Source organism: Pseudorasbora parva, chromosome 3 (assembly GCF_024679245.1).
Source record: "Pseudorasbora parva isolate DD20220531a chromosome 3, ASM2467924v1, whole genome shotgun sequence".
Lineage (NCBI taxonomy): Eukaryota > Metazoa > Chordata > Actinopteri > Cypriniformes > Gobionidae > Pseudorasbora > Pseudorasbora parva.
In genome coordinates, this window is record NC_090174.1 from 58,104,514 (window position 1) to 58,392,871 (window position 288,358).

A 288,358-nucleotide genomic window follows, 5' to 3' on the forward strand; every position below is an offset into this window, starting at 1 on the left:
ACATTTCAATAATTTTTTCACGTATTTGTTGGCAAACTGGCGATCCTCGGCCCATCTTTGCTCCTAAAGGATTGGATCTTTCTTGGATGCTGCTTTTGTACCAAATCATAATTTCAATCACCTGTTGACATCACCTGTTTCAAATGACATCATTATTTAACCCTTTTACCTCATTACTAGCCCTAAATTGCTCCTGTCCCAACTTTTTTTGAAATGTGTTGCAGGTCTGAATGACAGGAAAGGATGCATATTTACAAATGACATGAAGTTGATCAGACAAAACATGAAATATTTTGTGTTCATATTGTCTGCAATGAAATACAAGTCAAAGTAAATTTAGAAATCATTACTTTCTTTTTTTTATTTGCGTTTTCCAAACTGTCCCAACTTTTTCTGATTTGGGGTTGTAAGTTAAAGTAAGGGTTTTCAAGTCTTTTAAGTGAAATAAAGAAAAGAGTATTACAATAAAAACATTTTCTCCTTAACCCTTTTCTGTTCCTTTTGCCTAAGAATAGAATACTAAAAAAACCGAACCGAACCGAAAACCGTAGTTAAAAACCGAGGTATGAATTGAACCGTGGACAAATTGCATTGTTGCATCCCTAGTGATCATCATTGCAATATTTTTAGTAGCTATACAGTCATACTATGAACATGACTAAAAGATTACCTAAATATGATTCTGAATATGTGCCTCTGAATCTGTCAGCCATGTCTGTGTTTATGCACACACATTCCCTGTGCATTGGCTGCTGTTCCTGTTAGCAGCGAGTTGTGCGATTAACTGAGCTGCACAGTGGTTAAGATGTGCTGGACTGCGGTGGGTGGATCATTACACTCTCTCGGCCCAGGCGGCTTGTGTTCAGCTTGCTTACCGTAGGCTGTGGAGGACTGTCAGAGACGGGCGGCATGGATCAGTGGCCTGGAAAATGGACAAGAGAATGGAGCATAATTGATTTAAATCTCCGGCGTTTCTTCCCTACTTATGTACTTCTATGTCGGTGTAGAGCTAAAAGCATAATGTACGTTTCTTGAGCAAATGTGCTCGTGAGCGTAGTGACTGAGAAAAGCATTCATCTAGTGCATTGTCTTGTATGAAGAAAAATAGCACATCCTTTAGAAGCAAAAACGTATTTTATAACTTTGTTTGAGAAGCATGCAAAGTTATTAAAATGATGAACTTTACCTGCACTCTCAGGGAGAAAAGAAGGTGTGTCATTAGGGTGAAACTCTTTCAAATGGTATTAATGTGTACAATTTAAACACTACTTCACTAATATACTACTAACACCTTTAGGGGTAAATAAGGGTTAACAGTGAAAAGATACAACCACAGTGACAGCTTTTGTACTTTTTTTTATGTGTGTGAACTTTCTTCCTCAGTATTTTTGTCTTGTTTTCCAGTGCAAATATCAAACATTCTTACATCAAGATACATTTACTTAAGAGAGCAAAAATAAGATAGTAAGCTTTGTTTTCTGAAAGATTATTATTTATATATATATTTTGAATTGAATTGAAGCTTGTTTCTGCCACAGAGTAAAAAATAAAAAAGGTATTTGCAACTTTTTATCTCACAATTCAGACTTTTTTTTTCTTGCAAATGCAAGTTTTCGTCTCCCAAATCTTTTTTTTTCTCAGAATCCCGTGATATAAAGTTATAATTGTGACAGCCATGTTCCGTTTTGTTCCTTTGTCACGTTTCTTTGTTCAGTTTCCCGCCACTCATCTGTTTTCAGCTGTGTCTTGTCAATGAACTCGATTGTGTTTGCTATTTAGTTCTCCTGTTCTTCAGTCGGTGTCCAGTCTCGTTGCTGTATAGAGTGTGTTGTGACCTACCTGTATGACTCACCTGAGTGTCCTTTTTCATTAAACTTTGTTTGAATCTTCGCCACACTGTGAGACACACTGTTATTTGCCATACGTCAGAATTGTGTGATATAAACTCGCAATTGTGAGCAAAGTCGGTTAGACTTTATTCAAGGTGTCATTATTACAGTGTAATTATATATTTAAGTACTGAGTAATATTGATTAACATGTACTTACGTTAGGGTTTGGTTGAGGGTTAGTTGCATGTAATTATGCATAATTTACTGTTATGACTATAGTAAGTACATGCAATATATGTAACAAGGACACTGTTATAAAGTGTTACAAAAAAGTCAGAATTGTGAGATAAAAAGTCTCAGTTACCTTTAAAAAAATGTATTCGGGGCGGAAACAAGCTTCCATATATTTTCTTGTTTTAAACATAAACTCACTTAATTTTGATACATAATCATTTTGCTTCTTAATTAAATGTATGATTTTGTTTTTCAGTGAGAACTGACTTCATACATCCACTAAAACTCACCTAAACACCTAGATAAGAAGACATTAAAGGGGTGGTTCTGTGTTTTTTTTCTAGGCTGTGTTGTGTTTGTGGGGTGCAGTATAACATGTCTTAATACTTCTTCTTTTTTTTTTACGCCGTATTTTTCTTCTATTCTCCCTTTATTCCACACCGCTGTCTCCACTGTCCTTTGAACGGCTCGTTTGCTTCCTGCTTCTATGAAGCCCATCGAAAAACGCAATGGTCTTAGATTGGTTAGATGGCCAAATGTAGTTTCCTGTATTTTTATTGGCTGAAGTGCCAAGCACAGGTTGTCGGAAACGCCACGCCCCTTACCATTACGGGCAGAAGTCACATCTGCGGAGACTAGCAAGGGTTTATGATGTCACCAACCCAGGAAGAAGCTCGTTGTAGTCCAAACCGGCCGTTTTTGTAGGCGATAAACTGCCATAACTTTAAAAGCCAATATCTCCGTTTGCATTGAACTTTCAGCGCTGTAACTTTGCAGATACTGTTTATGCTCGAGCAGCAACATTACACACTAACTTAGTTAAAAAAGGGAAACCGCATGCAACCACCCCTTTAAGCTAAATTTATGAAGAAATTTATGTTTCATAATCAAGACCACCTGACAGATGTGACACCGATTTTGGTCTGTCAACACAACCTTGAACTCTCGACAGGTTTCGCTAAACTATCGCTCCATCCATTTTTTATTTCCCTAAAGTAAATGCTACACACTCCCCACCCACCTCGTCTATTTTAATATTTTACATTTCCCCTGTGACATGCATGCAATATGAGCGCCATTTGCGTCCATAATTTCTTCCACATGGGATAAAAGCCAGAGAGGGAAGGGTCGTATATTCTACAGAAAGGAAATATGACAGGAGTCGGGCTGCTCAAGCCGTCATGTCTGTGGCTTTCACACGAGGCCGTTTCCTCGTTTTTATCAGGCTTCAGGAAGTTGTGTGTGCATATTTTTTAATTCATGGCAACGCAGGTGTGTTCTCCATTTTATTCCAGGTGCATAATATCAATACTTTAAAGAAATGTCTTCATTTTGCTTGAATAAAATCTTTTATAGGCCATTCTTTATGATTTAAAACTGGAACTTATTGAAAAAAGTAGTGCTGTTATGTTTGGCTACTCTGCCATTCTTGAAGAAAATGTTAATATGTGTAAAATTATATATTGGTTATTCTTAAGTTAGAGACACTTTTGACAACTTGAATTCTTCCCAAATTAAAATGGTATCTCATATCCGTGAATAAATGGCCTTGATCACATGGATATTAGTATGATGTGACAATGTGGATTTTCGTTATGTGTCACTTTTCTTACTTTTTCACATTTTTGATGAAAAGAGGATGAGCCTTGGACTTTCTAACAATTACAAGTTAGCTAGCAGTTACTTTATTTTATACAAATTATTCTGAATTATACTGGATATTTTCTGTATTAATACTGGATGTATTCTGAATTAAAATAGGCCTAATATTTACTTTAAAAAAATTACCAGCAAAAAATGCAATTGTTCCCCGTAATGCTTACATACAGCAATAACTTTGTACAGCTTATATGTACAGTGATTTGTATAGTCAGCTTGGTGACGCCTTCAAAAGACACATCAGGAATGATTGACAGGCAGAGATGCTTTCTGATTGGCTATGAAAAAACACTGGCCACTCCCCTGACTTTTTTGTTTGTTTGAGTCTAGAAATGTCACAGAAAGGGGTAATTTCCCACAATAACTATTTAAATGATATCAGTCATTAAGTAAAGACATTTATTTGTGCTCTTATAAGATGAAAAACATAAGAGATTTGGCTTTAAGTGTAAATAGTAGTTAGATGCTATTTATAATTAATTTGCACTTTAGTGTTGTTGTACATTAAATGGTATACAATAACATAGAGTGTATGTAGAGGAGGAACCTCTGGATTGTTCAGATAGGCCTTGAGGACTGGAGACTCCGGTAAGAGAGTAAGGGCTCGGAGAGTTTCATCCAAAAACTTTAATGAAGTTGGGCACTTGGATACAGGTCATTGGTGAGCAATTGGGTTCAATACAATACACAACTACAGGGGTTTGTGTATGTATGTGGGGGTGTGTGTGTGTGGTCTGAAACACAAAGAAAATTGTATAAATGATATTACAATCACCATTAAGATATTAAACATTACCATCCTGCCCATAAACAGATATACATATGTTCAACAAACAGATAAACATAAATAGTTGTCTGCAAATCGTTGACAGTCACAATTATGTTTATGTAGCATCTCAAATTATCTTAATACGGCTTACAGAGCAACATCTGTACATTAATATAACAACAATACACTGTAGCACATGGTTTTGTATATAGCACGCTAGCTTTCTGAGGTCGATCGAAAAAGAACGTCATATTAGGCAAATATACTCTTAAAAGGTTAATACAACATCCCAGCAACATCAGTATCATTAACATGTATAAGTTTCCACCAGAAATTATAAATTAACTTACTTTTCTGCATGAACACACACAGCTTTAAAGTTGGAGGCTCACCGCGACCCATCGCGTGCAGTGTATGAAGAGCATGTTCTTAAAGGGGAAAGCGCATGTTCTTAAAGGGGGTGGTGTATAACATCAGTAAGCTGGAAGTCATGCGCCCTCTAGCGGTTGAACATAAAAATGCAATTAAAGGGAAAGACTTTTCTACATTGCCGCCCCCAAATTTAGTATCTAAATTTGTAATTAGAAGGGAAAAGTCTCAGTGTCAGTTATCATCTTCTTCCTCATCCTCCCATGAGGGCAACTTAACTAACCGGGCAACAGGCCGCAGATAAGTTCGTCCTTTCACCTGTACCTCGGCTGTGCGTATGCGATTATCTGCTCCTGCATAGGTTTTAGTCACTCTGCCAATAGGCCACAAAGCTCGGGGCAACTGTGGGTCAACTATCATGACGACTTGACCATTACTTAGATTGGCATTGTCCTTCTGCCATTTTTGCCGGGGCTGTAGGCTTGGTAAGTAATGTCGGATGAAGTTAACCCAAAAGTGGTCAGCTAGGATTTGGCTGTGTCGCCACCGTCTTCGACCTAACAGATCACTAGATGAGTAGATTGCTTGGGGGAGTGATGCATCACGACGACCCATTAGCAGTAGATTTGGTGTGACAGGGTCTGGATCGGCAACATCTGAAGAAACGTAGCCGAGTGGCTTAGAGTTGATGATTCCCTCAACTTCCACTATTACTGTACGCAAAACGGCTTCAGTCACTGTTTGATTGCCCAAGACTACCTGAAGGGCAGTCTTCACTGACCGTATCTCTCGCTCCCAGGTCCCTCCAAAGTGTGGGGCGTGTGGAGGGTTAAACTGGAAAGTTATTTCTTGACCTGCTAGATGTTCTCTGAGTGGAACCTCTAATGATGCAAAGGCTCCCTGGAGTTCAGTAGCTCCTCCCCGGAAGTTAGTGCCTCTATCAGCCAATATCTCAAATGGCTTACCACGACGTGAGACAAATCGTCTTAATGCCATCAAGAAAGCATCCGTGTCCATGTTCTCCAAGAGATCAAGATGTATGCAGCATGTGGTCATACATTTGAATATGATGCCCCAGCGTTTCTCTGTGCGTCTACCCAGTTTAACTGTGAACGGCCCGAAACAGTCTATACCCGTGGACCAGAAAGGTGGTTTATATAGCCGTAGTCGAGAGGGGGGCAAGTCTGCCATCTTCGGAATCACAGGATTTGCTCTCCATTTTTGACACATTAAACAGTTGTACTGGTGCTTCTTGATGGATTCTCTGCCACGCAGGATCCAATACTTGCGTCTGATCTCGCCTAAGACCCTCTCTGGACCTGGATGCAGAAGCTGGTTGTCATATTCTTTAATTAGGAGCATTGTAATCTGATGTTTAGGGTCTAGTATTATTGGATGCATGGTGTCTGGATCTAGGCCCTCGGCTCGGCGGAGTCTTCCTCCAACTCGGATTAAACCAAGCGTTTGATCAAATTCAGGGGAAAGTGAAGCAAGACGACTCTGGGCCGATATGGATTTGTTTTTGGTTAACGCATTCACCTCTTCTGGGAAACTGTCACTCTGAGCTTGTTTTAACAGGTGTAGTTCAGCTGATATGGCATCTGCTGCAGTCATGACCGCAGCCGCCCCATGTAGGGATTGGTGAGTGGCTTTCAACAGTTCGTTCCAATTCTTAATATTAGAGATGTCAGGTTGGGGCTTGGCAAGACAAGCATTTCCCACGAATGATTGCTTTTTTAGCTCATCCTGATCCTCAGGATCTGCTAAATCAGGCAAGGATGGCCAGGTGTTGGGATCTTGATAAAGGAACCATGGCCCTTGACTCCAGCGCTGAGGTTTGCTCAACTCTAGCAAAGTCTTCCCCCTAGTCAGATCATCTGCTGGGTTATCTGCGGTATTGACATATCGCCAATTTGACACCAAAGTCAGGTCCTGGATTTCCGCAATGCGTGTCCCAACGAAAACTTTGTAGCGACAAGAGTCAGATTTTAGCCAGCTCAGGACTGTGGTTGAATCAGTCCACAGAATTAAATCACCTGACGGAACAGAAAGTTCTTTACTGAGCAACTTTGCCAGCTGCGCTCCTGTGAGAGCTGCACAAAGCTCCAAGCGAGGCATGGATTGTTGTTTGCGAGGAGCCACTCTGGACCTTGCCATCACAAAGGCTACATGGACCCGTTTGTGCTGATCTTTAGTGTAAAGGTAGGCAACAGACCCGTATGCTCGTTCCAAGGCGTCGCAAAAAATATGGATAGTTCTCTGGGTACCTTCTGTGTCAGCGCATGGTGGGATGTATGCTCTGGGTATTTCCACAGTGTGCAAATTGGCCAATTCGGCCTCCCAGGCTTGCCATTGTACTAACAGGCTTTTAGGGTGGATGATGTCATCCCAACCAATTTTGAGTTTCCAGAGATCTTGAATCAACATTTTCGCTTTGGTGGTGAAGGGTATAAGATATCCAAGTGGGTCATATTGTGTAGCCAGTACTTTGTACACATTTCGCAGTGTGGGTTCGGAGTAGTCAACTTGGCGAGATTTATACCCAAGGTGGTCAGTAAGACAATTCCAACGAAGACCTAGAGCTGGCTCTTGTGGGTCCGAACTATGATCAGAAAGCCACAGTTCGGTGCTGGCTGCTCTGGCTTCCAATGGGAGGTGTTCGACTACCGCCGGTACATTACTCGCCCACTGGCGTATTTCAAAGCCACCAGAAGACAAATGACTGCGCATCTTGTCAATGAGGTTACGGGCTTTCTCTGGGGAGTCCAGACTCTGTAAACAGTTATCCACGTAGAATGCTTGCTCTACAGACCATTGAACATCTTCGTAGCCTTCGCAGTTTTCCTTCACATGTCTTTGTAGTGCATATGTGGCGCAACAAGGACTGCAGGTCGTCCTAAAAGGAAGAACCTGCCATTCAAAGACCCTTGGTTCTTCATCCCTCTTCATGTCTCTCCAGATGAAACGTAACAAGGAGCGGTCTTCTGGCAAAAGTCTGATCTGGTGGAACATTGCTTTAATGTCTCCACTGATAGCCACCGTGTGCTCACGAAACCGAAGGAGGACACCAAGCAAGGATGGACCCAAGATGGAACCTGGAAGAAGGTGATCATTTAGTGCTTGTCCTCTGTACTGATATGAACAATTGAAAACAAGTCTTGCTTTGTTATTATGTTGGACCAAGTGATGCGGGAGGTACCATGACTCAGTAGAGGATTCCACAATCTCAGGTGTCAATCTCTTCACATAACCTGCCGTCTCTAGCTTTTGGATCTCGTGACAGTAGGTCATGGCTTGTTTGGCATCATTTGCGATTCGTCGCTCTGTACTTCGAAGAAGTGAAAGACAAGCAGATTTGGGTGCTTGTAGACAAAGATGATCCTTCCGTCTGAGAAGCGGTGTAGCATATCTCCTTGTGCCATCAACATCAACCCTTACAGTGCGCTGCTCAAGCAATTCAAAGGCGTGCTGGTCAAGCTTGGAGCGGGTAGCTGCCTTCTCACTAATATAGGGCAACGTATCAATTTGCCACAGTTTCTCTACATGTTTCTGAAGCTCTGAATGGGGAGAGCTCACTGCAGTAAAGAAAAAGTGTTGCTCTTCAGCAGGAAGACGGAACAAGCTGGCGGGACCTTGAAGTGTCCACCCAAGGGAAGTACATATAGCTACAGGTCCCCCAGAAGGGCCAACACAAACAGGCTGGATAGGGATGAGCAAATGTGGAAAGTCAGAACCAATCAGTAGTACAGGCTTCACCTTGTCAATCACTGGTATTGGCAGACCCTGTAGATGCTTGTACTTCTTCATCAATAGGTTAACTGGGTAACTGTGCTCCGAAAGACCCAGTTCATCAGCCGTGAATGCATGATGTATCTTGTGTCTACATTTAGGATTGTCAATGGGGGAAATCTCGAAAGAAACAGATGCCCCTTTCAGGTGAACGACTTCATGCCGTACAGTTCTCAGTGAAAGTGTCTCTGGTTCTTTCTGCAATTTGAGATATTGTGCAGCGGAAGAAATGAGAATTGTCCGCTCGGAACCATCATCCAGCAAAGCATATGCCTCTAGTGAACGTTCAGCATTATGGAGTAGTACTTTGACCACCTTTAACATGACCTGTTGAGGACGATTAGGACGATCAAGATAAATGGTGTCTGGATGGGTACTAACCATGAGGACTTTGTTGGGCTCCTGTTCATTGACATCATGTAGCACAGTAAGATGTTGCTTTTGACATATTCTACAGGGCTTTTTTAGTGTACATGCCTCTGGTTTGTGGTTGCGTCCGCAACGCCAACAGCTTTTGTCTTTAAGCCATTCTGCTATCTGGTCAATAGTCAGTGACTTGAATTGGGAACACAAACTGAGATAGTGCTCACGTGTGTAACAATATGGACAATAAGGTTTAGGCTTCTCTTTAGGCTTTAGTGGGAAAGTACGGTGAGTCAGAGAGGTAGGCTGTGGTTTATCTGGAATACTACTGGTGTTGTAGTAGACAGATGATAATGGCTGACTCTGAATTCTCTTCCCTTTTCGTTGAGGCTCTTGAAACATCTCCACTGCTCTGCTTGAGATGCGTTTTGCCTGGGATTTCAGCTGAAGCCAAGCTGATAGGTCAAGCAGGGTGTATGTTTTATCTGTCCCTGTTATTAGTATACCACGGCTCAGACAATGTTCAACAAACCCATCACGGTAGCTGGCAGGCAGTTTAGCTAAAAGTCTGTCCACATGTGAGCCACATTTCAGCTCATAGCCGTTCTCACCCTCTAGTGAACGAAGCATGCCCACAAGAGAATGTATTGAAAGCGCAAAGTTATCAAATGCTTCAGCATCTCCTACTCTGACCGGTGGAGAGTTCAATATAGCTCCAAGTTCACTCTGTACAAGTTGACGGGCTTGCCCATATTTGTCTTGGAGGGCCTTCAATGCAGTAGTGTACGGAGTGGGGTCATGCATATAAGCTTGGGCTAATTTGTAGGCACTTGGCAGCTTCAATCGGTCCAGAAGCACTTGGTATTTAAACTGCTCTGTGAGGTGAGCATGAGCACCCACAAGACTGTCTAAAGCCATCTTCAGTAAGGCAAAATCAGACTCCCTACCACTATCAAATTTGGGCAGAGCTGGTTTGGGTATACCATATGAACTGGCAATCAACATGTCCATTACATTGACTGGGGCAAGTGGCTGTACACCTGGGACACTAGGCGCTGTCAGGGGCTGTGGGTTAAACTGCAACTGTCTTACAGGTTGATGTAACTGACCTGTTGGAGGATGAGGTTGAAATTGCACTGGGACTGCAAAGGTAGGCGGCTGGACATAGCTAGTCCCTGTTGAATCGGCACCTGGCTGACCTAGACTATAGGTCTGTCTTTCAAAAGACAATGACTGCTGCACTGTTGTAGGAGGGTATACACTCGCAGTTGGCAATTTCACCTGTTGGGGGGACACACTCGGCAATACTACAGGATAGATAGAAGAAGGAAGAACATTTACTGATTCTACATGTAATGGTTTGGATGTAGTGAGAGATGTAATGTTCTCAGGAACAGAGTGTGATGTTAAGGGCTGAGTGCTGACAGCATTACTCTGATGTATGTAAGGTGTTGAGTGCTGTGGACTATCAGATAACTGATGTATGTGGTGAGCAACCTCTACCTTCTGTGAACAGAGTATATCAGTCTGTACCTGCCCAGGGTCAAAGTCACTTCGGCCATGTGTAACAGATGTTGCATTTTCAGTCTCTGATTCTCGAAGAAGGGATGCGACAAGACTCGCTTCCTCCAGCTCCATCTCCTTCTGCTTAATGCGGCGCTGTCTTTCAAGCTGTTTGGTGATCAGTTCTTTGGTCTTGTGTGCTGCACGAGCCTCCTCATCCAACTGCCGACTTCTCCTTTGCTGCTCCCTGAGAAGGTCGTCTCTTTCATAAAGCGCTAAGCGTGCTTGTTGATCCAGGAACTCACACTGTTCTTCAGCTTTGCTCTCCTCCACCATCTGTCTCTGCATCTCCGCAAGCTCCATACTCTTCATCTTCTCCTCCACGATAGCTGCCTGTAGATCAGTGAGTCTTGAAGTCGATGTCCGACTGCGTCGAGAACTTCTGCTGGTCTTTGTCCTTGAGTGACTGTGATGTGAACTAGCAGATAGATGTGCTGAAGGCGGTCTACTAAGTGCAGTCACATTGCCGGGTTGTGCAGCTGGTATTATACTGCTGATATTCACACCGAAATCTGGAAATTGGCTTGGTTGATACCCAACCTCATAATCATTTAAGTACGCTGGTGGATGTCTCTCCCGCTGAGTACGAGGACGCACTACTGGCTCTGTGACATCCTGCTCTGACTGCATGTTGTCCTCAAGATTGCTATCATCCGGCTCGAAGGACCATTTGTAGAGGAGGAACCTCTGGATTGTTCAGATAGGCCTTGAGGACTGGAGACTCCGGTAAGAGAGTAAGGGCTCGGAGAGTTTCATCCAAAAACTTTAATGAAGTTGGGCACTTGGATACAGGTCATTGGTGAGCAATTGGGTTCAATACAATACACAACTACAGGGGTTTGTGTATGTATGTGGGGGTGTGTGTGTGTGGTCTGAAACACAAAGAAAATTGTATAAATGATATTACAATCACCATTAAGATATTAAACATTACCATCCTGCCCATAAACAGATATACATATGTTCAACAAACAGATAAACATAAATAGTTGTCTGCAAATCGTTGACAGTCACAATTATGTTTATGTAGCATCTCAAATTATCTTAATACGGCTTACAGAGCAACATCTGTACATTAATATAACAACAATACACTGTAGCACATGGTTTTGTATATAGCACGCTAGCTTTCTGAGGTCGATCGAAAAAGAACGTCATATTAGGCAAATATACTCTTAAAAGGTTAATACAACATCCCAGCAACATCAGTATCATTAACATGTATAAGTTTCCACCAGAAATTATAAATTAACTTACTTTTCTGCATGAACACACACAGCTTTAAAGTTGGAGGCTCACCGCGACCCATCGCGTGCAGTGTATGAAGAGCATGTTCTTAAAGGGGAAAGCGCATGTTCTTAAAGGGGGTGGTGTATAACATCAGTAAGCTGGAAGTCATGCGCCCTCTAGCGGTTGAACATAAAAATGCAATTAAAGGGAAAGACTTTTCTACAGTGTAAACTCTAATTATATTTACTAAAATGATTAAATGGATGTTGTCTTATTGGGACAGTAAAGCCCTCCCTAAACCTATCTCTAACCCTAAAGATAAACACTTTATTATTAAAACCACGTTAGACACTTTATTTCCACTTTTCGTATCTTCTGTAATGTTTTTGGCCTAATGAGATGTCGGTGGGCGGAGTTAGTGTAAATAGCCTCTGCACACAAGGCAAAGTGTAATTTTCTCTCATTAAAATAGAGTTTTTTATATAAAATGATCATTCTCAGAAGCCACAGACATGTAGTTTCCTCTCTGTAGGACTGATACACACGACCCTCGTCCACCGTTCATCAGATATTTCACAGCAGAAAGTGTGGTGCAAAAAGACTGCAGTGAAATGAAAATTTAATCAGCATTTTCTCTGCCTTTAACAAGGCAAGAAACCCTCATTTGCGGCTGAGGAGAAGAAACTGATATTTTATTCATAACCGTTTTGGAAGTTGGTATACTTCATTTTTCTGAGGTGAGAAAATGAGACAACAAATGAAAAGCTAAAAACTTGCTGCAAAGCTCAACGGCCTAAGACATCATATATTCTGTAATGCAATATGTGTAGCATTCATAGGTATTCATATTCATTCTAGCACGCATACATTTTCATATGTTCATAAAGACAACACCATAAAACATCAACAGATTGACAGCATGTAAACCCATTTATGTATGGCCAACTTTAGAGATGTACAAATGCTTACAAATCCTTTGTGATTTACAGAATATTGAACTAATTGACAGATCAATTCCCTTGTGACACACACACACACACACATGCAAAATGCTATGCTTCACTGGACAGGGTTTCAGTTATATTTCATACTTGCAATGGTAATTACCATTTGATTAATTAGGTCATATTTAATTCTATAAATTAGCAAAATCAAATTTTGTTGCAATATTGTCCTGTAAAAAAAAGTCTTAATGTGGGATCGTGTTCGAGTTCTGAACTTTGCTTTCTTTCAATTCCAGTTTAAACCAGTCTTCACTGGATTTCTAAACATTTGTAGACCTTTACAGCTATACATGCATAAAAGATGGAATCAGTTTGTCGATATTGTGTATGGATATGACTGAGATCACCCTGATTAAAGGACAACTCCGGTGAGAAATGACGAGTCGAGCCACGAACGCTGCTAAGCGATGAATTGTGACTTGGAATCTCATGTGGTCCGTTGTTTCCAGAAGAAACACTGAACGCAACAGAGAAAATTAATTTTTTAAATAAAAATTACCATGTAATTAGATTTCACAAACTCAATTCCTATCGACTAGCTTACTTAGCACAGCATTCGTGGCTCGACTCGTCTTTGTTTTCCAAGATGGCTCCTGCCTATACGTGTAATGTACTATCTTTATAAAGTATCTTCTTATTAAACTGTTTGTACACTTACAACGTTCTCAATGTTTCGGTTTGCATGTAGGGACCCTCATTATGCTGCTGTGTTAGTGTGAGGCTATTTTGAGCCTTGTTAGTAGCGATTTAATTTCACTTACCCTGTGCCCCATAGACAAGCGTTATAAGCTAATCTGTTTTTAGAGATAAAACTCTTTACATTCAATTTTCATGAAAACGCATCCCAGAGAACGATCTACTCAGTAACCATCTGTTAATTACCCCTCACCGGAGTTGTTCTTTTAAAGGGAGAGCTGATCAATTCTTTGCACTGGACTTGATTTTCCCACAGTGCACTTCTCTTTTCTCTCGTCTTTTATCATCGGCTCTCTTTTATATCTTTGTTTAGCAGGTTTGGTTTATGACGGTCTATCAGTCGTGTCAATAGAGCCTCCTGGGAATCTCACGCTGGACCTGATCAGATACAGTCGCTGAATGTTCAAGGGACTCTGTTGCAGGTCTGGGACTGAACTTTCCCTTGCCCTGTATCTTGTGCTCTCATTGGCTGTATGTCGTCGCCGATGTCGTTTCCAGTCAAAGCACATTATTGTTATATTATAGTATAGTATATATTGCAATTTATTGAAGTATTTATTGGTGGATCGGATCACAAGTAGAAGAGGTAGACACAATACACCTGGTGTTTTAATCCGTCTCTTTTGTCCACTTTCGACCACTTCTGTCCAGAAGGTCTATGGGCGGGTAAATGTATGGGCTTTTTCAGATATTTTGATCTAATGGTAAAAATAAACTTAATTTACACATAATTTACACGTAATTTACACATGAACGTGCCCGGAGACAATTAAAAGACATGGAGAGCAGCAGCTTTTGTTTCTGCTCTGACTGCCGCAAGACCAGCCGAACGCTGTGTGTGTGTTAGAAATCATGAATGCTGAGAGAACATTGTGCTCGGTACGTTTTTCTTCTTCAAACCAAACTTGGATCTTAATCCAACATAGTTTAAATCCCGCCTGGTAGTGTCTTCCCATAATGTTGATGCATTAGGTCAGTAGGAGGAGAGCAGACGGCCTTTTGTGGCTGTTTGAACACGTTCGAACACACTAGCGTTTACACTACAAAAGTAATCCTGTCGAATGTGTTTTCGACTACCTCTGGAAGTGGTCGAAAACGAACAAGCTCCAAATGCTTTAGACCTTGTTTTCAACTTGGAGTTCGGTTAGTTTGGTTCGTTTGGTCTGGACCAAAAAACAAAAACAGACATATAGTCCTGATCCGCTTAGCGTTCACACCGGCATTTTTAACAGCGAACCTAAAGTTACCGAACCAAAGGCACAGGGAGACGGTAACAACCTGATTGGTCGGCTTATATGACGTAGGAGCTTGCTTACCGAACATTCAAAACAACGCTGTGTGCTGGATTAAACGCCATCATTTTATGCGTGTACATATGGCATTATTTTTACCAGCTGAGAACTCATGAAGAGCTCATAAAATGTTTAAAACATTCAAAACAGCACCAGGATTTCCTCTGTTTTTGCAGAAAAGAGACGGACGACTCTTATGCAAAAGAGACGGCCGTTCTGTCGTGTGTACCTGCTAATAATGGGCAACACAGGTCCTTTGATGAGAAGAACCAGGTGTGCTTTTTGTGCGTTTTTTTAAGCATTTTCAAAACATGCTCGTCGAACCAAGCATTGAGGAGGCACTTCCTCGCTGCTCTACGTTTGCCCTCTAACGTTAAAGTTATTCATTTTGGATACACCAATCTTTCCGCGTCGTCGAATCAGCTGACTATGCGTCACATCTTGTGACATCACATCCTGTTTTTGGTTCGTTTACATGTCTTTGGTCCGTGTTGCGTTCATATATCAATCGAACCGCACCAGAGTTCGTTTGGAAGCGGACCGAGACCCATCTTTTTAGTGCTCTCGGTCCGCTTGTTTGGTGCGTACCAGGGTTCGGATGGCAGCGTCCACATATGTTCAAATGAACCGCACTATACGAGCAATCCCACCAGGGTTCGTTTTAATCGAACCAAACATGACAAGTGTGAACGCACCCTTAGTGTCATCCACTTGTGATCTTAATACCAGGAGTAAACAGGGCCTCAGATCGTGTCTTTGATCATACACACACCATATGATTGTCATTTACGTGAGTGAGCACCGATTTGCCTCCTATTTCAGGCATTTGTTGGTGATTTTTAAAATATGCAAATAATGCATTATCTAATTAAATATGCACTGATTTGCATGTATTTCCAGAATAGAATTCCGAACATTCATTTTGTTGACATGTTAGAAGGTTTTTTAGCAACTCCATAATTAATAAAAAAATAAGATTTCACCATGTTTTTAGAAATGGTTGGCTTGGTCAGTTGGGAACACTAAAATTATGATCAACTAAAGATTATGATCAAGTTATTCAACTAAATATACAAATAAAATTCATTAATTAGGTCTTATTTAATTCTATAAACTATAATACTGATCTGCCAACATTGTGGCTATATGATAAATTAAAATAAGCTGATAACATCACTGTTTTCTCCAGTACGACTGTACAGCCAAATCAAATTTTTTTGCAATATTGTCCTGTTTAACACTGTGAAGCTGCTTTAAAACAATCGGCATTGTAAAATCTCTATATAAATAAAGTTGATTGATAGCAAGTGAATGATATAGTAACAAACCCCAATGTAAAAACCTTCACAATATAGGCCCTACAGGTAGCTAGATAGGAATAAAACTTTTTAAAAATAAAAAAGTTTGGTGCATGTAAAGCTGCTGGAGATTTCTGACTATGTATTGTAATTGAAATCCACAGACTCAAATGCATAAAAGGTAATAAAATAAACACTTAAATGGGTATTCTGGATCATTTCTTTCCACTGCTCTGAAAGAAGACCAGTTATGCCAGCAAAATAGCCATACATCTCAAAATTGACCACACATTCATTTAAGATATTTTCTTTTCCCCGCCAAACATATCATTGCAACAAGTGAGACTTTAAAACAGCACAAGGACACCAGACATGTTTTTGCACATCTGTGGTGTGTGTCATCAAAGCAGCCCGTGAAGGAGTCTCACACTCTCCTCTCGCAGGGAAAGAAATCAATAGTGCAATCCTCCCCGTTCCCGTCCTCGCTGGCGGTAATTGAAATAGAAAATCAAATGAGCGGCGAGCAGATAATTGTTTTATCAATATCCTCCTGCCCGCCCTCCGCGGGTCAGTGGCGCATGATCACCGAGCTCTGGATATGACGAGGACGAAATGTGAAATTGAACAGCTCGGCTCTCGTTTATCAGACCTGACAACTCGGAGTGACCGACTCGCAGCTGCTCCCACAGAAACTCCCGCTTAAACATCTTAGCATGATGAAGTGCGTGCTATCGCCACCGCTGTCATCGGACCGACAAGATCTGAATGTATTCTTGCTCTAATATGCCCTGTAGTTGTACTGTAATGTGATAGATTACAGTAATCAATGAACGTTCACTCGCGGCCGCTCATTCAAAGGGCGATTGTATTGTTCTGCGCACTTAATATAGTAAAATATGATTGGAGGACATTTGGATCACACAACAATGTCAAGGGCAAACATTTGCTCTTTGGTTTTGCATTTTTGTTGTTTAAAAGCACAACTGTCTCAGATGAAATTAGGATTATGGAATAAATTATTGCTAATAAAAACCTAGCCACCTTCCAGAACTGCCGATAGCGACCGAAAACAATAGGCCAAAGGGTATTAACATTTTGTAGGTCATGATGGATGGATGGATGGATGGATGGATGGATGGATGGATGGATGGATAGATAGATAGATAGATAGATAGATAGATAGATAGATAGATAGATAGATAGATAGATAGATAGATAGATAGATAGATAGATAGATAGATAGATAGATAGGATGGATGGATGGATAAATAAAAACTCTGAAAACCCCCCCAGTGAAAGGTCCCAGTTGATATGAAATGAGAGCGATTCCATCCTGTAAACAGTGACTGACGCGTTTAAAGAAGTGACTCTTTCATGAGCATGGGAACAATCCTGATATATATTCTGATGAGCATCAAGCGTAAGCGTAAGTCTGTTTCCATGTTGGAGTGTTTTGGTTTGGGTAATGAAGAGTAGCAGTAAATCTTTGGTTCATGTAGTGTTTGCTTTAAGATGCTGATGCTGATGTCTGCTGCTTTAATTGCTCTCCTGTACTCTTGACTCTCTTGAGTGGCTGATATATATCACACACTTCACACACAGCATATTTCCGTATGACAGATAACGCTCTGGAGAAATGACCTGCCTTAATTTATGATATCTCACGGAGAGGAGGTGAGATAGACCAGAGGAGGATGTATGTATGCAGGGAAAATAAATGTTAACCTAAAGTAAAAAAATTTTTAGGTTTTTGCAGTCACTCAACTTTTTAAAAATCTTGTCAGACTTATTGTAAATGCTGGCTTAAATATAGATATTATGAAGACATGATCTCTACTGAGTTTCTCATTTAGCAATTGTAAACTAATTTGTTTATTGGAATTATTAATCAAATTTGGCTTATTCATTTAATTAAGTCTTTCATCAGGCACTTGAAGGCTTCTTGCTTTATTAATATGAATGCAATATTAAATCTAAATTGTAGGAATCTGAAGAAACACAAAAGCCCTTCTTTAAAACTGGTACTGGATTCATAATGACTACTTTTCACAATCCAGTCAGGGTAAGTGCTTTCTGGTAACCGATGATGATATTTCAAATCGCCAAAACAAACACGCCCCTACCCCCAAAAGGGTCCCGCCCCTATTTTGATAGCTCCGCCCCACACATACGTAACCCAGGCAACGACTATGACATGATCTGTGTGTTACTAATCCAGGTCGAATATTCAATGAAAAATTCACCCCTTCCATCTCAAAAACACAAACCGTTTTCATGAACAACTCGATAGAACACGAGCACGAGTCCAACTAACGACATTACAATTATGGCAGGATTAGGGTTATATAGATCATGAAAAGAGGAAACAAACATATATTAGGAGTATAGTATCTTACATATCAGACACATTTTGTGAGCTGACGCTTGAAGCAGACAGTGAGGAGATTTAGATGCTCCATACGGTGTGGAAATGAACGGGCCTTTATCATCGCTAATAAAACAAAAACAAGCGAACATGACACACGATCATATTCAAGCAAAGGCCAGCATATATGTTCTCTGCCAAAGTCCGTCATGTGTGTCGTGTGTATTGAATAATGACGTGCACTGAGTGATCTCTTCTCACCATCATTAAGACACTATATTGTTGTCAAAAATATCGATATTTCGATATGTATCGATACTGGAATATCTGAAACGATACAATTCTCAGTTTTTACAGTATCGATATCAGCTGCGCTCTCCTCTCCGACCGAAAGCGAGTTGACACACACTGGCATATTCTCACTCAGCCCAGTTAACCTCTGAGCACGGCGAACGCGCATTCTGTTAGACTTTTTCCTCATGACAGTGTGTTAGTGTTAGTGTGTGATCGGTCTGAATTTCGCGCGGGATTGCACATAAATTAATTCTACTATTTCCCGCAGATTTCGTGCTCACATCTGAAGCGCACACACATAGCCTACCGTAATAAAGCCACCTCTGACATGATACAAGTGCAAACATTTGCTTCTTTTTCCAGCTATTATTGGTCAAATACACTCAAAGAATTATCAGTGCACATCTGGAAGAGTATTAACGTAACCACAGTCGCAAACAGTTCAGGAAGAACGAGTAACAGGAACAGTGTTTAGGATCCATGCGTCCGTTAGTCTTAAAGGGACCGCAGTCATTTGTTATTCAAACTACAAAAAGACAAACGATCAACTGCTCTTGACTGATCAACTTGTGTAACTTTAATAGTTTCATCTGTACACTATTGCATTTTTTACAAAGAACATTATCCAATGTTGTTTTAAATGTAATTACAATGCATTTTTTTTATTTAGTTACTTATCTGAATGTTAGACCTACCTGAAAAAATAAAGCAGTCTATTTAATTTGTATCTTCTATTCTATTGCATTTATTTGTGCTATTGTTTGTAATCTGTTTATTTGTCCTTATTTCATTACTGTTTACTCGTCTTTTTAAATTCAATTTACCATTCGAAATCAAGCTTTCTTGTGCTGTGTTAAAGCTATTGCAACACAATTACCCCATTGTAAAAAATACATTGAGATAGCAAAAATTTGTGAGATAATTTTAATAGTAATTGATCAATTGATCAATAATTGTTCAAATCAAAACGATGCCCAACCCTAAGGAACATGCTGGCCACATGAATTTTTTGTAAAAAATAACAATGAATAATAACAAGTTCTGTTGTCATATTAAGCATCTTATCTTATCTAATCGTATCTTTTTTTTTTTTTATTTTTTTTTTTTTTACTGTGGTATCGATTTAGTATCGATATTTCGATATTTTAGTCTGGTATCGTATCGAAGTCATAATTTTGGTATCGTGACAACACTAGTAGACACGCCCCTTACCTACTGATTGGCTACAAGTTATTGGACTCTGCCCGAGTCCGGTTTGTAAAACGGTTTTGAAATAACACTTACCCCACCTTTAATATCTTGTTTTGTTTGAAAATGCATCATTACAGATGTAAAATGGGTTACATGGTATTTAATGTTGACTTTACATCTACAGTTCAGCTGAGAACGGCTTGGCTTGGCAGCGTGTTGAAATATTCAAATCATGCTCCCATGCTAACATATCCAAGAACACACATACACAAATATTAAGTGTATGTACAAATTTAGTTTGCAGTGCTTGTTTTGGGACGCATTGGTCAAACGCCCCCAAGTGGTGAACCATTAAAATTTCAAAACATTATGAGATAATGCCACGTTTGCTGAAATGACTCTACTTGGCCAGTTTGATACCCACAAAAAGTTAAAAACTAAAAAAATGTCCTTAAAATGTCACCACACACAGATGGTTAAAATAGGGCCCTCAGTCTCTGTAAACCCTGCCCTTCTGTGAGCAGACTCTTCTCTGATTGGTCAGACAGACGAGTCTGTTGTGATTGGTCTACCGCTTAAACGAAACACCGTTATGATATCTGATTTTCAGCCGCCTCTGCTTCCTCAGCACTTGTACACAGTGACACGGACAGGAACGATGGTGTCAGATTCATCGTATCAATTCCAACACGAGTCCTCAATGTTTTGAGTGCGTTTTCAGAAAGTGAGAAATTACTTATTTTGCAGGAAAGGTGATATTCAGAAAGGGCATAATAAACAACCCAAGGAAGGGAAGACATGAATGCATGTCGTCTTTATTAAAACAATATTCTTTTTAAATCAGCAGGTCGAAAGGAAAACATTTTGATTGAGACTTTTTGGTACGTCTTGTAAGCAACCATATGGCTTCTTTAGTTCATTTTTCTTTTACTGTCAAAATCCAGCAGCAAAAACTCTCTGTGCTTTCGACTTCTGCAGCAAACACGAATATAAACACCTTCGTCCCTGAAGCGAACAGTCTTGGTTTCTCTTAGCTTGTTGTCTCACCTGTATGGTAGCTGTCAGGGATTGATTCTTTCATCTAGAACAAGGGAACAAAGACTGCTTTTAGGTGATGCCAAGAAAAGCACCAGAGCCAAGGTGAAGTATTGCGTGCCTTGTCTCCAGTGGAGCGTACGGCTTTGATCAGACGTACACTACGCTTTTGGCACACAAGAGCTTGAAAAGCCCAAACACACCATATAATGGGTATGTGCGCGCTCGAACCACACCTGACTCCTTTGCCCTCATCTGAAATGTATGAACTGTGTGAGTTTGACAGACTGAATAACAATGTGCTTTTAAAATGTCCTCATGAAAATACTGAATGTTGCATTTGAGACAGAAAACTGGATGCATGACTGGAACTTCCCGCTGAGTGTTTGGAGTGTGTACTACACTAGCATGGCACTATTATCTTGTCTTTTGTGCTATTGAAGGCATAGCTTAACCACAACCACGAAAACACATTTGCTAGGCCGTTTTTGCATTTTATAACAAAACATGACATGCTAGATTTGAATATGCACAAGAATTCCCTCCATTGACCAAACACATTACTCTCTAAAATCTGGAAGGCCCTCTAGCAAACGTACACAATCTGCTCCTCGATTTGGCTGATTAACCCTTTCCATTCTAGGAACAGAATATTTATATCACCATCTGGATGTTTCTTATAATATGCAATGTTGCATATCAATTTGTATCTATGTTTGTATATTTTAGTGGTTTACTTTCATGCATCAACTCTTTGTGCACCAAAAGTTTATAGTCATTAAGATTTTATTTTATTTTTGTTGCTTTGCCCACCCCCCATCTCAATCTCATGTCAATCTTGAGTACCTATAGAGTAGTATTGCACCCTTCATATCTCCGAAAAGTCTTTAGTTTTATTATATTTATAAAAAAAATATGGGCTGTACCGAGTCTTTCCGGAAAAAAAAGGAGCGCCTGGAGGCGTATCGTGTGGGCGGAGCTAAAGAATGACGAGCGCACACAAAGCGGTGACGTCCTCAAGCGTGGAGAAGAAAACGCTACCCTAAATAAACCATGGCTATCAATCAGATTCAACTAATACAGATATGATCCAGAATCAGATCCGGAGGCTGAAATAAATTGAACAGGAGAAACAGCAACAGCAGGACGTCCGTCTCTGTGGTATGTACTGTATTTAGTGGCCTGTCAACATTTGTGTGTGTGTTTACTCGCAGTTTATGAGGACATGATTCGGTTTATGGACTATTGTATGCGACTAGACCTTAGCAGTAGCAAGCAAAACGGTTTTGCACGTCAGACTAGTGTAACGTTATACATAGAACAGCAATGGAGTAACCGTAAGCGCATTTGAATGACGAAGCACGCTTTGTGAGAACGCTAGGTTTATGTTTGGGTGGTTTTACAATAAACAAACTCACACCTATATTGGTCAGCTAAACAAATGTATTTAAACACACACCATAGATCGCATGCTCCATTGATAAATTAACTAACGTTATACACGATCGTGTTGTTTACTGATGTTTACTTACGCGACGATAGCCAACAACACAGACATTTGAAGCAGTTTAACTCACCGCCTGTTTCCAAAGCAGGACCGCAAACCTTTATCGTTGGGACCGCTCCGTCAAAAACACACTTCTTTGGTAACTGTTGATTTCGTGAAGTCCTGTGACAGCAGTGACTGTGGAGATCCACTTTTGCGACACGAGCACACGACTAAAGCGTATGTTGTGAAGCTTCCCGTCATTTCTGCGTTCAGATCGGTTCAAATGCAGCGCTGCCTTCCCGGAATGCTGTGCTGAAGCGTTGATGTCGCTCGACGTCACCCATAGGAATAAAGAGAAGCGCGGCGCGACAGAAGTGTTGCTCAGATGAGTGGATCTGCACCTGAGAGAGTGTTTATGGGCGTGCATTTCCTCTCTCGCTCTAGTCACGCGCACACGCACCCTACCGGGAGAAGAGCCCGCACGGCCCATACAAGGACCTTCCGTTCTATTAACGTCAAGTAGACCCATACTCGTAAAAAACTCGCCGAAACTTGTGAGAAACCGGAAGGAGTATTTTTGACACAGAAATACTCCATCAAACGTCCGACATTAGTTTTTGAAACTTTGTCTATGTTTAGGATGGGAATCCAAGTCTTTAACAGTGCCCCCCCCCCCCCCCCCCTCCTTGAAGTGACAGTAAATACATTTATAATGTTGCAAATGATTACTAATTCTAATAAATACTGTTCTTTTGAAATATTAACAAATGTATCCCGTTTCCACAAAATATTAAACAACTGTGATAATCATAAATGTTTCTTGCGCATTAAATCATATTTGAATGATTTCTGAAGGATCATGTGACACTGAAGACTGGAGGAATGATGCTGAATATTCAGCTTTGATCACAGAAATAAATTACCTTTAAAATAGTTAACAATAGGAAACAGATATTTTAAATTGTAATAATATTTTTCAATATTACTGTTTTTACTGTATTTTTGATTAAATAAATGCAGCCTCGTTGAGCAGAAGAGACTTCTTGCAAAATCATTAAAATCTTACAGATCCCAAACATTTTAACATCATATATATTTTTAAATAATAATAAAAAAATATGCACAAGAATAGTGAGATTTGGCAGTTATGACTGAAGATGTGCAGTAAATAATGAGTTAAATGCCAGTCTGTATTCCTCACACAAAGCGAAATCGAATAACTTGAAAAGACTTGCGTTAATGCATGAGTCTGTTTATAATGTTTAGAGTCTGTCAGCTTCTGGTTACCGCATGCTTTCATTGGATGGAATAGAGCAGCTCAGATTTTGCTTTATATTATATGGAAGAAATCATACAGGCTTGCAAAGACATGCGGGTGAATATTTGACCTTCTGGTTAGCAGTGTTAAGCTCACAACTGTTGATTCAGAGGGTCCTTGAGAGAACATTAAATAAACAGTTAGTCGTCCTCCTACACCCGCCGCAGTGGAGTCTTGGGAAATCATATCGATCGATAGTTCCTGTTCAAGAAAGATTGCTGTGCGCACTAAAGGGCGATGGATCTTCTTGGTGGCCTTCATTTACAGTTTCCAATCAATAAATCTACATGACTAAGCATGAGCGTGTCGGAGGTAAATTACAGTTCACATCGGCTTCACCCATACGGGTTTCCACATTAGCTTTTCTTGAGTTAATCTTCAGGCTTGATATGTTTAAAATGAGTAATGGAAGCAAGCCCTTATAAAAACACTGGATTCAGATGTACTTTGTTGCCTTTTTGCCTTTATATACTGGCTGCAAAGTCGGCACATTTTAGTTTTCACACACCAGGGTTGTGCAAAATTCAGATTTGAAGGATCTACCTTAAACTTATTTAACAAAGCTGTCAAATTAATCAATTAAATCAATTAATTAAACAAACGTTGCTTTTTGAGTTAAAAATGGCAGTTTATAAATTTCAATGTTTTTAAAATGTGAATTGTGGAACAAAGTTCTCTGCATCTGTTACATTTTTCCTTTTTCTAGCTGATTTTAAATGCAATAATGTGTCGTGTATGAACGCATCCTAACACCGAACGGACGTATCGCTGTGAGCGCCTCCTCATTAGCCTGACATTGGAGACTGTTTCTCTTGGATTTATGCTTCCTAAACAGGACATTAACACAATCCTCTGAGCAGCGGTCTCCTGATTAGCATAATTAACGTGCATTCCAGTGAGAGTCTGCCATCGTTAATGAGGTATAGCTGGGTAATGAGGCCAAGTCAGGTTGTATCAGGGCTCTGATTGGCTGGTGTGTGTGTGTACAGGTTAGTCCTAATTCATGCACTGTATGAATGTCCCAACTTTGTGGGCTTCCTTATTTTCCCCACCCATTCTAATGTTAACACAATTCAGTCTACTGCTACACTAATCCGGATACATGTGAAAGGCATCTTTTTCTCTACGTTTTGGCCTCTGTTTACACTGCGAAAACTGAGCTTTTTAAAAGTGCTTTCCCCAAGTGGATACATTTGAAAACACACTGTAATGTGGACAGTTCGAGAACACTGAGTCGTGACGTTGTACCTATATATATATATATATATATATATATATATATATATATATATATATATATATATATATATATATATATATATATAAGGCCCTGTTTACACCTGGTATTAAGATTCAGACACCTTGATAAGTTTTGATTGATCAGATCACAAGTAGACGAAGGAGACACATTCCCTCGAGATTGGGTCAGTCCCGTTTACACCTGGTGTTTTAATCCACTTTCAACCACTTCTGTCCTGTTTCTTTAAGGGGAGGGTCTATGGGCAGGTAAATGTATGTTTTATTCAGGGGTTTTCATGGTTTTTTAGTTCAGTAGGAGGAGAATAGATGGTCTTTTGTGGCTGTTTGAACACATTCGACCACATTAGCGTGTACACTACAAAAGCAATCCTGTTGAATGCGAAACAGGGCCTTTATTTAAACCGCTGTGTGCTATTTACTGTCCCAATTTGCTTGTTAATTTGTGCAATCTTTATATTACATTCCTGCAAACTCGCAGTTGCTGTACTGTGGCGATTGGGATTTGAACCATACAATGAGTGGCGATATTGCAGATAAAGTGATCGTGCCAGAAGAATAGCATGAGAACACTGTATCATCAGATTGAGCTTTTATTATGTGTTACACATGCACAGTAAGGTGATTTAAGCGACTTTTGACAACTCAGTGTGGACGAGGAACTTATTTGAAACACTTGAAAACACTAGCATGGATGGAGAGCCAGTTTCAAATGCATGCGGATCAGGGTTTGATATTAACTATATTTGATATTGATATTTTTGCTCACCAGCCACTGTGGCTAGTGGTTTTCTAAAGTTACCAGCCACTCAGCATTTTCACTGGCCACAATTTTGACAGATACCATGTCGAAAAATGGTTATATATTTTTAATATCATCTCATAATGTGGCAGCAGGTATATTCGATTAGCCTAGAAATCTAGACGCACCCTAACAAATTTAATCTGCCCGCAAGTGTCGTCTAGCAACTCTCAATACCCTTCTGAGCTGTATTTGCCTAACTCTTGCCGGGCCAATCACATCGTGTATAGAGTCGGTGGGCGGGGCCATAATGACGACGGCCGAGTTGCGCTTGCGTGCTTCTAGTAAACACAGAAACTGGCGAACGGCGGTCTTTCGAATCAGCTTTGACCGCGACTCTGGAAGACTTGGAGTTAAGCTTTTCTCTGAGAAAAGAACAAAGAAAGGCACTGAAGTCATTCTTAAAAAGGAAAGATGTGTTCAGAGTTTAGCCGACTGGATACGGCGAATGTTTAATCAGTCAGCGAGCTCTGTTTCACCTTCGTTGCTCTGGTTGGTTGTAGCGCTATCCTATCGAGTGCAGAGGGAGTTTAAAAGACAACCGTTTATCCGCCCCTCAGATTGAGCTGTCAATGGTGAGTTTCCAGACCAAACATCTCGATGTGGGTCTGACTTGTCAGGTTGATATTCGACTGCTCTCACTTTAAGGCCTGACACACGAAACCATTACACTGTTACACATGCATTTTCTTTCTCAACTGTTTACATTCACTCAAAACATTGTTAACATGAATACTCAAAAATAATTCACATTATTTTGTGTGTATTTGACTGTTTAAGCGCAACAAGCAGCTAAAAAGAACTCAATATAGAGGCGGATTTATGTGCACGTGCACAATATCTGTGGGGATGAGTAAAATTATGCTCAATACACGCAATCCCACGCTGAAATTCAAGCCCTGTAACATCAACAATATTCATCCGGAGCAAATGAAATGAGCGAGTGAGGGGAGGTGCTGTCAGAGAGATATGAGAGAGAGAGAGAGAGAGAGAGAGAGAGAGAGAGAGAGAGAGAGAGAGAGAGAGAGAGAGAGAGAGAGAGAGAGAGAGAGAGAGAGAGAGAGAGAGAGAGAGAGAGAGAGAGAGAGAGAGAGACTAATAATGTGTATCTATTCTGTGAGAAAAAATTGTATATTCTGTAGAAAAATCTATATTTTTAACAACACTACACTGCACTGTTTATCATTTCAGATGTCTTTATAAAGACAATAGTATATATTATATATAAAATTCATCCCGCCAAAGTGGCTAGATGAATTGACTGCGTTACACACCACTGCTGAACTACACCCGCATTCGAGTGTTAATGTCAAGCCCTGGTCTGGATTAATGTAGAGTAGTCCCAGTGTTGGACTTGTATTGTTATTTAGTATGTTTGCTAAAGTAAGTTTATTGAGGCATATCAGGAGCAGGAAGAGAGTTCTGGCATGTGTCAGAATTATGGCATGCAATACATGATTTGTGATCTTAAATTGCGTTTGGTATCAGTGCTTGGATTGCCGTGTTCAAGTGAGGCATGCATTTTGTTATATACAATCGTTGCAATGCTAAACCTGCTGCTTTTCTCATCAGGTTGTGTTTTGACAACATATAATATCTCTGCAAAGCCCTTTTGGAAAGATTTCTGTTGGTTGTTTTCCTGCAGTGATAACAAGCGGTCACACGGTTTAGCCGTGAAATGACTCCTCAAAGACAAAATGATTTTCGAGGCGAAAATGACTTTCGAATTGATCTGTCGCTATCGACAACATGCCCCGCCGCCACTGAGCCGGTCATTATTCACGCCGTTTCCCACAGCGGGCTCCAAATGTCTGAGACTGGGATTTTCTCATTTAAAACCTGGAAAGAAAACAGAAAGCTTTAGGGTTTAAACATATACTAAACAAAAAGAACAGATGTACATTGAAGAACAAGATGACAAATGTCAGTTGAACGTTTTGCTATCATATGATCTTATGATATGGTTCGGTGGGAAAATATTTTATAAAAATTAGCAGTTAAGTACAATTTGTAGGTCATGTCTGAAAATTGTTAACACTGTGTGGCACCTTATCCTGGCTGTGTGTATCCAATCTTTCACTGAGAATATGAACCACCAACCCTGCTGTTAAAACAAGTGTCTCTTCCCGTGATGCTGTTATTGTAAACAGCTCCACAGCATCCCCTTCATCGGCCGTGTCACACTGACTGCTCTACAGTCTCTCCATGCACTCCAATTAACACATAAGCCATAATTACCCCTATTATCAGAACTGAGAGTGTGTGTGTGTGAAGAAATGTGTGTGTGTGTGTGTGTGTGTGTGTGTGTGTGTGTGTGTGTGTGTGTGTGTGTGTGTGTGTGTGTCACTGCTGCAGCATTTAATGCGATGTCGAGTTTGGCAGTGGTGAGGCTGACAGTGACAGGGATGCTGGGAAATGCAAAGGTTTATATGGTGTTGCTATGTGGTTTCTAGGGTATTCTAGATTGTTTCTAGGGTGTTGTGTTGCTATGTGGTTTCTAGGGTATTCTAGATTGTTTCTAGGGTGTTGTGTTGCTATGTGGTTTCTAGGGTATTCTAGATTGTTTCTAGGGTGTTGTGTTGCTATGTGGTTTCTATGGTATTCTAGATTGTTTCTAGGGTGTTGCTATGTGGTTTCTAGGGTATTCTAGATTGTTTCTAGGGTTTTGCTATGTGGTTTCTAAATTGTTCTGGGTTGTTTCCATGGTATCTCTATGTTGTTTCTATGGTGTTGCTATGTGGGTTCTAGGGTTTTTGAGTTGGTTCTAGAGTGTTCCCTTGTGATTATGAAGGTGTTCCGGGTTGTTTTGAGTGTTGCATTGTGGCTTATAGTGTGTTGCTAGTGGTTTCTTTGGTGTTCTGGGTTGTTTCTAGGGTGTTATTACATGGGTGCTCTTGTGCTCTGGGTTGTTTCTAGGGTGTTGCTATGTGGTTGCTATGGTGTTCTGGTGTTGTTTCTATGGTGTTGTTGTTATGTGGGTTCTTTAGTTCTTGGGGTTGTTTTAAGGGTAAGACATGGCAAGGCAAGTTTATTTGTATAGCACATTTCATAAAAAATGGCAATTCAAAGTGCTTTATATAGAAATGAATAAAAATAGTGATAAGATATGCATAATAAATAACAATACCATGTGTAAGAATTAAAATAAAAACAAGGACAATTAAAACAGTTGTAAAGAGTATATTTGCTATGGGTTTTTTGGGTTGTTTCTAGGGTGTTGCTAAGGGGTTTCTAGGGTGTTCTGGGGTTTTTCTCGTGTGTTGATGTTCTGGGTTGTTTTTAGGGTAATTATACATGGGTGATTATACTGTAGAGTCCTGCACCCTCAAATCTTCTGGTGCATTGATATGGTCTGTCTTTCCGTGTGTGTCTGTGCGATGTTTTTCTCCAAATTTCTCATCTGTGATTCACTTGAATAAGTCCTAGCATGCCTCATCTCAACAAGTTGCACGATTCATTCATATTTATAGCACATTTAAGTCCAGTACTTTAGTGATAACAAACCTCAAACATTAAGAATGAACAATAGTATTAGAGATGTTTAACTTAGACTTAACAGCCAATAATGTCACGTAAATGCCAATAAGTTCATGCTTTATTTTGAAATTATGAAAATGTCTATTGCAAATTACTGCACACAAAATAAGCTCAAATTTCACTCACCAATACAACTGAGCTGTAGCACACTTGCATTTGACTGACAGACGCTTTACACTTCAGCAGAAGAAGACCTTCATTGTGATGTAAATTCACACGCTTCGAGGAGTCTCTGAGAGCTTAACCATGGTGTGTCGCGAGTGGAAGCCAGCAGCAGCCATTTTACCGTTGATTTGTGATGAGCTTATGCGAGAATAATTAATGCCAATTATCTCTTAATTACAGTGATTAGAGCTGCAGCTGTAGGATCCTCATCCTGTAGTGAAGAGAGAAACTGATGTGCTTTAAACGGTTAAATTTGCACACACAGTGTGTGTGTGTGCGGGTGTGTGTGTGTTTGTTTTTGTGACATATGAGGACACAAATGTGTATAATGACATGGGTATGACACAGGTATTACAGGAGAGGGTGAAATATGAGGACATTACCCATGTCCCCACTTTTCAAAAGGCTTATAAATCATACAGGATGAGGTTTTTTTGATAAAGTAAAAATGCAGAATGTTTCCTGTGATGGGTAGGTTTAGGGACAGTGTGTGTGTGTGTGTGTGTGTGTGTGTGTGTGTGTGTGTGTGTGTGTGAGCCTGTTAATGTGGTTTATGAGGACACACATTTGTATAACTACATGGGTATTACACTGGTATTACACTATAAATGTGGTTTATGACTATAAATGTGGTAATGATGGTTTATGGGCGGTGCCATCTTGTGAGCGAGTCATCGCGTGTCACTCCCGGATAACAGAAAATGGGCAAAAAGCCGGGATGTAGGCGGAGCTTATGTGACGTAATGACTATAGACAGCAGATATATGGCTATCCACCTGTCACTCAAAGTAACCACGCCCTTAATTATGCAGAACTTAAAGGCTTTATATAATGTAATTGAATGAGTTATACATTTTTTCACCCCCCTCACAGTTGTCATGAAGGTCATAATTAGCCGTTTAGGCCAAAACCACAATTTGTACCAGCCTGTAAACATGTTTTTTTCTGCTGTAAAGATGGGAATTTTAACATGGGGCTCAATGAGATTCTGCTCCCTTCTGGAGGCCTAGTGGCCAGTCGATGAATTGCAGTTTACATTACTTTCGTACTGGCTTCAAGAGAGATCGCGGGAGGTTGTCGCTTAGTGTAAACGGACTGATGCATCTGGAAAATACCACTGGAATGAGAAATATAGATCATTAAATAACATTGAGAAAGATCCAGTCTTATAAATGGCATTGTAATTCATGACCGTTTGAATCTTTATTTGAGGTTTGAAAACAAACACGGAAGAGAAGACAATGCTGAATAAAGTCATAGTTTTTGTTATTTTTGGACCAAAATGTATTTTCGATGCTTCAAGAGACTCTAATTAACTCACTGATGTCTCATATGGACTACTGTGATGATGTTTTTATTCTCTTTCTGGTCATGGACAGTATAGTGTGCATACACTTAGATACGCTGTCGGACTAAATATAAAATATCTTAAACTGTGTTCTGAAGATGAACGGAGGTCTTACAGGTGTGGAACGACATTAGGGTGAGTCATTAATGACATCATTCTCATTTTTGGGTGAACAAACCCTTTAACAGGTTCCTTATAAAGTAGCGGTAATAGCACATCAACCACCCCAAAGAACCACTGAAGAACTGCCGAAGAACCATTTTTTTGTGTGAATTAATTAATTAATTATTCAGTCAATGAACCAATCAATGAATCAATCAATGAACCAATCAATAAACCATTCAATGAACCAATCAATCAATGAACCAATCAATTAATCAATCGATCAATGAACCAACCAATCAGTGAACCAACCAGTGAACCAACCAATCAATCAGGGAAGCGATCAATCAATCAATCAATCAATCAATCAATCAATCAATCTTAGTTTGGTGAAAACTGAGAAGTAAAAAAAATCAAAATCAGTATTTTTGTCTTTTTATGCTTTAAAAATATTGTAACATCTTTAAAACAGCCAAAGAAAAAATATATTAAGTACATTGACTTGTTTTCGAAGAATAAATCTTTAAATTAAAAAAATATTTTTCTTACCCATTAGGTAAGAAAATTGTTTCAACCAATCAGTCAATCAGTCAAACAATTAATCACATAATAAATCAATCAACCAACCAATCAATCTTTGGGTGCCAGCTAAAAAGAAACAAAAGGAAAAATCACAAACACTATTTTTGTCTTATTATCCTTTCAAAAGACAGAAAGAAATCTGATTAAATGCAATTAAAGAATCTTTTTTCTTACCCACTTAGCAAATCGTTTTTTTCCCCTAAATGAATAAATAAAGAAGAGTGCCAGACACTCACTCTGTGTCACACAACTCACAAAATACATCTGAATATACAGTTATGGTAGGCTAATGGATAGTTCACTTTCCTTCTGCTAAGTGCCTAAAAAAAAACGAAATATTTTTTACAAGATTTGAATCCACCGACTTGGCAAGCATTCAGAGACTAGTTTTCTCAGAAAAGCTCGTCGAATCAACCCTGTGAACACAAGTGTGTTTCCTGGCAGAACGAGCGCGCGAGTGTCGACTTCTTGCACAGGATTTGTTAATATAGCTGGTGTTTGACAGCAGCAATTAAAGCTTTAATCTGAGCTATATTCATCCAAATTAACCAGTGTGACTGAAAGACTAATTAGAATACAAATTCTAATGAGCAAATTATGAAGCTTAAACCCACACAAATATGTTTTAGTAACAAAGTGTGAACAAATTAAGACAAGGCACCCATACCGTTTCTAGAAAACCGCATTAAATGCCTAAAACGACCCAGCGGGCGGCTATTTTCTGACATAAGAAGGTTTAACATGGAAAAAAAAATCTCATTTTATTTCTGTAGCCGTTGGTATAATAAGCCAACTTGTTTCGATCCCAGTGCTAATTAAGAGCAGGCCGTGGCTCTGAGAAGATTTTGTTAGCGCGAACCGGGGCGTCGTGGGGGGGGGGGGGGGGGATGCCGTCTATTAGAGTCTTTATACATCAAATATGCATTTCAGCAATTGGTTTTGCTCTGTGAAGAAATCCTAAACCACCCACAGCTCCTTCCAGTTGTACAGTAACTCGGCTTTTAAAACTCTTATTTAAAACTGTCAGTGCTCAGCGATGAAACCGGCTTTGAGCGTTTCGCCGAGCAGATTAAATTAGACTTGTAAATGTGGGGTTGTGAAGATTTGAGAGCTCTGGATTATATTTATTTTAGAGCAAGACCTCACTCGTGAAGGCTTATGCTAGAGGACAGGAGTTAGTTCTCTTATGACTTATTTTGAGGGTCTGTTAAAGGAATAATTCAGCTAAAAATGAAAAGACATTCGTTCACGGCCATGTTGTACCAAACCTTCTTCAGTGGAACACAAAACGAGACGTCCTGACTCGTGGCTCATTTTCCCTATACAGCGAAAGTGAATAATTGTCCAAAAATGACAAAAACTATGTGAAATGACTTCTGCACTATATTCCAAGCCTTCTGAAGTCATACTTTGTATGGAAAGCAGATTTTGAATAAATTAGCAAAAAATCTGAAAAGCCATGTTTGAAGTGAATGAGATTTGAAAGATAAAGGCTTTAGGAAGGTTAGGAAGGCTTAAAGGAAGGGTTTAGATGACTGAAAGTGCCCCGTTATGCTATTTTAAATGTCCTTAATTTAGTTTTGAGGTCTCCCACAATCGTTTTCCACGCATCAAAGATCAAAAAACACTTCACTTTTCTCATCATACACATAGTTTCAGTTTCAGTTTATTAGAGGATAACCCCTTGAGATGATAGCATCGACTCTTTTCTGACAGTGTCTGAAACGATTCATTGGAAGATTCAGTCTCTCTAGCCCCTCCTCTCTGAGAGCCTACTCTGCTCTGATTGGTCGACCGCTTACAGTGAGTGTTGGAAACCAAACACTAAGATTAATCGAAATCGAAACACAATCGCATTTTGAGTTATGTGTGATTATGAAAGTGCAAAGGCTGTGATTTTAATGAAATAAATATATTCCCAGTGTGTCAGTGAAGAGCGGCTCTGTGATCTGGAGTAAATGTAAATGTTAAAACCAATTCATCAAACATCTTCACAAACTAGTGATAAAAAGGGTTGTAACAAAATATGTTTAATAGCACGTTTTAACTCACTTCATGTCGTCAGTCGAGTGTTCGTGAGCTGATGTGGCTTCTCATCACAGAATGAGGCAGACAATGCATTATTTTACAGTTTTCTAGTATAGTAGACCTGAAGAACCCACCATATCTTGATGCCGTCACATTTATTGTCTTCGTTTCATCTGTCAAAGCGTTTCTGTCTTCTTTTTATTCAGCCTATTTATATTGAACCCATGCCATGCCTAATTTGATCTAAATAAGCGCAATTTGTAAATAAATAAATGTATAATATATTATAATAAATACAATTATTTGTGAAATTTACTTCCAAAATTATGGGTGAAATTGTTTAAAAGTAAATCCCACACCAATTATTAGTGTAAGACTTCAAATAAATTATAGCCGGAATAAAACAAAATATTAGTTGAACAATTTGAATTATACAAAATGTAAACGGAAATAAATGTTGCCTTGGAAATTAACTGAAACGAGTTTAAGTTGAATTAAAAAACTGAGATAAAATTGAAAACTGAGATAAAAATGAAAGCCTTATAGAAATATATATATATTTAAAAAAAAATATATATATATATATATATATATATATATTTAAAAAAAAACTAACAAAAAATTACAAAAGTACATACAAATTTAAACTTAATGTACAAGAAACCTAAAATATAAAAGCAAATTAAAGGTGCACTATGTAGTATTTTTGCAGTAAAATATCCAAAAACCACTAGGCCGGTGTTATATATTTTGTTCAGTTGAGTACCTACAATATCCCAGATGTTTCCAACTATTTGTAAATTGTGAGAAAATTGCTATTTTAACTAAAGACCGGGACGTTTCAGCAAAGCGCCTGAGGGAGTCGCCTGTCAATCGCGTCATATCTGCGCTACCCTCGGTTTCGGCTTTTATTTGGCAGGAGTGCTTTACTCTTAGCAGTGTGAACAAGTGAACGCACGGAGTAACGTCATAACATCATTTTCAACACATTTAAATGTATCTAATATGATAAACAGAGCTCCATTACCTCATAATCATAACCGGAAGAGCGGATCAGTGCAGGCGCCCGGCGGATGTGTCCCGTCCCGTCATGATAAAAGTCCCGGTGCTCGTGAGGCGGGTATTTGTTTAACAATCGCTCCAGCAGCCGTGCTCAGCTCCACAACACTCGGTCCTGCTCTGCTTTAGACTACAGTAACGTTAATAACCAATCGCTCCAGCAGCTGTGCTCAGCTCCTCAACACTCGGTCCTGCTCTGCTTCACTACAGTAACGTTAATAACCGCATGCATGAACATGATTTCTGCCCGAGTCCTATTTTCCACCGGCTGTGAGGTGAAGACCACATGTCCCAAGATTCTGCGCTCACACTTTGCGTCATCAAACTACGCATTTGTTTTGAATAGGCGACCGCTAGCGGACGGAAAGTTGCATAGTGCACCTTTAAGTGGACTATTAAATGGACTGCATTTATATAGCGCTTTTATCCAAAGCGCTTTACATTTTTGCCTCACATTCACCCATTCATACACCGACAGCGATGTCAGCCATGTAAGGCGCCATCCAGCTCGTCGGGAGCAGCTGGGGTTAGGTGTCTTGCTCATGGACACTTCGACACTTGGTCAGGTGGAACCGGGGATCGAACCACCAACCTTTCGGTTTGTAGACAATCTACATGAACCACTGAGCCACTGCCGCCCATATTAATAAATACAATAATATAAAAAATATATATAAAATAACATTGAAAACTCCAGATGTGAGCTGATTAAACAATAGCTCAGAGAAATACCACAACATCAAATCCCAGACGCCGATGTATTCCTAACATGCCCAGGCAACTTCCACCAGTGATTAAAGATGATCATCGGAAGTCTTTGTTTGACTAATCCGGATTAATGGCATTGAAGGATTAATGCACTTGTGCTTAAACTCATGTGGCCTGTCAGTGGGATCCTCCAAAAAGACATGAACACTGAAAAAAGGTTGAGTGAGGTAATGGAGGTCATGGATTTCTGGGATTTATTCTGTAAGATCTCTCTCCCGGGGGTCTCTGAGGATTTCACCAGACCTTCCTAATCTACAGCGATTCTCTGATAAAAACACACCACCAGCCCAAAAACTGCCATTCACCGTCTCATATTTTAAATACGCCATTCAAGCAAACGCTTTTGATGCATTGTTTTTACAGTTCAAAATAAAGTATTCAACTTAAAAAAAAGCTAACTGTGATGGCTTTCTTAGTGGTAGATGGTCCATGTCAACATTCAATACAATTGTTAGGATATTTTATAATGTACACTTTGTAAAATATAAAAGGACTCACTTTATATTAGGTGGCCTTAACTACTATGTACTAACATTGTAATTAATCATTTGATACAATGCACTTGTGTAAATACATATTTTTAAATTGGACTTGCATTTTTAAAAATACCTGCATGTAATTACGTCTGTAATTAATTTCTGTAGTTACATTTATAATTACACAGTTGGCACTTCCCTTACACCTAACCTACCCTTAAACTGACCCACACCACCACACCTGACCCTAACTCTACCCTTAAACTTACCCACACTACCACACCTGACCCTTACTCTACCCTTAAACTTACCCACACCACCACACCTGACCCTAACTCTACCCTTAAACTGACCCACACCACCACACCTGACCCTAACTCTACCCTTAAACTGACCCACACCACCACACCTGACCCTAACTCTACCCTTAAACTGACCCACACCACCACACCTGACCCTAACTCTACCCTTAAACTGACCCACACCACCACACCTGACCCTAACTCTACCCTTAAACTGACCCACACCACCACACCTGACCCTAACTCTACCCTTAAACTGACCCACACCACCACACCTGACCCTAACTTTACCCTTATACTGACCCACACCACCACACCTGTCCCTAACTCTACCCTTAAACTGACCCACACCACCACACCTGACCCTAACTCTACCCTTAAACTGACCCACACCACCACACCTGACCCTATCTCTACCCTTAAACTGACCCACACCACCACACCTGACCCTAACTCTACCCTTAAACTGACCCACACCACCACACCTGTCCTTAACTCTACCCTTAAACTGACCCACACCAACACACCTGTCTCTAACTCTACCCTTAAACTGACCCCCACCACAACACCTGTCCCTAACTCTACCCTTAAACTGACCCACACCACCACACCTGTCTCTTACTCTACCCTTAAACTGACCCACACCACCACACCTGACGCTAACTCTACCCTTAAACTGACCCACACCATCACACCTGTCACTAACTCTACCCTTAAACTGACCCACACCACCACACCTGACCCTAACCCTACCCTTAAACTGACCCACACAGCCACACTGGACCCTAACTCTACCCTTAAACTGACCCACACCACCATACCTGTCACTAACTCTACCCTTAAACTGACCCACACCACCACACCTGTCCCTAACTCTACCCTTAAACTGACCCACACCACCACACCTGTCCCTAACCCTACCCTTAAACTGACCCACACCACCACACCTGACCCTAACCCTACCCTTAAACTGACCCACACAGCCACACTGGACCCTAACCCTACCCTTAAACTGACCCACACCACCACAGCGGACCCTAACTCTACCCTTAAACTGACCCACACCACCACACCTGTCCCTAACTCTACCCTTAAACTGACCCACACCATCACACCCGACTCTAACTCTACACTTAAACTGACCCACACCATCACACCCGACTCTAACTCTACCCTTAAACTGACCCACACCACCACACCTGACCCTAACTTTACCCTTATACTGACCCACACCACCACACCTGACCCTAACTCTACCCTTAAACTGACCCATACTACCACACCTGTCACTAACTCTACCCTTAAACTGACCCACACACCACACCTGACCCTAACTCTACCCTTAAACTGACCCACACCACCACACCTGACCCTAACCCTACCCTTAAACTGACCCACACCAACACACCTGACCCTAACTCTACCCTTAAACTGACCCCCACCACAACACCTGTCCCTAACTCTACCCTTAAACTGACCCACACCACCACACCTGTCTCTAACTCTACCCTTAAACTGACCCACACCACCACACCTGACCCTAACTCTACCCTTAAACTGACCCACACCACCACACCTGTCACTAACTCTACCCTTAAACTGACCCACACCACCACAGTGGACCCTAACTCTACCCTTAAACTGACCCACACCACCACAGTGGACCCTAACTCTACCCTTAAACTGACCCACACCACCACACCTGTCACTAACTACCCTTAAACTGACCCACACCATCACACCTGTCACTAACTCTACCCTTAAACTGACCCACACCACCACACCTGACCCTAACCCTACCCTTAAACTGACCCACACCACCACACCTGACCCTAACTCTACCCTTAAACTGACCCACACCACCACACCTGACCCTAACCCTACCCTTAAACTGACCCACACCAACACACCTGACCCTAACTCTACCCTTAAACTGACCCCCACCACAACACCTGTCCCTAACTCTACCCTTAAACTGACCCACACCACCACACCTGTCTCTAACTCTACCCTTAAACTGACCCACACCACCACACCTGACCCTAACTCTACCCTTAAACTGACCCACACCATCACACCTGTCACTAACTCTACCCTTAAACTGACCCACACCACCACACCTGACCCTAACCCTACCCTTAAACTGACGCACACAGCCACACTGGACCCTAACTCTACCCTTAAACTGACCCACACCACCACACCTGTCACTAACTCTACCCTTAAACTGACCCACACCATCACACCTGTCACTAACTCTACCCTTAAACTGACCCACACCACCACAGTGGACCCTAACTCTACCCTTAAACTGACCCACACCACCACACCTGTCACTAACTACCCTTAAACTGACCCACACCATCACACCTGTCACTAACTCTACCCTTAAACTGACCCACACCACCACACCTGACCCTAACCCTACCCTTAAACTGACCCACACCACCACACCTGTCTCTAACTCTACCCTTAAACTGACCCACACCACCACACCTGTCACTAACTCTACCCTTAAACTGACCCACACCATCACACCTGTCACTAACTCTACCCTTAAACTGACCCACACCACCACAGTGGACCCTAACTCTACCCTTAAACTGACCCACACCACCACACCTGTCACTAACTACCCTTAAACTGACCCACACCATCACACCTGTCACTAACTCTACCCTTAAACTGACCCACACCACCACACCTGACCCTAACCCTACCCTTAAACTGACCCACACCACCACACCTGTCTCTAACTCTACCCTTAAACTGACCCACACCACCACACCTGACCCTAACTCTACCCTTTAACTGACCCACACCATCACACCTGTCACTAACTCTACCCTTAAACTGACCCACACCACCACACCTGACCCTAACCCTACCCTTAAACTGACCCACACAGCCACACTGGACCCTAACTCTACCCTTAAACTGACCCACACCACCATACCTGTCACTAACTCTACCCTTAAACTGACCCACACCACCACACCTGTCCCTAACTCTACCCTTAAACTGACCCACACCACCACACCTGACCCTAACCCTACCCTTAAACTGACCCACACCACCACACCTGACCCTAACTCTACCCTTAAACTGACCCACACCACCACACCTGACCCTAACTCTACCCTTAAACTGACCCACACCACCACACCTGACCCTAACTTTACCCTTATACTGACCCACACCACCACACCTGTCCCTAACTCTACCCTTAAACTGACCCACACCACCACACCTGACCCTAACTCTACCCTTAAACTGACCCACACCACCACACCTGACCCTAACTCTACCCTTAAACTGACCCACACCACCACACCTGACCCTAACTCTACCCTTAAACTGACCCACACCACCACACCTGTCCTTAACTCTACCCTTAAACTGACCCACACCAACACACCTGTCTCTAACTCTACCCTTAAACTGACCCCCACCACAACACCTGTCCCTAACTCTACCCTTAAACTGACCCACACCACCACACCTGTCTCTTACTCTACCCTTAAACTGACCCACACCACCACACCTGACGCTAACTCTACCCTTAAACTGACCCACACCATCACACCTGTCACTAACTCTACCCTTAAACTGACCCACACCACCACACCTGACCCTAACCCTACCCTTAAACTGACCCACACAGCCACACTGGACCCTAACTCTACCCTTAAACTGACCCACACCACCATACCTGTCACTAACTCTACCCTTAAACTGACCCACACCACCACACCTGTCCCTAACTCTACCCTTAAACTGACCCACACCACCACACCTGTCCCTAACCCTACCCTTAAACTGACCCACACCACCACACCTGACCCTAACCCTACCCTTAAACTGACCCACACAGCCACACTGGACCCTAACCCTACCCTTAAACTGACCCACACCACCACAGCGGACCCTAACTCTACCCTTAAACTGACCCACACCACCACACCTGTCCCTAACTCTACCCTTAAACTGACCCACACCATCACACCCGACTCTAACTCTACACTTAAACTGACCCACACCATCACACCCGACTCTAACTCTACCCTTAAACTGACCCACACCACCACACCTGACCCTAACTTTACCCTTATACTGACCCACACCACCACACCTGACCCTAACTCTACTCTTAAACTGACCCATACTACCACACCTGTCACTAACTCTACCCTTAAACTGACCCACACACCACACCTGACCCTAACTCTACCCTTAAACTGACCCACACCACCACAGCGGACCCTAACTCTACCCTTAAACTGACCCACACCACCACACCTGTCCCTAACTCTACCCTTAAACTGACCCACACCATCACACCCGACTCTAACTCTACACTTAAACTGACCCACACCATCACACCCGACTCTAACTCTACCCTTAAACTGACCCACACCACCACACCTGACCCTAACTTTACCCTTATACTGACCCACACCACCACACCTGACCCTAACTCTACCCTTAAACTGACCCATACTACCACACCTGTCACTAACTCTACCCTTAAACTGACCCACACACCACACCTGACCCTAACTCTTCCCTTAAACTGACCCACACCAACACACCTGACCCTAACTCTACCCTTAAACTGACCCCCACCACAACACCTGTCCCTAACTCTACCCTTAAACTGACCCACACCACCACACCTGTCTCTAACTCTACCCTTAAACTGACCCACACCACCACACCTGACCCTAACTCTACCCTTAAACTGACCCACACCATCACACCTGTCACTAACTCTACCCTTAAACTGACCCACACCACCACACCTGACCCTAACCCTACCCTTAAACTGACGCACACAGCCACACTGGACCCTAACTCTACCCTTAAACTGACCCACACCACCACACCTGTCACTAACTCTACCCTTAAACTGACCCACACCATCACACCTGTCACTAACTCTACCCTTAAACTGACCCACACCACCACAGTGGACCCTAACTCTACCCTTAAACTGACCCACACCACCACACCTGTCACTAACTACCCTTAAACTGACCCACACCATCACACCTGTCACTAACTCTACCCTTAAACTGACCCACACCACCACACCTGACCCTAACCCTACCCTTAAACTGACCCACACCACCACACCTGTCTCTAACTCTACCCTTAAACTGACCCACACCACCACACCTGTCACTAACTCTACCCTTAAACTGACCCACACCATCACACCTGTCACTAACTCTACCCTTAAACTGACCCACACCACCACACCTGTCACTAACTACCCTTAAACTGACCCACACCATCACACCTGTCACTAACTCTACCCTTAAACTGACCCACACCACCACACCTGACCCTAACCCTACCCTTAAACTGACCCACACCACCACACCTGTCTCTAACTCTACCCTTAAACTGACCCACACCACCACACCTGACCCTAACTCTACCCTTTAACTGACCCACACCATCACACCTGTCACTAACTCTACCCTTAAACTGACCCACACCACCACACCTGACCCTAACCCTACCCTTAAACTGACCCACACAGCCACACTGGACCCTAACTCTACCCTTAAACTGACCCACACCACCATACCTGTCACTAACTCTACCCTTAAACTGACCCACACCACCACACCTGTCCCTAACTCTACCCTTAAACTGACCCACACCACCACACCTGACCCTAACCCTACCCTTAAACTGACCCACACCACCACACCGGACCCTAACTCTACCCTTAAACTGACCCACACCACCACACCTGTCACTAACCCTACCCTTAAACTGACCCACACCATCACACCTGTCACTAACTCTACCCTTAAACTGACCCACACCACCACACCTGACCCTAACCCTACCCTTAAACTGACCCACACAGCCACACTGGACCCTAACTCTACCCTTAAACTGACCCACACAGCCACACTGGACCCTAACTCTACCCTTAAACTGACCCACACCACCATACCTGTCACTAACTCTACCCTTAAACTGACCCACACCACCACAGCGGACCCTAACTCTACCCTTAAACTGACCCACACCACCACACCTGACCCTAACCCTACCCTTAAACTGACCCACACCACCACACCGGACCCTAACTCTACCCTTAAACTGACCCACACCACCACACCTGTCACTAACCCTACCCTTAAACTGACCCACACCACCACACCTGACCCTAACTCTACCCTTAAACTGACCCACACCATCACACCTGTCACTAACTCTACCCTTAAACTGACCCACACCACCACACCTGACCCTAACCCTACCCTTAAACTGACCCACACCACCACACCTGACCCTAACTCTACCCTTAAACTGACCCACACCACCACACCTGACCCTAACTCTACCCTTAAACTGACCCACACCACCACACCTGACCCTAACTCTACCCTTAAACTGACCCACACCACCACACCTGACCCTAACTCTACCCTTAAACTGACCCACACCACCACACCTGTCCCTAACTCTGCCCTTAAACTGACCCACACCACCACACCTGACCCTAAGTCTACCCTTAAACTGACCCACACCACCACACCTGTCCCTAACTCTACCCTTAAACTGACCCACACCACCACACCTGACCCTAACTCTACCCTTAAACTGACCCACACCACCACACCTGACCCTAACTCTACCCTTAAACTGACCCACACCACCACACCTGTCCCTAACTCTACCCTTAAACTGACCCACACCACCACACCTGACCCTAACTCTACCCTTAAACTGACCCACACCACCACACCTGACCCTAACTCTACCCTTAAACTGACCCACACCACCACACCTGTCCCTAACTCTACCCTTAAACTGACCCACACCACCACACCTGACCCTAACTCTACCCTTAAACTGACCCACACCACCACACCTGACCCTATCTCTACCCTTAAACTGACCCACACCACCACACCTGTCACTAACTTTACCCTTAAACTGACCCACACCACCACACCTGACCCTAACTTTACCCTTAAACTTACCCACACCACCACACCTGACCCTAACTCTACCCTTAAACTGACCCACACCATCACACCTGTCACTAACTCTACCCTTAAACTGACCCACACCACCACACCTGACCCTAACTTTACCCCTTAAACTGACCCACACCACCACACCTGTCCCTAACTTTACCCTTAAACTGACCCACACCACCACACCTGACCCTAACTCTACCCTTAAACTGACCCACACCACCACACCTGTCCCTAACTCTACCCTTAAACTGACCCACACCACCACACCTGACCCTAACTCTACCCTTAAACTGACCCACACCACCACACCTGACCCTAACTCTACCCTTAAACTGACCCACACCACCACACCTGTCACTAACTTTACCCTTAAACTGACCCACACCACCACACCTGACCCTAACTTTACCCTTAAACTTACCCACACCACCACACCTGACCCTAACTCTACCCTTAAACTGACCCACACCATCACACCTGACCCTAACTTTACCCTTAAACTGACCCACACCACCACACCTGTCCCTAACTCTACCCTTAAACTGACCCACACCACCACACCTGACCCTAACTCTACCCTTATACTGACCCACACCACCACACCTGTCCCTAACTCTACCCTTAAACTGACCCACACCACCACACCTGTCCCTAACTCTACCATTAAACTGACCCACACCACCACACCTGTCCCTAACTCTACCATTAAACTGACCCACACAGCCACACTGGACCCTAACTCTACCCTTAAACTGACCCACACCACCACACCTGACCTTAACTCTACCCGTATCCCATCTCAATATCAGCAAAGTTGTTTTGCAATACAATTTGAACACAACAAGTACATTGTACTTATTTTTGTATGTAAGTACTTAGTACTTAGGGCCACCTAATATAAAGTGGGGCCATATAAAAAGTAAAGTATGTGCATTACATGCATGATTTCATACTGCACATTTCTCACAGTAAATGCCGCTTTCCTCGCAGTCAGGCCTCGGTCTGTCATCAGCATCTCGTTTCACTGGCAAACAGAGGAGGAGGACATACAGAAACACCTCCATCTTTTTAACAATAAACCTTTGATAACCCATTTAAAGCAGGGCCGTGCCTTTAAAATTGAACTAAGAATGCCTTTTTAATTGATTGAGTTTTCACAGTCTTCACGGCATAAATGAAACATTAAAGCCACAAACGTTATTATTCAGTCAAGAGCAGTGAGTGATTTTCTCTTTCTTCCGTTCGATGATTGTCATTAATGACAGACATCACATCAGCGGGTTTATTAGGCTGCTGTCACTTTAAGAGCTGCCACACACACAACGCCGATCTGACACAACATATTTTCTCTCTGTGGGTCCTATCAGACACCCGGCACAGTATTTTTTCTTTAGTCTCTTGTTTGTCCTGATCAGTTAAACGGCTCAGTGTTCTTCAGAAAAAAGCCTCCAGGTCCTGCAAATGCTTTGGCCTTCAAGTATCATATTTGAGGCCTTTCCAGCTGTGGATGTATGATTATGAGATTCTGAGGGAGTACATTCTGAGATGTGTACATTTTTCTTATTTTGTTTAAAGATAACATTTTTTTCATTGCCCTTTTTCTCAGAAGACAAAATAATATAATTTACCCTGATCTTCCAATCCCTGTTTCCTTTTGAGGCATCAGTGAATGTTTGAACCGTTTTAATAGTTGTGTTTGAGTCCCTCGAACGTCCTCAGTGTGAAATGATGGATCTGAAAATCATACAGTCATTGCTGGAAAGGGTTCATATATGCAGAAGATGCTGAAAACTGAAGAATTTGCAGGACTGGGAGGATTTTTCGGATTTGAAGGGACTCAAGAACAACCCTCACAAAACAAAAAAACAGCCGTCGATCATCCAAGGAACGACACTCAGTATTTTTGAACGGGGTCATTTTTATATATTCAGTTTCAGTACTTATTCTGGACAATACTAAAAGGAAAATGAACACGCATTGTCCCGTTATTTTGTTCAAATTAGTAACATTTCACAGATTCTGCGAGGTCTATTTAAACTTTCCCGTAATTTGTTATAGACATATTTGGCATACTTTAGACATCCCTCTAGTTATGAATACATTTGTCTATGTATATATATTTAGATATGCACCTCTCTGTCGATCTTGTTTTTTTCCTGTCACCGTTAACTAATTCGACGTCTGCTTAAACCGAGAGCCGCTGCCTGAGAGATGCATTTCATGCGATGCGCTCTGTGCTGAATTAGCATTTCTTTGCCTGAGGTCTGAATAGGGAATGTGGCCACCTTTACCATTTTGTTGCCATTAAAAATGGAAGCGACACCAAAGAAAAGGAAAGAGATGAAATTGAAATGAGATTAAGAGCAGAGCAAATGTTCATACGCTGTGGAGGAAACATGCAGTCCTGCAGGACGCTTTTGATTCTCTCATATTCAGTCCTTCCATCTTGTGTTTGTTCGCCTTTGTCTGCTGTGCTTTAAATGTCATCTTGCATTGACCTCATGAATACTGCGTGTGTGTGTGTCTGCAGGGCAATGTGTGTGTGTGTGTGTGTGTGGATGCTGTATCTTATTCGAGTCATTCTGAGCAGCTGTGGCGTGTTTACAATCTTGTCCTCAGGTTTTTTTGAAAGAGCATCTTGAAAATCACCTAAAACTGCAGAACAATGGCATTACACTGAATGTTTCTCAGAAGAGAGATTAATTGTTATTTCATTGCTCATCTGATGCTGCTCACTAATGTTTCTATTTCTAAAGTATCAAATTAAAAAAAAAAAAAGAATGAGAAAAAAAGATGCAAATGTGTCAATTATTAACATCCAGAAATAGTAGAGCTTGTTGCAGCTTGGATCAAATGTTCATACTGAGATCTGTGCAGATTTGAAAATATTTACACCTAAGTTTAATATTTCTGAATTTGAATTACATTTAAACAATTCTGTCCATTTGTATGAAAGTTTTAACATAAACTATTAAACTTAATGTGATGCATAAATTGCTTAAAATCAGCATACATCCATTCATTGTGAAATTTATAGTATGAACATATATGGCTAGCTGTGGAAGAAGCAATATTCAATGAGGTAAATATGTAATATTGAAAGTAATTGGATTTTTTGAGGATAAATATATAAACCTGGTTAGTTCTTGTGTATTTTAAACACATTCAGTTTTATTAGTATTCTTACAGAAATCACATTAAGTTGATTAGTTTATGTTAAAACTGTGTGATCCAAACGTATGGAAATTGTATTTGCGTAAAGTGTATATTTTAAAACTCGAACTCCAGTATTAAAATACATGACATAAATGATTTCTCAAATTATGTTTAGATATTTTTAATATCATCTTATAATGTGGCAGCAGGTATATTAGATATATTATATTATATATTATACTGCTGTCACTTTAAGACCTGACACGGATCCATTACACTGTTACACATGCACTTTCTTTCTCAACTGTTTACATTCACTTAAAACAGAACTGACATGGCTTACCTGAATACTCAACAAGACCGGCATTTTGACATCATTTTGTGTGTATTTGACTGTTTAAGTGCAATAAGGAGCAAAAATAACTCAATTTAGTGCTGAGACGTGCCTTTATGTGTGTGCACTTTGAGTGTGAGCACAAAATCTGCAGGAATGAGTAAAATGATGCTTAATTTGCGCAATCCCATGGCAAAATTCAAGCCCTGTTACAGACAGAGAGAGAGAGAGAGAGAGAGAGAGAGAGAGAGAGAGAGAGAGAGAGAGAGAGAGAGAGAGAGAGAGACTGGTGGTGTGTGTCTATTCTGTGGAAAATGAGTATTGGATGCGTCTATAATCAATATTTTTGACAACACTACATTGCACTTAGTTTGTTATTTCAGATGCCTTTTTGAACAACTGCAATTAAAAAAAACGTATATATTATATATAAAATTAATCCCGCCAAAGTGGCTAGTAGTGACTGCGGGTTCGGCGGGTGTTAATCTCAAGCCCTCTGTGTATATATGTGTATATATATTCTAACTCAGCAGAGTTAGTAAACAGAATGACAAAACCATAAAAAAGACAAAGACTATATATATATATCAGCAGAGCATTTTTTTTCTCCCACGCTCACGTGAGCATCCACTCCAATGCCTGCAAACTCAGAATCAAATGTGAAGTGCCAAAAAAGTCTTTGGTGTGGAATTAAAGGAAGCCACGTTGGAGTTGATCGCTGCCGGTGGCCGCTGGAGCACATCTTAACGGCTCACAGCGCTTTTATTCCACCCACCTCAGTGAAGAGAAGAGACCTGCCACTGTCAATCATTCTCTTGTAGTCGGCGCTGGCACAAACACACCTCGCGCGCTGACGTGACCTCTGATAAACAGCGTGTCATGGCAGACTAATCCTGCGCCGTGCATTAATGGCTGAGGACGTGAGGGGGTGCAGTTCTGTGGTGGTCCTGTCTGCTCGGTTAGTCATTGTGGAGTGATGAGAGGAAATAACTGGCTATCTGAAACCTTCTCTGGGTGGTCCAGGTGTTAAAGAAATTATCTTTGCATGTCTGAATGTTTTTTTTTTTTTACGGTTAAGGTTGCATTGCTCATCTCATCTCTGTATTTTGATGTGGTTAAAAGGAATAAAATAATCATTTACTCACCCTCATGTTGTTCCAAACCAGCATGCTGCGGAACACAAAAGAAGGAATTTAGAATTTTTATCTATTTAAAAATCTACATAAAGATTCTAATGATTCTATATATAACTTTAAAATAACATTAGTCATACAGTCATATTTCAATCACTTCTACATACATATGTGTGTATACAGTCTTGTTCAAAATAATAGCAGTACAATGTGACTAACCAGAATAATCAAGGTTTTTAGTATATTTTTTATTGCTACGTGGCAAACAAGTTACCAGTAGGTTCAGTAGATTGTCAGAAAACAAATGAGACCCAGCATTCATGATATGCACGCTCTTAAGACTGTGCAATTGGGCAATTAGTTGAAAGGGGTCTTTCTGACAATCTACTGAACCTACTGGTAACTTGTTTGCCACGTAGCAATAAAAAAATATACTAAAAACCTTGATTATTCTGGTTAGTCACATTGTACTGCTATTATTTTGAACAAGACTGTATATTAGGGCGGTGCGAATTTTGAAGAAAAATGCGATATCCGATATCTTGTTAAATAATGCGATATGCATATGTGATACGATATTGCAATTAGTGTGTAAAATCTATTTCAATTATATTAAAAAAATTATTTAAAAACTGAGAATGAAACCATTTGTGTTTCACATTCTTTCTGGGAAAAGAAAGCATCGCTACAACTTGACCAGCAGCATTTTAGGAAACAGTTGTGTCGCAAATTGTTCACGTTTCGGTGTGTGTGTGTGTGTGTCAAACAGCACGAGACTGCAAATGATTGTTTTTTGTAAATTATTACGTTTAATAACTCTTTTTAACATCAAGCAAAGTCACATAAGTAACAGTAATGTGCCCAGTCTATTCTCAGCCTATTAAAATCATTCACATATTGCGAGCCATTGCGATATGCATATTGCGATATGTACATTTGCGATATTTCAATAATTTCAATATATTGCACATCCCTAGTATATATATATATATATATATATATATATATATGAACCTTTATTTTTAGGAGAGAAGATGCATGTGAAAATAACCAAAGATCATTTAAAATATTGCTTATAAATATGTAAATGTAATGTTTTGGGACAGGTCTCAGTATCCGTGGCAGTCAGGATGAAGACCCTCCTGACCCTCAGCTCATGCGTCTGGATAACATGCTGCTGGCAGAGGGCGTGTCTGGACCAGAGAAAGGGGGCGGGGCAGCAGCGGTTGCTGCGGCAACAGCGGCGGTGGGAGTCGGAGCTGACAACTCCATCGAGCACTCGGACTACAGAGCAAAACTCACCCAGATTAGACAGATCTACCACACCGAGCTGGAGAAATACGAGCAGGTCTGAATTCAAGTGCAACGTGTTTTTATTTGATTTATTTTTTTGTCTTTTTTTCAGTTCTTTATTTATTTTTATTTTTATTAGTTTTAATTTTTTGGTTTTATTTATTTACTGTTACAAATTTTAGTGCTATCTAATATTGAATCATTTATTTCAGCTTTATTTCAATAAAGGTAAACAAAAAATCTGAACACTGCTATTTGCTGCTCCCAAAAATGTAGGACAACGTTTCGACCCAACGGGTCTTCGTCAGGCAAACAACAAGCACAAACACTGTCATTCATATCTATAGCTCGGTCCATTAATTGAGGTCAAAACACCTGACCTCAATTAATGGACCAATTACCCACAATCATCCAATAGTGTAAAAAAAAGGAGATTTTAACAATACAAAAAGAACATTTATAATACAACCCAATATAAAAATCATTATGGCAATTATTATTATTATTTTTTACACTATTGGATGATTGGGTAACTGATCCACTAATGAGGTCAGGTGTGGTGGTTCACACGGGTCGAAACGTTGTCCTTTTTAATAACTTTTTGGGAGCAGCAAATAGCAGTGTGCAGATTTTTTGTTTACTTTGATTTATGCTTTATTGAATCTAGCACCTGCAAAAGTTTCACTGGATGTGCGCACGATTTTTCCTTTTCCCATAGCTTTATTTCAATAAACAATCAGAAATGTTTGAATAGTTTTATTTAACCACAATAACCCTGAAAACGATTTTGCATTCACTATCAGTTACGAGTCATTTGATTGGTTCACAGGCGTGCAACGAGTTCACGACCCATGTGATGAACCTGTTGAGGGAGCAGTCTCGCACACGACCCATCTCGCCCAAAGAGATCGAGCGCATGGTGAACATCATCCACCGCAAGTTCAGCTCCATCCAGATGCAGCTCAAGCAGAGCACCTGTGAGGCCGTCATGATCCTCAGGTCCCGCTTCCTCGACGCCAGGTCAGAAACTCAGGACTTATCCAAAACAACTTGTGTAACATTTAATGTATGCACTTTTCCAGCATACTGTATGTGTTTGCAATCTATAATATGGCTCATTTACATAAAAAGGTTGTGTAGAAAGGCATGGAACATGAATAACTCATTCTATCGAGCCCCTAGAGGGACATGGTTAGGGTTGCTGTGGTAGTCAAATACATTACATTACATCAAATTTCATGCTTCACGTGAAGAGAGATGACTGATGTTGGAGGATTTGGTGCACAACAGATCCTGAGCGTCACTGACGAGTATATTATGTTGTAAACTGTTCCCATACACTGAGTACACGTGATTGCGAATTTGAAAGTAAGTGTGCATACAAAGGCGATTTCAAAATCACGCATATTGATAGTAGCTTCCTGATGCCCGCAAATTATTTGCAATATAATGACCCAACATTATGAGCGCTTTATTTAATTTTCATGCAGTTCGGCCTTGGTTTGTAATATGCACTGAATTATTATTCCAATGTATATGCTGGCAAGTCCACAATTTTGTTATACATTAATCAATGACAATAAAGATCTAATCGAATCAAATCTATATAACTGCAAGGGAACGCAAAAACATTGAAACTAGTAGTTTCAAATAGATTAATCATGATTCGTTGCGTCTAACATTAAATCTTGTATATATATATATATATATACAGTGCATATGTGCTGTATATAAATAAACCGTACACATATACGTTATATTGCCAGAAGTTCTAGGAAACCCCTCCAAATCATTGAATGATTAAAATCAAGCACTAGGCCTGCAGACGCTTCTACACACATTAGTGAAAGAATGGGTCGCTCTCAGGAGCTTAGTGAACTCAAGCGTGGTGCCGTGATAGGTTGCCACCTGTGCAATAAGTCCATTCGTGAAATTTCCTCACTACGAAATATTCCACGCTCAACTGTTAGTGGGATTATATATTAAAGTGGAAGCAATTGGCAACAACAGCAACTCAGCCACTAAGTGATGGGCCACATAAAATCACGGAGCGGGTCAGCGCATGCTGAGTATCACAGTGTGCAGAAGTCATTAACTTTCTGCAGAGTTAATAGCTACATACCTCCAAACATTGTGTGGCGTTTAGATTAGCTCAAGAACAGTGTGTAGAGAGCTTCATGGAATGGGTTTCCATGACCGAGCAGCTCATCCAAGCCTTACATCACCAAGAGCAATGCAAAGCGTGGGATGCAGTGGTGTAAAGTCTGGCAATGGCAATCCGATGGAGGAGTCTGGGTTTGGTGGTTGCCAGGAGAGCGATACCTGTTTGACTGCATTGTGCCAAGTGTAAAGTTTGGTGGAGGGGGGATTATGGTGTGGGGGTTGTTTTCAGGTGTTGGGGTTGGCCCCTTTGTTCCAGTAAAATGAACTCTTAATGCTTCAGCATTCCAAGACATTTTAGACAATGATATGCTCCCAACTTTGTGGGAACAGTTTGGGAATGGCACCTTCCTGTTCAACATGATTGCACACCAGTGCACAAAGTGTCGGTCCGTTAAGACATGGATGAGTGAGTTTGGTGTGGAGGAACTTGACTGGCCTGCACAGAGTCCTGACCTCGACCCGATAGATCACCTTTGGGATGAATTAGAGCGGAGACTGCGAGTCAGGCCTTCTCATCCAACATCAATGCCTGACCTCACAAATGCTCTGCTAGAAGAATGGTCAATCCAAAATGTAAAGCCTTCCCAGAAGAGTTGAAGCTGTTATAGGTGCAAAGGGTGGGCCAACTCCATATTAAACCCTATGGATTAGGGATGTGATGTCATTAAAGTTATTGCGCATGTAAAGGCAGATGTTCTAAAGCTTTTGGCTATATAGTGTACACACACACAGACACACACACACACACACACACACACACACACACACACACACACACACACACACACACACACACACACACACACACACACACACACACACACACACACACACACACACACACACACACACACACACACACACACACACACAATATAAACAAACTTTTATATTAGATGCAAATAATCATTATTAATCAATTTGAAAGCACTAATTGGAACATATTTTGTTCTCCCAGCTACTAATTTTCTCCAATCAGCATGTCCTTTTAGGGGCTCCATAGAATATGTCACTTCCTTTCCAAACATATATCTGGCTTTGAGCACATCAGTATAGTAGATAATGCATGGATTGTAGGTGGTTCATGAATAAGCCCCAGGTGTTTGCTCTAAAATACAAAGCACAAAACTGGCTAGTAAATTCAAGCATCTTTTTTTTGCCCCAGAGAAACTGTCCTACTAATAATGCACTGTAACTTACTTTGGATAAAAAAGCATTTACATAATAAAGAAAAATGATTATTGGTGGTGTGTCTGTGTTTTTGCACATGTAGGTGTTTTAGTGTGGGTATGTTTCTCATTGTACTCGATGTGCTGAAAGCGTGGCATGTGTGAATGAGTGGGTGATGTGGTAATATTTAAGGTCTTGTGAATCCTCTGGAGAATTGAGCTTAAACTGCCAGAAGATTAAGTTGGGTGGGCAAAGGAAATTTGCCAATTAGTTCCGGTTGGCTTGCAAGGGCATGAGTTACTTAAAGCTAGGAGTAAATTATGCTTAAATTTGCTCATTTGAGAATTATTCAAATGATTCATTCAAATTATTCGAATGAATGCAAATGAAGCAGACAGCAATTGGTGGGCTCAGTGATGACATCATAAAGACAGTGAGAGTTGCTGCTAAGGGCAGATTTAATCTAGCGCCATTTATTTATTTAACCCTATAAAGCCTACTGTATCACGTTTCATACACAAATCGCTAAGGCAAGATCAAAACTTTGTGAAAAGCCTGTTCAGTATCAGTATCAATATGATCATTAGGCTTTTGAGGAACATTTATTCGTCCATCTCTCAGTCGTCATTGCATTATATGTTTTGAAAATGCTACGCTTTGATAATAAAACATATTATAAAACATATTATATCAGATATAGAGTGACGTCTGATATTTAAGTGCATTTATCAAAGTTTCTGCCATACTGTAATACAGATCTCACTGATTTACTTTGCAAGCATCAAAATTGCATCTTACTTTATGGGCATTTAAATATCAGCAACTGCAGTAGATTAAATATGCTTGCTCAGTTTGGGATGTTTCTTTGCTTCTCAGGTATGAAATCCATGTTCTCACTATATTATATGAGCCATAAAGGGATGCATTAAATATGATACTCAACAAAAAAATCACAGAGGCACTTGATTTTACAGTCCTGTTCCTCATGTAAATACTATGATAATTATTACAATAACTGGGTAATAAATAGGTACTAACACTGAACCTTCTTCTAAACCTAACCCATGTAGTTACCCAGTACATTCTTAGGTTAGTACACATACTGTACAATAAAGTGCAACCGAAAATACATAATGCAACTTTTTTTATTCTGATTATTTCTCAGACTATTATTTCACATATCAGACTTTACAGGGTTATCAAATCAATTGTTTTGGGCCACATCACGGTCCTAATATAATAATGTACATTCATGCATTGCGGTGTAGTTACAGCATTTACCAGCAGGGGGTCATGCTAACTAGTTAACAAAATTGGAAACAATTATTATTTATGCAATTCTGTGCCGTTGCTAGTGAAAATCACACTTTAATAAGCTTTAGTATGTAAAGATATTGAAATGGTTCAGGATCTAACAATACCAATGATTTCTCTTTTTCTGTTTTATACTTCTCCAGGAGGAAAAGGCGCAACTTTAGCAAACAGGCGACAGAGATTTTGAACGAGTATTTCTACTCTCACCTCAGTAACCCGTATCCCAGCGAGGAGGCCAAAGAGGAGCTGGCGAAGAAGTGTGCCATCACAGTGTCACAGGTGAGTGTTGAAGTCAGCAGTAGTCGAGCCTTCGGCTGTGAAACAAGAGGAGATTTTATTCACAATCTGAGCAAAATCACTAACACATTTGTTAGAGGTGGTCTGTGACACTGTGAAGGTGCAGAGAATTTGGCTCAGAATACAAGTGAAGAAGCACAGCATCTCGAAATAAGCGTGAAGTGATTTAGAGCGCAACAGCGAGCGCACGGTTTTCTGCAGCACGGATCCTGGAAGTATTTTTCCCATTGCTTTTTTTATTATAAAAACATGTGCTGTTGTGAGTTACTAAAACCATAAAGAATTGCAAACTATTTGGTCCCAGTGTATATGAGGTGTCTTTACCTACTAGTCAAGTCACCTTTATATATATAGTGCATTTTACAATACAGATTGTTTCAAAGCAGCTTTACAGTGATAGCAGGAAAATAATGCAACAACATTTGATTCGCTCTATAGAGAAAACAGTGATGTTATCATCCAGCTCAGTTTAATTCTCATATGATGGTGTCAATGCAGGTAGATCAGTAATATAGTTTAATATTTAGTGTCACCAACTAAGCAAGCCAAAAGCCAAAGGCGACAGAGGCGATGGTGGCAAGGAACCAAAACTCACTCAGGTGACAGAATGGAGAAAAAACCCTCTGGAGAAACAAGGCTCAGTCAATGGGCCAGTTCTCCTCGGGGCAGAGAACAAACAGTGTATGATTATGATTCAGGCAACATTACAAGTCAGAAGTCATATTAGATCCGAACATTCAGAATATTTGTCCAGTTCTTCCATCTGGTTGAAGATCAGTCGTCACGCTGGAGACGTTTTTTTTAGGATCAGTGCCACTGGATGATGTGAGATGAGGCCTTCACAGGGAAGAGTTTAGTTGACACAATCTCTGCAGAAACTTCAGGGATGAGTTGGTCGTGTCTAGGAGAAGGTCCTCCATCTGATCTGGATACGGCTCGGATCCGGCTGACTATAGTAAACCTCGGGATAAACACAGAGACTAATATTAGCGTAGATGCCTTTCTTCTTACGATAAAACGAGGACATCAAGTGTTATAGGAAGTGTTCCTGGGTCCAGTTGACCTAATTTATGCAGCCTAATAATCCTTTAACGGATTTGAATCATAAAAATGTTATTGTCATATGACTATGCCAGGTTAAAGAGATGCGTTTTCAGTCTAGATTTAAACTCACAGAGTGTGTCTGCTTCCCGAACAATGCTAGGAAGACTGTTCCAGAGTTTAGGTGCTAAATAGGAAAAGGATCGACCGCCTGCAGTTGATTTAGATATTCTACGTATTATCAACTGGCCAGAGTTTTGAGGCCGCAATAGACGTGATGGAGTATAATGTGTTAAGAGCTCGCTTAAGTACTAGGGAGGTAAACAATTTAGGGCTTTGTAAATAATAAGCAGGATTTTAAAATGTATGCAGTGTTTAATAGGGAGCCAGTACAGTGTTGACAGAACCAGGCTAATATGATCATACTTCCTGGTTTCTAAAGCTGCTGCGTTTTGGACTAGTTTGAGTTTGTTTATTAAGCGAGCAGTGCAGCCACCCAGTAGAGCATTACAATAATCTAGCCTTGAGCTCATGAAGACATGAACGAACTGTTCAGCATGTCATTGAAAGCATATGTCGTAATTAAGATATATTTTAAAAATGGAAAAATGCTAGAAATGTGGCTTTCAAATGAAAGATTAGTATCAAAGAGCACATCCAGTTTCCTTAATGACAACGAAAGTAGTCACTTGTTACAAGTAGGTGCTCTCAGAAAATTCCCAGCTTACGAGTTGCATTTATGAGCTCTACGAGGACGTGATTACTTTTTACAAGTTAAAATGTCATAATTGCAGTAATTACGGCATGACGTTAAATGCACCTTTACATCAAATGTTAGTAGATACTAGTAGTTGAAGACACTTAATATAAAGTTGGACCAACAATTTATTCAATTCAATTGGTGGTTGTGTCTTATCAGAAAACACAACGACTGATTTTTATGATAGAATTTCCCATATTAACGTTGAGTAGGTAGCTAGTTAGTCTCAGCCTCAGCAAGCAAGTAAACTATAGAGATATACGTGCAGATTTGTATATTCCACTCTGTTTACTCTAATCACTAATCATTACTTCTGGACAACAAGAAATCCAAATCATGAAGTCTTCTTACACACATTTTTTTATGGATAGATCCACCCCTAAATGACACATAAATTAACTGAAATGTAGTTGCATGAAACTGGTAGACCGTGTTATTTTTGTATTATTTATATACTATTATAGTTTCCATTAATGGAAGCTTGTTTCCGCTGCTGAATAAAACTATTTAAAAGATAATTGTGAATTTTTATCTCACAATTTGGACTTTTTCTCTCAAAATTGTGTTTATATCGGCCAATAATGACTATATAACATACAATTGTGAGTTTATATCGTGCAATTCAGAGAAAAAAAAGATGTTAACTTGCAAAGGAGAAAAAAAGTCAGAATTGTGAGATAAAATGTTGCAATTACTTTTTATTTTTTATTTAGTTGCAAAAACAAGCTTCCATATCATTAATATTTTCAATTATTAATATTATTTTACATTTTAGTTAAATTCTGTGTAGTTTTTTAGTAGTTTTTAGTAGTACATTTTTTATAGTTTTCAGTTATTTTTATTTCAGTTTTAGTTTATTTCAGTTAGTAACTTTAGCCTTAACATTGAATTTTCATTTAGTTTTTTATCGAATATTTATATTTTATTTCAATTAAGAAGTGTTTATTAATAGTTTTTAGGTTATTACTTCAGGATTGTAGGTAATGTAGACATTCTGCAATTAGAAACAACATTAAGTAGAAATCACAGACATGGAAGCAAAGAAAAATGGTAAATAAAGATTATTAGGTTAGGTTTTACATTAAATCAATGTGTCACTTGCAGTTTCTTTGTAATTATATCTGAGAATTACTAGCAATTTCTAAGCGAGTGAAAACAGTTTAAAAGTAAATCCCACACCAAATTTATTTCCACCTTCAGTTTAAAACATGAATGGCATTCGTACTTCCAGAGGCCGACTGTTGCGCTCAACTGAACTAGGCACACATTATGATGAACGTCTATCCTTTCTTCAGCCTGTTTAATGGGAGCGGGTGTTGTTTGTGTAACGGATGTACAGGAGTCGTTACTGTAAAAAAAGCCCCTTCTTTTTGTGCCCTTAGGGGAAGGGAAGCACCATCACTGTGTCACAGGTATGTCACTAAAGCATCCGTCCGTCCGCTGTGTTGTCTGTCGATGTTGGTCTCTGTGTGCTGAAACAAACGATACATCAAACATTCTTTACAGACCGCACTGGAAATGCTAGTGTCCGTGCGGCCATATAAGACAAAAGACAATGCATACATTTACTAACCGCCGGGAACAGTTACATGGCTTTTTGCACTTGGCTCATGTCTGCTGGCTGTCTTTTATTGGCTCCTGAGATTATGACATCAGCGAGGCGTTTTTATAGCACCTCTTCAGTTATTTTCACCTCCCATTGGCAGTTTAAAACCTGTTTGTGGATATTTTATGAAGGAGCTATTGCTCGGGGTGGATGAGATTTTAATATGTCTGGTTTTGTAGCAATGTTAATGTTCTTTTGAAAAAGGTTGGTACATTTACAACCGCATGAGAATAACAGTCGCTGTAAAACACACATAAACATGTTTAAAACAAAGAACCTTTGTTTGCAGCATATATTTTATTGGGCTACGCAATGAAAAACAGGTTTTTTTTTTAATGAATTATATAAATGTGACATTGGTAAATGTCATAAAAACTGTCAAGAATGTGTCTTTTTTCATTATGGGGAACATTTGGATTAATTTTAAATAAAAAATTTGAATGGTGCTAATATGTTTTAATATGTAAAATATAGCAGCAAAACTGTACTTATTATAAATATTATTAATAAGAACCAATAATAACTGAGCAGCAAATCAGCATATTGGAATGGTTTCTGAAGGATCATGTGACAATCAGATTTTCATCACGGAAATAAATTACATTTTAATAAATATTCACATAGAAAACAGTTCTTTTAAATTTTTATAATATTTCACAATATTACATATTTTAATGTATTTTTGACCAAATAAATGCAGCCGTGGTGAGAAAAGAGAATTTTTTTGTCAATAGCAACCTCAAACTTTTGAATGGTAGTGTATCATTTCTTTTTTTTTGTCCTTTTTATTTTGGGGTAATTATTTTTTTTTTTGAATATTTAAATATATTTAAATATATAATATAGCATTTCCTCGTAAGATTCATCCACATTTGCCTCTCTCGCTCTCTCTCCATCTCAGGTGTCTAACTGGTTTGGTAATAAGCGTATTCGCTATAAGAAGAACATTGGTAAGTTCCAGGAAGAAGCGAATCTGTACGCAGCGAAGACAGCAGTGACGGCGACTCAGGCTGTGGCGGCCGCTGTGCAGAACAGCCAGACCAACTCGCCCGCAACGCCCAGCTCTGGTACACACACACACACACACATGTAGTGTTTCCATGTTTTATGGGGACTTTCCATAGGCGCAATGGATTTCTAACTGTACAAACCGTATTTTCTATCCCCTGCCCCTGCCCCAGCCCCTAAACCTACCCATCACAGGAAGCATGCTGCATTTTTACTTTCTCAAAAATACTCCTTCTGTGTGATTTATAAGATGTTTTCCTCATGGGGACCTAAAAATGTACCCACAAGGACAAGGATTTTGGATATTGCCATCTTTGTGGGGACATTTTGTCCCCATTACGTAGGGATTACATGCCCACACACACACACACACACGTCTGGTTCACTATCTTTGTGGGGACTCTCCATGTCGTAATGGTTTTTATACTGTACAATCTGTACATTCTATCCCCTTACACTGTCCCTACCCCTAAACCTACCCATCACACACACACACACACACACACACACACACACACACACACACACACACACACACACACACACACACACACACACACACACACACACACACTATGGCTGAGACCACCGGGATGGTTGTCACTAATGTTTTGAGGTCATTTGTACAAAACTTGTTTTCTCTAGAAGTAGTTTTGCATGTTGGTTTCAAATAAGAACATTTATTGATCAAAGCAGTGAAATCCTTAAATTAATTCATTGCCAATCGTCAACAGGTAAATGACTTCAATAGCCCACTGTGATATGCTCTGGGGTCTATAGGGGTCAACAAGTGTTAAATGAACAGAGGCGGACAGCAGTGGAGTATTTTTACTTTAATATTTTATCAGTGTTTATCTTTGGAAAACTTTTACTTCACTACATTCCAAAGCATCATATATAATGTCATAATTTTTACTGCACTACATTTCATAAATAAAAGTTCTTAATTACATTAAACATATAGCACTTTCTTACTTGTACTCAATTAAATTTTGAGTAAAAGTATACAGCATTACATTTTTTATGTAATTAAGTATTAAATGATATTCAATATGAAATGCAGTGCAGTAAAAATTACAATATTATGTTTTGGAATGTTGTGAAGTAAAAGTTTTCCAAGGAAGAACACCTATAAAGTATTTATACTAATTACTTGGAAAGTAAAAATACTCCACTACTGTCCACCTCTGTAAATGAACTGTATCTTTTTTCCTAGACAGTAACAGTGGAAATATTTGATAGCTTTTTCATAGCAAACACATAAGGTTTATGTCCTCACAGAAAATAAACCCCTGTAAAACATTCACTTGAGAGAGGAAAAAAACTGACAACTTGCCCCACTCTCCCCTATATACAGTAAAATGACTAAATATTTAGTCTTGAACATGCAATTTTGAGTAATTTAAGAGTTTAAATGGGTTCTGTTCTGTGTCATTTTCTCTACAGGTTTTCAGATGAAAGATGAAGACTTCCAGTTGGACGGAGCAGAAGACAAAAATAATCTATTAAACAACATGTTCACTGGTACGGCGACTTAAAGGGATAGTTCACCCAAAAATGAAAAGTACCCCATGATTTACTCACCCTCAAGCAATCCTAGGTGTAAATGACATTCTTTTTTCAGACAAATACAATCGGAGTTATATAAAAACAATGTCTTGCCTCTTCCAAGCTTTATAATGGCAGTGAACGGCAGCCCAAATTTTGTTATAAAAAGCAAAGTTATAAAGCAAAATTTTCTAGCTTCACGCGGACTGCCTACATAATTCAACTTACGGAAAAAGCTTAACTGGCGTAAGCGTTATGACCTGTGAGAGGCGTTACATTTTCTTTGCAAGTTAAATACGGAAGGCGGTCCGCCGGAAGCTAGATATTTTACTTTTTAAAGTTTAAAATATGGATATTTTCTTTAAAAAAAACATCGATTCACTTCAGGAGGCCTTTAATAACCCCCAGAGCGGTGTGGAGCACTTTTATAATGGATAGATGCACTTTTTTGGGCTTCAAATTTTGGGCTGCCATTCACTGCTATTATAAAGTTTGGATTAGCCAGGACATTTTTAAATATAAATCTGATTGTATTCATCTGAAAGAAGAATGTCATATACATATAGGGTGGCTTGAGGGTGAGTAAAATACGGGGTAATTTTCATTTTTGGGTGAACAATCCCTTTAAAGGCACTTCCTGTCATGATAGTTACAGTGAACTTCCTGTCTCTATGTCCATTTGTGTATGTGCATATTCTGTGACCCCCAAAATTATCCATTTGGAGAATTATTTTAACCCTATAAAGCCTGACAAGCTTTTGTTTGTTTTAAATGGAACATTTTATTGAACTGTTTTTTTTGTTGAGTATCATATTTGATACATCAGGCTTTTGGTATAGTGAGAATACAGAGCTATATATATATATTAAAAGAAAGTCATTCAAAATGTGCCATTTGGTGCAGAAATGGTTGTCACTCTACATTTCACAATAAAATGTCTTAGTAAGATGATGTTTAAATGCTTCTTTTTATTATCAAAGCTTAGTATTTTACAAAAACATAATGCAATGCAATGCAATACAATAATTATTTAGAGATTCAAAATTATTCATGTTACTCAGAAGCCTGATATTTGATACTCACATTCGAACATTACTTTTCTAACAAATTATGTATAGATAATCAAGTAAAGTTGCTTCAGTCCAGTAAGTGTCCATCTAGAAATATTACTAACAATATAAAAGATATTCTTAAGATTTCATGAGCTGAAGGTGGACGTTTTTACAATTACACAAAAAGGCCTTTTACTAGCTAAAGACGTATCGGATTACAGAAGGCATGAAGCAGATTGTGTGCAACAGGCTTTTCACAAAGTTTTGATCATGTTGATAATTTGCAGGTCTTAGATATGTGGTGCAGTAATATAATACAGTAGGGTTAACGTGCGAACATTATATAATAGAAAAGACTTCACTGACCATGTTCCTCCTCCTCTCCGGCTCTCTGCAGGTTCTTCGGGTTCGTATAGTTTGCCAAGTTCAGGAGACATGTTTATGAGCATGTCCGGCCTAAACGGTTCATACCAGCCGGCCCAGGTCTCCGGCCCAGGACAGACACAGGTATCACACACACACACTTCTGCTGAGCATACATTAGTGTGAGACTTTAGCGGGTGTGCAAGAGCGCAGTATATAAAATAACCAGGGCTTGACATTAAGTTTTTTGCTCAGCTGCCACTGTTGCTAGTGGTTTTCCTAAAGGAATAACAACACAGATTTATTTTCACAGCCTTCTTTGGTAATATTTACCAAGGGTATGAATAATTTTGAGGACAACCGTATATATGAAATATGACATGTCTAGAAAACCAATAATATCACAGCCGGTTCTTCATTATTTCTCACCGTTTATGATCGCCCGTCCTGTCTTTTTCTCTCCGCAGGGAGACTCCATACGTCACGCCATCGGTCAGTCGTTGGGTTACAGCGACGGTCTGCGTGGAAACCCACTTTACAGCCCTCATGGCATGAACGTAAGCATTTTATTTAACAGAAATATATTATGTGTATGCAAATGCAGATGCTTGAACATTTTTAACTAAACAAACCAAAGTCAAACAGACTTAAATCTGCACCTCTAGTGTAAAAGCGCTTTAGGGACCGACACACACACACACACACACACACACACACACACACACACACACACACCGTCTCATGTGGTGGGGAAGGAATAATCTCTTCACAGCAGGTCTCCTGGAGTCGTTCAGAAAGACGTTGTATGATCAAACCGTCGCTCCATGAGCCGACAAAGACGACAGGCGAGATTAAGACTGGGAGAGGTGATGCTGCTTCTGTGAAAAGGCAAAGATAAACGTATGGATTCATATTAATATCCGCACACGCACACAGGGCTGTTTGCTGGGATAGAAAGCAAATGTGTTCCATTTCCATTTTCCAAAATGCATCTAATAACAGAACGACATGCACGGCTCTTGGCAGTATATATCTGCCTTCTTATTGAACCGCACACTCGCTCTCTCTCTCTCTGAGCGAATTTGCAGTCCATTTCCTTATCACTATAATAAAATATGAAACTGGAATTGCCTGCAGCTTTGTACAGATGTGAATAGCATCTTCCCAGATGAGGTTTGATAAGACAAGCTTTATAATGGAGTCACAGCGTTAAAGGTTCATTTATCTGTTGATGCAGCCACGTCGAGGAAAATATCCTAATTCTAATTTGAGAGGAAAATAATCATCCATAACCATATCACAAAGAGAAGTTAGGGGAAGGCCGAATAGCTTGAGATGTCAATGTTCTTAACATTTACACAACCTTCACATTACAAGATTTTTTTTTAACAAAGTCTTGTTTTACAGTTAAAACATCTACAAATAAAATTAGAGAGATGTATATGGTACTGCATAATGATATTTCCGAATCGTTAATACAAGGCTTGTTAATACTATTATATTTTGGCATCTTTTATAGTATAAACAAGTAGTGAAATGAGTAGAAAATAAGTGGGAAAAACCTGCCAGTGTAAATAACAACATTTTAAAATTGTAAAATTATACCCAACACACACACACACACACACACACACACACACACACACACACACACTTTTGCGATGTAGAAATCTAGCTAGTGTTGTAATTGACTCTTTCCAGCCTAGATCTCTTTCCAGCTTAGATAATTATAACATATGTTGAGTTAGATTGACTAAAGGTAACAAAAAAAGTATTTAGTAGTCAAATTACATATTGACCTGAATGTTTATTACAAGCTTACGAATGAACTGAAATCAATCAGTTAATAAATTACTCAATTTGTATCTTATTTTTATTTCCACAAGTTTTTAATCGCACTGTAACTACAAACAAACAAACAGTTTTAGGGAAAGCAAATTTTAAAAGTAAATGCATTATGATATTGTGTTACTTCTTAAAAAAAGTGACTAATTGGGCCTCATTTTAACGATCTAAGCACATGGTCTAAAGCGCATGGGGCAGGTGCACTTAGGGCGTGTCCAAATTCACTTTTGCTAATTTAAAGGGTTAGTTCACTTAAAAATGAAAATTATTTCATTAATTACTCACCCTCATGTCGTTGGACACCTGTAAGACCTTCGTTCATCTTCGGAACACAAATGAAGATATTAGTGTTGAATGCTGAGAAAGGCTTCAGAAAGGCCTCCATTGGCATTCAGTACATTTGCATTCACAAGACCCATAAAGGCACTAAAGACTTCATTACAAAGTCAATCTCTCTACAGTGGCTGTACAATAATTTTACAATGCGCCGAAAATAGTTATTGTGCGCACAAAAATCGAAATAACGTCTTTATCCAAAGTTATTGACGTGAACTCAACGCATGCGCGAAAATATGATGCAGAGCCACCGTTCGATTCAAGACCCAGAAGAGGAGGAGCTCACGTCCGAGACCTACACGGAAGACAATAACTTGGCGGATAAAGTCATTATTTAGATTTTTTGGCGCACAAAAACTGTTCTCATCGCTTCGTAAAATTATTGTACAGCCACTGTAGTAAGAGGGACTTTGTATCGACGTCTTTAGTGCCTTTATGTGTCTTGTGAGTGGGAATCTACTGAATGCCAATGGAGGCCTTTCTGAAGCCATCAGCTTTCAACAAAAATATCTTCATTTGTGTTCCAAAGATGAACGAAGACGTTACGGGTGTCCAACAACATGAGGGCGAGTAATTAATGAAATAATTTTCATTTTTGGGTGAACTAACCCTTTAAGGATGGGATAAACTGTAGTCTCTTAATGAATCATGGGTGTGTTTTGGTTGTAACGAGCAATAAACCAATCAGAGTCTCATCTTCCATTCTCTTTAAAAGCCAGTTGCGCTCACACCCTGGCGGATTCACTGTTCACATGCGAGCGGAAAGACTGAACACTTCTCCACAGAGGAACCCTTTTATTTTCCATATTTAAAAATGTTTGTGTGCTGCTGCACATCCCTGTGTGTCTAATAAGTCTAATAGCTGATATTACTAACGTACCCTTTAAATAACACAAAAAATTCTACGTTATTGACTTTAGACCCAGGTTTCTGTTGGCCAATTGCGCAGTCATTGAACAGTTCAGTTCCTCAAAATAGCAACGCGCTAATATACTCACAGCATTTGGAGAGAAATGAACGTTTCTCTCTGTATGTTTCTCTGTATGTTGTCTCCGGTCGCGTTCACATGTAAATTGGGTGAGTTTATTTAATCCATTTGATCAAAAAAACATACACTTACCATAGAAGTGATTAACAAATCTCCTCCCCTTGAAGAGATCAGGACAGAAGTGTTTGAAAGTGGACAAAAGAGACACTTTAAAAAAAAAACACCAGGTGTAAACGTCTACTTGTGATCCGATCGACCAAAACGCATCTTAATACCAGGTATTGAAGGTATTGAAAAACATTTTTAAATGTTCTGAACAAAATATGAGTGGTACTTTCTGTGAAAAACTGTCAGAATTATGAAAAATGGGTGGGCGGTCGCCAGGGCGTTGCTATGTGGTTACTAAGTGTTTTAGGCTTGTTTTTAGGTTTCACGTGTGATAGAAATGGCTGGCAGTCTCTGAGCCACTGGTTTGATTTGGTTCCAATCGGATGAAAAAATTAAAACACCAGGTGTAAACGTCTACTTGTGATCCGATCGACCAAAACACATCTTAATACCAGGTGTAAACAGAACTTTAGTGTCCAAAAAAGCTTCTAAAACCATACGAATAAACCAGCCTTGGTTATGGTTAGCTGGGTTATGTTTCACCATGGCATATGAATAGAAACGGAGCGCTTTATCTGATCTTACTCTCAAAAATCAATGTTAGCTAATGTTTCCATTTTGACTTTAATTACACGTCTCAAATGGTCTTTTCTGGGTCTCTTTCTAGGGTAACGGTGGCTGGCATGATGCTGTCACTCCATCTTCTGTGACGTCTCCTATAGAGGGAGCAAACAGCGTTCACTCGGATACCTCTAACTGACCAGTCTGAGGTCCCTTAATTAACTAACCCACAGGACAACCTACACAACTCAAGAAAAACTCGGAGAACGTGAAACCACTCTGGTACTTCAGTACCTTACTTTGACCAAAAGAACACCACGTTGCAAAAATGAACCGAGAGGACTGATGTTACCAGCTTTCTTTCCAAAATTGGTGATGCCTCAATAAACATGGCTAACATGTACGATTGTGAAAACAAGGGATCTTTTTGTCACAATCTCTGTGAACATCTTTGAATAGGTTTAAAAATAGATCATGATTTAAATTGACTCGTATCACTGTCTTCTTGCACAGTACAATATGTTCTTTCCTAAGTGTGATTTTTCTCTTACAGATCACCAACATGAAGAAACTGATTTTTTAAACTGTATTTTTAATGATTTAACTTGAGCATTAATGTTATTCATGACATCTTGATTTTAACTAATTATGACATCAAAACTGCAGTCATGCATATATTCAGCTATTCATAAATGTATTTAGATCACTACATCAAAAGAGCAAAGCTGTAGGGTTCCAGAAGTAAAATACTATTGATAATGTCCATAAAGAAGATGTATGCGGTATGAAGTGACTGTATATGTTTCTGTAAAGCTTGGATTCTTTCAGGTCACGATTGGTTCACAACCCCTTGTTGAACAATGTTTTAAAAATGTCAATGGAGAAAATGCATGGAAAATTATTGAAAATCTATTGATTTCAAAAACGATTGAAATCTTCTGATCAGCTCGGTTATCATATTTGCATTTGAAACATTTCTCAAATTATAACATCTTGCACTCTTAAAGATAAAGCTTCCAAAAGGGGGTTTTAACAGTGGTGCCAGATAGAAAAAACATTTTTGGTTCCACAAAAATACTTTTTTTCTTAGTGTGAAGAACATTTTAAAATAAAAAATAAAATAAAAAAAGTTTCCAGGTTCCACGGATGTTAAAGATTCTTCATGGATCCACTAACTGCAATAAAACAACCTTTATTTTTAAGAGTGTAGCACTGCTGTTGACATAGAGATCATGCAAACCATATTTGTATTTGATAATGCCATTTAAGTGAAAACACATAATCAAATGATCAGCACACATATTGTCTCTGTACATAAAAAAAGCATTTTTGAATATTTTTCTTTCCTTACTCCATGCATTCATTCATGCTCTGTATGACAGAATACACTGGTTCTTTTTAAGTTTTTATTTATCAATTCTTTGGGTAGTTTATAATTTGCAATACATTTGAAAAAGGTTGTAATATTTAAAAAAAATGTTCTAATGTATTAACATAATTTACACTGAGCAACTCTCTATGAAGAATAATTCATGTAATATTATTAGTTTTTGATAAAGGAAATACTTGTATTTCTGGCCAAAAAGTGTTTCAATAAACATTTTGAATTGAGATATTTACCCTGGTATTATGTAATATCATCTAATAACTAATTGGACACCCATTTTCCCATTCCTGGGACACTGAAGACTGGAGGAATGATGTCGGCTTTAATCACAGGAAATTACATTTTACTGTAAATTCACATTGAAAACAGTTATTGTACATTTCAAGGATATTTTACGATATTACTCTTTTACTGTATTTTTGATCAAAGAAATCCATCCTTGGTGAGCAGAGACTAAAACTTTTTTTTTTACATCATAAATTTGAACCAACCCCAAACTTCTGATTATTGGGGTTCAAGCGCAGTGCCGAAACACTATTGTAATTGTTAGACTTTCCAGGGATCAGCATTCTCCTCTAAAAAGTCTGCTTTAAATACCCAGATGATGCACTTAATTAACTGAAAAAAACAAACAAAGTGTGGACACTTCATGTCCTCAGCTGTGACAGCTGTAATTGGGGGAAGGACATCAGACTCCGATGTCGAATGACAAAATAACCTTGTAAAATAACGGTTGAGGACATAGTGTAAAAATGCAGTGTATAGCTGCGCCATTTGGCAAGCAACACTGATAAACATTTTCTGCTTGATTTACTTTTAAAAAATTATACAATTTTTTTTGCATAATTTTATTACGTATCAAACAAGACTAGTCTTTGTACAAGCTACTTAATTTTTCTCTGTTGAAAGAAAATTAGCATGTAAACTTAAACCAGTATCAGAAAAAAACTGAGTAGGTTTTACTTAATGTTGACATTTACGCTGTAATTTCTAAAGGCTTGAGTACTAATAGAATTTACTTAGTTTTTTTTATTGCCTGAACTAACTTTTTTATGTAGAAATTATAATTGTTTTGTTAACTTTTCTCTTCTTTTTATGCATTTTATCATCTGCCAGACAGAAGTGCCTTGGAAAAGTAACATTTTAAGGTGATGTATTTACATGGTACTTAATGTACGTACTATAGTAATAACAGTAAATCATGCAATCATGCATCCCTACTCAATCATTTATTTGAGTAAGTACAATGTAACACAAAGCATTCTGGGAACTAGAAAACTACTTACCCCAGTAAGTATATTGTACACAAAATTAAGTTGTGATTTTTTTTTTCTTCATTTTTAACATACACTCTAAAAAATGCTGGGTTAAAAACAACCCAAGTTGGGTTGAAAATGCACCGACCCAACAATTGGGTTGTTTTAACCCAATGGTTGAGTTGTTCTTACCCAGCAATTGGGTTGTCTTAAGCAACATTTAACCCAACCACTGGGTAAAACAACTCAACCACTGGGTTAAAACAACTCAACCATTGGGTTAAAACAACTCAATTGTTGGGTCGGTGCATTTTCAACCCAACTTGGGTTGTTTTTAACCCAGCATTTTTTAGAGTGTAATATTAATCAAGCAGCAAATACAACAGTCACGCCTGATGACAAAACTGTTTTAAATTTTGCCTAAAAAAAGCCTGACAAGCCAGACCCACATCAAGATGTTTGGTCTGGAAACTCACCATTGACAGCTCAATCCGAGGGGCGGGATCAACGGTTGTCTTTCAAACTCCCTCTGCATGCGATAGGATAGCGCTACAACCAACCAGAGCAACGAAGATGAAGCAGAGCTAGTTGACAGATTAAACATTCACAGTATCCGGTCGGCTAAACTCCGAACACATCTTCCCTTTTTAAGAATGACTTCAGTGCCGTTCTTTGTTCTTTTCTCAGAGAAAAGCTTAACTCCAAGTCTTCCAGAGTCGCGGTCAAAGCTGATTCGAAGACCACCGTTCGCCAGTTTCTGTGTTTACTAGAAGCACGCAAACGCAACTCGGCCATCATTATGTTATGCCGCTGCTGCCGCTAGGGTGCGTCTAGATTTCTAGGTTAGCCTAAAATGTGAAATATGAGAAAAATTTACATTAGATCACACTAGATTTACATTGCAATACAATATGTCACCACCATGTGAAATGGGTTCACTGCATCAGCCAAATCCAGCAGTAAATATTTTCGGTAAATGTAACTTAAATAGTAGGCTTGCGTTGGAAATGCCCGTCTACAGCCTTGTCTGGATTACCAATGATAAGAAGTGCAATATACAATTACACAAAATATGTTTTTGCTAGAAATCCAAATTAAGTGAGCTACTCAAATTATTTAAGTAAGGTAACAAAGATTTATTTGTTTTTTATGTGATTTATTTGTTTGTTTATTTTATGGTGTAAATATATATTTAAGTACTGATTAATATTTAATATTTATATTTAATTAATCATTATTAATTAACAACATTTAGAGGAGGATTAGGGTTTGGTTGGAGGTTAGTTGCATGTAATTAAGCATAATTTACTGTCTTTAAATAGTACATGTTACATATAGGCTAACAATGACACTGTAAAATAAAGTGGTACACAAAGTTTATTGGGTTTTTTGCAAATCTCTTATGGAAAGTATAAGCAAAAGGAATTCAACAAATGTGACAAAACCAATAAAACTGTTCTATAGCCTAGTAATAATGATGTTTGCAAAACCTAGTGATAAAGAATGACTGGAAAGCTTGTGTTGAGTTGAGCTGTTTGATGAGTTAACAAACATCTCCATATAGGCTAAACCACACACACCGAGAGAGACGGCATCGTCAGCTTTGGCAAACTGAGCTTCATTAATAATTCCACCTGAGTGGCAATAAATCTGTGGTGGTTCTCGATGAAGCGGCAACACACCCTCATAAATCAGTGAGATTACAGGACGATATTTCACGATCTCACGTCTATTTCTGTCAGTCGAACTAATAGCCTCTGCCGATCCCTCACAGTGATAGCTCATGAATCCGAGATTTGTTTTCAAAATGTCAACGGTGCAATATGCAATCTCACTGACAGCGGCAAAATGCCCTTTAATTATTTATTTACCCTCCGCTGTCAGTTAAAGGCTGAGGGCTGCAGACGAGAGGTCAGGCAGAAATGCGAGCATGCGTCCGCTGCATTAATGAGAAATTTCTATGAAAAATTCCTAACCGCTCGCGGCTTATCAAGATCAAAACAGCAGAGGAGGCTGGAACTGCCCATTGATGAAACGTCTACAGCATATGATTCTTTGTGTAGCCTAATTGCAATTCAATAGCCTATTTAGGGTGAAAGATATGTTTCTCTGTGGTGTAAAGTTGTTGCCCTCCCACAATTATGTGTGTCAGTTTTGACAAGCAGCAAAATAACCTTTTGCTGGTATGACTACATTTGATCTACATTTACTAAACCACAGCTTGCAAAGTCAACAGTCATAACAAAAGTGACTCTTTCTCAGCACTGCACATTATTCTGAAGAAATGCTGCCTTCCTAAAATTTAATCAAAAAGTCTTATGCCTCTGGCACGACTTCCCTTTCGGCCAAAGCCCTCTTGTTTTTCAACCACCTGTCATATTGAGACACTTTGAACCATCCAATCAATTCCCTGCAGATAAAACAAGTCTTTTTCTTGTTGAATATTGCAATTGACTCATTAAAGAATTTAAATGGGTTTCAAACACTCGAAACTACACTAATAAGGTGCTAACAAACTAGTTAAATAGAAAGAAAATAAAAACGTTTCTGTTGACTGATATAAAAATACAATATTATTTAAAAGAAGAAAAAATTCATTATTCGAAAACGCACAGCATTATTCAATGTGCTGACATATTTTCCACTGAAAACAGGAAAACAGGGCGGGACATATATAACAGCTCCTCCCCCTCCCCCTTAATCTCTAACCGTTTCTCCTCCTATTCTCCTCCATATTGCTTTAAAATAAAGCATTCTGTGCAGGATTTAAAAGGGTCTGATATGTTTTCTGGTCTCTGGGTTGACTCGATCACATGATCCGCTGTCGTGTCTCTTGACCGTCTTGATCACATGATCCGCTGTCGTGTCTCTTGACCGTCTTGATCACATGATCCGCTCTGTGCTGTCGTGTCTCTGGACCGACTCGATCACATGATCCGCTCTGTGCTGTCGTGTCTCTGGACCGACTCGATCACATGATCCGCTCTGTGCTGTCGTGTCTCTGGACCGACTCGATCACATGATCCGCTCTGGGCTGTCGTGTCTCTGGACCGACTCGATCACATGATCCGCTCTGTGCTGTCGTGTCTCTGGACCGACTCGATCACATGATCCGCTCTGTGCTGTCGTGTCTCTGGACCGACTCGATCACATGATCCGCTCTGGGCTGTCGTGTCTCTGGACCGACTCGATCACATGATCCGCTCTGTGCTGTCGTGACTCTAGACCGACTCGATCACATGATCCGCTCTGTGCTGTCGTGTCTCTGGACGGACTCGATCACATGATCCGCTCTGTGCTGTCGTGTCTCTGGACGGACTCGATCACATGATCTGCTCTGTGCTGTCGTGTCTCTGGACCGACTCGATCACATGATCCGCTCTGTGCTGTCGTGTCTCTGGACCGACTCGATCACATGATCCGCTCTGTGCTGTCGTGTCTCTGGACCGACTCGATCACATGATCCGCTCTGGGCTGTCGTGTCTCTGGACCGACTCGATCACATGATCCGCTCTGTGCTGTCGTGTCTCTGGACGGACTCGATCACATGATCCGCTCTGTGCTGTCGTGTCTCTGGACGGACTCGATCACATGATCCGCTCTGGGCTGTCGTGTCTCTGGACCGACTCGATCACATGATCTGCTCTGAGCTGTCGTGACTCTGGACCGACTCGATCACATGATCCGCTCTGTGCTTTCGTGACTCTGGACCGACTCGATCACATGATCCGCTCTGAGCTGTCGTGACTCTGGACCGTCTCGATCACATGATCCGCTCTGTGCTGTCGTGACTCTAGACCGACTCGATCACATGATCCGCTCTGTGCTGTCGTGTCTCTGGACGGACTCGATCACATGATCCGCTCTGTGCTGTCGTGTCTCTGGACGGACTCGATCACATGATCTGCTCTGTGCTGTCGTGTCTCTGGACCGACTCAATCACATGATCCGCTCTGTGCTGTCGTGTCTCTGGACGGACTCGATCACATGATCTGCTCTGTGCTTTCGTGACTCTGGACCGACTCGATCACATGATCCGCTCTGGGCTGTCGTGTCTCTGGACCGACTCGATCACATGATCCGCTCTGGGCTGTCGTGTCTCTGGACCGACTCGATCACATGATCCGCTCTGTGCTGTCGTGTCTCTGGACGGACTCGATCACATGATCCGCTCTGTGCTGTCGTGTCTCTGGACGGACTCGATCACATGATCCGCTCTGAGCTGTCGTGACTCTGGACCGACTCGATCACATGATCTGCTCTGTGCTGTCGTGTCTCTGGACCGACTCGATCACATGATCCGCTCTGTGCTGTCGTGTCTCTGGACCGACTCGATCACATGATCCGTTCTGTGCTTTCGTGACTCTGGACCGACTCGATCACATGATCCGCTCTGGGCTGTCGTGTCTCTGGACCGACTCGATCACATGATCCGCTCTGTGCTGTCGTGACTCTGGACGGACTCGATCACATGATCCGCTCTGAGCTGTCGTGTCTCTGGACCGACTCGATCACATGATCCGCTCTGTGCTGTCGTGACTCTGGACGGACTCGATCACATGATCCGCTCTGAGCTGTCGTGACTCTGGACCGACTCGATCACATGATCCGCTCTGTGCTTTCGTGACTCTGGACCGACTCGATCACATGATCCGTTCTGTGCTTTCGTGACTCTGGACCGACTCGATCACATGATCCGCTCTGAGCTGTCGTGACTCTGGACCGTCTCGAGCACATGATCCGCTCTGAGCTGTCGTGACTCTGGACCGACTCGATCACATGATCCGCTCTGTGCTGTCGTGTCTCTGGACGGACTCGATCACATGATCCGCTCTGTGCTGTCGTGACTCTGGACCGACTCGATCACATGATCCGCTCTGAGCTGTCGTGACTCTGGACCGTCTCGATCACATGATCCGCTCTGAGCTGTCGTGACTCTGGACCGACTCGATCACATGATCCGCTCTGTGCTGTCGTGACTCTGGACCGACTCAATCACATGATCTGCTCTGTGCTGTCGTGTCTCTGGACCGACTCGATCACATGATCCGCTCTGTGCTGTCGTGTCTCTGGACCGACTCGATCACATGATCTGCTCTGTGCTGTCGTGACTCTGGACCGACTCGATCACATGATCTGCTCTGTGCTGTCGTGACTCTGGACCGACTCGATCACATGATCCGCTCTGTTCTGTCGTGACTCTGGGCCGACTCGATCACATGATCTGCTCTGTGCTGTCGTGTCTCTGGACCGACTCGATCACATGATCTGCTCTGTGCTGTCGTGTCTCTGGACCGACTCGATCACATGATCTGCTCTGTGCTGTCGTGACTCTGGACCGACTCGATCACATGATCCGCTCTGTGCTGTCGTGACTCTGGACCGACTCGATCACATGATCTGCTCTGTGCTGTCGCCACTCTGGACAGATTCTAGAGAGCATTTGATTGGACAGAAAATCTGATGAGAAACTGAAGTGCAGAGTGATGTCATCAAAATCACTGATCCATATTAGCAGACATGAGAGACTGTCAGTTTTGAATGCTTAAATCTTCTAAATGTGATTTTTGTTATCATTATGGAGCACACTAGCCTATAGATATTAGTAAGGCTAACATGTTCATACTAAAAGCTCCATTGCATAAATTTAATGCATTTCAGGTTCAAGTTTAAGCATTTTCAAGTTAATGTGTCTTGTTTTATATATTTACTGGATAATAAGACAAAAATAATAAAAGACAAAATTGTGTAGCATTGCTACTTGCTACTTTTAGTTACTCAGTCACCAACAGAACTAGACATGTCACTAATGGTCTGATCACTTTCTGTAGACTCAAAAAAACTATATTATTAGCATATTATCTGACCACCCCTGTTGCTACTGAAAGTCTCTGTGGAATAGAGATGCCACACATACACACACACACACACACACACAGACACACACTCCAGCCTGAGGACAGACTCTGAGAGTAGCTGCTCATTAGTGCTCACCATGCTGCTTGTGACACCATTAAAAGTAAATAAAACCCAGGCATTTTTCACTCTAGCTGGGAGCTAGGAGAATCAGCATTGTACATTAAGGAAATTAAGGTAAAATGTGTCTGAGGTTAAAGACACCAAAGGCTTTAAAGCATTTAAATGCATGCAACTTTTATATAATGGTGTTCACAATTGGACTTTGTCAGGTGGATGAGAAAATAAAGTCTGGATTGTAAGGGAAAGCACGAGGTGAAACCCAAATCAAGCAGCTCTGCAGCCAGCAGGCATCATAAAGGCTATGCAAATCACACCGCCTGTCTGCCTCGTTAATATTAAACATGGCTTATTAGACAGAGCAAAAGCCTGACCCCTGGAGCGGCTCACCACACCTCCTGAATAATTAATGCCGTCTGATTATGTTAATCTGGAGCGTTCCAGGAGAGGAGTGCATGGGGATTTGCTTGGGGTGTGGGATGACTCGTGCCATGGGCTTTTCTTTTTTATCTCCTGTCAACTCAATCTGCGTTATGCCGCTACACGCTTCATTTTTTTAAATTTGATCCTAAAGAAAAGGTCCTATATTCAACATTTTTAGAATTGTTGTTGTACTTTTGCTGTTTTCTACACCAATATAGTACACTAACATACAAAAGTATGGAATAGATGTTTTTAAAGAAGTTTCTTCTGCTCACCAAGGCTGCATTTATTTGATCACAAATACTGTAAAAACAGTAATATTGTGAAATATTATTACAATTTAAATGAACCCATTTCTACTGTAATATATGTTGATTTATTCCAGTGATCAAAGCTGAATTTATCATCATTCCTCCAGTCTTCAGTGTCACATGATCCTTCAGAAATCATTGTAATATGATGATTTGATGCTCAATTATTAATAATGGCTATTATTATTATTAGCATCAATGTTTTTGCTGCATAATTGTAACGAGGTATGTTGTTATGGGAAGGAGGAGGAAAACTGCGAATGTTCAACAAAATTTAATCTTAAAATATATATATTTTTAAGTAAACCCAATATGCGCACAGCATAATACCCATAATAATAAAACGTACATAACAAAACAACATAAAGTCTAGGACTGGTCCTCTCTCGTTCATTCACTGTCGCCGCTCCTCCTTTTATGCTTCCGTCTCTCCGTGAGAGACCTGACGCTCATTATTAAATCATGCACCGGCCTCACACTGCTCTCTCACGGCTCTCACCCGCCCTGCTTGTCACAATAATATTTTATAATAATCAATTTTTTCGGGATTCTCTGATGAAAAGAATGTTTAAAAGAACAGCATTTGAAATAGAAATCTTTTGCAACATTATAGATGTCTTTACTATCACTTTTGATCAATTTAATGCATCAGTGCTGAATAAAAGTATTAATATATGTTTTTTAATCTTATACCACTGAATGGTAGTGTATTCACAAAAACATGAAGCAACAAAATGTTTCCACCATTAATAATAATCAGTAAAGTTTATTGAGCACTAAATCATATCAGAATGATTAGTGAAGGATCATGTGACACGGAAGACTGGAGTAATGATCCTGAAAATTCAGCTTTGATCACAGGAATACATTACATTTTAACATACATTACAATAGAAACATTTTATTCTAAATTGTAATAATATTATATTACTGTACTTTTGATCAAATGCAATCTTGGTGAGCATTAGAGACTTCTTCCAAAAACACTTTAAAAAGCGTAATTATTCTAAAGTGTATAATACCCATAATCGGTTACTGTAAATAAGAACCGATTACAGCATGCAGCTGAAATGGTTAGATGCCTTGTGTGCGGGTCATTTTTTCACACTGCAGATCTTAGTCACATCTACACACAATGGCAAAAGGCATTTGATTAGCGTTTTAGACTGACCTCCTCTTGACCCCTCATTTCTGCTGGATCGTCCATTCCTGCTGCTTTCCTCTGGGGATGAAGAGCAGCAATGAATGACCAACAGATCCCATGGAAGAAGATCCAATCAGTCACCGCTGAACAGAACCGCCCTGTGAAACTCATCAGGGATAAAGATGGCCAGTGGGTCTTGCTCTTCCCTGAGAAAAACGGCCCCAGAAATGATACGATCAGCATCTGTCTGTAAGGCTGCGCTCAAGGCCATTTTTTAGCTTCAATATCCTGAAGGAGAAGATGAAGATTATTGCCAAAATAATGACTTTGTGAGGCTGGAAAAAAAGATTTATATGATATATATACAGACAAAAGATGAGATTTAGTTTCAGGAATAGCTAGAAATTTATTCGTAGCCATTTTTACCATTCCGGCAAAAACTGTAGCTTATACAAGGATGAATTTACACCGGGTTTGGTGCTGATTCATTAATAATCATGCTGTTTAACAACAAGTGAAGTGACCTGACCAAGGATGCCATGATTAGTTAAAATCCCCATGAAATCCAAATGGACGTCTTTTAGCTTTTAGTATAAATATGTTAGCCTTACTGTTATCTATAAGCTGCTCCAAAACAATGACATGATTGAGACATGAAACAATGATTCACATTTAAAAGATATAAGCATTCATAACTTAGTCTCTCACACAGATGTGAAGAAATTGTTGAATAAAGTCAGTATTTTTGTTTGTTTTTGCACACAAAAAGTATTTTCATCGCTTCAAAACATTAATGTTGAACCACTGGAGTCACATGAACTATTGTAACGATGTCTTCACTACCTTTCAGGACGTTGAAAGTGTTCATTAAATTGCTGTCTATAGAGGGGTCAGAGAGTTCTCAGATTTCATCAAAAATATCTTGATTTGTGTTCTGAAGATGAACGAAGGTCTTTCGGGACGACATAAGGGCAAGGAATTAATGACAGAATTTTCCTTTTTGGATGAACTAACCCTTTAAAGGAATAGTTCACCTATTCATTCAAATACACAAAAGATATAGATTTTGCAGAATGTCCAAAATGCACACCATTAGGCTGCAAAAAAGGCAGTCCATATGGTTTTTCCCAGCAAGAACCAAACTCAACAAGAACCAAATTAGAATTACAAAATATTTAAACTTTGAATAAATGTTGACTCTTTCTATTGAACAAAGAATCCTAAAAAATGTATTGTTATCAGCTCATTAGAATGATTTCTGAAGGATCACGTGACGCCAATAAACATCTTGAAAAATTGTACTTTTGAATGGAATCGTAGTGGTTTTGTTCTAAGTGGCAGCTAATTAGTGCAGTATTAGCATTCATGTGTGTTCTGAGAAATTTAAAGGCCTTCTAGGGACAAGTCGGTCATAAACACTGATTCATTTCAGCTGGGACGGTGTTCATCGTTTGCTTGTAATTGATTTTTTTCTATGATGTTATTACTGGCAGACTGTAGCACCTGCGAGTGCTGCTAATGTGCCATCTTCCCTTCAGATGCTACTTCACCAATCACTGTTGCCAGCGTAACCGTTTCATAAAATTTCACGGCTCGCCATCTGCTCTGCCCAGACGGCAGCTTCCTGCGCCTCATCAGCCGCTGAAACGAGCATTAGCACGGCTGATCTCAACCGGCGAGCCAGACAGGAGGTTTGTAGCGGTTAAATATGAGCCTCTTCATAGTGCATGTTTGGACTTTCTGAAAGATGAGAAAACTTCCTTCATTTATTTCAAACTCTAACTAGAAAAGAAAGATTCTATGGGGTTCTATATAGTGTTACGTCCAAGGACGTATTGATATTTGTTTCTTCCACAATGAGTGTTATTGGAGTATTTTGTTCTTCTCTCTCTCTCTCTTTCTGTCTTTCTTCTTGTGTTTTCTTGCCTGATAGGTAAATGTTTACCACCTGTGTTGATTCATCTAATCTGGGAGTTGCCTACGCCCTGATTGGTGCGTGTCCTGAGGAGTCCAATATAAAGCTGCAGAGAGAAACGAGGAAAGGAGAGAGACATGCGGCGGTTTAGGCTGATCCGGTTCTCCAAACCCAGAGAGAGCTTGGTGCACTCTTTGTTGTAATGTGCAATGAGTGTCATAGTGTTATTTAGGGAGTGAGGGAAGTTATCTGTTGTTTTGTTTGTTTTTCTTTAACATAGGTAATTTAACACTTAATTCCTTTTAGGTAGCGGTATTTTTGTTTTCTTTTGTTTAGGCCCTCCTCCCGAGGTAAAGTTTGTTCTTTTTTTTAATTTTTCTATTTATTTATGAATGGGCTTTATTTCAAAGGAAATGTATATTTAAATTTGTGATCACTGCTTGGTAACAATAAAACGCAGAAACGCCATTTCAGAATTGAAAAGTTGTTTGATTATTTGTTACTCCGGGTCTGGAGAGCTGGAGAACCTCAGTCTCTCCATCTTTTTTTGTTTTTTTTGTTCGTTGTTCCCTATTTTCCCCTAGATTAAGGGAAGATGTAACAATAGACAGAAACATGCTCTTTGAAAACTGTTTTTAAAAGTTTGCGTTTGACCCAAAACACCAATGTCATGTAAATGAACGGCCAAAACGTCTTCCTTTCTGTATTTCACCTCTGTAACTTGTTTTCTTATCTATCTTTCTAATAAACCCATCATATACTACAAATATATTGTTGGATCAGGGGCAGATACCTGTTATGTTCCTTATTTCTAAATCACTTTGGATACGTTTCTGCTAAATGAATACATGCTTTTTTATGTACAGTATGTTTAATACAGACACAGACAATGTGTTTAAATGCCAGTATCTGATGCAGATAAACAGTAAAAGTTATGCTTTCTTCTGTTGTCACGTACAGTTTATAATAATACAATAATAGCGGCTGATCCCATACACCTTTCTTTTAATTATTCTTTGTCTTGTTTTCTTTAACACTCTTTCTCAGTGTTTCATCTAACACCCCCAGGTCTCCAACCCCTGTAGTAAGATGAGATAGATGTGCTTGTAATAGTCAGGCAGCGAGAGTAAAACTAATGATTATGATTATTATGATGAATGGGGAATGTAGGGAGTAAAAACTGAGTTAGAGATGATTGTCCCCTTCTGTTGCTTAACACTGGGACTGTATCTGCACTGATTTACACAGAATACATTATGTTCAATGAGTTTTGGGACCTTGGTGCATTAACCCTTTGATTGTCATGTTACAAGCAATGTTTATCCTAGCAAAGCTATCGTTCCAGCTCTGACTCTGTGGATTGTTTTGAGGGGGGAAAAAACAACACATTTCACATATTCACATATTGGAGCTTGAGTCGTTTTTCCAAAACTGTGTGATTATGACGTCCGAAACTTTGTCGGCTGGAGAACCACATGACTGCTTCAGTATCTGGGTTAAAAGAGCAAATAAGTGCAACTTTCATCACTCTAATGCCTCATGTTTTTTTCAATATTGCAATTAATACCAATCGGTATAACATTATATCAGTAAATAACACTGATTATCTCTTCATCACGGCTCCTGTTAGTGGTTGGGATATATTAGGCAACAAGTGAACATTTTGTCCTCAGAGTTGATGTGCTAGAACCAGAAAAAATGGACAAGTGTAAGGATTTGAGCGAGTTTGACAAGGGCCAGATTGTGATGGCTAGACAACCGGGTCAGAGCATCTCCAAAACTGCAGCTCTTGTGGGCTGTTCCCGGTCTGCAGTGGTCAAAAGAGAACCGGCCACAGGGTCACGGGTGACCAACTGATTTACGTGGGGAGCGAAGGCTGGCCCGTGTGGGCCGATCAAACAGACAAGCTGGAGCTCAAATTTCTCAAGAAGTTAATGCTGGTTCTGATAGAAAGGTGTCAGAATACACAGAGCATCTCAGTTTGTTGTGTATGGGGCGGCATAGCCGCAGACCAGTCAGGGTGCCCATGCTGACCCCTGACCCCGCCGAAAGCACCAACAGTGGCACGTGAGCATCAGAACTGGACCACGGAGCAATGGAAGAAGGTGGCCTGGTCTGATGAATCATGTTTTCTTTTACATTGGGTGCGTGTGTGTGGCTTACCTGAGGAATACATGGCCCCAGGATGCACTATGGGAAGAAGGCAAGCCGGTGGAGGCAGTGTGATGCTTTGGGCAATGTTCTGCTGGAAAACCTTGGGTCCTCCATCCATGTGGATGTTACTTTGACACGCTCCACCTACCTAAGCATTGTTGCAGACCATGTGCACCTGGAGTCCATGCCTCGACAGGTCAGGGCTGTTTTGGCAGCAAAAGGGGGACCAACACAATATTAGGTCACAATGTTATGCCTGATTGGTGTGTTTATGAAGCACAAATTATTTTTTCCTTTGAAATAAGTAGAATTTAGGAATGGTTAAAATAGACTGATCACTGATTTTATTTATGAATTTGTGCTTTATTTATTTTAGTGCCAGTACACTAACGTGAATTAATAATTATAACAATAATTTTAATTTCTTTAAAAAAAAAAAATTGGATTTGTTCAGCAACCACAAGACTTTAGTATACTCTTTCTGCTATTTTTTTTAAGTATCCAAAACATTATGTATGCAATAGGCATATAAAAATATTGGTATAAAACATATTGTTATCACATGACCTTATTATGTTGAATGATTCATTCTGTGAAATTCTGATCAAATATTGAGTCAAGAAAAATATTTATTTATGCAAATGTTGTTGGTCATCTAAATACAGAAATATTATAATATATAAAGCAGTATTGGATGCATCCAACAATGCAGAGTACGCTACCCACAATTTATTGCAAAAGATATATCCAGGATGACGGAGTAAAAGAAATGTTGAATATATAATTCATTCCATACTGAAGGCTGATAAAAGTTTTCAAAATGTGTGTATTTGTAATGCTTTTTATAAAGAAATTGCATTCTAATGCAAAATCTATTAAAATCGAGTCGAGTCAAGTCTTTTGTACGATACTTGACATGAGGAAGGTCATAGAAACTGTAGGGTCCAAATCAGACTCGAGAAAAGAACTGATACAGAACTTTCCATGCAAGGTATAAGTAGACAAGCCTTACCGTCTCTGAACAAACAGGTGTTTCATTTGCATAAAACCACAGCTTGCATGTGAAAATGCATGATCCAAGTCCTGCGTGTTCTCCGGTTACATTCCTCACAATATCTTGAGCTCGACTGATCATGTATCACTATTCTCTCCTGAGTTTCCTAAGAGAAAAAAAAAGACAAAACATTTAATTTAATAGGAAAAAATTATGTTTAACGCATATGATGATGGTTTATATATTTGATTTATAACTATATAGCATGAAACACCTTCCCTCGTTTGCAGACTGTAAAAATGTGTTGGTTTGTGTTGGTTTAACTTAAAAAAGTAACCAACCTGGTTGCCTTAAAATTGTGAGTTTATTGAAATAAAAAATTTGAGTTGATACAATGAAGGAAATTTGTTTAACAAATAGAAACTCAAAATATTATTGTATCTGAACCACGTGATAAATCATGAAAAGAGCACAATTTGGCATGTTTCACTGCATCATCAGAAATAAAACACACACAATTACCAAATACGCTTACAAAATCTTTTAATAATATTTTAATAAAGGTTGTCGAATCTCAAAATTTTTTCAATGTATTAACTCCAATTTTTTATTTTAATGAACTCAAAATTGTAAGGCAACCAGGTAACTTTTTTTCTAAATATTTTTTTACAGTGCATTTTTATAATCTTATGTATTACTATAAGTCATGTGATCTGCTATTATTTGTTGTGAGTTGCATGCAATTCTTTTTTTAACAAAAATTTTTTTTAACCAAATATTATAAATAATTTATTTGTAACCAAAAATGTAATCAATATATTGAGTCAATATATTTTATAGTACTGTTCAAGTTTTTGTGCTTGTCTTGGAGATGTTAAACCATAAACTGACTAACAAAACAATAATATTTACTTATAGTAAGCAAACATGCTAAACACACACATATTTAATCTCTTTAATTAAGACACTAAATGATGGCTCCCCAAGACACAGAGTATTTAAGCCAATTGCAGTATTAATAACCTCATTAATTGAACGACATAATTGCCTATCAAGAGACTGGCTGCTGTGCGGGTTCAGAGGGGAAGGGTTAATTTTCTCAGAGAACCAGTCATGCATTATTTACATACACCAATGAATAATACATCGTAGCGGGGTGAAAAATAAATTTCCCCCCACTCAGCAGACCTGCAGAAAGCAAATGATTTTAATATTCATGGCTTGCGTGAAGAACGGCGAGCTACGGTTGCGGCGAACAAGAAAGACTACTTTTCATCTCCTCCAGCTATAAATAAAAGGTGCACAGAAACAAACTTCATTTATTTTGCTAAACAAATGACTGACCTGGCAACACTTGTGGTAGAAACAAAAGAAACATTAGAGAGACAAATGGCACCCGTGATAATGGGCTGTAGAGAAGGGTGAGCGTGCCTATTAGACATGTATATTATAATGGCAAAAATTCTCAGGAAAACAGCGTTATGAGGAATAAAATGAGGAGAGGGATTTATCATGTGCTCAGATGAGGAAATTATCATAGAAAATCACACCAGCCCCTGCCTAAAGTCTGCACACAACACAATCATTATTTAACTCCAGAACAGGGTATAAATGCAATATTTCTGGAATACAAGAATCTGCAGAACAGTGTTTAAAAGAATAGTTGACAAAATGTTTAATTCTGTCATCATTTATTCATTCATCCCCATGTCGTTCTAAACCTGCTTAACTTTTGTTCTTTTGAAAAACACAAAAAAGGCTCACTATGCGCATTTCTACATTCAAAAAACGGGTTGGAAAATTACCCATTTTGCGTTGTTTTGCAACCTACTGCTGGGTCAAATATGTCCAAACACAGCCATGGGTTATTTTTACCCAGCATAATGGGCTGATTTATACTAGCTACTTGTTCAGGAATGCTAACTTCTTTATACCTCATGTTAATATTAGAGTGGAGAAGAGTTGGTGTTTGCTTAGCCTGTGGACTAAAACAACTAATGTCATAACAGCTTTGGTGAAGGAGCTTTTAAAGCTTAGCATTTAAGATGCTAATGTGTGCTATTGCTAGCTAAAACTTTGTCAACTAGCTAGTTCAGTATTATAATTCAGTTGTGTAACATTAAAATATATGAAGTGGATGAATGAATAATGTCAGGGATCCATACAATTCACCTTTGAGACTACTTAAATGGGTCACTTAAAATGCATTCATTCCATGATATTGAACTTCAATTCATACATTCATAGGACCGATGCACACAATTAAAGTTTTTTTTTTCAGGGTTGAAACGAAAGGAAATTTATAATAACAGTTCGTTTTTAAGGTCCAAAAAGTTTTTAAAGAAAATTAAAAAATTTAATATAAAAATGATAAAAATATGTTTTTTTAAAGGAAATATTCGCACAAATTTAAAGACAGAACGAACACTAAAAAACGAATACAATGAATTTCACATAGGGAACTAAGTACAGTAAACAAAGTTAAGTAAAATGAACAAAGAAAAATAAATACATTTAAATTGGCCAGATCGTTTGTTTAATCATTTCTACTTAGTTGAAGTTTACTTTGCTATTTGCCAAGTACATTTTACACTGAATTAAGCCACACTTTTAAATGCAAAAAAATTCACAGAATGAATATTTATAGCATAATTTTATATTTTGGAGTAACTAACTCCACTCCTACCCTAAACCTACACTGTAAAAAATTTGTGGTGTTTTTTGTTGGTTTAACTTAAAAAAGTAAGTAACCTGGTTGCCTTAAAATTGTGAGTTTATTGAAATTAAAAATTTGAGTTGATACAATGAAGGAAATTAGTTTAATAAATAGAAACTCAAAATATTTTTGTATCTGAACCACATAAAAAATGTGCTAAATCATGAAAATAGCACAATTATGCATGTTTCACTCCGTCATCAGAAATAACACACACATAATTACCCAATATGCTTACAAAATCTTTTAATAATATTTTAATAAAGGCTGTCGAATCTCAAAAAATGTTCATTGTATTAACTCAAAATTTTAATTTCAATGAACACAAAATTAAGGCAACCAGGTAACTTTTTTTCTAAATAATTTTTTACAGTGTACCAACTCTCAACAATATAAAACACATAACAGTAACAGGCAAATAAATGTACAGTCACGTGTATTTATTGCAAAAACTAACCAAAAAACAGAATAAAAGTATTAACTCATGTTGCATTCCAAGTCTTCTGAAGTCATACGATATCTTCATGTGAAGAACAGAGTTGATCTTAATGTTTTAGTCGTTGAAATGATGATCGCGCTCCTTTGCGAACAGAACACACACACACTTGTTCATTCATTTTTCTGATTCAAATGATACACAACAAGTTGAATGATGCGATTGGTCACGAGACACACAACAGCCAATGCTGTCAAAGCTGACGTGACGTTTCTTCCGGCGGCAATATTTGAAATTTATTATAAATTTTGGCGGATGGATTCGACGTTACTGATCGCTTTTGGGGATTTTCGTCACACAAATCAATCGTTTGGCCTCGGAACACTTGGAATATTGTACTTTCTGAATAAATTATGTATGCACTATGCAGTCGTATCTGCCTGTTATATCCTGTTTTTTATAATACAAATGGGTAGGTTTAGGGAAGGGTTTGAGTTACACGTTCAAAATGTGTCTGAATATGTGTGTATCCACAAGGTAAATGGATTTATTAACATACTAAATTGTTTTTTTGAAAATGTAAAAATGCAGAATGTTTCTTGTGATGGGTAAGTTTAGGGGCTGTGTGTGTGTGTGTGTGTGAGCCTGTTTATGTGGTTTATGAGGACACAAATTTGTATAACTACATGGGTATTACACTGGTATTACACTATAAATGTGGTTTATGAGGACATATCAAATGAAAACATAATTCAATTCAAATTCATACTTAAAAACATACTAAATGATGTTTTTTTGAGAAAGTAAAAATGCAGCATGTTTCCTGTGATGGGTAGGTTTAGGGACAGTGTGTGTGTGTGTGTGTGATGGGTAGGTTTAGGGGCAGTGTAGGGGGATAGAAAATACGGTTTGTACAGTATAAAAACCATTACGCCTATGGAGAGTCCCTGTAAACCACATAGACCAACATGTGTGTGTGTGTGTGTGTGTGTGTGTGTGTGTGTGTGTGTGTGTGTGTGTGTGTGTGTGATGGGTAGGTTTAGGGGTAGGGGCAGTGTAGGGAGATAGAATGAAACGGCGTTGATAAATACGCTAAAAAGCGATTGTACGTCTTGATAGCACGCCAAAATGGCATACGAAGTGGCCTGTCACATATACGCCATTTCATGAGATCAGTCTGGGAATGGAGAAAAAAATATTACCACTTAGCACCTCCAGTGGACGTTTCACCCAAAAAGTGCAGGTAAACGTACCTGGAGGTACATAATTCGGGTGTTGCAAAAATGTAGGAAGAGTCACGTATTTCCAATGAGCCTGGGTTGCAAAAATCTCAATACTTGGTACACAATGACGGTAACATTTGTTAGATGATTTCTGAGAATGAATATGCCATTTTGAGTAGAGATGAGTAGAACAATTTCTAGATGTCACAAAACAGCACGGTACTAAATCTAACAAGAAAAACAATGGTAAAAAATACAAGGTGTAAATACAACCTCATTAATTATTCATGTCCCAGTGTCAGAAAGTTGAGTAGGTTTTACTTAATTTTATAACGTACATATTTATGCTTTCATTTTTACACACTTGAATTGAGTACTATACTTACAAATTTATTCAGGTAGAAATTACATTTGTTTTTACTGTAGTATTACCTTCACCTAATCACTTTTATCAGTGAAAGTCATACGAGCTAGAAACAATAAGGTGAGAAATTAAGGATTTTTATTTTATATAAATTTTAGTTATTCCCATAAAACTCTCTTTTTTCTTTAGGAAATGTACACCACAAAACACTGTCCCTTTAAATGTAGGGGCGGCAGTGGCTCAGTGGTTCATGTAGATTGTCTACAAACCAGAAGGTTGGTGGTTCGATCCCCGGTTCCATCTGACCAAGTGTCGAGGTGTCCATGAGCAAGACACCTAACCCCAGCTGCTCCCGACGAGCTGGATGGTGCCTTACATGGCTGACATCGCCGTCGGTGTATGAATGGGTGAATGTGAGGCGATATGTAAAGCGCTTTGGATGGCCATAGGGTCTGTTGAAAGCGCTATATAAATGCAGTCCATTTACCATTTACCATAAATGAGCTAAAAGCACAAAATGTGAGTTTGTTTTGTATATATATATATAAATATGTGTGCATGAGCCTCCATTTGGTGGAAAGTCCTCCTCAGCATTAATTACCGCATATGACAAGCAACTTGACAGGCGTGTAGAGCTCATTATCCGAGCTCACTGGAAACTTTGCAATTTGCGAGCGAGGCAGACCAACCATGGGCCAAATTAATCTTTGCTCTCTCTCCTTCCAGCACATAAAAAAACTTTTCTAATATTCTCATTAATAGGCTTGTGCTCTGTACCTCATTATGTGTCAAACATTAACCAAAGATCCGAACGTTAACAAAGAGTGCTGGGATTCACGAGGAGCATGTTCATATAAGCCCGTCTCTCTGCTTTATATAAGGATGTTCTCAACGAGGTCTTTTAATCATTACCAATGTTTCTACTGCAGGAGGATCATTAGGAGCTGCTGTGCTTCATCTCAAGGAGAGAATGAGTTGTTAAAACACTCGGTTGTGTGAAATTGTTGAGCCGCAAGATAAAAAAGATTTAAGTTCATTTTGATTTAAGTGCTTGTTTTATATCCCATTATATTCTTATTCTATGTGTAAATTACATCTGTGAACTTAAATATTCATGATTAAAATCAGAAAATACTTTTTATAACCTCTCATAATGAAAACATTTGTAGTTACTGTAAGTGTAAATAAATATAAGTTCAATTAATATAAAGCATAAAAGCTTTATGAGTCCAATTCTAACTATTAATTAGTTGCTCATTAGCATGTATATTACTAGGATATTGACTGGTTATTAATACACTCTTGATAATTTACAAATCTTGGGTGATTTTTTTCCCCACCCAAATCCTGGGTTGAGCCTTTTAGGTATTTTTTTTCTGGGCATTTTTTCAGTATTTGGGTAGTTTTTGTGTAACCCAGATCGTGGCTCAGACTGATTGATTACACTTGAATTACTTGTTAAATGTTACATTTTTACTTCTAATGTTTGTTAAACAAGATTAAATGATGGCAATATGTATAAAAAACTATAACATTTGCTATACTGTAATTTATAATAAAAAATAAAGGAATTATCATGCAAGCCAGTGGTTATGTCGAGTATTTAAAAAAAGGATTTAAGTTAATCTACAGACATTAATTCAGTAAAAGTAAAAAAAAAGAAGTAAAAAAAGGAAGATGCTAGTATTGTTTTTTTATTGAAATTGAATTAACTATGCTGGGTAAAATCTGGACATTTGCTGGGTTGTTTTTAACCTAGTGTTTTTTAATGTCGGCATGAGCACATTCTACATCATCAATACCCAATACATAAACTTAGAGATCAAATCAAACCACTAACACTTAGAATTAAACATTGGCATATTTTGTCCCACGACAGATATAATGATACTTTAAAGTGTGTTAGGGTGAGCTATAACCTTTCTAAATAATACAGTTTTAAAAACATCAAACAATCTCATACAGACCATGAAAAAAGGGAGGTTTTTGACTTGGACCTGAACACAGAAATGGCTAAAAACTACCCAAACACTAGAAAGGCAATGTGAAGAGTGGTTGCTAGGGTGTTGCTATGCAGTGATCCAGATTGGGCAAACTAAAAACTAAACTAAGTCCAACCACAAGTTTTTTTTTTGTTTTTTTTTTTGCATGTTATACAGTCCGTCAGAGAAAACAATATCCAATCACTAAGTAAAGCAAATGCACAACTCTTTTTTAACTGATTAATCCATAAATGCACTAGAGATTTATTAATCCATGTCATATACATAATTATGGTTGGAATTTTATTGCATTGCTCAATACACCCACATGCATGTAGATCTAGAAACTAAATCATTTCATGGATTTGAAAAAAAAAACCTTGATTTCTCACATAGCATATAAATCCGTTTGAACAATTTACTTTTTTTTTGCATAAGATGGCATGAAGGAAAAGGGGCAGATAAATTCTCATTTTCAAGGAAGTTTCCATATAAAACATCCGCAAACGAATGAAGATGTGGTAATCAGCATAACGAAAAGACTTTTGTGAGGCATAATAATCCTGTCGTTGTGGAGCACACGTCCTCCACACTGCATTAGCACGCTGTCAGAATGTAAGAGACACCAGCTAATGTAGGTCAGATGGTTTACAGTGAAATATCAAACATATATTTTGTTCATATGGAAATAGTGCTAGTCTACTGTGTGAGAGAGAAACCCATGTGATGCACTCTGAAACAGGGTTATTATAGATAACTAAAAATACAGATACTTTTTTTACATTTATTTAGTGTGTGATGTTGCCATTTAAGCATTTAAAATATAAAAGCGTTTAATATATAAAGCGTAAAATATAAAAGAGTTTAAGCATGAAAAAGTCCCTCCAGCAGGAGTAAAGCCCAATTTATACTTCTGTGTCGCGTTTACGCCTTAGCTACCGTGACATCCAAAATTTTTACAATGCGTCGATTCTATGCGGACTGCAAGCGCTGTGATTGGTCTGTCAGAACCCCTCCCTCGGAGCACACGACAACATGGACACATTGCAGTACAAAGTCTAAATGAAAATCGATGATGTTATGGCGCCGGTCTGACGCAGAAGTATAAAACAGCCTTTATTCTCTATATCAGTGCCATTGTTTCAATATCCTCACAATATCCCTCATTTAAACAATTGCTGCCCAAAGCATACACCAAATTAAGGGATGGGGCCTGATTTCCATGTTTCCACCACAGGAACTTTCCCCAGGAACTAGGGACTTTGCTGTGATCATACACAGTAAAATAAATGGACACAGTGACCCCATAGACTTCAACGGCGAAAAGTCAATTAGAAGCACTCACTTCCTGATGGCTGAGCATTTCTACGCAGCCTCAGACTGAGCTTGAAGACGTAGATGTGACGTGAGCATCCTGTCTGACAGTTGTAAGTTGTGCGAAGTGAAATCTTCGCGTTGTTTAAATATTTGGTCCCGTTGCTTTTGGCTCACTATGGGCTTCTCCCCATTCTTCTGCCTTGACTTTATCAGACTTTATGTCTCCACGTCCCCCCGACTGTCTCATAGACAGTAGAAGATTGCTTCTGAGCTTCTCCTCCTGTCTCTACGGTAATTTCTCAACTGTGCGACAGAGTCGCGTTGGTTATGACGCAAACGTTAGCCTATTTTTACAAAAACAGCTTCTACGGGGCGATAGTGTAAGATACAAGGTAATGGAGCCTTTTATACATTGTCATGTTTCTTTATAAATCAACAATGGACAAATGGAGTCTTTAAACGCCTCAGATTTAAAGTTATTCACTGTCAAAGTGACGCAAAAATGAATGGGAGTCAATGGGATGCTAACAGCAAGTGATGACTCCCTATGGGAGGTACGCTTTCTGGGTACTAGATTGGTTGTGATGCTTTGTGTTTTGACCACAGGGACCAGGGTCTTAATGAAGTTCCATATGTTTTTAGCAGTTGTGAAGTAATTATTCAAAATAATACCTACTCAAGAGTGTGCGATTTCGGACACAGCTGTGGTTATGGTCCCAAACACGCTCAAAGTGGCTGACCAATCACAACACACTGGTCCAGCCGACCAATCAGAGCACATGGAAGAAGGGGCTTAATGGAGACAGGAACTAAACAGGATGTTACTGACAAACTTGGAAGAGAGGAGCAGCAACAATGGAGAATATACACATTTTTTATTTTGAACATTAAAGAATAAAAACCTGTTTTAGTAGAGCCCCAAAACAACTCAGTCTAAACTAAAATAGTATATATATATATATATATATATATATATATATATATATATATACACACACATACAGTGAGGGAAATAAGTATTTGAACACCCTGCTATTTTGCAAGTTCTCCAAACACGTTGATTGGAATTATGACCAAAAAGTTATATTTCTGACCACATGACTATCTCCCATGACTCCTCTGGATCATCCAAATGGTCATTGGCAAACTTAAGACGGGCCTGGACATGTGCTGGTTTAAGCAGGGGAACCGTCCGTGCCATGCATGATTTCAAACCATGACGTCTTAGTATATTACCAACAGTAACCTTGGAAACGGTGGTCCCAGCTCTTTTCAGGTCATTGACCAGCTCCTCCCGTGTAGTTCTGGGCTGATTTCTCACCTTTCTTAGGATCATTGAGACCCCACGAGGTGAGATCTTGTATGGAGCCCCAGTCCGAGAGAGATTGACTGTCATGTTTAGCTTCTTCCATTTTCTAATGATTGCTCCAACAGTGGACCTTTTTTCACCAAGCTGCTGGGCAATTTCCCCGTAGCCCTTTCCAGCCTTGTGGAGGTGTACAATTTTGTCTCTAGTGTCTTTGGACAGCTCTTTGGTCTTGGCCATGTTAGTAGTTGGATTCTTACTGATTGTATGGGGTGGACAGGTGTCTTTATGCAGCTAACGACCTCAAACAGATCCATCTAATTTAGGATAATAAATGAAGTGGAGGTGGACATTTTAAAGGCAGAGTAACAGGTCTTTGAGGGTCAGAACTCTAGCTGATAGACAGGTGTTCAAATACTTATTAGCAGCTGTATCATACAAATAAATAGTTAAAAAATCATACATTGTGATTTCTGGAATTTTTTTTTAGATTATGTCTCTCACAGTGGACATGCACCTACAATGACAATTTCAGACCCCTCCCTGATTTCTAACTGGGAGTGGCAAAATAGTTCAAATACTTATTTTCTTCACTGTATATATATATATATATATATATATATATATATATATATATATATATATATATATATATATATATATATATATATATATAAATAATGACAAAAACACAGCAAATCAACAATTCTGAACACTAAAAAACTATAATATTATCACAATGATACTAAAAACAGCACTAATCTAATGCACTTTAATATAACTGCAACTTCAATAGTCATTAGAAATATATTTCTTCATCTTTTGAAGAAATTGTGTAGTTGTTTGTGCAAAAATCACACGTTTACTGGCATGAAATTGATTGCTTAGAAACAAATTCAAAAGTGATACTGTATGTAATCAATAAACTTTGAGCATGTGTCCTCATAAACTCCACCTGTAGGCCTGGAAATGGCTTCCATATAGAGTTATCAAGGTTCATTTCCACAGAAATGGTACACATCATAATTTACCCTGTAACCTGACACGCCTCGGACGTTTTGAAATGCATTGGCCCACACAATATCTAATGCATATGAATTTGCGCTTAGGGGCAAGCAGGGTTGGAACAGACAGAGAATGGTCCTGATAAAAGGTCAAGCACTTCAAACCATTTATATGCATGTTGACAGACAGACAGACCATCCAAACTCATACAGCAGATCAGCTGGAGAAAATTACTTCGGCCTTGGAGATCACATCCTCCCCACGAGAATCAGCCTACAGGTATATTCAGAGAGATTGCTAAAGATCAATATCTTTATGGAAAAAATGTACCTACTGTGCTCTATGCTAGAGCCCGTGAAGTGTGAGGCAGTGTTTGGTTAGACAGCCACAGCCCAACCCTCCCGTTCCTCACAGATTATCATTTATTTTCAGTTTGGACTGTCATTTTGTCTAGTTGATGGCTCATCGTGCTCAGTCTCAGGTGCAGGTTGTTGAAATAGCACTCGCAATTGAATGTGTGATGTCAGATTTTATCACTCCGTGACTAATAGTCACATTTAAATGGTGGTGGTACATTCAGAGGTGGTGCATGATGGAATGACAATTGTTAATATTCCTGTATAAAACATCCATTGCATGCAAATACTGTTTATATATCCCAATATATATGCCATATACTGCATTAAGCAGCATAAAAGTGTATGCTTGTGCATTCCGCATATAGTCGTATTGAAAGATGAGCTGCGGTGAATCATATATTCGCAACTGGCTAGACTTCTCTCCCTATCTGTCTCTCTTTCTGGATTGTAAAGGCCGCATAAGGATAGATAACTGTATATGTATAGTACTTACACAACAGAGCACTAGCATTACTTGTCATAAGTAATTTGCTGACCTTTTCATAAATGCTTGCATGGAAAAGTCAAATGTGGGTGAATGAAGCTGTGCAATACCTTCTCAGCCTCCGGCAAAACAACAGACCGGCTTCAGAGACAGAACTGTGTATAATAAGAGTGCATCTACAATTAATATACAGTATAACAGGATGTTTTATACATTTCCGAAGACTTTAAAAATTAACTTCATGAACTACAAAAATAGAATATTTTTATATATATATATATACACACACTGTAAAAAAATTGTTGGTTTTTGTTGGTTTAACTTAAAAAAGTAAGTAACCTGGTTGCCTTATTTTTGAGTTTATTGAAATTAAAAATTGAGTTGATACAATGAAGGAAATTTGTTTAATAAATAGAAACTCAAAATATTATTGTATCTGAACCACATAAAAAATTTGATAAATCATGAAAATAGCACTATTTGGCATGTTTCTCTGCGTCATCAGAAATTATAATGTATCATAATTATAATGAAAAACTGCTAGTAAAAGCAATTTTCAATGCAGAAACTGCACATTGAATTACACATGAAATTTTAAAGCAGAAAGCCTCAAATAGTGTTTTGTTGCAAAATGTCTGCAATAATAGTTTTATTTACAAATAAAAAATAACAATAATACAAATATTATATAGTGCTGTCAAATTGATTATCTAACATAAAGGCATCAAACAGAAGTTTGTTTATTTAATGTAAGTGTGTTTATATTATATATATATATATATATATATATATATATATATATATATATATATATATATACACACACACATCTCTTCGAGAGAGAGAGAGAGAGAGAGAGAGAGAGAGAGAGAGAGAGAGAGAGCGAGAGAGCGAGAGAGCGAGAGCGAGAGAGCGAGAGAGCGAGAGCGAGAGAGCGAGAACGAGAGCGAGAAAGAGAGAGAGAGAGAGAGAGCGCGAGAGAGAGCGAGAGAGAGCGAGAGAGAGAGAGAGAGAGAGAGAGAGAGAGAGAGAGAGAGAGAGCGAGAGCGAGAGCGAGAGCGAGAGCGAGAGCGAGAGCGAGAGCGAGAGCGAGAGAGAGAGAGAGAGAGAGCCAGAGAGCTCAGACTGTGCTCACACTGCCCTGATGGAGTCGTAGAGGACGAGCTGCACTTCCTCATACAGTGCAGCAAATATAACAACATCAGAGAAACGTACTTCACCCAAAACACTCAAATGTTCCCCGAATTCCAGCAAGCAAGTGACATCGCCAAACTGTGTTATATCTTAGGAGAAAAAAGAGAAATGTATCCACTTGGCAGCACAGTATGTGTCCTCCTGCCATATCATATGGGGCAAAGGCTGAACCCTCTTTAGTCTCTTCACTGCTCTCTGGAACCATTTACCCTGTATCTTACAATCGATTGAGTTATGTCATAATATATTTACAATATAGCAATGTATATGTTTTTTTTTTCTTCTTTAATTATATTTTGTATTTAGATATCTATACCTGTATAACTTGTTACATGTTTAATGCTTTGGCAACATTGTACTATCCGACAGTCATGCCAATAAAGCTGATTTGAATTGAATTGAATTGAATTGAGAGAAAGAGAGAGAGAGAGAGAGAGAGAGAGAGAGAGAGAGAGAGAGAGAGAGAGAGAGAGAGAGAGAGAGAGAGAGAGCAAGAGAGAGAGAGAGAGAGAGCGAGAAAGAGAGAGAGAGACGTTTATTTTATTTTTTTAGTTATTTAAAAAAAATATATAATATTTTACCACACACACATTATGTGTGTGAGATTAATCACAAATAATTGATTTGACAGCATTTTCATCTTATACATTTTTAAATCAAATACGTCCAAATTGGATAATATTGTCACATTGTATGCCTGCTTCTTTAGCGAGTGGACAATAAGACAGATCTTTACCCTCGTTCACAAAAAGAAGCCAAATCAGAGTTCAGTCGACATTGGCAATGGGATGCAGTGACCTCTGACCTCTCTGAGCCCGGCACTGGAGGTGTGATTGATGACCCCATTACAGAGTGAGAGAAACCTCTCACACAAAGTGTGTTTCTTCACATGATGCAAGCGAACAATACAGCAACAAAAAAGCAACATACAAGTAGTCCAATATATATATATCAAGTGTTAAAAGAGTATTTATTTGGTTAGTTTTTGCCAACATCAACATTAAACACTAAAGAATGATATATATATATATATATATATATATATATATATATATATATATATATATATATATATATATATATATATATATATATATATATATATATATATATATATATATATCATTCTTTAGTGTTTAATGTTGATGTTTGAGGAACTCTATCTACTTACTCTTGTGGTAAGGGGCGGGACACTTCCCAAACACGCTCAGTGGTTGACCAATCACAACATAATAATAATAATAATAATGCGTTCAATTTATATAGCACTTTTCAAGGCACTCAAAGCGCTTTACATAGAAGGGGGGAATCTCCTCAACCTCCATCAATGTACAGCATCCACCTGGATGATGCGACGGCAGCCATATTGCGCCAGAACGCTCACCACACACACACCAGCTGATTGGTGGAGAGGAGACCGAGTGATGAAGCCAATCAGGAGAAGGGGATTATTAGGACAACACACCGGACCCGGTCCAGCCAACCAATCAGAGCACATTGTGCTTTTCAGAAGGAGGGGCTTCATAGAGACAGGAACTAAATAGAGCGTAACTGACAGACTGGGACGATAGAGAATATGGGGAAATAATGTTTTTTGAACATTCAATCATACAACCCTGCCCTAGAGTCCCCCAAACCAACATGAAGACTTTGAAAAAGGGATAATAGGTTCCTTATAATTTACAGAATGCTTAGGGACAATCATCCACAAGTAACTGGGGCAAAATGCCTTGCACAAAGACATAAAGCTAATAACTCAGTTCTTGCAGAACTTTAACCAATGTTAAGGAGGTATGGTAGTCGAATGCATTTGGAGAGTGAGGTAGTAGTGGACTTGGTAAAAATAATTTTACCAAGAGTGAATTTTTATCCAATAAAAAAATCCAATGTATGGAAAACACAAACATAAATGAAATATAGCAGCAAACAGCAATTATCGGGGCCAAGCACAACAGAAGCAAACAAGAAAGATAGCAGCAGACCATCTTTGACAATATGTGTCAAATTTGGAGAAAATATGTAATTTGTTTAGAAGTTAAAGACATTTGTATTTTGCATTTAACAATAACCCACACCTGCCTTTGATTGCATTTTTATGCCACTCATATCAATTTTTTTTACATTTGGCTGATTTTCCTGAAATCATGATTCTGATTTTCCTGCGGTGGGTTTGTCTAGATTGGTCCAACAGTTTTGAAGATATTCGCCATAAAGAGAAACAAAGCATGTTTGGTAACATGGACCCGGCAAGGATTCAGGAATCTAAGAACAACAGCCTTGGGGAGCAGAAGAGACTCTAACCAACCCCAAACTTTTAATAGTAATATAAGATATTTTGTTTTTAGTCCTAATGGTTCAAAAGTTATTAGCACAAATGTAAGTAGATTTTTACATTTGGACATTAGGTGGCGCTAGAGGGATTGAGCTAGAGACAAAATTGGTGTGGTTGGTTAATGTTACCCCACAGAAAAATGTACTTTCCTCTCAACATTTTAGCCTGTGTGTGAGCACAGCTAGTGGTGAAGGTGCGGCGCTGTTGTATCACGTCATATAAGGACGCACACTCAAAAGTAATCCGGTCAGGTCGTTTACATGGTTAAATTTTTCGTTTGATCGATTCATGAAATGGTTTATCCCACCCGATTGAGGTGTTTATATGGAGCATTTTCATTCGGATTGGACTTTTAAACCGATTACAGTGCTCCATGTAAACGCACCTAGCGTACCAAATTCCATAACTTTCCCGCAAGCAGCTCTATGGGATGCCATGCATAGACTCAATAGTGGAAGAAGAAGAAACTGAAGCAGAATAATAACAACGCCAACCTTTGGTGCTTGGCCAATGAATATAAAAATAATCCTGCAATTTATAAAAATGTAAATTTTAAAACAAGCATTAACAATGTTGTTGGAACTGAAGCCCTAACAGTACTCTTTATTGTGTCAGATAAACAAATAAGAAAACAACAAGTGCACCTACACAACCTACACACCAACTGGACAGTGAAAACACACTATATATACACCACAGCGCCTGTGCCAGCCTGATATGACTCGTCTTTACAAAGGCTGATTTCCAACATTCACATACAAAAACATTATACAGCAGGGCCCGGTTTTTCAAGGTTTAATCCGGATCCAGATTTAGTAATCCTTTTTTTGCGATCCGTGATCACCTAATCCATCTTAATTTTGGAGCCAGTTTTTTTAAAGCAACATCGGATTGGATCAATCTGATCTGGATAGGAACTTTTCAGGATCACCAAATCTGGATAACCAGTGCTCAAACAGGATAGGAGATCACAATGTAGAACTATGTAAAGAGCAACAAGTAGAATAGCCAGTGTGGGGTCAATATGTGTGTATTTTTATTTGAAATGAAAACACACACATTTAAAAAAAAAAAAACTAAAAACAAGAAAAACCCCACCTCATCCTCTTCCAGCAGTCTACTCGTCTGAGACAAACACTGGACATTGAGGAGATTTATAACAACATATAGAAGTATCAAGTATAGAAGTATAGATGCACTGTAATCATTGCATGCATCAATAATAAATATTCTAAAAACAAATATATGTTCGATTGTGATGAATATATATCAATTAGTGACAGAATAAAATTCATTGTTTTTAGTAAATTTTGACAGCTGTTTGGGGGATTATTTTATGAGGCCAAACTCTTTCTACTTTGCTGTAGGCCTATACTGAATGGCTGAATACGGTAAAGCCTAACCTAATCACTGTAGCCTGACGGATGAACAAATAAAATAACCTTATGAATAAATAGGATATCTTGTAAGATACTGCATGATCCAAATATAGTATTATTTGATACATTTTTAAAGTTTTCATTACATTTTGGTCATGAAATCCACGCTGAATCCACCCTTCTGATGGGATCAGTTTAATCTAGATTTTTTGTTTCAAAGTGATCCAAATCCTACAAAAAAGTTCTGAAAACCCCAAACTAAAGGTTTGATCCGGATCAAAACAAAGAATGTATTACGTGATCTAATCCGATTATGTAATCTGTTTTTTCTTTTGAAAAACACATTTTCAAGATTTGATCCAATCCGTTATCCAAAATCCTATGTGGATTACTTTTGAAAAACCGGGCCCAGGAGATGCACATACCGTTCAAACGTTTGGAGTCAGTAAGATTTTATTTATCAAATTAATAATTGTACTCAGCAAGGATGCATCAAAAGTGACAGAAAATAGTTTTAATATTTAAAAATATTTGTTTTATCTACAAAACATTTCTATTTCAAATAAATGCTGTTCTTTTGAACAAAGAATCTTGAAAATAATTGTGGTTTCCATAACAATATTAAGCAACACAACATTGATAATAATCATAAATGTTTCCTGAGCAGCAAATTTGCATATTAGAATGATTTCTGAAGGATCATGTGAAATTCAGCTTTGCATCACTGGCTTATATTACATTTTAAACTATATTAAAATAGACAGCGGTTATTTTAAATGGAAATAATATTTCACAATATTACTTTTTGTACCTACCCCAAACTTTTCAATGGAACATATCACAATAACACTATTTCAGGCTAAACAAAGTTGTAATACATCTTTGGGGAAATATGTGCATAATAGCATCATTAGTTGTGTTTGCAAATGCAAACATTGCTCCTCCCTCCTCATCCTCAGTTCATGATTTGAACAAACTCATAAGCTTAAGTATTAAACTTTGGCTTATAACCCATTTACTGTACATTGAAGAAAGGAACCAAGTCATTTGTAGAAACCAGAATACCAAATGAATAGCAATTTGCAAAAAAACTAATACTCAGAACTGCACAGTATCAGCTTATAATGTACATATTTTATTTATCCTCTATTTACTAACTCTTTTCTTCAAACAAGTACAGTAGATGAGCAGTGAACAGCCAATGTCAAGATGGCTGTCATTACACACATGCGGGATGTTTTTTTCTTATCTGACACACACTGATTGTTGATTCATTTCAGCTGTATTTAATAAGACATCTAAAACACCTCACACCGCTGTAGCAATGCCACCCTCCTGTGGTCATACAGCAGGATCACAAGAGGAAAGACAGATCAAGAGAAATCAGAGCGCATTTCTGAGGGATTTTCAAAGAGTCTTAACTAAAGATGAGATGTAAGGTCAAGTTTAGTTTAAACCATCTTTACTTCAATCCTTTCATATCTTCCTAAGTAGCTGAGAACTCAGATTGAAACCAGGAAATGACATGCAACCAAAGCACTGTAAGTAGAGCAGAGGTTGAAAAGAAGTTGTTCCAAACCTGTGCGTGGTTAAATTGTTCTAAATGGACTGCATTTATATACATGGACTGCATTTATATAGCGCTTTTATCCAAAGCGCTTTACATTTTTGAGGATTTGTGTTCCGTGGAACACAAAAGATAAAATTTTGAAGAAAAGAAAAACTTAATACATAAACAGTTATGTTGTAAAATATTTTCTGTAATTTAAATAAAATAAATATTAGATTAAAAACTTAACCTTGGAAATCATAAATGAGAATGAGAAGTTGCCTTGACAACTAATAAGAAAATGTAGATATATAAACAAAAATATATAGAAATAAAGAAAACGAGTAAATATAGAAAAATAAAAAACTACTAAATGTTTTTACAACATAACAAAACTACTCAAACTTAAAATCACTAGCACTATTTTTTTTTTTTTTTTTTTAAGATAATTAAAAATACTAATAAATAATATACATTCTTAGCCTGACAACCCAGACCCACATCAAGATGTTTGGTCTGGAAACTCACCATTGACAGCTCAATCTGAGGGGCGGATAAACGGTTGTCTTTCAAACTCCCTCTGCACGCAATAGGATAGCGCTACAATGAACACCTCTTTCCTTTCTAAGAATGACTTCAGAGCCGTTCTTTGTTCTGGTCTCAGAGAAAAGCTTAAAGGTGCCCTAAAATGAAAAATTGAATTAACCTTGCCATACTGAAATAACATGGACATCACATACTGTGAGTCTCAAACACCATTGCCTCCTCCTTCATATGTATATCTTGTGAATCTAAAAACACCACGGAAAAATAAGTGCTTCTCAATATAACGCCAACCGTGACGCAAATGGTGGGGATCATTTATATGCACGCCCCCAACATTTGCATCTGTCCAAACATGTTCATTGTCAGGCGGAACTGACAGAGCCGAATCATCGGGACAGCTGTGGATAGCAAAAGATCATCACTTGAAGATAGCAAAAACGGCAGCTGTCAGGACGGTCAGGACGCACTAGCCGCTTCGCTGAACAACTGAACTGCTGTGAGCTGCTGATATAAGCCAATCAGAGCAGAGCTCAACATTAATATTCATGGCTCTTCCAAATAAGGCAAAAACAGAGCATTACATCCTAGGGACAATTTGGTTGTATATGGACCTGTAAAACTGTATCTGGACAATTTTTGCCCTTAAATAAACCACATACACTCTATGTAGATATGAGAGAACAATAAAACATATTGTTTCAAATCATTCTAGGGCACCTTTAACTCCAAGTCTTCAAGAGTCGCGGTCAAAGCTGATTCGAAAGACCCCCGTTCGCCAGCCTCAGTGTTTACCATAGACAGTAAAAGAAATGGACATCCCATTGACTTCAACGGCGGAAAGTGATGTCAGTAAAGGAGCACTCACTTCCTGATGGCTGAGCGAACTGCGCCGGCTCAGACTGAGCTTGACGACGTAGATGTGACGTGAGCCTCCTGTCTGACAGCTGTAGGTCTTCTAGTAGTTGTGGAAAGTGAAATCTGAATCACGTTGTTTAAATGTTTTCTCCCGTTGCTTTTGGCTCACTATGGGCTTCTCCCCATTCTTCTCCCTTGACTTCATCAGACTTTATGTCTCCACGTCCCCACGACTGTCTCATAGACAGTAGAAGATTGCCTGCGAGCGTCTCCTCCTGTCTATACGGTAATTTCTCAACTGTGCGACAGAGTCGCGTTGGTTATGACGCAATCGTTAGCCTATTTTTACAAAAACAGCTTCTGCGGGGCGATAGTGTAAGATACAAGGTAACGGAGCCTTTCATGCATTGTCGTGTTTCTTTAGAAATAAAAAATGAACAAATTGCGTCTTTAAACATCTCAGAATTAAAGTTATTCACTGTCAAAGTGACTCAGAAATGAATGGGAGTCAATGGGATGCTAACAGCAGGTGATGGCTTGGTTAGCAATGGCCGCCCCTATGGGTGGAACGCTTTCCGAGTGCTAGATTACCCCCTTGGTGTTTACTAGAAGCACGCAAGCGCAACTCTGGCGTCACTATGTTAAGCCCTGCCCACCGACTCTGTACAAGATGTGATTGGCCCCCGAGAGTTTGGTTTTTACAGCTCAGAAGGGTATTGAGAATTGCTAGACGACACTCGCGGCAGATTAGATTCGCTGCCGCTAGGGTGCCTCTAGATTTCTAGGCCAATACATTCTATACATTCTAACATAATACTAACATAACACTGGAGTCATTATTCAGACTCAGAGAAAAATCCAAATTTCTGATATCTCTTACACACACAGGCACACACACACTCTCTCTCTGTCACTCACACACACGCACGCACGCATACACACACAAACGTTTGTTTTTGTGAAATGTGAGGACATTCCATAGGTGTAAACTGTACAAACCGTATTTTCTATCCCCCTACACTGGGGATATTTTCTATTTTCTACCCCTAAACCTACCCAACACACACACACACACACACACACACTGCCCCAAAGCATTTTTACATTTTCAAAAAAACATAATTTAGTATGTTTATAAATCCATTTACATTTACACCAGTCAGCAATGTAGGTGAACAATGTAAGTTTATATTACATTGTGGGGACATTTGTGAGGGGACGTTTGTCCCCACAATGTAATGTAAACAAGTACACACACACACTGCCCCTGCCCCTAAACCTACCCATCAGAGGAAACATTCTGCAATTTTACTTTCTCAAAAAAAAAACTCATCCTGTATGATTTATAAGCAAAGGTGGGGACCGCTGCTGGTCCCCACAATGTAGATGATCTCAGGTTTTACTATCCTTATGGGGACATTTGCCCCTACAATTTTAAACAAGGACACACACACGTTTAATTCCCTATAAACATCCAGTCTAAATGAAAGCATAACTTACAGAAAAGATCCTGATCAGTTGAATTTATAATTTTAATTTCTGGAAATTATATTTTCATCTAACACCAGCCATTAGCACACACATCTGACATCTGACTTAATACAATCCTTTATAATTTGGGGAGCCCTCCACTCTCACTAACTGATGGCACTAATGTAATTAAAGACAAGAGATTATCATGTCTGCGTGGCACTCCAGATGGCACCCTTCAAAATGGTTGCAGATCGGTGGGCATTGCTGACAGGACATTTATACATCAGCTAACAGTAACAAATATCAAACATGAGCTGCATGCATATAGAGCGTACTCTACCTTCACAGAAAATTCAAGATCACAAATTTGGCCATGCATGCATGCAAATTATACATCCTGAAATACTTATTAATATCGATTACACCCCAGTTTGTGATTAAGAAAGAAACGGTGCAGTTTCACTATCTACGAGTGTACTTCAAGTAAAGCTTTGGGCTCTGTTTACCTTGTAATCCTTCTTAAGAATGAACCGTGGGCTTCATTACACCAATCTCATTAGTTGTCTATGAGATCTGGGGCATCAAGAGCTTTCAGTGTTTGTTTGTCCAATACTGAGAAAAACATCCTCGGTCAATGAGATTGTATCTGACACCCATGATTGGGGTGTTGCTGCTAAATATCACAGTCTTTCACACTCAAACACACCTGGGGATTTTATCGCAAAGGTTTTTATCTGTGCATTGCAGATAACGTTTGATAAAGAGCAGAAGAAAAAAAACTATTGAAGATAAGCAATCTTTACCATGCATTGTGCATATACAGCATCACTGAAATATCAAGAGCTGATATATGAAAAATGTTTCGGTTACAGCAATACTGTATACAAAATATGTAACTTTTAGGCCTTTTCTCTAATAAAACCATCAACATCTACTGTATATTTGATAGCACAATCACAGTCAAACTGTCATATACCCCCACTGGTTAAGCTCGTAAGACCCTGGAAAACAAAGTCTTTTGAATTAAAGCTACAGTGTGTAACTTTTTTAGTTTATTCTTAGCTAAAAACACGTAGTTCTTTCAAAAATATATGTGCTCATTAATGTATATGTACTTCTTTCAAGTTATAAAGTATTCTCGTAAGTTTATAATATGCCATTGAAAATACATACGGGTGAGGGGTTTGAATGCCAGTCGCCATGTTGGCCCTCCATCTTGAAAGTAAATTAGCCAAAGAGGGACAAACCCATAAATTCAATCGTCGCCTTTCGCGTTTTAACACTGTCACTTTTTGCGTTTTAAATCGGCCACCGTAGGAGTTAAAACAAAATCAGAACTGAGAGGAACAGAAACTATTATTCCTGGATGGTCATGTACCTTTTCACCGCTAGATGGGGGAAAATATCACACAGTGTTTTTAGCTAAGAATAAACTAAAAAAGTTACACAGTGTAGCTTTAATATTACCTGTCGAGAAGAAAGCAGGCAACGTCGGCGTCCTTTTTAAAATCGTTGCTCCTCATGAGCTCTTTCCATATTGGAAAGGCCACTCCAGTATTTACTTTTGTCTTTTTGATTTGCCTGTTGCGTTGCCGTCTCAATTCTCTTTTCCGCTTCCTTGGCGACTCTGGCAAATATCCTCGAGAATAAGAGTGATCCTCCATCATCATATAGCAGCCTCAAGCAATCCTCCTCTTCACATTTGACACAGTGCCATCGAGTGTTAAAACGCGAAAAGTGAAGCTTGAATTTACGGGTATGTCCCTCTTTGGCTAATGTACTTTCAAGATGGAGGGCCAACATGGCGACCGCCATCCGAACCCTCACCCGTATGTATTTTCAATGGCATATTATAAACTTACCAGAATACTTTATTACTTGAAAGAAGTAAATACATTAATGAGCACATATATTTTTGAAAGAACTTGTTTTTAGCTAAAAATAAACTAAAAAAGTTACACAGTGTAGCCTTAATGTCATTATATTGTTTATTTTTTCATGTCATTATATTGTTCAGACTAGAGCATTAGAAACAAATTTTGTTTTGAAAAATTATATTCTATTTAGTAAGTGGACACCAGAAGTTGTTTAAAAAAAATAAAATTACATTTTTTTAAACCAAACTTTATTTAAAGATGATTCTCCAATATGTTATGAAAGATATAATGGAATTAAATGATATACTATTCTACTTTATGCAATATGAGGGTAAAATGGCCATGGGTTTTCATATTCAATGCAATGTATCTATCATTTGCATATTAATGTGTTCTGGGAGCAACGTTTAATGAAAAAAGAAGTGTAATATGGGAATAATAGTTAGCAACATTTTCATAATAATATCTAACATTTTATAGGAATATTGACATGTAATTTCTTTCCCTTACTTTCCCTATACTGTCTCCCAAAATGATAAACATTAAGTCCCGGTGTCGTCTACAGGGAACATTTATGAAATCAATGCCCTGTTTTGTAACAGAAAATCATTTTTATAAGAAACCCCATAACATTTTCCTTTAAATGTTGATTTATAACAAACAATTAGAAAATGAGTCTAATTTAAATAATTACAAAATATTACAAAATATTGTCACATTTCCATAAGTTATCATATTTCCTAGATTTGATCATTCAGTCATTTTTAAAGACCAAGGAGAAGTTGTTGTCCTGGTGAAACCTCAAAACAAAAAAGGGGGTGGAACAAAGTATTAACATCAGGGGTGCCAATAATTGTGGGACACATGATTTCAAGGTTTTTTTTTCTTTCCAAATCTGTGATTTTTTTTTACCACCAAAGTAATGTGCTTAAATGAAAGGTAGGATTTTTCTCTTTTTTTGCATTTGGGCTCTATGTTGTTTTAAAAAAAAAAGAATTTTTACAAGTCCACAACCACTTCTTAAACAGGGGTGCCAATAATTGTGGAGGGCACTGTGTGTATATATATATATATATAGTATAATATATTTATCCCAAGGTTTTTTTTCTCCATCATGCCCATGCAGGGCCGTGCACAGATATTTTGAGGGGCAGTGGCCCAAACCAAAAAAAAGGGGCACTATAAGGGGATTGAGTATCATCTTAATATAGGAAATGAATAACAAACCTTTTACAATCATACTGTAAATACAATTGTTAGGCTTTAGTGCTAATTAAATTTCTGTTGTTCTAATTATTCTTCCAAAAAGTTGATTCTGGGCTAATTTGATATCTTTTCTATTTACATTTTTTATTGGAGATTTAAGTAGCAAATGAGAATCACTAAAATTGAATATATTTTGAGACAAAGGTCTTGTTTATGATTTATGTAAATCACACGCAACAGATTTTTAATAACAGAATATATAAAAGTATGGTATTTGGGGTAAAAGGCATATTTAACATGATAATAAACAGCTGACTGACTTCCATTTGTTGACATGACATGGTTAAGATTCAGCTGGTAAATATCATAATTTGGGTGTCCATCTTAGAAGCAACATCATATTTATAATAAAATATATGATAATAATCATATAATACACATATATTTAGTTGTTACAGAAAGAAACTTTATAAAATTATTATAGAATCTCATTCATTCAATGTTTTCAGATTATTTACTTAGGCTAAACGTTTGTTTCTGTATTTTAAAATATATTTTTATATTAACATTTTAATATTTACTGAACAATAATTAAATATTTTATTAATCAAAATAAACAGAAAATACTGCAAACGTTGCTTTTTTGCACAACTATGGACTTTTTTGAAAAATGAGCACATTTTTCTTAGGGTGTGCTTTAGCCCCATTGTAGGCTACCCTGATACAACTCATGTATATTTATAATAGCCTGTATTAACTTTTTTAAAATTGTGTATACGATTAATATGGTCTAAATAAAATATCATAAATATGAAGTATGTTAGGCTATAGATACTAGTAGCCTATTAACTCGTAAAATTGATTATAATCGGAAATCTATTTTACAGGAGTGGCATGCTGGAGCTTTGAATCCATGTTTGCACTGTTGAAACAATTCAACGTTGTGGATTGTAGTTGGTAATATACCTGTTAAGGCCGGAACACACCAAGCCGACGATCGGCCGTCGGGCAGTTTTTGTGCGTCGGCCAACTAAGTTTCCTCGGTGTGTTCCACATGGTTTCACATCGTCGGCTGGCGTTGGTCCTCGTCGGCTGTTTTTCAGCCGATTCGACATGTTAAATCGGCGTCGCCGCATGTCGGGCAGTCGGGACATATGATCGTTCTGATTGGCTGTTCAGCTAGCGAACCAGAGCACGAGAAAATAAAAACGGAAGTGACGATGCAAGTAAACGACGGAGTCAAGAGGGAACACACAGAGCGCCTGTCTCATTTGTTTATTTTCCTCATTCCAATACACGTGAATATTGTTAAAAGATATGGCTGTGTGGACCGAGGCAAGTGAGGACGAATTGATCAGCATGATCCAGGAAAGGCCGGCTTTGTATGACATTACAGAAAAATGTTAACGTTATGTCAACTGTGTGGCGAAAGCAGAACTGTGGCGTGAGATCGCAAATAAAGTTGTCATGTCAGGTAAGATTTCCTTTTTTGCAATAGTTTTTTCTTCTTCAGTAGTCCATATTTTTTAAAAAACTGCATGTTAGATTGTTGTGTGCAACTTTCATCTTTGCACAGCAGTTAGTTTCACATTCAAAATGCACTAAAGATATCAAAACACTTAATGCATGTCTTTATGTCCAAAAGCAATGATAAATCCACAGTTTAGCCCTCATATATTTCGGTTGTACTAACTGTGTGGAGAGTTTTGCAAAAGTGACCTAAATGTATTGAGAAATGTGTTCTAGCGACTGTAAAAAAAATGCTGTCATCCAGAATACATCCAGTTAAAAGTAGAACAAAAATGAACATTACAACAGCCATGAAATTGACATAACTCAGCGTAATGTTTTTTTTTATTTTGTCCCTCCTCAGAGAAAGAGCTCAAGAAGCGGTGGGATTCATTGCGAACCCAGTACATGTTACAAGAAATCTAACTATCAGGGTACACACACACACACACACACACACACACACACACACACACACACACACACACACACACACACACATACACACATATATATATATATATATATATATATATATATATATATATATATATATATATATATATATATATATATATATATATATATATATATGTGTGTGTATATAATTATTTTATTTATTTTTTCTTTCCATTTGAACAAATGAACATTTTGCTTTTGGTAAAGTGGCCAATGAATGTTCAGATGGGTCTATTTACAAGTAATTCAACAAATCAACTTCCACAATGTGCATCTGAATAGATCCATTTAGCCAATTTGCAGGGTATTGTTTTAGCTATGCCCTGTTATTGTTATGGGTTATTGGTGAACAAGTGTAAGAATCTATTGTATCACATTGTTCACATTTTGATTGTGTCTTTAAGGAACCTTTGTCTGAAAGTGAATCCTGTTTGCCCTCAGATGGTACCAACAGTGACACCTGGATTGGCACCCGTGAGCCCAGCTTCATTACGGCTGAGCTACGGCCCAGCACACCCTTGGCTGAATCTACCTATATAGCTACTTTTATAGCTATTCTCTATATAGCTATTTGTGCCCATTGTACTGAACATTGGAAAATAAAAAAACTTTGACTTTGGGTACTTGCATTCACAGTTCTTTATGTAAAAAAAGGATCACAAAACACAAGATGATGCAGAATTCTAACCCTTATTTTGCTATTTGACATCTAACTAGCAGAGTAAATAAACACATCTTTATTGATGTTTTAATTTAAGAATAAATAGATTTTCAATTAATAGACATTTTCATTATGTGTTACTTCCACAATACAATGTTATCAAAGTGCAATATCTGTAAATTAATAGTTAGCATGGTTACTGTCAGTTAAGTTCAGTGTATGGTTTAGTGTTACATTATTTTCATTAACATTTCTGTGCCACTGGAGATTTCCTTTCCAAACTGCTGTTATGTGATGTGCAAGAAGCAGCATGATATCATTTTGAAGAAATGTCACCATACCCTTGTGAAAAAAAAGTGCACTTTAGTGTACTTTTATAAAGTGTACTTATTACACAGACAATATACTTATACTAAATACACTTAATTGTGCAATTAAATGCAATGTTTTCGGTGTACTTAACACACATTATATGTAATTGATTTCAAATTTATCACATATTAAGTTGAAATAAAATACAATAAGTTGCAATTAAGAGTGATTTTTTGGAACAACTTAAGTGGTACTTAAATACAACTTTATATGTACTTTCATAATCGCTTCTAGTGTATTAAAATTGTAATTAAAGTGCACTGCTCAATGTACTGACAAGCAATTAATGTGAACTAAAACATACTTTAATGTCAGCTAAATATACACTTAAGTGTGAATTAAATGCAATGTTTTCGGTGTACTTAACACACATTATATGTAATTGATTTCAAATTTATCACATATTAAGTTGAAATAAAATACAATAAGTTGCAATTAAGAGTGATTTTTTGGAACAACTTAAGTGGTACTTAAATACAACTTTATTTGTACTTTCATAATCGCTTCTAGTGTATTAAAATTGTAATTAAAGTGCACTGCTCAATGTACTGACAAGCAATTAATGTGAACTAAAACATACTTTAATGTCAGCTAAATATACACTTAAGTGTGAATTAAATGCAATGTTTTCGGTGTACTTAACACACATTATATGTAATTGATTTCAAATTTATCACATATTAAGTTGAAATAAAATACAATAAGTTGCAATTAAGAGTGATTTTTTGGAACAACTTAAGTGGTACTTAAATACAACTTTATTTGTACTTTCATAATCGCTTCTAGTGTATTAAAATTGTAATTAAAGTGCACTGCTCAATGTACTGACAAGCAATTAATGTGAACTAAAACATACTTTAATGTCAGCTAAATATACACTTAAGTGTGAATTAAATGCAATGTTTTCGGTGTACTTAACACACATTATATGTAATTGATTTCAAATTTATCACATATTTAGTTGAAATAAAATACAATAAGTTGCAATTAAGAGTGATTTTTTGGAACAACTTAAGTGGTACTTAAATACAACTTTATATGTACTTTCATAATCGCTTCTAGTGTATTAAAATTGTAATTAAGGGTGCACTGCTCAATGTACTGACATCCATTCTACTGTCTTAAAAACAAGCAATTAATATGAACTAAAATATACCTTAACGTAATTTACATGTACACTCTAATATAATGAAATACATTCATAATTAAATTTTTCAAATAATACAGCTGCAATTTCGTGTAATGAACACATCCAAATTTAAATCCTCTACATTTATTGACAAAACAATCTGTAAAACAAATATACAAAAAAAACTTTTTTTTGATGCCCAAGAAAAACCCAAAAAACTATTTACACAAACACAAATTAATTTAGAAAGAGTCTGGAGGACAATGAGGATTATATGCAATTATATGTAATTATATGCATTATTATATATCTCCCTCATTCAAAGGTACCTAAATCTACCCATCACAGAAAATTACCTCACACAACAGATGAATAAATACAAAAAAATGGAAAGAAAAGAATCGTTTCATGTACAACACTAAGATTCAAAACTTTGGGTAACGTTTAATTAGTTAACTACTTAATTTAACATGAACCTAGAATGAATAATAATATAAACATTTATTTATCTTAGTTAATGTTAATTTCAACATTTACTAATTAGGGGTGTAACGGCACATGTATTCATACCGAACCGGTTCGGTAAAGGACTTCCGGTACAGTGCACGTGTGTACCGAGCGGTACGAATGCAATCTTTAACAGTTAACAGACGGCTTGTTTAATGAGTGGAACACACTTCAATACAAGTTTTCATAAGAACATATGTATTCTGTCAATTTTATCATTAAATTCAAGTGATGCCATATTGATGCTCTTTAATGTGACATGACAGATCACTGTAAAGACATCAGTTCAAGCAGCAACGCGGCACGAGTGAATGTGATCACCTTGTCATAGTCAAAGAATAAACATGAATTAACATCAGAAGGTATGTTAAGGATACATTACAACTTACTAAAATGTATCACATTGTGTAATCGTTCAGTGTTTCAACAGCAGAAAGACGTCGATAAAACACGAGAGATGAACTCTTTCACTAAATGTATGCATTATATTAGCCTATATATTCATCATATTCTACTTAACCTGAAAACCTGAAAAAAATCTAACCTATAATTAGATTTATAAGTTAATGCAAAAACGGTCTTATGAGAAGTTTACACGTTTGCATACAATGCAAGTGCAAGTAAGGCCTCCTTATATAGTCTACACTATACAGCATTCTTTGTCATTTGATTAATCAGAAACAACAAGGCAATTATATATTACATTCTGAATCAAATTATAATCTTTGTGTGCCCTTTGTTAGAGTTAAGCTTGGTAAAACGTCCTTCAAATATGTCGCAGCCTCAGATTGGAATTTGCTCCAGACTGAGTAGAAGCTAAAAAATCTGGTGACATTTAGTCATTTTAAAATTTTACTACATCATTTTGAGAGTAAATTAATGGTGTGTAATTGTTTTTGACTGGTTGTATGTTTTATGTTTTTTATGTGACTTTTTATGTATAACTGTACATGCAAACACAGCTGGCTATCTTGGCCAGGACAGGACATTTTAATCTCAGTGAGTTTTTCTCCTGGTTAAATAAAGGTAATAATAATAATAATAATTAGTAGAGATATTTTTTATATTATATTTTTAATTCTTTAAGAAACCTTTAGATTAGGACAATTACAATTTGTTCAGTAAACCAATAAAAAAAAGAAGCATTTTTATATTTAGTGTTCCTCCCCGAACTGTCAGCTTTGTGTACTGTTACACCTCTATTATTAATGCAATCTTAAATGTTAATTATTTAATGCATTGTTAACTTGCATGAACAATGACTATAAATTTAATTAACTAGCTTTGAACTATTATTTATTAAGCAAGGTCAACAACTATTAATAAACACTGTAAAAAATTAAATAAAATAAATAAATAAAAAGAAATCACTGTTAGATCATGTTGGTCAATACATTAAATAACGTTAACAAATTAGATCTTATTGTAAAGTGTTACTGAACTTATAAGCTCTTAAACCTTTACTAGCACCAAAATTAGGACCAAAAGGTTTATTCTAAAATCTTATTCCAGCATTAGTGAATGAAAAAAAAACTGAAGAACTCCAAAGGCACACAAAATTGTTTGTCACCAACTCTTTTCAAGTTGTTTGGAAAGTGCTGTTTATGTCAATGTCCCAGAAGCTCTCCATCAGTAGGAAACTGGCGCACCATCTCTCCACAGTAGATGTGAATGGACATGTTCCAAAGAGGCAGGAAAGCAAAAAAAGATATACCTTGAGGAAAGAAAAAGAAAACGCAAAGAAAAAACTTGTTTATAAAACAGATCTATCCATTATTATAATTGGCTCAATTAAATTAAAACGATAGATGTACAGTTTATATTCACACAGCAGTATCTGTATGAAAAAAAGAAGAAAAAAAAGAAATAGCCATAAGAGGGATCATAAAAATGAGCATGTTGTCTCTTTTTTATCTAGTACTGCCCTGATGAAGCAGTTTATTCTGCATGGTGTGTGTAAGCTTTTGACCACACCTGCATCCCCTATGTGATGAATTACCTCAGTCGTCAGGGTAGAATGATTGGCGAGGTTCCTTCACGTATCCCACTGAGCACATCATCTTCACTGACACTGGACTTTAAAAATAGAGAACATTTTAATAATGGTTTTTATTCCTACTTTACAGGGAATTAAACATAACTTAAATATAGATAAATAACCCAAGACCAATGTAAATTGAGAAAAGTATTCTTGCATTTTTCCTCATCTTGCCTTGCAAGTTTCAGCTTACCTCGCCCATCTCCATGAAGGATGTTCCTGTATTTACCACGCCTGGCACAGCAATGCTGCGGCTCCATTCCTTTGGGTGTGTGGCCTGTAAAATATATAATGATTAGGGGACCTGTAAATGCACAAGTGGGAATGTATTACTTACAAATGGACAAGATGCAAAGCATTTAAAAGCTAAAGACTTGATAGTTATGTTTTAGCTTGTGTGATCAGTGTCATGGCTGGGCATAAATTCATAATTAACATTAACTTGACCTCATCAAGATGGCTCCGTGATTCCACACAGCTTGCACTGGATCTCCAATAACACATCTGTATTGATCCTACAAAATAAAATTAAAAATAAGCACAAAATATTAAAAACACAAATAGTACTTTAACATCTTACTCTCCAAATGCAAAAAGAAAAGAACATATTAAAATCATTATTTCATTACTGGTTGTTGTTATACGTTAAGTTAATATATGGAATAAATGTATATAACGTTAAATGTCTTCTGTCCATTTAAAAAGTAGGAGATCGATTAAAATATTGTATTTACAGCAGACAAATTCATTGAACATGCCCACACCGGCGATCACATTCCGATTTAAGAAATTATTATAATGCAATCTTAGATACATGAATATGAATAATACAATCTTAGATACATAGGAAACATGATTAATGTTAATTCACCTCCCGAGTCCATATTGCGTCTATCCTATCTGCGATTAAACTAAATAACTACTACACTGTAATAGAGAGCTACCATGTTACGGTGAAAATGTAAAATCAAGAGAGCTTATATCAAGATATACTTACTTGACTCGTTATTTGTAGCATATAATGTCTCATCTGTAATGATCCAAACGGTTCGCTCCTCTGTTGTCTGTTCTCTTCAGCTTCATTTTCCTCACGCATCGAGATGACGCAATCATGGCGGAGGCGGACCGCGCATTTTTCAAAATCATGACGTAGAATTTTTGGCGCATGCGCATTGAAATATTAAGTATAAATATAAAATAAGATATTTCGTGCATTAAATGTTGATTATAAATCACTTATTAATTATCCATTTCTGTTCAGGTTGTTCTAACACACTGTGTAGTTGGACTGTATTTCAGAGAACTTGACTCATTCACCTAACTAAAAGTCAATCATGTTTAGAGTCTGATTAAAATTAAATGTAGCCCATTTTAACTGAATTTTAATGCAAATTAATTTGGTTTAGATTTGTTCAACTTTTTCTTGGAATTAATGCAATTAAATGTGTGTTTAATCGCCATACAACAACATAATATTGAAAGTAGGTTATTCTACACAGATGTAAAGTAGCCTACAGTACATTAGGCAACTCCTCTCATAAAGATTGACAATGTCAAATTATGTAGAAAACTGACACTTGTAGTTGAGTTCATAGGAGCTAGTTATAACATTTCAACAGTATGTTGTACTGGAGTGTAAGCGAGTGAAATTTTGAAGAAAAATACATTAACCAATGTAAATTTGGACAACTAATTTTTAAAAAAAAATCATTTATTTTCCATGTGCTTTGTCATTAGTAAAATAAGTGCACTTTATGAAACAAACTCATAATTAAAATGGTTTAAGTAAATTTAGGTGTAGACATTACAAGGTGCATTTTTAAAAAGTGCACTTAAGTGTGTTTATAAATATTGTCATACAAGTGTACTTTCTTTAAGTGAAAATTAATTATATATTATTACAAAGCGCACTTATAAAAAGTGCACTAAAGTGTGTTTATAAATATTGTCATGAAAGTGTACTTTTTTAAAGTACAAATTAATTATATATTATTACAAAGCGCACTTATTAAAAGTGCACTAAAGTGTGTTTATAAATATTGTCATGAAAGTGTACTTTTTTTAAAGTACAAATTAATTATATATTATTACAAAGCGCACTTATTAAAAGTGCACTAAAGTGTGTTTATAAATATTGTCATGAAAGTGTACTTTTTTTAAAGTACAAATTAATTATATATTATTACAAAGCGCACTTATTAAAAGTGCATTAAAGTGTGTTTATAAATATTGTCATGAAAGTGTACTTTTTTAAAGTACAAATTAATTATATATTATTACAAAGCGCACTTATTATAAGTGTACTAAAGTGTGTTTATAAATATTGTCATGCAAGTGTACTTTCTTTAAGTGAAAATTAATTATATATTATTACAAAGCGCACTTATTAAAAGTGCACTAAAGTGTGTTTATAAATATTGTCATGAAAGTGTACTTTTTTAAAGTACAAATTAATTAGATATTATTACAAAGTACACTTATTAAAAGTGCACTAAAGTGTGTTTATAAATATTGTCATGAAAGTGTACTTTGTTAAAGTACAAATTAATTAGATATTATTATAAAGTGCACTAATTAAAAGTGCACTAAAGTGTGTTTATAAATATCGTCATGAAAGTGTACTTTTTTAAAGTACAAATTAATTAGATATTATTATAAAGTGCACTTATTAAAAGTGCACTAAAGTGTGTTTATAAATATCGTCATGAAAGTGTACTTTTTTAAAGTACAAATTAATTATATATTATTACAAAGTACACTTAATAAAAGTGCACTAAAGTGTGTTTATAAATATTGTCATGAAAGTGTACTTTTTAAAAATACAAATTAATTAGATATTATTACAAAGTGAATTTTAAAAAAGTGTACTTAAGTGTGTTCAGAAATATTGTCATTAAAGTGTATTCTCTTTAAGTACACTTAAGTGGCACTTAATTTTAATTATATCATATTATCTACAAGTGCAGTTTTTAAAAAATATACTTTAAATATATTAAGTGCACAAAAAATACACTTTCAATACAATTAAGCACACTTCTTTTTCACAAGGGTAGGCATGTTTCCAATGAAAAAAATATATACAAATTGTCATAATTCATTGAACTAGCACCAAGCATTGTCACAAACATAATTTACTGTAAATCAGACAGAATTCGTCATACATATATATTTATTTTAATAATCCCTTGGGCCATTGTTCAGATTGTGTCACATTAACTTCCACAATGCATCTGAATGAGCAAATTTGCAGGGTATTGTTTGAGCTATGCCCTGTTATTGTTATGGTTCATTGATAGGTGAACAAGTGTAATAATCTATGGTTTCACATTTTGACTTCGGGTATGGTTTCACCCATTTAGTGAGCGTTCCTCGTATTTTTCGCGTCCGCTTCTACCTTTCCTCTTCCACAAGTAAAAGACCAAGGGCTGACAAAGGCAATGCCATGTGCAACGTTCTGAAATGCACGAATCCGTCTGTGTGGGGAACGAAAACGACAGCTGATATCTTTATAGGCAGCTCTTCCGGTTTCCCGCTTCGAATAACGAAAACAGACTACTGCCACCAGCTGGGACGGAAAGGTACTTCCTCTAACGCAGGCGCAGAACGGACGCGCTATTGGCCGTCTGATGTCGAGCGTCGGCTTGGTGTGTCAGGGCAACTTTGGACCGCTTTGGACCCAAGACGCTGCCGACGTGAGGCAACGTGAGCCGACTCAGCAGTTTGCTTTCGTCGCCACTAGTTGATCGGCGTCGGCTTGGTGTGTTCCTAGCTTTAATGGGAAGACATTCTGGAACAGCCGTCTCCACAGAGAGCAGACAGCCGCAGACTTTGAGCGATGCTGCGCGGAGCGAGCGGGAAAACACAGAAAGGTTTAGCGGAACTAGTGGATTTTTAGCGGAACCGAACGCTTTTATGGAAATCCTCTGAGGGTGAGGGAGGGAAGGGGGCAAGAGGGGCACCTTAGCCGATGAGGGCAAAGGGGCAGTGGCTCTAGCCACCGGGCCACCCCCCTGTGCACGGCCCTGTGCCCATGGAGTTTTGGGTTCCTTGCCACTGTTTGCCTTTGGCTTGGCTTGCTCATTTGGGGACACTAAAATTTCGATCTAAGTTTTCAACTAAATATCCTAATAAAATTAATTAAAACTGTAACAACTATATTTCTGATCTGCCCACATTGTCACTATAAATTAAAATGAGCTGATGACATCACTGTTTTCCCTAGAACGACTGTACAGCCGAATCAAGGCAAGGCAAGGCAAGTTTATTTATATAGCACATATCATACACAATGGCAATCCAAAGTGCTTTACATAGAAATGAATTAAAATAGGGATAAAAAATGCATAAGAAAAAGAATACAATGTAAAGAGAATTAAAAATAATAAAATGATAACCAAAGAAAAGAACAGGTAAACTAAAACAGTTATAAAAAGAATTTTTTTTAAAAAAACGGTATTGAATCAAATTTTGTTGCAATATTGTCCTGTGAAGCTGCTTTGAAACAATCGTCATTGTAAAAGCGCTATATAAATAAAGTTGACTTGACTTATTTGGAAGCCTGACACCCCTCTATGTTAATATGAATGATTACCATATTCAGGTCTACCATGTTCAATACCGTGGCAGATCCATAAGGGACATTGTGGTACTAAAAAGTCTGGATGTAAAGAGCACATTCAGGGCTTTTCAGCCAACAAGACAGCACTTAATCTTCTCCTATAACATTTCACAAGATTGGAGAACACAGAGAGAGGGATCTTTGACTATTCTTCTTTGCACAATCTTTCTAGATCCTGGGTCCTCTCTCATGCACTCTCCTCTTTAGCTCGAGGTCTGGGGACTGAGATGGCCATGGGAGGACCTTGAGCTTGTGACTACTGAACTATTTTTGTGTAGATTTTGCCACATGTTTTGGATCATTATCCTGGTGATGACGACCCATCTTCAGCTTTCTGGCAGAGGCCATCAGGTTTTTATTTAAAATGTCCTGGTAGTTCAAAGCATTCATAATGCCATGCACCCTAACAAGGTTCCCAGGGCCTTTGGAAGAGAAACAGGCCCACAGCATCGCAGATCCTCCACCATACTTCACAGTGGGCATGAGGTGCTTTACGGCATACTAATCTTTTGTTTTACGCCAGACACACTTAGAGTGTTTGTTGCCAAAAAGCTCAATCTTAGTCTCATCTGACCAAAGCACACGATCCCAATTGAAGTCCCAGTACCGCTTAGCAAACTCCAACCGTTTACGCTTGTGAGTGTTAGTGAGAAAAGGCTTTTTCCTTACATGCCTCCCCAACAGCTTGTTGGCATGTAGAGACCGTCTGATGGTTGTTTTGGAGACTTTGTGACCCCAAGATTCCACTCTTTGATGCAATTCTGTGACAGTGAGCTTATTTTTTTTGTTAAAGTACATTTTTTTTACTTCACTTACCATCTTCCTCACTATGCGTTGTGGCAAGATAAACTTGGGACCTCTTCTAGCCTTGTTTGTCACTGTTTAGTTGTTTTAAACTTCTTAATGATTCCTCTGACTATAGATACGGGGAAGTTAAGGCGAGTGGCTATTTTCTTGTAGCCATTGCCTGACTTAAGAAGGTCAAAACACATCTGCCTTACTTGAATGGTGTATTTTCTTGTCTTTGCCATGATGACAAATGGGTAAGAGAATTAGGCCTCTGTGTCACATCATATTTATACCCCAGGGAAGCAGGAAGTCAATGAATTACTTATTAAAATTTCCTAGATACCCTAACCAACTTTAGCAACTACAGAAAAATATATTTAGAAAAAAATAAATTACATTTTTCAGAGGAATTGTTAGGGGTGTCAATAATTGTGGGACACATGATTTCAAGGTTATTTTTTCCCCTAAATGTGTGGGTTTTTTTTTTTTTACCACCAAAGTAATGTACTTAAATGAAAAGTTGGATTTTTCTCTTTTTTTGCATTTGGGTTTTATGTTGTTTTAAAAAAGGGAGAATTTTTAGAAGTCCAAGACCACATCTTAAACAGGGGTGCCAATAATTGTGGAGGGCACTGTATATATATATGGGAAGACAAAAAAAAAAAAACATTGTCCAGGTGTATTTGTCTAAAATAATTCTGTATTTTCAGTTTCTGAATCATGAAGATTTTTTTGTCAGGGGTCACCATTGTCCTTGTGCATTGGGTTACAAGCATTAATCAGTAATACTATTATATTGTGAGTTCAGTATGAATGTATCGTGACATGAGGATAGGCTATCTTGCACCCCTATTTTTTATACTATTTTCCGCTGAACTTTTCCACAGACCTCCTAGTATTCCATTGCGGCCCCTGGAACACAATTTGAAAACCCTTTCCATAGTAACATTAATAATGTTATTCGTCTGATACCATCATTGTACCGATAGTATCACATTACTTTAACAAATAACATTAAATAGTTTTTAAAAACGTTAATTATTGATTAATCATCATGTATGGCCAAACTCTTGAAATCTCACTCTAGTTTTGCATTAACGTACAGCAATAGTAGACTGTTATTCAAGGGTTGTGTGTGCAATTGTTGGGTATTCAAAAAAAAAAAAAAAAGATATTAAAAGGCAAAGACTTCATCACAACAAAACCACACAACACACACACACACACACCCTTACCTCCCTCACCTCCCTCGCTCTCTCTCTCCTCAGTTTCAGTGACTGGTTAGAAATGGCAGCTTCTGAGGATCCCTAAACGACTCTGGCAAATTAGGGAGAAATGCATCCTTTGAAATGGACTTAACTGATTAACGGGAATGTCAACAGTCCAGTCGTGAGCTGTTACGACAGACAGAAGAGGAACCAGTGGCGTATATCTTTTCAAACAGCCGCGTCTGTCTGTCTATCTGAGTGAAGTATATTGGGGTAAGAGAGACGTCGATTAGCATTAGCACTGTTAGCTTCGCTGCTGCTTTCGCCCGCTGCCGCCGCTCTTTGAGCCGAGCTTTCACGCTCTTCCCGCCGCATTCCCTGCCGCTCCGCCCCGCTCTGCTCTCACGCGCTGCCGAGGCTCCTGCGGCCGCTGCTACGCCTGCTGTTACCGCTGTGTGCTGCGGGTCATGAAAAGCTGCTTTTGTCCGAAAAGGAAGGACGCAGTGCATTTTACAGTTAAGTCAATGCGGAGTTTAATGGTTGAATTGCTTTTTGCACAAGTATTGAGAAGAATAAGGAATATTGAGGAAATTGGTTCAGCTTGTTAGCTCGGATAGGCTAAGTATAGAATCTCTCTCTAAGGAGTTTCCTAGCAACCTGCCGGCTAATGCTAATGGCTAAAATTGGACTTCAGCCAAATGATAAAACGCATTCTTATATATTGATATAATGGACTCGGTATATTGTAATACCATAAAGATAAGTGTTTAGAAAAGATATGTGAATTGTTTAGCCGGATAGTAAGCATTGGATAGTTAATGTTACTGTAAAGATTTGCTTTATTAATTATTTCTTGTTTGCTTTTGTATCTCGCATATCTGGTCATTTAAACAAAAACAGAGATGTTTTATGGTTATGGGGGAATATAAATCTTGATAAGGTGCTACTACATATCAATTTATTATGGAGAGCATTGCTTGTCTGTTGGGCAATATTAAATCTGCTTTGTAACCAAATTTATGATATTTAGTATTAGATTTCTGTTCATTATTCAGATCAGGGGTTATGTGGGTCTTACAAAGCTCTGAAATCAGAGCAGAACGTCTTAAATTAATAAAATAAAAGTATTAAATGTTGCATGCATTGTAAAAACAAAATCAGTATTTTCCAGTAGTTACATATCTAAACATCTTTAAATTGATTTAGGATGCATATACTTGGTCCGAAAATTAAACAACATAAACAACGTTATGCTTAAACTTTTTTTGGTAAAATGAATTAAAAATGTATAGGTATTTGTTGTACAGTATGTTGTATTTCCAAAGTGTTGCTAAGACATTTAAATTCAGATAGCCTATTTATGTTTTGCATTTCCTTCAATTTATTCTATAAAGGTTCTTTACTTGGTCTTAAATTTACCTTTATATATCCTACAGAAGCCCAAAAGATGTTTGACCTGTTATACAGTGCCTGTTGTCATTAAATTCACAGAAAGCAATTGATTGTAAACGGGTAATGCTGTCTTATGGTTGGCTCTTTGAAAATGATGAAATTGAATTTTCCGATCTGATTTTCACTATGATGATGCTTAATGAATTTGATAAGGCAAGACCTGATACTGTGCCATTTTGTTATCAAATACCCCAGCCTGGGTTAGAATAATCGGCATGTTGTTACGGCCTGAATGCTGCTCTTGTTTGTGAAATGTGGAGCCGTAATTAATTTCTAGACCAAGAGCATCTTCGTATTTGAACAAGAAATGTGAATCTTGTATGTATTTTGTATAATCCAGGATTCATTCCAAATTTGTGCAACTGGTGTTGACATTTTATTAGCTCCAGATCTCCTAATTTTAGGTCTCAAAATTGTTATCCTTTTGTATAATCATAATGTTGAGGGGTTCTTTCATGCTATATTTTTCACTTTCCTTTGGATTATCTTATCCCATCATATCCCAACCATCCATCCATTCTTCTATAGTTCCATCTATCCATTGTTCTATCGTTCGTTACATCTATTGTTCTATTGTTCCATTCATCCATTCATTGTTTTAGCATCCGCCAGCTCATTTGTTCATTCCACCCGTCAATTCATTGATTTTCGTTCATATATTCCATCCATCCATCCATACATCCATCCATCCATGAGCTTGGTAGAACCTGATCATGGATTTGATTTTCCAGTTTCCCATTCAGGTTTTGGTTTCCCATGATGATGTTTGCTTCAACCACCTGTGCAAACGAAGAGGTGGTGTAAACTTGAACAAGCAATGAAGCAAACAATTGTTTTTCCTGCTGGCACAGTTGAATTACATTTATGCATTTAGCACACTTGTATCCAAATTGCAAAAGTAGAACAAAAAAGCTATTTGTAATGTACAATGATAGGGTTATTAGACAACTGTATTAGTAGTAACTACAAAAAAAAAGTGTGCTACTTGAATTGACAGCATAGATGAAGCAGTGGTCCGATTAGGCCAGTGAAGCTTCTGTCAACTGGCCCAAACTTCTCTCAATCTGGCTCTGGGCCGCCCTTGTTGCGCTCTAAAATATCTTCCTGACATCTCTGTTGGCAGTGTGTTGACGGTGCCAGCATCTGTGCCATCTGAGGCTGCTCTGTCCTCCTGGCAGATGAGTGATATGAAAGCAGATCTGCCCCTAATGTCCGAGGGGCATCGCAGAGCCTTTCCTGCTCATGTTTCAGGAAGGATGCATCTGTTCTTTATGATGATCGCTTTGGTGTGCAATTGTTTATGATGGTTCATCATATATACTGGTGGTTAGACATAGCCAGTTGAAAGACCAGCATGAATGTTGCTTCATTGTGGTTTATCCAATAGGACATCATTGATGATAGTAACTCTCCTCTTTTTGGAATAGGAAAGTCTAATGCTAACACCTGTGTGCTTCTGCCAAATGTTGATTGTTTAATGAGACTATGAAGACAATGTTGATTCAAGAATGTGTCCTACCACTTGGCTACACACATTCATGCGTTTTTGTCTAAAGCTGAATGCAGATTCCAAAAGTATTCAGTTTATGTGTATCCTCCTAAGCCTCCCAATCTAGGTCAAATACTCCTTAGGTATGTTTAAATGCAATAATTGTCTTCATTTTAAATGAATTCAGTCCGATTTCAGATTCTGATAGTTCTGTTTATATGAACCCTAAGCATTGCAATCCCATTCAAATATTCAATTACATATCTATTTATGTATCCCAAACAAAATTTCAGTACGCATGCATGTAGGCTGATTATTTCAGGTCAATACCTCTTTCAGTCAGATCAATTCAGTTTGGCCATCAATCCGACTACTGATCTGAGACTGATTTTTAGTATATTTGGGTGCATGTAAACATAGCCTATTACACTGATAAAAACAACTTGTAAGATTTACTTGATAAAATCTTTGTAACAATTTGCACTCAGTTTTTCTAAGTAAAATTTACTGCTGCGATATCAAGTACAACTTACTTGCCAATATCAAGTAAAATGTACTTAACTATAAATGTAACATTTGCAAAGACATTAAGTAAATGTTACTTAATTATATTTAACTTAGCATGTAGTATTTATTAAAAGTAATCAAGTAAATTTAATTTTAAAAGGAGCATAACTATTGTGAAAATTTTATAAATCTGTATTATTTACTCTTATGAAGTAATTAAGTAGATTTTATAATGTTTGTCCATTTGACATTTTGAATTACTTAGTTGAATTAATTTATATTACTCACTATTATTATGTTAATGTTGCTATTTTAAACCAAATAAATGTAATAATTTTCTCTGCATCAAATACATGTATCACAAATCACACATAAATACAATAAAGTTGAACAGTTTATTATGTCAAAATGTACAATTAACCATTAAATCAGTAATGTTCACATCAACTGATTAAGTAGTTAAGGTACATTCATTATAATTTACAATAACTGTAGAATTAACCATGTATGGTTCAACTAAACATCAGCAGCCAACAGTGGCATAACTAACATTAAAGGGTTAGTTCAGCCAAATATGAAATGAATCACATTTGAGTCCAAAAATAACAAAAACTACGACTTTATTCAGCATTGTCTTCTCTTCCGTGTTTGTGTTCAATCCTCAAATAAAGATTCAAACGGTGAAGAGAAGCCAATGCTGAATAAAGTCTTAGTTTGTGCTATTTTTGGACCCAAATGTATTTTGGATGCTTCAAGAGACTAATTAACCCACTGATGTCTCATATGGACTACTTTGATGATGTTTTTATTCCCTTTCTGGACATGGACAGTATAGTGTGCATACACTTGCATACGCTCTCGGACTAAATATTAAATATCTTAAACTGTGTGTTAAGATGAACGGAGGTCTTACGGGTGTGGAGCGACATTAGGGAGAGGAGTTAATGACAGACATTTCATTTTTGACTGAACTGAACTAACTTAACCCTTTAATGACGAGCACATGCATAGTCCAGCTGAAACAGAATGGTCACTTTTCCTTAATGCTCATTCATCGACTGGATCTCGATCAGCTCCATGGACGACCATCTTAAGGATATGTTCAGCGGCAACACTGTGACTGTCCTCCTGTATACAGTTTGTAAGAAAGAAAGAACACAAATCCATTTAAGAAATAGAATTACATTTATAACATTACATTTTATTTTCATTAAAAAGGTGACCGGACCTTCATGTCGTTAGCTCACTAAAATAGAATTGCTGACATTCATGCACTTGTTGCTAACGTTATACATCAATGCTTATTTGGTATCAGAGTTCACCTGCCATCCAAACTTTCCTTCTTTAGTGCAGAGTGCAGACTAACTTATGCTTTGATATAATAATTGCTGTGAAATTTTCAGTGGATATAAAAACAAAACAACTAACTTAGACACTTTTAAAAAATGCTAACATTAGCTAGAGGACACACACACAGGCAGCCAGCACTTAATCACGGCCAGCTAACATTAAATTATTTTGAAGTTAACCAGACAGGGTGACTTTTTCTACAAGAACGTGGCTAACTACATTTAATCCCCTCTATCTTTGACTAAACACCAGTCTCAACTTTATAGAAGTGGATAATGCTTTAGCTTTAGCTACCGTTATTGTGATTAAAACTCACTTTTAGTCAATTTTAAACCGTAACGTCTATGCAATAATCAAACCATCAAAACGAAGTACATCGTTATCACAAATCTAAAATAGAAAGGTCAGAACTTACCGAGAATAAGTCAGCCATGTAAAAGCGACATCCCAAACCGACCGTCTCTGCCACTGAACCGGGATCTTTTTGAGCAACAACAAAAACGGGCGGGCAGATTCAAACACACTTTGCTTTTCAGATTAAAATTTACTTAGTATTTTTAGGTGAATGTGCTGTGGCTATAAAACATTAAATACTATTTGTAAATATATAGTAAAATGTACTCTTTCTTCTCAGTTAATTTATTACATTAATAAATTGTGTAAATTTTACATAAGATATATAGTTCCAACTTAATCTTGATTTTACAATGTATAAATTACATGAATTAATGTAATAGATTTTACAATACCACAAAGTCATTTTTTTCAGTGTAGTTACATGTGCACTGCAGGTGATTTGAGGCGTTAACATGATACTTTGAATGGACTATCAATCTGATTTTAAACCGATTATTATTTTGCATGTACATTTTGCATTATTATTATGCTGTTTCAGCTTGTTTTAATCTAGTATTTAGCGATAGTGCTGGTTAAACTACTTTAGAGGTTAGAGGTGTACAGCCTAGCATGGCTATTATTCAAAACACATCCAATGTTGCTGACCGGCAATGCTGGCTATATAAGTCATATGCATCATAAAGAGAGGCTCCATATATCAGAATGTCAATGAATAATGAATGAATGGCTCGATAATAATGAATGGGTGTTGGGGCTTTCCTCCATTTACTCCATTTCCTTGGCCAGGTTCTGTATTCCTCTTTCAGATTCATGTAGGGCTGGACGATATGGCCAAAATTTATATCACGATATATTTCTTAATTTTGGTCGATACGATATAATTTCGATATCGATATGAACTATATAAAAGCTTTAGAAAAACTACCAAGAACTGCCACAAAGGATTTCTGTACCTACAAACTTACAAATTAATTTGCCAAGTCTATGAAACCTCCTCCTATAAAACTATATAATATTTTAGAAAAAAAAACGGTACAAATAAATTAATGTTCACCTTTTATTTGTATTTAGCCTTTATACGAACAAGAAATGTGAAATCACCATCAAATAAACAAGACTCTCACTTCGCAGACGCAGTTTATTGAGCATTTTCTTTTAAGTTTTAAATTTCAGTGAAGAACTATTCATAGCGCTATATTCTCCTTTTATGCAAAACTATACCTTTATCTACTGATGCACAAAAAAAATAAAAAATAAGACTCAATTCAGTGGCCTATTTGTGCTCTGTTTGAGATGAGTGCACGCTGCTTTTTGCAAGGCTTTAAACACGAGCAAATGATACATTTTCGTGAAGCCATGTCTGACCGTCTTTCACAAGCTTTGAAAGGTAATTTAAACAAGAATGAACGCATTGGTGTTAATACATGACATTGTGTGCAAATGTGGAAAGTATTAAAACAAATGTGCCACTTGCCTCTTACATAAATAGTCTACATGGATTATTTGTAACGCTTGGCATCGTATTGTTAGACATTAGATGGTATTGATGCATCTATGTCGATGTATTGTTACACCCCTAGTCGGCACCTCTCCGGCACAAGTTTAATATCAGCCCCATTCGCACAGGATTCGTATTATCTGGGGACCTCTGGTGATTTGTAATAATTGCAGAGAATGTCTGTGATCTTAATCCCGTGCGAATCGGCCATGTCTGTAATTTGTAAAGTAAAAAATCCCCCGCAAATTAGCCTACCTACCATATTTCGCCGAACACCGAGGTCCTGTGATAACATTAGTCCCGTGCGAATCGACATCTCTGTGATTTGGCCAGGATTAGGCGGATTGTATATACTTTTTGCAAGCTTTTTTTCTCCCTGTGAGCATTTCTATCTTTATCTTTCACGAAGAATAAAGTCTGCATTCATAATGCGCACCGTTAATTCCCGTGCAGCCGCGCCCACACGGATTATACTTTCACTTTAGAATGAGTATCAATTTGAGAGTAATCTGATTGAATGGTGTGTTTAATATTAACATCAATACTGTTCTGAATGAAAAACATAACAGAACAGTATAGTACAATGACAATCTTGTTTAAATAGGCGCTTTTACATTTAGTTTTGAAACTGAATCTTCCGCCGTAGGCTATATTGTCAGCTTCCTACTCGTGATAAATGAAATCTGATTCCTGCCGCTGGTCTGAGCTCAGTTCATGGCGTCTGTTCGCTAACTGAACGAAATTATATTTATTTATTAGGCTACTGTAAAATAATCAAAACGATATCGATGCCTGTTTATGATTTCATACAGCTATCTATAACGAACATCATATCCGGGAGAAGTCAGTAAATTCGAGTAAAATCACAGGCTTTGCTTATCCCATGCGAATGCGCCACGCAAAACTCAGATGTGGAGGAGTCATTTCTAAATCACAGAGGTCCCTAGATAATACTAATCCCGTGCGAATAGTGCTTTAGATAGACGAACCACTTCCACGCCACTAAAGAAAGTTAGTCTTTCTTCTCTTATCAACTATTTATTTCTCCTTACTTGTGGAAGCTCGTTCAGTCACATTTGTGTTGCGGTCAGGGAAACTCTCTTTGTAGCTAAAACGTGCCGCGTTGGATCTATCAGCCTACTACTACTGCTGAGCACTGGCTGCGTGTCCGTGGTGTAGGCCTACGTCATCACGCAAGAAGCCAATCGTGTTCTGCTCTTTCTGATGGCATGCGCCCTGAACGTCAGTCATATCGAAATATCGGAAATGTGTTTAAAAATCATATCACCGTTATTGAAAAAAATTATATCGCGATATATATTGATATTGAATTATTGTCCAGCCCTAGATTCATGCAAATTTTTCTATACTAACTAACAAAGTTAAAATAATAGTGATAGTTTGCAGAGCATATTTTTAATAATTTTATTCTGAATTTTAAGCCATTACAATCTGGTTTTAATATATTTAAATATAGGGCAAATACTATTAATATTCATACACATACATTTCTCATAACAGTGTGTAGATTTAAAATAGATTGAAGCCATAATAGCTTTGCAGTTTGTCATTTTTCAGTGTTGATTTATATTGTGAGTGCTTTTAGTTTTTTTTTTTTTTGTGGGTTTTGAAAAGTTAACTTTGTAAGGATATTTATCATCTCTTGCTCAAGCACTGATAGTGTTTTTTTGTTGTTGTTGCCCAAAACAGCTTTTTCTTGGGTAGAATTGAATTGAAACAAAAAAAAAAATCATTTTTTTAAAAAAAAATCTCAGTATTACCAGTGATTTAGGATGTTGCAGTCTTTATTCACATTCAACTAACATAGAATATATGAATATATTTTCTGTAAGAACTGCATTCCTTCCCTGTTAACGAATGCAGTCTATTCCTGTTGGGTTGACTCCAGAGATGATCATCACCTTTTTTTAACTCTCTCTCGGCTCTAGCAGAGTTCTCACATGCTCTCAGTTTGATCTCACTCTCTTTCTTCTGCTGTTTGCTTGGCTGCAAGCTGCTTCCATGTGCTCCAGTGATTTGACACAGCTTCTTTGTGGCTTGTTTGCAGAGCGCGGAGGGCAGGCCTGGTTGCCAAGGTTGCCTCTAAAGCGCTTAGCTCCATCCAAAGACTGTGAATCATTTGTATTCAGCTACATAACTCCTTAGATGCTCATGAAGAACAAACCCTGACTCCAAAATCGGTTGATTTGCGAAGTGTCTCCTGATAAAGACAAACGCAACATGATGGAGACTATACCAGAATGCCTCTCAATCTCTACAGTGCAAATAAATCACCCGAATATGATGCCAAATTTCAGGCTAGGCGACTAAAAATTTCTTTAATTAACCAATGGCTGGTAAATTGTACAATTTCAGTCATCTGTGATTGAAAAAATAAGTTCAGCGTAATATAATTGGACCTTGTTTGCAAGGTAAAATGGACCTTTATGAAAACTCTTCTCCAGATAAGAGTACCACCAATTTGCAAGTTAAACGTGTGTATATTAATGAATTCCAAACATTCATAAATGGGGGTGCGCTCATTCATAATTAGCATAATCCCGCACGTGAGTTTCAATTATGCAAATTATGTGTCCCGGAACTCTCTGGAATCTTCTGGACTTTCTTCTGAGGTTTGGCTTCAGTAAATGCTAAAGAGTCTAATTGGCCATATGCATAGCAATAAATATTCAATTATTGTGTGTCCACCAAAGTATTTTTAGCCCCCCCCCCAAAAAACAACAACACAAAAAACAGCCAGCTGGTGGCACTTGAAAGCGCTTTCAATATTTATTGCTGAGATACTTTAGTTGCTTTGATACAGAATATCCATGGCAGTTATGTGTCACTAGCATCTCATTTTAAAGAATATTACTGAATATAAAAATGCACGAACCAGCAATATTAACTTCTCCATTGTTGTTCAGTCGTTATACAAGTAAGATAATTGGTCAGTGTAGCGTTTGTCCCGCCCCTCCTCCACTGTGATTGGACAGCTGGGTGTGGAAAAAAGGGACAGTGGCAAGCGGTGCCTATTACGCTAAGTTAAACGGTAAAAAAAAAAAAACCCAGGGCAAATTCAAATGTTTTATGCACCATTTACACATGGTAGGGATGCGATGTAAATTTAGTTCTTATCAACTGACATTTTGAAAATACGAACATTGTCATGAATCCGAAAATTTACACCGGAATGGCTTTGAACGATTTACACAAATTTGTTCCGCTCGTGTTTCATTTAATGAGGCCCAATCTATTTAAACCCCATTGACGGGTAGGGTTAGGGGTGGTCCTTCATTATGAGCTATTTCTAATGTACAAATTCAAATGAAATCGCCACCTCGTAAAATATGTATAATTTCTCGGTAAATTGTGTGTTATAAAATTAGTTCAATTCAGCTATAAGCAGCTCTAGTATCATCATCAAATAGTGTCAGTGTAGTCAAATCAATACTATTACTGAATATTAAGTCCTTTACACTTCACACACCCATGCCAAGCATTTTTTCCTCAACTCTTTGTCTTTGCTTTATCTTCTGATCTCTGGTGGACAAGCTAGTTTTCCTTTTCACTATGAGCTCTCAGAAGTGTGTTGACTTCTCTCACCGTAAATAAACCGACTTCATCAGAATCCTGCTCATTGTAATAGTCTTGGAATGAAGACACTCTTTTCTTGAAGTGTTTAGTGTGTAAGATCAGAGGAACAGTCGATAAGGGGACGTGTTTCGTCGTGTGTTGCTGGTCGTCGGGCTCAGTGTTTCGTCCCCACCCTCTTGTGCTTTCCATCTAGACTCTTGATCTGTTCTCCAGAATATTGTTCTCTGTTCAAACATGTCTTTTACACAGTGACTTGGTTTCATTTGTCAGCTTGTCTTCGTGTTTTGGCAGTGCCCTCTTTATTCTGTCTCAGATATGTTTGGGTATCAGCTTGAGTTATAGTAAGTGTTTTGAATTTTATATCGCTATAAAACAATAAAGGTCATATCTGGCATCATTTTATACTCAAAATAAGAGGGCATATTAAATGAAGCCTTACAAAATTGCAAATGAACTGGAATTAACTCCATTAAATCATGTCATACAAGCTTTTGTGCTTTGATACAAGCCTGTAGATTTATTTGTATGCTTGGATAGTATTAAACACCATTCAATAGAAACATTCACTAAAATGGGTCACATAATATTGATTCAAAGAACCCTTTTTCCTATTACAAATCCTTAAATACATTTTGATAATTTCACATTGTGGATTGTGGCGCTCTCATCTACAAATATATCAGTTAAACCTCCTACATTTGTTCCAGTGTAAATAACTTAAGGCCATTACATTTAGGTATTGGTTTAGGTCACTGTATTGCCATTAGTAGAAACTAAAGGGTTGGTTAGAAACATTATACTTATGTTTTCACTTGTAAGTGCTTTCAGAGGAGATCTTTCTCCTTTTAGTTCAAAATGAGTTTACGTCCATTGGAGGATCACATTGCTGTATAATATAACAATTTTAAAGAAAAATGGCTTTATAGCACTTCCTACTAAAAATCATGCTGTTCATGGAAATCCCCAATTCATTCCAATGGGATGTTGTGGGGTAGCAATCGTAACTAAGGGTGGGGTCTAACAAAGGGTATGTTCATTTGCTTTTGTAGACAAAACAAACACTATTTAGACTGATCTGGCATGTTCTGTCAAGTGGTTCGTTGTTTAGTGTTTAAATGTTTTAACAACACTCTTGTCTCCTCAGAATTCCTCCATGATGCCTGAGGTACGGGACCTTTCAGACGCCCTGCCAGAGATGCCCATGGACCCGATCACTGGCGTTGGAGTTGTGGCCTCGCGAAACAGAGCTCCCACCGGCTATGATGTGGTGAGTGTCCTAGTCAGTACAGTCATGCAGATGGCGAAGATAGAAAGAGCATAAGGAAGTAAAACTCTTTGTTTCTCTAAAGCATTTGTCAAGAAATAACATCTGTTCTTTTAGTTTTTTTGGGGGGGTTGGGTTAGTGCCTAGCATGCTGTTTCTACATAAGACACTATGGCTTTATTTAAAAACCCAATGAGCTGCCTACTAGAGCCCGACCAATAAAGGATTTTTAAGACTGATACCGATACACATATTTGCTGATTTAAAAATCTGATATTTCGATATATATCGGATGAGATATATATATAAATATATATACACACACACACACACAAGTTCTTTTACATTTTTTTTTATTTAGCAGATGCTTATTTTTATAAGAGCTGATTGTATAGTATATAAATCAACATTGATAATAATAAGAAATGTGTCTTGAGTATCAAATAATCATATCAGAATGATTTCTGAAGGATCATGTGACACTGAAGACTGGAGTAATGATGCTGAAAATTCAGCTTTGCATCACTGGAATAAATTACATTTTAAAAAGAAAACAGTTATTTTAAATGGTAATATTTCACACTATTATATTTTTTACTGTATTTTTAATTGCGGCCGATTGGCCCACGCTGATAACAGATTAATCAAACGGTAGTTTGTAAAATGGATACTGCATGAAAACAAACATAACACTGTGCTGAACAAAAATAAAAAAAGTAAGTAAATGTAAAACAAATACGGCATAGTCTTCACTGTGTACATTAAATATACATTTATTTTTATTAAAGCTATTCATTCAAGAGAAGTTAGTGCTTTTCTTCCTTTTGTGGCACTTTTGTGACACAGATGGCAGCAGGTTTATACTGCTGTCACTATAATATTAATGCACTGACCTAAGGTACTGATACACATGCGCTTTCTCAAAAGTTTACATTTACTTAAGACATAAATGACTGTTTATGAGGATATTTACAAAGGCAGGCATTTTGACCACATAATTTTGTGCATTTGACCATTCAAGCCCAATAAGACACCAAAAAAACTCAGTTCAGTACTCGTGTATTGTTTTCAGGTGTGTGCTCAGAGAAAAATTCAGTTCGAGACTCACTCACAGTATGAGCAGTGGCTTTATGTGTGCCTGTTTCAGCGGTGTTCACTCAGAAACAGTGTCCCAAACAGTGCACGTAAATGTGGGAAATGTTAGTAAAACAGACTGCTGTAACATGACAGGCCTTGTGTAATTGTTGGTATCTAACACTAGACCGATGTTGGATGTTCTTCTCTTTAGAGTTAATATCAACAGAGCCCTGTAGACCTGCACACAAACCATGCTAATCTCAGTTGTGGAAAATCCCTGGTCATGGTGGCCACAGTTCAAAGGTGTGCACGGCTGGGAGACATACGATCTGTATGTGGTGTGGTTGTTTTCCCAGAACCTGACTATTAAAGGCTTGCAGCTATGCAGGCGATATTTACATCATACCACCTGAAATATCATGGAGTTATATAACAAGTGTTTTGGCTTTTAGTATGAATATGTCAGTCTTACTGTTATCTATAAGCTAGTGTGCTCCAAAACAATGACAATTCACGTTTAGAAGATTTAAGCATTTAAAACTTAGTCTCTCACTTCGGCCAATATGGATTAATGATTTTGACGACATCACTCTGCACTTTGGCTTCTCATCAGATTTTCTGTCCAATCAATTGCCCTCTAGAATCTGAAGCCCCGCCCCCTACACTACAGATGCGGAAGCTGTGGCAGAAATCGGTCACTTGTTCACACATTTACTATTTTCTACAAGGTGAATGGCACATAGTGCACTATATAGGGGATAGGGAACGATTCAGACAGTGTAAATATGCTTTCCATTGGGACGGATGAAGTCTGGCTGCACGTTAGTGTCACTTGAATTGCCGCAGATCCAGAGACACGACAGCACATTGGATCATGTTATTGAGTCAGTACAGACCAGAAATTTGAATTCTGCACCGAATGCTGTATTTTAAAGCAATAAGTCCAACGGCTCTGGCCGACCTGCGATATAAACCAAACGCTATTGACTGTTTTTAAAAAGGGGAGGAGCTGTTTAATATGCCCCGCCCCGTCTTCCTGTTTCAGTGGAAATTACTTCAACACATTGAATAATGTTGCGTGTTTCAGGGCGCTTCAGTTGGCCTTTAAAAATGTGTTTGTGCACAGTGTCGACATTCTGCTCTCATTGTAACATCTGTTTCATTTCGTAAGATCTCCCCTGAGAATGTTTTCCCAAAACCTTTTGGGGAAATGCCACAGCATGGCATAGGATCATCAGGATTAACGTTCAGATAATGCTCCTCATGAAAAGCCTGACATGAACGTCACATCACACCCTAGAAAGTACAATTCTGATCCCAGGCCCAGTTTCTGACGTTTTGTGCCGTTAAAACATTTTTTTTAACTTTGGCAACAGAAGACGCAGTGGGGTTGTTGTGTTTCCTTTGGCTGTCCCGGTCGTTGTCGTCACTAGTGCAGAGCTTAACAAAGCTTCCTGTGTGGATTGCGAGATTGTGAGAAAGCAGGGTCTGTTGATAGCATCCATTCCACCCCTAAAATGTCTTCTCAAATGGCAGAATCGCTGTAGTCTACACGCAAAGCATCAGAACTAGAAATCTGTTGTTTCCAACACTAACAGTGAGCTACTTGTCTTTCTGTCTGTTCAATATCAAACTACAGAAGTCTGAGATTTGACCCTTGAACAACCCCCTAAAGTCTAAGCTCTTTAATGACTTACTTGACTCATCGCTTTGCCAAAGTGTCTTTTAATTAGTTCAAATGAATGTAGGCATTGTTGTCTGTCTGTTGTTTACAGTGAAATGCAATAATTTTTTTAATTATCAATATCAAACCGCCTGGATTAATTTAAAATTTCCTTTATGCACAAAAGAAGGGTTTCAAAATTCATCCAGTTGAGTTAAGAAAATAATGTTGTTTTTTTATCACAAATTATTAATGTTAATCATTAATGTTAATCTATTAATGTTATTAATTAAAAAAATAACGTGGACATTTAAACAAATTGTATGGTTACTGACTTCTGTTTATATTTACTGAGAAGTCAGCTGATATTGAGCTGGACATCGACAAAGCTTTGGTGCAATTTCATTACAACAGGAAGCAGGAAATACAAAAAATATAGGAAGCAATGTTTTAGCAAGCCTTGACCTTTATTTTGAATCCACTTCTTACCCCATGGCCTTGCATTTGTTTCCTCTCCACTGGTTTTGCATGATGCTATGTGCTCTGACCTGAAAAGGGCAACAAGTTGTATCACAGTTCGCAAAGCAAAGTGAGCAATGGGCAGAGAGTTAGAAGATAAAGCAATCTTTAGTCTATTATGATCTCTTAAATGGGGTGTGTAAAATGTGTGAACTACTTTTTTCCGCCATTTTCTTTTTCATGACAAATTATATCACCAGTATAATTTTTTTAATTCTGTTGTACATTACAATCTGAGTAAAGTTGGATTGGGTCTATTTTGCTTTAAAAGATTAGTTCACTTCAAAATTAAAATTTCCTGATAATTTACTCACCCCCATCTCATCCAAGATTTTCATGTCTGTCTTTCTTCAGTCGAAAATAAAAAAAAAAGTTTTTTTTAGGAAAACATTCCATTCCAGGTTTTCTCCACATAATGCACTTTAATGGGAACCAACGGTTGAAGGTCCAAATGAATGCAGTTTCAAATTAAGGGCTTCAGAGGCTCTGCATGATCCCAGACGAGGAATACATCCGTGAGGTTTGTGAGCTGGACGTTAACATGTAGCCTACTCTCACCAGTCTGTTGTGGTCGGGACACATTAGGGTCTTATCTAGACAAAGAATTGGCAATAAAAAATAAAAAAACATTTAAAATGAAATGCATGACTTCTTCACTACGTATGGCGTCATCACGTCAGAAAAGTCATGGCCGTGACATATGTGGTAGTTTCGACCCAGTGTTAAAATGAATGCGCAAAGAAACAATGATGTCGGACAATTTTAAAGTTGGAGGAGAACGAGATTGAGTGTTTCGGCACTGGGTCGGTACTTCCACGTATGTCACAGACGTGACCTTTCCAACGTGAAGCCACCATGTCGTGAAGAAGGTCAACACCAAAGTCGCGCATTTGAGGTTAAAAAAAAAGTATATACAAATGTTTAAATGACCAATGGTTTGTCTAGATAACACCCTATTCCTCGTCTGGGATCGTGCAGAGCCCCTGAAGCCCTTCCTTTGAAACTGCATCGATTTGGACCTTCAAATGTTGGTTGCCATTGAAGTCCATTATAGGGAGAAAAATCCTGGAACTTAAGTTCACATGATCAGTGTCACAAATTTACTTACATTTCAGTCACCTAGAAATAGTGCAGGTAAGTGAAGATTTTTTTGAAAACTTTATTTTCCAGGTAGGGATGGCTCGATACCACAATTTTGGCTTCGGTACGATACCCCAAACTAATACCGAAGTACCGATATTAAAACGATACCATAGTAAATCGGTCTGATATATTGCACGCGAATGAGTACAATTATGCAAGTTTTGAGTTTATAAAGTGGGAAATTACCACAAATGCTTATTAGTTAATTATTTAGCAAACCTTATCACATTAAATCAGTCATTTGAAAACTTTCTTGTGAGAAATAATTGCAGCAAAAATCTCTCAAAATTAGCAAATTGCTTCTGGTTTCAAAAGACATCGCACTACACTAAATCAATCTGCATAATCCGATTCAACATTTCACGCTCGTCTCGGGATGGAGAACGGAAATCATTTGAACACGCAAGCGATTTTATAGCATTTCGTAATAACAGTTACAGGAGATATGAGCTCATAACGACACACACACACACACACACACACACACACGCCTGTAACTTAGAGCTCGCACATTACAAATTAAGTTTCCTTAAACAGTCAAATACACAGAATTATGTAACGCAAATGTCCGTCTTTAGTGAGTATTCACATAAACACAGTTGGTTGTGTCTAACGCGAATGTAAATAGTGCAATAGTACGCATGCAAATATTATGAGATCTAAATGTCATTGGTTGAAACGAAAGCTGGAGATTTTGTGATATTCGATCTTATGTTAGGCTATGTATGTGCGTTGATTAGTGTAAAAAGAAAATAAATGTCTAAATGAGATGGTTTGAATGATTCACTGACCTGTCGATCTCTTCAGAAGTCTTAAAGTCAGGATAGTGACAGATGCTTCTTGGCTAGGTTTGATGGTTCTTCATCAGTTTTATAAGCAAAGTCATTACAAATGTCACTTCTACTCCTCTCTTTATTAATTCGTTTTGGGCATCTTGAGTGAGATTCGACTGCTTTATCCATTTTGTTCGTCTATGTTGTTGTCACATTTGCCGGTTGTGTCGGGTCAGTTTGGGTAGCGAGCTGCCATCTAGTGGGGAACTTCGGAAAAGCAGCATATACCGAAATGTGCCAAATCATGATATCGTACCGTTTTAAATAAAATATATACCGGTATTTTTCCAGTACTGGTATACAGCGCATCCCTATTTCCAGGTTAGGGTTATTCAGGATTCGGATCGCCAGTGTCACGTGATTTCAGCAGTTTGGTAGTTTGTCACACGTTCCGAATCATGAATCAATTCGCTGATTCATGACCATTTGAATCTTTATTTGAGGTTTGAAAACAAACCCGGAAGAGAATACAATGCTGAATAAAGTCTTTTTGGACGAAAAAATGTATTTTCGATGCTTCAAGAGATTTTAATTAACTCACTGATGTCTCATATGGACTACTGTGATGATGTTTTTATTCCCTTTCTGCACATGGAACAGTATAGTGTGCATACACTAAAATACTCTGTAGGACTAAATATAAAATATCTTAAACTATGTCTGAAGATGAACGGAGGTCTTACGGGTGTGGAACGACATTAGGGTAAGGAGTTCATTACAAATTTCATTTTTGGGTGAACTAACCCTTTAAGCTGCATCACTTCATACAGTGAGCTTTCCCTTATGTGATATTTACCCGCTCATTGTTTAGTCGTGTTTGTTGAGGAAGCCAGCTGCTATGGCACGACTGTTGGGTGGCTGTTTGTGTGGGCAGCTCATGCTGTTTATTGAGCAATCATATATGTTGACTGCTGTTGAGATGGACTACACTGTTCAGTTAGTTATAACCAACTCCATACAAGCTGTTTGCTTTTTTTACAGACAGAACTTAAACTAAAGGTTTAAAAGCCGTTCTGAGATGTTGCATCTCTTTGTTATTATTCTCCTAAAATCATCACCTCCAAGGGTGTGTTCACACTTGGCATATTTGGTTGGATTAAAATGAATCCTGGTGTGTTTGCTTAGTGCGGTTCTTCAATTGAATAAGTGTGAATTAGGGGTGTAACAGGTAAAACGGTTAAAAAAATCGAACCGTACTGCTCTCCACTCACAGTTCGACACGCATTTGCAACATGGTTTATCTCAAATCTTATGACGCATCTATTATATGGGTTTGTTGAAAATAACGAAAACAGACAGACAGAGTTCTGCTAATGTGTTTCTGTTGATAGATACATATGCAATTTGTTCAATGACCAGTCATTTACGCCGTCATCACCCTAATAAGACGCGTTGCTATCTGTATTTAAACTAAACTCATTGAAGCCTTGCCAGTTTGAACATTCAAAAGCCAGAAGACGCAAATGAGAACTTGTGTGCTTTACAGTCTGATGTAACCTAAAGTGAACTTAGACAGTGCATGTGTACAGTATCCATATTTTGTATCTGTGCATTATGTCTTAAGGTGACAGCAGGTTTTACTGCTGTCAGTGCTTTAATATTATTAACAACAAAAGGCAAGGAAATCATTCACTGCTCGTTTCAATAGCTTAATTGAATAACAAGGATTAATCTTTAATTAATACAGTCAAATATGCAATGTTATTGTACATTTTGATTATTTAATTTCCGTACCTGAAAACTAATGTTAGACCCCCTATCTGATAAAACAGAAGAACACTGTTTATTTTATTAGTTTCTTTGCTCTAGATTGATTTTTTTTTTGTGCTGTTGCTTGTATTTAGATTTGTTCTTATTTTCTTTATTTTTCTTTGATTGTAGTCCTTTTCCCCCATAACATAGCACATACCGTACCGAAACTGTGAACCTAAAACCATGATACCAACTGAACCAACTGTTACACCCCTAGTGTGAATGCTCTGGTGCTCACCAAACAAGCAGATTTGGACCTCTGAAAAGATAGGTCCTTGGTCAAGGTCGACCAATCATTTTGTGAACATATGCCTCTGCGAACGCTAAACAGACCAGGACTAAATGTTTTTTTTTTTTTTTAACAAACCAAACTACAAGTGTGAACACCCTAAAGGAAGAAATCTTTGTAATTAGGGCTGTGACGGTGGCAGTTTTTTACCACCGCGGTGGTTATTGATCAACCACCGGTGGTGGCACGGTTTATGTGTGGTTCGGGGTGGGGGATGAAACTGAAACTGAAGCTGAAACAATGTACTAAAACACTGCCCTATAGCCTACTTATCACACAAACATGAAACACGATGTTTAAATAAAGCCTGAATGTCTGCTTTTAAATAAAACAATTCACATTTAAAAAGAATATATATATTGTAAGATTTAAAAAATGAAGCTCAAAGTGTGTGTTTACAGCACTTGAGTGAAACAAAGCCTGCTAAGTAACATTGAAATAAAGAAAATAAATATCAGAGATATAATAAATGGGTAAAATAAACAGTTAAATATTAAACTATAAATTGTTGCAACTTTCAAACAAAATTTGTAACATGCAGGGGAATAAAAACTGCGGAGCGGCGCGTTCTCCACCACCAAATACGTTGGTGGTCTCTTGTCAGCATTTTCCACTTGTCACTCTCTCGTTTGTATTTGGCCTGTTTTGCGAAAGCCTCTCCAATACCAACCTGACCACCAGCTGGGCATTTGCGTTCACGGGACATACACAAACGCCGACGGGTGACATGATTAGAGATGGCTCTTAAGATTTGATGTGTTCGCCCATTTAACACATATTTAGTTTTTACAAATCCGACAAATGGCTTCATCCTTATTTAAAAGTTCAAATCCAAAATGATCCCAGATCGGTGATGTAGAATTTGGTTTCCCAACCAGGTCCATTTCTCAACACAAAATTAATTTGCGGAATGCAGAAAAAAATGGATTTGGCCGCGCTCAAACTAAGGAAATGCCATATGTGGCTTGTGAGGTAGAATTAGTGAATTAACTATTTTAAACGCTAGTAGTCTAAAAAACGCATACAGCTAAAAGGTACAGGTTATAAATAGCAACTGCTATTGCAAATGTTATATTCTATACAAAACTTTTTTTTGCATGTCATATAGTTTGTCACGTGCACACTACCGCCGGTGGCACCTCACCACCGCGGTGGTCATGGCGACCGTCACAGCCCTATTAGTAATACTCCGTAATGGTCCTGGCTAAAAGACTAGTTTGTTGCACATGTAGGCCACTTCTAGAAAATGTTTTGCCTCTTCCTGTTCTGCTGTGCTTATATTGAGAGTAGGAATTTCCCAGAAGCCTTTGAGAAGCTAATTAAAGTCTGTTATAAATGTCTATCCTACTTGAGAATCTTACATTAGGTACTCGTTTGGACTCTAACTAAATCAGGCCTGTTTTCTGATGGATTATTAATGGGATAGATTGGCTCTTGGCTGTCGTACTGCATGAATTACTGTTGTTTTTTTTCCATCTTTTAAGAAGTACTCAGATAAACCAAATAAAACAAGTAACCTCCTGCAAATGGAAAAACTATTTTTAGTATAATGCATAATCAAATCAATTCTTTTCATTCCTTTTAGGTTGCACAAACCACAGATGGGATGGATGCAGACTTGTGGAAAGACGGCCTGTTCAAATCCAAGGTGACCCGCTATCTGTGCTTCACCAGAGCATTCTCCAAAGAGAACGTGAGTCGTGTCTTCAGGTCTTCATCAGATGATTTCTTTTGTAACATTTGTCCAATATTTCTAGTCCTAGAGGCTGATTTGTTAAAGTTGTCTTGAAACAGACTTTTCTTCCCTATTGTGTTGTATCTGAGTGAACTGACATCTCAAACAAGAAAAAATGTAGGATGGGACTTGATTTTCATGGTTATGGGGAATTGGATAATGGACCCTTTTCACAAACTGTGATGACACGTTTTAACGGTCATCCGTATCGTAAATCCTGCAACGTGTGTTTCTAATATAGCCTCTATAAGAATGATGGAAAAAATAAAATATTTCTCTTTTAGGGGTGTAACGATTAGGGGTGTGACGGTTAGTATAGAACCGTGATAGTTAAACACCGTCATTAGAACTCAATAACCGCCAAAACCGTGTTATTAAAATATTTTTTACAAACATAAAAAAAAAAAAAGATGCACTCCGGGGGGAAATTGTATCAGCTGACGAGGGAAACGTAGGCGGAGTTAGTGGTGCTTCGGCGGCTGCTACTGCTGGAGATGATTCGGGAGAGGTCTGTGCACCACCCCCTACCAAGAAGAGAAATCTTGGAGATCATCATCTCCTTAATAAACGGAGGTCTGAAATCTCTGCCCCTTTACCGATCAGAGCGTGCACTGACACGGAGTTAACCCGCTATCTCCAAGAACAACCAATTGACTCTACGGCTAATCCACTAGCATGGTGGAGAGACAATGAAACGCGCTATCTGCTCTTAGCAAAATTGGCACGTAAATACACCAACATGCTTCCCCATGTACACGACCTGACCGGATTACTTTTGAGTGTGCGTCCTTATATGATGAACACAGCGCACGCCGCACTCACATGCACCAAGCTATAATGTTGACAAGATATATATATCTATCACAATACTGAACTCACGATACAATATGTATCCTGATATTTTAAGCCAACATAAAGAGGTTTTTATTTATTTATCTTAATTATTATTATTAAAATAATAATATTATTATTTGTGTATTATTATTAGGACCGACAAATAGTCCCCCTTTGCATTATTAAACATTATGTTCAACATTATAGTAGTTTGATGTAATAATGTCACTGAAACCGTAAACTTTAATTTTCCCCCTCAGGCATTACTAATGCTTCCAATGAGGGCAGCATCTCTCCCGGTGCTCATAGTGTCCTGCCTCTCCCACTATAAATGCACTATACATATAAGAATAAACCATCTAAAATGCTTTGAACAATCATACTACTAAAACTAAATGTGATCCGTTGATTTAAATTATGTTTGCGCTTTCACTTAGGATGGCCGCTTTAAATGCTTGGGCTTTGACTTTGAGGCGTGTCATTCCGGCAGCGTGCGCACTTCAGATGATCAATGCTTTGAAAATTACATCACGCGGACATCCGAAGTATACTTTGGGCTTTACAACACCCTATTTACAATATAGCACAACTCTATTTACTTAAACATTCTTTAGTTCTGAGCTGCTTCAGTTTGAAGGCCAAAAAATAGGGATGTACTTTTAAAATATCCAGAGAAAGTTCATGCTGGAGTGTTTATATAATTTAATATCTGGTTAGAGTTGAAGTGCTCTCTGTAATATGTCACAGGATCTCTTCTATTTGTTTTGTTTTTTAGACAATTTCTTTTTGTTCATGAAAACAAAGCCGCTTCCTCTCTCTTCCATCCCTGTGGGGTTTAGTCTAATTCTTTCTTCTAAGGCAAACCAAAGCGAACTAAAACAATGTTTGTGGTTTAAATTCTGTTTTTAGTACAAGAAACCTTGACTTCAGTACTACTATTACTAAGAGGATGCTTCAAATTTTGTTTGCTTGTGTGTTACAAATAAAAATAAACCCCAAAGCATGCAACCAAGTGCATGGCTACAGAGTTCGTCTATTGACATTCTCCTGTATGTTCTTCCTGTATCTCTCCACAGAGTCATTTAGGAAATGTGCTCGTAGACATGAAGCTCATCGACATCAAGGACACACTGCCTGTGGGATTCATTCCCATTCAGGAGACCGTGGACACGCGTAAGAGCTCGTATCTCCTCTTGTTCATTTCACAACTGCATTCTCCAACTAATGCATCTTTAAAACCATATTTTTAAAAGGTCTTTTAATTGATATGGTGGATTTGATGTTGAATGACACGATCCCTGAATGTTTGCACAGACACAAGTTATGAAACCGTTATTGTAGCTTAAATAAACCCGTGACACTCCAGACCAGAGTTAAAGGGATGTTTTCCACTAATGTAGTTGCTTTTAGACGTGCAGTAGAGCTGGACCTCCTTTGTGGATTTGGTATCTCGTGTTAAATAATTAATCGATTGTGTGAAATGATCCCCTTTCAATTCCAACACTGACCTCGTTCTGTCTATTTTGTGTTCTCCATCTCCCTTTTACTTTCTTTAACATGTTCTGTTCCTCTCTTTCTCTCTCTCTCTCTCTCTCTCTCCAGAGGAGCCGGCATTCAGGAAGAGGAGGTTATGTATTAAGTTCATCCCGAGAGACTCCACCGAAGCTGCCATCTGTGATATCCGTATCTTAGGACGCTCTAAACAGGCGCCGCCACAGTATACGTTCATAGGGTCAGTTACTCTACACAAGGACTTGTGACCTAGACTGACTTCCTGATATATTTAAAGGATATTTGAGAACATTTATAGTATTCATCTGCAGGTGGGCAATATAAAATTACTACAGCATTAGGTAACATCAGTGTGAACTAACATATTACATACACCGCTCTACAGTCATTTGAACGTGATTGCAGTACCAGTTTTGGCCGCAATCTTACATACACTTCCTTAAATATTAAAATATCCTAAATATATGAATATATAGTAAAATATATTAATATTATATATGTAATATTATTGTGTGTATATATTAATGTGTCAATTTATTATTTGCACTAGATTTAATAATAATGATAATATACAGTATTAGAATAATAATTCATTAGTTTCATTATTAAATATTTTTTATATTTATCATATTTATATTTTTGTACATTTTTATGTATGATCAATTTAATTACAAATAGTTCTTTACTTCTGGTAAAAAGTAAATCTATAAACATTCATTAACCTTTTTATAGTCAAAAAGATATAGAAAAAATATTGTTTTAAAAAGGTTTTTCTCATTAAAGAATGCTCTGATTAAAAAAATAAATCTTAAAACATGTTTGAAAACCCCCAAACATTATAATTATTAGAGCAATATTCAACATTAGGACTGTTGTTTTTAAGTATTTTTCAGACAAGGGTATCTGTGTATCTCTGGCTATGTCTTTCTGTCTTTTTTGATAAATTTCTATTAAATACATCTGTGTTTCATTTATCCTGAGTAAATCATTTACAATTTGGTGAAATGATTTAAATTCTGTATTTCCTCTCAGAGAGCTGAACAATATGGGGATCTGGTACCGTATGGGAAAGGTGCCCCGGACCCAGGACTCTTCACCTGTACAGAACAACTCCACCACCAACACCACCAATAACATCCAGACGGTCACCAACAACTCCACTCCAGCGCCAGTCTTGCCCAAGTACGTGTTTGTGAAATCTGAAAAACTGAGGAAGTGTGAAGTGCTTTTGTTGCAACAGCTGCAGAATAGAAAGAGAGAGAATGAGACAAACTGAGAGGAGGAAGAGAAACATGGATTGGAAAAACACTTTAATCAGCAGATGCAGCTTAGCATTCCTTAGATTCTGGAATAAATGAGGATGTGGTTTTCCAAGAAATCCTGTATAGTTATAGTTTATCCCATATAGTTCCAATATAGGCTGTACTTATAGGCAAATTCAGTTCAGTAGCTGACTCGAAAATTGCAACCCTGGTAACCTGGTTTACACTGGGTGATTTTCATTGGGTCAAATAGAGCCTGCTTTAATGCATTATGGTCACCTTCAACAGCCTTAAATCCAACACAAGAGACATTTTCGTCGTACAAGTTGTAGTCCGACATGCTTTTCCGACTCGTTTTGATTGATGGCCCTGATCATAAGCTGTTTTTTATGGAGAGAAAACAGTATCTAAACCTTCCACAAATGTACGTGAGAGATCCACATTCGCGTGTACCAATCCACAAATGCACGCGAGAGATCCACATGCGCACGCACCAATTCACAAATGCACGCGAGAGATCCACACACACAAAGCAATCCACAAATGCACGCGAGAGATCCACACACACATTTAATTATGTGTAAATTACACACCTGTAATTTAATGCACAGTAAATCACAAGTCTTTTGCATTGGTGTTCTTCTTAGAATGCCCCTGAATATGCGCTTTTGTACCTGTGGAATGTTTTGAGACTGTCGTTCCGTGGACTTGATTCACAAATGCACAGAAGCCTATCCGTATCTGTCCCAAAGATGCGATACAGTGTTCTTCCTCCAGAGGGCGCTTACTGGCCTTCGAACTGAATCTTCCAAAGGGCTAAATTCATTTTGTTTTCTGACTTGGTGAGACAACTGAAGTCTAAACATTTTTCACTTAATATCTTATACATAAATACAAATATAGAAAACAAACCTTTTTTTATTCTTCAACATGAGATCAGAAAATATATAGCCTATTAAAAAAAAAAACATTCGGATAACAGGATAGCTTTTAAGTCTTTAAAATGATTTCTGTAACTGTTGGTCATTACTAGGCTAAGTACTATCGCAAGTGCTGTGCCAAGTGTGAGACTGAACAGGGCAGGCATGGTCAAAGGGCGGAGCTTTGGGTGCTCGAGCCCTAGCCCTTTTTCAAAATAAATCAAAAGTGCCCCTCTCAGACAAATATCAATGATAATATTTTTGGTCAATAAAACAAAATACATTTGACTTATAATAACATGACAATGTGTACAATATTAACGAATGGCTCAAAAGTCGGAAAATGTCTGTTTATTTTTTCTTATCAGTCGGTCTAAGTGTTGCCATAGTGCGTTGCTATGGGTTGCATGCGATTTACTGGCTGATTTTCCACAGCTAAAACGCTTAACGTGAAAAACGCTTAACGTGGCTTAATGCACTAAGACTGTTAAAAACACACCAAACTCAGGAAATATCATAGCCCAGAATATGAACGCAAGGCGTTTTATTACACGTTAAACGTTTTTCTCCCATAGAAAACCATTATAAGAAAATGCTTAACGTGGCTTAATGTACTAAGACAGTGTTAAAAACACACCAAACACCAAAAGGAAATATCATATTAATACTGTCTTAGTGCATTAAGCCACGTAAGCGTTTCCATGCGTTCATATTCTGGCGTTTCCATGCGTTCATATTCTAATACAGAAATCATTTTAAAGACTTAAAAGCTATCCTGTTATCCGAATGTTTTTTTTTAATAGGCTATATATTTTCTGATCTCATGTTGAAGAATAAAAAAAGGTTTGTTTTCTATATTTGTATTAATGTATAAGATATTAAGTGAAACATGTTTAGACTTCAGTTGTCTCACCAAGTCAGAAAACAAAATGAATTTAGCCCTTTGGAAGATTCAGTTCGAAGGCCAGTAAGCGCCCTCTGGAGGAAGAACACTGTATCGCATCTTTGGGACAGATACGGATAGGCTTCTGTGCATTTGTGAATCAAGGCCACGGAACGACAGTCTCAAAACATTCCACAGGTACAAAAGCGCATATTCAGGGGCATTCTAAGAAGAACACCAATGCAAAAGACTTGTGATTTACTGTGCATTAAATTACAGGTGTGTAATTTACACATAATTAAATGTGTGTGTGGATCTCTCGCGTGCATTTGTGGATTGGTGCGCGCGCATGTGGATCTCTCGCGTGCATTTGTGAATTGGTGCGCGCGCATGTGGATCTCTCGCGTGCATTTGTGGATTGGTAAACGCGAATGTGGATCTCTCACGTACATTTGTGGAAGGTTTAGATACTGTTTTCTCTCCATAGTTTTTAAACAAGCAGCTGGCCAATAGTGAAAATAATGCTTTTGTTGGCCGATACCGATTATTTTGGCGGTGCATCTCTAATCTTGACGGTTCACAAGTTTAGGGTTGCTCTTCTGCTCCCCAAGGCTGCATTTATTCAATCAAAAATACAATAAAAACAGTAATATTGTGAAATATTATTACAATTTAAAATAACTGCTTTGTAATATACTTTAAAATGTAATGCATTTCTGTGATCAAAGCTGAATTTTCAGCATCATTACTGCAGTCTTCAGTGTCACATGATCCTTCAGAAATCATTCTAATATGATGATTTACTGCTTAGGAAACATTTCTTATTATTATCAGTGTTGAAAATAATTGTGCTGCTAAATATTTTTATGCAAACAGTTATGCATGGGTTTTAAAGATTCTTTGATGAATAGAAAGTTCAAAGATCAGCATTTATTTAAAATAGAAATCCTTTTTAAACATTATAAAATGTCTTTACTGACACTTTTGCAACTTCATGCATCCTTACGGAATAACAGTATTAATCAAAATATGCAAAAACATCCTGTTTTCCATGATATAACTGGACTAATGAAATGTTTAAGAGTGCTTTCACATGCTATTCTTGCGTATGTTTTCTCACATGCTTGATGTTTACTGGCTTGTTTGTGTCTCAGGGTTTTGTACGCCCCGGAGCTTTTTCTGACCCTAATGGGAAGTGTCTGTTCCAGCTGTTTCCCTCTCATAGTTTCCTCTGTGTCTGTCTACTCTCTTGATACTGGCGGCCTGTGATCCTTTTATATATAACAGGATACAACTGCAGTCAAGTCACTTAAACAAAAATGCATCTCCATAAGGGAGTGACCGTCTTCTCATTCTGTGGTTCCTAAACGCATGTCTGCGCTTTTTCTCCCAGCGTTACACAACAATCGAGACTATTAGCAGACAACAAGCAGAAAAGTAGACTAAACAGTTGACTATCTAATGAATGACAATGTGATTTACACCAGTGCATTGATGTTAGCCAGTCATAACAGCCATTATTTAATAATATAATAATAATATACTAATTATTATTTAATTATTTAAATCAGTTTAAAAATAGGAAGCTATATAGATGCACATTATAGTAAAATGGTTTTCTGTCTTGTATTTTATCTCAAAATAAAGGAGGTCATTTTATTCCACATGGAAAATGAACGGAAATAAGTTAATATTACAGCCTCTAATTTACATGAGGTAAACATAATGCTGCTTGGTTATTTTAACATATATAATTGCTGTCGTAATAACAGCCCATTTCAAATGTGTACATGCTTTTCTTCTTTTTATTTTTTGAGCAGTGATGAAATATATTGCTCTTGCAAATACTTCCCAGCATTTCAGTAATAAAAGGCTAGATCTTTAAAATGCATCCAAATTACAGCGAAGCTCAACCGTACGGTGCTCTGCAGTGGTCAAAAAGGATAAACAGTGAATTTTGAAGCGATTTCTTCTTGAAAACTTAGAGATGTGTATTCGGACGGCAATTAAATCCCTACACGACCTTGGTATTTGTCAAAAAACAGATGGTAATTCAGCCGGGGATTTTTACGCTGGTGGTGGGAGGAAAACACTGACATACTGGATTCGGATGGCAATAAAATCACAGACTAGCCCCTGTAAATGATGAAAATGTATTACGACCCCACGAGAAACAATTACTGTTCGAATAGTGCTATAGAGGTGGAAAGGTCATGTAAAACTAAATTTGATGCATGAACCCTAAACTAGCATGAGTGAACTTTTCGTTCCTGTATTAGGGAAAGATTATAATGCTATAAATTCAGTCACTTTAGTTTCTATCTTTACCACATTACATAGGACGAATATCACTGGTTTAACACAACTAAATTCTGTTTATAGCCATTTTTTCCTATGCCCTATGAGGCATGATGGGACTAACTTCCATTAAACTGTAAACAATCAGTGAAAGGTTTGCTCTATAAGCATTTTCAGAGACTGACGATAAGAAGATTACATTATTCTCCTCACCCTTCAACTATCGAACATTAATAAGACATTTAAAAGTGTAAAAAAACATTAAAGAAAAGACTACAACAGACCATGAATAATCCCAAAATCTTGATTTATTTCCGCAGCAATATTACGGATGTGTTAAATATCATTGCAGTAATATTATGTAACATACATTGCCTTAATCAAAAATGTTAATTAATTGGAACACTGAGTGATAATATTTCAAAGTGATTTCTGTCATTTGACAGACAATAAATGTTGTGTTTACCTGCTTTAGAAACATTCCAGTTAACATTGCATCCGTATGAAAACAAACCTGGAAAGAGACGTGAGTATTTGGGAAATTAACGAGATTCTTAGTGCATTTCGGTTAATTAATCATGGAATATATCATACATTTAATCAGGAGAGCAGACCATAAATGCACAGTATATGTTGTCTTTTTCATACTCTTACAGCGGAACATAAATAAAAAAATCAGCAGGAAACTCATGCAGCGCCTGTAAAAGCTCTTGTTATACCAAGAGTTACATTATGCTCCTGACATCTGGAAATAACACATGAAGAACATTTTACAGCTCATTCAGTCAGACTGACCGATAAGGATTGTTTGTAGTGCAACTTTATGATTTGAAATGATTCGTTTCAGTCTTTTTAAGTGGAACTTCCCCAAACCGGAAGTGCTGCCCATAATCTAAAACACAGTAGGTGAGTTTGGGAAACAAGTGGATGCACTCATTTTGTTCCACATGATTTGGTATTAAGCGTGGAGTTTCCCTTCCAGCTGCCAGCAGAACACCTACATACTGAAAACATCAACTGAGGATAAGTCATGCGTGCGGTGATTCAGTCATGCTATGAGTGTTTAATGGTGGGTGTTGCACATGAGACCTACAGCTTTCTCCTGTTATTCAGTGGATCTGTGGTAAATGCACCGCTTTATCCGTGTGCCAGCAGCAGGACCGTGTTACTGAAGTAGTTGTTTGTTTCATCCTGAAAAATACCGGTTTCTAATGCAGAATGTTTCCAAACACTGAATTGATTCCTCAAGGAGACGCTTGAACGGACGCCTACACATAAAATGGTGTTAAAATACCCATCTTTGGCAAGTATGATCGTAAAAACAGTCAGTTATATCTTGAACAGAAACTGCTGAGAAAGAAATCGGATGTGTATCAGTATACTGGATCCATGCGTTCTGTCTTAAAGTGAGAGTAGCCTATAAATGCTGTCTGTGTCATTTAATTATAATCAAATGACAAAACACAGCTTTAACAAAGATTAATATATACAGTATATTCAGTTTATACAGCAAACACTATAATGTTATTTTACATTGTAGGCCTAATTATTACATTTCTGTACCTGAATACTACAATTAGACCTTACTTTATTTGTAACATCGTTTTATTCTATTTATCTATGCTTGTAATTAGTGTTTTTTTTTGTTTTTAGTTTTTTTTACTGACTGTTCACTTGCTTTTTAATGTTTGATTTTTATTAGTTAGCCTATATTTGTAAAAATGAAAATGTCAAGCAATCTTGATGAATGACACAGGTGAACTTTGTCCAATAAGAGGACAGTTTTACATGGGACTTGCGTTTTGGTGGGCTTAGAAATGTTGCCTTGTGAACGCAAACCAATCCAAGAAGAAACGGCAACACTGTTTTTTAAGCCCCTTTAAAATTAAGCCCCTGTTTCAGAACAAAGCAAATGATCTACAGGTCTGAAAACACCCTTAAAAGCAACACTCCTGACGAGATGTGCACAACGACCAAAGACATTTCTCTGAGAGGGGTTTCTAACAGCTAAAGCTATAAGAATCGCCACTAAAAACATCAAACCTAAGCACAACTGCTGAAAATATCATTAAAAAACAAGGGGAAAAATCTAGACAAAATGTACTGAAAGGTTCTGGCATCATTAGGCAAATAGTTTGCTTTATTAGGATGTAGATCTCCTCATGTGATCTGAGACAGAATTATCATAATTTGCATGAATGTTACTGAGACAACCTTCAGTCCACTCAGTGTTCATTAAAGTTGACGGTCAGATGAAAGATTGGCAGGGACATTTAAAAAGCAGCCCTTTTTTGAGCGGATGAGACACAATCAACACAACTCTGATAATATTGAGGTTGAAGGAAGATACGTTGAATATGTATTTGATTATGTGATTTAAGTTTTCTGTTTCTGTTTCTTCATAGGCACATATCCATGACCCTGCCGGCATGTTTCAGAAAAAGCACAACCAGACCAGACTTTGAACACCAGAACTCCAACCTCTATGCCATCTCTGGTACCAGAACCGCACAAAACACACCTGGCCCAAACTGAAAACCTTCACAACCTCTTAAATATCCCATCAGCGCTAACGAGAGACGACTGTAACATAAGACCACCAATAGAGCTCCAGTCTAGAAAATTATAAAACATTATACAAAAATAGAAATAATCAGTGATCAGGTTTACTCTGTACGTTCACTCTTTCTAAATCAGTTCGATTTAGAAAATATCTACTAAAAAAGTATTTGCTATATGATATACACCGATCAGGCATAACATTATTAGAGCTACAGGAACGGCTTTCCTGTAGCTCAACCAGTAGAGTGTGGCGCTAGCAATGCCAAGGTCATGGGTTCGATTCCCAGGGAAAGCAAGAACTGACAATAATATAAAATGTGTACCTTAAATGCAATGTAAGTCGCTTTGGATAAAAGCGTCTGCCAAATGCATAAATGTAAATTATGACCTAATATTGTGTAGGTCCTCCTTTTTCTGCCAAATCAGCCCTGTTCTGTCGAGGCATGTACTCCACTAGACCCCTGAAGATCCACCAAGATGTTAGCAACAGATAAATTTACAAAGTCCTGTAAATTGCGACGTTGGGCTTGTTTGTGACCCATGACCCTGTGGCCGGTTCTCCACTGTTCCTTCCTTGGAGCACTTTTGAAAGATACTGACCACTGCAGACCGGGAACAGCCCACAAGAGCTGCAGTTTTGGAGATGCTCTGACCCAGTCGTCTAGCCATCACAATTTGGTCCTTGTCAAACTTGCTCAAATCCTTACCCTTGCCCATTTTTCCTGCTTTTAACACATCAACATTGTGGGCAAAATGTTCACTTGCTGCCTACTATATCCCACCCACTAACAGGAGCTGTGATAATAATCAGTTATTCAATCCACCTGTCATAATGTTATGCCTGATCGTTGTATATGGACTATGTAAACACTACCTTTCTTCCAGTCTTCTTAGCAGTAGTGTATTATATGTCAGATCTGTTGCTTGAGGTGAGACATGAGCACTTTACATTTGAGATGAAGGACAGTGGAAAAGGGCTTGGTTAAATGTGCATGTAATAATCCTCTGTCTGAAATCCCATCAGGACTCACAGTGTCCGTGTGGATTCATGACTGCTGTCGTTAGGGATGTAATAATAAACCCTTCTCGAGGTGAAATCACCAACTGTTCCAGTGATGAGTCAAAATATCTCTCTCTGTTCTGAGCTCTCATTTCTCACCGCATACATTCGTGAAGACCAGTTGTGTCTCCGTAATGATTTACAGAGAGATGGTTTTATTTGCATTTATCATTTAGCAGATCTTTTTATCCTTAATGACTTGCAAAAAATTAAGTCATTTGCATTCATTCTGTTGCCTTATTATTAGGCCTTTCATGTAATTGTGGTTATTCAATCAATCACGATAATTTGAGATATCTGTAATAAATCACATTTCAATCACATTTTGCCAAAGAATATTTAAAAAAATCACTGTTCTAAAGTACATAAAGATAGCGAAAAGTCTTCATACGAAATTAAAGTTTCTGGGTTTAATCAGACTTTATATTATATTAAATTATATTACAGTATAGCTGTACGATTCTGGAAAAATTGATCAATCATATTTTTTTTGCAAATCACTATGGTCCCATTATTCTGAACAGTAACAAAAATGACATGTAATTTACTAGAGGTTCTTTTCTGACAATAATAATTTCTGCAGTCCATTTAAAAATATATATTTAATTTATTTAAATTAATTATGTTTTAAAAAATCTGTTTGAATGACTGATCAAACGACTCGGTCATAAAGACTTCTCTTGTTTCAGTACTGAATGAATAATGCTGCGTCCCAATTCGCCTACTTATACTTCGTCCTAAAAGGATGTACTCTTTTTGTGAAGAAAAAGTATATACTTTTGAGTGTGTAGCAGAAAAGTATGCAAGCTTCGGGACTACTTCGCCATCTTTAACGGACTCTGTCGCTTAGTTACGAGCATCCCGTCACCGTTAATCTGCCCTGTAAGGCAGAGGTTTTCAAACTAGGGGTCCGGGGACCCCCAGGGGTCCTCCAGAAGGTTCTAAGGGGTCCCCAGAAAATTTCAGAGAATAAAGACAAAGCAAAAATGGATAAAGTCTACCAAATATTCTAATTGGTTAATTTCTAAACGTTTCTCTCCTTTTTTGCCGTATACATTCCAGAATTGTAAATGTTTGCTTTGAGTCTTTAGTGAGTTTCTCACTATAGTCCCCTTTATCTTAAAAAAAAATTGTTTTCTTAACCTAGTCTGTACACTGCTTGCATGCATTTATTGTAAAAGTTGAATACAAATCATTTTTTAATTGAAAATGTTCTTCTTCAGGTTTATGCATCCAACATTAATAGCCCATTTAAGATGGAAAACAATATGTTGTATTTATAATGTCACACTTAATATTAATCTAACAGTTTAAATATTTTTTCGTACATAAAAATAGATTGATTTTAGGAAGGGGGTCCGTTAAAAAGCTTCATCATATTAGGGGGTCCTTGGCATCATAAAATTTGAAAACCCCTGCTGTAAGGCATCGTCAGATTCGTCACAGTTCAAATCCTCCACATTCAGTTTAATCTCCTACCGTATCAGAGAGAAATGTAGCCGCACGTTGATCTGCTGTGTGTGTGTCTTTAATGCAGAGACTCTCCTCATGTGTTTGCAGTTTAAATATAATGATGCATTTAAAAGTTAATGGCCAAACGTGTCATTACAAAAGTTGACAATGCTGCTGCAGGTGAAATATAACGTGGACAACACTGAATAAATATATTTTTGTCAGGTTAAATATTGATAGTTGGTCACTCAAACCCCTTTATCTAAACTTCTCTATCCGTGAGACTCGCACATCCGCCATGTTTGTAGTTTTTTTACGCTTTTTATCCGCGTTTGTAGTTCTCGTCCAACTCCCAATGAGTTGTGGCCAATATCAGCCGTCAGAGTGCACATCGATCCGTACTTCGAAATCTGACTGGAAATGGTAAACCATCCGGGTATCTTTGGAATACTCTTTTCAACATACTACGATTTGGGACATACTAATTCTATTTTCGAATACTATTTAGTATGGATAGAATGCGAATTGGGACGCAGGATAAGTGAATGAATGATTACAATCTCTTGAATGAATGATTCAATGACAAATACATTATCGCTTGTTTGATTCAATGATAAATGCATTTTTAAACAGTCACTTGTCACCATCTACTGGTGTAATGGTTGGTACAATCTTTATTTGAAGCGTCAAGTTACTTTCAAAAGGTTTTGGATCACTGCGGTAGACATCAATGTTTATATGCGAAATATAAACTTTTATCCCAGTACTTCTGTGAACGTTTGAATTATTATATCATAGAAATAATGAGATGGATACATTGTCATTGAGGAATAAAATGAATAATTGTGTAGCTCTATGTTATATTATGTATTATGTAAATATATTAATATATGAATTTTCACTGCAATTAGAGTAAATAATGTGGGCTTACTTTATCAAATAAGTATCAAAATAATGTAGTTGGTTTACACCGTAAGTGACAGAATTAAATCGTTAATCGCAATTTATTTGTATGACTGAATCATCAGCACAAAATTCATGATCGCGACAGGCCTACTTTTCATAGCCATTCAAATTATATATCGTAGATTAGATTTTTGTGCTGGGCAAATTGTAGTGAACTCTAGTTAACTCTGCCTTTTTGACTTCTCAGCTATGGATGGAGTGCCTTTCATGATCTCTGAGAAGTTTGCGTGTGCCTCCAGTGACGTGAGTTTGTTTTCATGCTTCAAATGAACTCTTGCAAAGATAAAGATGTGACTAAACAAAATGCTTTCAGAGGATAAAATGCCATTTGGCAATAGAGAATAATGTATTATAGGTGCTTATAACTAGCACAAGGCCTTATCTGGCTGCTGTTGGTCTGACCGTGTCTCTGTATTTCAGTTGCAGCAGGTGGATCTAATGGGCATCAGAATCAAATCACTTGCAGAGATTGAGAAAGAGGTGAGGATCTGCTGAGTTTCACCCATCACACTTTGGTGTGCTTTTCTTGTTTCCATTAAAATGCAAACTAAAATAAATATTGATATATATTTTATATGCACATTAATTAAATCAGTATTAATTTGCCTGTTATTCACAGTCAATTTACATTCAGACTAAAGACCCCTTCACACTGAAAAAAGTTTTCATTCTTGGTTTAAAATGCATTAAAAGGGGTGTAAGTGCTATCTGGTAACCGTTGATTATATTTCAAATCACGAAAACAAATACGCCCCTACCCCCAAAAGGGTCTCGCCCCTATTTTGATAGCTCCGCCCCACACATACGTAACCCAGAGGCATTAACGGCTATGGCAGAATCTCTATGTATCTAATCCAGGTCGAATATTCAATCAAAAAGTCACCCCTTCTATCACAAAAACACAAACCGTTCTTGTGAAAAACTCGATAGTACACGAGCAAGACAGTCCAGCTAACGACATATTACAATTATGACCAGATTAGAGTTACACCAATCACAAACTTTTGTCATGAACAACTCTATAGCACGAGCCGACAGTCCAACTAACGACATATTACAATTATGACAGGATTAGGGTTATATAGATCATGAAAAGAGTAAGCAAACATATATTAGGAGTATAGTATCTTACTTGTCGGAGACATTGTGTGAGCTGATGCTTGAAGCGCACAGTGAGGAGATTTAGATGCTCCATACGGTGTGGAAATGAACGGGTCTTTATCATCGCTGAAGTGAGACTCAATACGATCACAAATGGACAAACAAGTGAACATGACACACGAGCATAGTCAAGCAGCATATATTAGGCTAGTTCTCGGCTAATGTCCGTCATGTGTGCCTCGTGTGTTTTGAATAATGACGTGCACAGAGCAAGCAAGCGCTCTTCTCACCATCATTAGTAGACACGCCCCTTCCTGCTGATTTGTTTGACCTGACAAGTTTGTTATTCCACTCAGCCCGAGTCCTTTTTCTAAAACGGTTTTGAAATATCACTTATCCCACCTTTAAAGGGTTAGTTTACCAATAAATTAGCCTATGATTTACTCACCCCCGAATCATTCTAGGTGTATGTGACATCATTCTTCCAGACGAATAAAATCTAACCGTAAACTCTTTCACCGTAAGTCGACTTGTGTACCGCTGACTGCCGGAAGCTAGTTATTTTAGTCTATAAAGTTTTAAATATGGATATTTTCTTACGCAAACGCATCACTTTGCTTTAGAAGGCGTTTATTAACCCCCAGAGACGTGTAGAGCAGTCATATGATGGATAGATGCACTTTTATGGTCAAGTCAATCCCATTATAAAGCTTGGATTAGCCAGGACATTATTAATATAACTGGAAGAAGAATGTCATGTACACCTAGGATGACTTGAGGGTGAGTAAATCATGGAGTAAATTTCATTATTGTGTGAACAATCCCTTTAAGGCACAATAGTTTTTGTTGGAAGATTTTTTTTTATTGTTATCATCAATAATAAGTTTGATTGTTACTCTTATTTGTTGACACTGTTTTATACAAGCGATATCTTTTTAAATGGGACAAATTTAAAAAGGCTGTGCTTTACAATGATTATTAAAGGTTATTGATTACAGTGAATGTTAAAAGAGGTATTATGGAGGATTTATGTTATGTTTCTTTTATATGTTATGAAAAAGTTCCTCATGGATGGAATAAATTGATCAAAAGTGCCCGTAAACAAATTTATAATGTTACAAAAGGTTTCTGTTCATTCAAGAATCCTGGAAAAAAAAAAAAGAATCAATGTTTCCACAAAAAATATAAAGCAGTTTTCAGCATTGATAGTTTCTTTAGTGGCAAATCAGCATGTTAGAATGATTTCTGAATGACAATCACTAATACTGATATTTGCCTAATATTTCATATAGTTAAGCTTTGAAATGTTGTGCTGCAGCACCAATATGCGTAGCTGTTTGTGACTGAGCCACTAGAGGTCAGTGTTTGCTATGAATCCCACTCTCAGATGGCGTCTTTAACTCTTTCTGTCTGTATGTATTTGTGTCAGTATGAATATAGTTTTCGGACGGAGCACAGCGCGGCGGCCCGTCTGCCACCCAGTCCCACCAGAACTTCTCTGGGCTCTGAGGCCTAAAGCTCACACGCTGGAGGAAAAGATGGAGAGGACTTCTGAAGACCTGATCCGAGCAGAGACTCGCCCACCTCTCTGAGATTAAAACACAAACCCACCGATGAATCGCAACAAGTTTGACGGAGGGAAAAAAAATCACTTTTTTTCCCATGTAAAAAAAATAACAAATATCATTTCATGTGGTCAAGTTCAGTCTCTCTTAAGTTGATGCTGCTTTTTCATAGAGCTTTGGATGCTCCTTTACGACAGCGATCAAATCAAAACCACTACAGTGTTGTGAAGGAGCGCTGGGAATGGCCTCGTGTTCGGACTTGTTCTGGCTGCTGGGCTGAGATGCTGTTACTGCGGTGACTTTATTAAGGGTCGGACTTGGACGCACCCTTGACAATTCACATTTGAGCCCCAGAGTATGCGTTCATCCGGCGTGGATTTGGAAGAGTATTTTATTTTTTTGTATTTTGCCTTTTTTTTTGTTCATTTAGATGGCAGCAGCTGCATGACTTGTTTGTTTTTTGATTTGTTTGGAAGCGGAGCCCAGATCACTGCACTGTTACAGGATTTCTGAAACATTTCAATATGTTTGAGGTTATCTGGAAAAAGAGATTAGGGAATAGGAGCACTCCAGCTCCAAGCGAGCCCTTGTACATAGACAGCCGATGATGAATCAGGAATGTGTCGTTTTCCAATTGAGTGTTACTCGTTTTCCCTGTTTTTGCCTTTGTGTCGTCCTTCTAATCCACTGATCTAGTTTTACTGAGATTTGACTCTTTTCAGTCTGTCATGGTGTTCGACGGTGCTCAAGCACTTGGATAATGTTTCTGCCAGTCTGTTTATGGCTTCTGAAGTTTATGGTCTTTTTTAATAAACAAGTGAATATTTCTGCGGCTATATTTCACCCCAAAAGAAAAAAATAGAAATACAATTTTGCATAAAAAAAATAAAAAAAATTTTTTTAGGATCATAGTTTCTTTAAAATTGTCATTATTTTCCACAAATTTCATGATTGAGAAATCGTTTTAAATAGTTAAATTAATTACAATTTACATGAGGTAGGTGTACAGTTTTACTTTTTAATTTAAATTATACATAGTTTTTTATATTACAGTTTTTTTTTGTGTTTTTTTTTTATTGAACTACATTAGGATTTAATTTGGAGGAATGTGTTTAATTCTAACAAAAATAGTCACAATGCAAAAAAAGTGCTGCTTTATGCAAAATATAATTTCTAATTTCTTTCTTTTGATTTCCAGGGTGAACTGAAGATTTCTTGCCAGTTTTGGTGATATTTCTCCTGATTATCCAGAGCACATTTAGTTGTTAGCCGTTCAGTTTTAGTAAAGCATTCAGCAGCTCGCAGTGTCGGGCGCTGCTTTGTTTGATATGGTGACGGTTATTATCTGTGAAAGTACAGTGTTATTATTTCTGAAACCTCGTTCAGCTTGGAAACACCTCGAGTCTGAGTCCATTCAGATGGTTTGACACCTTCACTGTGAGACTTTATCAAACACTCAGGCGGGTTTTAGATTTCTCACAGCGTGGGTAATAATTTTTAAGCAGCTATATTGTTCTAACCACTATTGTGACTTTTATTGTGTATGATTTCAAATCTGAAATTACCCACAAACCACTTCTCTTTTTATTGTTTCATGTCTGTTGAAGTCGATAGCTTCCGACCTTCAAACTCGATCTTTCAGGCACCGCTCCAGTCTGTTTTTTGGGTTGAAGACGTCTACTCTTTTTGGAAAAACTCCCATGTTTATATCTAAATAAAATCAGAACCAACATTTTTCTTTTAACAACATCATGTCTGAATAACATGCTGATGTTGATTTTAAAAAATGTTCAGTCAATTCAGTCATTTATTTAACAGTAAATATGAATGCATGCGACGTTATCTATTTTTTCAACATTAAAATGAGGATTTAATTTGCCATTTCATAGTACTCTTTGATCTAATTATTTAATGATTTTATATGAAGACTAATTTAAATGTTTAGGAATGTAGCTAGTATGTTGCCCCAATGTTTTTTTGTTCTTTTGGGAATAGTTGAGTGTGTTTTGCAAGTTGGTCACGCAAACAAATACTGTACAATAAAAGGTGTTCAGTTACTGCACTGCGCAAATAAACTCCTGTTCACGATTGTATAAAGCGCTCAATATTCATCAAGTTCAAGAGCCTCCGGATGAACCTGCTGTGTGTTTGTCACTTGCATTGTCAGCTGATTTTAATTTCTTTATTGTGTAAATGTGAATGCCAGTGTTGACTGCTGGTTGAGTTTTTTGCTTTATTATTCTATAAAAATACCCTAAATTTTTCATGCATTTGTTATCGACAGAGAAACAAAGAAAGTTAGCTGTCAGATGTCCATATTTGTGCCGCTTGAGGAACACTCAGGAAAATGCGTATAAACAGTACACTCAAAAAAATAACTCATTGGACAAACTCAATTTAATTGAGGGCAGGTTTTCCATCCAATAAATATGTATAGCCCCAAATAATAAAAATTAATTCATGCAATGAAATGTAATTGAGTTGGTCAAACTCAGTTTTAGACAATGCAATTGAGTTGGTCCAACTCAATTTTATCAAATACTGTTATATTTTTATACTTTTAACATTACTTTTTTGAACGTGTCATACTTTCATCATCATCATACACAATGTAAATAATGATAATTTAAGAAAAGTGTGATGAAATGCCTAACGTTAGCATAGATCATTGAGTGCCCAGAGCCTAAGCACAGGCACCACTCTTCATCAAAATGGTAACCACAGAATTCAAAACCATTACAGAAACATTAAACTATATACTCGCGTGTATGGAATGTCGTGGAATGTATATGCCAAAACTTACTTTGGCGTGCATACTTTATGGCGTATTATACGTAGGCTATGAACCCCCCACCCCACCACCCTACCACCCTAATCCTACCCAAAAGCGTGTCATATAGGCTACACGCAATAAAGTGTGTATCATGCACTCAAACTCATTTTGGCGTGTACATTCCACGACATTGCACACTCGTAATATTTATACGCATTATGTGATCGATTTGCGCATGTGAGGTGGTTTCGCCACGGAGTAATACTTGTTTACTGGAATGACAAGTCTCTGTTTTGGGTTCACAAATGCTCCGAGCTTCCTGTGGCCGTTTGTCAAGTCACTTTATTTAGATTCATCATGCGCACAAAACCACAGGGACACTTTCAAGACTCCGAGCATTAAAACACTGCAGAAGGTTTCGGGCGACGTGCTGCTATTTGTGCGGCTTTTTAATGAGTTTTTAAGAGAATGAAGAGCTAAACAAGAAACGGCAAAGCATGTTTATAGATAGTTATTGAGCATTTAAGAAACCGCACAAAGGTTATTTCATTTTCTCTCTTAACCGTGACATCTTGGTTCTGGTAAATGCTTCGCTTTTACTGTAAGATGTATGTTCGGTGTGAATGCATGATTCTTTACTGACAGTATAAGCTCAGTTTCTTCAGGTTTAATGAGGTTTTGTGGTTTTGAAATCACAAACAGTCCTGCTTGTTTGTCTTTGAGTTTCTACCGCTTGGAAAGTATAATGTACTGTGTCCTACAACGATCTGATTAACATTCTGGTATAAACCATAGTGCGCAATTACAAGATCACCAAAGACCAGGACAAGCTGGATTCAGATCCAGATCAAGTTATGGAGTTTGTGATAAATGTATTGCAGTATTCATTTCAGAAACTTCATTCAGAGCCATGGGATTGTGGAAGATTCTCCAACAACCAGTGGTTGAGGTTATTATCAGTTGTAGTCCAGAAATTGAACACCATCTTGTAAGATACTTTTAGGTGTGAGACCCAGATAAATAACCTGTTTTGAAATCCACAACATTTACATCACATTCACTGCAGCTCTCAAATCTGTGTTGAGTTCAGATTGCTGCTAATGAAAAACAATCACCTTTTCCTGTTTTAAAAACTGATGTGAATCAAATTTCAGAGCTTTAGTACAGGGAAAGAAACCAGTAAGACCTTTATCTGCAGAACACAAAAGAAAGGATTTTTTGATGAAATCTGAGAGCTTTCTGTCCCTCTATTGACAGCTACTAAACAACCACGCTTCAAAAAAGTTAATAAATAACTTTGGAACATTTATCAACTCTCACATGAACCTCGAGCATGTTTGCTTTACCTGCAAGAACCAATGAGGTTCATTCTCGTGTTACGCGGCACATTTGAGCTTCAGCAAGAACCAATGAGGTTCATTCTCATGTTACGCATCACGTTTGAGCTTCAGCGAGAACCAATGAGGTTCATTCTCGTGTTACGCAGCACGTTTGAGCTTCAGCAAGAACCAATGAGGTTCATTCTTGTGTTACGCAGCACGTTTGAGCTTCAGTGAGAACCAATGAGGTTCATTCTTGTGTTACGGATCACGTTTGAGCTTCAGCGAGAACCAATGAGGTTCATTCTCATGTTACGCATCACGTTTGAGCTTCAGCGAGAACCAATGAGGTTCATTCTCGTGTTACGCGGCACATTTGAGCTTCAGCAAGAACCAATGAGGTTCATTCTCATGTTACGCATCACGTTTGAGCTTCAGCGAGAACCAATGAGGTTCATTCTCGTGTTACGCAGCACGTTTGAGCTTCAGCAAGAACCAATGAGGTTCATTCTTGTGTTACGCAGCACGTTTGAGCTTCAGCGAGAACCAATGAGGTTCATTCTTGTGTTACGCATCACGTTTGAGCTTCAGCAAGAACCAATGAGGTTCATTCTTGTGTTACGCAGCACGTTTGAGCTTCAGCGAGAACCAATGAGGTTCATTCTTGTGTTACGCATCACGTTTGAGCTTCAGCAAGAACCAATGAGGTTCATTCTTGTGTTACGCAGCACGTTTGAGCTTCAGCGAGAACCAATGAGGTTCATTCTCATGTTACGCATCACGTTTGAGCTTCAGCGAGAACCAATGAGGTTCATTCTCGTGTTACGCATCACGTTTGAGCTTCAGCGAGAACCAATGAGGTTCATTCTCGTGTTACGCAGCACGTTTGAGCTTCAGAGAGAACCAATGAGGTTCATTCTTGTGTTACGCAGCACGTTTGAGCTTCAGCGAGAACCAATGAGGTTCATTCTCGTGTTACGCAGCACGCTTGAGCTTCAGAGAGAACCAATGAGGTTCATTCTTGTGTTACGCAGCACGTTTGAGCTTCAGAGAGAACCAATGAGGTTCATTCTTGTGTTACGCAGCACGTTTGAGCTTCAGCGAGAACCAATGAGGTTCATTCTCGTGTTACGCATCACGTTTGAGCTTCAGCGAGAACCAATGAGGTTCATTCTTGTGTTACGCAGCACGTTTGAGCTTCAGAGAGAACCAATGAGGTTCATTCTTGTGTTACGCAGCACGTTTGAGCTTCAGCGAGAACCAATGAGGTTCATTCTCGTGTTACGCAGTACGTTTGAGCTTCAGCGAGAACCAATGAGGTTCATTCTTGTGTTACGCAGCACGTTTGAGCTTCAGAGAGAACCAATGAGGTTCATTCTCGTGTTACGCAGCACGTTTGAGCTTCAGCGAGAACCAATGAGGTTCATTCTTGTGTTACGCAGCACGTTTGAGCTTCAGAGAGAACCAATGAGGTTCATTCTCGTGTTACGCAGCACGTTTGAGCTTCAGAGAGAACCAATGAGGTTCATTCTCGTGTTACGCAGCACGTTTGAGCTTCAGCGAGAACCAATGAGGTTCATTCTTGTGTTACGCATCACGTTTGAGCTTCAGCGAGAACCAATGAGGTTCATTATCGTGTTACGCAGCACGTTTGAGCTTCAGAGAGAACCAATGAGGTTCATTCTCGTGTTACGCAGCATGTTTGAGCTTCAGCGAGAACCAATGAGGTTCATTCTCGTGTTACGCAGCACGTTTGAGCTTCAGAGAGAACCAATGAGGTTCATTCTCGTGTTACGCATCACGTTTGAGCTTCAGCGAGAACCAATGAGGTTCATTCTCGTGTTACGCAGCACGTTTGAGCTTCAGAGAGAACCAATGAGGTTCATTCTCGTGTTACGCATCACGTTTGAGCCTCAGCGAGAACCAATGAGGTTCATTCTTGTGTTACGCATCACGTTTGAGCTTCAGAGAGAACCAATGAGGTTCATTCTCGTGTTACGCATCACGTTTGAGCTTCAGCGAGAACCAATGAGGTTCATTCTCGTGTTACGCAGCACGCTTGAGCTTCAGTGAGAACCAATGAGGTTTATTCTCGTGTTACGCATCACGTTTGAGCTTTAGCGAGAACCAATGAGGTTCATTGTTCAAGCATGTTCAGTTGAGCTTCTCTTTATGTTTGCTGATTAATGCTTAAATGTGAAACGCCTAAATTAAACATGTTAATTATATAAAACGATCAAATCGCTTCAAAAAATTTGACTAAACCGCTTGGTACAATTCAGATTTTACAATCTCTTTATGAACTTTTTAAAGCATTAAAGTGATGCGTTGCTGTCAATTGAGGCACAGAAATCTTTGATTTAATGAAAAAGATCTTAATTTGTGTTTCGAAGAAGATCGAAAGTCTCGTTTGAAACAATGTGTAAACTATCCCTTTAAGAACGAAGAGACTGTTGTCCTGTGACATTTGTCATAATTTCAGCATTATGTCCTTGACTCAATTAACTCCTGTATTGCCTCTGAACACTTCTGATGTCTCGTTCTGCCGTCATGGAAAGAAAGTTGGGCTTCCTACCAGACGTTTACAGCGCACCCCAAAGACCTCCCAGACGAGATCAGCCTCTGAAGATTGTCATTTCTGCTTTGATAGTCTTTTGAAGGTTGTTTTCCATTAGCTTCAGAGGAACCTTTGCCACGGGACAATAAAACAAGTATGAAGCCAAACCATGAAAAAAGTCATTAAAGCAAAACCTCCCAGCAAAGATCTGATCAAATGTAATCTGAACTTTATTAGCCTTTGGAACTTTCAGGGCAACAAAAATGACATATTATTAAAGGTTACATTGATTTGAAAGATATATTTATGCCTGTTTCATAAATCTAAGCCTGGCTTAATCTAAGCCCTGTCTGTGAAACTTGATGATATTTAATTTTTTTTATTCATATGCTTGCCTAAAAATAATGTTCAGAGTTCGATTATAGAGTAAAGCAATGTCAATTTTTTAATAAAATCAATTATATTAAACTTTACTCTGATGGTAAAAAATGTTTTTAATTAAAGGTACAGTGTGTAATATTTATGAGGATCTATTGACAGAAATGCAATATAATAGACATAATAGACTGTTTTAAGTGGAGTATAAAGACCTTACATAATGAACTGTTATGTTTTTATTACCTTAGAATGAGCCGTTTCTATTTACACACACCGCGGGTCTCCTTACAGTGAAGTTTATTTTGCGCCGCCATTTTTCTACAGTAGCCCTTAAGGGACAAACTGCTCTACAGAGCACTAGCTACACTCTGCTGGCTCAGACGACGACATCTTTGTCCTGTGTCGGCCACCGTAGCTTCTCTATGTCCTTCAAAAGGGAGGGGAGAGGTGGGCATTTGCAAAGCCTTTAAGGTGATTTTTGGGAACACTTTATTTTGATGGTCCACCTTACACATTCTACTGAGCAACTTTGCAAGTGCATGTCAACTTATTCTAATCAGTACCCTAACACCTCAAGTCAAGTCACCTTTTTTTATACAGCACTTTTTACAATGCTTTAAAGTCATAACAGGAAAATAATGCAACTTTGAATTTGATTCAGCTGTGCAGCCGCTCTATAGAGAAAACAGTGATGTTATCATCCAGCTCAGTTCAATTCTCATATGAGGGTGTCAATGCAGGTAGACCAGTAATATAGTTGAATATTTAGTGTCACCATCTAAGCAAGTCAAAAGTCAAAGGCGACAGAGGCGATGGTGGCAATGAACCAAAACTCACTCAGGTGACAGAATGGAGAAAAAAAACCTCTGGAGAAACAAGGCTCAGTCAGTGGGCCAGTTCTCCTCGGGGCAGTGAACAAACAGTGTATGATTATGATTCAGGCAACATTACAAGTCATATTAGATCCGAACATCCAGAATATTTGTCCAGTTCTTCCATCTGGTTGAAGATCAGTCGTCATGCGGGAGACGGGTTATTTTTAGGATCAGTGCCACTGGATGATGTGAGATGAGGCCTTCACAGGGAAAAGTTTAGTTGACACAATCTCTGCAGAAACTTCAGGGATGTGTTGGTCGTGTCTAGGAGAAGGTCCACCATCTGATCTGGATACGGCTCAGATCCGGCTGACTTTAGTAAACCTCGGGATAAACACAGAGACTAATATTAGCGTAGATGCCTTCGTCTTACGATGAAACGACGACATCCGGTGTTAAGTGTTCCTATAGTTCCGGCAGACCTAGTGTGCGACTCAAACAGATCCCTAGTTCACTAGTCAGGGCACTGACAAGGGAGTCAGCCCGTTGACTTATGTCCTAATCAGTGCCCTGACTAGTGAACTAGGGATCTGTTTGAGACACGCCCCTAGTTAATGCAGCCTAAAACAATAATTTAACTGATTTGAATAATATAAATTGATAATGTTCTATGTGTATGCCATAGTAAAGAGATGCGTTTTCAGTCTAGATTTAAACTCACAGAGTGTGTCTGCTTCCCGAACAATGCTAGGAAGACTGTTCCAGAGTTTAGGTGCTAAATAGGAAAAGGATCGACCGCCAGCAGTTGGTTTAGATATTCTAGGTATTATCAACTGGCCAGAGTTTTGAGAAGGCAATAGACGTGATGGAGTATAATGTGTTAAGAGCTCGCTTAAGTACTGGGGAGCTAAACCATTCAGGGCTTTGTAAATAATAAGCAGGATTTTAAAATTAATGTTTAATAGGGAGCCAGTGCAGTGTTGATAGAACTGGACTAATCTGATCATACTTCCTGGTTAGTAAACACTCGAGTTGCTTAGTTTTGGACCTGCTGGAGTTTTTTTTTAGTAGAGCATTACAATAATCTAGCGTTGAGGTCATGAACTAACTAACATTAGAATGTGTAAAGTGGACCATCGAAATAAAATGTCACCTGATATGATAAGTGGGTGCCACTGCCACCTATATGCAATGAAATATGTCATATTATTTTATATATGAAGAAAAAACAAAACACTACATTTTATTTTTCCAAAAAAGGCATAAAAACAAAGACTATAACATAATCGGTTAATTATTAGCATTTTTTTCTCTCTCGTTTTTGCATGTGTTCATAATGTCTTAGTATGACAGCATGGCCATTAGCACAATTTGACACATTATCATGAATAAAACAATTTTCTTTAAGCAAAACTATGCCACATGGTTACAAAATCAAATTTGGGAACACTATTTTATTTTACAGTGTCATTGTTCCATACATGTTACTATAATAATTACATTAATAATTATTAATGACTATAAACCAAACCAAGTATTAACATTACTCAGGATTTAAATGTATAATTACAGTGTAACAAAGTAAAGTTTAAAATAAAGTGTAACCTCAAATTTGTAATAATATTTAGGCTACAGGTGAAGATGGCAATTTTTCACTGTTGGCCACTACTGTAGGCTATACAGATTTAATTTTTTATATATTTTAATCTGTTTTGCATCATATTGACACATGTCCAACACAAATTTGTTGTCGCTGTCGACGGTTTCATCCGAACTAGCCGCAGATCCTGTTGCCGTACGGAACCTATTAAATGCAACCACAATAAACAGTTTAAGAGCTCGGTTTGTTTTCCCCGCTTGTTAAATGTTTTTACATGCAATATTTTCCATTTGGAAGAAAACGTGCGTCACATAAATGGAGATTACACGAATTAGCTTTAATATTGTAAAAGTCATTTGATCGGGGCTTTGATGAGACATGCTTCTCTTTCAGGAGGGATTTTAATGGAGCTCATTGTGGGAGGTTTTCCTGAATTAACATTCATACCAAACATCCACAACTTAATATTCAGTGTCCACCAGTTTCCTCTATCTGCAGATCAAATGTTAGATATAAAGATGATAATCACTCACACATGTGCTGTGATCTGCTTGTTGAGAGATTGTTTGTGCGCCTCCAGAATTTTAGTTGTGGTGGCATTTACATTATTTACATGATATGCAATGCAAGTCACGCTATTGATTTACCCTCAGTTTCAAATACATCTTAAATCTAGTTTAAAGTTCAAAAAAACATGTTTGAGCTGTTTTAACTGATATCTTAAAATATATAATATTTTTTGTTCTTTCTAAGGAACATTTATAAAAGATACTTCAATGTCCTAATTTAACTAAGGCTTAATCCTGGTTTAATCTAAGCCCTGTCTGTGAATCCAGGCCTTGGAGATTGAATGTGGTAAGCCTACTGTTTTTTCTTCTTCTTTTCTTTACCTTTTAAATTAAAACAATTATTCATTATACACCGATCAGACATAACATTATCCTAATACTAATGAACTAAATTATAACCTGATATTGTGTTGGTCCCCCTTTTGCTGCAAAATCAGCCCTGACCCGTTGAGGCATGGACTCCACTAGACCCCTGAAGGTGTGCTGTGGTATCTGGCACCAAGATGTTAGCAGCAGATCCTTTAAGTCCTATCAGACTTGTATGTTCAGCACATCCCACAGATGCTCGATTGGATTGAGATCTGGGGTATTTGGAGGCCAAGTCAACACCTCAAACTCGTTGTGGTGCTCCTCAAACCATTCCTGAAGCATTTGTGCTTTGTGTCAGGAGCATTATCCTGCTGGAAGAGCCACAGCCACCAGGAATACCGTTTCTATGAAAGGCTGAACATGGTCTGCAACAATGCTTAGGTAGGTGGAGCGTGTCAAAGTAACATCCACATGGATGGAGGACCCAAGGTTTTCCAGCAGAACATTGCCCAAAGCATCACACTGCCTCCGCCGGCTCGCCTTCTTCCCATAGTGCATCCTGGGGCCATGTGTTCCTCAGGTAAGCCACACACACACACACACACACACACACACACACACACACCCGACCATCCACGTGATGTAAAAGAAAACGTGATTCATCAGACCAGACCACCTTCTTCCATTGACTGGTCCCTATGCAGTCCCATACGCAACAAACGTGTTGGACTGTGTATTCTGACACCTTTCTATCAGAACCAGCATTAACTTCTTGAGCAGCTCCAGTAGCTCAGCTGTTCGATCAGACCACACGGGTCAGCCTTCGCTCCCCACGTGCATCAATTCCTTACCCTCAAATCCTTTCGTTTGCCCATTTTTCCTGCTTCTAACACATCAACTTTGAGGACAAAATGTTCACTTGCCCACCCACTAACAGGAGCTGTGATGAACAGATAATCAATGTCAGTGGTCATAATGTTATGCCTGATCGGTGTACTTTTGTAAAACCAAAATGCATGTGTGCTGCCAGATTGATAAATGGTACTATCACCTCAGTTTAATAAAGATTTGTACACAATTACTAACTTCATTCTTATCAGTTTCACATGGCTTGGTGTTTTATGGCACTATTTGACTTATTCAGCCCTGGTTCAAAAGAAAAATAGATCCCAGGAGGTTTTTTCTTTCTTTCTTTGTCTGTAAAATACAATGCGAGTAAATATCACTTAGATCTTTTAGTTATGTAGTAATAGCAGAGGCAGAAGGCAGAGGTTGGAGAACTGTAAAGTCCAATAGCAGGAAGGTTGACGCTAGAGGGCGCAAGAACACAATATGATGAACACAAGCGTTCAGAGCTATAGCTTTCAAAAACAAAAATGTATACATTTATACATATATATAGCCTATTGCGGTTTCGTTTTTAAATTGGTTTAATTGTTGGGTTTTTAGAGTTGAACTATTATATGCTACGTAGTGTTTCTAAATGCACGTTTTAAGCCAAGGAATAGAAATGGCATGATTAGAGTTTGTTGGGTTTTAGGGCTATAGGTGTTTAACCCCTTAATTATGGCCTGAATTCAATTAATAGGAGTTAAAACAAGAGGGTGGCTGATTTCAGTATATAGCCGTATATTATTCGACATAAATATCGTTTTCCAAACAACAATTCAGTTCCAGCAAAAGGTTCGCCTAGTTCTTGCATGAAGACGCTCTAAATAAATGCGTGAAATCGCGTTCACTGCGTTCACTAATCGCGTTCACATGCGCGCGATGGAAACTGACAGAACTTCTTTTTTTTAGAACGTTAAGACGTTCTAGAGGGAAAAATCTCCCGCGTTAGAAAGAATCGCCGAATAAATCGCACTCTGAGGGGGGAAAAAGCCTCATCCGGATGTTTGTTTGGAATATATTAATTTTCCACTAGCCTATATTAAATTCAGCTTTAACAAACTCAGTAGGACATGAAGCAAGGCTTTCTGAACTTATCTGTACTAGCCTACAGACAGGCCTAAATTAGTGTTAAATACTAGGCTTATTATTAGGCTATAGCTTAACATTTGCGTTGGCTTTAATGCGCAGTTTCCTTGTTTGCTTTAATGAAATCAACGTCATATGTAGGCCTATATCGTGTGTGAATAAAAATAAATAGGCTATTTTAATATTCAATACAAAATATAGGCTAGTATTGTATCGAATATATTAATTCGTTTATATTATAGTAATCTTAATTTGATATAAAACACAAAATAGAAATGCGCTGTGGGCTAAATCAGGTGTGAAGCCTGAAGGAAACAGACCCTCCTCCGATGATGAACGCACATCATTTTTACTTGGAAAGATGAAAAGTGTAAAAAGATCGGGGAATGTTGAGGAGAAATGATTTCATCTACAGGAGGGACGTAAATCAGCCTGTCATAATTAGAGGAGAGAAGAATACTAATGAGGAAAGTAATAAAGAGACAAACTCCCCCTTTCTTTTCCTTTGCTCGCAGGTTTATTGCCCTGAGATGTCTGTCTGTGAAATGAATTTGCGCAGCTCTGAAACACAAAAGATTCTCCTTATGAATTTTACATGGATATTATGCGGGGAGAGATTAAATCAGCTTTTATCTGGGTCTTTATTAATCATGCAGATAATGTCACTTTATGGAGATAAAAGCAGCAGTTTTCATCGCAGCTGCGCGAGAAATCAAATCGAGATTCGGAATATATTGGCTCGATTTCACATTGCCTGTTGAATGGATTGAGAAAATGTTTATGACAAAAGCAATTAAATACAATATGTTAAATAATGTAACGAGTTTAAAGTAGGCTACATATATTTTTTTGAACAATTAAAGTTACATTATTTTGAATTATAGTTTTGATATAGGCAACCCTACCCAAAAAATGCTGGGTTGTTTCAATCTATGTTTGGGTCAAACATGGACAAACCCAACCGTTGGGTTAATTTTTTAATTCAATTTCACGGTCAAAACGGTTGTTAAAAAAATGTAGCCCAAGAATAAAATAAAAAAATCAACCATATTTGTGTTGGTCCATATTTGACCCAAACATAGATTGACACAACCCAGCATTTGTGAGAGCCTAATTGATTTATTAACTAATCCTTATAAACGTGTATAACATTTGGCTTCAATATAAATAAAACGTTTCATGTTTTGAGACTTAATTTACGCCCCGATGCCGTTTTTGCCTTTTGTTTTATAGGCTAACTGTTTATTATTAAAAATAAGAAAATAAATGCGATATTACCTTTTTATAAAACTATAATTTTCACTAAAAATGGCGGATGGTTCATAGCCTATTTGGGTCACACCGTAAAATAGAATAAAAAAATTAAACCAACGGTTGGGTTTGTCCATATTTGACCCAAACATGTTTAATAGCTTACACTCTAAAAATGCTGGGTTGTTTTAACCCAATGTTGGGTCAAATATAGACTAACCCATTAATTGGGTTGTTTTAACCCAGCGGTTGGGTTAAATATTTGCTTAAGACAACCCAATCGCAGGGTTAAAACAACCCAATTGATGGGTTAGTCCATATTTGACCCAACATTGGGTTGTTTTTTACCCAGAATTTTTTAGAGTGTATTAACGGTGGAATCTGTTACCAGCCTATTGTTTATAACCCAGCACCATGTAAAGCATTTGCATGTTTGTCGTTGAAATCATCATTAAAGTCTAAATGTCGTGGTCGCAGTAACACCTGAGCGCGTGTCGTTGCCCTATACCTGATTTGACCTCTAAAGTTGGCGTGTTTATCCTGTTCCTATAGCCTGAATTATATTTTGGATTTGAATAATTCAGATATTTTTATATGCAACTTGTATGTTTTTGTTTATACAAAACACATAATAAATCATCGTATTTAAACTCTTTTGAATTGCCCTCAGCACGTGTGTGTTTGTGTGTGTGTGTGTGTGTGTGTGTGTGTGTGTGTGTGTGTGTGTGTGTGTGTGTGTGGGCGGTTCCGCGGTGATCCAGCACCAATAGCATCGCATGAGTTTAGGAGAATGACGCGAGCTCCACGGATCCTCAAGAGGAGCGCAGGACGCCTGAACGCTCAGTGAGTGAGGAGCTCGCCTCGCGTCGCGTCGGTCAAAGCTCATTTACCGCTGGATTACTTCAGTTTACTGGATGCTTTCGTTCCGTTTCTCCCTAAAGGTCCTTCGGAAGAACCCCAGAGTCAAGCGTCACTTCTCTGCTCAACGCCCCGTAGCCTAGGCTACTCTACAGGTGTAGAAGAAATCCGACGTTTTTGTCGAATAAGCAAAGAACAGTTTACTTTTAGTTTCTATCTCGGTCCCGGTCGGCGTGCAGCAGAAGTCTGGCTCTGCTTCTGCACTTCTTGACGGTAACGCGTCAGTCCCGCTGCGTCGAGATGCTGGACGGGATCAAGATTGAGGACCAGTTCAGGACAGGAGCAGAGTCTCTGGCGGTGATGCTCGGTGAGGTCCACACACACACACACACACACACACACACACACACACACACACACACACACACACACACACACACACACACACACACACACACACACACACACACACACACTCGTTTGAGATACGCCTAAATTAAACTACAACATAATGCTAACGCATTTTACTTTAAACTCTCATTTGTTAGCATTAAGCTAACATCAACTAACAATTCTGGTATAACACATCTTTGTTAACTGCACTCTAAAAAATGCTGTGTTAAAAACACCCCAAAATGGACAAACCCAGAAATTGGGTCGTTTGAATGGGTCCATTTAATGAGTTCAAACAATCCAATTTCTGGGTTGTTTTTAACCCAGCATTTTTTAGAGTGTGTATAGGCTAATTGTTCATGTTAGTTCACAAAGCATTAACTAATGTTAACAAATACAACTTTGGATTTTAAAAATGTAATAAATGTTGGAATTAACACTGACTATAGGCTATAAAAAACGGAATTGTTTTAACGGTCAAACGTGGACAAACCCAACCGTTAGTTTAAATTTTTAAATGACACTTTTAAACCCAACGTTTGCGTTTGTCCACATTCGATCGTTGATTTGAAATTATTCAAATCTTTATTGTTAATGTTTACTAATAGCTACTAATGTTAACAAATTAAATCTTATTGTAAAGTGTAACCAAAATATTATTAAATATGACACCAATTTACTTTTTGTAGATTAGGCTACCTTTTCATATTTTACAGCGCTTTTAAATTATATTAATAAAACGGCCTATATGCTTGTATAATTAGACACGAAACAATAACGAGCTGCAGCCAAATAAAAAACAACATCACAAAAAAGTTAAGTCAATATATTGTAAATTGATACTGATGTAAATGTATTCCGGCTGTTGGTGTTGCGCCTAAAACATCTTTCGAGCAAATATCAAACGGAAACTTTTTCATGCTTCTATGCTGAATTCCTTTTTGTTGTTATTAAAAAAAAAAAAAAAAAAGTGTAATCGAAAAAAATATATATAGCTAATAATAATAATAATAGCGCAGAAAAATGTAACTATAGGCTAACAGGTTATAGGTTACCGGACGTGTTGCGACGACAGTCATTCAAGTGTTTGAATGACTAATTTAATTGAATATTTAATATAACATAATATATTTTATTATGTCTGAAAGAATCACCCTTATTAGCTACATTACCCTGAGTAGTTTCGACCAGGTAGAAATAACACACACTTTTAAGCGTTTTCACTTTAAAATGTTATAATGGGAACTATATCTTCGGTTTACTTTTAAAAGCGAGTTCCTAATGTATGTGGCATCTGTGTGTGTGTGTAATTGTGATGTGTAATGCTCGTGTGTTGCAGGTTCTGATTGCACGCACCCGAGTGTGTGTGAAGGATGTCACAGGCCCATCTCCGACCGCTTTCTCCTGCGCGTGAACGACTGCTCGTGGCATGAGGAGTGTGTGCAGTGCTCGGTGTGTCAGCAGCTTCTCACCATGAGCTGCTACTCCAGAGACCAGAAGCTCTACTGCAAACACGACTACCAGCAGTAAGAGCTGATTCCTTCAGTGTGTGTGTGTGTCCGTGTGTGTGTCCGGGCGCGCCACGGTTCAGCCGGGGCATTTTCTCTATAAAGGGGTGTGTGTTCATAAAGGGAATATTTCGAAGCGATTATTTATGATTTTTGTTTTTATCACATATGTTGGATATAGACTAGGCTATATAAGGCCTATTTATATTCTGATATTATGAATATATATATATATATATATATATATATATATATATATATATATATATATATATATATATATATATATATACGATAACGGCAATAAGAACTAGATTGCTAATAATTGTTGTTACTATTATTATTATTATTATTATTATTATTAGAGCCTTTATATTTGGTCTCATATTATAAAAGCAAATAGGCTACTTAAAGGATAAAATGATTCGTAATTTGTGCGTTAAAGCACAACAAATAAATCTATCTAAACGTGAGAATTACGATAATTATTATAAAACGAACTCGAAGAAATGATTAATATGCATGCTAATCATTTAGTTCTTATTGCCGTTGTGTGTCGACGCCTGAGTCCCAGAGCTGTCGGTCAGTGTGGTCTTCTTCATGCTTGTCAACAGGTTCTTCTGACTTTTCGTTTAAATAAAAGGCCGCGCTCAGCGTCTGACGTCACGGCGTCTCGTTCTATTTCTGTGTCGTCATCGCTTTATTTGTTGGCGCTTGATCTGCAATTGAAGTTAGTTTTTGAATAATAAGTTGGCCATGATAAATTCTATTATTTTGAACGTTTATTGTCTTTTTCAAATTCTTTTTAAGAACGTTAAATAAATATTCTGGAATTTCCCTGTTTTGGGAATGTCATCCACCTTGAATTTATCATTTAACAATTATGATGATTATTATTTTTTTAATTATGATGAGTTGATGTGCTGCTATAACTTGTATTACACCGTTGAGATAGATTTGTTTTTCACTCATTAGCTTTGAATGTTATACAATAAACGGTAACACTTTATTTTACAGTGTCATTGTTACATATGTTATATGTAGCTACACTATAAAAAATGCTGGGTTAAAAATGGACAAACCCAGAAATTGGGTTGTTTGAATGGGTCCATTTACTAGGGTTCAACTAACCCAATTTCTGGGTTGTTCCATTTCCATTAACCCAGCATTTTTTTAGTTTGTGCTATAGCAATAACTATAAATTATGCATAATTACATGCAACTAAACCAATCCTAACCCTATAGTAAGTAGTTACTCAATATTAAATGTATAATTACACCTTGAAATAAAGTGTAACCCAATAAACATCATATTTCTGCTCCAGTCCCGCGGCTGTACACTCTAAAAAATGCTGGATTGTTTTAACCCAATGTTGGGTCAAATATGGACTAACCCAGCAATTGGGTTGTTTTAACCCAGCGAGTGGGTAGTTTTAATCCTGTGGTTGGGTTAAATATTTGCTTAAGACAACCCAACTGCTGGGCTAAAACATTGGGTTGTTTTTTACTCAGAATATTTTTAGAGTGTATGAAGTGGCTTTAATGTCGTGTGTGTCTAAAGCAGTGATGAGGTACTTAGTGCTCTTAATTCACACCCGGCCCTGCTTTTTACGGCTCTCCTTTAAGAGAGATTAACAAGCAAAGCCACAGAACGCGGAATACACTCACACACTCACACACTCACTCACACACCTCCATGCTTAACTCTCTGTAATTGACAGACACGCTTGTAATGAGTCGATCAGTAAAGCTCGCTGTGCTGTCACTTATTAACTCATCTAGTCTGCTGTGATATAAGTCTGCAAGTTTTACATTACAGTGGCTGTGTTAGGTTTTGAAGTGATAAAACAATAGACATTTGTGTTTGGACACTTCCTGTTTGTCAAATGTTAGTTGAACATGTTCGTACTGTAGTTAATGTCGGTGTTTTATACATTTATTCCCCTTGTTTGAGGTCTTCAGGATGTCACGCTCCACCATGCTTGGTATGTTGAAAAAGTCCGAGGGCACATTCTTGCGGTGTGTTATTGAGAGAAAGTGTCCTTTCTGCCATTTGCGGGTGATTTTGTGAGCTATTCGATGAATTTCACGTGCCTGTCTTATCAAGCATCTAAATGAGATCGCGGGAACATCTGCTGTTTCGTGTCGATTTCACACACTCGGCTCGTGACATGATAAGGCACGCTCAAACCTATAGTTTAAACGCATATTTTGCTTCTTCTCCTCGACCATACAGCGATTCTGGATCTCAGCGCTGCTAATTCTGCGGGAGCCTTTCAGTCGTATAGCATGGAAATCCACTATGTTCAAGATTTTGATCTGGCAATATGGGGACAGTATGATTTTTATTTTTTTGTTGCTGTTTATTATAATTTCTACACATTTGATTTGTTTGTGGTGTTTTGGCATTTTGCTGTTATGCATGCATACAGCAAAGAAAAAATTGGTGTTTATGTGTGTGTGTTCATCCAGTGGCTGTGTAAAATATCCTAATTGGTAGAAATATAATATATAGAATATGAAGTATTATATATATATGAGAGTTTGATCTGGTGATACAGTAGTGTGTTGTTTTGCAATATATTATAATTTGATTTGTTTGTGGGTTTTTGGCATGTTGCTGTTATACTGCATACATATAAATATTGGAAAATTGGTGTGTGTGTGTGTGTGTGTGTGTGTGTGTGTGTGTGTGTGTGTGTGTGTGTGTGTGTGTGTGTGTGTGTGTGTGTGTGTGTGTGTGTGCGCGTGTTTATCTAATGGCCATCTAAAACTTCCTGATTGGTATATATTTTTATATAGTAAGAATATTAAGTATAGTATATACACTCTAAAGAATGTTGGGTTAAAAACAACTCAAGTTGGGTTGAAAATGGACAAACCCAGAAATTGGGTTGTTTGAACCCGGTGAATGGACCCATTCAAACAACCCAATTTCTAGGTTTGTCCATTTTGAACCCAACTTGAGTTGTTTTTAACCCAGCATTCTTTAGAGTGTGTATATATATATATATATACACACAGTAAAACATATTTAGAAATAAAGTTACCTGGTTGCCTTAAAATCTTGAGTTCATTGAAATTGAAATTTTGAGTTCAATGAACATTTTTCGAGATTCGACAACCTTTATTAAAATATGATTAAAAGATTTTGTAAGCATATTGGGTAATTGTGTGTGTTTTATTTCTGATGACGCAGTGAAACATGATTTATCACATTTTTTATTTGGTTCAGATACAATAATATTTTGAGTTTCTATTTATTAAACACATTTCCTTCATTGTATCAACTCAAATTGTTAATTTCAATAAACTTAACATTTTAAGGCAACCAGGATACTTACTTTTTTAAGTTAAACCAACAAAAACCAACATTTTTTTTTACAGTGTGTATATATATAATACTACTATTTTGATCTGACAATATTATGATGGTATGCTTTTTTGCAATGTATTATAATCTCTATGCACGTTGCTGTGAAACATTTTATTGATAAAGGGGTTGTGCTATTCTTCATGTACAATTTGGTTTTTACTATAAATGCTCAAAAGAACAAGTTTCCCATAAACCCTGACATGGCAGAGAGCCAAACCCAAAGGAGCTGTAAACAGAGCTATAGACCTCTGTATACGAGAGAGAAAATATCTGACACTTTACAACCACACACACACACAACACACACACACACACACACACACACACACACACACACACACACACACACACACACACACACACACACACACACACACACACACACACGGTTTCTTTCTAAACGCTTTATTGACATTGACTCTCTGTCGTGTTTTGTTCTGAGATACCGAGCGCGGGTTATGAGATCTTCAGATCGCAGCTCTCTCCTCTTTCCATGTTTGGAATATGATGTGCAGAGAAATATCTCAGATTACAGAAACAACAAACACACTTCTAGCCCTTCAGAGATGATGTGTGAGTTAGATGTTTGCTGTTCCATCACTGGCACCTGAAAGTATCTGTTCATTTAACTCAGTGTCAGTGCATTAACAAAATGTCAAACACATGCTCAAGCTTTTGACTTCCCTTTTCGTCATCATTTTTGCCCAATTACTTTTAATATTCTGGCGTGGCAGTGATTTCTTTCAGTGGGTGGATGTATGAAGTCAGTTCAAGAACCGCTTGACATTTAGTTTTATTGCAGTGACATTCTTTAAGTGTGTCTTAAGTGTCCAGAGGGCTGGATTTCAGTGTTTAAAACATTTCATAATCTGTAGATGTATTTATGCATTTGAAACGATATGTACGCAGATATGTCATATCTGTGTTATAGTTGTTACGTATTGTGTTTACAGGCAGATTCCGGTCATGCATGAAAAAAATAAAATATATATATATATAGCTGTTCAATGAAAATCCCATTTAAGTATTGGAGACATATGGAGACATATTTATGCACAATAATAACCATTCGCTCTTGGTGTCATATTCAGAAGGTGTAAAAAATATATATTTTGACGATACTCTCAATGTGTTAATTAAACATTATACACCAAATAAATACAGTATTTAACATGATCATCATGATTATCCAAACAGCGTTATCCTTGATTTATTTAATACAGATGACTGGATGCAGGGCAAAAAACAGACAAATATAAATATGCTGTACATTTTGTAACTTATAATTTTTTATAGGAACATGTCATTTGGTGAGAGGAGAGGCCAATGCATCATTTCTCTGAGCAGATAAACTGAAATAGGCTGGCAAAATCTGCTGAGGAGCAATAACTAAAGAAAGCATGATCCTGCTCTCTCCTATAAATGGAATAATAGATGTGTCTGACTCTGAGCCGAGGGTGTGTTTGTGTGTTTTCTCTTCTGGCTCATCGAGTGTGTGTGAGATCGTTCACTCTGCACACTGTGGCCTCCTTTGAGAGAGAGTGTGAAACACACACACACACACACACACACACACACACACACACACACACACACACACACACACACACACACACACACACACACACACACACACACACACACACACACACACACACACACATTTCTTTCTTTTTCTGTACATACACACATACAAATAATAGTATTTACTAATTTGGACATTTGAATATTTTATTTATTTTATTTTAACTATTTATATTGTATCTATATCCCATGGCTATCTAAAATTCTTTTATACTTTAACATATCACATATAATAATAATAATAATAATAATAATAATAATAATAATAATAATAATAATAATAATAATAATAATGGACTTGTCATGTCAGGATGAATGAGGTCTGAATAATGGTCTTAGTAAGGTGAGTGTGATGATCAGGCTGATGTTTGTGACCGTCAGTAGTGTTGTCTCGTTCAGAACACAGGTGCTAACTCATCTCTTCCATGAGCACTTCATCTTATTATAAAAAAACGTTAACTTTTCCTCCTCTATTTTTCTCTTTTCTTGACGGATCGCTTCCTATACTCCTCAGTTGTAAGTCTCTTTGGATGAAAGCGTCTGCTGAATGCAGAAATGTAGATGATGTGCCTTTTTCAGAGTTGTGTCTCCTTTGAGTTCTATTGTAATAGAGTTGTGGATATTTAGACAGTGCACACACACTTTAAAAAAATAAATTAAAAAAATTGCTCCAATTGATTTTTTTTTAGTGATTGATCACATTGAAATTTTTCAGTTGGCCGAATTGAAATTCTGTGAATTGATGCCGTTGGAGACCTGAGTATTTTTTCCAGTGTAGTAGTCTGGTACTCTGTGCTGAGATTATTTGCCGCTGTGGAAGTTTCTACAGAGTTCTCTGTGGAGCTGTTCTGGAACTGGAGTGTCTTTCTGCACGTCAGTGTGTTTCTCCGTGTGTGTGTGTGTTTTCTGCGCTGGAATGCCTGTTCAAACACCGGCTCTCGTCACCCAGCTGTGAGGAGAGTTGGCACGGCTCTGTGAAGTGCTTCCTCCAGGTGCGGTGTACCTGCAGGCCTGCTCTCGCACCCTCGCCTCACATTCTGACCGCACGGAGCATTCGAGGAGAGACCGACTCTCGGGAACATGTGAGAAACACACGCCATCTCAGTGTGGACCGGCTCACACACACACATTCCCCATGATGCCGCAGTGCAGAGACACGAATAGAATTTGCAACCTAATTTTTACCACTTTTATAAGCTCTCTTCAATATCACAATTGTTCATTATAGATGGATGGATGGATGGATGGATGGATGGATGGAAAGATGGATAGATAGATAGATAGATAGATAGATAGATAGATAGATAGATAGATAGATAGATAGATAGATAGATAGATAGATAGATAGATAGATAGATAGATAGATGGATGGATGGATGGATGGATGGATGGATGGATGGATGGATGGATGGATGGATGGATAGATGGATAGATAGATGGATGGATGGATGGATTGGTGGATGGATGGATGGATTGGTGGATGGATGGATTGGTTGGTGGATGGATGGATGGATGGATGGATGGATGGATTGGTGGATGGATGGATTGATTGGTGGATGGATGGATTGGTGGATGGATGGATTGATTGGTGGATGGATGGATGGATGGATTGATTGGTGGATGGATGGATTGGTGGGTGGATGGATGGATTGGTGGATGGATGGATGGATTGGTGGATGGATGGATGGATGGATGGATGGATGGATGGATGGATGGATGGATGGATGGATGGATGGATTGGTGGATGGATGGATGGATGGATGGATTGGTGGATGGATGGATTGGTGGATGGATGGATGGATGGATGGATTGGTGGATGGATGGATTACAAATTACATTACTAAAATTGTAGTTAGTTCACTTTAAAATGAAAATGAGCCCATGATTTACTCACCCTTTAGTCGTCCTATAGGTGTAAATGACATTTTGATAATACAATCAGAGTTATTAATAAACATCCTGACGTTTCTGAGCTTTACAGTGGCAGCCAACAGTTATAAACTCATAAAAGTGCATCTATCCATCATATAACTGCTCCACGCGGCTCCGGGGTTAATAAAGGCCTTCTGAAGCGGAGTGGTGCGTTTGTTTAAGAGAAATATCCATATTTAAAACTTTATAGACTAAAATAACTCGCCTCCCAAACGACCATACGGATTCAGCTTTAGTCTAAAGCAAAACTTGTGCGAGTAATGACACATTAGCATACAAATGAATATAAATATAATATAAATGTAAACATGTATGCATGTATAATTATTAATCATATAATATTATATTATGTATTATTCTGTCAAATTAAATAGTCATATTGTATCAAATACAAAATCAATCAGCCACAATATAATAAATCTATGTGTGGGTATATACATTTTCACACACAGATACTGTATATATTTTAAGTCTGATATAAACACAAACTTTTACGTTAGATATATGAACTAATAAGTGTTATATTCAGGTTTATTTTATACCTTGTTATGACTCTTTTGTATTTTTTTTATGTTCTCAAAAGTAGTTTGGTAGCATGTCTGCCAGAGTTGGCCTTTCTTCTTCTGAGCAATGCCTTCTCCTTCTCCTGCGCTCCTCCCAGATTCCTTCTGTCTTTCTTGTGCTCTCCTCTTCTTCCTCTTCTTCTTCCTCTTCTTCTTCTTCTAATGGGATTAGTGGTATGACCCCTGTGTTTCCGGCCGGCTGTAGAGCTGAGCTCCACACTTTTATCACTGACTGTGACTCTGAGCTCCCCTGTCGCTTTGTGCCCGCCGGAAGCCTGTTCCCTAATCCACTTATCCGTGCGGAGAATGAGACCGCGGAACAATGTGGGATGGAAGAGGAGGGACTCTGGGAAAGACCCCCTGCGACTCCGTTCCTACACCAAATAAGAGAACGTGAGATCGATATTATGAGGCTTTAGACACACACGTGTGTGTTCAAGTCACCTTTTGTTTTCCAGCACCAGGCTGTCACATTCACTGCATCATTTAAGAGCCCAGTTTAATGACAGGACAGAACGCCAGTGAAGAGCACAACACACTCTTTAAATGCCACCTAAAGCGTTCAGTGTTCATTTGAACGAGGCTTGAAGGTTTTTATAAAGACTCGGTCATGTTTAGATGTATTTAGCTGTGATTTAGTTGAATTTTCAATACAAAAAAAAGAGTACGTTTTAGAAAAAAAAGCAGCTGATCTCCTTTTTATCACATTATGCATGCGTGCTAATGCTAGTGTGTCAAATCGGAGCATGCATCCATCAAACAAACACTTCTCTGGAGAAACTGCTTCTGATTGGCTAATTACTATAATTATGATTTATTTTTACAGTTGCCGGTTTTATGTCTCTTTCATCGGTTTGTGCTTAGTTTGAGCTTGCATAATGAAGTCATTTCAGCTCAGATTTATTTATTTAACTATTTTGTTTATTTTTGTTTATGTGTATTATTTATTTATTCATTTATTTATTTAGTTAATTAGTTAGTCCTGCTTACCCATTTATTTATTTATTTATTTATTTATTTATTTATTTATTTATTTATTTATTTATTTATTTATTTATTTATTTATTTATTTATTTATTTATTTATTTATTAGCCTTACCGTTCTGGTTCCTGATCACCCTTTTTTAAAAATGTTTTTTTTTTTCAAAACTTTGAAGCTTATTATAGCTATTTTTGATTATAAAAATATTATAATTTTGACTTTACAGTAAACCGCCAAGTGTCTGCTTTCAAATGAGGCCATAATTATGCTTTTAGTGTAAAGGATTCATGAACTGTATCTGTTTTAGTCTGAGTGTGCATTTCTTAGGATTTTTTTCAAAAGTTGGGATTCAGGTTAACAGGTTAACCATTTTGTTTATTTATATAAAAAGTTTGATTATTTCTTTAACAAATTCATAAAACATTTTTTTAAATTTTTTTTTACTAATTAATAACATATATTTTTCCCCATATAAAATATAATTCATATAATATTTTTATTTAGTTAATTTATATAACATTTGTTATTTTGTTCATTTCTTTAACACTTAATCACTACATATTATTGTTCTAGTGATATAATACATATTGTGTATTGTTGTAAACACCATATTTGACCATCTAAATATTACCATGGCTTTACAAAAGCCTCCATGAGAGTCCACCATGGAAATATTTGGTATGAATTGGTACAGTTTAATCAAACAGTTCCTGTCATACATTATTTGGTTGTAAGATGCATGTTGAGTTGCTCTGCTGTCTCAGAGCAGGAGGATTCCAGCGTCCACCGGCCTTTATTCACTCACACAACTGGTATTAAACAGACGGACTGAGACGGAGCTCAGGTGCACAGTGAGGATCTCCTGTGGGTCAGAACTAATGTCAGACAGACAGGCAGGCAGGCAGGCAGGCAGGCAGACAGACAGACACAGACAGACAGACAGACAGACAGACAGGCAGGCAGGCAGGCAGGCAGACAGACAGACAGACAGACACAGACAGACAGGCAGGCAGACAGACAGAGGGGCAGACAGGCAGACAGACAGACAGACAGACAGGCAGACAGACAGACAGACAGACACAGACACAGACAGACAGACAGGCAGACAGACAGGCAGGCAGGCAGACAGGCAGGCAGGCAGGCAGACAGGCAGGCAGGCAGACAGACAGACAGACAGACAGACAGACAGGCAGACAGACAGGCAGACAGACAGACAGACATACAGGCAGGCAGACAGACAGACAGACACAGACAGACAGACAGGCAGGCAGGCAGACAGACAGACACAGACAGACAGACAGACAGACAGACAGACAGGCAGGCAGGCAGGCAGGCAGACAGACAGACAGACACAGACAGACAGACAGGCAGGCAGGCAGGCAGACAGACAGACAGACACAGACAGGCAGACAGACAGAGGGGCAGACAGACAGGCAGGCAGGCAGACAGACAGACAGACAGGCAGACAGAAAGACAGACAGACAGGCAGGCAGGCAGGCAGGCAGACAGGCAGACAGGCAGACAGACAGACAGACAGACAGGCAGGCAGGCAGACAGGCAGACAGACAGACAGACAGACAGGCAGACAGACAGACAGGCAGACAGGCAGACAGACAGACAGGCAGACAGACAGACAGCCAGACAGGCAGACAGACAGACATACAGACAGACAGACAGACAGACAGGCAGACAGACAGACAGACAGACAGACAGACAGACAGACAGACAGACAGACAGCCAGACAGGCAGACAGACAGGCAGACAGACAGACAGACAGATAGACAGACAGACAGGCAGACAGACAGGCAGACGGTGTCACATGATCCTTCAGAAATCATTCTGACATGATGATTTGCTGCTTCATATTTTATAAACGGTGATGCATGGTTTTCAGGATTCTTTGATGAATATAACGTTTAAAATGACAGCACTTACTTTCTTTTTTTATACGGCTCTGTGAAAAACTTGATTCTGATTGGTCAATCGCACATTCCAGCAGTATGTTATTCCCAGATAACAACCGCCAAAGTGAATAGACACACCGCTCATCCGGGTACTGCGAGTTATCTTCACCGGCACTACAGTATATGCTTAACGTGGAAGACTTTAAAGAGTTCACCCCAAAAATGAAAAATTAGCCCCTGATTTACTCACCCTCAAGTCATTCTAGGTGTAGCCTATGTAAAATTCTTCTTTCAGATGAATATAGTTATATTTAAAAAGTCCTGGTTAATCCAAGCCTTTTAATGCCAGTAACTGTTGCTCTGTTTTTCAATACAAAAATGCTTCTGTCCGTCAACTAACAAGCTCTACACGGCTCCAGGGGGTTAATAAAGACTTCTGAAGGGAATCAATGAGTTTGTGTAAGAAAAATATCCATATTTAAAACTTTATTAAGTAAAGTTTTGGCCGATTGCATTTATTCTGTATTTATAATTATACCAACCAGCTGGGTGTACATTATCTCTTATAGTAATATTATACTGACTTATATTACAGACCCAAACCTTTTCAATGGTAGTGTATCTAATGAATCAAATCCAATGATTTTTTTGTATTCATCGCCATTAATTTGCCCCATTCATGTTCATAAATAATATATTGAATGAATGCAAGACATCACGTGACTGAAACAAATGAATACTAATACATCCTCCATAAGTGTAAAATCAGTTCAAACTTTTCCCACGCCTCTTTTTTTAGAAGTTATAGATCTGCTTTTATCTGATTTTAATATTCTGATGTAATAAAAGGTTTATTTAAAAAGTCCATAATCAGTGGGAAAAGTATTTTTATGCCCACTGTTGGACCTCTCCATAACTCTCCTGCAAACGAGGAGGCAAGCAGGGGCGTCACGTTGTAAAAACCAAGCACTCGGTTTTATTAGAAACCGCAAGATCTGCTGTGCTCCCTGTCTATCAAAGGGATCAGGCCGTGTATCCGGGTGTAAATCCAGGATCCCGGGCACAGCGGGCCACCAAGACCTCTAAATGTGCGTCAGCTCCTGTGAGTTTGTGGAGACGAGGAGGAGGCGGCGTGAGTAAACCACAGCCTGTCTGCAAAAACAACACTACAGATTGTGTTTCATGCCTCCCGTGCAAAGACCCACGCAATACTTTCCTCTCCTCCCTCGCGCCGACGCTCCTTTAGCTCGAGGTGATTTGTAACCTGGTTTTCCTGACCCTGAAGGAGCTTCAAACAGAACAATCTTGGCCGGGGTAGGAGGATTTGGGATGCTTGGGGGTGATGACAGCCGGCAGTGTGCCGAACTTTAAACTTCTCCATCGACGGCAGAACACCTCAAAGTCTTTATTTGTACTCTATTTAGTCTCAGTTCTGTCTTGGTGAAACCACTGAGAAATTGGAAATATGCCATTGGAGCAAATTATTTCTAATTGTCTTCAAAATATGTTGTAAAATTCACCATAGACGCTTAAAAATAAAGGTTCCTTATTGGCATTGATGGTTCCATGAAGAAGGTTCATAGAACCTCTTCCAGTGCACATAAGGATCTATATAGTGGGAAAATATTGGATTATTAAAATTCTCACCATGTCGAAAATTGTAAATGTGTGAACAAGCGGCGGATTTTTAGATGCATTTTTTTTTACCTTCTTCGACGGAAGTAATGACATTGGGAATACTAGATGAGATTCGTCTGGTATGAGCTGAAAAAATAACACACATACTGTTGTGTTTCTCGCAGAAACCGATTGTTTCGTGTCTAAGGACGTCAATGTGTCGCCACGAGCCACAGGGTTTAAAATGTTCACTTTTGGGTGAACTATCCCTTTAAATAGCTTGCATATCTGCATATCTAGCCTGACGTGGTCATACTCAATTCTAGTCAGAATATGAGTCTGATGCTCCATTGGGCTGTGATTATGGGGCGTGTTTCAACCGTACCAGGAAAGACATCAATTGGATAGACCTACAACCAATCAGAGCAATGAAGCGACGTCAACAGAGGTCAACTGCACTGTGTTGGCAAGACCGTGTTTTTTTATGCGGGTTGTTTTCTATGTCGGCGGGTTGAAGCGACTATTATGTGATATATAGACCTCAATTGGACAGACCTACAACCAATCAGAGCAACGAAGCGGCGCATTGTCAAATGTCAACAGAGCTCAACTGCACTGTGTTGGCAAGTCCGTGTTTTTTTCCGCGGGTCGTTTTCTATGTCCGTGGGTTTAAGCGACTATTATGTGATATATAGACCCATGAGTCAGAATTTTAGCAGGCCACCTTGCCAAAATAACACACATTTTACCCCCCAAACGCCATTTTCCCCCCGGAGAACCCACCGAGATGCTATTGTTTAGGGCTAGTAGTTGGCGGGTTTTGTTGTAAAAACTTGGCAACCCTGTCTGCACGTGCGCTGGAATAAACAATTTTAGCCGGTGTTTTAAAAAAATAAAATAATTTAAGGATACACAGAGTACTTACCCAACATGATCATCATTTTTGAGAGAAATTGTGATGCATATACAAACAAGCTCTCCGTTTAGGATTCAAACAAATATAATCCAAGCCCCTTTGATGACGTGATGGTTACGTTACTGTTGATCATCTGTCCGTCATCGTCTAAAGCCCGCCCTGATGATTTCATTGGTCCGAACAGTTTCTGTTCGGGGATAATTACTCCTCTATGGATTGAGGCCAGACCAAACCGCCCGACCTAAAAATATTGTGGGCGGGGCTAAGTTCGGCTGGCATCCAGGCTACTGCATATCAGAATGATTTCCGAAGAATCATGTGATACTGAAGACTAGAGTAATGATGCTGGAAATTCAAATTTGATCACAGGAATAAATTGTAAAAAACTTTTATTTAAAAAAAAAAATTATTTATAAATATATATATACATTTTTTTTTTTTACAGTACTTTTTGATCAAATTAATACAACCTCATTGAGCAAAAGAAACCAACCTGAAACTTTTGAATGCTGTGTAAACAGAATATACTGAAAAACTCTGGAGATACTAGGCTCCAAGACTAAGACAAGACTCAAATATGAGAGTAGTGTGTGACTGGTGGGCTTATCTTCTCTTTTGCATGCTCTGTGATTAATCGTCATGCTCCTTGACTGCTGTTGCACAAGCTTTAATGGTAAATCTAGTTGATTTAGGGTCTTTTGGCACACTCTTCTCCTTTTCTCCATGACCTTACAACACCTCGCAGTGTGAGGGGATTGCCTGGTACCGACGACCAACTCAAAGTAGGGCATGTCTTCCTCCTCAGCGGCCCAGAAATAGCCTGTAACTTCCCTCTGCTAAATTTGAAGGTTGTGCGTCAAAACTGATACATGCGATCGAAAGTGAGTGGACTTTTTTGACACCAGCCCACTCCTGAGTAAACCTCTGCTACAGAACGCTTTAAAAATGCAGACAGGATAATGTGACTTCACTAAAGGGATCAGTGTTAAACTTGTGTCTTAAGGGTTAACCTGCTTTTGGTTTTGCACTCATTGTGTAGAATCAGCGTCATGGTAAAATAGACACAAACCTCCATGTTCATAGGAACTTCACATGCAATTGTGACTATAGATCAGGTGTTGTGTCAAGCTAGTATGAAATGCATAACATGGACAAATCACTATGAAGATGCATGCATTTTATTTGAAGCTGCTTTGAAACGATAGGTGTTGTGAAATGCGCCATACAAATAAATGTGAATTGAATAGTATTATAATAAAAAAATGTTATATATAATAAAAAAAATTCTGCTGAGGATGCTGAAATTTTGAGGGGTTTTGAATACAGTCCATTTTCCAAACGTTGCCCGTTTAAAAGTTAAAAGTACAGGGTTCAGTACCCAACCCTAGTCATGTGACGCATATTTTACCCAGATATCCATGGTTATACCGGCATTGTTGTGCCTACTATATACTGTCATACACTCTAAAAAAATGTTCAGTTGTTTAAACCCAATGTTGGGTCAAAAATGGACTAACCCAGCGATTGGGTTATTTTAATCCTGCGGTTGTGTTAAACATTTGCTTAAAACAACCCAATCGCTGGGTTAAAACAACCCAATTTCTGGATTAGTCCATATTTGACCCAACATTGGGTTGTTTTTACCCAGAATTTTTTAGAGTGTAGTGTTGCTAAAGAGAGTTGTTCCTTTGTGTGGTCTTCATATTGCATTCTTGCAAAGATGGCTGAAAGTTTAGTCGCAATTGTATTTTAGACAATGTTGTGTTGGGATATTTTGCTAATAAAATGACCGTGCCAGAAGAATGTTGTGAGAACTTTATATGTCTGTTCTCTTGGTATCATCTTGTGAACTTTTAGTATGTTTTACGGATGTGCAGTAAGATGATTTGATGTGTATGAGCAACTTTTGGAAACGCTATAGTGTGTGGACAGGGAGCGTTTTTAAATGAAAGCGGCATTATCAAATTGATTCATGATTCGGATCGCGTGTCAAACTGCTGAAATCAGCGTGACATCTGCGATCCGAATCATGAATCAATACGCTGAGGAGAAGACAATGCTGAATTAAGTCGTAGTTTTTGTTATTTTTGGACCAAAATGTATTTTCGATGCTTCAAGAGATTCTAATTAACTCACTGATGTCTCAAATGAACTACTTTGATGATGTTTTTATTCCCTTTCTGGACATGGACAGTATAGTGTGCATATACTTGGAGACGTCCTCAGACTAAATATAAAATATCTTAAACTGTGTTCTGAAGATGAACGGAGGTCTTACGAGTGTGGAACGACATTAGGGTGAGTCATTAATGACATCAATTTCATTTTTAGGTGAACTAACCCTTTAAGGGGTTTCTTGCCGCAGCTTTCCAGCTCATAAAGTCTTCCTTCCCTAAGGCCGTGGCTCTTCTCTCCTCAAAGAAACCTGCTGGAGGCCACTCTCCGCCCCATCCCTCTACAGCCGCGGCGCTGTAGCCGCTCGTCCCCATGCCCTGCTGGTAGAGGTCATCCGGGCTCTCCGCCGGCCACGGGCCTGCTTGAGTTTGTCTCTGCTCGGTTGTGGGTCCAGGCTGGAGGTCTGAGAGAAGAAAGCAAGGCAGACTCCCTCCCCAGGCCGCAGCTCGTAACCCGAGCCCCGTTCTAGCCTTCTGCTCCCAGCGGGGGCTTTAGCATCGCGCTTTGAGCGAGCTGGATGGAGGAGATGTGCGGAGACCTGCCACTGTGCGTGGCGCCTGTGTGATGCTCGGGGGCTGATCTCGGGTCTGTGAGGCACATGGTTTGGGTCAGTTCATTCCCACTATCTTAACCAGCAGCATCCACATCAAAGCGTCTTCAGTTAGGTCATCACATGCAGATCACGGTATGAAGACGGCCTCGTCATAGTGTGAGCTGCTATAAGGCAAGACACTACAGGAGAAAATGTTGCTTACACTTGATTTTAAGGTGAAGTACTTACATTATACGGCACATGTGCTTAATATAATATTTCAGATGAGACGTATAACCAAGGTCCTGACTCTCTGTGGTCATTAAAGGATGTCCTTCGATAAAGAGTAGGGGTGTAACCCCGTCATCCTGGCCAAATTTGCCCATTGGCCTCTGTCCATCATGGCCTCCTAATAAACCCCATACACTGATTGGCTTCATCACTCGGTCTCCTCTCCACCAATCAGCTGGTGTGTGTGTGGTGGGCGTTCTGGCGCAATATGGCTGCCGTCTCATCCTCCAGGTGGATGCTGCACATTGATGATGGTTGAGGAGATTCCTACATCCATTTGTAAAGTTACAGGAGAAAATGTTGGTTACACTTGATTTTAAGGTGAAGTACTTCCGTTATACGGCACATGTGCTTAATATAATCCTTCGAATTAGACGTTGAACCGAGGTCCTGACTCTCTGTGGTCGTTAAAAATCCCAGGATGTCCTTCGATAAAGAATAGGGGTGTAACCCCGGCATCCTGGCCAAATTTGCCCATTGGCCTCTGTCCATCATGGCCTCCTAATCATCCCCATACACTGATTGGCTTCATCACTCGGTTTCCTCTCCACCAATCAGCTGGTGTGTGTGTGTGGTGGGCATTCTGGTGTAATATGGCTTGAGTTTCATCCTCCAGGTGGATGCTGCACATTGGTGATGGCTGAGGAGATTCCCCCTTCCATATGTAAAGTTACAGGAGGAAATGTTGGTTACACTTGATTTTAAGGTGAAGTACTTACATTATACGGCTCATTAATATAGGGTTACGGTTATGGACTGTTATTACTATAGTAAGTACAGGTAGTAATGTGTAACCACGTCACCTTAAAGAGTTAGTTGACCCAAAAACTAAAATTCAGTCATTAATTCCTCACCCTTATGTGGTTGGACACACGTCAGACCTCCGTTCATCTTCAGACACAAATTAAGATATTTTTGTTGAAATCCGATGGCTCAGAAAGGCCTTCATTGACACCAATGTCATTTCCTCTCTCAAGACTCATAAAGGCACTAAAGACGTCGTTACAATGCCCATCTCACTACAGCGGCTCTACAATCATTTTATGAAGTGACGAGAATAGTTTTTGTGCGCAAAAAACTAAATAACGTCTTATATAGTGAAGGGCCGATTTCAAAACGAAGATTTGAACTGTTATGAATCAGCGGATTGATTCATGATTCGGATCACCCGTCAAACTGCTGAAATCAAGTGACATCGGCGATCTGAATCATGAATCGATACGCTGATTCAGTAAATTAACTTGTCTAAGAAAATGATTAATAAAACAGCTCTGTGAAATACTTGATTCTGATTGGTCAATCGCGCATTCCAGCGGTATGTTTTTTCCAGATAACACTCTCATACGGGTACTACGAGTTATCTTGACCGGTACTACTTCTATGCTTAACGCTGGCGCCATCTTGTGGCTTAAACAGCCGTGGGTTACAATGGAAGACTTCAAGGCAGGTTTCCTTTATAACGTTTTTAATATAGATCTTTTTCTTACACAAACGCATCGATTGGAATCAGAAGGCTCTATTAACCCATCGGAGTCGTGTGGAGCACGTTATTTGACGGACAGCTGCATTTTTTATGGATTTCAAACACAACTACAACTACTGCTGGGATTAACGTTAGCCTGGACTTTTAAAATATAACTCTGATTGTATTTGTCTGAAAGAAGAATGTCATATACACCCATAATGACTTGAGGGTGAGTAAATCATAGGCTTGGTTTCATTTTTGGGTGAACTAACCCTTTCAGCATTCATTTTCAACATTTATCAAGGGCATATGGCAAATCTTCAGCAATAGATAAAGGCTTAAAGCAGGTTGGAACTGTTTTTCTTCGCGGAAGCTTTGCATAAGAGTTAATAAAATATTTAATCTCAAGACAATTTTTTGTGTCTAATTTATTTGAGACTAGTAGCCATGTAATAAGCGGGATAATGTCCACCCAGCCGGTTGTTATCGCAGAATAAACCCCTTCAGAGAGATGCTCCGCTTCGCGTCGGGGTCCTGATCACTCTGTCGGGGTTTATTCTGCGATAACAACCGGCTGGGTGTACGTTATCCCTTACATATAGGCTAAATATCAGTTGATCATATGATTATTTTCTTCGCTGACAGACGAAAATGAAAAGGCTATCAATCTGAGCTCAGCTTTAGGAAAGCTATTTCTTATGCATATTTTTGGCCTTCAGACATCTTTAAATGCACATATGTAGATCAGAGAAGTCCTCATTTTCTCAGGAGAGCCCCAGAAGCACCGAACTATCTAACATTGTGGACCTCTGTAATTATAAAACCCTGCCTTTGGCCCTGCTTTTAAGTCTTTATTTTATTGCACTTTATCTATTTGCGTCGGAAGATTTCAACTACAATATCTTTAAAGGCCGTGAGTTGTCCATTTTGATTTTATGGTCACTTTAAAGGTCTAGTTCGCCTAAAAATGAAAAATCATCCTTAATTTTTCATGACTTCAGGCTTCAGTCATTTGATCTGGACATCAGAGATCATGCCGTTGATTCACTACAGCATCGATCCATTTTTTCGACTGGATAAACACCACAGCTTTGACAGTGCGGTTGACCTTTGCTCCCCGAGACGGATAATTCAATTTCCTTTTGTTATTGTTTTTATGCTGATACAGTATCCAGTTGCTTCCTTGTCTTGTGTCTCCAGAAAATATTTTCCTTTGACCTCGCTGTAGTTTATAGCCTCCGCCCCTCGTGGTGTCCGTCCCAGATTTATGCTGTTGTTCTTGTCATTATAAATCCTAGTGTGTTCGATAACGCTCCTGGCACCTCAGCGCTCAGTATTGCTAGTATTATTTTTCTTTTTCTTATCTTTGTGTTTATTTAACAGGGACAATACTCAGGCATTGTTACACACAGGCAACCGATGCCATATTACCATAAAGCATCCGTGGTTATTTGACATCAAATCAAAACACCCCAAATAAAAAACACACACAGTCACCACTAGGAGCGAAACAAATACACACACATGTAGATGCAGAATACAGTATGTCTGCTAAACAATCAAACAATGGCATATTGACATACATAAACACATATGTAACTTTATACAAAGTCACAAACATCCGATGTAAATGATCCTAAATACAAGAGAGAAACATGTAATCTAATCCTAAAATACTCAATGTTCACATCGCAGTGAAGCAACTTTTTTTTTTTTTTTTCACGTTAGTTTTTGGTCGGTACCCATGTTTAGTTGGATTCGGCATCCCTTTTCAATGCAAAGTCATCCTATGCACATGTCAGATTGTTTATTTATTTATTTATTTATTTATTTATTTACTTACTTACTTACTTACTTACTTACTTACTTACTTACTTACTTACTTACTTACTTATTTATTTATTTATTTATTTATTTATTTATTTATTTATTTATTTATTTATTTATTTATTTATTTATTTATTTATTTATTTATTTCAATTAATCACATTTCTCCCAAAAAAATACAATGGACAAATCTAGTTTTCAGTACCGCAATGCCTTCAGTTGTTTACACTTTTGAGTTTTAGGTTCTTTTGTATTACAATTAGTTTTTCTTCATGTTTATTGTCATTTGACTCTCATTACTGTAATTTCATACATTTTACTGCTTTACAGTAGGAAAAATTACTTTAAACAATGATTTTATTAAAAAAAATTTAATTGTATAATTATAGCTGTATAATTATATTAAATAATAAATTAATAAAATGTATTATATATATTTTTTCATGGCTATCAAGCACATTTATTAATAAATAAGCACATATATAAATTAATACTTTAATTAAAATGTCAAAATCTGCCAAAAAGGCACTATAGCACATGCAAATCATAATGTATGGATATTTTATAATTGATTTATTTTCTAAATATTATATTATTCATTCATTTTTTATAAATTATCATTAAATATTTATTACTTTTCTGTATAAGACTCGCATTACAAAGAGAATTCAAGAGAAACATTTTTAATTGTCATGAAAATAACGCCACAATACAAAACATTTTAAAGGTCTCTCTCTCTCTCTCTCTTTCTCTCTCTCTCTCTCTCTCTCTCTCTCGCTCTCGCTCTCTCTCTCTCTCTCTCTCTCTCTCTCTCTCTTTCTCTCTCTCTCTCTCTCTCTCTCTCTCTCTCTCTCTCTCGCTCTCGCTCTCTCTCTCTCTCTCTCTCTCTCTCTCTCTCTCTCTCTCTCTCTCTCTCTCTCTCTCTCTCTCTCTCTCTCTCTCTCTCTCTCTCTCTCTCTCTCTCTCTCTCTCTCTCTCTGTGTGTGTGTGTGTGTGTGTTGTGCTGGCAGCACTAGGGTGAGAACAGTGGCCGTGCCACAGTGAGACGGTTTATAGAGTTGGAGTGTGACCGCATGATATTTTCTTGCCATGCCACATACCGACCGCAGTGTGTGAGACACCGAGTGTGTTTGCTGAATCACAATTTCAGTTGCACTCGCTCACACTTAGTTCAGCACATAAGCAGTATATTCCCTGGAAACCGGTTGTAGGAGTTTATCATGTTTGATCATTGTTATGAAATATTAATACTCAGAGCCTTCTTCTTGTCACGCTGATAATTACTAACTGCATAGATGCTTATTAGAGTCATTTGTTGGTTTTTACTTTTACTATATATATATCATAATTGTTTTATCTTTGTACATTATTTTTATGACAATTAAGCACTTTAACCCAAAATGCAATGAAAAAAATATGTTGGTAACACTTCACTTAAAGCATGTTATGTATAATGCATTATAAAAGTATTCATAATGTATAATGCATTATATCTTTTAATAAGTAATTATAACCAAAGTTAAAATGCATTATAATATTCACAGGTTCCTTGTTGCATCTAAATATTGGTTGTTTACGTTTTTAAAGCATTACACTTCATAAATGTGTATTATAACTTGTATTAATGAGACCATACCATGCATTATAAGATGATAGAAATACTTTTATAATGGTTTAAATAACGTTTTCAGTGCTGCGATACGTTTCACTTTTTAAAGTGAGTGCATGAGTACAGTATTTTTTCCGTCTTCTGAAATGTACAATGGCTATCGATTTATAAAACTATAATAATCCAAAGCGTGATCGTTTCAGCTCGAGTGAAAGGAACTGGCCGTAAACGCGAGACTTTGGCCTCCGCGGACTCGTCCCCCGATGGGACGTCTGGAGCAGGGCAGCGCGGCACTTAAAGTGTCCGGGAGGAACAGCCGTTTATAGGCTAGATTCATAACGGCTTTAAGGATCAAAGTCTCATTTGACACAGTGTGTGAGAGACACAGACGGCCGCCTGTTACTGCACACATTTATGGGGCCTTTCTGAGCGGGAGCGCGTGCATGCTGAAGACAAAAAGAACTTTTGTTCAATTAATTCATTATTTTTTTCATCACCAAGCGAGCAACTTATGAGCAGACTGGAAACTGAGACAAAGACAGAGACATGTCAAGTGAAAAGATATGCCGTGTGTTATAGAAATGAAGCATGATGCAGTTTTCATTTCAATGTGCGATGTGTATTATTGTAACTTATTGATCATGTTATTTATGATATTATCTGATGTCTGAGTAAGTAGAGACTGGACTCAAAGGTCTGACGGTAACTGTGATTGTTGAAGTGTGTATTGAACTGTCTCTGTGTGGGACGGTGTGTTGTTGTAGTGTCAGATGAATGCTTCGCTCCACAGCGCTGAGACTTGACAAGGAAAATTTGTCACCTAGGGCTCATGGGAGACAGGGCGCTTTATTTCCAAAAGCTAATATTGTGGTTGTGTGTGTGTGTGTGTGTGTGTGTGTGTGCACTATGACACTGCAGATGGGGGTAATATCAGCTGGTGGGTTGCAGTCAGTACCCTGAGGGGACGTCAAATCTCAAGAGTTACATCTTCAGGGAGGGTTGAACACACACACACTCACTCACACACACACGCGTTGTGTTTTTGTGAATTGTGGGGACTCTCCATAGGCGTAATGGGTTTTTATACCGTACAAACTGTACATTCTATACACACACACACACACACACACACACACACACACACACACACACACACACACACACACACACACACACACACACACACACACACACACACACACTCTCTCATATCTATCTATCTATCTATCTATCTATCTATCTATCTATCTATCTATCTATCTATCTATCTATCTATCTATCTATCTATCTATCTATCTATCTATCTATCTATCTATCTATCTATCTATCTATCTATCTATCTATCTATCTATCTATCTATTCTTTTCTGTCATTCTATTGTTCTTTCTATCATTCTTTAATTCTATCGTTCTTTATATTTTTCTATTATTCTGTTGCTCTTTCTATCATTCTATCATTCTTTCTATCATTCTGGTTCTTTTATCTATCGTTCTATCATTCTATACCTGTCTGTCATTCTATTGTATCTTTTTTCTTTTTCTTCTCTAATCTTTTTTCTTTTCTTTCTTTTTTTTCTTCTTCTCTTTTCTGCCTTGCATTTCCTCTTCTCTTCTCTTCTCTTCTCTTCTCTTCTCTTCTCTTCTCTTCTCTTCTCTTCTCTTCTCTTCTCTTCTCTTCTCTTCTCTTCTCTTCTCTTCTCTTCTCTTCTCTTCTCTTCTTCTTCTCTTCTCTTCTCTTCTCTTCTCTTCTCTTCTCTTTATCTGTGCCGTGTGCTCCATTTAGCAGTGTTCAGATGGCTGAGGCCCTCAGGGAAACTCTTCCTCCTAGACACTCTCTTTATTAACTCTCTGCCTCTTTGTGTGTGTGTGTGTGTGTGTGAGAGAGAGAGAGAGACAGAGAGCGAGACAGTGATTTGGGGGAAAGACATCGGCCCGTCGTGTAACAGTAATTACTCCATTGATATTCCTCCTGCAATAACCCAGCGGTGGCTCATTTGCATAAACTCTGCTCACTAGCGGGGGAGACGAATGCCCGTAATTTCATTCAGATCCCACGGCACGTCTCTGTCTCTGTCCCTCTCATACTCCACATCTCCAGGACTAGCATGACAAAACTAGAGAAATTGAGCTGACTGACGCCTGTGCATCACACTTGGCAGTTTACAGCACATAAAACAATAACTCTGATGGTCACAATGCAATGCAATCTTCAAGCTCCACCGGAGGGACGGGCCTCCTGGCTTCCATGTCACATCACTCACACCTGAGGAGCTTGAAAGCAAACACATTTTTTTGCTCCTTCAAAGCACTGAAAGCACAAAGGGGCTGTTCTCTCTCCCGTTAGCACAATTTAACCTGTTTGCACCTGACGCAGCGGGGGAATAGCACGCATAGCTCTGAGGATTAGATTCTCTTCGGCTCAGATTCAGACATGCGGTGGTAGTGAGTTTAGGCTCCTGGGTTCATTACAGCCGTGACACAGGCATTTTCTAATCTGGACCCAACATGAGGCCGGGGTCCCTGAGGCCGCGGTGTGATCGACACTTACACACACACAGACATTGCTGAATAATGACAGTTCTGATTATATATATATATATATATATATATATATATATATATATATATATATATATATATATATATATATATATATATATATACTCTATTGCCAAAAGTTTTGGGACGCCTGCCTTTACATGCACCTGAACTTTAATGCCATCCCATTCTTAATCTGTAGGGTTTAATATGGAGTTGGCCCACCCTCTGCAGCTATAACAGCTTCAACTCTTTGGGAAGGCTTTCCAAAAGGTTTAGGAGTGTGTTCATGGGAATTTTTGACCACCTCTGGCTCGCAGTCTCCACTATAATTCATCCTAAAGGTGTTCTATCAGGTTGAGGACAGGACAGAGAGGACTCTGTGCAGGCCAGCCAAGTTCCTCCACACTAAACTCACTCATCAATGTCTTTATGGACCTTGTTTTGTGCACTGGTGTTGTGCAGTCATGTTGGAACACGAAGGTGCCATCCCCAAACGTTTCCCACAAATCATTAAGAGTTCCATTCACTGGAACTATGGGGCCAAGCCCAACGCCTGAAAAATTACCCCACCACAATCTCCCCTCCACCAAACTTTACACTTGACAATGCAGTCAGGCAAGTCCTGTTATCCTGGCAACCGCCAAACCCAGACTCATCTATTGGATTGCCAGACAGAGAAGCCTGATTGGTCACTACAGCAAACACATCTTAACTGCTCTAGGGTCCAGTGGCGGCGTGCTTTACATCACTGCATCCGGCACTTTGCATGTTCTTGAGCTAATCTGAAGGCCACACAAAGTTTGGAGGTCTGGAACTATTGACTCTGAAGAAAGTTGCCTTTTGCGCACTGTGTGCCTCAGCATGCGCTGACCCCTTTTCTGTGATTTTACTTCGTGGCTGAGTTGCTGATGTTCCCAGTTGCATCCACTTTGTAATACTACCAACAGTTGATCGTGGAATATTTATTAGTGAGGACATTTCACAAATGGACTTATTGCACAGGTGTCAGCCTATCACAGTACCACGCTTGAGTTCACTGAGCTCCTGAGAGCGACCCATTCTTTCACTAATGTGTGTAGAAGCGTCTGCATGCCTAGTGCTTGATTTATACACCTGTGGCCATGAAGTGATTGGAACCCCTGAATTCCCAGTATAGTTCCCAATATAGATTTGGAGGGGTGTCCCAATATAGTGTATTTATAAGAACATCCTAAAGCATTTTCTTTGATATTTTGTATGTAATGCATTGACATCCAGTTTTCATCTTCGAGTTCGCTCTATTTGTGCCTTTATTTGTCTTGGAGTGTGTGTGCTAGTCATTTCTCTACCACAATATTTGATTGGGTAAGTGGGCATGAAACTCTCTTATCAGATTTGAGTGAGCGAGCGCTATCATCAGCGTCTGCGGTGGTTAGCAGCGTTCGGCTTTATGATATCTTTTGGCTGAGACTATTTACTTCTCCCATGCCAATAATGCCATTACAGTATTAGATGCATCAGATAAGGCTGTGTCATTTCAGCGAGCCATGAGTAAGAGATCCATCCATCCACGACAGCACTGCACTTAAGGCTTTCATTCCTACATGGAAATGTTTTCCTGTGAACGAGAGAGAGAGAAAGCAGAACTGGTTCAAGCTGTTTCCCTCGTTGGCTTGTTTTAGAGCCACAGGCAGTGAAGGATTTGCTTGTGTTGGACTTGTGTGGGTTTCCACTTCTTAACGTTACTGTACATGCTGTAACAGATGTCTGTAACGTGGTGATTGTGCCAAGATATAAAAAAATTTCTTTAGCTTTATAAAAAGCTGTTTTAAAAGGTCATATCATGGAATAGGACGTTTCTTGCTCTGTTGAAATACAATTGAATAACTGAATATGATGTTATGTACACATACGAGAATTCATGATGTAAGGAATAATTGACAACAGGCTGATTAATTATTAGAAAAATAATGCACAACACGAAGCGGAGTGGCCGTTACACTTCAGGTGTGCATTATTTTTTCGAATAATTCAACGGCCCACAGTAAACTGTACTGCATATACTACAGTTACCACACCTCAGAACATTTTTCAGATGATGTATTAAGACATTTGTGAGGTTTTTGTCCTTAAAACGCTCTTGTGTGTAGAACTAATTTCATACACATCTCGTCCCAAGCCTTCGTTACTAATTCCTAAACGTCATTTTAGAGCTAGTAATGGAGGCTTAAGCCACTGATAGCACACTAATACAGTTATTATGCAGCATTCAACAGCCCTGTGGTATAATAGACAGCTTTGGAAAAAAATTCTCAATGTAAAGTGGTCTCTTAATTTTTTTCAGAGCTATATATATATAATATACACTCACAGGCCATTTTATTAGGTACACTTGCTAGTAGCAATTTGGACACTTCTGGCTTTAAAGGGTTAGCTCACCCAAAAATGACATTTCTTTCATTAACTCCTTACCCTAATGTCGTTCCACACCCGTAAGACCTCCATTCATCCTCGGAGCACAGTTGAAGATATTTCAGATTTAGTCTGAGGGCTTTCTGTCCTTTGAATGTAAGTGTATGCCCACTTGCTGTCCACGTCCAGAAGGGAATAAAAACATCATCCATATGTGACATCAGTTAATTAGTTAGACTCTTTTGAAGCGTCGACAATACATCTTGGTCCAAAAATAACAAAAAATACGACTTTATTCAGCATTGTCTTCTTTTCCGGGTTCCTTAAATAAAGAGTCAAACGGTCATGAATCATGATTCGGATCGCGTGTCAAACTGGCAAACTGCTGAAATCACGTGACACTGGCGATATGAATCATGAATCAATCTGCTGATTCGCGACCGTTTGATTCTTTATTTGAGGTTTGAAAACAAACGCGGAAGAAAAGACAATGCTGAATAAAGTCGTAGTTTTTGTTATTTTTGGACCAAGATGTATTGTCGACGCTTCAAAAGAGTCTAACTTACCAACTGATGTCACATATGGACTACTTCGATGATGTTTTTATTCCCTTTCTGGACGTGGACAGCAAGTGACTTACAGTATTTACATTCAAAGGACAGAAAGGCCTTGGAGTAATATCTTAAACTGTGTTCTGAAGATGAATGGAGGTCTTACGGGTGTGGAACGGCATTGGGGTGAGTCATTAATGAAAGCAATTTCCTTTTTGGGTGAACTAACCCTTTAATTCTTTATGGCAGAGATTCAACAAGGTGCTGAGAACATTGAGAACACCTCAGAGATTCGAGTCCATATTGTCATGAAAGCATCACTCAGTTTCTGTTCCTCCACATCTCAAAGCTGCTCTATTGAACTGAGATCTGGAGACTGTGGAGGCCATTTGAGTTTAGTGAACACACTGACATGTTTGAGTTTAGTGAACACACTGACATGTTTGAGGTGATCTGAGCTTTGTGGTGTGTTATCCTGCTGGAAATAGTCATCAGAAGATGATACACTGTGCTCATAAAGGCATGGACATGCTCAGCAACAATACTCAGGTACTAAGAGGCCCAAAGTGTGCCAAGAACATTCCCATTACACCATTACAGCACCAGCAGCCTGAACCGCTGATAGAAGACAGGATGGATCCATGCTTTCATGTTGTTTACAGCAAATCCTGACTCTCCCATCTGAATACCGCAGCAGAAATCCACTCATCAGATCAGGCAATGTTTTTCCATACGTCTATTGTCCAGTTTTGGTGAGCGTGTGTGAATTGTAGCCTTAGTTTGCTGTTCTCAGCTGACAGGAGAGACACCTGTGTGTGTGTTCTGCTGCTATAGCTCGTCATCTTCAAGATTTGACCATACCGAATAAAACAATGGACATAATGTCTGTGACATCACCCGTAGGTTTCTGAATATGAATTTTGAAGCTCAAAGTGGGCAGAGCCAGACATCACCATCTTGGCAGCGTCCCCGTGCGTAACTCCCGGATAACAGAAAATGGGCAAAGAGGTGGCATGTAGTTGGACTAACAGACAGCAGACGAACGGCTAGTAGTGACAGCAGCAGCAATCCACCTGTCACTCAAGTGGCCACGCCCTTAATCATGCAGAAACTTGTGCCTGAATATAATTTAAATGGATGAGTTTAAAAAAAATTCAGCCCCCTCACAGTTGTCATGAAGGGTAAAATTAGCTGTATAGACCAAAACCATTTTTTTGTACCAGGCTGTAAGCATATTTCTTTCTGCTGTAAAGTTTGGCATTTTAACATGTGGGGTCTATGGGATTGACTCACTTTTGAAACCTGTCTATAGCGGCCAGTCACATTTTCAGTCACTTCCATGTTGGATTCAAGAGAGAGCCTGGAAGGTTGCCGCTTGGGTTGGACGTGTGTTTTCAGAGATGCTCTTCTGCACCTAATTTGAGTGCTTATTTGAGTTACTGTTGCCTTTCTATCAGCTGAACCAGTCTGGCCAATCACCTTTGGCATTTTCACCCAGAGAACTGTCGCTCGCTGGATATTTCCTCTTTTTCCGGCCATTCTCTGTTTACATTAGAGATGATTGTGTTTAAAATCCCAGAAGATCAGCAGTTTCTGAAATACTCAGACCAGCCCGTCTGGCACCAACAACCCTGCCACGTTCACAGTCACTAAAATCGCCTTTCTTCCCCATTCTGATGCTCAATTTTGATCGTTGTCTACATCTCCTGCTACTTGAGCTTTTCTTATGAATATCAGTCTAATTCTTCGCTTTCTTTCTTGCTGGTAGTATTTAGATCTGCATGAATTTGAGTGGTTATGACAACTGGAGTGAGTCAAATGAAAAAAATAGTCAAAGAGACTGAGTCTTCTTAGGGCCGGGCAGCGCTCACATCCACAAATCCTTAACAGATGTGTGTGTGTGTGTGTGAGAGTGTGTGCCAGGTGAATTTCACTCCCCGATATGCTGAAATAAAGTGCTGCTCTCTCCTTACACCTAAATGCTTATATTTAATTCATAAAACTAGATTTTTTGTACATATTCTGAAGATTTTAGTTCTTAAATTAGACTCCAATCAGATTCTTGCCATACTGTAAACTCATCCTGACCCAAACTAGTCCTAAAACCTGCTAGACACGTTGATTGAAGATCCAGAGCGGTTTTGAGAGCATAGAAACGGGAATCTCAACACCGCGTGTTCGAAATCGCACTCATTCGCCAGAACAGTATATGGAGAAAATAACAGTAAGAGACAGAATAGCGAGAGCAAAGGGGTTGAGAAAGGGAGAGACAGTCATCTTTTATTAGGGCTGTGGGTGTTAAGAGCACAGTGAATAACACAGTGTGGTTTATGGCCGCGGCCCCGCTGTATGAGAGCCCATATTGTGCACGGAGCGGCCGGACTGAGATTCCTTTTGGCCCCTGTCGCGTGTTTTCTTTCCCGGCTTTTCATCGCACGGATTATGACCCCCACCACAATTATACTCACTTCCAATCTCTGTTCAAAAGGGCCAAGTATGGAAACAGTGGTGCGAGTGTGCTCTGATTTCTTGCTATATAGGGATGTGCGTGTGGTTAACTAAACCTCAGCGAAGTTGCACTTTATGAAATGTGCTTTTTTTACCCATATGCTGGGATTTGTTTACAATTTGTAAATGATTCTGTTTTGCCTTTAGCGTGTTGCATGGCAGAATATTCAAATTAGTATTAAAATGCACAGTACACACACAGTATTGTGTAAACAGTCAATTCCATTTAATCTGCGTTTGTCTATTATTTTCCTTTCTACCATTTCTTTTCTTTTCTTTCCTTCTTTCTTTCTTTTCTTTTCCCCCAGAATTAAATGTCTACATTATTATACTAGAATTATTATTTTTGAAATTAGATTTTATTTATTTATTATTCTTTTTTATTATTTATTTATTTATTTATTTATTTATTTTTTATTTTTTATTTTATTTATTATTATTATTTATCTAATTTATACATTTTTATTTTTTAATTTATTTCATTAATTGAATTTATCAAAAAAGGAATATTTTATTTTATTTTTTTAATAATTTTTCCCTTTTTTCCCTTTTGTTTTTTTTCCTTCTTGCTTAATCCCCCCCCCCCCCCCCATACACACACCATAATATATCTCTACATTATTATACCAGAATTATCTTGAAAACCTTTTTTTGAAATTAGATATTTTTTTCCATTGAGCTCTTTGCGTTGCATTCTGGGATTGCTGATCCTGTAATGAGATGTTTCCCTATAGAATTTGGACATAACCTTTTATTTTTATGTGTTTTTTTTTTTACATTTTTTATTCATTTATTTTTTTACTTCTTGCTTTTCCCCACCACCACCATTAAATGTCCATATTATTATTATATCAGAATTCTTCTCCTCAGGGCGAAGGCTGATCTAAGGCCACAGGTTCCCCGAGGTCTAATAAAACCCATAACCTGCCGGTCATCTCTGATTATCTGTTGGAGTTCACTGTCAATAATTAGATAACTGAGAGAGAGAGAGAGAGAGAGAGAGAGAGAGAGAGAGAGAGAGAGAGAGAGAGAGAGAGAGAGAGAGAGAGAGAGAGAGAGAGAGAGAGAGAGAGAGAGAGAGAGAGAGAGAGAGAGAGAGAGAGAGAGAGAGAGAGAGAGAGAGAGAGAGAGAGAGAGAGCGAGAGAGAGAGAGAGAGAGAGAGAGAGAGAGAGATTCTCATCGTTTTACCCCCCATGGGAAATAATGTTTATTACTCCTGTCTGTCCTCCATCTGATGCGCTCAGAGAAACACACTCACATATAGTATAATGGGATGAATAGGGATGAAAATGACCCCAAATTACAGTTAAAATACTTCATTTAAAATCATTTAAAAGGAAAATGCTGGGTTCAATAAATCTGATCTTATATCGAATATGTGACTTTTCTTGAAGTTTCTGCATTGATCAGCCGTTCCAAAATGTCAACTGAAAATGTTTGCAGTGTGTCGTTGATGTTTCTATCAGTGTGTTGTCTGAGAGGTGTTATGATTGGTCAATATGTGAGAAGCTGAGCCAAAGCTGTTGAAATCTGTCAGATGACAACCCTGATCGTCTCGCAGTTACCATGATCAAATGTGCTCATCAGGTTAGAGAAAGGCCAACACAGCCAAACACAGAGTTCAGATGCCTGACCGCTTTTCAAAATGATACGGATCATATGGACATCCGCTTTCCATAACTTTAATCCTTACCCAACAGTTATGATTGGATATAATTATAATATAATGAACTATATTACTTGGTGAAAGATTTTTATTATGATGATAAATATTATTACTGTAAATTTTATTTGAATACTTTTTTATATTCTAGTAAATGAATAAGTCCTTGACGTTTCTCAGTCATTTTTTCAAGTTTAACAAACTAAGACAGCTTTAATCATCATTTTATTTAATGTGGTAAAATTAATAAAAACTATTCTTCAGCTTTATTATTGTTGCAATTCTAGTTTTCGCCCTTATATTGTCAGCTGTAATTAAATAAATATAAATTTTTATGTACTGATTGAGTGCAAAAGTTTGCAGAATCTGCAAGATTTCATTTTAATTAATAAAGGGAATAATGAAAAAAATGCATTACATTTTTAATGCAGTATTACACTGATTAAGCTATTTCAACTCTATTCATACAAGTTCAGTATATATATATATATATAATTTTATTTATGTGCAATTACTAATATTTTACTTTTGATCCCCCCTCCCCCAAGGTATGATTTTTTTGGGCTATATTCTTACTTTATTGTTTAGGAAAAAATGTCCATCATGTATTGTTTTCAAACTGGGGGGAACTAAAGGGGTGTTAGGGAGAACAAAATCTAGATCATTCTTTTAAATATGCAAATAATAATAAATAATATATATTTATAAATAAATACTATAATATAATTAAGGTCCGTAATCATGAGATTATTGAACTGTTTTTTTTCTCTTCATGTTTATATAATATACAGCACCCTAATAGTGGGTAGAAAAAAAAACAGTACATATAAATAAATATATGTAAATATTTCCCAGATGATATTGTACAAATTATTAACAATTTCCACTGCATCAGTGGGTTTCTAGACAAGCCCGGATGCTAACCGAACTCAGCCCCGCTCACAACATTTGAGCTCTGGCAGTTCTCGAGCTTCTCGAACTGTGCTCGACCCAGAGCTGTCCGGACCAATCAGATTGTCAGGACGGGTTTTTGATAATGATGGACAGATGATCAACAGTAACGTAATCCTCCACGTCATCAAAGGCGCTTGGGTTGAATTGGCTCTAATCCTAAATGGAGAACTTGTTCGTATATGCATTCACCTTTACTATTTCTTTAAAAAAAATGATTGCGTTGGTAAGTACTCGGTGTATCCTGAAATTCTTTTTACAACACCGGCAAAGATCCTTTACTCTCATCTTCTTCTTCTTCTTCTTCTTCTTTCTTCTTCTTCTTCTTCTTCTTCTTCTTCTTCTTCTTCTTCTTCTTCTTCTTCTTCTTCTTCTTCTTCTTCTTCTTCTTCTTCTTCTTCTTCTTCTTCTTCTTCTTCTTCTTCTTCTTCTTCTTCTTCTTCTTCTTCTTCTTCTTCTTCTTCTTCTTCCAGTGTGTGTGCAGTTGAGTTCTGTTGAAACTATGCATCGCTAGTCACTGACTCCGTTGCTCTGATTGGTTGTAGATCTATCCAATTGAGTACAGAGGCATTTTCTTTCCTGGTTCGGTTGAAACACTAGTGATGTGAAGATCGGTTCTTTTCTGCGAACCGGTTCTTTCAGACAGTTCGTTTCAATGAACCAGTTAAAAAAACGGATCGCCGGTTCTTTTACGTTCTTACGTAATGCTGACGTGACGCTATCACGCATGCTCAGTTAGGCCTGTCGCGATAGTCGATAAATCAATTAATCGCACGATAAAAATAAAATGAGCTTGATAATTTTTCGGGCCGCGATAATTGCCATTTGCATGCTTTTTTGTTTTCCTCGTCTCTCTCGTTGCGCGCACCTCGTCCGTTTGGGGACGTGTTTATACTCGACGGGATATAGACCGGGTGCGGCGTGATGAGACGTCATTCTCGGCCAGCAGATTCGTCTGGAACTCGTGGCTCTTTGGTTGCGGAGCCACAAGCAAAGTTATGAAATTTGACGTGCACAACGGCAAGCGAAATAGGTTCTCGCGCACTCTGCGTCAACGTCATTTTTGCAGTGCGCTCGAGCGGACGCGTCGTGTATAAACGAGGCTTAAAGCTACACTGAAGTTTGATGAATGCAAGTTAATTCTTCAGTTCAATCTTTGTGTGCTAAAGGCACATGAGAGATAGCAATACACATTCTCCTTTTTTTGCCAAATAAATCAAAAGCATGTCATCAATGTCTTCTCTCTTGCTGTATCAAAATATCACCTTCCTCAGAGATGGTCAAGTTCAGTTTGTGCATGATTAGGCTATGATATCAAAAAAAAATTATACTGTATCCTAAATTGTGGATAATTAATATATCATATACTGAAGTACATTTCTGGATAAAAAAAAAACAAAAAAAACAAGAACCGTGACCCTAAAACCGTGAGCCTAAAACCGTGATACGAACCGAACCGTGGGTTTTGTGAACGGTGCAGCCCCTAATATGCTCCTAAAACACAGTCATCCGTTGCAGTTTTCATCCATTTTATTTATTTTTTTTGTTTGTTTTGTTCATTTATTGTGGTTATATAAAATATTTTCCATTTTTAGAGTTAAATAGCCTTAGAAATTAAAGTTTTTGATCTTTGAAAAGGTGTACCTGCATTTTTATGCCATAATCATTATTTTAGATGAAAATGGTTTCAGAACGACAATATTATCGTTTATCACAATAATTTCTTGGCCAATTTATCGTCCAGCAAAATGTGTTACCGTGACAGGCCTATGCTCAGTATCTCAGCTCATCGGTTCTCAGAATCGAACACGTCCGATAGATCGAGCGTTTTTCGATTCTGTCCTGCTGATCCGAGAACCGCTGTACGTTCGGTTACTCGCGCGTGCTCAGTATCAGCGGCTCGAGTTCTCACCTGTTCTCTCAGCAAAACATGTCTCAGTTCAGTGAACGGTTAGAGTTACCACATATACTTCAAGAAATTCGTTTATTTCTAGTCACTCATGTCAGAAAGTGAGTAACTAAAGTAGCTTGTGGGATCAGTGCTGATTTGAGACGGGAACCCTTTAGAACGATTCAGTCCGATTTGGTTAACTGGTTCGCCCGGTTCACTAAAAAGAACCGGTTAAAAAGAACGATTCGTTCGCGAACCGGACATCAGTATGAAACACACCCCACAATCACAGCCCAATGAGGCAGAATCAGACTCATATTCTGACTAGAAGTATGACGATGTCAGGCTATTTCTAGACCCGATTATGTATATGAATTAGGAAAGGTGTCCCTCACAAAGAGAACATCATCATATTCAGGGGTCCGTCGATAATGACAAGAAAGAGCCCTTTTGGCACTCAATCCTTTTAGGGGTTCAAATGCGTAGCGGCAATAGAGCCTTTTCTTCTAAGAGTGTATCGTAAAGAAATCTGGTGGTAATGAGAGAGCAGCCCGTTAGCGTCCCACACACACACACACACACCACACGCAGTGTGTTGTGTTGAGCGGAGGCGCTCGCGTGGCCGGGCTGAGATCTGATTGAATTAGACAGCAGCCTGTCATCACCCTCTCAGCCCGCAGCTGCCAGCACACACTCCTCAGAGACGGCCCTTTGTCCCGCCCACACAAAAGAAGCCTTGGCACAGAGAACAGACACGGATAAACACCAAATCAACCTCTGTCACTCGCTTTACAGCTGATAGTCAATGCAGGGAAAAATGTGTGTGCACGTGTGTCTCTACACTATAAAAATATATTTTTTAAAATAAGTTACCTGGTGTCCTTAAAATTTTGAGTTCATTGAAATTTAAAATTTGAGTTAATACAATGAACATTTTTGAGAATGATGAATTGAAATAGTTACATTTTGTGATGAAAAAAAAATCAGGCAGTTGAGATTTGCTATTTAATATATATTACTTTACATGACACATTAGTGTACTGTAAGTGCAATAAAGTTATATATATATATATATATATATATATATATATATATATATATATAACTTTATATATATAATATTTTATTAGCGCTGTCAAATCAATTTATTGCATCTGAAATAAAGTTTACATATGTGTGCTGAGTATAAGTATTATGTATTATTGAAATTAAAAATTTGAGTTGATACAATGAAGGGAAATTGGCTTATTGGTTTATAAAAAAATATTTAGAAAAAAAAGTTACCTGGTTGCCTTAAAATTTTCAAAAAGAGTTCATTGAAATTAAAATTTTGATTTAATACACTGAACATTTTTTGAGATTCCGACAACCTTTATTAAAAGATTTTGTAAGCATATTGAGTAATTGTGTGTTTTATTTCTGATGATGCAGTGAAACATGCCAAATAGTGCTATTTTCATGATTTATCACAATTTTAATGTGGTTCAGATACAATAATATTTTGAGTTTCTATTTATTAAACAAATTTCCTTCATTGTAACAATTTAAATTTATTTTTTTTATCACCCAGCTCTCTATATTAAGTTGCATATATAGGTATGTCCAACTTTATCATACAAATATAGTCATGACGATATACTTTACACTATACTGTAAATACATCTAAATAAAACAAAGATTATTCAAGTATGTTTCACAAGATAATACTATTTCAGTCTTTTTTACCTACCTTTAAAAGTATTATGTTTAATTTAATGTATTACATGCCATTTTTATTGTAATTATTTGTGAAATGTACTAGCAAAAGTGTATATAGCAAATGTAAACTATATTATTGCGATGAAGTGTGAAGATATTATAAATATGACCGTCATGATTTTCTGTAAAGCAAATATATTTGTCTCAACTTGAATATTTCCCCACAAAATGTTCTGTTTCTCATGCAGACACATGCAACAGATCCGTTCATGCGTGTGTGTGTGTGTGTGTGTGTGTGAGAGAGAGAGAGAGGGGGGGGGGGGTTAACAATACCTTTATTTATACATTTTTGGTTTACACTTTTAAAAAAATAAAACCACTACTATAAATACATTTGCATTCTTACTATTATAAAACCTCCTTAAAAATATATATATTTTTTATTCATCAATATTATCTTGATATGCAATCGACAACCTTTATTATTTGGGGCACTGAAGATGTGAGAATTTAAATATATTCCATTTAAAGTTTATTTTTATAACTCTTCACAATAAATTTTGCTTAAAAGCAGCTTTACAGAAAAAGCTTGTTTGATATTTACACTGGAGTTTAAAGGTCTATGAAGACAGAAGTCTATCCATCCATTTAGCTATTTTATTGAATGTAACATTTCTCATTATAAATGACATTTTAATCAGCATAATGTCAGTTGTTTTGAAAAATGAAAATGTCTCAGTATTTGGTGCATCTCTCTTTTGATTTAATGACAGCAGCACTAACTGAGAGAGAGAGAGAGAGAGAGAGAGAGAGAGAGAGAGAGAGAGAGAGAGAGAGAGAGAGAGAGAGAGAGAGAGAGAGAGAGAGAGAGAGAGAGAGAGAGAGAGAGAGAGAGAGAGAGAGAGAGAGAGAGAGAGAGAGAGAGAGAGAGAGAGGGTGTCAAACACCTGCAACCAGTTCTGCCAGTTAGCCCGAGGCCAGTGGGATGATGGGAATGCTTTGAAGGAGGGATGCATTCGGAGCCTGAGTGTGTTCTGATGAAGCTTTACCGCGGTGTGAACTCATTGAGTCGAGGACAGGACGACACCGAGTGTGATCGATGGGTCTGTGTTGGGCTTTGTGCTGGAGATTTGCATACGGCTGGTGTTTTATGATATAATGATCGCTCGTGGGGTGTGTTTGGTGACTGAGCAGTTGTTTCCTCAAGTGTGTGTCCTGATAATACCAGCTTGAGCTCTCCTTCCTCACGTCTGGGTTACAAGAAGCCTGCTCCAACCTTTGTTACTTTATATTTTAATTTATTTTATTTTGATATTCTATTATATAATATTGTATTTCTTATTTAAAACTTTATATTAAAATATGACTGTATATTTTAATTTATTTAATTCATTTTATTGATTTATGTAATATTTGTTTTTAAATATATATTAAATGTTACTTTATATTTTTATTTATTTGTATAATATTTTTTCTTATTTTAAACTTTACCTCAAGATGTTAATTTATATTTTAATAATTTAGTTAATTGTTGATGTAATATTTTATTTCTCATTTTAAACTTTATATTAAAATATAACACTATATTTTAATTTATTTAATTTATGTTAATTTATTTGTATAATATTTTTTCTTATTTTAAACTTTACATCAAAATGTTACTTTATATTTTAATAATTTAGTTATTTATTTAAATAATATTTTATTTCTTATTTTAAACTTTATATTAAAATATTTCTGTATATTTTAATTTCTTTAATTAATTGTATTGATTTATATAATATTTTATTTCTTATTTTAAACTTTACCCCAGTACTTTACCTATACTTTACATTTTAATTTATTTAAATAATTTAGTTGATTTATGTAATATTTAATTTTTTATTTTAAACTTCCTCAAAATGTTACTTTATATTTGTATTTATTTTATTGATTTATTTATGTAATATTGTTTTCTTATTTTAAACTTTACCTCAAAATGTTACTTTATATTTGAATCAATTAGTTATTTATTTTTTATAATATTTTATTTATTATTTTAACCTTTAGCTCAAAATGTAACTTTATATTGTAATAATTTATCTATATAATATTTTATTTCTTATTTTAAACCTTATATTAAAATATTACTGTATATATTAATTTATTTAATTAATTGTATAATTTATAATACAGTAACATTTTATTTCTTATTTTAACCTTTACCTCAAAATGTTACTTTATAATACTTGAAATGTATTTATTTATTTATTTAAAATTGTATTACTTTATTTTGTACTTTATTTTAAAATGTCACTTTAAATGTACATTTATTTAATATATGTTATAATATTTTATTTCTTATTTTAAACAATCTCCATTTTTCACTTTGAGATGGGAACATAAGAATAAGTAAAATACACAACACAAAAAATTTAAAAATTGAGGGTTCTGGGTGGTTGCCAGGGTGTCGCTATGCAGTTGCTAGGGTGTTATGTTTGGTTTCTAAGTGGTGCCTTGCTGATGTTTTCTAGGTAGTTGTTAAGTGATGTTTTGGTGATGTCACCTCGGGTGAAATTGTTGACAGGCCATGTGTTCGTAGAAGAATCTGATGGGAAAAGTTTGATAATGAGATGCATGAGGAATGAGGAAATGCATATTTTTTCCCTTATTGCTATCTAGAAAAAAATTCTGAGATCTTCAAGAGAACTTCCTTTTCTTTCTGTTCGTTGGGGTGTGTCCAGTTTATCATCGCACTCTTTAAAGTCTGACTGTTGTTGTGACGTGAGAAACAGCTGTCGGTTGGACACACACACACACACACATCGATGTTGTACTGATCTCATTACTCATACAGCAGCAGGAATTCAGTTCAGCCTGTTTCTTGATGAACTCCAGCCGCTTGAAGACTCGACTCAAATGTGCAGGAAGTCTTGAGTCTGATACAATGAGGCGTTTGCATGTTTCTGCACGTAAGGCACATTTTAAGCTTCTTCCTTTATGACGGTTTCGAGGTTGGTTCAATTTATTGTGTGCTTGGCCCGACTACAGTACAAGTGTGGGTGTGTGTGTGTGAGAGAGAGAGAGTGAGTGTGTGTTTTATTCGTTTGTCTACAACACGTCATTTAAGCCCACAAGTCTAATGTTTCAAAGTCGCCGCATGTTGTTGTCTTCAGTTAAAGGCTGTTGCATAGAAACCATAGTCAGATTTTATTCTGTTTGTGAACTTCTGTGGTTTGGAATCATCAGAGGAATTTCTATATGTGAAAGAACAATGATGTGAAAGACATGTATGGTATTTTTTACATCATATTTATTTTCTAATATTTTTAAATAATTTTTATTTTTATAGTTTTAATTTGAGCTCTTTTGGCGCATCAAGTTAAACTAAAAGTGAAATTAGGAATGTTACTTTGGCAGTTAATTTTTACATTTTATTTTATTCCAGTTAATGTTAGGAAAAGTGACAAAACAAAAGTACAAAAAATATGTTTTTAATATACTTTTAGTTTAAGTTTTGGTTAACTGTGATATTCTGATCTCCAGATCATAGCTCGTACTTTGAGTTACCGCTGAAATGCTCAGGTAATGAATGGAACTGCGACCTCCAGATGTCTGTGTGTGTGTGTTTCTGCCGTTGTTCTCCTGGACTAGAGATGATCTTTTCTCCTGGTTTCTATGGTAATCTTCACATTTACTGTCTGAGCGTCTGCTCTCCAGAACTCTGTTTGCTTAGTAAGTTCAGTCACCTCATACTGAAGAAGCACCTGCTTACCCTTTACTTCCATTCAGCCAGCCGTCTGTGTCTGTCTGTCTGTCTGTCTGTCTGTCTGTCTGTCTGTCTATCAATCTATCTCTCAATTTATCCATACATTCATCGTTCTATCTATACATCCATCTATCGTTTAATCCATCCATCCATCCATCCATCCATCCATCCATCCATCCATCCATCCATCCATCCATCCATCTATCTACAGTGGGGCAATAAAAAATATTAAGTCAGCTACCAATTGTGCAAGTTCTCCCACTAAAAAAGATGAGAGGCCTGTAATTTTCACTTCAAATATGAGAGACAGAATGAGAAAAAAAATCCAGAAAATCACTGTCTGACTTATTTGCAAATTATGGTGGAAAATAAGTATTTGATCACCTACAAAAAGCAAGATTTCTGGCTCTCACAGACCTGTAACTTCTTCTTTAAGAGGCTCCTATGTCCTCCACTCGTTGCCTGTATTAATGGCACCTGTTTGAACTCATTATCAGTATAAAAGACACCTGTCCACCACCTCAAACAGTCAGACTCCAAGCTCCACTATGGCCAAGACCAAAGAGCTGTCAAAGGACACCAGAAACTAAATTGTAGACCTGCTGGCTGGGAAGACTGAATCTGCAATAGGCAAGCCACTTGGTGTAAAGAAATCAACTGTGGGAGCAATTATTAGAAAATGGAAGACATACAAGACCACTAATAATCTCCCTTGATCTGGGGCTCCTCGCAAAATCACACCCTGTGGGGTCAAAATGATCACAAGAACGGTGAGCAAATATTCCATACAGGGGGAGCTAGTGGATGACCTGCAGAGAGCTGGGACCAAAGTAACAAAGGCTACCATCAGTAACACACTACGCCGCCAGGGACTGCTGAAGCCAGTACATGTCCAGGCCCATCTGAAGTTTGCTAGAGAGCATTTGGATGATCCAGAAGAGGATTGGGAGAATGTCATATGGTCAGCTGAAACCAAAATATAATTATTTGGTAAAAACTCAACTTGTAGTGTTTGGAGGAGAAAGAATGCTGATTTGCACCATACCTGCTGTGAAGCATAGCGGTGGAAATATCATGCTTTGGGGCTGTTTTTCTGCAAAGGGACCAGGATGACTGATCTGTGTAAAAGAATGAATGAATTTGTGTATCGTTTGAGTAAAAATCTCCTTCCATCAGCAAGGGCATTGAAGATGAAACGTGGCTGGGTCGTTCAGCATGACAATGAACCCAAACACACTGCCCGGGCAACAAAGGAGTGGTCCTTTTATCTATCTATCTATCTATCTATCTATCTATCTATCTATCTATCTATCTATCTATCTATCTATCTATCTATCTATCTATCTATCTATCTATCTATCTATCTATCTATCTATCTATCTATCTATCTATCTATCTATCTATCTATCTATCTATCTATTAGGGCTGTAACGATACACCAAACCCACGATTCGGTTCGTATCACGATTTTTGACCCACGGTACGATACAAACCTCGATATGGGGGGGACGAAACAGTTTTATTCTGTACAGTATTCTGTAGCCTATTTTGCCGTCAATACCAGATATCTGTATGGTCAATAGGCTACTGCCGACGTTTTCTTTGCGGTACCAATAGGCAATATATATTTAACATGAAGTATAGGGCCTCCTGTACATCAATACCAACAGAAGCGCCGCGTCAGACACGCTTCTGGTGTGCAAAGAAAGAGAAAACGCCACGCAGCCACCCCGCGGATGACACGCAACAGAAACGCCACGCTCACACCACGTTGCCAGCCGGTTGGGGAAGCTTCTTGAAACACTTACGGCAAATTGTGTGGGTCTTTTCAACTACACGATTGCCATCCTTGTTCTCCACCGGGTAGCTGAAATGTTGCCATACTGCTGACTTAAAAGTTGGACCTGGACAGGAAGGATAATTCTGGGAGTTGGAAGGGGTGTGTCGCGATTCTGCCTTCTCACATCGCGATACAGGTTCGTGGACCTGCGTATTGCGATTTCGATTTCATATCGCATATCGTTACAGCCCTACTATCTATCTATATATCTATCTATCTATCTATCTATCTATCTATCTATCTATCCATCTATCCTTCTATCTGTCTATCTATAGTTATCTATATCTTACATTTATTAGTTAGCAAGGCAACATTTGTTGTTTCATTTAGTTTAACTTAATGTACTTAAATGACTAAAACTGATAAAAATGTAATACAAAATATAGACTTTTTTTAAACAAACTTAAAACAAAATTACTAAAATGTTAACTTAAATTTAAGTAAAACCAGAAAATATAAAAACTAATTAAAATATTAATAGAAAATATAATAGTATCTTCTTGATACAGAAATAACACTGGCACAAATTAGAGTCTGAAATAAAACTATAGACCACAGTTAAACAGTTTCTATATGAGGACTATTGTATTTTTTAATGAGGGCTTTTGTTTTTCTATATATAAAAATGTTGGCACATACAGTTTAGAGTAGATTCACATTTATATATACATTTGACATAAAACCTAACACAAAGTCCTGGGCTGATTGATCTTTATATCTGTACAGCTGGAGTTGACTCTGAATGTCTGGACTGTAATAGTCACCACAAACCAAAGTTCTCTGAATCAGACTTTTCTCTCTCAGTCTACAGGATTCAGCCTCTCTCAGCTCAGCCTTCATCAGGATCCAACATCCCACAATGTTGCCAGTGTTGCTATAGAAACGTGCCGCTCTGACAATGTCCCGCACACAGTTTGGGTCTTTTGTTGTGGAGTCAGGGCTGAACTGTTAGCGCAGCTCCAATATTTACTCTTAAAGCTGAGAGAGAGTTGGCTCTCAACTTTCTGGACTCCAATGAGACAAATAGATCAAGATCTCAACGTTTTTAAGTGTTCGAAAATAATAAGAATGCATTCAAATGAAGTATGCTGATGTTATTTACGTACCTTTGAAGTTTAAAAAGAAAAAATGTACAGTCAGTAATGGTGTACAGTACATTTTACATGAAATGTTGATTTGAACTTAAATATGATTTTATTGTGTTAGAAAAAAGGAGAGCATATTGTGCAGTTATAGGAACACTGTTGAAAAAGCATATTCTAAATCCATATTGTTGTTTTCCAGTAGAAATATGTTAATATAATTAAGACATGATACATTTATTTCACTGGCAAATATATATATATATATATATATATATATATATATATATATATATATATATATACAGTCACCTAAAGGTTTTTATTAGGAACACCATACTAATACTGTTTTTAACCTCCTTTCGCCTTCAGAACTTCCTTAATTCTATGTGGCATTGATTCAACAAGGTGCTGAAAGCATTCCTTAGAAATGTTGGCCCATATTGATATGATAGCATCTTGCAGTTGATGGAGATTTGTAGGATGCACATCCAGGGCACGAAGCTCCCGTTCCACCACATCCCAAAGATGCTCTATTGGGTTGAGATCTGGTGACTGTGGGGGCCATTTTAGTACAGTTAACTCATTGGTGCATTATCCTGCTAGAAGTAGCCATCAGAGGATGGGTACATGGTGGTCATAAAGGGATGGACATGGTCAGAAACAATGCACAGGTAGGCCGTGGCATTTAAACGATACCCAATTGGCACTAAAGGGCCTAAAATGTGCTAAGAAAACATCCCCCAATTTTGGCGAGCTTGTGCAAACTGAGGCTTCTTTTTCCTATTTGTAGTGGAGATGAGTGGTACCCGGTGGGGTCTTCTGCTGTTGTAGCCCATCCGCCTCAAGGTTGTGCGTGTTGTGGCTTCACAAATGCTTTGCTGCATACCTCGGTTGTAACGAGTGGTTATTTCAGTCAAAGTTGCTCTTCTATCAGCTTGAATCAGTTGGTTTATTTTTATTAAACAGTGGTTTACTAAAAAAATGGTGTCCCAGCGCCATTTCCGCTTTTCCGGTCATGAGTATGAGGTAACGCAGCTCTGTGTATCATATTAGACACATCTGAGTGTGTTGAGGATTATGTTCTGACGTTACTCTGTGCGTTCGCTCAGCGGCTGCTGTGACTTGTTCACAAACTGAGATTAACGCAGATCTGACGCCATCAACAGGCGACTCCCTCACACTTCCCGGTTCTTTGGTTAAAGTAACAATTTTCTCACAATTTACAAACAGTTGGAAACATTTGGGATATTGTAAGAACTCAACTGAACAAAATATATAACACTGGCCTGGTGGTTTTTGGATATTGTACTGCAAAAATACTACATAGTGCACCTTTAATATGTTATTGTGGGAACTTGGGGATATATATAGCCTATATATAGATCGCGATTTGACAGCACTAATTTATTTCTTTGAACTATATTTAATTGTTTTTTCTTTGTATTGTAAGCATCAATAATGTTAATGCATGAATTTCTCTAGCTAGTTATTAAAGAGTGTAAAATATATAGGAATGACGTTATAAAATTAAGAATGAATCAAATGAATCAGGAATTTTAAGGCATCAATAATTAATTAGCCGGATATTTTGCAGGCTTTCGCAGAGTAAACATTCCAGACCTCAGGTCTAATAATCTAAGGATTACCAGTGCTAATTAAAACTCAAACAAACATCCCTTTGCACAGCCGAAGGTCCATAAAACGGTGGGAAAACACACAGACTAATCCAGCATCACTCTCAGATGTGGCTAAAGCTTCTCTAAGAGGGATTGATCGGGGGTCGAGGTGAGGCACTTGAGACTCGCCGTAATCTCACAGCTGGGTCACCGGCGTAAAGCCCCATCTACAGATTAAGCAGCCCTTGTTAAAGACTCCACAGCAGAACTCCTTAACATGCTCGAGGACCTCCTCTTCAAATGTCCCATATTACTGTTTGTTTAGTCTCTGTGGGCAGAGCACGAGGGTCAGGGGTAATTTAAAACCTGACTGTGAGCTCTAGTCTCAAGCTTATCCAGCCTCGGGCGCAAGGACTCGCCCTTATTTAACGTTTGTGTCTCAATGCGGTAACCTCATGAGTGCTCCAAAACGAGTGAGATGCTCAACTTTTTAATTCCTATGGGGAGGCAAAAGTATCCTTCGACGATGTTTTTTATACAAATTCAAAGGCAATTCTTGAGCTCAGTGTTGATTATAAATATTCTTATAATTCTATTTTATATTATATATAATTTTATGTTAACACTTAAAGCCTTTATGCACAATGCATCATAAAGGTATTCATTATGGATGTTAAATGCATTATAATAGTTGCAGATTCCTATTTGCATCTGAAATTGGTTATTGTCATGATTGGCGTAACATAAATATTATAATATATTATAACTGTGTTACCATTATTCATGAGACCATACAATGCATTATAATGGGCATTACAAGGCATTATTAATGCATTAAATATACTTTTATAATGCATTATATATCATTAAAATGTTATTTGATAGTTTATATATATATATATATATATATATATATATATATATATATATATATATATATATATATATATATATATATATATACACGTCTAATAGTTCATATGTGTGTGTGTGTATATACGTACACACAAATATAAATTATTGTATACAAAAATATATGTAATACATACATTAGTATATACAGTATACATGTGTGTGTGTGTGTGTGTGTGTGTGTGTGTGTGTGTGTGTGTGTGTGTGTGTGTGTGTGTGTGTGTGTGTGTGTGTGTTTATATGTATATTATTATGTATAAAACATGTTTATAATATATTCTATAATCTAATATTTACTTATATTTCTTATAAGTTCATTTCTTATTAGTTAACTTAATTAATTGTGTCATATTATTAAAAATTTTATTGGTGGGCTGTATATTTTTTTCCTTTTCCTTTCAGAATTTAATTTTGTAAAGCTGCGGTTGATTAGTGAATATTAACAGAAATGTGCATTTGTGTGCTTATTATAGTATCATGTTGATAGCATCTCTCTTGGAGCGCTTTGCTTTAGTTGCCCCCTATGTAGAGCGTTTTTCAGATTGTTCCCTTTGTCTCAGGATGCTCCCTGTATAGGCAGCAGAGAGCAAGGCAGCTTTTGGAACGGAGCCTAAAAGCAAGAGCTCTTCACTTCAAGTAGCGTCCACTTAATTAACTCTCCGTCTTGATCTCTTCACTTTGATTTTCTCCAGAACTAGTTCATATGGTGTGGACCGGACAACAAAACCCGGCACATCTGCTCTGGAGACCGCGCCGGCCTTTTGACATCCACGTTAAGCCAGAGATTAAGCAGCGCTATAGATCTGGAGAAAAATCTGGCTCGCCACTCTTGTGGTTCTACCAGGCTTTATTGGTTTGCACAGATGCCCCTCATGTAAAATAAACCCTGTGTCCTTTGTGTCAGCCAATGGGACGCTTGAAGAGGTGGGGGTATTAGCAATATCCTCCTGTCAGTCATGCGCTGGCCTCGTTCTGATTGGCTTATCTTCAAGCCAAGCAGCTGCAGCCCCTAGACGGCAATTACAAGGCGCGTAACTGCAGCTCTGGGTATATTGTCAGATCGCTCACTTTAGCAGAGAATAGAGCCCCGCTGAGCCGTGCTAAACAGCGACGTCTGCTTTACATCAGCCAAACCAACATGGAAATGCACCAGATGAGGAGAGAGACTCATTAAACGGCTTCAGATTTAGAGGGATCGAGTGAACGGTCAACACACTGGAAAAAAATATTGTTGGTTTAACTTAAAAGAGTAAGTAACCTGGCTGCCTTAAAATTTTGAGTTCATTGAAATAAAAAAATTTAGTTGATACAATGAAGGAAATCGGTTTAATAAATAGAAACTCAAAATATTATTGTATCTGAACCACATAAAACATTTGATAAATCATGAAAATAGCACAAATGGCATGTGTCACTGCGTGAGTAAAACACACACAATTATATGCTTACCAAATTTTTTAATAATATTTGAGGTCAATTCTCAAAAAAATTTCATTGTATTAACTCAAATTTTTAATTTCAATGAACTCACAATTTTAAGGCAACCAGGTAACTTATTTTTTAAATATTTTTTTACACTCCACGTATAGAAAGACAGGAACAGTATTTTCTCTGAAAATGTAAGTGGTGTTTGCCAATGCAAACCTGCTGTGGCTTGTTGCCAGGGTGTTGCTAGGTTGTTGCCAATTTGTTCAGAGTTTTTTTTAGCACATTGATATGCAGTTGCTAGGGTGTTATGAGTGGTTGCTAGGGGACTGCTTAGCCTCAAGGTCTCTATGATATTTTGGTCTTTAGAGATTTAATTTATACTCATAATATTTATTTTATTTATACTTTGTTACGTGTCTTAAAGCCTAGACAATAAATAAAGTCTTTTTTAAATACATTTTCAATATTACATTTATTCATATAACTAACTCATAATAATTTATTACTAACATATTTTTTCTATGAAAATTAATCTAATTTCCCTCAATATTTTTATTTTATATTATATTATAATCAAAATATATTGATTTTATTTATACTCAATAATGCCATCTAGCTAGACTATAAGACAATCAATATGTTTTATTACTTTTCTATATTGATTTTATTCGTATTACTAGTTCATTTTAGCATTAATTTATTATTTACATCATTTTGTCAATGAAAATTCATCACATTGCTCTTAAAGTTTTCTTATTTTATGTATTGTATTTTATTTTATTGTTTTATTTTATTTTATTATTTTATTTTATTATTTTTATTATTTTATTTTTATTTTATTCATTTTATTTTATTTATATATTTATTTCATAATTTCATTTCATTTCATTTCATTTCATTTCATTTACCAAGTTTCATTTTATTGCTAGTTTTCTTACCAAGTCAGCCCTTTTGGCCATGAGCATGAGCATGCGTATATGACACCCAGTAATGCTGTCTGGTCTGCTCGGGAGGTTTTGAACCTTAGCCAATAAGAAGCTGCGAGAGAATGGACTCCATTCAGGCCTGTGGTCAGATCTGGGTTTGATAATACTGCTCAGATTCTGTGGCCAGCGTTTCTTCTGCTACCTACACAAAACCTGGACTTCTGAAGGACCATTTTTAGACCACGAGCTAAGATCTGTTCGGGTCTGTCAGAAATTACCCTCTAATCAGCTTCCAGGCGCTCCTGTGTGTTTCCTAATAGATGACTTACACACTTAAAATGAATGTCCCAGAAAAGGTTTTACAGCCTGATGTCGGAGGAGAACTTTTTCATCAGTGGATTCTTTAGAAAACCATTTCTGTTCTAGTGCTTTACAAACAGAATGGCTTTAAAGTCTACACTGATCTCAAGAACGTAGAATGTGGCATCAAGAACATTTGAGTTCAATTCAGGAACATTATACAGCACAAGATTATTATTCAGCTTTTATTTTTAAGTGTAAAGCAAGTGTAACACAGTGTTTTGTGTGTGTTTGTGTGTTGCCTTTGTGTGCGCGCTTCATTATTCGCTCATACTCTGTTTGCTGTTGTGGTAGAGCTGAGTAAACTCTAGGCTGAATAGAGCTGCCAAACTCAGGAAAAGCAGCTGTCCAAACACACACACACACACACACACACACACACACACACACACACACACACACACACACACACACACACACACACACACACACACACACACACACACACACACACACACACACACACACACACACACACACACACACACACACACACACACACACACACACACTACCTGCTGAATTCTCTTTCACACACACTCTTTTCTCATCTTTGATGTCATCTGTTTAAAAGGCTCTTCTTATTATAAAAGCTTTTATTTTTTCTACCTCTGTGTACGTCACCATTTGATTTCTCCCCAAAACAAACTTTATTTAGTTTTACAGGACAATTTTTACCATTTGAACAGGTGGAAAAGAAGGGAAAAAACTGATATTGTGAATAAAATTACAATGATTGTCTTGTATAATGTGATGTCTCTATAATTATGGTACCTATAAATGTTACACAACAACAATAATAATTTGTATTATTTTTTATATCAATTTTATTCACACAGCTAATTAACTTTAATATGACATTTATTTTAACATGAATATAGTTTTATAAAAAAATCAGCACATTTCATAGTTTATCATTGCTTTGATTCAAAAACATATTTTACAAGTGTAGTAAGCAATGTATTATTTTAATTTTTTCAAAATGTAAATAGTTAATTTGTCTTGCACTATTAGTGACATATTGTTTGTGAAGAAATAATTCTGTTTTATATATTTAAGTATATATACATATATACACTCTAAAAAATGTTGGGTTGTTTTAACCCAATGTTGGGTCAAATATGGACTAACCCATCGATTGGGTTGTTTTAATCCTGCGGTTGGGTTAAATATTTGCTTAAGACAACCCAATCGCTGGGTTAAAACAACCCTATAGCTGGGTTAGTCCATATTTGACCCAACATTGGGTTGTTTTTTACCCAGAATTGTTTAGAGTGTACCATCATTTTATATGCTATATAAGACCAATAATATTTTGTATTATTAATATTATTATTAATAATAATTAATATTATTATTAACTAATTAACTTTAATATTATTTTATGTTAAAATTAATATTTTATTAAATTGTTTTATTATTTTACTAAATTCAAGCACATTTCATAGTCTATCATTGCTTTGATGCAAAAACATTTTTTATGTTTAGTAAGCAATGTATAATACATATTAAATAGTAATTTTTCCTGCACTGTGATAAAAAAATATAATTGTAGCATTCTGCAAATTCTACAAATTATTATTTCTGTTTTGTAGCATTTCATTTTTTGCCTATTTATTTACATGTGATTCCTCCCCAAAACAAACTTAAGTTTTATATTACAATATTAAACGTTATATATGACCATTTGAACAGGCGGAAAAAAGGGAACACATATTTATTGTGAATATAATCAATAAATAAAAACTTTGAACAAATATTTTTCTGTGTTTATATAGGTTGGACAAGCAGATGTAATGAGATTCATCCAAATGTTTTAATCATCCTGAGCAGCTTCCGTTCCGCTGTAGTGTGTGTTTGGTGTTGATCTGGAGCAGTAATTTAGCTGATAATATCAGCTGAGCAGAGAGGGATGAGCTTGTGCACTGTGAAAAGATATTTAGGAAAAAAGTTACCTGGTTGCCATAACATTTTGAGTTAATACAATGAACATTTTTTGAGATTCGACAACCTTTATTAAAATATTATTAAAATATTTTGTAAGTATATTGTAAATTGTTTTATTTCTGATGATGCAGAGAAACATGCCAAATAGTGCTATTTTCATGATTTATCACATTTTTTATGTGGTTCAGATACAATAATATTTTGAGTTTCTATTTATTAAACAAATTTCCTTCATTGTATCAACTCAAATTTTTAATTTCAATAAACTCAACATTTTAAGGCAACCAGGTTACTTACTTTTTTAAGTTAAACCAACAAAAACCAACACATTTTTTTTACAGTGTGTCATTCGGACAGGAGTTTACCGTGAGGCCCTGGACAAACACACGCTCCATTTACTACAGCGATTAACCAGACGCCTCTCTCTCTCTCTGTCTGTGTGTGTGTGTGTGTGTGTGTGTGTGTGTGTGTGTGTGTGTGTGTTAATCAGCCACATTTACTGCTAATTCACAGCCCAGTAGGAAAATGAGATTGTGATTAACACCCGGTCATATTTGGGCTGGTTGTTGGGATCTAGTAAAACACAAACACGCACTTGTACTTGAATAAATGTGACAAGAACCCAATCATAATCACATAGCTTTTTTTGTAATTTCACAGAACAGTTCATATTTGATAGCAGTGTCCTTGTTATACATGTAGTTGTAACTATAAATGATGCATAATTATATGCAATTAACCCTTACCCGAATCCTAACCCTATAAGTACATGTAGTGTAAGTATTATTACATAGTATGTATGATTGCACTGTAACAGTGACACCTTAAAATAAAGTGTAACCTTGATTGATAACTTGTTATTTATTATGCATATAATGATTTTCAGATTTTTTTTCTGGGATCATTTTTGATTTGAACTGCACTGGCACTGTCAGACGAGAACAGCGTTTGATGTTGGTCTCTGTAGAGCTGCTTTAAAACATTGACACTGCTGTTTTCCTGTTATATTAATGTGAAGCTGCTTTGAAACATCTGTTAGGCCTGTAGTATAAAGTGATATACACACTATATATAAATTGGCATTATTCGAGTGTTTTAAGTAAATTGTTATTGAAGCTTGAGTCCCACTTCCGACACTCGGTGCATCTGAGACCTTTCGAATTTTACAGAGGCGAGTGGATGTGGCTTATACACTTTGATAGGGTCACAGTGTGGTTAAATGTGGTAAATGTGCCATGTGTGTGTGTGTGTGTGTGGATAACAGTATTTTCCATCCAGTACCTTCAGAGGAAAGCGTCAGGGTTTAATGACATCTTTAGTCCTTTTGTAGTGCACGTGCATCTGTGCTGTATGGATGTGGAAGAGGCGGTTGGAAAAATCACACACACACCACACACACACACACACACACACACACACACACACACACACACACACACACACACACACACACACACTGAGAGGTCTGCAAGTCCGTAATGGCATCAAAAGGCAATGTAAAAGATTGGTTTAAAGGGATATAATGACTTTCAAATGACGTAGCCGTTGGAATTGAATGCATATGTCTGACTGATTCCTCAGGTGCCTTATAAATGAAAGAAACATCACAAATGAGATCTTATTAATATCATAAGAGTTTATCCTAGACAACTGTGTGTGTCTTGCTTCTCATATTTTTGTCCTGGAAGTCGATAGTTAGCTTTGAAATTCTCCAAAGACCAAATGATCTGAGCTGCTCTACGCTCATTTTGCATCTCTATACTCTTCCAGTCAGTCATTTAATCATTTGTGTCTGTTTTCATTTCTCCAAAACATAAGCTTTTTTCCCCACACTTACTTCCCCTCTGCGTCGTCGCCCCGTGTTGAATTCTCCATGAAGTCTTGGTGTTTCTGAAGCACCTAAAGCGGATCTGAAGAGATGTTGTTGTAAGTAATCTCTGGTCTTAAGCTGTGTGTCTCTCGGCCGGTCGGGCTGGTGTTTGGTGTTTGGAGAGATGTTTGCCGGTTTTCCGTAAGCCCGTTCAGACGTGGCCGCTCTGAACAACTTTGGTGGCGGCAAACGAGGGATAAATTACTGTTTGTGTTTGTTACATTTCTGATCTATAGCAAACAAATACAGAGAGAAGGATTAATAAAATCCCCCCTCACACACACACACAAGCATCAATTTCACCACATACACACACACAGTGAAGGCTTTTCTAAGCATGACTGGCTGAGCGTGAAGACTTTCCTTCTTTAGGTTGTTCTTAATGGTATTAAAGAGGGATTAGTTTCAACAACTGCACAGTGTCAATCAAAACAAGTTCTTACACACACACACACACACACACACACACACACACACACACACACACACACACACACACACACACACACACACACACACACACACACACACACACACACACACACACACACACACACACACACACACACACACACACACACACACACAGGTTTGTTTCACTATATTAGTGAGGACATTACATAGACTTCTATTGATTTTATATCAGGTCAATGATATTTTTTATCCACTAGCCATCCCAGAAAGGTGCAAAACAATAGATTTAAAATAAAAACCTGTTTTGGACGATTTATAAGCCTTTTAAACTAGTGAGGACCAGTCTAATGTCCTCACTAGTGGGTAATTTTCATATTTTATTATATAAGTGAGGACACACACACACACACACACACACACACACACACACACACACACACACACACACACACACACACACACACACACTGCCCTTAAATCTACCCATCACAGGAAACATTCTGAATTTTTTACTTTTTACTCTAAAAAAACCTCCTCCTGTATGATTTATAAGCCTTTTGAAAAGTGGGGACATGGGTAATGTCCTCATATTTCACCCTCTCCTGTAATACCTGTGTCATACCCGTGTCATTATACACATTTGTGACCTGATATTTCACAACACACACACACACACACACACACACACACACACACACACACACACACACACACACACACACACACACACACACACACACACACACACACACACACACTTTGACATAACATCGGCAACCCTTTATGTTGGTCCACTTTAGACATTGTACTGACTATAGTAACTTTTCAACTACATCCACTTATTCTGCTAACCCAAACCCTAACCTAACAGCATACCAGTCTACTACTAATGCTCTGAGAGTTAGTTGATATAGTTGCAAACGTACTTATAAAATCTTATTTACCTTCTTTTAATTCATTTCCACATTACTTGTCTTGTTTAAGTCAAACTATCACTAGTGCTATTACTCACCGTTAGTGTAACTGATGTATTAAACTTCAGTGACCAGACTTCAATCTTCTCTCCAATTGTGTGGTTTGTGCTCGTAGAGATTTGTGCATGGGGCATTCTTGACTTTAACCACCTTAGCAATGCCCCAGAAACACACTTGCATTACTTCATGCACTCTTAGTCACACACCGCAAGTCTTAATGCTCAATTCTGATTTTTTGCTCAGATCTGATTTTTAGTTTAGCTGTTCACGTTACCTTTTAAAATGTGGCCTAAATCTGATTCCAGTGTGAACCGTTTGAGGTTTCAAACTGACCTGCATGTGCAAAAGAACAATATCAGTGACATCAGACGCAGCGCGCTGTTGCACTAAAGTTCGGGAGGTTAGAGGAAGTAAGCATTTTCACTTTTATTTAAACATGTTTGTGTAATGAAAGCCATTAAAGTAATGAGCAGGTGCTGAAGAGGAGAAGAACCAAAAGAAAGAGAGCAAAATTGGTTATTTTGGCCTTTTTTCACCTTCCTTTGGCACTGAAGCCACGTTTTTCTGTGTCCCCGTTCATCCATTTCGTGTGCTTTCAAAAACGGAGCGGTTACGGTAGGATACTTCTAGTTTAGCTTGAATTGAAGTACACTCTCAGAAAAGAAAGGTACAGTGCTGTCACTGGGGCGGTACCCTAAAGTACAAAAGTGAAAAGGCACATCTTTGTACATGGTACATATCAGTACTTTAAGAGTGCATATAGGTACCTTAAAGGAACATAGTAGTACCTTTAAGGTACATATTGGTACCTTTTTGGTTTTGTACCTTAGGGTACCGCCCCAGTGATAGCAATGTACCTTTTTTCTGACAGTGTATCTCCCCATTAGGTCTAACACCTCACGCTCCCTCCATTGACTCGCTCCATCGCTGTTCTCCATATCTAGTCAAGTTTTTAATGTTATTGTCTGTGTCTGTTGTGTCTAGGGCTAACTCGCCAGCACATAATCGTGACAAATGTCAACATAGATTGACGTAAAAGTCGCTTCAAATCCGTCTTGGTTGTTCACACTGCAGCCGCTTTGGAAAAAAATCAGATCTGGGCTAGATTTGAGTGTTCACACTACCTCTGAAGAAGTCTGACCTGGTCACTTGACCCCCAAAAAATCAGATTTGGGCCACTTTTCCCTGCAGTGTGAACGGGGCCTTAGAAGAAAAGGTTCTATCGGCGCTACGTATTTAGAACCCCTAAAAGGTTCACTGCAAAAAAATGCTTTTCTTACTTAGTATGTTTGTCTTGTTTCTAGTCCAAACATCTACACATTCTTAAAACAAGGAGTATTTACTATAGACAAGTAAAAGTAATTGTCTTGTTTTGGGGGAAAATAACTCAAAATTAAGAGAGTTTTTGCTTAAAATAAGCAGAACAATCTGCCAATGGGGTAAGAAAAATAATCTTAACACAACATTATTTTGCTTACCCCATTGGCAGATTATTTAGCTCGTTTTAAGCAAAAACTCTCCTAATTTTGAGTTATTTTCCCCCAAAACAAGACAATTACTTTTACCTGTCTAGTAATTGTTCACCCCCTTAATGTAAGAATGTTAGATATTTAGACTAGAAACAAAAATACTAAGTAAGAAATGCATTTTTTGCAGTGTTCTATATAGAACCCATTTTAAATGCCAAAAGGGTTCTTTCTTGTCATTATAGAACCTTTTTAGCATAAAAGCTTCTTTGGAGTATACTCAACTATGCTTCTATATTGAACCTTTTAGGGGTTCCAAATACGTAGCACCGATTAAACTTTTTCTTCTAAGAGTGATATGATCTAAGAATGTTTTGCTGAAAGCGAACATTAAGGCAACATTCCATTTGAGAATTTTGCATGTTATATGGAATGTTACTTTTGAATGCTTGAACATTCCAAAACTTGTGAATGTTCTGAACGTTCTAAAACATTCAGTAACATTTGAAAAACAACTAAAATGTTTCAGTAAAAAAACAATGTATAAAAAACATTCTGCGATCATTGTTAAAGAGCAGATAAGACTGAAGGAGTGTTAGTGAAGAGTCGCACTGCTGCTCGTGTCACTCGTGGCCGTTCTGACAAAGACTCGGGACAAAGCCAACGCTGTGGTCCTGTCGACAAAAGACACAGAAAGGACAGGATTAGTTCTCCAGCACAACAGAAGAAAGGGAGATCTCCAGAAGGATCATGGGAATTACAGACACCAGCATAATGTGAAGTGACAGACAGAGGAAGCAGAGAAACGTGTGCGAGTATTAAACATCCGCAGGAGATGGAGAAGAGAGGGTTAGAGGAGAGCTTCGAGCCCATTGTACATTATAGAAAATGGCATTGCACAAAGGTTGCTCATTTAGTTATCATCTTTGTCTTTCTTGATGGAGAAATAAAATACACAGCGGTTCAAAAGTTTGGGGTCTGTAATATATTTTTGTTTTATTAGAAAAATGTCTTCTGCTCACCAAGGCTGCATTTATTTATTTAAAAATACAGTTAAAACTAGTATTGTGAAATATTATTATGATTTAAAATAACTGTTTTCTATGTGAATATATAGTCAAATGTAATTTATTCCTGTGATCAAAGCTGAATTTATCATCATTACTCCAGTGTCACACACTCTAAAAAAATAATGGTAAAAAACAACACAATGTTGAGTCAAATATGGACTAACCCAGCAATTGGGTTGTCTTAAGCTAATATTTAACCCAACCACAGGATTAAAGCAACCCAACCGCAGGATTAAAGCAACCCAATTGCTGGGTTAGTCCATATTTGACCCAACATTGGGTTAAAACAACCCAACATTTTTTAGAGTGCATGATCCTTCAGAAATCATTCTCATATGAGGATTTGCTGCTCAAGAAACATTTATGATTATTATCAGTGTTGATAACAATTGTGGTACTTAATATTTTTGTGAAACCATGATTTTTTTTCCTAATTCTTTTATACACTCTAAAAAAAAAATTGGGTAAAAAACAACCCAATGTTGGGTCAAACATGGACTAACCCAACAATTGGGTTGTTTTAACCCAGCGATTGGGTTGTCTTAAGCAAATGTTTAACCCAACCGCAGGATTAAAACAACCCAATTGCTGGGTTAATGCATGTTTGACCCAACGTTGGGTTGTTTTTTTACCCAATTTTTTTAAGAGTGGTCATCAAAGAATCCGGGGAAAAAAAACATGGTTTCACAATTTTTTTAAATATTTGACCCAACATTGGGTTAAAACAACCTAGCATTTTTTTGATTGTAGAAAATTCAAAAGAGCAGCATCCATTTGAAATAGACATCTTTTGTCACATTATAAATGTTTTTACTGTAACTTTTTTTTTTTTTTTTTTACTATTTAATGTGTCCTTGGTGGAAAAAAAAGCTAATTTCCAAAAAAAAAAAAAAAAGTTTTTTTTTTCTTTATTATATACTGCTGACCCCAAACTTTTGAACGGTATAATAAGACAGACATGTCATACTGTAAGCTTTAAAATGTGTTCATATTGAGATCTTTGACTTTTGATTGCAGTTTTTGTGATCTTGGTGAGTTTGAGATCTCCTCTGAAAGCTTGCGAGTCCACCGGAGTCTTTTCATCTTCAGCAAAAGTCTCCTTCAACGCTGTCTGGGAGAAACAGTAGAGATATTAAAGAGATCTCATCTGTGATTTTTTTCCTTCCTGTGGGTCCGTCTCTGAATATTGACTCCTCTGTAAAACTCTTTTGTGCCGTCTCACCTCATGATACCATCATATCTCGAGGCTTATTAAAAATCTCTTTCAAAGTCATAATCATGAGCGCGGCACCGCTGGGGCGTCCGGTGTCAGTCACGCATTGATCTGTGCGCCTGTGATATTTATGGATGAACTTTATTGGTATGGGAGAAGCCACAGCTCCGAGGGAAGATCTGCTTAATGCTTCAGAATTATTGAGCTTTGCGGCGGATTTCACGTCAGGGGGTTTGAGCATTAACCAAAGAAATGAGTCGCTCTTGTGCTTTGCTGTTTCTCGTTGTACTTCAGATAATTGAGACAAGAGACCCTGCTGTGCGTCATGTTCAAATCTTGCAATAAGTGATACAGTGTTTTGATCATAATTCACTTAAAAATCAGTGAACTCACCTACTTAACAACAGTTCGGGTCAATAATTTTTTTTAAATGTTTTCGAAAAAATTTATTTGATTAAAAAATACAGTAAAAATAGTAAAACTGTGAAAAAATTATTACTATTGGATTATATTTTAAAATGTCATTTAAAATGTAATTCCTGTGGACAAAGCTGAACTTTCATCATCATTCCTCCAGTCTTCAGTGTCACATGATCCTTCAGAAATCATCCTCATATGTTAAATTATTATTTTTATCAGTTGAAAACCGTAATATATTTTTTCCAGTATTCTTTGATGAATAGAAGATTTGAAACAACATTTATTTGAAGTAGAAATATTTCTATATATTTACTGTTACATTTGATAAATGCAATGCTATAATAACAATAAAAATATATATAAATCAAGTTAAATGTATTGCAAAAGCCCCTTTTTACATGTTTAAAAGAAATGCTTTTGCAATGCATTTAACTTGATTTATATATATATCAGAGTTATAATTTGAATTTTAAGGAAATAATATGAAAACACACTTTGGCTGAATCCAAAATCACTCCCTATACCCTCAAATAGGGCATTATTAGAAGGGATAGACATGTATAATGGTGTCGTTTTCATTCACTCCTTCAAGTGAACTGTATTAGTGGACTAACGTAGGGAGTAGTGAACTGTATTAGTGGACTAACGTAGGGAATAGTGAACTGTATTAGTGGACTAACGTAGGGAGTAGTGAACTGTATTAGTGGACTAGCGTAGGGAATAGTGAACTGTATTAGTGGACTAGCGTAGGGAATAGTGAACTGTATTAGTGGACTAACGTAGGGAGTAGTGAACTGTATTAGTGGACTAACGTAGGGAATAGTGAACTGTATTAGTGGACTAACGTAGGGAGTAGTGAACTGTATTAGTGGACTAGCGTAGGGAGTAGTGAACTGTATTAGTGGACTAGCGTAGGGAATAGTGAACTGTATTAGTGGACTAGTGTAGGGAATAGTTAACTGTATTAGTGGACTAGCGTAGGGAATAGTGAACTGTATTAGTGGACTAACGTAGGGAATAGTGAACTGTATTAGTGGACTAGCGTAGGGAATAGTGAACTGTATTAGTGGACTAGCGTAGGGAATAGTGAACTGTATTAGTGGACTAGCGTAGGGAATAGTGAACTGTATTTGTGGACTAACGTAGGGAATAGTGAACTGTATTAGTGGACTAACGTAGGGAGTAGTGAACTGTATTAGTGGACTAGCATAGGGAATAGTGAACTGTATTAGTGGACTAGTGTAGGGAGTAGTGAACTGTATTAGTGGACTAGCGTAGGGAGTAGTGAACTGTATTAGTGGACTAGCGTAGGGAATAGTGAACTGTATTAGTGGACTAATGTAGGGAATAGTGAACTGTATTAGTGGACTAACGTAGGGAGTAGTGAACTGTATTAGTGGACTAGCGTAGGGAATAGTGAACTGTATTAGAGGACTAGCGTAGGGAATAGTGAACTGTATTAGTGGACTAGCGTAGGGAATAGTGAACTGTATTAGTGGACTAGTGTAGGGAGTAGTGAACTGTATTAGTGGACTTACGTAGGGAATAGTGAACTGTATTAGTGGACTAACGTAGGGAGTAGTGAACTGTATTAGTGGACTAACGTTGGGAATAGTGAACTGTATTAGTGGACTAATGTAGGGAATAGTGAACTGTATTAGTGGACTAACGTAGGGAATAGTGAACTGTATTAGTGGACTAGCGTAGGGAATAGTGAACTGTATTAGTGGACTAGTGTAGGGAATAGTGAACTGTATTAGTGGACTAGTGTAGGGAGTAGTGAACTGTCTTAGTGGACTTACGTAGGGAATAGTGAACTGTATTAGTGGACTAGTGTAGGGAGTAGTGAACTGTATTAGTGGACTAGTGTAGGGAATAGTGAACTGTATTTGTGGACTAGTGTAGGGAATAGTGAACTGTATTAGTGGACTAGCGTAGGGAATAGTGAACTATATTAGTGGACTAGTGTAGGGAATAGTGAACTGTATTAGTGGACTAGTGTAGGGAGTAGTGAACTGTCTTAGTGGACTTACATAGGGAATAGTGAACTGTATTAGTGGACTAGTGTAGGGAGTAGTGAACTGTATTAGTGGACTAACGTAGGGAGTAGTGAACTGTATTAGTGGACTAACATAGGGAATAGTGAACTGTATTAGTGGACTAACGTAGGGAGTAGTGAACTGTATTAGTGGACTAGCGTTGGGAATAGTTAACTGTATTAGTGGACTAGCGTAGGGAATAGTGAACTGTATTAGTGGACTAGTGTAGGGAGTAGTGAACTGTATTAATGGACTTACGTAGGGAATAGTGAACTGTATTAGTGGACTAACGTAGGGAGTAGTGAACTGTATTAGTGGACTAACGTAGGGAGTAGTGAACTGTATTAGTGGACTAACGTAGGGAGTAGTGAACTGTATTAGTGGACTAACGTAGGGAATAGTGAACTGTATTAGTGGACTAACGTAGGGAATAGTGAACTGTATTAGTGGACTAACCTAGGGAATAGTGAACTGTGCACAGTAAGACCATGAGCGTGTTTTGAGAAAGTCAATAGTGTCCTGTTTCTCCTCCTCAGGTTGTTCGGCACCAAATGCAGTGGCTGTCTGGAGAAGATCTCTCCCACTGAGTTTGTGATGCGCGCACTAGAAAGTGTGTATCATCTGGGCTGCTTCTGCTGCTGTGTGTGTGAGCGGCAGCTGTGCAAAGGAGATGAGTTCGTCCTGAAGGAGGGACAACTGCTGTGCAAGAACGACTATGAGCGAGAGAAGGACTTACTGCGCTCGGTCAGCCCGGACATGTCCGACTCCGGTGAGAACTCGACTCTGTGTTCACGTCTCGTCCGCTCTCCGTAGAAAGCTGGCATTAAAATGCGTGTTTCTGCAGACAAAAGTGAGGATGAAGATGTGGATGTAAAGCCGGAGAAAGGTGCAGGAGGCCAGGGCAAAGGCAGCGATGACAGCAAAGACCCGCGCAGACCCAAAAGACCGCGCACCATTCTCACCACCCAGCAGCGGCGTGCGTTCAAGGCCTCGTTTGAGGTCTCCTCCAAACCATGCAGAAAGGTGAGACATTCCTCACAAGATTTATTAAGGTTGAGGAAAACCGTACTTGAAGGGTTAGTTCACCCAAAAATGAAATTGATGTCATTAATGACTCACCCTATTGTCGTTCCACACCCCTAAGACCTCCGTTCATCTTCAGAACACAGTTTAAGATATTTTATATTTAGTCCGAGAGATTCTGTCTCTTCATTAATAATTTATGCACAGTATACTGTCCCTTTCCAGACGGACCAGAAAGGTAATAAAACATCATCACAGTAGTCCATATGAGACATCAGTGGGTTAATTAGAATCTCTTGAAGCATCGAAAATATATTTTGGTCCAAAAATAACAAAAACTACGACTTTATTCAGCATTGTCTTCTCTTCTGCGTTTGTTTTCAAACCTCATTCGCTGTTTTCAACAATTCGCTGATTCATAACCGTTCAAATCTTTGTTTGAGAATTGAAAACAAACACGGAAGAGAAGACAATGCTGAATAAAGTCGTAGTTTTTGTTATTTTTGGACCTAAATGTATTTTCGATGCTTCAAGAGATTCTAATTAACTCACTGATGTCTCATATGGACTAATGTGATGATGTTTTATTACCTTTCTGGACATGGACAGTATAGTGTGCATACACTTACATACATACGCTCTCAGACTAAATATAAAATATCTTAAACTGTGTTCTGAAGATGAACGGAGGTCTTACGGGTGTGGAACGACATTAGGGTGAGTCGCTAATGACATCAATTTCATTTTTGGGTGAACTAACCCTTTAAATGTCTATTTTTTTGAATGTGCGACCTCTCTTTATCCACTGTAAAGTGTCCCTGTTATGCTTTTTTGAATATTCCCTTTCATGCAGTGACTGTTTGCGAATGTAAAAGGTCTGCAAAGTTTTAAAGATTAAAGTGCAGGATAAATGGAGTTGTCTTTTCAGTCTCACTTCCTGCCATAACCGCCATAGATATTGATGGGGACAAATGCCCCTTATAATTAGAAATGGCCAAATTGTCCAACCAATATTTGAAATTCTTGCACGGCTCCGTTATGCAGCACTCTGTATGTTATTAGGATGACAAAAAGGTTTAAAAGTTAAATTTTTAGTCTGGTCTGCCTCAGCAGTCCAACAGCGCTCGTCAATGTCAAAATAATGGCCAATCAGATCAAAGAAGGCGGGCCTTACTATTCAGAGAAGCAGAGCGTGAATTCCAGCGCATCAGTTTAACGCTGAGAGAGAGTGAGGTAAGATGTAAATTGTAAAACCCAACTATTTTGCGATATAAATGTTCAACTACGAGTAACATCCAGGGATGCAAACTAGAGTTAGACACGGGAGTGGATTTTCAAACCTCTTCTGTCCCACTCCCACAAAAACATTTACGGACCTTTTCCTGGACCTTTCCCACCTGGTGGAATGACCTGCCGATCTCAATTCGTGCTGCCGAGTCTGTAGCCATTTTTACAAAACATCTTAAGACACATCTTTTCCAATTGCACCTGACCAATAAAGACTAGCACTTCCAATTCAATTTTCTGTTTGTTTGTCAAATTTAAAAATAAATAAATAATGGTTTGTGTACTGTGCTCGATTAGACTTCTTACAGCTCTTACAGGTTGTTGGCCTTGTTTGTTTCGTTGATTCTATTGCTCTCCCCTTTTTTGTAAGTCGCTTTGGATAAAAGCGTCTGCTAAATGATTAAATGTAAATGTAAATGTAAAAAATCCCATCCCATCCCATGTTTTTTGGGCGGAATCTGTTAGTTACAGTAAAAAATTTGGTTTGAACTAACCATTTCAGACGCTAGAGAAAAGAGCTGATGCTGAAATGGATATGATGAGAACATTTTTGTGTTTTTTTTTTTTACCTCGTAAACCTATTGTAGGAGACAAAATTAGGAACCTTTAAAACAGCATAATAGGGGCACTTTAAGACATCACACAGCATGTCAATTGAGGATCTATTGCATAATGCATATTATTAGTCACTTTGTATAAAAGTGTAAATGTAAATATTTCACAAATGGCAAACACTGAGGGATCAGACTTCTGCTGGTCAGATGTCTGCGTACACTGAAAAACAACTGGCTTTCAAACGATTTACATTTAGAAATTGCAGTAAATTTCACAAATAATAATTACAAAGACACTGCAAGTAACACATTCACTATAGAAAGATTGCATTTTTTTTCCCTGTAAAACATACTCCAAAAACCTTTGAAAAAGAGTGATTTTTCTGGTGTATTTGAGCCGTTCATTGATTTTGTGGTTATTTCAGGTCAGAGAGACGCTGGCTGCTGAGACCGGTCTGAGCGTCAGAGTCGTCCAGGTGTGGTTTCAGAACCAGAGGGCAAAGGTGAGTGTGTCCTGACATCTGAACCCAGGCCAAATCAGACCTGTTCAGTCTTCTGATGCAGTGGCCAAACACATAACATCACCCTAGTGTGAGGAACCCCAATACGAACACTCAAAAGGCAGATGGATATGATCATGAATAAGAACCAGTTTATACAGGGAAACATAATATTGTAATATGTAACTATAGAACTGTGCTGTTAGAGCAGATGTATTATTATTATTTTATTTCTTTTTTATTTTACTTTATTTAAATCTCATCTTTTATTATTTATTTACTTTTACATTTGTTATAAAATAAAACATATAAAAATTAAGCTAACACAAAATATTAATAAAACTCGCTAGAGCACTGTACTAAGTTGATGTATTATTCATTTATTTAAATAATTTTATACTTTATTTTAGTCACATTATTTTTTTGATTATCTTACCTTTTATTATTTATTATTATTCTTACATTTGTTACACTAATTAAAGTCGAATCACTAAAATTGCTAGCTTAAAAAATAAATAAAAAATAAAACTGAAATAAGAATGAATTAAATCTAAATATAAAAAAAAAAAAAACTAATAACAAAATTTATACAAATTTTACTAAAATGAATAGAAAATATAGAAAATATAAATATATTATATTTTATAATAAAATATTAAAATAATAGCTAAATCAAAATATTAATAAAAACTTGCTATAGTACTGTACTAGTAGTTGTTTAATTATTTGTTTATTAGTTATTTACGATCTTGAAAATGATTGCGTATATGTCTGTTCCTCTATTTCCGGTCAGATGAAGAAGTTAGCGCGCCGACAACAGCAGCAACAAGAGCAGCAAAACTCTCAGAGAATCGGACAAGGTACGAGACTCCAAACACACACACACACACACACACGCACGCACGCACGTCTGGTTTACCATCTTTGTGGGGTCTCTCCATAGGCGTTATGGTTTTTATACTCTACAAACTGTACACTCTAAAAAATTGCTGGGTTAAAAACAACCCAAGTTGGGTTGAAAATGGACTAACCCAGCAGTTGAGTTGTTTTAACCCAACGTTTGAGTTGTTTTAACCCCGCAATTGGGTTGTTTTAACCCAAAGGTTGAGTTGTTTTAACCCTGCAATTGGGTTGTTTAAACCCAAAGGTTGAGTTGTTTTAACCCCGCAATTGAGTTGTTTTAACCCAGCGGTTGGGTTAAATGTTGCTTAAGACAACTGAATCACTGGGTTAAAACAACCCAATTGCTGGGTTAGTCCATTTTCAACCCAACTTGGGTTGTTTTTAGTCCAGCATTTTTAGAACGTACATTCTATCCCCCTACACAACCCCTGCCCCTGCCCCTAAACCTATACCCATCACACACACACACACACACACACACACACACACACACACACACACACACACACACACACACACACACACACACACACACACACACACACACACACACTTCCCCTAAACCTTCCTATCACAGGAAACATTCTGCATTTTTACTTTCTCAAAAAAACTCATCCTGTATGATTTATAAGCATTTTGAAAAGTGGGGAGCGCTGACTGGTCCCCACTATATAGGATCACAGGTTTTACTATCCTTATAGGGACATTTGGTCCCCACAATGTAATATAAACAAGGACACACACTACATGTGCTGTTCTTCAGCAGGGCTTTACATCTGTTTTATGTTTTTGTTAACTCATTTTCTGCAGATGTGATCTCAAGCCGAATGGAGAATCTGATGAACTCTTATACGCCGCTGGCTCCGCCTCCACAACATCAATTAGTCTCCATGGAGACCAACGGATACAGCACAGACCCGTTCCAGCAAGGTCTCACTCCTCCGCAGATGCCCGGAGATCACATGAACCCATACGGTAATAATACCCATCGGCTTTTCCCCGCACGTTACCAAAGCAATGATATTGACCAGAAGCGGCGGCTAATGCCACGTATGGGCCCAGTAAAAATAAATGTGCCATTAAACTGTCTTCACCCTTATGTAACAGTGTCAATTAGTTTTTGAGAAGCCTATAAAATTACACTATAAAATTACACGCAGCACTCCTGAGAAAGTGAGCGTCAATCTTCTGCGCTCGATTACACGCGTTCGGTCCTGCTGCGAGCTGACGCAAATCACTCCTTTATATGCTCTTTTATATAACGCTTTATAGCCAATTACAGCTTTTGAGAGTCTCAGCTCTGCTGCTGGGTAATCATATTTCTATGGCTTATGGTAAACTGCGTCCATGAGGATCAAACGCTCCTGTTCGATGACTTTAACAGATTTGTTTACTAAAACTTTTCCTTGAGCTATTAGAGATTGATTGATAGTGCCCTTTCACAGCTAATACCAATTATATTTAAAGGTGCACTATGTAGTATTTTTGCAGTAAAATATCCAAAAACCTAGGCCGGTGTTATCTATTTTGTTCAGTTGAGTACCTACAACATCCCAAATGTTTCCAACTATTTGTAAATTGTGAGAAAATTGCTATTTTAACTAAAGACCGGGACGTGTCAGCATAGCGTTTGAGGGAGTCGCCTGTCAATCGCGTCATATCTGCGCTACCCTCGGTTTCGGGTTTTATTTGGCAGGAGCGCTTTACTCTTAGCAGTGTGAACAAGTGAACGAACAGAGTAACGTCATAACATCATTTTAAATACACTTAAATGTATCTAATATGATAAACAGAGCTGCTTTACCTCATAATCATAACCGGAAGAGCAGATCAGTGCAGGCGCCCGGCGGATGTGTCCCGTCCCGTCATAATAAAAGTCCCGGTAATTCGCGAGGCGGGTATTTGTTTAACAATCGCTTCAGCGGCCGTGCTCAGCTCCACAACACTCGGTCCTGCTCTGCTTCACACTACAGTAACGTTAATAACCGCATCCATGAACGTGATTTCTGCCCGAGTCCTATTTTCCACCGGCTGTGATGAGAAGACCACATCTCCCAAGATGCTGCGCTCAAAAATGGCGTCATCAAACTACACCTTTGTTTTGAATAGGCGACCTCTAATGGACGGAAAGTTGCATAGTGCACCTTAAAGAACCAGAACTTTTCAGTTTCTAAGCTATTTTATTGATAAATCACAGAACAGTGTTGACAGTAAGTTTCAGCGATACTGAATGTTTCTGTGTGTGACCTGTGCATGATGTGCGAGCTTCTGTGTGTGTGTGTGTGTGTGTGTATGTGTGTGTGTGTGTGTGTGTGTTACAATGCAGCACTCATTAGTCCAAACGGCGATCAACTTACGTGTACAATACTGTTTAAAACATGCATTTAACCGATCAGTTTTGAGCATCCAGATGCTATAATCAAACATCTTGTGGAGCGCTCTCGGAGTATGCATTTATTTGTCATTAGGGTTAGTTCACCCAAAACTGAAAATGACCCTATTATTTACTCACCTTCAAGTCATCCTAGGTGTATAGGACTTTATCCTTTCAGATGAATGCAGTCTGAGTTATAATAAAAAACGGCCGTCAATGGCATTCTCAAGTGAAACGAGTTGAGGCTTGGACCCAGAAATGCCGTTCCAGACGTCACGACTTAACAAGCGGATAATGGCAGTGAATTGTTGTCTCGTTTATGAAGTCCATAAAAGTGCATATATCTGTCATATAACTGCTCCACACATCTCCATGGGTTTAATAAAGGCCTTCTGAAGCAAAGTGGCGCGTTTGTGTAAGAAAAATATCCATATTTAAAACTTTAAAGATGTAAGATCTTATAGACTAAAATAACTAGCTTCTGGTGGTCAGCCGAACACAATTCGATCTGCGGTAAAAGAGTAACCCCTGATGCTTGCGGATACAGCTGGGCAACAAACTCAAGCCCTTCTTCTCTTATATCAAAATCCTCCGACATTTCTATTTAAAAATGCTAGTTTTAGACTCTAATTCATGTGAAGCAACACAACTGTTTTAAACATTGATAATAATTACGCATCAAATCCTCATATTAGAATGATTTCTGAAGGATCATGTGACACTGAAGACTGGAGCAATAATGATAAATTCAGCTTTGGTCACGGAAATAAATGACATTTTACAATATATTAATATAGAAAGAAGTTTTTTATATTATAATAATATATATTTTTTTTCTGTATTTAAAAATCTGTATTTTTGATCAAATAAATGCAGCTTTGTTTAGCATTTTTTCTTCAAAACAGCAAAGATCTGGTTTATTTCATGTTACCTTTGCAGTAGCTAGACCTCATTTATTTTTGCTCTTCTTCAGGAAACGACTCGATTTTCCACGACATTGACAGCGACACGTCCCTGACCAGCCTGAGCGACTGCTTTCTCGCCGCGTCTGAAGTCGGATCTCTTCAGACCCGTGTGGGAAACCCCATCGACCGCCTGTACTCTATGCAGAGCTCCTACTTCGCCTCCTGAAACCAAATTCACACTGAGACTAAACACCCACGAGAACTACCTAACAGCCATGCTCCTGTCGTACGCCAACAAACCTTCGGTGTAATGCCAACTCCAATCTTAAGGCAGTAAGGACAAGAAAACGAAACGAATCAAAGCGGCTCGTGCTACAGATGAAACCGGATCTTGGTTTTGCGCTGTTAGAGACATGCTGAGGAGGTCTTGAATCTAACCCGGTTTAAAGCTGTGCTGGCTGAGCGTGTGTGGGTGTGTGTGTGTGTGACACTGAAGATGAGACGAGGAGGAAAAAAATCAAGACACAAAACCAAATATTTTCAGAGGAGCTACAGGACATTTACAGCCGTCTGTTGTGAACAAAACAACTTTAGACCGCAAACAAACAAATGCAGCGCGTGCAAAAAGTGGGAAACGCATTATTGCATACATTGCAATAATGTTGCTTTGTTTTCAAACCATACATTAGAATGTGGATTTCAAATGAAAGAAACTGAAGCCGAAACAGCTGTGTGTGGATAAAGACGACTAGATATTTATTACGTACATGTGCCAAGTAAACCTGCAGAGCTTTATTTAAAACAAACCGTGTTAGAGTAAGCACCATAAGCCTCTTTATGTAGTATTACTGTTGATGTTGAAGATGTATATGTTTATTTCGCTGTGCTATTTATTTGTCATTTTGCATCCTTGGACATTGTAGAGGATGCATTTTTGCTCAAACCTGCTAAAATTACCAAAGTTTGTTGGTACTAAAAAATAAATAGATAAATAAAAAACTTTTAACTTCTTTTATTTTTTCTTTTAAAATATTGTACATCTCACACATCATTTCAGCCTCAAAATGTACCTTAAATATGCATTTGAGAAAAATGGACAAATATTGTGAAATGAAAAGTATGAGGGAAGATGTTTGTGTGCAAAAGTTTAAAAGGGTTCTATATATAACTCTAGAGTTCTAGATTCCATTTTAAAGAACTCTTTATGTTACAAAAAGGTTCTGTAGAGTAAAAGGAAAAATGTCTTAAGGTTATGGTGATTGTTTTATCTCACAATTCTTACTTTCTTCTCGGTTGCAAGACAGTTAGCCTCGGTTTGTAAGAGAGGCAGGGTTTTACTGATAGGTCAATTGCATCATATAAAGTTTAAATTGTGAGATATAAAGTCAGAATTGCGTGGTATAGTTTAAATTGTGTCATGTTAACTCACAGTTGCAGGTTATCAAGTCAGAAATATTTCATTTAAAGTCAGAATAGTCAGAATTATGTGATATAAAGTCAGAATTGTGAGATATAAAGTCAGAATTGTGAGATATAAAGTCAGAATTATGAGATATAAAGTCAGAAATATTAGATATAAATTCAGAATTGTGTGATATAAAGTCAGAATTATGTGATATAAAGTCAGAATTATGAGATATAAAGTCAGAATTATGTGATATAAAGTCAGAATTATGAGATATAAAGTCAGAATTATGTGATATAAAGTCAGAAATATTAGATATAAATTCAGAATTGTGTGATATAAAGTCAGAATTATGTGATATAAAGTCAGAATTATGAGATATAAAGTCAGAATTATGTGATATAAAGTCAGAATTAGGGGGAAGCAGTGCCCTACCAACACTGTCTACAGTGGAGATGGGCAGCTGCTGACCTCAACTGGGGATATTGTTGAACGGTGGAAGGAATACTTCGAGGATCTCCTCAATCCCACCGACACGTCTTCCTTTGAGGAAGCAGAGGCTGAGGGCTCGGAGGGGGACTCGTCCATCACCCGGGCTGAAGTCACCGAGGTAGTTAATAAGCTCCTCGGTGGCAAGGCGCCGGGGGTGGATGAGATTCGCCCTGAGTACCTTAAGTCTCTGGATGTTGTGGGGCTGTCTTGGCTGACGCGCCTCTGCAGCATCGCGTGGCGGTTGGGGACAGTGCCTATGGACTGGCAGACCGGGGTGGTGGTCCCTCTTTTCAAGAAGGGGGACCGGAGAGTGTGTTCCAACTACAGGGGGATCACACTCCTCAGCCTCCCTGGGAAAGTCTATGCCAGGGTACTGGAGAGGAGAATTCGGCCGATAGTGGAACCTCGGATTCAGGAGGAGCAGTGTGGTTTTCGTCCCGGTCGTGGAACGCTGGACCAGCTCTATATCCTTCACAGGGTGCTGGAGGGTTCATGGGAGTTTGCCCAACCGGTCCACATGTGCTTTGTGGATTTGGAGAAGGCATTCGACTGTGTTCCCCGTGGCACCCTGTGGGGGGTGCTCTGGGAGTATGGGGTCCGGGGCCCCTTGCTTAGGGCAGTACGGTCCCTTTACAACCAGAGCAGGAGCTTGGTTCGCATTGCCGGCAGTAGGTCAAATTTGTTCCCGGTGCATGTTGGTCTCCGGCAGGGCTGCCCTTTGTCACCGGTTCTGTTCATAATTTTTATGGACAGAATTTCTAGACGCAGCCAAGGGCCGGAGAGTGTCCGGTTTGGGGACCACGCGATTTCATCGCTGCTCTTTGCAGATGATGTTGTCGTGTTGGCAACCTCAGACCGGGACCTTCAACATGCACTGGGACGGTTTGCAGCCGAGTGTGAAGCGGCGGGGATGAGAATCAGCACCTCCAAGTCCGAGGCCATGGTTCTCAGTCGGAAAAGGGTAGCTTGCTCACTTCAGGTTGGTGGAGAGTTCTTGCCTCAAGTGGAGGAGTTTAAGTATCTTGGGGTCTTGTTCACGAGTGAGGGAAGGATGGAACGGGAGATTGACAGACGGATCGGTGCATCATCTGCAGTAATGCGGGCGATGTACCGGTCTGTTGTGGTGAAGAAGGAGCTGAGCCGTAAGGCAAAGCTCTCGATTTACCGGTCAATCTACGTTCCTACTCTCACCTATGGTCATGAGCTGTGGGTCATGACCGAAAGGACAAGATCCCGGATACAGGCGGCTGAAATGAGCTTTTTCCGCAGGGTGGCTGGGCGCTCCCTTAGAGATAGGGTGAGAAGCTCGGTCACTCGGGAGGAGCTCAGAGTAGAGCCGTTGCTCCTTCACATCGAGAGGAGCCAGCTGAGGTGGCTCGGGCATCTATTTCGGATGCCTCCTGGACGCCTTCCCAGGGAGGTGTTCCGGGCACATCCCACCGGGAGGAGGCCCTGGGGAAGACCCAGGACACGCTGGAGGGATTATGTCTCCAGGCTGGCCTGGGAACGCCTCGGGGTGCCCCCGGAGGAGCTGGAGGAAGTGGCCAGAGAGAAGGAAGTCTGGGCGTCTCTGCTTAGACTGTTGCCCCCGCGACCCGGCCCTGGATAAGCGGAAGATGATGGATGGATGGATGGAAGTCAGAATTATGAGATATAAAGTCAGAATTATGTGATATAAAGTCAGAATTGTGAGATATAAAGTCAGAATTATGAGATATAAATTCAGAATTGTGTGATATAAAGTCAGAATTATGTGATATAAAGTCAGAATTATGAGATATAAAGTCAGAATTATGTGATATAAAGTCAGAATTGTGTGATATAAAGTCAGAATTGTGAGATATAAAGTCAGAATTATGAAAAATAAAGTCAGAATTTTGAGATATAATGTCAGAATTGTGTGATATAAAGTCAGAATTATGTGATATAAAGTCAGAATTATGAGATATAAAGTCAGAATTATGTGATATAAAGTCAGAATTATGAGATATAAAGTCAGAATTATGTGATATAAAGTCAGAATTGTGAGATATAAAGTCAGAATTATGAGATATAAATTCAGAATTGTGTGATATAAAGTCAGAATTATGTGATATAAAGTCAGAATTATGAGATATAAAGTCAGAATTATGAGATATTGTCACAACCAGCTCACAATTGCGACATGAACGGGAGGCAACATGGACCAGCGAAGTCGTAAAAAGAAAGAGTAATTTATTTAAATAAACAACATAAGAACAAATGAAATAACAAAACGGCAGCCAAGCGCAGACACCCCGACGTTCCCCTCTCCAATCCTACATCAGTCGTTCTTATGTGCCTCCAATGAGCTTCAGGTGGAACAGCCACACCCCCCACTCAGCAGCACACCTGCAAACAAAACACAAAAACAAACAAGGACCAGCCATAACTGGGCCTCTAACATCCCCCCCTCAAAAAAAATAAATTCTCACCCCCAAACCTTTTTTTTTTTTTTTTATTATTACCACTAAACGTCAGTACTGCTCACATAAATAACCATTCTATATGGCAAAAACAAGCAGTGAGATGACAGCCATCCCCTTCAGCTTACCCCTGCCCTTCCTCTCCCCCACTCCAGCCATCCGGATCCTAGAAGCACTTTTAAGGAGAAGGAAAGAAAAAGGCACAAGAACAACACCACACAGGAGACTCACTCACCCACTTTACTCAGGGCAATGAGCACGGGACAAAGTGTCCGCAAACACATTGTCCACGCCCCGAATATGCTTAATTTGTACATTATAGGGTTGCAAAAACAGGATCCATCTCATCAACCGCTGACTTGGACTCTGCAACGAATGTAAAAAAGTTAACGGATTGTGATCTGAATAAATCACAATTTGAGCTCCTCCTCCTACATATACATCGAAGTACTGGAGTGCCCATATCAAAGCAAGGGCTTCCTTCTCAATCACTGAGTAGTTTACTTGATAAGATTTAAACTTCCGCGAAAAATAGCTCACCGGGTGATCAACCCCATCCACCCCAACTTGCAGGAGAACACCACCTGCCCCATACTGGCTCGCATCCACCTGTATTTTAAAAGGCGTGTCAAACCGCGGCGCTGCCAAGACGGGCGCAGATGATAACAGCAGCTTCACGTGCTCAAAAGCTTGCTGACACCCTGGAGACCAAACAAACTTTACAGAACCCTTCAGCAAATTGGTTAATGGGCAAACAACAGCGGAAAAGTTTGGGCAAAACCCACGGTAATATCCAGCCATACCCAAAAAACGCATCAACTCTTTTTTCGTATTAGGAACAGGGAATTGTTCAACAGCACGCACTTTTTCTCGCAGCGGACGTACACTACCCTGTCCCACCTCTCTTCCCAGGTAGACCACGGTTGCTTTTGCAAATTCACATTTAGCTAAATTGACAGTAAGATGAGCATCAGCCAAACAAGAGAACAAGGCGCGAATCCGCTCCAAATGCTGCTCCCAAGTATCGCTATAAACAATCACGTCATCTAAATAAACTGCACATCCCTTCAGTCCCGATACAACACGATTCATCAGTCTTTGAAACGTTGCCGGTGCGTTTCTAAGTCCAAAACTCATAACGGAGTAAGCGTATAACCCGGAAGATGTAACAAAGGCAGTAATTTCTTGTGCTCGAGGTGTCAACGGCACCTGCCAATATCCTTTTAGCAGATCGAACCCGCTGACGAACTTTGCAGTTCCTACTCGGTCCACGCAGTCCTCAACTCGTGGAAGGGGAAAAGCATCAGGCTTCGTTACCTTATTTACCTTTCGGTAATCTGTGCAGAGTCTGTAAGAATTATCAGATTTTTTTACAAGTAAACATGGAGAAGCCCAGCTAGAACAAGAAGGTGTCGCTAAACCATTATCTAATAAATACTGGACCTCAGCCTCTAAAGCCTGTTGCTTCACCATTGGTCCCCTATAAAAACGTTGACGAATTGGTACTGCATCGCCAACATCCACGTCATGTTCAATTAGATGGGTGCGTGATGGAGCATCTCCAAACAAAACTGGAAACTCATGTATTATTTTTCCTAACTCCCTCTGCTGAGCACTAGACAAATGGGCCATCAACTTATCCAAATTCAGCAAAGTTGCAGAATTGGTCAACCTAGGTTGTAAGACACAGTCTGCTGGGACTTCAACGTCCTCCCCCATCTCTCTTGCACCACTGTCACCCTGAGAAACGGTTAATACTGCAGTGGTTTTAGACTCTGCATGATCACGCAAGAAATACGGCTTCAATAGATTGACATGACAAAACTGCACCGATTTCTTTCGATCAGGGGTAGAAATCAAATAATTCAACTCAGACACCCGACGAGAAACAGTATAAGGTCCCAAGAATTTCGCCCGAAAAGGAGAGCCAGGTAATGGCAACAAAACCAGCACCTGATCACCCGGAGAAAACTCTCGCATTTCAGAATCGCGATCAAATAATCGTTTCATTTTCTTTTGGGTTCTCTCCAAATTATTCTGCGCAACTTGACCAGCCAAAAACAATCTCCTTCTAAACCCATTCACATAATCCAGTAGGCTTATAGGAGGCACTTCCTCCTTCAGACTGTCCCGTAAAACAGCCAAAGGCCCCCGTACCTTATGCCCAAAAACCAATTCGTTCGGGCTAAAGCCCAAACTTGACTGTGTTACCTCTCTGGCTGCCAAAAGAAGCCAGGGCACTCCTTCCTCCCAATCACGACCTAACTCGGTACAATAAGCGCGCAACAGAGCTTTAAGCGTCTGGTGAAAACGCTCCAGCGCGCCTTGGCTTTGTGGATGGTAAGCGCTTGACTGTTGATGTTGCACCCCTAACTGCTTCAAAATCTCTGCAAACATTTTGGAGGTAAAATTTGATCCTCGGTCACTTTGAATAATTTTCGGAATACCAAATATGGCAATAAATTGAGAGAGAGCTTTAACTACAGCTTTCGTAGTAATTTTACGCAACGGAAAAGCGGCAGGATATCGAGTAGTTCGACACATGACCGTCAATAAAAATGTATTTCCCGATTTTGCGGGAGGCAACGGACCCACGCAGTCAATCAAAAGATGCTCAAATGGTTGCCCAACAGCTGGTATGGGACATAACGGAGCCGGTTTAAGAGACTGATTCGGCTTCCCCGTCATCTGGCACACATGACACGTTTTAATAAATTTAGAGACATCCTTCTTTAGCAACGGCCAATAAAAGTGCCTCAAAATTCGGTCATAAGTTTTTTTTACACCCAAATGCCCCGCCATGGGACCATGAGCTACACTGAGCACTACCTCTCTTAATGTAGTGGGCATTACAATCTGCACTACCGACTCACCACCCTCGTCTTCACTCTGCGACATCCATTTCCGCAAAAGAATACCATCCTGCACAAAATACCCAGTTGCCGCACTCTGCACTTCATCCGGGGATAACACCATCTCGAACAACCTAGACAACGAAGCGTCCCCCCGCTGCGCACCCATCAATTCAGCACGGGAAAAAGAAGCTGGAAGAAGAGAAAAACCAGGAACAGCATAATTACCAGACTTTTGCAAGGGAACTTGCTCAAAATCTCCCTGAATAGGATCATTAGTCGCTTTCACTTTAGAACGAGTAATAGCACATGACGGAAACACCTCTGGGAATTCCTCAGCAGCAACGTCACCCGAACTGACAGGTAGCGGAGCGACAATGGGTAACGGAACTACATCCGGCCACACGCGCTCACCGGCCAGATTATTACCCAAAATCAGATCCACTCCTTTCACCGGCAGTGACGGCCGAATACCCATAATCACTTCACCATTTACTAATTCCGATTGCAACAGAACTTTATGCAACGGAACTGACATGCTTGTCAGTGCTATCCCTTGAACCAGTACACTTTTTCCCAAACTCGAAACTGATGAAAAAGGCAAAGCAGACTCTAAAATAAATGATTCCATAGCCCCTGTATCTCGCAAAATTCTCACAGGTATATTTTCAGTCCCTCCTGGCAATGAAACAACCCCATTCGTTACAAACGGAGCATAACTCGGATCTAACCCGTTAGGCCTACGTCGCTCACCCTGCTGGATAACACGAATCGGTTCCTCCGCAGAACAAAGCTCGGAACGAACACAACCAGTCAATAATACCGGCGAGAAAACATTTTGTGATCTTGTCGATCCTCTTCCACGAAATTGTTTGTTTTTTAGAACCGGACATTCCTTTTTCCAATGCCCTTCCTCAAAACAGTAGCGGCACATGGAATCAGAAATAACTTTTGGGGTTCCCCTAGGCATTTTATCCATACTTAATGAAAAATCATTTTTTTGAAATTTTGGCTTGGAATAACTATCACTATAATTCCTGCCTCTATTCACTCGATAGTCGCCCATACTTCTATGCGTCAAAACGAAATCATCGGCTAACACTGCAGCCTGCCCAGCAGTCTTAGGTTTGTTCTCATTAATATAGGTAGCAATATTCTCAGGAATTATATACTTAAGCTGTTCAGTGAGAATCAACTCCCGCAGACCCTCAAATGTATCGATACTAGAAGTAGCGCACCAACGATCAAAATGAGTTGTTAACTCACGAAGAACTTCAACATGCGTCTGCCGCTCACTTTTTTTCCAAGTGCGAAAACGCAATCGATACGCCTCAGGGACTAATTCAAAAGCTTTCAAAACTGCAGCTTTAACTTTTACATAATCCTTACGATCCTCCATTGATAACGCCGTATACGCTTCCTGAGCTCTTCCAAACAATACTGACTGCAGCATAATTGTTCGATCCGTACTTGGCCAATTTCGTTCATCGGCCACACTCTCAAATAATGAAAAAAACACCTCAGGGTCTCTTTCATTAAATTTCGGTAGTAACTTCAAATTACTTATCAAGTCTCCCGAATGATCACGTTTACTAACACCATCCCCTGCTATTTTTCCATCAGCCACGAGTTTTAAACGTTCGATTTGTAACTGATAAGTTTGTGCCTGCCGATCTGATTCTAATCTGCTTTCCTGTTTAAGTTTTGCACACTCAATATCATGCTTTTTTACCAACTCATCAGCCCTAATTTTCGCCAATTCAATTTCCTTTTCTTTCAATTCTCGCTCACGTTCTGTACCCTGCTGAAACATTTCTTTTTCGTGCGCCTGCTGCAGCGACAATATTTCTTTTCGCTGTTCAAATGATAAACCACTCAAGTCAGATCCACCCACTATCTCTCGCACGCCAGTTAGCACACCACAATCAATTAATTTATTCTTAACCAACGTTCGCAATTCATCTTTTCGTAAGCGTTTATCGATCCCCACCAGTTTATAGCGCTCTACAATCCCCCACAATTGCTGTTTCGAACATAAATTTAATTTCTCTTCTGAAGGGACACGCACAAATTCTTCTAACGATGCCATATCTAAATCACAGAACAGCGCAGCCACTGACAAATAAACGTGTAATCAACGAACATCAAAACATGATAAGCAACCCGGCTCACAATAACCTCTCCCCCTAACTAATTCCAAAAAAAAAAACACTAACTAACTCAACCCTAACTCTTCTGTGACTTCCCAAGAGTCGAGCCTCTTTAAGCACTAATACCGCTGGCGCAGAGCTGAACTGTCGGTCCAGACCCGCAACCACGGCCGTGCACTCAACCCAGGAATTCACGAAAAACAAAAAACAATCTACCACCTAACCGGGGAGCAAACCAACCTGTGAGCCGCATTAACTTACCCGTTCGATGAAAAAACAGCCGAACGCGAACATCACTGCGCCGCTACCAAACATAAGCGCACCTGATCCTTTTCACTAATTACCACTCCATGTGCCTCTCGAGCAAAAGAAACGGACGAGCCCCCATATGTCACAACCAGCTCACAATTGCGACATGAACGGGAGGCAACATGGACCAGCGAAGTCGTAAAAAGAAAGAGTAATTTATTTAAATAAACAACATAAGAACAAATGAAATAACAAAACGGCAGCCAAGCGCAGACACCCCGACGTTCCCCTCTCCAATCCTACATCAGTCGTTCTTATGTGCCTCCAATGAGCTTCAGGTGGAACAGCCACACCCCCCACTCAGCAGCACACCTGCAAACAAAACACAAAAACAAACAAGGACCAGCCATAACTGGGCCTCTAACAATATAAAGTCAGAATTATGAGATATAAAGTCAGAATTATGAGATAAAGTCAGAATTATGAGATATAAAGTCAGAATTGTGAGATATAAAGTCAGAATTGTGTGATATAAAGTCAGAATTGTGAGATATAAAGTCAGAATTATGTGATATAAAGTCAGAATTATGAAAAATAAAGTCAGAATTTTGAGATATAATGTCAGAATTGTGAGATATAAAGTCAGAATTATGAGATATAAAGTCAGAATTATGAGATAAAAAGTCAGAGTTATGAGATATAGAGTCAGAATTTTGAGATATAAAGTCAGAATTATGAGATATAAAGTCAGAATTATGAGATATAAAGTCAGAATTATGAGATAAAGTCAGAATTATGAGATATAAAGTCAGAATTGTGAGATATAAAGTCAGAATTGTGTGATATAAAGTCAGAATTGTGAGATATAAAGTCAGAATTATGTGATATAAAGTCAGAATTATGAAAAATAAAGTCAGAATTTTGAGATATAATGTCAGAATTGTGAGATATAAAGTCAGAATTATGAGATATAAAGTCAGAATTATGAGATAAAAAGTCAGAGTTATGAGATATAGAGTCAGAATTTTGAGATAACGTCAGAATTGTGTGATATAAAGTTGCAATTATCTTTTAAATATTTTTTATTCCATGGCAGAAACAAGCTTACATAGTACGAGCTGCTTGTTTCATAAAATTCAATCCAAATTTTAAATCTAAATGGTCCCACGATGGGACAGATTCTATATGAAGCGCCTGACGGAACGGAACCTTTGAGCTTCCATATAGTCTTTCTTCAGCGAGTGTAGTCTGTGCTGTCTGTGATCCAGACTTTAGCAGGTTTACCCGTCTCAGGAGGGCCACACTACAACACGGCTGACCTTTGACCCCTGAAAGCCCCCATGAGGCCTTCAGTGCCGCGGTCGTCCTGCTCGCTTCTTTACGAGACTCTCGTGCAGGATGTTCAACCACCAGGGTTTGTGTATTCATCTCCAGCGTTCATAATCAACACAAACAAATTCATAATACATATTTCATAATATCAAATGATCCTAATTTAGTGTTATATTAAATTAGAACGGTCTCTCAGAGTATTTGACACTGATTCTTGATTGACTGATTTAATTAATTAATAGGACAATGCATGTTAATAAATATAGGCAATATAGGCATTCATCATTTTCAATGAGAAAATGTAAGCATGCTGGATTCCAGTAGAATTGCTGATTTACATCCACAAATGGGACAAAAAAACAGGCTACAGAATTGAAAACATGAAAGTTTACGTACCAAAATTAATCTTTTAACATTTTTCCGACATCTTCAAGTGTGTTTTAATTTTTGACTCAAGTGAAAAGTATACTGTTAGGTCAAATAATAATAATAAATATTAATATATCTGAAGCTTTTGAAAAAAAAAATGATGTTGTTGACAAAAATAAAAAACTATGTCAGGACAAAAGACAATATCATATGAAATGCCCTATTTTTGATGATGGATGTTTATCAAATGCATCTGATTTTGATCTAAAACACAAAAGTTTGCCTTATTATATTGCATGAGCCAAACACTCATAACTCACGCTGTAACAAGCCGTTTCCATGGAGCTTCATTTGGCCAAGTACCTATTCCGATATGACAGTGATGCACAACTTTGATCTTTTTGTGTAATTATTGTAAATTATATAAGGCAATATTTACCCTTCACCCAGCCAATCTCTTCCTCAGTCTCTGTCCCGGCGTGACGGGAATAACCCAATTAGTCACGCTTGGTTTAAGGCAAACAGGCATGACATTGACTAATGAACTATCATCTAAAGACTGCTTTAAACAAAGAGTGTACACATTCACGCCGAGCTTTACATGCATTCAGCTGGAAATTACAGTACAAGACAGATGTCAGTGTGTTTTCTGCTTCAGCGAACACAACCGCACTCCGCAGGTTAGACGCAGGCCAGATTGGGATTTTGGAGATGTTTCAGTGTCATATCATCCCGTTTTTGTCATTGTATCCCCAAGGTAGATTTCTATATTTCATTGCAACAAAAAACATGTTTGATTTCTCACAACTTTTTCTGGGTGAGTCGGAGTGAAACTGCGGCACTAATAGAGCCTCATGAACACAGAAGATCAATGGCCAAGGTCAGGAATTTTTAAAAATAAGAATTAATCACCAAACCCAATCTTACACCTCCAGAACATGTGGGATACACGACACGTGCCACATGGGATCATTCTGGGATACTTTTGCGTCTTTTTAAAGCTTGATGCTGGTCGCTATTCACTACTATTATATGGACGAGTGCAAACAAGACATTTTTTAAACAATTCTCACTTTGTGTTTCATAAAAGAATAAAGAGCTTAAGGGGTTACAACAACTCCAGTGTGAGTAAATGATGACTGGATTTTTATTTTAGGGGGAACTGGCCCTTTAAGGCAAGAGATCACATGCAGGCAAAACCTTAGCTTTTTCATTCCCTGGTCAATTTAGAGATTTTGATTCCATAACATGTCTTTATTTTCAGACTAATACACATTTATGAGTTTATTTTATTAAACTTTATCCATTTGCTCTGTATATTCCAATTCCAGACCAGACCAGACCAAAAATTTGACCAGACATCAGTAGCACTTACAAACACCAACTTGTATGGGTGTATGGTTTTATACCTGTCAATTAGTTTTTTTGTTTTTACAAGGGGGTTAACTCATTCATCAATAACCTGATTTATATAACATTTGATTCCTAAAAACATAGTGAAAATTATTATTTTTCTGGCTGTTAATTGACAGTATTTTCAGATTTATGGAGTGATAAAAAGGAGAAATCCATTTAAATTAAACATGAACTTATCCAATGTTCAGATTTCTGTTCTGGAAACGTGCATTTAGTGCATAATGCCCCTTTTGAATATTTAATCATAACACTTCACAAAATATGTAATACAAAATTTAATGTATGGTAACACTTTATTTTAAGGTGACGTAATTACACATTACAATATATAAGCTACCTATCTGTCACAAGGTGTTTTGGTGTAGGTTCATGTTTCATGTTTTAAGGTTTCATGTTCACTGTCATGTTTTGTCATGCACTTCCTGGTCTTGTCATGTGGTCTATTGTCATGTGATTCCATGCCCTCATGTGTTCCTGCCTCGTGTTCCTGTGTCTTGTTGTCATTGGTTTATTGGTTAATCGTTGTTCACAGGTGTCCCTCGTTTTGTCACTAGCCCTTGTGTATTTAAGCCCTCATGTTTGCCATAGTCTTGGTCAGTTGATGTATGTGTAACCCACGTTTGGTGAGTGTTTGTTTGTAGTCTAAGTCAAGTCAAAGTGAAGTCTATTGTTAATGTTTGGATTTTTGTTAAGTGTTCAAATAAAACTGCACTTGGGTTCAGCAACCTCGCCTTCAGTGGATCCGTGTTACACTAACAGTAAATTCAATAAAAGATTAGTACATGTAGTTGATTAATACTACTCAGTATTTATTTAAGTACAATGTAACTACGTAACCTTAAAATAAAGGGTTACACTTTATTTTAAAGGGTGAGTTCACCCAAAAATGAAATTGATGTCATTAACGACTCACCCTAATGTCGTTCCACACCCGTAAGACCTCCGTTCATCTTCAGAACACAATTTAAGATATTTTATATTTAGTCCGAGAGCGTATCTAAGTGTATGCACACTATACTGTCCATGTCCAGAAAGGTAATAAAACATCATCACAGTAGTCCATATGAGACATCAGTGGGTTAATTAGAATCTCTTGAAGCATCCAAAATACATTTTGGTCCAAAAATAACAAAAACTACGACTTTATTCAGCATTGTCTTCTCTTCCGGGTTTGTTTTCAAACCTCAAATAAAGATTTAAACCGTCATGAATCAGCGAATTGATTCATGTGTTGTGGAACAACATTAGGGTGAGGAGTTAATGACATTAATTTCATTTTTGGGTGAACTAACCCTATAAGGTGTCTGTGTCACAGTGTAATTATGCAAGTACTGAGTGACAATAATTAACAACATGTACTTACTATAGGGTTAGTTGCATGTAATTATGCACAGTTTATAGCAACTAGCCTACTATAGTAACTACATGTAACTTGTAACAATGACAGTGTAATATGAAGGCTGTGTCCGAAACCTGGAAAATGCTGCCTTTGGAGGACACATTTAAAGGCAGGAAGGCATCAAGCAACGTCCGAATCGAATGTTTGCTTCACTTCCTGTCTTCTGAGAGACCTTCGTCTGATGGATTTTTGAAGGCAGCATACATGTATCCATCCTTCACTGTCTTTGATATCCCACAATCCTGTGCTGTCCATTTTAGTGACAGTAGAGATGGGGAAAAAAGATGCCGTTGAAAGTTGTGTTTGCTGGTCTGTTTGTGTGTAAAAAATTTATGTTTTTTACCAATATTTTCCACTTCTGATGTCATTTATAGCGAGAAATTACTAATTAAATGTGTTTAGTTCTAACCAAAGCTCTCTCTATTTTGCTGTAAATCATTAAACTGTTTCACTGCCTTAGAAGTCTGTCCGAAATTAAGTTGTTGTAAGGTGCCTTCATGCACAAAACAATGCCTTACAAGTCTTTGCAACGAGTCAGCTGCCTAGGTTTTTCGGACGCAGTCGAATTGTAAGCAAAAACTGGATTCACCTGTGCTTAAACAGACGTCAGTCCTCGGCGTGAGAAAGTCTTTCACAGCGCGCCTCGGGCTGCAGGTGGGGTTCAGCACTGAGTGACCCGGTCATGCTGAGACTTAGAAGAGGGAGGGTTTCTTTAGTCTAGTGCAATAGTATTTTTGAGCTCTTATCGCTGTAGTTAACCGACATCACAGGTGCGAAGGCGCGCGGCCGTCCATCATGCAGCCGTCGCTGTGGCATGAGCGGCCTGGGGGAGACTCGACTGACGTCACTCACACAGCGCCGGCTCTGATTGGCTGAGCAACGCATTGTCAGGCATCTTCTGCTCACCTCTCTGAGCTGCTGAAATGCGGGAAAACTAACGGCTGCTAGAGGACAGTGTGACCTTTTTTGAGCTTTTAAAACTGACTGGGGTTTAAAAGACACGTAATGTTTAAAAAATATTATTGATTTGACAGCATTGTCATCAGTATGACTTTATAATGCTCTTATTAAGAATGCGATCCCCCAAATAAGCCCAAGAAGAAGAAGGTTTAAGGTCCTTTAAATAACCTGTTTCAGTTGATGACATCATCATCCAGGAAGTGACATCACTTTGGAGGGAAAACAACAGCACAAACAGTGAGTATCATACATGGATCTGGTGAACTGTGATGTTTTGTGGTGCTTGTTGGTTGGTTATTCTATCATAAATATTCATTTCATTTTAATAAAATTATGCAAATCAAGTTTGAAATGATGGTTTTTAGTTTATTTTTGTTGACACTCTCACTGTTTAAATAGCGAAGGCTGATAGACAGTCTATCGTGTAGATAAAAAAACAAATTACAACAAAGTAATACGCTTAAACACTGTGTGTGTGTGTGTGTGTGTGTGTGTGTGTGTGTGTGTGTGTGTGTGTGTGTGTGTGTGTGTGTGTGTGTGTGTGTGTGAGAGAGAGAGAGAGAGAGAGAGAGAGAGAGAGAGAGAGAGAGAGTGTGTTTGTGTGGTGGGGGTGTTTAAGTTTGTTTGTGTGTGAGTGTGTGAGAGAGAGACTGTGTGTGTGTGTGTGTGTGTGGGTGGGTGTGTGTGTGTGTGTTTATATGTGTGAGTTTGAATGTGTGTGTAATTCTATATTTTAGGTGGAAGCTTATCATCTATGACCCACATAAATTACATTTAAAAATCCAATGTAACTCATTATAATGTAGGATAATAATGATAATAATGTCCTCCTCGGTGGTGTCCATCCATCATAACTCTCTGTGAAGATGATGATGAAGAAGGCTTGATGAAAGACGCTGGTTAGGCTGTGCAGTTTGAGCCGTGTTTAGTCAACTAACTGTAGCAACCGACGCTCACAGGCCTGAGGGCGAGTGACATGCTAATGGTGAGAGTCCCGACCCTTGACCTCAAACACCCTTTCATCAGGTCAGACCAGCGACACCCGCTGCTTTAATCAAACACACTCATATCTGCACTTCCCAAGAGACACAAGAGCACAAAGAGCTCATATTATAATACATCTGGGACGTTTACATATGAATTATTTTCACTTTGACATGAGAGCAAAAGAGTTTGATTTATCATATGCAGATATTATCATATTAACATTATTGACGGAAAATGAACACTAAACACTTTCATTCGCTCGTATGACTAGAAGAAAATGAAGATTGATCATGTAAACGCGTCTGGGTCATATTTTCACCTCTACTGTAAAATAAAGAAATGATATTTAACTTTTTAGGAATATGTTTTGCAATGTGACATTAGTGCAGTTTTATCAGAAAAAAGCATATTTTTGAATTATCATAATTATGCATCAGATTGTTGTTTGAAATTGCCAATATTATTACATTTCCTTTATTATTTAATTATCATTCTCATTACACAGAAATACTGTGTCTATAAAACAATGATTTCTTTTCACAATTAAAATCAGCAATAAAAACAAAACAAAACAAATATTACCATGATGTTACGTATTTATATTGATTAATTAATTGTTTTATTACAGTAATGAGAATTTAAGGGGAGGATTTGCTCTTTCGTGAAGCATTGAAATTAATATTAATATTTCCCCCGAGGAGAAACCAATATAATATATTCTTGTTCTATAATATTTTTTGATTATTATTTAGAATTTTATGGGTATCTTATGATACTATGCAATGTTTATGATAAAACATTTTATGAACCATTTTTCACCATTGAAAAAAAAGTCTATAATATTTAGACTTTTCTTTTAAAATTAAAGCAGTATTTCATGTTAAAATGGAGACAAGATCACATTTTTGAAGGCAGATTAGTGCTATCTGGTGGGAGTAAAAGAAAGAAAGTTATGTGTTTGAAATGTAATTTTTTTTTTGCTTTATCTGAATGGGAGGACACTTGTTGAGTTTTGTTGCATTAGCTGTGAACACACACACACACACACACACACACACACACACACACACACACACACACACACACACACACACACACACACACACACACACACACACACACACACACACACACACACACACACACACACACACACACACACACACACACACACACACACATCATGGACATGACTGGGAAATGTTAAAGGGTCAGGGATAGAGTCCCACTTGGCTCCTCCGTAATGTCATGTTGTAACCACTTGACAGGTCTATATAAAGTGCCTTATAAATTAATACTTATTTTTATTAAGTTGTGAATTTGTGTTTATACTTGGATATTCTCAAAGACTACCTTTTGTAAAAAAAATATTTTGTTTAAAATGTTGATTTGAAGTGTCAGTTTTTGCATTAATTTTACTGTCAAACCTGAACACAGAGGATGACATTTTGCTATACATAACATCCAAACTAACAATGAACAGGTATACTTCATCATCAGAGCTTAATCAATCGGGGTCTGATCTGATTTCAACCTCTTATTTGCATCTTTCGGCTCAAATGTACCATATTGTTAAAGCCACACAAGTTCATTAGTGTGTGTACCAGAATCAGCGTTAAATTATTGAGCAATTTGAGCTACAGTAGATTGTCTGTTGGATCGGAACAGCCAGCTTTGCTCCCCATGTGCATCAATGAGCCTTGGCTGATCGATGTGTGTATGTGTGTGTTTTGCACTCTTGATATTTTAGAGTGTCACCCCTTCATTGCTGTGCACTTTTTTGTCCTGCACAGTGGCTGATTTGTAGTTTGTACCACCAAAGATGCTCAAAATTGTCGTTTTTTTTCTCTTCAGTCAGTCAGTCATGCAAGCAAGTGTGACACCCCCCAACTCCCCCACACCCCGACCATTTAACATATCATGTCCATGATTTTTAGCATAGCTAATGCAACAACTCACCAAGTGTCATCTCATTGTGATGAAGAAAAAATAAATTAAACCCTTAAATTTTTTTACGCTTAAAAAATAATATTGCATCGCAGAAAATTCCAATAGACCTAAAAAACTGAACAATTTTATATTGGCTTTAGAGTGAAAAATGACCCAGACATGCTCTCAACATTAGAACAATAAATACTATAAGGTATCAGCAGAGATGCAATATTGGCATATTATTTTTAGATGATTAACAGTCTCCCTCTGTAATTTCAGTCTCCTCAGTGAACCAGGTTTGTCAAGTGAGCATTTATTTAAATTTATAAAAACATTTCTTCATTCATTTTTGGCCTGATGGTACTTTATACGCATTTCCCCCCAGAAGTTCATCTTTTAATTAAGTCTGGAATGAGAAAGAGAACCAAAGTGTGAAAAGTTAAACCTCGCAGGCCGGGGAATGCTAACACACGGACACCAGAGTCTTTGTGTGTGTGAGATTACTGGTTATTTGGAAAGGACAGAGAGTATGTTATAGTATCCTGCCTGCACTCAAATGATGTTTATTGTGAACCGATCACCCTCCCTGTGTTTTTGAGCAGTTTATATAAGCTAAAGAGTCATTTTATTAGGGACCTGTAACAGAAAGCCCCATTTTCTCTTTCAGGTCGAGGTGGAGACAAAGTTTGAAGAGAATCTTCAAGTGAGTTGAACAGTTTCACATCTCACTTCTTAAGTAATAACTCATCTGATTTATTGGCTCAGACTTTTGAAGGAAACTATAATGTGCGCTCTCGAGTCACAAACTTTACAAGGACATTTAAAGGAAACTGCCACATTACACATAACATAATCACTTGCATAGGACATGTGTCAGGCCTTACACTAACTAGAGCAACATCTGATCAAAACATGCACTTATAGAGTCACAGTGACTCTGTGACTCTATAAGTGCAGTTATAAGTATTTTAGTGAGTATTTTACTTAAATATAAGTATTTTAGTGGTTAAAATACACTATGTTTGCGGTCAAAAGTGTCTTGAAATGTGCAGCATTATTCAATGTGTTGACATAACTTCTATTTGAAACAGGAAGACAGGGCGGGGCATAATAAACAGCTCCTCCCCCTTTTTAAGCAGCCAATAGTGTTTCGTTTATATCACAGCTCAGAGCTGCTGAGCATGGTAAAGCTGCAGTTTTATCTGGACCGACTCGATCACATGATCCGCTCTGTGCTATCGTGTCTCTGAACCGGTTTACGTGACACTAATGTGAAACCAGACTTCATTCGCCCCAATGGAAAGCATGTTTACACTGCCGTTACCTGGTTGCCTTAATTTTGAGTTCAATGAAATAAAAAATGTGAGTTAATACAAAGAACATTTTTGAGAATCGACAACCTTTATTTAAATATTATTAAAATATTTGATTTTTTTTAAAGAAGCATATTAGTAATCGTGTGTGCTTTATTTGTGATGACGCAGTGAAACGTGCCAAATTGTGCTATTTTAATAATTTATCATTTTTTTTATGTGGTTCAGATACAATAATATTTTAAGTTTCTATTTATTAAACCAATTTATTGTATCAACTCAAATTTTAAATTTCAATAAACTCCAAATTTTAAGGCAACCAGGTTACTTACTTTATTAAGTTAATCAACAATATTTTTTTACAGTGTGTATATATATATATATATATATATATATATATATATATATATATATATATATATATATATATATATATATATATATATATATATATATATATATATATATATATAGTGCACTATGTGCCATTAACCATGTAGAACATAGTACATTTGTGAACAATTTCAGCCGCAGCTTAAGTGTCTATAGTGTAGGGGGCGGGGCTTTAGATTCTAGAGAGCATTTGATTGGACAGAAAATCTGATGAGAAGCTGAAGTGCAGAGTGATGTCATCAAAATCATTGATCCATATTGGCCGAAGTGAGAGATTGTAAGCTTTGCTCATATCTTTTAAATGCTAATTTTGTCATTGTTTTGGAGCAGTAAGGCTAACATATTCATACTAAAAGCCAAAAACGTTGATTTCATGGGGACTTTAACAGTTTTTGAAAGAAGTCTCTTTTGCTCATCAAGGCTGATTTATTTGATTTATTCTCAAAAACATTTCTGATTATTGTCAATGTAGAAAACAGCTGTGCTGCTTCACATTTTTGTGGAAACTGTTAAAAAAAAAGCCGGATTCTTTGATGAGTAGAAAGTTCGAAAGAACAGCCTTTATTGGAAACAGAAATCTTTGCAAACTAGTGAGAATCTTTCTTTCTGAATAAAGTAAAACATTTTCTTGCTGAACCCAAACCTTTGACCGTTAGTATAATAGTACAATCAATTTGATAAATAAAATGCGAAAAATATAAAATTGCTAATTATATAAAATTTGACTCAAGATTCACTCACAACATTTGAATATAGAAAATGATTTTGAAACTTTGATCAAAGGTGAGATATCCAAATGGGCTTATTGATTTTGAGTTGATAATATTTGGTGTGATCGCAGCTGACTGGCAGACGTGTGTGGAATGCTGGGAAGGGTTAATGTTTTTGGGTGTCGGGACCCGAGGCGCCTCACGCCTTGGCGATGACCCCTGTGCTTTAACCCTGCCGTCGCTCCTAGCGACAGCACCTTTCCCAGGCAGCTGAAGGAACGGCCTATCCGTGACCCGAGAAGGCACTCAAAGCGAGTCTGCTGGATCTCTTGCTGTGAGTCTGCCGTCTACACATCTCTCTTTCCTTCTTCTGCGTGTTAATCATGTTAAATTATCACTTCTTGAAGCTCACTTTAGGCAGATATATTCTTTTTGCTTTAGGGTCAGATTCAACGATAGCTTATTTCCTCATGGATTTTTCCCTGGCTTGCTTAAAAAGTTAATGATGTGTATTGCGAACTGTGAATGTGCGATTTATGAGTGTTATACCAGCCCTGACATAATTACTGATAACCTAAGACAGTTTGTCTTTTGGAGCATTTGGTGTATTTCACTACAAATGACCCGCCAACTTCAGTTCCACCCAGTGTGCTTTAGTCTTTGAAGAAGACATGACAGCTCTGATATTACACACTAATCATTCATTTTTGTGTGTTTGTTTATAATATTTCGTTGAAAATAATCCACATATTTTATATTACACACATATAATGTGTGTGTGTGGGTGTGTATAAATTATTATGCATAAAATAAATAAATAAATACAAATACATTTATTAATATATTATTTAAATATTCTAAATAGTAAAAATTCTTATAAATATAATATAAATATAATTACATAATAATAGTAATACTGCTAATAATAAATTGTTATGCATATTATAAATAATATGTATTACATAAAAATTATTGTATAATATAATATATAATAAATGATTATGCCTATAATAAATAAATCATTAAATAATGATTATGAAATCAATTGATTTTTCAAATATTTATATATATATATATATATATATATATATATATATATATATATATATAGAGAGAGAGAGAGAGAGAGAGAGAGAGAGAGAGAGAGAGAGAGAGAGAGTAAATAAAGGAGTATATATAATACATTTTATAAATGCACAAATATAAATAAATTAATAAATCACATATACTTTATTAAATATGAAAATATAAAAAAATCATATAAATATTGCATATATAGACTAAATGTAATAATTATAATAATGATATTAAGTTATACATATAATAAATCATTTATAGTACTAAAAAGTAAGTAAATAAATAAATAATCATGTCAATGAATAATCCAAAAATATATTTGATTTATCAAACCATGCCATGCCACATTTGATCCTAATAACTTCTGTTTATAAATAAATAAATAAATAAATAAATAAATAAATAAATGTAAATAAATGTAAATAAATGTAAATAAATGTAAATAAATGTAAATAAATAAATAATTGTGATTAAATGTAAATAAATATTTAAATATATTTCATTTATTCATAAATAGCGTTTTTTTCGTTTTTATAATAGCCTAATGGTTATTCATCAAATATGGCATGGCATGAGTTTGATTCTCAGTGAAATGTAAGTTACATTAGATAAAATCATAAATGATGTTATGTTCCCTCATTTCGTTGATTTTGCGTTCAGATGCAGTATCTCATCTCTATCAGATGCAGCCACGTGTGAAGTCATTGTGTTTCAGCTCAATATCCCACTGAGCAGAGTAAGTGTACGCTTGACACACATCGCTCTAGTTTACATAGCTCTAGCTCAGATCTGTAAACTGTGTTGTGAGAGATCGGTCCGATTATTTGCACACTTGTTATGAAACTCCGGCTGGAAGGACTGGCCCTCCGTCCATAAAGCTATAATGGGAGATTACATGCAGAGAGCTTGTTGGGTTTTCCCCTGCGAGATGTTTGCTTTAGCACAATATGGAGCTGTCATAACTTTAACAACCTGTTTTTATATGTGATTTTTAATTTCTCATATCAGCCTGATCTGTAGAACACACACAGAATAAGAGTGCTGTATATTCCAAGAATAGTTTACACAATGCCATTACGCTTTAGCATGTGAGAGATACTCTGATTGCTTTTGTATGTAGCAGGAGATTAAAGATTATATTGAAAATTTAATTAAGTGCAGACATTAGACATAATCTAGATTTTTAGAACAGAGGAAAAATAAGGTGTAGCCTACTTACTGAGACATTCTGGTCTCTGCCAGACAATAATAATACTGATGCTTGCCACTAAAAAGACTTTTTAATGGAAATGAAATGATGTATGGTATTTCTGTAGCTCAAATCCTGATGCACGAACTGATCAAATTTACACAACAGGCCAAAAGTTTAGAATAATTAAGATTTTTTTCTCTCTTCTGCTCAAATTATGCATTTACTTGATCAAAATTACAATAAAAATAGTTAAACTGTGAAATGTTATTACAATGCAACAGAACTGTTTTCTGTGTGAATTAATGTTAAAATGTAATTTATTCGTGTGACCAAAGCTGAATTTTCAGCATCATTACTCCAGTCTTCAGTGTCACATGATCCTTCAGAAATCAAGAGACTTCTTTGGAAAACATGAACTTTAATTATGAAACTTTTTGCCTGTATGGTGTAAATGCAATGCTGGTCACTCTGGATAAAAGCATCTGCTAAATGCATAAATGTAAATTAAATACTATGTTTACTGTGAAATATAATGCTGTAATGATTAAGTGATAATAAATAATTTCGCTGCTTGACAAACTTTTTTTCAATCTCAAATCCTGGAAAAACGTGACTTTTCCATCTTTCCGAAGCTTAATTTCTGTGCCTTACAATCACAATTGGCATCAGAAACCATGAAAACGTCACTGAGGTCAAGCCCATTAGGGTTTTTTTTTTCTTTTGCCCTGATGGCATTTTCACATTTCTTCTAAAAGTAGTGAGGGCCGAGTTTCCCTCGGGCGTTACGAGCGAGAGTGAGCGCTGAGAGGTTGAGGTTAGGCTGTGGGTTTAAGGGCACACTTTGATCAGTTTGATGAAAAACTACGGCTGCATTTGAAATCGCACACTTCCCTTCTATATAGTAGGCGAAAAACAGTATGTGACCACAGTAGTATGTCTGAAATCACAGGCAAAATGTCCCCGGATGACGCACATACATATATTATATTTTTTTAATGCAATTTAAATTAATATTAATTTAAACACATTCTTCACATTCTTTTAACTTTCTCCTTTGACTCTTTTAAAATTCAAAATAACTCAATTTCATGTGTAACGCTCAAAATATCTCACATTGGGTGTCTTTGCCGACCTCTTGTGGAAAAAATAATAATATAACATATTTCATGGCCTTTATAAGCTCTATATGGAGCGACTGTAGCCTGACAAGCCAGAGCCACATCAAGATGTTTGGTCTGGAAACTCACCATTGACAGCTCAATCCGAGGGGCGGATAAACGGTCGTCTTTCAAACTCCCTCTGCACGCGATAGGATAGCGCTACAACCAACCAGAGCAACGACGGTGAAACAGAGCTTGTTGACAGATTAAACTTTCGCCGTATCCGGTCAGCAAAACTCCGAACACATCTTCCCTTTTTAAGAATGACTTCAGTGCCGTTCTTTGTTCTTTTCTCAGAGAAAAGCTTAACTCCAAGTCTTCCAGAGTCGCTGTCAAAGCTGATTCGAAAGACCGCCGTTCGCCAGCTTCTGTGTTTACTAGAAGCATGCAAACGCAACTCGGCCGTCATTATGTTAAGCCCCGCCCACCGACTCTATACACGGTGTGATTGGCCCGACCAGAGTTTGGCGTTTACAGCTCAGAAGTGTATTGAGAGTTGCTAGACGACACTCGCTGCAGATTAGATTTGCTGCCGCTAGGCATCTAGATTTCTAGGCTAGAGTGAATGAGCTGTTCCGCTGGGGGTCTTAATTTGAATTTTGAGCATTTTTAGGTTTTTCTATAATTCGCTACATATATATATATATATAATATGTGGCCAGGATGCCGTTTTGTTACACCCCTACTATTTTCCAAAGAACATCCTGGGATTTTTAACGACCACAGAGAGTCAGGACCTCAGTTTAACGTCTCATCTGAAGGACAGTGCTCTTTGACAGTATAGTGTCCCCATCACTATACTGGGGCGTTAGGACCCACACAGACCACAGGGTGAGCGCCCCTGCTGGCCTCACTAACACCTCTACCAGCAGCTCCTGGTTTTCCCAGGTGGTCTCCCATCCAGATACTGACCAGACTCAGACCTGCTAGCTTCAGTGGGAAACCAGTCTTGGGCTACAGGGTGATATGGCTGCTGGATGAGTATGAAGCATTCCTCGCTTTCCATTAATTCCTAAGAGGGTCAAATTGACCCATGAGGGAAGAATTTGTTACCTTTTTTAAATTTCGAATCACAACTTCAAAACCAGTCAATTTCTATGTGCATTCAAGTTCGACAAAAGTCCTAGGTTCTTGGACCGCTCAGATGAACTCTCAATTTAATAAGAAAAATGTTTTTAAAAATGAGTTTCAGGTCAAAATGCCCCGAGGAGAGGATGAGGGGGTCAAATAACTAATTCAACTCAATTCAATTTTAGGCAGTGGAATTGCATAATGGAAGCATCTCTACTCAAATACTCTATGTATGATGAACTTAAAGGACAACTCCGGTGAGAAATGAACCTAGGGGTAATTAACAGATGGTTACAGAGTAGATCGTTCTCTGGGATGCGTTTTCATGGAACTCGAATGTAAAGAGTTTTATCTTTAAAAACAGATTAGCCTCAAACACTAGTCTATGGGGCACAGGGTGGTAAAATTAAATCGCTAGTTAATACCACTAACAAGGCTAAAAATAGCCTCACACTAACACAGTAGCATAATGAGGGTCCCTACATGCAAACCGAAGCATTGAGAACTTTGTAAGAGTACAAACAGTTTAATAAGAAGATACTTTATAAAGACAGGCGCCATCTTGGAAAACAGTCTCGACTCATCGAGCGACGAGAGCTGTGCTAAGTGATGAACTGTGACTGTGAATCTCATATGGTCCGTTGTTTCCGGAAGAAAGCACTGAACGCGACTGAGAAAATAAATAAATAAAAATAAAAATGTCCATGTTATTACATTTCACAAACTTAATTCCTATCGACCAGCTCACTTAGAACAGCGCTCGTGGATCGAATCGTCGAGACTGTTTTCCAAGATGGCGCCTGTCCGTGAACGCGTAAGGCACTATATTTATAAAGTATCTTCTTATTAAACTGTTTGTACACTTACAAAGTTCTCAATGCTTCGGTTTGCATGTAGGGACCCTCATTATGCTACTGTGTTAGTGTGAGGCTATTTTGAGCCTTGTTAGTGGTATTAACTAGCGATTTAATTTTACCACCCTGTGTCTACCCTGTGCCCCATAGACTAGTGTTATAAGCTAATCTGTTTTTAAAGATAAAACAATTTACATTCGATTTTCATGAAAACGCATCCCAGAGAACGATCTACTCTGTTAATTACCCCTAGGGTCATTTCTCACCGGAGTTGTCCTTTAACTACATTGAGTACATTTAAACTTAAACATAAACATGTCTAAATGGCCTGTTTCAATCAAGTTCATCCTACCTGAAATATCTGAGTTGGTTTAGAGTTAATTTTAAGTAAGATATGTATTTACTATAGCTGTTTATATTAATACATCCTAACAAGCTAATCATAGCTTTTCTTGGGTGTTGCATCATGGTTATATCCATTAAATTCCATTGCATGCTCTCAACCCAAGCAAACAGAAACTATTTTAAATACCAGCATACCGTAATAGAACATTAAATATAACAGAGTATGTTATCCTCTTGTTTAAAAATACATAAAATATCGCTTTATTTAATTATTTACTGTCCCTATCCAGCACTGTGCAAAGCATGATGGGAAGTGAAAATCCTGTTCCTAGTTTTAATGATGCTTCTTTGCTTTACTTTTTTAAATAACACAAAAAATACCTCAAAATAGCAACACGCCAACAATGCGCCTGAACGCACCTGATTTTCAGACCAGGATGAATAGATGGCTGCGAGTGTATTTGCTATTTAAACAACGTAGCTTTGGGGTTAATGCCCAATAAACCGATCAGAGTCTCATCTCCCTTTCCCTTTAAAAGCCAGTTGTGCTCACGACATGGCGGATTCGCTATTTACATGGCTAAAAAACAAAAAACAGGACACTTCTCCAGAGAGGAACCCTTTGATTTGTAATATTTAGCATGCGTGTGTGTGTGTGTGTGTGTGCTTCTGCGCATCCCTGTGTGTGTAATCAGAGTGTGTGTGCGTTACACAAAAAATGCTTCAAAATAGCAACGCGCCAACAATGCACCTGAACACACCTGGTTTACAGACCAGCATGCCCATTTGCTATTTAAACAACATGGCGCTGGACATGAAAAGGATAACTGCGTCAGGCTGAAACAAGCAAAAAACACTTGGTTACGCACAGTGTATGATAAGGCCCTAAGGGGCTGTTCACACAAAGCACGTTTTTCCATTGTTTTTCTATGTAAACATGCGCTAGATGGACATGTTTGACTGTTGCGCTCACGTCTTGCACATGACACGGCCTTCTAAAAACACAGAGTTCAAGTTATAATCAGTTCAACTTTAAAAAAACGCGTCTCAAGACCTTGCCTTGGGTTTTCAAAACAGAAACACATTCTCTGGAATGAGCCCTAAGGGAAGCATCACTATTACTATTGCTCATGCACTAAACCAACTCATGTTCCTCGACCTTTTCAAAATGATTTGAATGGTAGTGCCATGAATGAGTGCCCTATAGCAACACCATAACTCCACATTGGGCTTTGCACAAATGAATCACCACTGTGCTTGAAACGACAATAATAGAAAAAACAATGTGCACATAAATGTGTTTTTCAGCTCAGTCCGTCTGAGCAGCTGGTTGTCATTAGCTCTGAAACGTTCACCTCCGTATTGTGTCATGTAGCATGACTGTACTAAAATAGAAAAACATTTCTTTTGTCACTTTCATGTGTCTTAATTGCATGTGAGGGCCTTTCCGACGATTACAGAGCTGCTGAATGCGATCTGGACGTAATGTTTGTGGTTATGTTTTCCGAGGCTATCATAAGACCGGTCTGGAACGATCATTGTGTGAATGGTCAAACGCTCAGTGTTTCTGACATTAATCAGAAGCAGCCTCAGCCCTCACAATTAATAATGCTTATTATGATTTAATCTCCAGGTTTTCAAGATAATAAAAGGACATATAGCGAGATGATAAGTGAATGGAAAGTGTGTTCCACAGAAGAATGAGAGTCATACACGCTGGGACGACATGGGGGTGAGCAAGTGACGACCGAAATTTAATTTTCGTTTAAACTGCTTTCCTTTCATGAGTTTATTTTTTTATGACAAGACTTTCCAGTTGAATAGTAAAAAAAAAAAAAAAAAAAAAAAAAAAAAATCTCTATATATATATATATATATAGATTAAGCATAACATTATGACCACCTTCCTTATACTGTGTTAGTCCCCTTTTGCTGCCAAATCAGCCCTGACCCGTCAAGGCATGGACTCCTCTAGACCCCTGAAGGTGTGCTGTGGTATCTGGCACCAAGATGTTAGCAGCAGGTCATTTAAGTCCTGTAAGTTGCAAGGTGGGGCCTCCCTGCATCAGACTTGTTTGTTCAGCTCATCCCACAGATGCTCGATTGGATTGAGATCTGGGGAATTCAGAGGCCATGTCAACGCCTCAAACTCGCTGTTGTACTCTTGAAACCATTCCTGAACCATTTTTGCTTTGTGTCAGGAGCATTATCCTGCTGAAAGAGCCACAGCCTCCAGGGAATACCGTTTCTAGTCTGGTAACATCCACATGGATGGAGGACCCAAGGTTTCCCAGCAGAACATTGCCCAAAGCATCACACTGCCTCCGCCGGCTCGCCTTCTTCCCATAGTGCATCCTGGGGCCATGTGTTCCTCAGGTAAGCCACACACACACACCCGACCATCCACGTGATGTAAAAGAAAACATGATTCATCAGACCAGGCCACCTTCTTCCATTGCTCCGTGGTCCAGTTCTGATGCTCACGTGTCATTGTTGGTGCTTTCGGCGGGGTCAGGGGTCAGCATGGGCACCCTGACTGGTCTGCGGCTATGCCGCCCCATACACAACAAACTGCGATGCAGCTTTCACTCCCCATATGCATCAATGAGCCTTGGCCGCCCATGACCCTGTCGTCAGTTCACCACTGTTCCTTTTGACTAGTTGCTTGCACACATTACTAGGATATTGGCTGTTTAGTATTACTCATAAAGCACATATTAATGCCTTATTCTGCATGACCAAATTCTACATCCCATAATCCTATCGAATAACTAAATTAAACAACTTCCATGAATTAATTAATATAGTATTTATGAATGACCTTATATGTGGGGCATACTGGGGCATAATAACCACATACTGTAAATGCATACATACATACATACATACATACATACATACTGTACATTCATTGACATATACATTGATTGATTAAGAATTAAAAAATAATAATATAAACACTTTCAGAATTAAATTCTGTAAAAAAAAGTTCTGTTAAAAAGTTTAAAATGCATATATTTTATTATCTAATTAAATAATTTGCATACATAACCAAAATGAAATCTGAACATTGGATGAAGTCAGAGATATTCTTGTTTTATTTTGTTGATATGTTGAATATTATTTTTACACAGAGGGATATCATATCACTTCATAAATCAGAAAATACTGTCAACAGCCAGAAAAAAAACTTGTTTTTAGGAATGAAATGTTATATAAACCATAATGATATGATATCCTACTGTAAAACTCTTCAGAATTAGGAATAAAATTGTAAAGTTTGGTGTGTGTAAAGCTTTCTGACAAAATCCACCACCTTTAAACAAATTGAAATTGAAAATGTAAATGGGTCAAGAAACACTTAAAAGTGTATTTTGGATGATTTTGTTTGTCTGAAACAACACTAAATAGCCTCCAGTGCATGACAAACAATGTTTGTGCCTGCGGTGTCTTGTCTTATGCATTTCTTCTTTACATGGATCAGGTTAAATATGCCGTTTGGGCAGGTTTACGCAGTTTTGTATGCTGTAAATGCTCATGTTTACCTCTCTACTGTGATCCAAAGGTGTAAAGTTTCACCTCAGGAGTCAACATAAGAGTGTTAGTTGCTGTTGCACTTGTAGGACTTTTATGCACTAGACACTTTATGTGTGAGAAAACCCAGATCTGTCTTTCCTCCTCTTAAACACTGGTGTAAAAGTGGTTTAATGTGTCCGTTGGCAGAGGCCTGGTGTGACCAGCGTGCCGCCCGTCTGGATGCCCGTCTGCGATGGGAGATTTTCTCACATGTGGTCAGTTTGAGTAATGGAAGCGGCTCTCTTTCGCTCGCAACATGACCGTTTCCTCCATTAAAAGGAAATGTCATTGTAACCTTTGATTTGGTGACGTTCCCACAATAACTCACTTTGCATGCAATGTCTTTTGCATTTCCTTAACACATTAACATTGGGCGTTTTTACAATGTGTTGTTTTGTTGGGATATCACATCTCACTGCTGCTTCTCTGGGTTTTCTCAGTTGAAGGCACATGAAATTGTAGTTTGCACCCTGACCGTCTATTCTTATACAGAGCACTGAAATTCACTCAGATCAGTTATTATTAGTAACTAAAACTAACACCATAAAAGCATTTCAAGCGAATTGCCAAGGCAACATTCAAAATATGAATAAAAATGATAATAGTAAATCAATGGTATTAAATAACTGCCTCAGATTTAAACCTTATGACTTTAATCAGGAACATGTAAGGCTCTTTTGAATGACTAATGATTATAGGCTTAATCCGAATAGTTGCGTAAAAAAAAAATACTAAAAAAAAGTGTAAATAGTGTAACAAGGTGAAACAATGTGAATTATGCATAAACATTTCAAACATTGTTGTCACATGACCTTATTACATGCATGTTAAATTCTGCCGATAAAAAAGAAATTGTTAAAAAAAAGAGGACATTTTTGTTCATTTGTGCAAAATGTGTGTCACAATCAGTTTATGTGACAAGCAACAGTGAACTGACATTGCTCCAAGTTTTAATATGCACATTCAAAAAAAATATAGCAAATAAAATTACTTCATTTCATAGTATTTTTTCTGAAATGTATGGAGCTGAAGGTGTGCGAGTTATTCGATCTATAATATGGATTTAATTGTTTGTTCATAGTTATATATTCTTAACTTTTTACGTGGCGTGAGAAAGTGACACAAAGCACATGAAATCCAGATCAGAGTGTTCAGACTGAAATGGATCTGAATAGGTTTTCAAACCAGATATGAATGTAGCTCAAAACGCATTTCATGTGATTTTATTTTTGCCATTCACACTGGCTAAATATGACCGGACTCCAATCGAATATGCACAAAAATCGGACCGTCAGAGCGAAGCATAACTTCCTACGGTCGGTCCTGAATGTTCCCTAATGTGTGTCGGACAGGTGTCAGGCGTTTTGGACATTCATGAGCGCCTCTGCGGCCTGAGGATTGGACTGATGTCATTCCTGCTTTAACCTCATGAATGTGTAACGTCTGGCTCTGGGTTGAGTTTCAGAGCCAGCCTCACGGTCACACTAAGCCTGTCTGCATTTTAAAACAATAAACTAATTAACAAGTAGAACAAAAGGGCAAGTGCTGCTTTACAGAACAGAAATGATGGAAACATTTTGATGACAGGAATTTTGTAACTGCATGCTGCTTTTAATTATCTCTCCCCTTTCACTCTCATCTTCACTGTTCTTTCTTCATGTTACAAATCCATAAAGTACCACTAGAAAAATTACGAAAATGTTACCGCATGGAGAAGTGCCATAGAAGCCATGAAAACACAAGTAGCCTGTATGTTTTATGCTGTACATGTGTGTGAAGAGTCGTGATATACTGCCTTTGAATTTAATTCAGCCAGCTGCACTGTAAAAAATTATTGTTGTTTTTTGTTGGTTTAACTTAAAAAAGTAAGTAACCTGGTTGCCTTAAAATTGTGAGTTTATTGAAATAAAAAATTTGAGTTGATACAATGAAGGAAATTTGTTTAATAAATAGAAACTCAAAATATTTTTGTATCTGAACCACATAAAAAATGTGATAAATCATGAAAATAGCACTATTTTGCATGTTTCACTGCGTCATCAGAAATAAAACACACACAATTCCCCAATATGCATACAAAATATTTTAATAATATTTTAATAAAGATTGTCGAATCTCAAAAAATGTTCATTGTATTTACTCAAAATTTTAATTTCAATGAACTCAAAATTTTAAGGCAACCAGGTAACTTTTTTTCCAAATAATTTTTTACAGTGTGGATATTTATTAAATTATTTCATTATTTTTGTGTTCCGCAGAAAAGAAAGTCTTTTGGGTTTGAAAAACATGAGGGTGACTGAATGATTTGAATTTTTAGATTTATTTTAATATTAATTTAGCCTGTGTTGATGTTAAATGCATACATTTTGGCACAGGTGTGTATTTTTATTGGAATTTTACTATTTTACCCCCATTTCCTTTAATAAATCTATTTTACACTATAGTTACACTAAAACAGTTCCACTTAGGACCTTTTGGACAAAAATGTCCCCATTGAAACCCATTTTTAATGCCAGGGCCATTTAACTATACAATTATGCAATTTTTGTTAATAGACTATCATTCTGTTGGCAAAGCTTTAACATTTTAATTTGTACTATTTTTTTTTACCAGATGGTGCCATTTTCTCAGGTTTGGCCTATAAAACAAATGCTTACTTTATTCTTGTTTTCTGTGTATTATAGAGCCAGTTTGATCAATGAAGTGTGGTTTGTATGTGTGTATTACATTTTTTTAATGTATGTATGTGTGTGCTTGTAATATTTGAGGGAAAAAAACTCTACTGTAAATCACAAATCCAGCCGGTGTGTGTATCAGTGGATCTGTTTGTTGACATCTGGAAAGATTTGGTACTGCACCCAAACAAATTCTTACTGAAAGCTATTTTTTTTTAGATATCAGCCTCAAATTTGGAGCACAACTTGTTTAGATTTATGGATTTGATTTTCTATCAGTTTAAGAGCTCAACATGTTTCATAAAATATATATTTCATGTAAAATAATGTTTAAAAATAGGTTGCTGTTGGTAGAGGTTTTAGTGAGGCCAGCAGGGGGCGCTCACCCTGTGGTCTGTGTGGGTCATAACGCCCCAGTGTGGTGATGACACTATACTGTAACAAGGACCATCCTTCGGATGAGACGTTAAACTGAGGTCCTGACTCTCTGTGGTCATTAAAAATAACACAATGTCCTTTGAAAAAGAGTAGGGTGTAACCCCGGCATTCTGGCCAAGTTTGCCCATTGGCCTCTGTCCATCATGGCCTCCAAATCATCCCCATACACTGATTGGCTTCATCACTCGGTCTCCTCTCCACCAATCAGCTGGTGTGTGGTGGGCGTTCTGGCAGGTCTTTTATTGTTTTAATACTGATGATTTTGGCATACAGCTCATGAAAACCCAAAATTCCTATCTCAAAAATTTTGCATATCATGAAAAGGTTCTCTAAATGAGCTATTAACCTAATCATCTGAATCAACTAATGAACTCTAAACACCTGCAAAAGATTCCTGAGGCTTTTAAAAACTCCCAGCCTGGTTCATTACTCAAAACCGCAATCATGGGTAAGACTGCTGACCTGACTGCTGTCCAGAAGGCCATCATTGACACCCTCAAGCGAGAGGGTAAGACACAGAAAGAAATTTCTGAACGAATAGGCTGTTCCCAGAGTGCTGTATCAAGGCACCTCAGTGGGAAGTCTGTGGGAAGGAAAAAGTGTGGCAAAAAACGCTGCACAACGAGAAGAGGTGAGCGGACCCTGAGGAAGATTGTGGAGAAGGACCGATTCCAGACCTTGGGGGACCTGCGGAAGCAGTGGACTGAGTCTGGAGTAGAAACATCCAGAGCCACCGTGCACAGGCGTGAGCAGGAAATGGGCTACAGGTGCCGCATTCCCCAGGTCAAGACACTTTTGGGCTACAGAGAAGCAGCACTGGACTGTTGCTCAGTGGTCCAAAGTACTTTTTTCGGATGAAAGCAAATTTTGCATGTCATTCGGAAATCAAGGTGCCACAGTCTGGAGGAAGACTGGGGAGAAGGAAATGCCAAAATGCCTGAAGTCCAGTGTCAAGTACCCACAGTCAGTGATGGTCTGGGGTGCCATGTCAGCTGCTGGTGTTGGTGTTTTATCAAGAGCAGGGTCAATGCAGCTCGCTATCAGGAGATTTTGGAGCACTTCATGCTTCCATCTGCTGAAAATCTTTATGGAGATGAAGATTTGGTTTTTCAGCACGACCTGGCACCTGCTCACAGTGCCAAAACCACTGGTAAATGGTTTACTGACCATGGTATTACTAAAAACACTTTTCTTTTATTGGTCGGATGAAATTTGCTAATTTTTTGAGACAGGAATTTTGGTTTTTCATGAGCTGTGTGCCAAAATCATCAGTATTAAAACAATAAAAGACCTGAAATATTTCAGTTGGTGTGCAATGAATCTAAAATATATGAAAGTTTAATTTTTATCATTACATTATGGAAAATAATGAACTTTATCACAATATGCAATTTTTTAAAGAAGGACCTGTATATGTAAAGCGCCCAGAAAAACACTATATAAATGTAACAAATTATTATTTTTCATAAATGATTAAATACATTTTTATAGGAATTTTTACCTTCATAAATTCATTTGTTTCTTTATAAAGCCTATTCATTAAAACAGCTGATTCATTCAGAAACTAAGCATTTTACTGTCTTTATGAGTGAGTCATTGAATCATTCATTCAAACGATTCATTCATTCAGTTATGGAACACTGCGTGGGTTGCTAAGAGACACAAAACAGTCCTGTGGCTTTGTTTGGAACTGTTTTTTATATTGAAATTGAGCAAAATCAGGCAAGATTGTGTCTAAAATTTAAGTCACTTTAAGTGCCCCTATTATGGTTTTCTGAATATTCCCCTTTATGCAGTGTGTAATAGAGTGTATGAATGTAAACGTAAAGTCGAAAGGGTAAATGTGCAAAATGATGTCAAATGCGCACTAGTCTAACCTACTAGAATACATTACGTAGAGTATGCATGCAGGTGTGTTTTGTATAGTGAGGGACTCTATAATGTCAGATTGCACATAGTTAAAACACCAATTATGATATTATCATAGACGATATATATATATATCAAACACCCCTACTAGTGGCACAAAGCAGTCTTGCAAAAATAGATTTGCGTGATGCGTGCAAAACTTGCAACCGTGTTCCAGGTAGTTGCTAAGGAGTTGCTAAGTGGTTGCTAGAATGTTGCTACACAGTTGGGTTGTTCTGAGTGGTTGCCAACTGGCCAATAGCTCTAAATGAAGCCTGAGATGTGTGGAGTTCATTTTCAGGGGCACTTTTGAGCCTATAGATCCAGTTGAAAACCCTTCATCTGATCTATTAGTAATGTAACGGCACATGATTTGAGGAATAATTCATGTCTGAAGCACAGACACTGGAGCACAACGCACATTCTTAGCCTTTACTACACTGTAAAAAATGAAAACAGAAAATGTACTGCTAATTTTCTGTCTGTATATTATCCAGTATTTTCACTGAAATTTTTGTTGACCCTTAAAACACAAACTAATGTAATGTGTAATTCAATATACAGGTAAAACACCTGTAAAAAAACAATATGGAAAATTTCATTTATTCAGTGTGTGCCCTATTTTTATGGACGTTTTTTTTTTTTTACAGTGTACCCTGTACAAAATATTGTTTGTTTAACTTTAAAAAGTAAGTAACCTGGTTGCCTTAAAATGTTGAGTTTATTGAAATTAAAAATTTGAGTTGATACAATGAAAGAAATTGGTTTAATAAATAGAAATTCAAAATATGATTGTATCTGAACCACATAAAATATGCGATAAATATTGAAAATAGCACAATTTGGCATGTTTCACTGCGTCTTCACAAATAAAACACATGCACACAATTACCCAATTTGACTAAAGGTTGTCGATTCTCAAAAATGTTCATTGTATTTCAATGCACTCAAAATTTTAAGGCAACCAGGTAACTTCTTAAATTTTTTTTTTTTTTTACAGTGTGGAGTATTCAGAACTGAATCCGGAGAATGCCTTTTATATTCCAATTCAGTTCCTGCAAGCAAACTTTTTTAACAGTAGCGTAGAGTGTGTTATACATTTCATCCTATTTAATAAAACACCTTTTGTGGACCAATTAACTTCTCAGTCAATTCTCGCTTCCTGTCATTTTAATTCAACTTCCTGTCTGTTTGGGCCAGTGCGATTCACATTCACACTCATCCATTGAAAGGGATCAGAGGTTTGACCTCATTCTCAGAGTCACACACACATTTCCACCGCTCCTCTATGATCCTGGTTTGTAAAATTAGCTTGGATCACGGCATTGTCTGCATATGTCCGTTTGAGCTAACCCGTCTTACTTAGGAACGCGAGGTCAGGCTGAAGCGTGTCTATCCCGGAGTGCTTGGGAACCCTTGTGCGTCTAATTCAGATGCATGGCTCTGATTTCAGGCAGGGATTACGTCTGTCTGCCTGGATGAACCGCACCTTGCTCTCATAACATTTAAACACTTTCCCGGCTGGACCCACAGCATCCGACAATCCCATTGTCCGTTTGTGCCCTGACAGCAGCGCTGTAATATTCAGCGTCATAACTGAACGACGCTTGTGGGAAAGATCGTGTTTGCCAGTATTGGAAGTATTCCCCGTAGGTTTTGCGTGTTTGTGTAAATCCAATTAAAGACAGTTGAACGTCCTCCCAACCACCAGCTTCCCTCACAGCTGCTTATTATTTGTGGTGGAAAAAATGAAGTCTGAATTTAGCAGCCTGAACATTTCCTTAAGCGGTCATAGAGCCAGAGAGCGAGTTCTCCCTTGTGAAAAAAGAAGTGTGCTTAAGTGGTATTGTAATTTTTCAATATTAATTAAGTGAAAAGCCATTTCCGTATACACTTAAAGAGGGCATATTTATATTTAATGTTTTCTTTTAAAATGTAGATTTAAATAGCAATAAAATGATCAAGTAGTCGATAAAATTATTGACTACATTTTGAGACAAAGGCCTTAATGATTTTCAGTTTTGTTCAAGGTAATTAAAGCAACAGTTTATCAATAACGGGAGAATATGTAAAAGTATGGTGGGGTGGGTAAAAGACAATATTTAAAATGATAATAAACAGCTGGCTGACTTTTCCTTTTGTTGACATGACATGATTAGATTCAGATGGTATATATAATTTATAATGAAACCATCATATTTAAAGCATATGATTTAACTTATAAAATAGAATTTATTGTTACTGCTGTAAATCTATAAATTATAATAACTTATTGTATTTAATGAAAGTATATTTATTGAACAAAAAAAATTTTATTCAGCAAAATAAACAGAAAATAGTGCAAACTTCGCTAAAATTGTTATGCCCCTTGGTTTTTCCCTGTGTGTGTGTGTGTGTGTGTGTGTGTGTGTGTGTGTGTGTGTGTGTGTGTGTGTGTGTGTGTGTGTGTGATGGGTAGGTTTAGGGGCAGGGGCAGTGTAGGGGGATAGAAAATACGGTTTGTACAGTATAAAAACCATTACGCCTATGGAGAGTCCCTGTAAACCACATAGACCAACATGTGTGTGTGTGTGTGTGTGTGTGTGTGTGTGTGTAAAATGCCTCCCTCAACACCTCATATATTTATTTATAAGAGTTTTAAACAAAATAAACCACTTTTAGGATTTATTTTCACACAAAATCTGTTGCTCATAAATGTTCAATACAAACATATATATTTTTTTCTGCAATCATACACTGACTACAGGATTAATGAAAAACAAGTGTTGTTAAGGTGTGCCTTTAGCCTCGGTTTACCATAGTGTGTTTTAAATTGGTTAAACTTTATTTTAAGGAGATGTTACATTGTACTACTCAAATATTACTGAGTAATATTATAATATTAATTAACTACACGTACTTACTATTGAGTTATGGTTAGTGTTCGGTTTAGGGTTAGTTACTTGTAATTATGTATAATTTACTGTTATAACTATAGTTAATACATGTAGTAACGTGTAACTACATAATCTTAAAATAAAGTGTTACCCTTTATTTTACAGTGTTCTTGATACACTTTATATTTAGTTACTATAAACTGTGCATAATTACATCCTAAGTATATGTAGTTAATTATTACTCAGTACATAAATGTATAATTACTCTGTAACACGGACACCTTAAAATAAAATGTAACTGAAGTTTCAATATAATTGACATTAAAGTATATTTTAGTTTAAATAAATGCTTGTCAGTACATTCAGTTATTTCAAAGACAATAGAATATAAATATAAATATGTACTTAAGTGTCACTTAAGTGGGTCAAAAAGTTCATCTAATTGCAATTAGCAGTGTGCAAAAGCATATGTTGTTCTAGACGTATATTAATTCCATAATAAGCGCTCTTTTTAAAAGTGTGGTTCTTCTTCACAAGGGTGTGATTGGCGTTGGAGCGGAGATTGATGAAAAGCAAGAGGGTGGGCCGCATCAGAGGCGCCGGCAGCTGCGGGGCGACAGCAGAGGGTCTCCGTAAAGAAGAAAAGAGAGGGGCTGGATGCGCCGATTCATGCTTAACCAGAGGGGCATTCAGATACAGATCAAGCAGACGTCTGCCAGAGTCTGAATGAGGGCCGATGGCACTGCACATGCTCTGATACGTCAGGCCAATCCAGAGGGAAAGTTATTACTTTTATTACTCGGAAGATTTCACTAATATTTTGCTAATTTTCTTCTTATTCCTAAAAGTATAGACATACAGTACACTCTAAAAACATATATACTACTAAAAGTGGTTCTTTGGCTCGTAATCATAGATTATCTGGAATTCTGATATTTCGGTCATCACTGTTCACAAACACCAAATTGGTAGTTAATAGTTTAGTTTTATGGTCTGTTTACAAGACACCATTTTCAACTAGCCTAGAAATCTAGACGCACCCTAGCGGCAGCAAATCTAATCTGCCCGCAAGTGTCGTCTAGTAACTCTCAATACCCTTCTGAGCTGTATTCCTCTCACTCTTGCCGGGCCAATCACATTGTGTATAGAGTCGGTGGGCGGGGCCATAATGACAACGGCCGAGTTGCGTTTGCGTGCTTCTAGTAAACACAGAAGCTGGCGAACGGTGGCGGTCTTTCGAATCAGCTTTGACCGCGACTCTTGAAGACTTGGAGTTAAGCTTTTCTCGGAGAAAAGAACAAAGAACGGCACTGAAGTCATTCTTAAGAAGGGAAGATGTGTTCGTAGTTTAGCCGACCGGATACGGCGAAAGTTTAATCTGTCAGCTAGCTCTGCTTCACCTTCGTTGCTCTGGTTGGTTGTAGCGCTATCCTATCGCGTGCAGAGGGAGTTTGAAAGACAACCGCTTATCCGCCCCTCAGATTGAGCTGTCAATGGTGAGTTTCCAGACCAAACATCTTGATGTGGCTCTGGCTTGTCAGGCTAATCCTGCCCGTGTAAACTACAAAAATGTAAACTGGTGAAAATGTTGATGTCGTGCTCATGCGCATTATGTGTTCAGTTTATAGGCGTGTAGTGTTTCTTTACAAAGTTACATCGCCATCTACTGGTCTGGCAGCAGAATACAGCATCTTTAGTCATTTACGCAGATCCTTGTGGACAGGATCATTTTGACAATGTCTGTACACAAAAAAAAAGGAAAGAAAAACGTTTCCATTCTTAGTATGTCATTGACATGTAAACGTACACTTAGTTTACAATAACCACACTACACCTGAGAGGCAGGAGTCTCAGGCAAAGTCTCCATTTGTTCTTACGATTACCTAAAAATTGATTTTAAGGAAAATATCGTTTTTTCTTTTCGTTATGCAAAATATATTTACTCTACAATACTCTAATTTACAATAAATACTATTTACTTTGATTTAGTGAGAAATCACCTCCAAAATTGTAATTCTACTTTTGCGGGACCTCAGTGCGGCCTTCGACACTCCTGATCATGGCATGCTTTTGAATCAAGTACAGCTCAGGGTTGTGCTTTTACATTGGTTTGCTTCATATTTAACAGATAGGACCTTTTCTTTGGAGAAATGTGGCAAATATTCGTCATCTCGTGCATTGCTTTTTTATGGGGTTCCACAGGGTTCAATATTGGGTCCAGTTTTATTTTCACTATTCATGCTCCTTTTGTATGCCATTTTAAGGAAATATAAAATGTCATACCACGGTTATACAGATGGAACTCAGTGTTATTTCCCATACATCCAAATAATGTTTACAGTGTTTATTTTACAGTGTTTGAGGGATGTTAAACATTGGACGTCAGACAGTTTTCTTCAGTTAAACAAAGCAAATACAGAAGTCTTCCACACACTGTAAATGCAAATAAGTTGTCAAAACTCCCAAAAAAATTGAGGCAATCAATGTTTTGTAATCATACATTTTAATTGCTCTGAACTTGAAATTGAGAAAGCTAATTCATACATTTAACTTAACTTAAAAATATCATGCAGTCTCACATGTTTAGTAATGGAAACTAGCTTGAACTTAAAATAATTGCTAATTCAATAAATGCCACCATGCTAACTGGTTACACAACGCTTTGGTATACCACATAGACTGTAAAAAAATATGGACGTAGTGTCCGTGACGTCACCCATAGGATTCTGATAAGCCGTTCTGAAGCTTAAAGTATGGTCGAGCTAGGCGTTGCCATCTTGCGATCGAGTCATCGCGTGTCACTCCCGGATAACAGAAAATGGGCAAAAAGGCGGGATGTGCGCGGAGCTGAGGTGACGCAATAACTATAGACGGCGGATAAATGGCTATCCACTTGTAACCACGCCCTTAATTATGCAGAACCTTGAGGCTTTATATAACGTAAACGAATGAGTTATAAAAAAATTCACCCCCCTCAGAGTTGTCATGAAGATCAACATTAGCCTTATAAGCCAAAACCACAATTTGTACCAGGCTGTAAACATGTTTTTTTCTGCTTTAAAGTTGAGAATTTTAACATGGGGCTCAATGAGATTCTGCTCCCTTCTGGAGCCTGTCCCTAGTGGCCAGTTGAGGAATTGCAGTTTACATTACTTCCGTATTGGCTTCAAGAGAGATCGCGGGAGGTTGCCGCTTGGTATACCATTAACACTTGCTGAATATAATACATTTAACCTATATCTGTTCTCAAACCGAGCTTAATTTCCTATTTAATGTTAATATTGCACAAGAAAAACATAATATAACACTTAATTTTGGCATTTACTGTCCCTTTTGTTTGTCATGGCAAAGCATGCTGGGAAATAGAAAACCCAGCCCAGATTTGGTGAAATTTAAGTTAGTCTAAACTAAATGAAGCAAGTTCATAAAACTCAAAACAACTGAACAAAACTTAAAAGGTTTTGGTTTTAAGGACTCAAAAGAAAAGAAAGTTCTAAATACTCATAAAAGTTCAATAGTTTAATTTGAGTTGGCTCTACTCAAACCAGTTTATTATTTTGAGTGTTGGGGTTTACAGTGTGTAAAGGATCACCTTTATCTTGTAGTCTTTATATACTGTACCTACATGCTATAACTTTAGGTGTCACTGTTGATTCCACATTGACATTTAAATCAATGATGTGGTCAGAAGCTGCTTCTATCAACTCAAGAATAGCCACAATGAAGTCATTTTTATCATCCAAAGATTTGGAGTAATACATGCTTTCATCTCATCTAGACTGGATTATTGTAATGTATTGTACTTTAGTGTCTCTCAGTCTTTACTGTCGCGTCTCCAGCTTTTCCAAACTGCTGCCGCTGGACTTTTGACTGCATGGAACAAAGAAAAGGGAACATATTTCGCCATCGTTGGTCTCTCTCCAGTCCAATATCGCATCCCATTTAAAGCATTATTGTATGTGTATAAAGGCCTCCACATATTTCTTACATTTTTTCATTTCATCATATATCCAGATACCTCCGATCAACCATGGTCAGTGTTGGGTAAGTTACTTTAAAAAAGTAATTAATTACTAGTTACTAATTACATTTTCAATAGTGTAATTAGATTACTGTACAAATTAAATCTCCAAAAAGTAATTAGTTACTCATTACTAAATACTTTTTAATTACTTTCTAAATCCTATATCAACCTCGAGTTAAGTGATTCAAGGTTAGACATGAAACGTCTCTTTTAATTCATTATTTTGTGCCGATTCACCGTCGATAGTGTGAGGATGTGTGACGTTTTGAGTATGTATTTGAGTGAACGATGTATATGTATACATGGCTTGAATAAAATATGTATATATTATCAGCACATGAGACTATGCAGTGTGAGACTATGCATTTGTGTTTATGTAGCCTACATACTTTGTAATAATCACTGTTGAAATTGATTCATGTAAGAACAATAACCAAGAAGCATTGCGTGTGAGTGTTTAATCATTTAATATTATCCTTTAACTACATGAGTATTGCAATGTTAAACTTCATCATATCGCTGATAATCCACAGTGTAAAGGGAACACACACACACACACACACACACCACCGCGTGTGTCAAAGCAGATGCAGAAGTGGAGTACCATCTCTTCATCTGCACAAAACTTTTGTTTTTTTAGGAAACCTGTGGACTCAATGTCCTGACAGGCTGGACACAATAATTTTCCATGACAATGATAAATTTAAATAGAAAAACTACCGAAAATACACTACAGAATATCAACCTAATCTGCACTGAGCCAATGCAGAGCTTGGCAGACGACTCCCTCTCGTGACGTAATATGACGCGATGTTGAAAAAAAACAGCAGTTTTTACAAACAGCCAACGAAACCGCCACTTTATCTGCTAAATTTGTGCTCTTATGTCTTTTAAAAACATTTTAAATCCTGCATTACCTTTTCATATGGCATTTTCATACAAGGTTATATGTTTGTTTGTTTTTACCTGCATTATGCTCTTTAAATACATAATATAAAACTACATAAATGACTCTTATTACCTGACCAAAGTATTACAAATGTGAAAAGGATACATAAAAACATGCATTTTAAAGTTATACTTTAAATGTTGATGTTAAGTCCACTATTGAATTATGTATAATTATATTTAGTATTTAGTTCAATTACATCAGAAGTAACTGTAATTACATTACAGAAAAAATAAGAGTAATCCCTTACTTTACTTTTTCAAGGGAAAAGAAATTAAATTACAGTAACTAATTGCACCCAACACTGACCATGGTTGATTGTTGGACACGTCTCAAACTGAAAGAAGAACCTGCCTTTTCAATAATCTTCCACTTTACATTAAATCTGCATCGACACATGACGATTTTAAATCCTTTCTCAAAACTCATATAGTGGTGTACTTTGTGCATGGCATGTGATTGTTTTGTGTCTTAGTTTTAATATTGTTCTTTTAATATTATTTGTGCAGGGCGTTGATGAATGTGCAGCTTTTGGTGTGCGGTGTGCACTGCTGCTCATACATCATTGTGCATCAGTCTACAGCTTTACAGGAAAAATCTTTTACTGTCCGGTGGGACTCGGCGAGGACAGAAATGCATACACACACACACACAGTTCGGTTAAAGAACACACAAGCCTTTGACTGAACACTGCGCTGAAAAGCATCAGACACCTGCCGCCTCCACCCTGTGCTCGCGCTGGCAGTGCATTCAGTGTGATGGCAGAGGCAGATAGAGGCGTTTCGAAAGAGCAACGTTAGCTCCACAGTTTACACTTTTATAGCCATATTCATGATTCAAAAAGTGCATGCTTTTGAAACGTGCCTTCAGCAGCGGCCTAAACCGAACGAGTAGATGCTTTGAGAAGTTTACTGTGGGTTCCCATGATGCAATCTAATAAAGCATTTGTATACTTTTAGGTTTAAGTGTAAAATGTAAAAGTATGTTTTAGACGTTATTTTTCACCTTTTAGTTTAATTTATCTCAGATATTTCTTGTACAAAATAGAAACAAGTGAGACGATTGTTGACATACAGTAAGAAATATAAAGATATTTTATACTTCACTAGTAACTAACAGGGTTATTAGAGTAAATTAAAACCTTTTGTTACTTGAAATCAAATAAACTTGATGGCATGTTCCTTAAAGCCTTTATAATGCATTATAAAAGTATTTTAATGCATTAATTATGCCTTGTTATTTACCTGAATGCTTTTTATTGACTCATGAATAATTGTAACCACAGTTATAATACATTACAATAATTATCTATTCATTGTTCAGTGCTGTCAAACGATTAATCGCAATTAATAGCATAAAAAATTACAATTTGTGTTTACAAAATATATATGTATTATGTATATGTATTATATATATTTGTGTGTGTGTGTATGTTTGTGTATGTTTGTTACCATAAATGTTAACTTAATGTAAAATATATATATATAAAAAATGAAATGTTTAAAAATGTATATTTTATTTTTGATTTTATTTTATTTTTTCATTTTCATTTAGTTTTACTTCAAAACTGATATAAAAATGAATACAAACTATATGCAAACAAATTTTTTTTGTTCATTATAAACAAAAATTGAAACTTTACCAAAAATATATGATGATATAAAATCATATTTTGAATTAGCTTTTATATATATATATATATCTCAATTAAAATACCACTGATGGATAGCAGCTTGGATCATCTGATGAGAAGTGTCTGAGTTCACATTGAGATGTTGTCTGAGGTAAGATCATGTGATCTCTGTGTCTACAGCATCAGCTCAGACTCACACACACACACACACGCACGCACGCACGCACGCACACACACACGACAGCAGCTGCTGCGAGTCATTAGACATCAGATGCACCTCGTCTGTTTAGATGGGATGTCAGATCTTTGTCCTATTCTCCCTTTCTCGCCTGAATCACAATAAGTGAGTCGGTGTGTGAATACACTGCAGCCTCAGGCACGACATCACGCCACAATAACACACCTGCCAACGACAACACACAATCAATGTGCACCGTGTCTACAAACACACGAAACATGCAAGAACAGCAGCCTGTGCAAACCCACACACACACACACATGTGTCTAATTGTCTGATCTAGAGAAATGAATGTGGACACAAAAGAATTATAGCTACTTACATTTGTGTGTGTGTGAGTGTAAGTGTGAGTGTGAGTGTGAGTGTGAGTGTGTGTGTGTGTGTGTGTGTGTGTGTGTGTGTGTGTGTGTGTGTGTGTGTGTGTGTGTGTGTGTGTGTGTGTGTGTGTGTGTGTGTGTGTGTGTGTGAGTCTACATTCACAGTCAAGTTAAGAAAAATATTCTTAAATACAAAAATTAATAAAAAATATTGGCATTACTGATTTATAAATAATCATTATAATATGTCAAGTTGATTATAGCATCCTAAAAAATGTGTAGATCACATTTATGTAAATTATATATATTAGTAAATCAGCAAAGCCAAATATTTATGATTTTTTTTTTTAATGACACTAAAACTGAATTTTATTTTATTGGTTTATAGCTTTTGTAGACATTGTTTTTGCAGGGGGGTTTTGTGCTAACTTCTCATTTCAATTTAAAATGTAATTTCTTTGTTGTTATAACTTTTTAATATTCCATTTCTATTAATTCAAAAATATTTATCTTATTAACTTGTTATTTCATATTTATTATAGGCATGTTTCATAAATTATTAAGCCTTTTACAGAGATAGAATTTGAATTGCTGTAATTTACTGTCTGCTGTGTAATCAGACAGATTATGATTATTGCTATTATAGATTTAATGTAATGATGAAAGAGTAAGAAATCCAAGTCAAGTAACATGAGCTTATTAATATTCATGAGCCAAGCCTTCATTGACTTCTGTCATTGCTCGGTTTCCTTCTCGCTGTTCAATAGCGCCACCTGTAATCGTGTGCTCACATTTAAAATGAACATAAAGCTTTTGCAAAGAACATGTTAATGTATTTAAATTGGATATGAATGATGAACTTGTGCTCATATCCATATAGAGAAATTACGCCTGCAGGAAACGATCCATCTGTAGGCAGCTCTAACAGTGACAGGCATCAGCAGCACCTGTGTGTGTGTGTGTGTGTGTGTGTGTGTGTGTGTGTGTGTGTGTGTGTGTGTGTGTGTGTGTGTGTGTGTGTGTGTGTGTGTGTGTGTGTGTGTGTGTGTGTGTGTGTGTTTTATCATCACATAACATCAGTTTAAAGGACGTTTGCTGATGGAGCTTGTCATCAGATGGTCTTTTGATGAGAGATATGGCTGCCGTTTTTGACTGTACATTTTTTAGCGTGGCAGAAGGCTGTACAGTACACAAGTATTCAGAAGCTATTGTTTGTTAAGGAAGTTATAGTAAGATTATTGAAATGCTTCACTTCATCATCCTAAAATCATTTTGTTCTAAAAGATTTGGTAACACTTTATTTTAGACGTTCTACTGACTATAAGTAACTTTGCAACTACATGTCAGCTAGCTCTTATTATTAGAGTATTAGACTGTCTGTTTAATATCTGCTAACATTGTATTTTGAGGCTCCCTAACAGACTTTCTACTGACTGTAAGTGAATTTGACACTACATCAACGTATTCTACTAACCTGAACCCTAACCTAACAGTCTACCTTACTCTAATGAGAGTTTAAGTAAATTATGAAATTATAAAATGTTGCCTTGACAAATAGAAAATGTGCCTATATTTCTAAATTATTTTAACCATAATCAATTATGCAGCACAGGTGAGTGAACTCCTTTAATATACTGTAAGCAAACAAATAATTTCTTGCAGGATATTTTCTGTAAAGTTTATGAACATTTCCTAACCCTAAAACACAACACAATACAATGCATAATTCAAAACATGGGGAAAATTCCTTCATATTAACACAGTACATTGGACCCTAATACCGACTACTGAAACCTTTCCATAGGGTCGCTTTGACCCGAAACTAAATTTTAAATTTTCATCTGAGTTGTCTAATACCTTAGGACTTTTGTCGCACTTGAACCCGAATATATATATATATATATATATATGTATATATATATATATATATATATATATATATATATATATATATATATATATATATATATATATATATATATATATATATATATATATATATATATATATATATAATTATTATTATTATTATTATTCTTTTTTTTTTTTTTTAAGTAGTGTATGTGGTTTAAATGAAAAAAGAACTTAACAAATCCTTCCCTCACGGGTCAATTTGACCCCTTAAGGAATGAATGGTATGTGAGGAATGCTAAAACTTCACCAAAAAAGTATTTTATAATGTCTACATCTGAATGCATACTGATTTGACTGACTTTAGGACCCAGCAGAACAGCTCGTTTGCTCATGTAGAGCTATAAGGCCATCTAGTGGCAAGAGTCATAAAATATCATATTATGTTATATTAAGGTTGACAGAGACATTTTGAGCAGATTACAGCTGGTCATGCATGTACTGGAAAGTTATTTTTAATTTAAGTTGAAAAAATGTGAAGAATGTGTTTAAATTATTAATTATTGATAAAATCTAGTAACTTATAGCTAAATAAATAAAAAAATCTCCAGAATAATTGCATTAAAAATATAATATTAAAAAAATGAAACAATTTACGCTTTCTGGGCCAACAAAAAAAGAGTATAATTTTGTCATTTTGACCCGCGAGGGAAAGATTTGTTACAGGATGTAAGGAGAGGATGAAGGTTATACGCATCTGGTCTCAGATACAAAAAGAAGCTCAAATATAAAAGAGATTTATTTGGTTTCACATGTTAACCATTCCCAGACTTCAATTTGTGTTATTTAAAGGGGGGGTGAAACACTCAGCTTCAGTCAATCTCATGTCAATCTTGAGTACCTATAGAGTAGTATTGCACCCTTCATATCTCCGAAAAGTCTTTAGTTTTATTATATTTATAAAAGAAATATAGGCTGTTCCGAGTCTTTCCGGAAAAACCTAGCGCCTGGAGGCGTATCGTGTGGGCGGAGCTAAAGAATGACGAGCGCGCACAAAGCGGTGACGTCCTCAAGCGTGGAGAAACCCATGGCTATCGATCTCAGCTAATAGTTATGATCCAGAATCAGATCCGGAGGCTGAAATAAATTGAGCAGGAGAAACAGCAACAGCAGGACGTCCGTCTCTGTGGTATGGACTGTATTTAGTGACCTGTCAACATTTGTGTGTGTTTACTCGCAGTTTATGAGGACATGATTCGGTTTATGGACTATTGTATGCGACTAAACCTTAGCAGTAGCAAGCAAAACGGTTTTGCACGTCAGAGTCAGACAAGTGTAACGTTATACAGAGAACAGCAATGGAGTAACCGTTAGCGCATTTGAATGACGTATCGTATCGTTTACTGATGATACGCGACGACAGCCAACAGCACAGACATTTGGAGCAGTTTTACTCACCGGCTGCTTCCAAAGCAGGACCGAACCTTTATCGCTGGGACCGCTCCGTCAAAAACACACTTCTTGGAGTGTGGAGATCCACTTTGCGATGCACCTGAAGCATTTCTGCGTTCAAATCGGTTCAAATGCAGCGCTGCCTTCCCAGAATGCTGTGCTGAAGCGTTGAAGTCGCTTAATGTCAAAGTGGAGGAATGAAGTGGAGCGTGGCGCGGACTATAACCGACATAACGCCGGCTTCACACTGCACGCGTAAGCAGGGCGTAAGCAGCGCATATTTTTTTTGGCGCTCATGTTAACAGATGAGTGCATTCACACCGCCAGCAGAGGCAGCGCGTAGCAGGAGCAGAGCAGAAGCGGCAGTGCCGCGATCGTTTCGGCGCCGGCTCTATTTTTGACGCGCTGCTCACGATCAATTAAAGCCACAGTACATTGTTCTGATCAAAATTAACCTGGTTAACATGGAAAATAACACATTTAACCATGAAATAATTTAGTGAAGTGTTCCGTGTGTTTCCCAGTCACCATATGATATCCGGCGCTGTGGAAAAAAAAAGTTCTACACAAAAACCGAAGCGACTGCCATAAGTTTTTGCCTGGACTACAACACTAATTTTAAATAATGTATGCCAGTTTAGCTTAAATTAAATATGAATTAAATTATGTATATATTATAACTATATGCTGGCATAAAAACAGAAACGATAAACAAAAGCACGTGGTGTCACAGGCAGTGTTCTTCAGAGTGCACCTGGAAAGACATGACACTCGTCTCATCGTGGAAGTTGAGAAGCACACAGTTCTCTATGATCCACACAATTTGCTTTATAAAGACTTGCAAGTGAAGGAAAAAGCATGGGAGGAAGTTGGTGAGCGTGAGCGGCTCTGGGTGCTGATGGTAAGTCATTTTAAAGTGTTTTTGGCAATCTTTCGTTGTCTCAAACAACTAAATATGGATAGGTAAATAGAATGTACACACATTAATATAGCACACTTACAGTATAGACATGTGAATAGACTATGATGTGCGTTATTTTGTCATTTAAAATTTTTTTTTTTTAGATAATTTGCTCATTTAGCCTACAATGTATCATTAAGAAGTTTCCTCTTAGTTATTACAGTCATTTATGAATTATCTTTAAGAGGTTTATGATGGGTAATGCATGTAAATTTGATGCCTATCCAATATTTCAAGACAAATTAGCAGTGTTTCTCTTTTTAGCAGTGTGCTTTTCATGGACATATAGTGTGATGGCCTTTCTTCTATCAAAAACTCGCACTAAACAAAATAAGAAAACATCAGAAACAAGTGAAACGATTTTTTAAAATAAAATTAGCTTCATGATAAATCTTTGCTTTATTTCCATTTCAAATACATTAAAGAGAAATGCAAACGTATCCATTATAGAGTAGCCTACTCTGTACACAACTGCGCGTGACAAACGCTGCCTGTGTGAAAGGAAAAAGTGTGCGCGCTGCTTCGGCGCTGCCTACGCCCTGCTTACGCGTGCAGTGTGAAGCCGGCGTAAGTGTTCACGGACGAGTGGATCTGCACCTGAGAGAGTGTTTATGGACGTGCATTTCCTCTCTCGCTCTAGTCACGCGCGCGCACCAGACACGGCGGCAGGATTCACGGTTTTGGATGGGCCAGACCAATTGTGGGTGGGCCTAAAATTAAAAACGTTATCAAGTTACTGTGATATACTGTTATAGCTTATATGTTAGCTATATATATGGAAGCTATATTTTCCACTTTTTATCTCACAATTTGACTTTTTTTTTCTCACAATTGCGAGTTATAAAGTCACAATTTTGACTTTATGTCACGTAATTGCGAGTTTATATCTCATAATTTTGAACTTATAACAACTGGATTGGCTAAATGACACTCATATTTTTGCGTCAAAGGCTTAAAAGATTGCCAAATGTGAAAATAGCATGGGAAGAAGAGAGAACATGAGAAGAATATTCAATTCGTTGCAAATAAAATTATTTAACAGAAAAGAAAAGGTATAGGGCCTTTATTATCGCTCCGAAATTACAGGAGTAGGCTAGTTGGCGGGGTTTGTTCTTGAAAATGTCAATGATTTCATCAAAGTCGAGAGCCGCGTTTCCATTACCCTTCAAATTGCAAATTGAAACTGCGAATTGAGGAAACGCGGCAATTTCGCAAAAACTCCCAAAGAAACTATTCACAACACTCTGTCATTTTTAGCTATACAGATAAGTTCAAGACATAATTATAAACTATAAACTGTCTATTTTTATTTGTGGACTCAGGGAACTAATTATTTTGCATGCACTCAGTCCAAACGCTGTCTTCATTTAAAAAAAAAAATTGTTTATTAAATGCCAATTTTTTCTTTTCCAAAGCATTTCTAAATTCAATTCATATGCCCAACAAATGAAATGTCTAGCCAAAATAACGAAAGTAGGAAAAAAAATAAAAAAAATAAATAAAACATTTGAGTTACCATGCAAATTCAAACATTTCGCTCTTCTCTATATGCGTCAACCTGGTGCGCGTAAAAGTCGATCATTCTTTACAGATGGCGGTTTCGGTTTGTTTGGAGAGAAGACGAGACGGAGTTCTTTATTAAACCCATAAAAGACAATATGATTACAGTAATACTGGATTCTAAACACAGAAATGCTACATTATCATGAAGACCTTGAAGCAGATCTGACACACACACACTCTTCACTTTAGTAGCTTTGATAAGAATACATTTCTTTACTTCAATGCTCTGGTGAGGAGATAAACATGGCAGACTGTGTACAGATCACTGAGGGGCGGGGCTATGCGAATAGGGTGGAGTCTGTCAGCAGTCATGGGCGGGGCCTAAGCATATGTAATGTCACATATGCTAGAACCTGCAAACGACTTGTTCTGAGACACTGCTTATGATTTATGTGTATTAAAAAAAGGAATAGGTGGACTTCTAACATTAAAGTGTGGTTGTGTACACTGCAGACACATATTTACAGGTGCTAGTCATATAATTAGAATATCATCAAAACGTTGATTTATTTCACTAAAAAGATAAACTTGTATATTATATTCACCAAGACTGATATATTTCAAATGTTTATTTTAATTTTGATGATTATAACTGACAACTAAGGAAAATCCTAAATTTAGCATATCAGAAAATTAGAATATTGTGAAAAAGTTCAATATTGAAGATACTTGGTGCCACACTCTAATCAGCGAATTAACTCAAAACACCAGCAAAGGCCTTTAAATGGTCTCTCAGTCTAGTTCTGTGGCGACACAATCATGGGGACGACTGATGACTTGACAGTTCTCCAAAAGACGACCATTGACACCTTGCACAAGGAGGGCAAGACACAAAAGGTCATTGCAAAAGAGGCTGGCTGTTCACAGAGATCTGTGTCCAAGCACATTAATAGAGAGGCGAAGGGAAGGAAAAGATGTGGTAGAAAAAGTGTACAGGCAATAGGGATAACCGC

General features: G+C 37.9%; 4 protein-coding genes and 3 long non-coding RNA genes across 10 annotated transcripts in view; 5 read left to right on the top strand and 2 right to left on the bottom strand.

Annotated features, from left to right (window-relative positions):
• Positions 1-34,677, bottom strand: part of crybb3 (crystallin, beta B3) — a 783,391-nt gene extending 748,714 nt beyond the window's left edge. For both annotated transcript variants that reach the window (XM_067439660.1, XM_067439659.1), the window contains exon 1: positions 34,638-34,677. The gene's annotated coding sequence lies outside the window, so the exon portion shown is untranslated. The remainder of the gene's footprint in view (positions 1-34,637) is intronic.
• Positions 1-66,912, top strand: part of pbx3a (pre-B-cell leukemia homeobox 3a) — a 75,177-nt gene extending 8,265 nt beyond the window's left edge. Inside the window, exons 3-11 of one of the 2 annotated variants that reach the window (XM_067439651.1) lie at positions 48,955-49,196; positions 49,971-50,161; positions 53,932-54,067; positions 57,269-57,298; positions 58,394-58,559; positions 59,947-60,024; positions 61,498-61,607; positions 61,931-62,020; positions 65,408-66,912. In XM_067439651.1, the coding sequence (XP_067295752.1) occupies positions 48,955-49,196; positions 49,971-50,161; positions 53,932-54,067; positions 57,269-57,298; positions 58,394-58,559; positions 59,947-60,024; positions 61,498-61,607; positions 61,931-62,020; positions 65,408-65,500 (1,136 nt within the window). In that variant the 3' untranslated portion in view covers positions 65,501-66,912. The remainder of the gene's footprint in view (positions 1-48,954; positions 49,197-49,970; positions 50,162-53,931; positions 54,068-57,268; positions 57,299-58,393; positions 58,560-59,946; positions 60,025-61,497; positions 61,608-61,930; positions 62,021-65,407) is intronic. The other variant, XM_067439652.1, reaches the window with a different exon arrangement.
• A 38,539-nt stretch (positions 66,913-105,451) lies between these two features.
• Positions 105,452-107,199, top strand: LOC137071556 (uncharacterized). Its single transcript, XR_010904450.1, has 3 exons — positions 105,452-105,938; positions 106,338-106,407; positions 106,874-107,199. It is a non-coding gene; the product is annotated as an uncharacterized lncRNA (long non-coding RNA).
• A 2,735-nt stretch (positions 107,200-109,934) lies between these two features.
• Positions 109,935-112,259, bottom strand: LOC137071554 (uncharacterized). The gene is made up of 5 exons (XR_010904447.1): positions 112,137-112,259; positions 111,587-111,654; positions 111,333-111,416; positions 111,101-111,177; positions 109,935-110,815 (listed from the first exon to the last, which is right to left on the bottom strand). It is a non-coding gene; the product is annotated as an uncharacterized lncRNA (long non-coding RNA).
• A 5,527-nt stretch (positions 112,260-117,786) lies between these two features.
• Positions 117,787-156,752, top strand: mvb12ba (multivesicular body subunit 12Ba). 2 transcript variants are annotated; one of them, XM_067439656.1, is made up of 10 exons: positions 117,787-118,269; positions 129,149-129,271; positions 138,130-138,237; positions 140,190-140,286; positions 140,716-140,845; positions 141,658-141,807; positions 148,394-148,485; positions 152,216-152,271; positions 152,449-152,508; positions 154,559-156,752. In XM_067439656.1, exons 1-10 carry the CDS (start codon positions 118,222-118,224, stop codon positions 154,643-154,645), a joined length of 951 nt encoding a protein of 316 aa, XP_067295757.1. In that variant the 5' UTR covers positions 117,787-118,221; the 3' UTR covers positions 154,646-156,752. The 2 variants fall into 2 exon arrangements, with proteins under 2 accessions (XP_067295757.1, XP_067295758.1); XM_067439657.1 differs by having other exon boundaries at positions 117,788-118,027.
• Positions 156,753-168,982: 12,230 nt separating this feature from the next.
• Positions 168,983-237,835, top strand: lmx1ba (LIM homeobox transcription factor 1, beta a). Its single transcript, XM_067439655.1, has 9 exons — positions 168,983-169,089; positions 169,184-169,467; positions 170,833-171,019; positions 229,833-230,065; positions 230,141-230,319; positions 232,586-232,663; positions 233,454-233,520; positions 234,374-234,538; positions 236,911-237,835. Exons 2-9 carry the CDS (start codon positions 169,401-169,403, stop codon positions 237,066-237,068), a joined length of 1,134 nt encoding a protein of 377 aa, XP_067295756.1. The 5' UTR covers positions 168,983-169,089; positions 169,184-169,400; the 3' UTR covers positions 237,069-237,835.
• Positions 237,836-258,982: 21,147 nt separating this feature from the next.
• Positions 258,983-265,485, top strand: LOC137071557 (uncharacterized). The gene is made up of 3 exons (XR_010904451.1): positions 258,983-259,058; positions 264,578-264,676; positions 265,146-265,485. It is a non-coding gene; the product is annotated as an uncharacterized lncRNA (long non-coding RNA).
• The last annotated feature ends 22,873 nt before the right edge of the window (positions 265,486-288,358 follow it).

Excerpts from the sequence above, each read along its gene's own strand:
- lmx1ba (XM_067439655.1), top strand. The coding sequence starts at position 169,401 with ATGCTGGACGGGATCAAGATTGAGGACCAGTTCAGGACAGGAGCAGAG. Across the intron at positions 230,320-232,585 it reads CCTCCAAACCATGCAGAAAG|GTCAGAGAGACGCTGGCTGC; the intron begins GTGAGACATTCC and ends TGGTTATTTCAG. Across the intron at positions 234,539-236,910 it reads AGATCACATGAACCCATACG|GAAACGACTCGATTTTCCAC; the intron begins GTAATAATACCC and ends GCTCTTCTTCAG.
- mvb12ba (XM_067439656.1), top strand. The coding sequence starts at position 118,222 with ATGAAAAGCTGCTTTTGTCCGAAAAGGAAGGACGCAGTGCATTTTACA. Across the intron at positions 141,808-148,393 it reads CCAGCGCCAGTCTTGCCCAA|GCACATATCCATGACCCTGC; the intron begins GTACGTGTTTGT and ends GTTTCTTCATAG. Across the intron at positions 152,509-154,558 it reads TTGCAGAGATTGAGAAAGAG|TATGAATATAGTTTTCGGAC; the intron begins GTGAGGATCTGC and ends TATTTGTGTCAG.